Raw genomic sequence first — 244,970 nt, 5'->3', positions numbered from 1 at the left:
CTTGTGAGAGTCATCGTAGTGCTTGGAAAGGGAGGGTTGGAATGAACTGTTGCTTGCAATTCGCAACCTCACCACTAGATGCCGCGAAAATCTCCACATTGCTCCTTTAAAGCTGGATTACACATGGTGACTCAAAAATTCCTAGAATGATTTTAATAATCAATATTTTGTCCAAAATCCAAGCTATGTGTCATTTTAGGAAGGTCACGTCAGAACACTCGGCAGCCAGCTAATTCATGATGTCCACCGGTACTTTTTCAAGTTCTCTATTTATATTCTTCCTGCTGCCTGTCTCTTGAGAAGTTCTTAGCTGCTTTTAACAACTTACATCATCCTCTACTCCACCTCTTATTTGATAAGCTCCATATGCTGCTTTAACATCTGTTTTATTCATTTATTCTCCTGAGGATGTAGACTGGCACCACATATTATTTCAGCCTTTATTTAAGGACCAACTTTTATTAATAGTTTTAAATTGTATTACAAGTTATATATATTGTATGTGTGCAATATAATATGCAAAAATTGAATATTGTACAGAATGTTTTGTGATCTGTTTTGTTACCCCTGGGGGTTTGATTTGCTGCATGGTTGCATGGATGGGCAGGAGTCTGCAGAACCATAACACAATATTATGTCAGTTATGGTATATATAATAGGCGAAAATGGTCCCGACATGCGTCAGAGTCTGGAAAACACCTCATTGCTCAGGGAAAATAAATATATGGGCGTCACAGCTCAAGACATTCATTTTTAAGCTCTATAATACATTTTGGATAGACATTGGGTTTACAGCGGACAATTAACATTTGAAATAAAACACAAATAAAAAGAAGATCTGGGGTGTGAAATATAAATAGTGTCATGATGTTGTGATGGGAGAGGTGAAGTGCAGTCATTGTCTCATCATGTTGTGTCTCCTTATAGTCTCATAAAGTGTTCACCCCTCCTGTTAGTCAGTCATTCATATATTTCCTTAGCTCGACACTGAAAGACTAGATGAATGACTATGGAAATGTATTCATAAGACACAATACTTGTCAGTTCTCTACGTATGTCCCCGAGGAAGTGGTCTGACATATACATTCGTGCATTGTTCCTCGATTTGGCTTTAATCAGGCAAGATCTTAATCAACATCATGTCAGGTTTGATCATTGACCTGTGAATGTGATTGAAACTGACAAGATTCAATGCCTGGATTTGTGAAAGGGAAATGAAAACGACAATGATAAGTTTCAATGTCACAGCACTGACTTTTTTTTCTTCAAAAACCATACAGAGAGAGACAGAGAGAGTTGTAACTATAAATTAATCTGTTCAGTTTAGCGTAGTTAGCAAAAGTGGAAAAACAATGACAGTTATTGTTGAAATTGTTCACACCTTTCTTTTTTTTCACCTTTTTTTACACACCTTAAATTCTCTCCTTTCAGAAATCAAATTGAATCCATGCATTTTCCATTACTTTCTATTATACAGTTATTCTCTTCCCAAAGTCAGTACTTTGTGCTTTGGCAATTATAGCATTTAGTCATCTTGGGTTTGTCCTAATGGGCTTTACTTATTTCGGTTAGAAATGTTGTGCATTCTTCAACTTAAATTTGCTTAGACTACAAAAATAGCCACATAGATTTAGCAAATTCAGGTCATATACACAGATTTCAATTCAATTCATGTCTGATTGATAACGATAATGGCAAATTCGCCCATCTACCTTAACTCACTGCTCCAGGTCTACATCCCCTCCCGTCATCTTCGGTCTGAAAATGAGTGACGCCTGGTTGTTCCATCACAGCGAGACACCAAATCACTTGCAAAAACCTTTATTCATTCGGTTCCCCTGTGGTGGAATGAACTACCAGCCTCCATCCGAACTGCAGCATCCTTCACAACTTTCAAAAAACAGCTCAAAACATACATGTTTTACTTTTGACCATTTATACCATTTATTTGACTAACCAATGACTCTGTATGTCTGTCTGTCTGTCAAAAAAAAAAAGAAAGTTCATTCTCTCCTTTGCTTACTCCAGCTTTAATCCTCCTAGTAGCACGGCCTTGTAAACTTACGGTACTGTTTAGCGTGTCGACAAAATGTTTATATGCTCTCTTACTTGTAAGTCGCTTTGGATAAAAGCGTCTGCCAAATGAATAAATGTAAATGTAAAATGATTGAAACCAACCTTCTGTCATCATTTACTCACCCTCTTTTCATTTCAAACCTGTATGACTTTCTTTCTTCTGCAGAACACAAGGTCACATTTCAGTAGGGGCAATTCTCGCTATTAACAAACCAATAACTACGACTTTCCCCCCAATAGAGTCTTAATTTGTTGCTTATTGATAGTAAGGTAGTAGTTAGGTTAAGGTATTGGGTATAGGATTAGGGATGTAGAGTATGGTCATGCAGAATATGTGCTTTATAAGTACTAATAAACAGCCAATATGCCAATAATAGGCATTCTAATAACAACTAGTTAGTATTGAGAGTTGCCCCCTATACTGAAGTGATACCAAACACAAAAGAAGATATTTTGAAGAATGTTGTTAACTGGCCCCCATTCACTTGCATTGGTTTTGTATCCATACAATAGAAGTGAATGTTGGCCAGTGCTGTTCGCTTACCAACTTTCTTCAAAATATCTTCTTTTGTGTTCTGCGAAAGAAAGAAAGTCATAAAGATTTGAAATGAAATTGAAACGAAAGAGGGGGAGTAAATGATGACAGAATGTTTGTTTTTGCGTGAACTATCATTTTCATTTTTCTAATGATTTCTAAATATTATTTAGGTAATTTCCTTGTTTTCTTGAAGGATTTGGCTACCTATTCCATGTCTCCCTTCTTTCCAACAAGCTATACAGTTCATCTTTCTCAAAATTACACCTGACGCATAATACCGCACACTTCTGCTTGGTGGTTCAAGACAGTGTAGGCAGTGTTATTTGGGTCCTGGGCTCTACTCAGTTTGTGTTAAATACAATGATTTACTTTCACGCCCGAAAGCTCGACTTCAGTTTCATTACAGCACACAATTTTCTTCTAAAGCTTTCAGGGTTCCTCACATGTTTTCTAGCACACTTAAGGCATGACTTAATGTAGGCTTCTCTTAAAATTGGCTTTCTTTCAGCCACTTTCCAAAAGAGTCCAAACCTATGAAGTGGTGAAGAAATTGTTGGTGTCTAGACAGTTTCTACCAATACCAAGAGGCTCTGCAGTTCTTTCGGTGTTGTGGCAGCTAAGAAATTGACGTTTGGCTGTTGGCAGGACAGTCGGATTGAAGGCTGGGTTGTCTCATAAAGTTTTCACTTCATTACAAGGACTTGATGATGGTTGAAGAAAGCATGGCTTTTGGAACTTTGTCCAGCTTTATTCTTATGTCAACTCCCGCTTTATGGTCTTTGTGACAGCAGGATTGATCTGATACGTTAACCTCACAAAAGCATTAATTTTTATTATGAAATCAAGAATGTTTTTTAAAGTATTTCTTTAATGCTTACTTTTCATGCATATCCTAACAGTATTGCTTCTAAGATATAGAATTAAAGTTGAGAATTACTTCTATAGGCTTTAGGAGAAAGTCTGATTTAAATATGCTTCAATTAGATTTTGCAACACAGCAGAATGAGAAATAATTGACTGAGCCGAATGCAGGAACTGCGAATTAACTTAACCACAGAGATTTGAAGACATACGGAAACTGCTTTGAATTCTCTCAATCCGTAGTACTATTAGCATTTCCTCTCTGTGGCAGAAATACTGTATATACTAAATTTATTGCAGCATTTAATGTAATTGTTCAAAGTTGATGGTGGACGTAACAGCTTGGCACGTTTTTTCATTTTTATATCTAATTTTCTTATGCTTATATTAAGTAAACAAACCTTTATCCATTGTTTTTCTTTTAATCACACTGACCCATCTATCATTTGTCATCATCTTGGATACTCACAAACACTGACATGTTTGTAAAATGAAAGCTAGTATACCTATAATAATAACCTATATATAATATAATAATAACCTATAGGTTATTTAAGCAGTAATAGTCAGCTGCTCATTATCGAAAAATAAGCCCTGGCAGGGTCATCAATCCCGCATCACCCTGGGGGTTATTTAGAAATAAAACCAGCTGACTCTACATTATCTTGCTTCTTACATACTTACCAGTTCAGACAAATTGGGACAGAATTTTGCTTATACATTTTAAAGAGACAGTTTTAATTCAATCAATAAAATTTTACTACCCGCACATGAAATAATCTTTTTTCATTCAGATACATAACGCTTAGTAAAGTTTTATTGCAGCAATTGTGTTTCCCTACATTTTAAAGCACAATATAGCTCTGCCAACTCACACATGTTGAAAATTAACATTTTTTTAAAGTGAATCTGGGCAGAAATGCAAAGTGCAGACCAGAACTATTTCATGAAATTACCTTGAAGACTAGCTAAACTGGGTTTATAATAAGTACATAAGTATTACATTACCTTTACATGTATTCATTTGGCACATAGGCCTACTTTTATATGAACTACCCACGCATGGAAGCAGTTAGCAGTGTAGACATCGGAGACATTGGAAAATATAAATGTTTATACTACTTAGATTCTACACCCAAGTTCTTAAACTTGTCAGTCAGCATCATTTGTCATTATTTCAATGTAAAATAAGCAGCTGAATAGTTGAATTGAGCTTCAAGGGGCAGTAACATGTGTGTTCATTTTCCATCATCATATTTCATATATAAGTCAAACTGGAATAATCAGCCACATTTGTGTGTGTGATTTTACTTGCAGTTTCTGACAAAAATGTGCTACTGGCCACCAGTACTACATTAACGTCTATTTTTTGTGAAATAAATTAACGTTTACTTTCCTTTTGCTTGGACTGAAACCACACTGTAAATTGGTCGAGATCCTATGGGTAGCATCGTGCTTTTAAATTGACATTACGTGAACTCGACGGGAAGTGACGTCATTGTAAGTAGTTTGGCGATGCGCGGGAGTTTATTGTTGATCTCCAGAAGAAGGCCATTGTTTCGTTTTTATATCTTATATACACTAATAACGTTACAGTAATTTGGACAGAATGGCTCAACTAAGCGAAGTGGATTTGCCGCCGAAACTGTCATGTCTTAAAGTACGTAACACAGATGTTGAATTCATTTAGAAACATGATATTTATTAGCCGCTTATTCATAACTGCCAGTTTACGTTCATATATCATGTTTAAATTATGTTGCATATTATTGGGACTATTAATACATATTTAATGTTACTACAGTAGTTTTTGGTTATAAGTTACAGATGTCAGCTATGTTTTATGGCGCTCACTTTACCAAAGATGTTCCACCATTATTAAAACCACCAGTCCCGGACATTTGTTTCACCTCTGCCTGTTATTTGTATTTGTCTTAGAATATGGACACTTTGCTTCGGTGTCCAATCTGTTTTGAGTTTCTCAACATCAGTATGATGACTTCGTGTTCACACAACTGTAAGTATGCCTCCGTCACACGCACTTCATAACCCATTCACTGATGTGTGTCCTGCTAAAGACAAAACTTCTTATTTTTTTACAACAGTTTGTTCTCTCTGCATACGAAAATTTCTTTCTTATAAGCTGCTGTGTCCTGTTTGTAACGTGGTGAGTCATTCAAATATTCCTGTCAACTAATGATTATCAGCGTTTTAAAATGGTTTACTTTAGTCTTATTTGTGTCAACTTTTTTCCAGCCAACGACAGCGCAAGCCCTAAGGAACAACAGATTATTAGACGACCTAGTTCAGAGCTTCCAAGCTGCAAGGTAATGGTTTTAAATGTTTTCATATCATGTTGAATTTAAAGGAATAAGGGTTGTTAGTAGGGCTGTGTATTGGCACGTGCCTCCCGATACGATACATATCACGATAGATGGGTCACGATACAATATATTGCTATGTAGTTCGATACGAGATACACATTTGCGATACATTGCAATATTTTAAATAGAAAATGTAAAAAGTAGAGCTAGAAATACAACATGCTGTGCACCACCTGGGGTTTTCTGTAAGGATAAGTGTAAAAACATCCCTTACCTCTGCAGAGTGGCCATGAAGTGCGATGCATGGACCTTTTAGATCAGAGGTTTGGGTTCTCAAACTGTGGATTGCGCCCCTCAAGTGGGTAGCGGGTCACGAAAGTCACTTGGCTGTTGTGGTGCATTACAGTTAAAACAATGAACATTGGCAGTATAAAACCCCTGGTTCATCCGTGCTGTAAATGCGTTGGTGTCACATTTGTGAAAGCACAATAAATGTCATTGTTACTTTTTGGAATAAACATTTTGTCTAATGCACTGCAGTAGCCAAGTGACCTGGTGGGTCATGACTTGTGATCTTACAAACAGGAGTGGAGTGGAGACGTAACGTTGGAGAGTACGTTAGCAGGCGAACAGACGGCAGGATCGAGAGTAAGTTTATAAAGCCTAAGCGGGGGGCAGCTTTTAAGTCCATTATGACAAATATGACATGCACAAATTGGAGATTGTAACATAAAGATCGATAACTTTGTTTTGTTTCGGCAAATCATCTAATCAGACCTCCGCTTCAACTTCTGCGCATCACACAAGCGCTCATGCACGCGCGCTAACTGCGATTGAGATATCAAGGATCGATTTCTAAAGTGTCTAAATCGTTTTCAAACTTTTTCACAGCTTATTGCACCTATCTCACAGAGTTAAGTCATAAACATGGTCGTTTTTGTCTGAAGTGAGCGTAAAAAGTTGAGAAAGAAAACGGATGTCAATACATTAGTGACGGCAGCCTAATATTCCTGCTATTCTATGTGGTTGATATGACTCAAACAAATGAAAAGAGAAGCACTCACTGCTGACTCCGTAACCTTTGTAGCTTTAATAGGAATTTATATTGTTTTCGTTTCACAGTTTGTGGTGCAAAATTTGCCAGTAGGAGTTTAAAAATGGAAAATAAATCTGCCTCCACTAATCATTATAAAAAAAAAAAGCTCAAAAAAGTGATCACTTTTGCTTTTTTGAAGGCTCATTTATGCTAACCTGCTTTGACCAACTGTGATCTCATTACTATGTGTCGTGGATGTGACTTGTGCCATATCATCACCATTAATACCTATGAAACTAATGATAAAATTACTACTAGAGCACAAAATAGTTTAGTAGAGTACAAAATTCATCATTTATCTGGTCAATTTATTTTGCTCTCAAAATGCCACCGTCGATAACCCAAAAAATATGAGTCTTATTTGTTTTCTTTTTAAAAAAGTAGGATTTTTATTATGATGAATTTGGTATGTTAAGATATGTTTTTATATACCATAATTGCATAAAACTATGCTTTTGTGGGTTATAATTATGCCCCCACTTCTTTCGAGTCATTCTGTGATCCATACACATTCCATCAAAGTTTAAGAAACGTCTGTCTGAGAAGCTCAAAAACGGCATGTTACTAGTTAGTTTCAAGGGAAATAATGTTTAAATAATGTTCTTTTTTGTTTGACAAATAACCCTGCGTATGTGTCTACTCTCGTAACCCTGCAAAAAGAAAGTTCAGGCTCAGGATTTTTTTTGCTTTAACCCCTGTCTGTTCATAAGTGGTCAGCGGTAATACAGGTGTATTGTGGCCATCAACGTATTATTAATAATGGCCTTAGGCATTGCAGAAAATCATCTTTATTGGAATTCCTGCCTCACTTGCCCTAATGTACCACCAGTCTACCAAATTTGGCATTTCCTAAGAGAAATACATGGGCACTTATAGTTACAATATTGGGATTTATATCTGTGGCAGAGGCTGAGAGAGGCTTTTCCATGTGTCCACTGCTATCTTTAGATGAAAGCAAACTGGATTTACCCATGACAGGGATTGAAGCAGTGAGAAACGGAGCCCTCCCATGTCCTCGGCTGACAGCTCAATGAACAGTAAACTTCAAAATCAGTTTGATCAGTGAAAAGATGATTCTGGAATAGAGGCATTGGGATGAATCTTGAAGGTGGTAAATAGAAGAAAATAGGATAGAATTGGCAGAGCAACCTAAAGACATGAAGTGTGCGAATGAAAGTTAAGCGTTGATGTTTGAGACTACAGCACGAGCACACAATACGTCATTGCATTATCTCTGCATAACTGTTGATTCACTATAAGTTTGTGTTGTGTGATTTACGCACATACGCACCGATTGCCAACAAAACACAGACATACAGTATGACTCAGTTTCACTTACCTCGTGCGGTTCATGACCGGCATCTTTTAGCGCTGGGACCATTCCGTCTATCAGTTTCAAACGATCTCCAAATCCAACGTTATATCCATCGTTTATATAAGATTCCTCAGCAAAATGCAGTGAACAAACAAACACAACTGAACTTCGCAAACACAATGCTCTCTCTCTTGCTCCAGCTGGTTGATGTGTGCGCATGCTCCTTCTCCTGCTCTCCCTGGTTGAAGCGTGGGCATGCTCTTTCATCTCGCGAGTTGATGCGTGGGCGTGCTTTTGCGGGACAATTGTCCAATAAGGGAATAAGAAAAGTTGTTATATAAGGGAATTTCATGTTCTAAAAAATCTTTCCGAAACCTATGCGAACGCTGGGGGGGAGTGTATCGAGCACATAAATACTACGTCATATGTTATCAGCGGCTGTGATTGCCTCCGGCACTCGTCCTGCGGCCTCGTGCCTCTGGCCTAATCACAGACATGCTGATATAAGTACTATATACACTCTTACTCGAGCGATATTGCATTATTAGTTTTGTGTGTGTTTCTTTGTCTACTGTATCGTTTGTAGAGTATCTTATGACTTTTTCCATGTAAACATAATACTTTATTCTATATATGTGTTTGTAAAAAAAGAAAAATTGATTGTTTTGCTTGTAGTCAATGTGTCTCATGTGCAGCTGCTTTGTAACAATGAAATTGTAAAAGCGCTATATATATAAAATAAATAAATAAAGTTGAGTTAATGTATGCTCCATACATTAACTCAACTTTATTTATTTATTTTATATATATACAGTATATATATATATATATATATATATAACAATGGTCTGACTGTGGATCTTGGAGCCTAATAAAACTACTGATTTTATCAGACAATGTGTCTTTGTTATAAAACTGAACTGACAACAGAAACAGAAAATATTTAAATGACAACGGCTTTATTTGGCAATAAGCTGTATGTAATGTTCAGAGAGTAAAATCTAAAAGTTGCAACTTTTGCTGCCTTAACGCACTCTCGGAAATTCGACAATTCCCCCTTCAACCCGGAAATAATTAATGGAATGGTGCTCTTTTAATGTTAAAAGATACTTGTAATTTTTTAATGCTACTAAATCATTAGTAACATTAATGCTACTAAATACTTTTAATGTTAGTAAATTCAGATGTTACTTTCGGGTTTGTGGTGGGAAATATCCCACTTCCGAGGTGTCTTGAATGCAGAATTAAATCTAGGTGATGACATCATGAATATGTTAATTACTGTGTGACATCATCAAGCACCACAGTTTCACAAAATCCTAGCGGAAACACTGCTACTGTTCTCAGGTCTCAATATTGACCCCTCTAAGCTCCAGTGAGCCTCAGGAGAGATGCGAGTTTCAGATATTGCTAAACTTTATATTAGTTATGAGAGTCTGCTTTTTATGTCCATTGTTTACTTCATTAAAATGTTGGTCACATGATTTTCACAACCTGATGTGTGGTTTGGTAGAGTATTTTTTATATGCAGCTGGTCCCAGCAGTGTGACATTTCACACTGCAGAACATAAATCTTTCTTGATTTATTTTTCTTTTATTGGATTTTATTCTTGAATTGAATACTTGGTTCTAAATCTATACACCCCAGTGATTGCTTTTCTTAAAAAACCTTCTGCCTGCTCACTCAGCTGGGATGTGGTGATAGTTATGTAGTGTATTTGATTCACCGCAGTAATATGTTTTCTTGGTGTGTATCGTTTGCCTTACGTGCTTCACATCAGCGCTTTGTTGATTGAAAGTATATGCCTTTTCTCTGGGAGGTGAGGGGGACCAGGAGGATTTTTACAGAGCCGTCTAGGTATGTGCCTGTGGTTTTAAAAGCGTGACCAAAAATGGGACTGTTTTTCTCCGAAATGCATTATTTTATTATGTATTCTAACTTCTATCTCTTTTCTACTCTTTCTATATAAAAAAAACCTTAGCTCTGTATACTGTGGTAGGCTTTGTGAGACCAGTTTTATTGCACTTATGCTTTTTTTGTTGTCCTTATGTTGTTCCAATTGCTTCCATTGTTAACCCCATTTGTAAGTCGCTTTGAATAAAAGCGTCTGCTAAATGACTAACTGTAAATGTATTTAATTGTTCATAGCAATGTTCCACTTTCTCACTTAACTTTTAAGATAAAAAGGTTTTCTTTGATTTTTCCCAGTTTTTTGGTGGAATTGTTTTGTTTAATACGAATGTGGGATTTTTAGCGGCCACTCGTGGTGAGTTTGAGAATTGCAACCAATCTCTCAGTCCTCTGCTCCCCCTCCCTTTCGAAGCACTACGGTGGCCGCCACAGTACAAAAAGATGTCATCAGCTGAGACAGCAGATAGTAGCCACGATGTTTCTTTTTTACAATTTGCATTGTTGCATAGCATCTTTACCAGAAAACATTTTGGTACAAAAACAGTAAAAAATATATATAAAAACAGGCAAAAAAAAATTCAATAATATTATAAGGCGTTGATTTTACATTGCCAAGTGTCCCATGCTATTATGAACAATAGCGTTGATTATTTGATCTAATTTTTAGATGATTTTACAGGGCTGTACGTTAACTTTTTTTGCACATAGCAACGGTGCTACAGAGGTTTAAAGTTTTGTAGCACAGGCCAAACATTTGTACAGGTAACACAAGTATAAAACGTCTGTTATCATCTTTAAAAAACACATGCAGGTCATCACATAAATAGACTGGTTAACGACAAAGGACATTAATGTTATATACAAATGATCAATTAGGGCCATATAATTTTTAGTTTACCCATTTTTTATTGTTCTGTGTTGTCCATTTTTACTATACAATAGTAATATGTTTGTCCACATAAAAATACTGTAGTATACTATAGTATTTACTAGGCCTGTAGTAAATTGCAGTAAAATTCCTAGATAATATAGTGTTTTTGAACCTTACTATAGTAAATATTCAGTTTAAATCGTGATCAAGATCGATCGCGACTTAAGATCGTCAGATTGCCCACCCCTAATTTGAACCCTACTATAGTAAATGTTAAAGTATACCATTGTGTTAAAAAGTTAATTATTTTATCATCTTGTTCAGATTAAGCTGACTTTTATTTTGGCGGGTTGTCGTGCAGAAGCTTGAGTTTCAGTGTGGTTGACAGTAGCTTCACTCAAAGAGTGAAATGCTCATAAAAAAACTTAGAACAATTCTGTGGATGAAGTTGATGTCCTCATGTCCTCATATAGTAAGATACAGACAAATCCACGCTTGTAACATGTTAAAGTGTGCAGCTCATTCTATGAAGATAAATAAGTAGCAAAACTTGAGAGCATGTAAACTGAAGTTGAATGTTGAGATTTGGACTCGTGAACAAATCTTTCTGAATTTGAAGTTGCAGAAAAATAGTCACAAATGTGTAAACTGGCATTTACAAAATGCATTGGCAAATTAGGGATGTCAATTTAGACAAATTCCCATAATCGATTTTCATTTACATTAACGATCAATTAATCGATTACTCGTTAACATTAATACTGAAATATGCCTCTGCAGTGGCAAATTGGCATGACAGCGCGAAAAAGCCACGCAAACCGCCATCTTCCTCACCTGAATATAAAGGTTTCTAAATTAAAAAAATGCCTAGTAGCATTGTTAAAATGATTTTGTGTAAAATGATCTGTGTGATTGATAATATAATAAAATGATGTATTTGATAATTAACATATGGACCAAAATACGTGTCGCCACCTCAGATGTGCACTCTGGCAATTGCATATAAGCAGACTCATATCATTGCGTGAGTCTGCGTGAGAGAATAGGTTGATTTGTTATTATAAGCGTGTTATTTTCTTTCTAAATGTGCATAGAACACAGCGCATGGACACTATCGACAGTATTACAGAGAATCTGTAGAATAGTAAAATTCTGCTTTCGTGATTCCTTCCATGTTTTCCCACATCGCGCAGATCATAGGGCTCTAGATCAATGTACTCGATGCAGCCGGAAAACAAGTTTTAATTGCAAAAACGAAAATAAATAGTGGTGCGCTATTAGTTAACCTCACACACGAACAAGTACAATGACAAACACACGTCACACAAACAAGCGGCTCTATCTAATGCACCTGCCAAACTGTATCGCACGTGTGCTGCACTATTACATTTATTCGTAATACCGGTATTTTTTGTAGCATGTTTGACATGTATGTCGCACTGTACAGCCCTGATTTTATGTTTATGAAGTTAAGAGCTCATGTACTGTACACTAAAACCAATGAACAGGCTTACATGAATAATCAGAACTCAGATAAAATATTTTATTGATAATCTGTGTTGACATTTTAATAATGGGGATATATTGTGTGTTTTTGTACGGAGATGTCTTTTCTTTCGAGATAAAGGGTGTAGATGCAATCTTATTTCTTTATTTTTAGCTTTGTCCTATTTATAACATCACATACATCTGTGGATGTTGTTTAATGTAGATATAAATTAGCCACCTGGTCACTGCTGCTTTAAACCAGATGGGATCACTTGCCTTCCTGATCTTTTTTCAAAAGTATGTTCTTGTTGTGTGTGCACATGCGTAAACTTACTTTAGCATTTAGACAGAAACAAATAAAATAAGGTTTCACTATGGAAAGTAGAGACGGCACACCTCATTGACTCCACTTTATGGCTCTGTAATGGCTTCACAACTGCTTGCTGTGATTGTTGACTTTCCACATTTCCAAGATTGCAAAACTGACAAGTGCCCTTGCTCGCTCTCTCTTTTTCTGTCCTTCTGTATTTTTCTCTATTTTCTCTCTCACTTGGTCTCAGTAGGAAAGCTGAGATATTTGAACGCCTACATTTTACATGAAGTGGTTGCTGTCAAAAACACTTTTATTGGTAAATTGTCACCTTAAGATTGTGACTCAGACAAGCTTTTTTTCTTGTCCTTGGCCCGGTTTATACTCTGGCTACAAGAGCGTTTAAAGGCGTTTTTGATATAGAAGAGTGCTTAAAATAACTTGATTTTCAAAATTGACTGTTTGATGGGTTCTTGAACTTCTAAATCTGAACTTCTAAATCAACAAAGTCTGTTTTCAATTGACCACCATGATCCATCACTACAGGCAAGATATTTAATGTCCTTCAAACTATTTTTATATCTTCATCTCTCCAGGCAACAGCTGTGTCAGACCAATTTCGAAACACCCCCCATATCCCCTGATGAAGGCAAAGCGGCACGCCAAAGAGGTCTCAAAAAGGAAGCCGGCACCCTCAGTCAATTCTTCCAGAAAAAGACCCCCACGACTCCTCTGTCAAAGGTCCAAACGAGTCTTGAATGTCACTTCTCACTCAAAGAAGAACCGTTGGAGGTGTGTGTTCAGCAACCAGTCAGATGTAAGCAGAAAAATGTGGAGGAAACAATTACAAAGATGAACGAGGAAAAGATGGATGTACCTGATTTGCCTTCCACATCACAATACATTAAGACCGTGGTTAAAGGTGACATCTCATAATTACTCATGTTTTTAAAATGTTTCAAAATAATGGATATCAGACAAATAATTAGAAATGTATATGTTCAATGTTTATTATTATAAATCATTCTCTATTGTTTGCATAGCTCTAGGGCAATTTGTTTGCGAAAAGAGATGCATTAATTTTTTATTGGAATGCGAAATGCAAGTTCTCAATTAAGGTTAATTTGACCGTTTTCAGACCTGCTTTAACATGGTTTTCAGTTTTGTCTCAGTAGGCATGTTATTGCCAAATGTTGGCTCAGCATAATGTTGTATAGTAAATAAATATATTTACATAATTTACATTATTGTTCTGATGGTGTTGCTCTTGTTATAGCAGACACTTTTATCCAAAGTGACTATAAATTGAGATAAACTCAAGCGATTAAGAAGCCATGTTGTTTTTTTTATTTTTTGGCTATTTCATTAAATTATGAAAACTCTTTACTTGTCAGTAGACCTAAATAATTTTGAATATTTTGTGTTTCTGTGTGTGTTTCAGTGGAATGTCCTGTCTGTGGAGTGGGTGTGTCCCGGCAACACATTAACAAACATCTAGACATGTGCTTGAATCGAGATGATAAGAAGGAAGGATTAAGAAGGTATGGAGAATGACTCCCTAGGAGTGCTTTTTTCTATTGCATGCATCTGTGCTGGATGCTTGCTAAATGGACATCTTATTAATTTGTTTGTTGATGAATAATTGGGGCTTCTCAAAAGGACTTGAGGAGTACTTGTAGTTGAAAGATGCAGTTTTAAATCCTTATTAAATAAAGATTACAGCTTAAGTGAGGGGCTGACATTTTTGAGTCTGAGTCTGAATAATGGGGGGGGTGAACTATTGCATTAAAACCAACCTGCCAATGTTTTTGTTTTGTGTGACAGCATAGTCAAATTTGTTTTTGCAATAGAGGGCTTACAATAAAATCTTGTTCATTCATTTATTAAAGTTCCCCACAGCTGGATACCTGATGGGTTGTGAAAGTGAAAAAAGTACATTTCTTGAAAAACGTGGAGTCTTGTGTCCACAGTCATCTTAAAGGCTAATTCACATACTGTCTGTGACAAGCATATCCCTCAACAAAATGATGTCGCAGTCCTGTTTGACACATTGAACTACTGCCTGAAGGTGAACTACTGCTGTATCCAGTATAATTGGAAACGAAAAAAAAATTAATGCTGTTTAATTCATTTGTCATGTTGAGTTGTATATTAAAAACAAAAGCAGTGTAGAAAATGTGTGTTTGCGATAAAAGCAGTTCCATTCTAATAGTTTTTTTTATTCGGCTGTGTTTAAAGTCAGAATAATATACACAATTTGTCATGTGTTTGAACATCTACTTAATTTCTCCTATCATTGCTTTCCACATTGTAGTAATATATAAAAATAAAGATTTTTTTACAATAGTAATTGTTATCAAAACTGATTTTTTGGTCCTGATGTTTCACCAGCAGTGCCTGAAAGCACATCACTAAATAAAGCCCAGCAGCAGATAACATAACCCCTGCCATCAAGTATCAACTTCAGGTGTCTTTTTTTCAGCAGCATGAGCTGGAAAGCTTTTTGGCATCACATTTAAATGGATTGAGCCAAATACATGCAAATCCCTGAGGGGAACCTGCTTCCACATATAAGTTTAACGGGGAAATTAGTGTTCCGGAATGGCCAATTCGCATCCAATTGAATCTAATTGAAAATCTGTGATATGACCTGAAAATGTGCAGTCCACAAAACACTCCATGTCATTTGATAGTGTTCCAACTGGGAACTGGGAATGACCAATTAATTGTTTTTATACACGTTCATTGACTAGATTAATCGGTCATATATTAAATTAATGGAAAGGCTGGATTGCGTTTTGATTACTCAAATTTTACAACGATTTGAACCGTGATTTGCTATCCGGCCAAGTTTTTGCATGTCGACTTAATTCTGCAATGCAGATATTGGGCCATTTGGTTTTTACATATTTCATTGTACTGTATATGATGGGTACAAACTCTTGTTTGTCCTTTTCCTTTTAACATGACATTTTTTCCTGTAAGTGACCATGTGCACTTTGTATATATGTTGTGTTTCAGTGGCGGAAGACGAAAAGCGATGCCCAAGCTTTTGTACACTCTGATCAGTGTTCCTAAGCTGAAGAAGATGCTGAAGGAGTGCCACCTGTCTACACAGGGAAACAGGGACCAGCTCGTTCGACGGCACCATGACTTCTCCCAAATCTATAATGCCCAATGTGACTCGCTCAACCCCAAATCAGGTATGAATTTAGAGATCAGTGAATGTGTGAGTAAATAAGCAAATCGGAGGATGATGTATTTGCAAACGCTCAAGCGTGGTAGTAAAATCACCTCTAATGTTAGGTTTTCTTATGATGAGTTAATAGATGAAAAACAGATTGTATTGTTGGTGAAAGGGTGTCAGGTACAGTTTATGTCCTTAGAATTAGTCGCCCTACGGACGACCCTGCCAGAAAGATGACAGGGCTGGATGTAAAAATACAGTATCACCTTCTCCATCACCCCAACCCACTAGTTTTCTTTGAGTTACTGTTTCCTTTCTCACTGACCCTTTCAGAACTTAATGCAGGTGTTTTCAATGAGCCGTCAAAGCTTTCACAGAACACCCTCTGTTTTTCTTCTGTTTTTGTGCTTCTGATGTTACCATGGTTTCTGTTTTTAAGCTGGACAGCTCAAGTGTATATGTTTTTATTTTTCCCACACTATGTGTGCTTTTTGTCCTATACAGTACAGTAGAGTTATAAAGACCACTTGTGAAAATTATTCAATTCTTAAAAATAATTGAACACATCTTTCTTTGCAAGTTTGTATCGTCAGCGCAACAAACAGCACAGGAAATAGAAAAATCAACACGTTAACTTGTCAATGATTCATGTTCATATTTTTTTGCTTTTTTTACGTAGACCTTTAAACCTTGCTTGTAGTAGTTTATGGTTAAAATTTTAGCTTTTTCTCCTGCTAACAGCTGAAGATATTGCTAAAGAAATTGAAAGCAACGAGCGATTACGGAATCAACTGGACAGCAAGAGGAAACCTGTACGTACAGTACTATCAATTTTATTATTTATAATCTGTATTATGTATGGTCATTACACTGTAATATTTGTTTTATAAAGCCTTTATGTATGTTATCTGTTAATTATTACATGGCTCGTTGGAATGCTTGATTCTGATTGGCCAGTCGAGACATTTGCAGGTTTGGTATTCCCAGATAACAACCTCTCAAAACTAATAACACACTGTAACCCGGATGCATCAAATCATTTTGACAGGTTTTTTGACAAATTAAATATAAATGTCTTTTAATAACATATATGACATTATATTTACAAATGATTAAATGAAATTGCCTGTTCGTGACATTTGAACGTAGTTTCTTACCTTAAAAATGAAAGTAAACAGCTTTTTCTCACGGAAGGTCTGGTAAAAATGAGCTACTAAAATATTTAAAATTCACATTTCATGTGCAGTTTTTTTCCTCATGTGGCAAGTAGCTGTGTAATAAGCGGGATAATGTACAAGCAGCAGGCTGTTATCGCGAAATAAGCCCCTACAGTGTGAAACAAGACCCTCCGCTCTGCCTGATCACACTGTCGTCGGGTCCTAATCACACTGTCGGGCTAATTTCTGCGATAACAACTGGCTGCCTGTACATTATCCCTTATATAATAAACTATGAAACATTTAGGCATGTAATGATTCACTGTGAGCCGGTGAGCTGAGTGAATCATTAAATCCCTAGAAACAATTTTTTTCCCGTTTTTGTGCATTTAGTTTAAATCAATTGTGTTAAAGTGTTCATGTGCCTTTTTCATTTAACTTTTTTTTCACCACGTTTTGTGTTTGACAGGCAATAGTCACAACGAAAAATCAAACAGCCGAAGAAATTGAGGAGTTACACTCTGTATACCGTAAGTTATCGCTTCTAAATATTGACATTGAAAATGGAATAAGCCTCTGTTGCCTCTGTCAGATTAGAGGACGCACTTCACGTTCCTTCACTGACAGTCAACAGGGTCAAAGTCACTTTTCTGCTTACCCTCAAAATAAAAATGTCCGCTTGATACATGTACCGAATTAAATTCACTTCACATTGAACCTCAAAGTCGACCGAACATACGTAGTATTCTGTGAATGTTTCTGCAAATTAAGTGTTGGAGGAAGCTACAGATATGCCATATGGTTATATTCTAACAGGTAACTCTTAAATAATTCATTTGCAAATAAATAGTCACTGGACTTCTTTTAATTGTAGTCCATTTTCATTTGACTTCCTCAAATTTAAATTCACATTACAGTCCTAGTTTGGCACCTTGATTCAAATTTAGTAACCGAATTAGTGTGTATGGTGTTCATTTTGGAAAAATGTAATTGTGAAATGTGTCCTGACTATGCTCTTGCACATTCCATTTCTCCCATCAATCAGATTGTCTTGCTTGGTGTGCGTTTAGGCCTTTGACTCTTCAAAACTTTTTAGAGCATAGATTATGCAGAGGCTTGAATGAATCTGCTCCTTTCAGTTCCGGTCTCTTGACGATTTTGGTATGTGTTATCTCACTTCAGCAACGCTCGGTACATCTCAAGTAAGCTGTTTTCTAGCAAACGTCCAGCCCCAAGTTCAGTAAAGAGCTTATGAGATAAGTGTGTGTGTGTATGTGATAGAGAGTGTAAGCATGGAAGATCCCTCAAAGGGTTTTGGGGGGAGGATGGTGATCAATAAAGCAAGAGCAACAGGTTCCCGAGATCGATCTTACCTCATTAAATGTTCCAGTCCAGCTTGGTGACCCTCTTCAGAATGCTTACACCACAACATCAGTCCAAGGTCTTTGTGCCTTACAGATATGCCATCCGCTGTTTGTTATAATATACTGCAAAGATGATTTGCTTTTATGCCATCTTCAAGGACTGGGGTCTTCAACCCTTTTTAGTTCCAAAAACCCCTCAGTGCATAGTTCAAGATCAAACTTAACTGCCAGATCACCTGCGGTTCTGAGGGACCCTGGCGTGCCGCAGTGCCCCGTTGATGATCCCTGTTCAAGGATACCACCGTGATGTTACAAATGAACGAGGCTGTCTTGTTTGTATGCCCGTCTGTTGTGTGCATTTGTTTTGCTTTAACATGAACTCTGGAAATTTCTGGAGTCTCTCATCTAGTAGGGTTGGTCCTTGATTGTTGCCGTCCCAAATTTTTTCGGTTTATGGATGTTTATCCTCATATATGTCTTCAGAAAGCCTAAACACGGTTCTTTGTTTCTACCCTTTGTTAACTCAGCATTTCTGCTCGCGAACTGGTTTGAGACGGTGGTTCTTCTTGCGTCTCCACCGCAATGAACATCAACTTTCCTAACGACTGTGTAACAGCGGGCCAACCTAAGAAACAAAGCCATGGACGGTGGATTGGCATGATGTTGAGCAAGAGAAAGTGGCTGATATTTATCATGTTGAATCGATCAAACAGGAAAAGATGAAAGCCGGTGTGCGGTTAGGGCAGTCAGGCTATGATGTCAGAGAGAGGGGTGTTTAAATATTGATGTACGGCGCGGAGTGGCTCTATAAATAGCACAGTGTAGAAATAAACTCTGGATTAATCATCAAAAGGGCTTGATGAGTCACTAACCTCACAGAGGTGGGCATGAATGGGGAAATGACACAAAGGGGGAGAAATGACACGCACACCCAAATATCTTGGAATGGAGTTCTGCAGCAGGTTCTTAAATGAGAAACCCGAAAATCATCTTGAGTGTAAAACATTTTTTAAGCTGCGTCTAGGTTTGAAACATACCCGTCAGCTCAAATTGTTATTTTTATAGCTTACAGTTCTGTCTTAAAGGCGGCATTGTACTTTTTTCTTTCTTGCACACGTTGAAATTTTCTTTTTGGAAATGCAAATATAGTGTATGCATATTTATTTATTTTTTGCGTATTTATTTATTTTACTTTTTAATATTAGGAAAAAGTCGCCCATAACAGGCTTGAAAGGTTGTGCACACAAAACCACATTTGATAATTCGGGAACTCACTGTATATGTGTAGTATGCTTAAAGACGGTTTTACGCGCCTGGCCTGAAATTGACTTCTGGTCTGGCTAGTGGCTAATAATATAACTTTATATTTTAATTTATTTACATGTTTATTAATTTATATTCATATTTTATTGTATGATAATTGTATTAAATAAACAATTTGTTGAGTTTTATTGTATATTAATTTTATTATATAAACAATTTGTTGAATGGGCCATGAAACTGCATTTAAGTTTAGCCAAGTAACAGTTGTTCTATTCGTAACCCAAAATAATACTGGCTAGAATTACTTTTAACTTGCTAGCTAATGTCATTTGCTTGTTATTTCTTTTGCTTGTTATCAGAAATAATCTATAGGGACTCTATTCTCTGCGGATGTGTACCGGAAGTTAAGTTTGGTCCACAAAAGCGTGCATGCACAGTAACGTATGTTTATGTTGCATTTAAACGACTATAGGAACCTACAAAGCTATTTGAAATTGAATTTCTTTCTAGAAAATGAAGAGGTATAACAGTATTACTCATTTCTTTTTACCCATCAGAATTTTGACACAGCTGCATTGGATACAAAGGTTTATTCTGTTGAGTGATTTTGCAGATTAAGAGTTTGTAGACTGTACTGTAGTATTGTTTATGTATGTGTCATTCTGTGATTCATTCCACTGCAATGCAATCCCTGTTGGGTTTGTCTGTTATAGACATACACTATGATTAGACAAACACGAATAGCATGAGTTTCAAGACAACAGAGTTCACGGCGCACTTTAATTCAAAAGACAAACCTGTGCATAGCAAAACTTAAAGGGGCCATATGGCATGAATATAACACACCAAAGACACAAAAAAACATGTATAGTAAGTTGCCCATGCATGTATTAGACACGTACTGTATAATTGCAAAAACTAAAGTGTCGGAACAAAAGATGCATTCTATCTAAAAGCAAATGCTCACCCAGACCTGCCTGAAATGCCTCGTGTAACCACACCCCCACAAATCTACGTCAGTTCGTGGTATGATTTGACTAAGACCGTCCAAATATTTACGCAAGTAAGACGGGCGTACCTGTCAGTACAATTGCTTTGGAACCTGATGTTCCAAATATGTTTAGAGTCATTACATTTCCATTACATACCATCTTCCACGCACTGGTTAACTGGCCAATCATAGCACACCTCGCTTTTCAGAGCGATGAGCTTTGTAAAAAATCTGCGCGTTTTAGAGAGGCGGGGCAAAGAGGAGATACAAATATGCACAGTATGTAAAATGTGTTTTTGAACCTTAAATCGTGTATACACATTGCATTACATCTAAAACAATCGATAATATTCGTTTTAGCCGTGTCATTTGTCATATGACCCCTTTAATAGATTAAACATAACAGATCCCTATAAGGCCCACGGGATGCTTTTAATGGGTATCAATAAAGAAACTGCAGGATCCTAATATCTACAACTACCTCATCAAATTTTCATCGTCCTACTCCGGAGACTCTTTAAAAAGCCTTGAGTGGTAAAAATTGACGTGAATTTTGTAATGGATATTTAACTTTCAGGGCTCTAGACTGCGACTAAATGGTCACATTTTGCAACTATTTTTCCTGCCAGTGCGACAACTTTTTCTTAATAGTTGCACCGGTGAGACTGCCAAACTGATCAATATATAATTTTTTGCGTATTATAAATTTAATGCACAGAAATGTTATATTGCGCAAGCGGCGCATTCAGTCACTCATTTTCGTCTCCCCTCCTTCAACCATTCACTTATCTATCAGTGCCCCCAACCCCCAAGGACATAATTCACGGGTAAGAGGCGAAGGACCGAAAGATCAGACGAGTGAAGCGCTCAATCTTGCAACTGAAATAAATGTGCATAATTCAAGAATTTCCCTGGCTAAGGTACAAAACATATATTGTATAAAGCTCTATGTTATAAAGCTGTAACAATACTGCAAAGCATACAAAACATTATACATCCCGCTAAATACTATTTATTTGTAAGTCGCTATTGATAGAAGCCAAACGTGTATCAACGTTGTAACAACTCTTGTCGTGTTTAGTATGTGCAGTATAATGTTGAGGGTCCCTGAAAAAGGTTCTGATTTATTTGTTTCAGTAGAATAGAATAGAATTGCATCAGAATGACTTATGTGAGAAGATCCACAGATCCAGGTCATACTGCTGGTAAATCTTGGATTACATTTCGTACTGAAATCTAGATTCTTAACACATTAGATGGGCAGATATTTTTTAATCCCAGGATGGAAAAGACAGGGCGACAGGAACTAGTCAACACTGCACGGCAGATCACACTATAAAGGCTTGTCCACACCGAGACGATAATCGCGTGCGTTAATCATCGACGTTTAATGCCTAGTGACTAAACAAAGGACGCCAATGTGAGTGTGCACCATTAAAAAAAAATAACGCCTCAGGCTCGTTTTTTTTTGGTTTGACGCGCCGCGTTAAAAACTGGCCTACCAATGAAACTGGTGTTTTTGTTCACGTTCGTGGAGCTGCTGAAGTTACAGTAAAACACGGCTTGGTGGCACTCAAGCACAAAACGGTCTTGTAAGATGAATTCTTCTTTTGTGTGACAAGCGAGTGTCAGAAGCAGTGTTGCCAGTTTCTTTGAAAAAAGTAATCTGATTACTTATTACTGATTACTCCTTTAAAAAGTAACTTGGTTACTTTACAGATTACTCGATTTTTAAAAGTAACTAAATTAGATTACAAGTTACTTTATCCGTTACATTCAGCAGCTGCCGACAACACCCCCGCCGCCTCAACATAAAAATGACAACCGGTTTTGCCAACACTCAGTTTATTAGAAGTGTATTTTTAACAGTAATGTCAACAATGTATCTCCTGACATTTTAAGTTGAACTTAAAAAAAAAAACATGTTTTTATAAAAAATAAAATAAAGACAGTCTTTCTTGACTTCACTTAACATAAATACTTGTTTTTCTAAAATATAAAATAAAGACAGTCTTTCTTGACCTGACATATTTAACTGTTAACACTGTAATAATGGTAAAACTTACTATTTATAATCTACATTATTTATAAATGTAACTATTAAATTCTTTTTAACATGTTTTATGAACATTGAACCTGTTGTTCACAGCATTAGAGCCGCAAGGAGTGGTTTTACAAAACAAAACAAGTGTATAACACCACATGTTGGCTGATATCATGTATACTTTTGTTACTTTGGCCTAACCTTATGTTGTAATCGCATGTTATGAGTGAAACAGTGGAGTGGGGCGAGTAAACCAGTGGTTGTACCTCATTAACAGAAGCTTCTCAAACCTCTTGTCAGAAAGTCTATTTCTTATAGGCGTGAGCACCAAATCTCCCAGACTGAAAAGCCGCTCCACAGGAGCACTTGATGGGGTTGGAGTGTTATACTTCAAGAAAATGTTCTTTATGTTTGAGAACTGATGCAGAATCTGAAGGTCATTGGCTGACCTCAGGTAGTCCATGACTTCATGTGCTGCAGGAGCAGTTGTGTGGCGGCACTCTGCTGTCAGAAGCTCTTTTACTCGCTCCCTCCTACCTGCATCTCTCAGCCATCTGAGTTTGAATTTTGGACAACTGACAGAGAAGGGCATCTTTGTCATCTAGCACACCGGCATAGTCCGGATAGCCTGAAAAATATCATTGATATGTTTATGCCTACAAGGCCTACTATTTATTATGTCATTTAATTACTTGCAAACCATGCCTAATGTGGGATCAATATTATGGATTTAATTTCGTTTTTGGTTACTTACTGACATTTGTATTTGTTTTAATCTTCTTTTGCAATAATAATGAATATTCTGTTCCATGTTCATGAATAGTGTGATGCAAGAAATTGTAACTAGCTTAAAAGATGGAACATACCTGCACTATGGCATCTGGAAGGCCTGCAGTCATCCTGGAGAGGGCATCTTTCACAGCCAGGGTCTTCTGCATCAGAACTTCAAGTGTGGGTAGTAAAATCCCATAAGGAAAGTCGCCTTGTAAAATGTCCAGTGCTGCAGTCAGAGGCTTCATGGCGGTGCAGTACTCATGCAGGAACTGGTACTCTTTGTCTTTGAAGCACTTAACTCCCAGCTAGTATTCAGCTCACTCATGGGGATTTCTGCAATTCTCTTTACAGCATCAAAAAAGGAATTCCACCTTGTGCATGTTGGTACCTGGAGCGTTCTTTTGCTGACTTCCTCCACTGTTTCTGATGCAAGGGTAGATCTACTTGATTTGGTCCAAAGAGCTGTGCATTTTGCTGTGCTGCTCCTATACACAGCCTTGCTCTCTGCATTGGAAGTTAAATATTTCTCCACATCATTTGTGGAAATGAGGTTGATGGTGTGTGAAGCACACCTGTGGTGCGGGGGAAGAGACAGCTGGCCATCACTTTCATCCTCAGCTGAGAGGATTTCTGACAGATCTAAAAAAGTGACATCATCATCATCTGTGGGGGTGGACTCTCCCTCCTCCGTCTCATCATCGGACTCTGTGACAGGCTGATAAACTTTAAACGCCTTGACAAAGTTGGATCCATTATCAGTCACTGTAGCAACAACTTTGTTGAGTAGTCCATATGAAGAGTGAATGTTTTATAACATCATACGTGTGTCTACCGCAAATTCTCCTACATGCCAATGCAGCCTTGTTGCGCTCTAATGTGGAGCTACTGATCCAGTGGAGCGTTACTCCCATATAACTCCTATTGTTAGCAGTCCAAATATCCGCGGTAGTTGAAACAAAGTCGACCTCATTCAGCGCGGCCTTCAGATTTCTCTCCATCACTACATACTCCTTCTCCATGTAAGAAGAAAAAGCTGTTCTGTGAGACATCTCGGCATTGACAGTAGTAGGGATCTTGTTTATTATGGCACGAAACGAGGGTGAGTCAACCGTGTTTAAGGGCAACATTTCCTCTACAACATACTGCCCGAACAACTTCTTCAACTCTCCCCCTCTTACTGGTTTTGCACCGAAGTCCAGCTTTTGTTGTTTGGGTGGTGGTGGACCTCCTGCTCTCTGCTTCGCACCACCTGGTGGGACTTGCTCTGTAAGTTTGACTGTGCAGTGCTGCGACTCCAAATATTTCTTCAAATTTGACGTAGTGTTTTTGTAGCTAGATAGCACTTTGTCGCCAGCACAGTGTGTACAACGAACCTTAATATTGCCATCTTTAGCTGACACAAACTCAAAATAGTGACTGTATTTCCAGCTAGAAAACGCGTATCTCTCTCCACCCTCCATTGTTGTTTACGTTTGTGTCGCTGGTAGGGGCGATTACACGTGAATTGTCCTCATGCTGAAAACGTGACTTGTCGCATACGTGACTTCACTCCCTGAGACACAAGAAGAAAGCAAAAAATATATATTTTTACTAAGGAAAATGACAAAAATAGTAACGCACAGTGACTTGGATAAGTAACTTTAATTTGATTACTGTTTTGGAAAAGTAATGCGTTAGATTACTCGTAACTGAAAAAAGTGGTCAGATTAGAGTAACTACTACTTTACTAAGTAACGCGTTACCGGCATCACTGGTCAGAAGCATAAAGTTGCACAGCGCCACCTTGTGTACCGAGGTATTTCTTTTTTTATTAAGCGCCATCTATGTCAGGGAGTGAAGTTGTTCACTCGGCTCATCGCCAGTTAAAATCGCTTTGGTATGAACATCAAAAAACGCTGGCAATAAGCGCATGCAATTATCGTCCCGGTGTGTACAAGTTTTAAAGATTAAATATGCAGTATTATTCACATTATATTTAGCATGGCAAAGATGCAAAATTGCAAGGTGTTCATTAAAGTTTTGTGTCCATGAACTCACAAACCGGCGTGTTCCAAGTTTATCATACATCCAGCAGTTCATATTAAATAATGGAAATGTAAAGTGTGGTAACAAAGCGGGCATAGCTTAAGAAAAAAAAAACAGTTTACAGTTTGTCATATTTCATTAAAGTTCCCTAACTAGAAAGTCTGTTTATGCTGCAGTGGTTTGAAAAATGATGTTAATGGTCTTTGCAAAATGGACTTTCAACAGTTCTCACAATAGATGTCAGAATGTTTTGAAGACTTAATTCAATTTTGTGTGCATCTGTTTTGCCAAAAAACAAAGATGGATGTGTACGTCCCATATCAGTTGACTTTCCATTGCCATAATTAAGGTTGCAGTCAACTTAACAGTATATGACTTTTATGTTAAAATGGTCCTGCTAACCATAATGGATTTAACCTATAGGCCTATTCAGTCATGTCAAATTTGCTGAGAAAGGAAACAGGCCTTCATGTGGTGTATCAAAATCAGACACAGATGAATGTAATGGTCTGATGTTGTGGTTTGAAAGCATCATGCTGTTCTGATGCTGATCTGTGTTGGATATCTCTAGATCTTATCTCCTGGAACCTCTTTAGTGACCATTATTTGAACTGGGCCTTTGACAGAAGCAATCTTAAATGAAGCCCCTTAGGACGGACCCTCCATCTGCTTCTGTTGGTTTTGGCCACTACGTTTAATCTCGGGTTCATGGTCCATCATATGTCAGTGGCTTTGAGACTGGTGTTTAGTTAAAAGTTTGGATGATGCAAGTAAAATCTGTGCACTGTAAGCAATAGTTTGCATAAAAATGGATAAAAATACTTTGAATGAGGCAACATACACATACACTGTACTGTTTAGCGTGTTGACAAAATGTTTATATGCTCTCCTACTTGTAAATCGCTTTGGATAAAAGCGTCTGCCAAATGAATAAATGTAAATGTAAATATTGTGTGTATGTGACTAAAATTCTCTCCTTTTTATTCTCCTAGGGAAGCAGCACAGTTGTGAATTTTCCTGTTTAATTGCCCAGGTCAAAGGTCGACTGGAGACGTCAAAGAAGACACCGATCAAACAGGAAGACGGGAAGTCAGCTGATGAGACTGTCTCAGAAGGTATCATCTATATTTTCTTCTCAGATTATCTTGAGCATGTTTACCAAATAGACTCTCTTTCCCTACAACCTGCCTGTGTGAAAATGAATTATGCTTAACTGATCATCAGTTGGTAATTAACCTGCAAATTTGAGTAAACGTTAGTAAATTGCTATTGGGTTGTGGCATATATTCCACTCTGTTTAAGCTAGAAACTATTCTTAGCATGTTGATGTATTATTTTATTAAGATCCATTTAGTCTCTCTTGATTTTAAATGAAAGCACATTTTATTGTATTAGTTTTTAATGTGAGTGATGTGTTACATTAGAACCTCTTTTCATTTGGATAAGTACAGAGGAATACTTATAAACAACAGGCACTTAATATTTATTTGTTTGAGAAAATATATGATGTGCTTTTGTAATTCAATTCATGTTTATTTATTTAACGCTTTTTACAATGTTGCATTGTTTCAAAGCAGCGTTGCAGGAAAAAGAAAATACAAAAAAGAGAAAAAATTAAGTGTGAAAAATGTAATTAATTACATTAAATTACCTTTTAAAGGGATGAATTTATGAATTTCCATAATTTATTCATCGATTTTAATCCAAAATCCGTAAAGCTTCAATCGCGTGCTTCCCTATTGCTATCTCTGTTTGAAACATAAATTGTGGATTACTTTACGTACGTTTTGTATGTTAGTATGTGTTGTATGCTATAGTCAGATTATGTCAAACTGATATTTCCTGCAAAACCACACTGACAGCTCAAGTTATAAATCATTATTATAAGCTTGTCGCAGAAATGCGACAGGGCAGAGATGACGCTTCACCTCATGCTGATATTTCTTTTAAATGTTTACTGTATTTTCAAAAACATTGATAGTGAATTCTAATCTAACAGTGATGATTTAATCATTTACTCAATCTTGTTGTAGTTTTATCAATATACATTTTCGTATCAGTGTTGTAATTAAAATCCTTTTGTCACCATGAGGGACACGTCCCGCCCCCTCTAATGCCCCGCCCTCAATTAATCAAGTATTCGTTTTTTAAAACCTGTCCAGTACTCGAAATGAAATATGATCAAAATGCCCATCCCTAGTTGTAACAATAGCTTTGGACAGCATTAAATATACCCATTCACAGCATTAGCCCTCAAAGGCCTTGACAATAGCATGCACTGATGATAAACTGTTTGCCCCTTGCTGTTAGTGCCTGAACCTCAATGCTTCTATAGATGGACTTAAGAGTCAATAGGCAGTTTGCAGAAATAAATGGCTTTGGCTGCCTGGTCTGGTTTCTCTTTATCAGTCAGCTTAGTTGCAATTGATTTTAGAATTGTCAGTTCAGTTGTAGTGTGCATTCTAGATGCATCCAAAGTCTAAAATAAGGTTTCTGCCACCCGTCAATGGCTGGTTTGTTATTGTGTAGTGAAATCGTTTTATTTGTTGAAAAGTGATTTGCTTTTTTTGAGTTTTTCGTCAGATAACATGAGGCTTGTTTTGTTTGATTTTTTAAACATGATTTATGTTTGTTTCTCCATGTTTTTGTAACAGCTGCACATAGCGTTCAAAACACAGTCCAGCCTCATGCTTCCACGGTGCAAAAGGTGAAGAGTGAAGTGAAGAATGATGTGATGGAACTATCATCAAGATCACCAAGCCCCGCAATCAGAGACGTGTCACTCCACAGGTACCATCTGAAACCAAACCATTTTTCCTCCTAGCATTTGTAAAGAATTTAGTGGTTGATCAGGATTTTGGTAGGCAAGGCTTTTTAACAGTATGTTTCCGCATGCTGTGCTCAACAACACACTTACATCATGACTATAATCAGAATGTAGCACAGACTCAAGTGCCTTATTGCTTTGAAATACTGATTAACAAAAGTGCTAAAGGCACAAACGTAAAGTAGCAGTTTAATGATGTTAGTTCATTTTCATTAAAGATTCTTTTAGAAGATATTTTTGGAAATAAGGAATGCAATTCCGATGCTTTTACTGTTCTAAGAAGTCTGATATCAGAAATTAAAAAAACAAAAGTAATACAAAAATAGGTACACAGACTTTTTTTACCAGGTCATTCGTTCACGTCATTCGTTCACGTCACATTTTTACGTTGAAATTTTGATTCTGTTTGCACGAGTATATTGTGTAAATGCATTTACTTCGAAAATGTATTGACATCATGCATTTGCTAATGAATTCTTCAGTATCATTTAGTGAGTAAAAACGGTCTACATAGACAAACATTCATCATAACTCTGAGAACATATTAATATACTGTACAGTATTCTGTAGGAATTTATGAAAGACTCTTGAGGAGAGGGATTTTTCGCTTTTATTTTTTTTAATACTTAGAACCAGTGTTTACAACTAAGTGATGGCAAGAATGCATTTAATTTACCCTCAGGAACTGAATAGATCTGTAGACTTCAATTTCTCTTGGATATTGTAATTTAATTGGCAATGTACCACCCAGAACGATCAAACTCTAACCCGAGGGTATTGATTTCCCTGCTTTTATGGTGTACTTTGTAGTTCACCCCATATGCTGAATGTCTTTGGATCTCCATCATATCGGTGTTATTGAAATCCTATGGCAGAACACATTTCCGGGTGTGGAAAGATTCTGAATGCTCTGACTCCCATAGTATTTCATTGACTCAGTTTATCTCTATAGACGATGAGCCAATTTCCTCACATTTCTAAAACAATATTGACTTCTGCTCTGTAATGATCTTGTGATTTGTGTAGTGTGGGAGATTAACTCTGGCTAAACAGAATCTGTCAGTCACAGAAAAAAACAGGTTGTAATGCATTATCTCATGTTTTTTAGTGCTTTGATATGTAGTATAGATGGTAGAGATGCCCTTGGTGCTTTGCTTTCCTCACTAGGATAGAGTCTTTTCGTGTATTTTTTGCAGGTCATTGCATTAGATTTGCTTTTTTGTGAACATTTACATATGAAGACTTTGGTTCCAAAATGAGATAACTCCGTTTTTTATTGAGCATTCCAATAAATATCTGTCAACAGTGTTTCCCATAGGATTTTGACAGACTTGTGGCGCTGGTGACGTCACGAACTAATTAGCATATTTGTGACGTCATCACATCGTGTTAGTTTTAGCACTTTTTTTTGACAAAAAAAGTTGACAATGCTCTCTTTTAGTACAAAAAAACACTAGCAGCGTTTGGTTACAAATAGCAGCCGAACACCATGACTTAGAAACATAGTGAAACATAGGCAGCATAATGGAAGTCTATTTGAATTATAAACAGAGAGCGTCTTTGCAATAACTAATCACATATTTAAAACAACAATACTCATTTCTCGATAGAAATGCAATCAGAAGTTGTTGAAAGTGAAAATTAAACTTACATTTATACAAAACTATCCACCAATGGGCGTTTCGGCCGCCATTTTATTTTTTTGAGCTTGAGCCTTCTCGACCAATCACATTCCTCGCATGTTACGAAAACGACAGGTCTCTGTCATTGGTTAGCTGTGAAGAAGGAGCTTGACGTAGGGCGTTTTTTTTTCAGAAAAGTTTTTCAAAAACATTTTTCAACCTCAAAAGACGCTCTGAGCTGCAGAAAAAGATGCCGGCGCTGGCGTTTAAAAAAGCGCTCAGGACCTTTTTTGAAAACACAATTTACTCCATAGGATTATAATGTAAAACAGACGCTAGCAGCTTCAAAAAAGAAGTCAAGTCTGAACATGGCTGTATTTTACAACGGGATGCCACCAGCAGTCACTTTAACCGCTGCTAAAATTCTGATTTATAAACGCAATATCATCAGACAAAATCACAATACAGTACATCTACATTAAAGAGTGGCTATATGCTGTTTGCCCTTTCTCGACAATGTGTTGCTGTATTACGGACGCTTCTTTGATTTTAAATTCAAGTGACAGTTAAATACTGTCCCAACCAAGACCAAAGACGGACTACTTGTCACATTAATGCTAAATTTACAATACCTGGTATTTAATGCTAAACTTGCATCACATGACAGCAGTTTTAAGTTATAGCTGCACTCAGTGACTTTGATTGGAGGTTGCTGGGTGTTTGTGGGGAGTGGGGGGGGTTGTTGGTTGTGGTTTGGGGGTTTCATATATAAATAAATTGAATTAAATACGAGAGGCCGAGGGCTCGCGCACACACATGGAGCTCATCGGAAGAAAGAGTGCATGCGAACACGGAAGATGAGGACGCGCACGCGGCCACGCTCCACTCACACCAAACAAGTCAGGAAGGAGAGAAGACGCGTAAGCGCTGTTTATCCACTAGTTATTCGATCACAGATAATGTCATTAGCATGGATGGATAAAAAAAAATGTGACGCCAAATATACTTGGGTGGCTATAAATATACCTGGGCGGACCGCCCAAGTAAATGCATTGTATGGGAAACAGCAGTTGGTTTGTTTTGATTTAAGCCATAATAACTAAAAAAATACAGCTAAATAACACAATAAAACACAATAAAAACATGATAACATAATAAAAAACATGATTTTTGAAAAATGCCTCATTTTGGATCCAAACTCTTCATATGTACACATGTAACATGCTCTGCTAAATGCAGATATTTAAGTGTTATGTATGTGATCCTTTGGAACCACATGTAGTAAAAAATACATAAAATGTACAAATACACAGTTTATGACAGCATAAAAGCAGTGCACGTACACACCTGCAATACAAGAGCTTTAATGAAATCTGTGGCATTTGTCCACTTCCAAATATGTGTGTTGATGCATTTTGCCAAAACATGAAAAATAATCATGCCATTGTGCATCAAACCAGCTTTTCAAAATGTTTTTAGATGGCTGTAAAGGATGCCATTATCGTGGTTGCAAAACAAATGTTGTGTTTGAATCATCTCCTAATAAAAGAAAACTTGGACATGATGTAATATACGTCATTAAAAGTTTGGACAGTTTTGCAGCTACATGGTTTCAAAAAGCCATAATGCATGAGCATTTCCATTAGTGTATTGGATTTGTTGCCATTTTTCATTACTGAACTCAGCTTGACGGTCACTGTTTTCTCAGTGGGCACTAAAGTTACCTTTTGGGTGTTGTTCACTGTGGCCCGTACCCTCATTATGTGTTAGACTATACAAACACCATTAAAAATCCACCAAAAAATGTTTTCTTTCACATTGCAAAACAACGTGAATTTTGTCAGTCTATTTGAGCACACTAGTTTATAGATAGGTAAATATTTACACTAAGACATAAAAACCTTCAATTTTAATTCAGTAGGACTTTATGAGAGTGTTTATTCATAATGCTAGACTGTGAAATTGAGTTTTGGGGAAATTAACTATTGAAGAACATTGTCCATTGTGTCAGATTTGAGATTGTTTGCTTTGTTTTGTATTTCATAATAATGCTTGACTCAGTCAATGAACTTGACCATAAAGTCAACCATTCCATAAAGTCAACCATTCAAATATAAAAATCAACATTTGTAAAGGGACACATTGAAATTGAGTTGTAATGATGCAGTCTTGGAAAAAATAAATAGTTTACACACTCCAACATCCCCCAGTGCTTTATTCTTTGTGTGAGCACATTGTTTATTACCATTATATATGTAGATTAATTTCACAATTTTAAATTGTCCATATATAGAGGGTCTTTGTTTTTTCTCCTTGATTTTCTCAATGTCATGATGTCCGTAGGGTGTTACAGCATGCGTGTGGACTGTCCTGCTTGGCTCAAGGGCACTATAATTTGTTTGACTTGTTTTATTAATTTGTAAGACAGTGGCAGATGGTAAACGGTTTGTCATTTATAAGTAGGTGGATTGTTTAGCAAGGTGAGTGATAACGAGAAACCCATTTCAATTGGCTGACCAGATCAATCTGTACCCTTAGCGCACACCTAATAAGGTTAGTCCGAGATGCTCGGTTGATGGTCTCGGCAGTGTTGGAAGGTGTTGTTGTGAAGGTTAGTCAGGAAAATGAAGTCAAAAGTTAAAAGTTTAGGGGAATTTTAGTGATGGATTAAGTCACCAATGTTGGCAGTAAGGACACGAATCAGAAATAAGATCTGATCTGTTACAGGCTGAGGTGTTGGGCTGTGAAAATGCTGAGCACTTGACTCTGGATAATGAACTATTTATATTTGAGGGATTAGTTTGCGTGTGCTTATTAAAATAGCTATTGCCAACCACGCACTGATTGTGTATCGTACACGATATATTCATTTGCGCTATGCATCCTGATTCATCAAATTCATGCCGTGAAAATGTAAATTAAGTTGTGACGAGGCTATTATAGAGTGTATGTACTCAGTGTTTATTTATGGAAAAGTTCTTCCTTGGTAGGAAGCACTAGCTGAAGTTTTGTGGGAAAATACAGTTACTTATTTAAAAAATGTAACTCATCCCTCAGTTCAGTAACTTAGAGCCCTAAAACGATGTTTAAAGTGTGAAATAGTACAGTAATCCCACCTCAAAAGGATGAGTTTTACAGAGTAAAAAACTGACAATGAAAGTCTATAAGTGTTTCAAAGGCAGGCACACAGTTACAGGCAGGTAAGTGCAAATTTTCCTTTGTTTTTGCAAAATGCGAAATAAGTGAAATTAATTTCTGGAGTAATTGACCTTTAATGTAAGAAACAGGATTAGTGTTATCAACTCTCTTTACTTTATACTTTCTGAGCCTTTAATGTTACAAATGTTCTTTCAATTTAGATGTACTTGTTTTGTAGTCTTTCCTTGAACTTTTTGAGCCGGCCTAATGGAAGCGGAATAAACACAAGGCTGTCTTTGATAAATAAAATAGGTTGATATGTGGTGGCGCTCATAAATCTTTTTTATGCTAGCCAACAGAAATAACAGCCCGTGTGCACGAGATAAAGCTACAGACCATCTCTGGCAGTCATGTTCCAATGCAAATCAGTGCACGTGCTCTGATGCTCTGCTTTCTTGCCTTTGATTTGTGGCAGGTTTGCAGACTGTATATCAGCTGTGTTTAAAGGTTAATGTGTTGTGAGAAGGCAGAGACTACTTTATTTATACATCCATGTTTATTTGGGTTGGTCCCGGAGTGAGTAGAACAGCCTACCGATTTAGGATCACTGACATATTATATATCTTTAGTTTCTAGATGGTATATCATAACAGCTGCGTGCAATATTATTATAGGGGCTGCAGTTAGGGCCTCATCATTTTCAGCCGGATTGTTCTAGAGAATTATGTGGGATCATTACGCTTTGCGAGAGATTTATTTTGAGATTTATATCAGTCCTTTTATCAAAGGATAACGTTATCTTAAAACAGCCAAAAGATAAAATCAAGTCTTAAAGAAACTTTGAAATGTCAGCTTCATAGGTTTATTTCATCTGCCTTTTTGCTGATTATTCATCCCAAGTCATTTTAGTGGTTTTGTTGAACCGTGACATTGAGGTGAGGCAACCGCTGTAGAACCAGAGAATCAGAATGCTGGAGGTAGGATGTTGTTTTGAAGTTTCACTCTCTTGAAGTTTAGTGGTGGCGGGATCTGTGTTTTTATCATGTGAATCGGCAGGAAAATGCCAGTTTACCATTTCTGTGGTCTTTAGGTTATAGAGGAAGTTTGTATCTGGAATTGTATAAAATTGTATGCTTTATTTTTTCTGATTGGGAATTGTGTGGTCATAAGAGAATCATATTTTACAATTTATTTACTGATTAAAATCTCCACTTGGTAACTCGGCAGTTTTCATGTTTTTTTTTGTTTTCTGTCTATTTTTATGCAATTTTTTTGTACCTAAAAGACTAAACATCCATGTCTTCTAAAATAAGTGGTATTGCTTACAAATATTTGAAAATATTTGAAATTTTTATTTGAAATGTAAAGCGTTCTTATATTATTCTACATTTTATTCCATGTACGCCTCCAACACTCCTTCCTGTTTTTATATTCCATCATAAAATTAAGCTCATTTTTAAAGACCAAGAATACAATTTCTCATGATATAACCCCTTTTTTTACACTACCTGGATGACTTCATTCAGTAACTTCACTAAATCATCAAGTCTATCGAGTGTACTGTCATTAGATGTTACAAACCTTTTTGGGATTTACGGCTTAGCAACTCTTCTGCCACGGTGATGCATTCGTGAGATGTTTGCTTACTGAAAGCAATATTCCAATCCTTGTGGCTTTAGATCTCAGTATGTTGACACATACGTGAGGTTGGCCGTGTGTCATGGCTTCCTGACGAGTACAATATTATTAAGACTTCTTATGACAAACGCATATAAACGCGTTTGCCGTTTGAGTGTTTTTTTAACCTTATCTGCTGACTGCTGTCTTGATCAAATTTTTATCCCATTTCATTTTTACTGTTGTGTATGTTTGCAATAAAGTTATGTTTTTTATTTTGAAGTGGTGATAAGTATACATATATGTCGCACGTGCTACGAAAAAATTGGTCTGTGCGAAGAATAAATTTACCAGTCTAGCACGCGATACAGTTTGTCAGGTGTTTGTCAGTATTTGCTATAGACATCTGTAGTACAATTGTAGTAAATTGATCAACTGTAGTATGCTATAGTAAGGTTAAAAACACTATAATATCTAGGACTTTAACTGCGGTTTACTATATTAAATTCTATAGTATACTACAGTATTTTTATGTGGACAAATATATATACATACAGTACATATATTAAAATATATTAAAAAAAGTAAACAAAAAAAAATTAAACGCAGAACTTAGAAAAATTAAAACAAATGTCGGTAAACAAAAAATGATATGGACCTAATTTATCATCTGTACCAGTAATGTCCTTTGTCTATTCATGTGATGATCTGCACTTGTGTTTTTTTATGTTTTTTGGATGAGCCCTGCAAATTCAGATCAGATATTACATGTGACATGAGTGTTTTTGGTTACTTAAAATGTTCTGAAATCAGATTGATTTGTTCTTATAATCGTATATTAACAGAAGTTAGTTCAGTATTTTATGTCCCGTGTGATATTTTATGCCAGTATTTTACTGAAATGCAAAAGAAATCATTCAGTTAGTAAATTACATTGGGTGTTTTTAAGATGCACTGATAACCTGTTCAATATTCAGTTTGAAAAAATAGACTGCAATTTTGTTTTGCCTTGAATATCAATTATGAACTGGACCCTAAATTTCCTCTGTTATTAGGAAGAGCACAAGACAGCAGTTTAAGAAAAGCCGTCTTGTATTGATTAAAACTGCTAAAATGAAAATTATGTTTGATTTGTCCGTTGCATGTTTATTTTGTGCATATGAGGTTTGCATCTTCTGCTTGTTTTTTGTGTTCTTGCTATATAGATTCACCAAACATAAACATTACAATGCAGCAGAGGACACGCATTCCTTGCACGCTTTGTTCAAGTGCTGTCTTACATTTACATGTGTATGAATGGATGTGAGTGGCACACAAAATCTTAATTATTAATTCGGCACCCACCACATCAAGTTTCGCATCCTAATACTGTCTAGCTTTGTTTAGATTCTAGTTATTTTCTTGTCCTCATGATTGCAAGCTCCACTTGATGCCAGAAACGTTGACTGCGTGGAAGTCTTTTTAATTATTTTCTGAAATGTAGCATTATCATGTTTTTTTCTTTTCTCATTTCCCACTTCCTCCTGTGAAACCAATTCCTCCCGTGTCACCGCTCTCCCCTGTCCTTCTCTGCCCTCTGCTTTACAATTTCCGTACTTCCTACATGGTGGTCGGCGGGCTTATTGTCCTCCTTGCTTTTCATCAGCAGTGACCGGTTGTATCATCATTTCTCAAGCAAAGCCGGGTCCAGAGCACCCGGTATGGCAATGTCAAGACCTTGCTTCTCTCGCACACAGTGGAGTTGAGTTATCATTGCTGGTGTCCTCTATCCTGCCCACGCCTGCAGAATTACAATATCTCCGTTCTGTTTGTATCTGTGAACATGTGCAAATGAGCCTGAGCCTTTAGAGGATTTTTGAGCGTGTCTGTTGGATTGTGCTGGTGCGTTTTTGACAGTCTTTACTTAAATCTCAATGTTTAGTCCCTTGAGATCGCTGCATACTAGAAATGTCACTTGTGATGAAGTTAGGTAGCGTAAATATCACAAAACGTCCTGCTTGCATTTGTGGGAAATTGATCATATGAACGAAAAATTCAAGCCAAATGGTTAATAAAATCTAATTTCTGATGGATCTGAACCATATCTCAGCTTGTTTGTGTGCTCTTTTGTATTGGTCCAGTAAGCTTTGCCCTAGCAACCACTCAAACCACCCTAGTGAGTGTTAAAAACTCATAGCAACACCCTGTCAACCATCAACCTGTCACAGGTGTTTATTTTTTAGCAGGACCAAAAATCCTAAAACTTATCCTAAAAAAATTATGTAAAACAATTATGAATATATTATCTGAATGTCTATTTCCATTCAGTGCAAATAACCCACCTTGAGCAGAGGCTATTTACACAAACTCCACTCACCAGTAACTGATTGGAATGGAGATAATATAAGAACAACCATATTAAATATGTGTTCTGAGTTTGTCACACCATAGTATTGGATAAATGCAGTACAAAGAAAGAGGGAGAAAGAGACAAAAAATCCCCCCCCCAAAATAAGTGTAAAACTGTCCAAGTGGCCATTTTTTGCCTTAAGAGAAGCGCTAAACAAGCAGTAAACAATATCAAGCACTTGAAACATGATAGTCACCTAAAAAAGTCATAATAGACTTAATTATTGTAAATATTTCATTTACAATATTTACTGTGTCTTATCTGCACAAATTTTAGTTTTTTAATTATTATTATTGAAAAAAATATCTGAGGGACCTCCTATGTCCTATGTTTTGCCTCTTTCAGGGGGTCCCTAATGTCTTAGGGGGATCCTGGATCCCCCAGCCTTCCCTTCAATTCCAGGATTTTGGGGGCTGATGCCAATTTTAACAAAACAGTTCTGATATTTTTTACTTTATCACCAATTTCTTACTTTTGTCATAATAAATGGGTCACTGATTTTATCATTTTTTAAATGAGCAAAGTTCAGAAACACATGCATTAATGTACTGTATACTAGCTAGTTTATTGCTGCATCAATAAATAATTTTCATTAAACACAGATTGAATTGAAGTTACATTGAACAGGCCAACATTAAATGACATTACATTTTGTACAGATCTCATTGGGTTTTGACAAGTATTTATTTTGCATAGTAAAACCGGGATTATACAACTTCACACAGTTAATCAACTTGGTTTGTTTCATTGGCTTCTTTCATGTTATAGCCAATATGCCAATGATTCCAGACACCTTACTTCATTCACCCCACTCAGATTTTTCCATGTTACTTTTCTATGAATATTCAATATGCGGTTCACTTCTTGACAGCTCTTTGATCCTCAAACATCCTTGCATTCGTCATTGAACGATGCCACGAGTCTAAGAAGTACTCGGCCTTTGTATCCCTCTCTTTCCAGCACATCTGGAGAGCGTAAGGCTTTCTCCCAGTGTGTCTTCATCTCTCGTCTTTGATTAAGCATTGCCCCCCACCACGAGCCACTCACTGGTGGCGCAGAGTCCCTGGCAGTAGCTGTTTTCACTCTGTCTCTTTCCTACTAGAGGCAACATAGACATGTTCCTCTCAAGCCTGGCTTGAGGATTCCCCCTAAAATCCACAAAAAGGTTTTGTGGAGCTACTGTGGAAAACTAGTTGTGGGATATAGTGTCAGTCAGAAATTAAGTTTGGGCTAGCATCCCAGGACTCCTGTTGTCAAGATGAGATAAGTGTCTTGCAGAAGCTACTGAGGCTCTTAATGTTGAAGCTAGTGTCTTAAGATGTAGATGTGTTAATCCTTGTGAATGGTACTGGAATATCAATTTATCAGAGTTTAGCTTTAAATACAGACCTCAGTCCTGGTACTTTAACGTCTTCTAGCCACATTCAGTAGGTATGCTGAGAGATGCTGTTAGTAAGTTGTATTGTAGCGCAATGGCTCTCAGTTCTTCTAAACATGATGTTTGACCTATTTTCAGTTAAATGAGGCAGTTTACAATATTGCCATTTTTCATATGTAATCATTGGTAAATCTTTGGTTTGGGTTTGTGGTTTGACGCAAATTAGATTTGAGTATAATTTAAATGAAGGCGAATAGTTAAAAATTATTTATGTTGTACAATATGGGATGAATTTCATCTCAAAATGATTAACAAATGCATGCACAGTCATCCGTGAACGTGATACAAGTTACACTTGTATTTTACTATTCACAAATAAATGCCGTATGGTTTGAATCTGTGAAATTTAAATTGTAATAAACATGAGGCGATTTGTACAAATAGAGACAGATTTGTGAATACAATGTTTTATTTTGTGTTCATGTATAATCTTTTTGCGCATACCAATGAGAAGTTGTGCATTTGTGTATCCTGCAGCGCGCATCCATTCATCCTGTTCTGTGCATTTTGATTTTGAGACGCTCTTTACGTGGTTTTGCATTGGACAATCCACACACAAACAACTTCAGATCCACGCACAACCGTGCATAAACTACGGCCTGCCACTAGATGGCAGTCTGCGTCGCTCCGTCAGACTGCCATCTAGTGGTAGGTCCCGCTTGTCCCGCGGCCAGCTGTAGGCCAAGGCATCCATGTCGAGGGAACCCTCGTGCAGGGAGTACCAAAGCGGGCAATGGGTGGAGTCCAGGGAGGCAACAGGTCCACCTGCGCCTGGCCGAACCACTCCCATATGAGCCGGACTCCATGGGAATGGAGTCGCCACTCTCCGCGGAGCGTCCCTTGACGAGAAAGCGCAGTGGCTGTCTGGTTCAGGTTGACAGGGATGAAGGTGGCTCGCAGGGATTTCATCACCTGCTGACTCCAGAGGAGGAGGCGACGGGCGAGTTGTGACCTCTGTCGTGAGCGTATGCCGCTTGATGATAGATGTACGCCACGGCAGTAGTGCTGTCCGACAGGACCAGCATGTGTCTGTCCTGGACGAGAGGTTAAACATCCTCAGTGCCAAGGACAGCCCGCAACTCTAGGCAGTTGATGTGCCATCGCAGAGGGGGGCCCCTCCAGTGCCCCGACACTGCATGCCTGTTGCACACGGCACATCATTCGTGCAGGGAGGCAACTGTCGTCACGCCTCAAGACCTGCCCGAGCGGAACCCCAGCTCAAAGGAAGGTCAAGTCTGACCAAGGGGTGAGTGTGCGAAGGCACTGCAGCGTAATAATAATACGCCTGGTGCCAGTGTGCCACGTCCTCCAAGGAACGCGACTCTGAAGCCAGTGCTTAAACGGTCGCATTTGCATAAACCCGAGCGGGATATTCCTGCCGAGGATGCCATATGCCCCAGGAGCCTCTGAAAAAGTTTTTGACCTCATCCTTCTGTCGAGTCTGCCAGCTATGGGACGGTTCACCGCCGCCCATCGGGGACGTCAGGTGAGCATGCTGGGGCATGGATGGTTCGCGAAGCCGAGGCTGACGGAGCGACATCCGTGGGAACCCCCAAATCACCTCCGCTGCTAGCCAAAGCGTTCGTCCTCACCGAAGCATCGAACTCGCTCGAGAAGCAGACGTGGTTGCTGCAGCATTCAAAGAGAACGTAGCCAGCCGTGACCGAAACACCTCCGTCGGACTCGGGGATGGGTCTGTCACACCCAAGAACACAGCTGCGAGATATGCCCGCAACTGTGAGAAATTTGCACTTTTAGATGCTCTGTAGCTTGCTGCCAAAACGCCCAGGGGAAGTCCGCTCGAACAAAGGGGGAGTTCCACTGCACGCATCTTAAGTCCAGCAGTGTAGTAGTTTTCTCAAAGAGAATAGTTGCCTGACATCCAGTCATGCAGGTTCCGAAGAACAAAAAGATGAATGAATGGGCGCCGCCATCTCCTTTTATACCCATATGCACAGGGCGGAGACTGTCGTGAGCGTGCCATTCGCCAAGTTGGCTTTTTTTAATTCCTCTCGGAGATGATAGGTTCTCAAGATCAAACCCCATTCTGTACCCCGACTGAAAGGGAGCATGGGATACCTCAGATGCAGCTTGTCAGAAATCTTTTTAAGTCCATTTAAGCTTGTATTGTGTGAACTGTTAATATTATAAGACATGTATGTTGTTGTCAACAGTCCTCCGAAGCTATTTGACATATGTGACCCTGGACAACAAAACCAGTCTTATGGGTCAATTTTTTCGATATTGAGATTTTTAGATAATCTGAAAGCTGAATAAATAAACTTTCTATAGATATAAGAGTTGTTAGAATAGGACGATATCTGGCTGAGATACAACCGTTTAAAACTCTGGAATCTGAGAGCGCAAAAAAAATAAAAAAATTGCCTTTGAAGTTGTTAATCAAGGGCACTGGCAGACCATCCACTCACAAAAATAAAGTTTTTATATATTTAAGGTAGGAAATTTACAAAATATCTTCATGGAACATGATCTTTACTTAATATCCTAATGATTTTTGGCATAAAAAAATCGATCATTTTGACCCACACAATGTATTTTTGTCTTTTACTAAGAATGTTCCCGTGCTACTTAAGACTGGTTTTATGATCCAGGGTCACATATTGCATATTGCATAATAATTCAGAAATCATTATCTGTACTTTGATCTTATACCAAAGAACATTTCTTCAGCATTTAAGATGCTAAAACTTTGAAGCCGAAATAAAAGGCATAAAGGTCTCAGCTGTTTCAATTTTCTCTTTGAAGCCAAACTTTACATCTTATAGCTGCGCCTTAAGCCTGTGTTCTGACACGGGAATGTTAAACATTTTTGTGTGCTTCCAGAACACGTCAGCCTCTGAACGCCCTCGTCATTATTTTTTATGAAACATTAAAATCCCTCCATTCAATCTCTCTTTGGTGAAACCTTTGTGTCTCAGACGATGCCGTTCGTTTCCTTTTGAACTGGCTGCTTTTCCAGCGCTCGATGTCACTCACTGTTTGTCAAACGCTTTAAGTGATTCATGAGCAGGATTGAAAAAGACAGACTTCTGTTTTCTCATTAAGCATAGGGATGAAATATTTCTTCTGGCTCCTTGAGGGCTTATCTGCAGGCCTTCAGCTTCTTAATTATTATACAATGAATTTATTTGCAGAGACTGAACAGATGGGCATGAAGCATTGAAGACATTGGTATGTTTGTGTTAGAGTAGCATCAGTTCCAAGTTTGTGCATGGTCTTCCAACTTTTTCATTGATGCCACTATACCACCCAGTGGATGTAATACCATTAACTCATCCAATACCGTAAGCTTAGAGTCAGAGGGAAAAAACTAATTTAGACTTCTTCCATAGCTGAAATTGTTAGTCTATGAGGTCGATCTTAGAACTATTTGTCGTTTGACTATTGAAGGGTTAATATTTAACAGCCCCTCTTCATCTGAATTGTAAATGACTCCGTATACAGCTGTGGGGTGTTTGCAGTGCCGGCTCGCCTGGAACTTGGAATCTTTCAAACGGTTTCTTTCAGAAGACATCTAGAAATCCTCCTACACCACAGGAGAGAGACTACATCATTCTCACCCATCCATAACTTTCTCACCTCACGCTCTGGTTGGTCTTATCTCAGTATTTGGTGCAATTTGTCAGTGTGAAGTATCCTATGTGTGCATCATTCTTTGGTGGTAGTTAAGTGTGCAGGTCTTTTGTCACAGTTACCAGCTCAATGTGTTTGAGAAAAAGTGTTTGCCAAATTAAAAACAGCCCACCTCAGGTGTATTCTGGTATTTTGGTCTATTTGGTATAGACCACTTCAGATGATGTAAATAATGCCGGTTCAACGCTGGTCCAGAAGAACTTCCTGTTTCAGTTTTTCAACACTACACAAACGTTTGAACAAAATAAAACCAATAAAACATTTGTAACCAAATCAAAATGTAAAACATATATATATGATTTAATTATGTAGATTTAAAAATAAAATAAATACAAATGAAACCGAAAGTGCCTCTGGACCAGTGTTTACATCCCCAGGGATTCCCTTTTTTGCCGCATGTAGCAAGCCTCTTTTAGTCCTTTACAAAATCTTTAGCTCATAAAATGTTTGCAGCATTGCAGAAAGTGCCTCTGGACCAGTGTTTACATCTTGTGGAGTGGTCTATATATGGCTTTGATCCCTTTCTCAATTTAGGTCCGTTGTGCTTTGTTTTTTTAATCAACCAGTTACAGACTTGTACTTCAGAATTTGCTTTATAGAGACTAGAGATGCACCGATACTAAATTTCTCCACCGATACCGATATAGCCGATTATTAGTGACATCTGCTGATAACGATATTGACTGTGAAGATTAAATTTATATTTCTTAACTTTCTGAATGATATTCATTCATATAATGACTATTAATATTGAACATCAAACTGGAGATGTTTCCTAACACTTCCCATATACAGAGCACAAATTCATTGCATTTTCCTGTCCTTTTTTGACAGGATACATCGGTCCTTATCATCGGCTGTTTTTAAACTATCGACCAACAGCCGATAGTGTGAACATTTTTATTATTCGAGACACATGAAACACCATGATTTTCTTTGCCATCCACGACTGAGCATCTCCTTCCAAAAATCCAGGAACCAAAGCATTTATGTATGCACATTCAGTACACATTCTATCATTATGTGTGTTCTCTTGAAGCAAACTTGTCTTGGCATTGTCATTGCCATGCTCTACCAATGCTTCAGGAACGAACGGTTCCTTTTGACAGTAAAGGTCCTTGAAACGCATTGGCTTACGTTCAAGTTGCGAAACCATCTCAAAGCTCCTCCAATTCATCTGAGGCGAATCGATTGGTTCTGTTTGTTAAGGGCTGATCTGGAATATATCTGGTTTCCTGGATGTTTAAACAACGATTGGAAATGTCCTGCTAGCAATCCAGAGTCTGTGAGAATGAGAATGTTTGCAGTATTAGCAAGTCCAACAGTTTAGATTCAGTCATCTTATGATGGTGGATTTCATATTTATACCATTTTAATGTATCCTTGTATTTTGTTTCTTTTTACATTTTATGTGGGACGTTATCACCTGATCAGTCAATGCGCACTATTGGCAAGGACATGCGTTTGATACCCAGTGAAGACATGTATTGATAAAATGTTGTATGCTCTGTTAAAAAGGCTTGAATGCTCAGTACTGCTAAAATGTTTTGGACAAAACCATCTGCCAAATGCATGAATATAAATGTGAAATTGCATGCATCTTTTATTTTGTAAAGGCTTATAGAGATTAATAGTTATTTAACAATGACCATTTAAATGGCTGCGCTTGTGCCCTTTCAGTTTGTTTAATACATTTTCCTTTGTTCGAATTATTTTTCAGAATACACGAAACACTATTTGATGTATTAAATTTCCTCCTCTTTTTACTGAACTGCTACTCAAAATTTCTTCATTCTGTGATACGACTGAAAAGGAGAATTTGAAAAGAGAGATTTTTGAGCGTTGCCAGTAATTAATTTCCGAATTTTAATTTTAGAGTTCATCTCATGTAATCTGGTGAAAAGTAATAAAAGGTGGAGAATTATAAAAGACGAGCACAAAAACCCAATTTCCAATAACTGAGACGTTGCGCAGACTTATCTAAAAGGAAATGCAGGCAAACCCTGCTAAATGATTAAAACATGTTCTGAATACATGAAAAGCAGTGGAATTACTACAGTGCTTACACACTGCGGTCATACGGTTAAATTGAACTTGAAAGGCATTCGTCTGATGTGTGAGCGGGGTTACAAGCAGCTTTATGGCAATTAGACCACAAGGCAGCTGCCTTCAGTCATCGGTTAGTGTTGAGGTCACATTCGCTCTTTCCACTTCTAGCCTTTTTGTCATACTTTGAGTCGCTCTGAGATGTTGAATTGTTTCAACAGCTCGTTGACCCAAAAACAGCTTACCTGCTGTGTTAATTATTTCTGGAAAGTTATTTTCCTTAGCCAAACCGTGTAACACCTCTTTGTTTCTGTGCCCTCAGAGATGTAAGCAGTAGAGCAGTCCTGAGGAGGAAAGTGTCACGTCTGACTGGTTTCAGAGGAATATTAACATTGTTGTGTGGATGTTGCACTCAACTCTGTTTCAGGTCAAACTAACGTATCTGAACAGAAGTTATATTAGTTGAGCTGGATCATTTTAAAATGTAAATGTATATGCAAACTGCACAAATTAGCACAGCACTTCAAACGAGTGGGATGTTTGAAACTCAGCAGGCAAACATTACCTGCATTCACAATGTGGTGTTTAGGGAGCATTAAGCTTGCGTTTCAGTACCTCATGGTTTTTTTGTAACATCTGCTTTGCTTATTTGTTTCTTATTGTAGTGCCAGATGGGCCCATATCAACCATGTGCATTTTTCTCTCTTTAGAGGTGTGGAAAGCGATTTAATCCCACAGAAGTCCAGAACAGCTGCTTACAGAAAGAGATCTTCACTCCCACCGGGACCCTGACGAGAGACAACGCTTTACTATGTTATGTAACAGTATTGGTTTCAAATATTGTCCAAGCTAAATGTGTTGTCTAGGTATCAGACTGAATGCCATTTGTTACACACAATGTATATAGTAGTTTTATTTTCAATGTTTTATTCCATCAGTTTTCTCAAATAAAAAAAGGAAAAAACAAGTGCTGTGTAGTCAACATGTTGTTAAAGCATACATCTTGCCACAGTGTTTTTTTGAACTCCCCAATAGTAGTCAATGGTAGGGGGTTTTCTCATGTGTAAGCTTTTTGAGGTTTATCCAAGAACAAACATGCTAAAATGTGCATATACAGTAGTGGCCCAAAGTGACGTCCAGGTGGGCATATTTGTACTATATTTACTTTAATTGCCCTTTCAGGTTCGATTAAACTTTCAAAATATGAGATGTGTGGTACTTTTTTACACTTTTAAAGGTATTTATTGGACAACTTTATTATTCAAATATCCAAAAATGTATAGGTAAAAACTTGCAAGAAATAAACCATAACGTGAATAAAATTTCATTGTTTAATATTTGCTGATCTTTTCGTGTAGGTTTATTTTGTAGCCATTTTTCTGGTCCTTGACACATTAAGCTTTGCACGTGTGTTGTGTAATTTTTGCCAAGCTTACACTCCCAAGTACATATATGCAACATTAATGCAACATTTTTAATATATATGTAATAATATATTTGAATAAAAAGCAAAGGGGGTCTATTCCATCAAATCAGTGACATTTCTGTCCAGGAAATGTATAAATATGCATAAATATCACCTTTAAAATAAATTGTATTTTTAAACAAAGTGTCCTGCATATTAAACTGCATATTAAGTGTAAAATCGAAAACATGAATAAAAACAACATAAAACATTGAAAAATATCATGTTATGTGTCCCCCCTCTTTATCACTATATCTTACCATGAAATATAATGGTTAAATCCTTCAGCAACCTTAGGGTGCGTGATCCATAACCAATTTATGCTTAAAAAAAATTGTAAAAAAATCTATATTTTAGATAAATAACTTGTAGTCGCGTACCCAGATTTTTTTTCAGTCCTGTTAACATAAAACATCCTCACCTCTGAAAACATTAGAACATTCCACAAGACACATTTAGAGCTGAAAGTTTCATCATCTTGGTCTTCTGAAGGCCAACAATAGTTAATTTTCTAATTTTCTTCTCTGTTTCTTTCATAATACTTTAGCTATGACAAAGTGTTTTAATCTAAAGGTTCAGTCCTGTTACCTATATTATTTCTTGCAAGTTTGTTTATTTAAAAAAAATTTTTTTAGCAAATGTCATGTTACTTGCATGTTCGCCATGAGGCTATATTTCATGTATTTGTTAATTCTATGCAAGAAACTCAGTCCTGTTACTTTCAGTCCAGTTAAAAAAAATGCTATCTTTAAAAAAGAAAAATGGTCTAATTTTGACCAATACACATTTTGAATAATAAAATCAGAATCAGAAGAGCTTTATTGCCAAGTGTGCTTGCACACACAAGGAATTCTCTTTGGTGTTGGAAGCTTCTAGTACAGACATTCAACACAATGACAATACAAAATAATAAGATTTACAGTCTAAAAGATTCTAAAATATGCATATATACTGTAAAATAAAGACTATTTTACAGAAAATGTGGGATAATAACATATAAGAGACATTTTGTACAGGGTAGTATATAGTAGAATATACATATTAACAGATTGTATGTACACTTGTGTGTGTTAATAGATTGATTGTTGAAAAAAGGAAAAAAATATTTTTTATTTAGACCAGTTACAAATGTTACCCATCAGGTGGATTGCCCTGTGTATCAGTCCTGTCAGTGAATTAGTTGCATCTTTCCTGCAACAGCTCTTTGAAAACAGATACCCTTAAAAAATGAAAAGCATTCTGTCAAATGGTTTACACTGCATCTGCACTGAAAGCTTCAAATCTTCACTTCACCTCAACCAGCAGTGAGGTTAGTCATAGTAAAATTATTTTATCATGCATTGCCAACAGAAGTACATTGCCTTAGGATTTATTTGCATGGGACAGGACCTTTACGAATCATTTTATTTTTGTCACATTGCCAAAATATGGAGTATCTGTACATCACATAAAAAATAGAAATGGGCTGAACATCATCGAGGGTGCATCAGCTTGTCCAGCATAGACAGCATCATTGATTAAAAGCAAAGCAAACAAGATTGCTGAAGTGACAGGCTAAGGAAACTCGCATAGACGTACGAGGAACTGAGTGTATGTAACCCTTTATTTATTAGAGGACATTCTTTTCATTAGACACGCTTTTATGTCAATGATTTGAGACTATCACTGTCACAAATGATGCAATCCAGATCCAGGCCTTTTATTGATTCTGCATATGATTTCTCTTTCATTTTCTAGCACTTAACCTACGGCCCTTGAAGTATGTATTTTGTCCTAATTTCTGAGAAGGATTCTCTTTATGCTCTTTGTAGTGGTACGTTCTCTCTCTCCTTGACAAGTTGACGGCAGCTTGCAGTGTTGAGTTTGCCTGTCATGTGTAATTACGGGCCGAGTGTTAGCCATAAGCCGCTTTCAAATTGATTTTGTGTTTGTTTGAATGTGCACTTGTGGGGACCAGATAATTCAATTTGCTCAAGGTCTAAGGAAAAACACGCAACAAAAGGAAACGGGGAAAGAGAAGAATGGTTGTCCGAGTGTTCAAAATTGTAATTGATAACAGAACTCGAATACGACAGAGAGTGAAACAACGTAGAGCTGCTTTATTATTCTATTGTGTAGTGTCGTTATATAATATTAGCTCGCAAGAATACATTTGTATCAGTGTATTTTTTTCAGAAGTCAAGAAATGTAGTGCTTTTTGTAAAAGGACAAATAAATATGCAATAAAAATATGAATATAATTAATCTTTTGTACAATAGTGATGGCCGGTTCGCGAACGAATCATTCATTTGAACCGGTTCTTTTTAGTGAACCGGTTCACCAAATCGAACTGAATCGTTCGAAGCGGTTCGCGTCTACAAAAAGCACTTATCCACAAATTCCTTCAGTTTCTCACTTTTGAAATGCATGAAAACCCATCCAACTCAAAATAAACCAGCCAGTATCAACGACTTTTCAGTAAATCCAACAGTACACTACTACACGCTGAACTGAACTGTTAAGCACGAGCAGAGAAGCTATTCAAGTTATAGCTAAGATAGCTGATATAGTGAGCATGCGTGCAGTGGCGTGTTCTATCGAACGCTCCGCCTAGAGAGATCCTCGTTCTCGATTCAAGAATCGGTTGCCACAGTTTTCGGATCACCACTGAACCAACCGAGAGCTGTCTTTCGGACAAGTCCGATTTGTGAACCGGTTCAACCGGACAATCGGTTCAACATATAAGAAACTACATTTGCAACATGAACATAAACATTTGAACACAGATCACACTTTTTAATGGTCATAAATATTTGTACAAACATATTCTTTATATTAATGTTGCTTAAAATGCAGTACAGAAAACGTTTGTGCAGTTGTGCTTTTATGTTAATTATTGTAAAGGTTAAAAATAATTGTTTGTAAAAATAATAAACTAAACATTTATTTGTTTCATAAGTAATCCATGGTGTTTTCATGAGCATTTTATTTAATTTCTAAACAAGATTATATGAATCTAAACATGACATAATCATCATGTGCGAGAAGCAAGCGGATTCCGGTTGCCGGTTCTTCGGACACGAACCGGTTGCAACAGCATGAACCGATGAGCAGTGTTGGGTAAGTTACTCTGAAAAAGTAATTAATTACTAGTTACTAATTACATATTTAATAGTGTAATTAGAATACTGTACAAATTACTCTCTCCAAAAAGTATTTCATTACTTATTACTAATTACTTTCTATATCCTACATCAACCTTGATTAGCTGAGTGACTCAAAACGGCTCTTTTAATTCATTCAAATAAATAATATTAAAACTACATTAAGTGGTATTATTAACTGACCATAGTATTACAAATGTGAGAATTATACATTGAAGCACAGATTTTAAAGTTAGACTTTGACTTTTGATGTCTGTTCACTATTGCACATATACAGTATATTACACAAAGTATTTAGTTTAATTACATCAGAAGTAACTGTAATTAAATTACAGAAAAAATAGAGTAATCCCTTACTTTACTTTTTCAAGGGGAAAGTAATTAAATTACAGTAACTAATTACTTAGTAACTAGTTACACCCAACAGTGCCGATGAGCCGCTTCTTTTGGACACGTCCGACTCAGAACCGATGTTACTGCGCATGCGTGTAATTTTAAAGCAGATAAAAAGCGTCTAAGTCAGATATTTTTATAAAACAGAGGTGTGATACTATTAAACACATTGGAAAGATGTTTAGGACTTTATTACTGCCTTATCACTGTACGTAAACCAATGTGCAGCGCCGTTTACGTTCATGCCACTGCTAGAGCGGTTCTCGTTCTCGAGTCAAGAGCCGGTTCGCAACAGATTTCGATTCAGCAGTACACGAACCGAAGAGCCGCTTCTTTCGGACACGTCCGAGTCGGTCCGACTGAGTGAGAACCGATGAGCTTAGCTAGTGAGCATGCGTGATTCACCGTGAGGCTACAGAACAGTGTGGACAACTGATGCTGTGCTAATGTTACAAGCGCACGTGAACCGAGGACTTAAAATACATGGAGCAATCTGGCAAAGCGTAAGTTTATTTAATAACACATAAATCGTATTGAATTATGCATGGATCATATATTTTCTGTAAAATGCTGATGAAGATTAATTATTCACTTTAGTTTTTATCTTTAAGACTTAAAATGTCATAGTTTGCTGCACTTCACTTTGCCTACTTGGGTGCTTTAGTTGCAAAACGTATATGTAAGAAACAGATCATGACGTGATATGTTAACTGACAGAAGTTATGATTACAGGTTTTGGTTTATATTTGAATGTGCCGAGTGTATTTTCATCCCAGCCGGTAGGGATGATAGACTTGACGCGTTTCGTCAGGGCGAGTGACGTCATTACGTCACTAACGTCAGAGCGTAAGAGAATCGGTGAACCGTTCTTTCGAACCGGTTCATTGAAACGAACTGTCCGAAAGAACCGGTTCGCAGAAAAGAGCCGGACTTCCCATCACTACTGTACAAGTAAAAAAAGTGAAAGTGGTGAAAAAAATAGTGCTTTAAACTGGACAGTTTAAAATGTTGTGAGGGTGACAACATTTTTATTTGTGGGGAGAACTGTCACTTTAAAAGTGCATCAAGAACTGCAACATAAATTTACATTCAACCCAAACCCAGATCAGGAACTTTGCCTCTGCGTTTCAGAAGTCCACCACATGCCCCCGAGCTTTATTCACACATGGCCCACGGTATATAGGTCATTCCTTCAACACACTGGAATAAAAAAACATCCTAATGCTGTGTTCACAACCAAACGTGAACAATCGCATTCCACGCTCTTTATTACTCAAGTCGTGAGTGACGCGAAAAACATCACGCGACGGGGAGTGTCTTGCTTCCCGTCATCCAGACGGTTTCAATGAGCTCTTTGTGCAAATTTTTCAACTTGCGCTGAAGACCGATTCGCATCATTCGCATCGCCTGCCGTGAGTTTGCGTCTATTCGCATTGACTTTGTATGTAATTTGCTCGCGCAAATCGCTTAGTTCGCGTTTGGTGTGTGAACCCAGCATTACTCTTTCTGTTTTGCATCTCTAATGTTATTCATTTACAGCCGTTTCTCTTCCGTTTTGCTTTCCACTTAGTCTCTATATCTTCCCTGAATACCACCAGCTTTCACCTTCTCACATGCACTGTATCTTTACCCTCTTTTATCTTTGTATCCCGGCTCTTCTGTCTCTGACTGGAAAGCTTCTGTGCTTGTCATCCACAGCCATGACACCAGGACTTTGGGTTTTGAAAAGGCACTGAAGCAAGCAGGCAGCTTATCATCAGAGCCAAGAACCTAGAGGGATGCTCACACAGACACTCCCACGAATCCTCATGTAAACACCGCATACACACACGCACACGCACACGCACGCACGCACGCGCGCACGCACACACACACACACACACACACACACAGCTTTCCCATAGCAACAGAGAACACATACAGCTGCTCATATGGATTCCCCTTTTCCTTCCAAAACCACAAGTGGTAGAAAGTATTTGAATGGATTATTCGGAAATCCCTTCATTGTGTAAATCAGTTTCACACATTTTACAAATTCTATTCATGTCTAATCTGTTTCATTTTGATGTACTACAGTGTGCAAAATTTTACTTACACAAAGGTGAAGGCTTTCATTTCAGCCCATTCACAAAATTGAAATTGTCACTTAAGCTTAAAGAAATAGAAGATCAATAGAAATGTGCCAATATTAATCCTCATGTGGTTTCCTCATGTTTTTCTTTCTTTGATGAACACAAAAGAAGAAACTCCCCGCCTGCCTTATCTCTCATCATTCAAAATATTTTCTCCTTGTTATTTTCATTTCGAAAGTGTGAACGTTCCATATGTCTTATTGTGTTTTATGGAAGAAACCCATATTGGGAGATAGTTAGTTGTTACATTTATAACCCGTCTCTTTCAATTGTTGGCAAAAACACAAGGTCAGCCTTTGAATGCAGATGCAGGAATCTTAGAATCTTGTGACATGGAGTGATGCAGGCGAGGCTGCGCCGTTCATTGCATATTTATGATATATTTCATGCCGTGCTAGTCTCAGCCGCTGAGGTTGAGCTTTAAGATTCATAAGCAACGAGAACTCTGCTACAAAAACAAAACTGAGCAATTTGCTGTGATCCCTGAAGTACACAGTCTACTGTGGTACAGTACAGTATATTGGTTGGTGAGCATCAGTGTCAAGCTTTGACTTTTAAATATTTTGCATCTTTGCCCAGCTGTCCCTCTTTATGGTTTTCTCAAACTTCACTAATTGAAAGTGCATTGATCTCAGCCTCGCTGGAATTTAAACCTGACCACAACACTATGACCAGGAAGTTTGTTCCACAAAGATACACACTCCAGTTATATGCTGCTAACAATGTGTGTTTGTTCTCGCTTCACTGTTTCCAATCCATTCTCACCAACGGACACAAACAAACCCGTCACAACCTTTTAGTAATCCCATGTAGCACTGCCTGGAACACACGGTAAGATTTATAAACGTGCCCTTGTTGTCACTGTAAAAATATTTTTTGGGATTGTATTTTGTTTTTTTATTTGTATTTATTAAGCACCAATAAACACAACAGAAGTTAACCATAGTGCTGTACAGTTAAAATAAAATAACAAGGAAGAAGAAAGAATACTGTTAAAATCAACCAATACATTTACATACAAGATTTAGTAAGAAAATATGATTTCAACATAGACAGTATTTGACGCTTTCCTCGATAAAGGAAGACTATTCCATGGGCCCAACTATTGCAAATGCACAATCACCTTTTGCCTTTAACCTGCTGAGACAAAGAGCAGTTTTTTGTAGATCTTAAACATCTTATTGGTTTATTTTCCTTAATATGTCAGACAAATAAGAAGGTGCCAAATCATTTTGACCTTTAAAAACAAAGACCAGTATCTTAAAATCAATTTTATAATGAACTGGTTAACTTAAAAAATAAGTAACCTGGCTGCTTTAAAATTTTGAGTTCATTCAACCTTAAAAATATAAGTTAACTAATGAATTTCATGCAAAGCCGTTGTGTTAACTGAATTAATTCAAAATTTTAAGGCAGCCAGGTTACTTATTTTTTTAAGTTGAACCAACACTTCTTTTTTACAGCATTTGAACAAAAGAAAGGGGTGAACAGAAACTGACTTGAGAAATTTCAGTGAGACATCAGATTATTAAATTGTCGGGCATTAATGTGGGTGTTCATTTACAATGTAATGTAGGGTCACTTGAGCGCCTCTCAGCCCTAAAGAGGCCAAAAATGACAATTCTGTCATGAATTACTCACTCTAGTTGTTCCTAGTTGTTGAACACAAAGAGAGACATTGGAAGAATGTTGGCAACCTACAATTCTGAGGCACCATTGACTGCCTTTATACATCTCTGAAGACATAGTTATGTATATCATATTGCATGTCTGTCAATAGATCCTTCAAAAAAATTACACATTGTACCTTTAAGGTTTACATCACATTGCAACCTCGTCAGAAGTCCATGTGAAAAATCTGTGCCATTCTGATCTAACATTTCTAAATCATATTTCGTACTTCAAACTTTTGAAAATGACGGATCTTAAGATGGTGTCATCTTTTCAACGCTGTCTTAATTTTCTGAAGGCGCTTCTTTCATAATAGTTGTCGCTATGGTACCAGGGCTAATGCTGCATGATTCCGAGGCTTGTTTTGTCCACCAGGTCCTGATGGATAAAGGTCACAGTCATTAGATGACAGACACTGACTTCTGCCTTGTGTGGAGAGAGGGACTGACTGCGAAATCTCTCAAGATGAAGCGTCTCCCATGTGTGCTTGAGGAGAGACACAATATCTGTAATAAGTGGTGCCATTGGGATGTCTGAAAATATTGTATCTAGGAATGCCATATAGAACAAGAATTTAAGAAATGATTTCCTGACAGCCACGGTTCGTTATTACTGTCCGGTATAAGTATTCCCTTTTCAGTAAGTATTGATTGTTCAACTTTTGATGAAAGCTGGGAACTTGTGTGTTTGCAAGTGTGTCCAACACGCATAAACCAAGATGTTGTCTGAAACACTCCTTTGTGCGTCATAGAGATCATAAGTGTTGACAACAAGTTTTTGAATGGTCTCAGGTGTTTACAATAAGCTTTCTCCAATGAGCTTGTCAGGATCATGATCACATAATGATGTGTTATGAATTAAAGGATTTGAATCGGTCGGTGTGAAAGAGTTGAAGGACTCTGAGGAAATTGACTCGGTATGATGAACGGGGGATTTTTTCTTGCGAGTGATTCATACTTTCTGCACTGATGAATAACTGATTGTGGATGGCGGGGAATGTCAGGTGTAAATATAACCTTGTGTTGTGCAGCTTGACTTTGTGAAGTGGGTTATTTCTGTGTCGCTAGAAAACAAACAGATTTGCAAAACTATTAGGCTTGTTTGAGATGTTCTTGTACACAGTTTTTGATTTGATAAATAATATGTTGAATGCCTCGTCCTGTTTTGCTGAAATTTTAAGATACTGTCTATATTGTAAAAAAATCTCCAGGCGAATTAAATGGCCAATGACAGGGTATTGAAACAAAAAGGAAATAATGAATGATTTAATGTAATACTGTAATGAATTAAAGCAGACCCTTAACCTCTTTAACCACACTGTACAGATTCATTAGAATTTAGATTCTCATATCTTCGGTTTTCAGCCTGAGAAAAAGGAGAATGTTCCTCCCTCGTGCATAAGAGGAAATGAACAGCAATCATGAGAACCAAAGAGCTGATGAGAAATAAAAGCGTGAGTTAACTATAAAATAATAAGCTCATCATCACGGCAAGATCTGAAAAACATTCTCATATGACTTATTATTGTGCTCTATTAAGAATTGCAGGGACGGATTATGACCCCGGGGCCAGTTACCTCCAAGGGCCCCCCTCCCACAATTTTGCTGTTCTTTCCCATAGCTGCGCATTCACAGTTATAGAAAGTGAAAGTTAAGATGATAATGAATATTAAAACGGTTCTGGCTCTGTGTCAAATGCCTGTGCTAAAAAATAATCTGTACAGGGTTTATAGAAGTCTAATATTAGCCACACAGCGAAAAATCAACCATTGACAAATTAAGGCGTATGAAACACACGTCTTTAATTAACTGTCAAATATACAAGTATTTAATGCATCACATAAATAAAAAATGATTTCTCACCATAAAATGCCCCTGTGACACATTTCTGTAAACATCAAATCATCAAGCAAAAGATTCAGAAAATGCAATTTAAATAATAAGTTAATTTTTAATAAGTCAAATTTAATTTAATAAGTAACATAAAAACATGTTGCCATGATTTGTTGATCATTTCATTTTTTACAGGGTTTTTACAGGGTAGCCTATGGGACCCATATATTAAACAGATAAACATTTGCGTTCATTGTTGTTGGGTTTTCTGTACCAAACTGGATGGCGCAACCTTGAAGCCCAGGGCCCCCTCGGGCTCATGGTAGTCAAGGGCCCCTGGGCACTGGCCCCATTGCCCAACTTGATGATAAATTGCCGCCATTTTATTTGCAAGAGCTTGATGCTTGGGAAAAGAAATAAGAGAGAGTATTTTGAAGAAAAAAAACATTATTTTATTGTCCACAAATGATTTACAATTTCCTGTTTTGCCAGATGTGTATTTTAAATACATATGTATTTTGTTAATCAAACTTTAGAATAGGGCTGTTACGATATCAGATTTTCAATTCGCGGTTTTCGTGGCCAAAAGAATTGCTGTAAGATGTTATCACGGTATTCATGTTCAGCCGTATTCATCTTTAATTATGTTTATTTTTTGTTTGTTTGACAAATCGCGCATAAAATTCTAGTATAGGTATTAGAGAGAGTTTATAACCATTGTGGCTCTTAATGCAAAACTTGAAACAGGTGCTGAATTATTTACGATATTATCATATGTGCGGAATTAGGACGATATTGATATTCATGGAAAGTTATTGACAATAGTGGTATATTCAAGATGCCAACCGATGTGAGCTATCAACCACAAACTATTTTACACTTTTTTTCAAATCTTTGAAGTTTTAAATGCTGTTGAAATGTCGGTTGCAGTAAAGTGTAATGTTATACAGACTGTACAGCAAATCAATAAATGCACTTTAACCATTAACTTACAGTACAGTAAGCTTTTTGTCAGTGTTTGTCAGTACAACAACCAGGCTGCATGTTCTTTTTTAAGTATTTTTATTAGTATGTTTTATCCTTAATTCATGAATTAGTTATTAGTTATAAATGGTTTATTAGCCCCGAGGAAAACTAAATCAAATCCTCAAAATGTTCAGAATCGTTCCCCCTTTTTTCATTTAAAATGTTTGATTCCTTCCTTCCAGTATAGATTTCAAACTTCCTAAAAATGAAAGTTTGCTGTCTTTCTTCATTCGTCACCTCCAAACTTTTAAAAGTGGAAATGTATGTATGGGTTCCGGTTCCCACATTCAGAGGAAATGAGCTTCTCTTTCGGCTATGATGGGGGAATGCGAATTGTCTGGCTTGCGTGTCTGGCAGCTAGAGTAAAAACAACCTGAAAATGGATTTTTGACTGTTGTTCTTAGAGATTGTTCTGCAATGCAATGGACCATGTTTGGTGAGGAGCTTGAGAGAACTCATAGGGCCTGATTGATTGGTCTTATTTTCTCTCATGGGCGGAAAAGGTGAGTCTGCCCCCATGATGCATTGCTTCTTGTGCGCATGTAACTCCCACAGAGCTGTATTTACTTTTCACCTTATGTGCTCATTCCGAAGGGTTGGCATTTTCAAATACAAAGACCTAAGTAAACATTGCATCCACTGTAGCAGGCAGTAATGCATATCAGGAAGAGCAATTTGCAGCTAAACATCAAGTAATCTGTAAACATGAGGCATATATCTTAGTAGCAATTAACAGTAACATTCTGTTTTTCTCCCTAAAGCAAACATAATGTACATTATGCACCATTTGACATCTTGCTATCATCAGATGCAGCTGTGGTCATAATGTTCTTACAGAGTTCCCTGTTGATCATTTGCGCTATGTCACATTGACTTATCTCACACCTGAATGGGACTGATACGTTTTACAGAAAAGCAGGTGGCTGTACACGTAGGTTTTGATCGGCTCATAAAGGCACAAATTGAAACAAACAGCAGCCGGTGAGGTGCTGGATGAACCGTGTACTGATTTGCTTTGCTCATTCAAGAACATGCTGCTTTTTCACTGCTGAGAGTATTGAAGGGGAATACATTGGTATTATTGTGCGATCTTAGCTGAAAAATAAAATACTTCCAGTTCTCCTTGGTTTTGTCTGTGACACTTCACTGTAAAAAATCCCATAAAAAAGGTATTATTCCAGCTGGTGTGGTGCCAGAAAAAAATAAAATTAACATTTACGTTTAAAGAAATGTGCATGTTTCTCATGTTATTTTACACCCGAATTTGCAGTCTATTTCTGTCATTTGACATTTTTTACCGCATTTAAAAAAAAATGTATTTTTGGAATTACAAAAAAGTATTTTACAGTGTTGCTAAATCAAGCTTTATTATCTGTTTGTTACATCATGATGTAAAGAATACCATTTTATGAGCACTATTTATTCATATCACATGTTAAGCTAAGGTTTTATAAACTCAAGATGTACATTACAGTCACCAGGCTCATGCTGTCCCAGACACATCTCATAAAAAATAGATTGCTGTCTGGTCATCTGGGATTTTGGTACTGAGATAAGGGTTAGGATCGTGATTTTTGGTAGTTTTCAGCACACCGTGAAAGTTTATAAGTATTGTTTGTTTACGTCTGCCATCTGATCTATTTACTTTGCACCAGAGCGTCTGGACCCAGAAACGGTGAATCAGAATTACTCAACCTCAAGTTGTTACAAATCTGTATACATTTCTCTGTTCTGTTAAACACAAAGAAAGATATTTAGAAAAATGTTAGCAACTGAGATTTCCGGGGCACCATTGACTACCATGCAGAAAAGATCAAAATGGTACTCAAAAGTTCCCCAGAACTGTTTGTTTTCCTAAATTCTTCCAAATCTCCCATTTTGTGTTCAACAGAACAAAAACAAAATTCTTCAATTTTTTTTACTATGGTAGTTTTTGTTGTTAACTAAACAAAGAAATTTGAAGAGGTTTGTAACAACTTGAGTGTGAGCGATTAAGTTTGAGTAAATCATGACAGAATTTTCATTTTTGGGTGAACTCCGTTTAATGATTCTCCTTATTTGAGTCATTAGTATCCTAGCAGCCATAGCAACACCACAGCAGTTAGACACTTTGGATAAAAGTGTCCGATAAATGAATGCATAAAGTTCATCAGGATCATCAAGTTTTGAGCATATTTATCTAACAAGACAAATTGCAAATATTAATATTGCAAAACATCAGCAATATCAAACATCACGGCATGCAAACAGAGGCAGCATACAAGCTTGATTTTTATCCTTATTTGTCAATATGATGAAAAGCCAAATCCGGTAACATTCATGCACCAACGATTGCTTTTAAAGGCGGGGTGTCCGATTTCTCTTAGCCGTTGTTGGTTCAAATCACCAAAACAAACACACCTACCCCCATCTTACGCTTTCGTCAGCGCTCGGCTCAACTAATGTCCGTCCTGTGCACAGTGCACCTTACTACTGATTGGTTGTTTTAGTACTCGGCCCGACTTTGTCTAAACAAGCATAATTTGGAAATCGGACACCCCGCCTTTAATTTGTGCACCATGTACAATACGTTCTGTCATCTCTGTTGTGTTGCTGTGGGATATATGGCACGAGTCCCATAGGCCACATTAGTTGGAGGAGATGTGGACAGTGCCAGAGTACAGCAGAGTCTGTTACTTCCAACATGATCTCAGTCTCTTCTGCTGCCTCCAGATGGCCTTGAGAAATTGAAAACAAACCAGCCTGCTGGGAGTTGAGAACAACATGTGATAACTGCTGAAGCAGGACCATTTACAGGTTATCTTGTCTGTTCGGTTTCTTCTCCTTTAAGGTTATTTGCTTGTTTGTGTGTCTGTGCAGCAGTGTGACTGTTCAGTTGTGGTTTTGTGTAAATAGGGAGCCCTGTTTACATTTTTAACACAAGCTGTGCGTAATTGTTTTGGAGGATCTATTGACATAAATGCAATATAATATACATAACTATGTGTTCAGAGGTGTAGAAAGACCTTACATAATGAAGCGTTATGTTTTTATTACCTTAGAATGAGCTATTTCTATCCACATGCGCCACAGGTCCCCTTGAATGGATTTCGCCCTTGTTGTTTCTACAATAGCCCCGAACGGACAAACTGCTCTACAGGGCGCGTTTCGTAAAAAACGTTATCTCCTTCGGCAAAGAAGTGAAAACGTGACAACATCTTAGCCCTCTGTCAGCCGCCGTAGTGCTTCGAAAGGGAGGGGTGAGGGGTGAAGTGAGCCGTTGGTTGCAATTTGCAACCTCACTGCTAGATGTCGCTAAATGACATACACTGGACCTTTAAATTAGATTGTTAGACCTTGCTAATCATTAATCAGTATGTGTGATACCTGGGATTGAACCCATGACCTTTGTGTTGCCAACATAATTCTCTACCTAGTGCACTACAGGAAGTTGATTTATGATGTTGCTTCTTTATTTACTTAGCTTCCGTTCTTCTGTTTATATTTATTTTTTCAATTTGAAGACCCCCAGAATTTCTGAATCCTCTAGAGTGCATACGGTGGAAATGCACACACGTCATACCGAGTGTCCTTTGATCGGTGAGATTAGCCTAGTTTTACATTAAATTCAAATTAGGATAAGTGTTGTTAACACAATTTTTATATTTAAAGAAGTCGATTGTTGACATTTTAATGCCCTCGGGAGATTTATTGCCTTCTGAAAGAGTTCATTAAGATTTTAATGCGGTTATAATGCATCATTGGGTGTGATGTCTGAAGAAACAGTTGAGTTTGCCTAAACACAATGTTGAACATAAAAACTTTTTTGTATTTACTAAGAACAGTTTACTAGAACTATGCTAAATGTTAAGTCTGTACCTGCAGATACCAGATGAGCTGTTTATTGGCAGTCTGAAATGTCCTTTAGGATCTCTCCGGAGCCGGAAGCTCTCATGCGGATTCCTACTTAGCAGTCCATTCAGGCTGATTAGGCAATCCACTAAAGATTCATCTGCATCGTGGTCATTTATGAATCAAATATGTTTATGTCATTGTCTTTCATACGGCTTTGTGCTGTTGCTGATTTATTGAGTTCTCTGTGAGGGTTCGGGCAAAAATTCCAATTTGTCATGTCTAGAGAAAACTGGAGAATCCTTGAATAATTACAGGCACATTTGTTTTGTTTGACATGGCTATTGTCCAAAATGAATGCATAATTACATAGCTGCATCAATATTTTGATATTTGAAATGGGAGATTTTAAGAAGGTTTGGCAACCGTGAGAGTATTTGGCAACCGTGCTATTTGGTCTGTATGAAGAGTTTGGCTCCAAAATGAGTTAACTCCGTTTTTAAAAAAATTCAAAAATCATGTTTTTATTATGTTATCATGTTTTTATTGTGTTAGTTAGCTGTATTTTTTTTAGTTATTATGGCTTAAATCAAAACAAACCAACTGCAGTTTGATTGATATTAATTGGAATGCACAATAAAAAAACATGATTTTTTAATTTTTCTTAAAACGGAGTTATCTCATTTTGGAAGCAAACTCTTCATATACTGGTTCAAATACTTAAAGTGACAGTTCACTCAAAAATGAAAATTCTGTCATCATTTAGTCACCCTCTTGTCATTACAAATCTGTAGGACTTTCTTTCTTCCGCACAACTCAAAAGGAGATATTTTGAAAAATACTGTTAACGGCACCCATTCAATTGCACTTGTTTTCTGTCCATACAATAGAAGTGAATATGTGCTTGCGTTGTTAGGGTATCAACTTTCTTCAAAATGTCTTCGTTTGTGTTCTGCGGAAAGAAACAAAAACAAATGACAAGAGGGTGCAGTATATGATGACAGATGTGTCCATTTTGGGATTATTTTACAAATGTCTGAATGACATTGAAATAGTAAATACATAAATCCTCAAAGCACATCATATTTTGAGTTTAAGCAACATAGCTCATTTTGCAATGAGCACATTGTCCAGTATCTAAAAATTGTTATTCTATACATTTAAATTAGTTCCACTGGCTTGGAGAGGTCTCTGAATAGCAATTGCTTTGGTTACAAAAATACAAAGTTTTGCTTTTTCTATCAGACTTGTCCAGGTACTGAAAAGGGAACAAACGTCACAGCAGCCGATTATGCCGCAACTGGCCAAAAACATGTCAGCCAAATGTCACCGTGATTTACAGTAATATTTCTCCTCATGGAGTATTAATAAAGAATTATCACATCTCCGGTACAATAGAAGTGTCAAGTCCTAAAATGAAAATGACTAAAGTGTTGGTGCAAATGAGGAAAGCTTTGACTTGTTCCTGTGAATGCTGCTATGGTGCGTCACTGCAGCAGCATTGTCAGGTCGACATTTGAGCTGCATTAATAGACATCATTTGCATTCACTGCCATAATTCCAGCATCTGAGAAAGACAGCCAGTTTCTCAAGAAATAAAATGTAGAATATTGCCTCATCCAGTTGATGAATTCCCCTGTAGGCTAAGAGCACAATGGGATCAATTTCTTTTTTCTCCAGTTATACTTCAAACATAAAATTTACAAGAAGCCCAGTTGGTGAATTATCGAGAGACTGTAAATACTTCATTATGTTTTCAGAAAACAGTGGCCGGAGTTCTTACCTCAAGAGAGGTGAAATTTATAACCCGGAGGAGGTATTTTTAGACTAATAATTCACTGATGGTAGATTTTAATAGCTTCCTTCTCACCAGAAGACAGCCTCAGATCTGAACTAAAATGGGCAGAATGTTCAATAAATGACACAATTACAGCACAGTTATAGTCCTGTGGACCTGTTTAGTCTTAATGCATATTCAGAATGAAGCATAGAAATTTTAGAATTACTAAACTGCTTTAATATTTCAATATAAGTGGATAAATTGACTCATCCAAAGATTATCAGACAAAGATAAGTATTCGCAATCATTGTTTAATTTTATTTAACTATTAATGTTACAAGACGTGCGTTTTATTGGAAATATAATCACCCCTGCAGCATACCAAACCATCAAAAAGTTTATATAAGAATATTTTGAACAACATCAAATTGAAACAAAATGAGAAATTTTCCTAAAATTAAAAAGTTTTACTGGCCATTTGGTATTCTCTATCTAGCATAGTATATTGAATAACATATAAATAATATCACAACCTTTATTATGTGACCTATGCTTTACTTGATGGTTCTTCTTCAGCTTCCTTCAAACGGTTTGAATGGTGCCATAAAAAGATGGACTTCATAAATAGCTTTGGCACCTACTGTCTTGGCAGTGACTTATGTGCCTGCAAATCATAGCTCATACTTTAATATAGATATCTTGTGTTTCTATGCGATCGCTCAAACAGCTTTATTGGCATTAGATCTCTTTCATCCCATATTTATTTTCATATTTATCTAGGTGATGGGCATGATCATGTCAGATTCAAATATGTTTTCCCAAAGACTCCACTGATTAAAACTAATGTTGCTGTCATGGGGGTTGTAATTGAGTTTGCAATGGAATGTAAAAAGCACCCGGCATGTTTTGTGACAAATCTAAAAAATGTTCTTCTGTCTTTCCTAAGACTTATTAGTCCTCAGATGCAAAGCACTTAGTTTGCAGCGTCCAAAGTGGTTTAATTCAATCTGTAGATCTTCTTAGCATGTAACAAAAACTTTTTTGCCAGAGCTGTTGGTTGGTTATTTGAAAACCCAACACCTCATCTTATCTCAAAAACCTTTTAAAAGATTGTTTTGGAATGGGAAATTGATTTAAAGGCCATCGTTCCGTCTCTTGACAATTGATAAGTAAGGAGCCATTACCAATTTATACCTGACATATTAGTCACGTCTTCCAAGAAATGCGACTTGCAATAATCGCATTTCAAGAATTGTTGCATATTGACATGATGTGTAATGAAAGGCTTCATAGGTCACTGAATGTTAAAGTGATATCACCAGAAAATGTTTGCAACATTACACCGCATCCAAACCGACACATCATGGTGCATCAAATGCAGATCTCCAATATAACTTCTTACACCTTTTTATTTTAGTGTATCAACAACATACATTTAGTTAATTTCATTCTGACACTTACTAATTTTAGTTTGTACTATTTAATTTTACGAGGTGGCTAATATGGCGTACAATCTCATTCATACATTTTAGTACGACCGGCTTTCAGTTTAGGGGTGGGCCTCCAGTTTAGCTTTTTTCTACTAATCGTATGTTTTTGAATCGTATGAATTCATGCGAATTAGCCATCTTGTAAAATAGTTACCAATAACATCAATAGTAACTTCAATCAGACCCAACTGAAAATTTCTGTATAACCTTATTATTGCATGGCACGGCACAGTGACTGAAGTATACAGGTTTGGAATGACATTAGTGCGAGTAAATAATAACAGCATTGAGTGAACTTTTCTCATTTCTTTAAAAGCTTGAGCTGAGGTTAGCCAGAAAGTCATATAGAGAGCACTTGACTGCATTTACTTTGTAAAACACACCTGGCCCTTTTAAAATAACCATCCTGATGTCTCCAAGTTTCAAAATGAGATTTTATATAGAAGTAACACAGTCTTACCTCATAGGTCTTGTTTGATCTTGAGGTATAAAGCACAAAAAATATAACATTATTTACACTGCAGATTGCTTTCAACCAAGATTAAAAGCAAAAAGTCTGGCATTGAAAAGAAATAAAGGAATGAAATAAGCAAATAAGCAAACACACTTTACATTTAACTCATTCTTCCTTCATATCTGGGAAACATTTAATCAGTCAAGTACTCACATGGCTTATTTATTGTAAGACCTCTATTGAAATCCTGTGTTTCTTCTAACATTTCAGTGTTCTCTAACATCACAGGGATCTTACACCCTCCAGTAAATAAACCTCAACATTTTCTCTTCTCTGCTTCGTTTTTTTTAGCAGGTATGAGAGAGTCACAACGCAACAATAATCAAGCATGTTTTCTCCCAAAAGCGCCCTCTTCCTTGCTCTGTGTGCCCTCACTCACCCTCTCTCTCTCTCTCTCTGTGCGTGTGTTTATGTGTCTCTCCTGTGCATGTTTCCCTTGTTTTTCCTTCCTGTTTTTTTCTTTGTTGACTCTATAAATTATGCAGGAGCATGTGTCAGAGGGTGCATACCAAATCATTCACCTTGTTGGAATGCCACACACACTTCATAATGCTGAGAATACATAAATAAGGCTGTCCAAGTCGGATAAGAATGCTTTTTCACATATTTCCCATGCTTGAAGAAAGTTTTGATCCTCTTACATTCCAAACCCATAACTACACATGTTACACAGTTCTTGCCTTACCATGACAGCTCATCATCTCTCAAGGTCCAAAGGGGACAAAAAAAGGCATAATTATAACCCATGTCACATGTGCTCCATACGCAGCTCGTCTGATGCCATAGTTTAACCTATTGAAATTTTAATGATTAAGTTGAAGGTCGAGGTCAGATGGTGACATGCCGCTGATGTACGGTGAGGAATAGACTACCTTTATTATATTTTTAAAGTTTCTACATAAGAAATAACAGCATCCAGGTTTTGTGTAAGTAATGACATATTGGTCATTTTTGGATCCATGACTTTTTCACATTGTCATGTTTCTAACCCTAAAACCTGCACTCACATCTCAGGCGGACTCGAAATGCTTTTATTTCGGTATGATCCTCAGGACATTTCTAACAGATTTTCTACAAAATCTACCCCTGAGCACACTGACCAGCTATAATACCGCAGCTATGTCCAAAAAAATGTAGAAAATGTTTTCAAGGGTGAGAGCTTTAGTTTCCTCGAATGACTGAAAGAAAATATCATGTTTTTCCATTCTATGTCTCCCAAGGTTTCTAAACACATTACACATGTTAGGAAACAAATATGTTTCTTGTAGAACGTTAGATAAGTGTTTCATGCTATTATGAAAATATGTGAATAGTCTAACAAACTTTATACTGTTAAAGTGTTTTAACAAGATTTAAGATGCATAATGCAGTATGAAAAGAAAATTAAAAAACGATTTATTAGATAGTCTAACTAACCTCCATGTCTGTTTATTCAAAGAAACATTATTCTAACCAACCATGCACTACTTAAAATGCCCCTGACTTTTGCACTGAAATCATACATTGTTTTAAATGAATAATTAACAGATCCGTAATAATCTATCAACCTAGAAGACAAAGACCCCAGGAATTGTGTGTGTATGAAAAACACCAAGATTTGCTTTGTTGTGAGAAAAAAAAGTAAACCAAAGTTAGACTCAACGGACCCAGCATCTGAGTAGTCTCTCTTTCTCGCTCTGTCTTCCTCTGACAGGCTAATAAGCTCATTTGGTTCACTAAAAGGATTACATTTGTTTCAAGTAAATGAGACTAAGTAGGCTGGGATGTACTCACTTTTTTTAATTAATTTGAAGCAAAAAGACATTCTAATTCCCACACCTCCAACACTTACACAGACTCCATAACACCCAGATTTGGGATATTACTGTCTTAATATTTTGTCCTTTGAGCATAATAAAATTTTTAATATAAAATATTTCTAGTGAAATGTCGATAGAACAAAGGATCCCATTTGAATAATTGAATGGATATGAAAGTAAGGTACTTTAAGGTACATAAATTCATCATTAACTACTTGCTTATTAATATGCATATTGGTTGTATATTAGTATGTATAAAACACATAATGCTTTATTCTGATTTGCCTTATTCTACATCCCTTAATCCTACCTAAAAAAGAAACTAACCTAAAAACTACTCTATAAACTCAAACAGTAATTAGGAGTTTATTGGTGCAAAAGTCGTAGTTAATAGTTTTGAATTAGTTTGAGAATTGGTCCCTATTCTAAAGTGTGACCAAAGTATATTGAGATGAAATCTCATTGCTAAGTATGAGCTGTTTTTGTTATCATTGATATTTTGCCAGGATTCGTTTTAAAATGACATGTGCTACAAAGGTCTTTTACATCTCATACAAACTGTGTTATCTTGGCCTCAGATCACGCTTGTTGCAAAATCGTCTGTAACACAATCAGATTTCAATGGCCTTCGCGATTTCAAAGTGCCATTTTCGGATTGATTTCAAAATGTTTCTGCATGAGATGTTTTCACTCAATTCATACCTTTTCTTGCAGAAATGGCTAAAATATGACTATTTTAAAATGATCGAATTTTGTTTGAGAACAAACCCTCATATTTTACCTTGGGTCATTTTTATCTTATGTCAGCGCTGTCAAAGCAAATATAAAAATATAACCCTTGAGAGAAGAAAGTGATGGTATCTCATTCCATATACGGCTTTCTGTCAGCTTGGAAACACTTGCCAAAGTCTGAACTACCCTGTGTTTGTTTCATTTACTGGTGATTTGCAGTAATATGAACACTGGCCTGAAAGTCTCGTTCCTTTCGAATTGAGGCCTGTCTTAACTGTATGCATGTAAGCTGTTGACCCTGGGGGCTGGGGCTCTCTTGTGATGTTTTCTATGTGTATAAACAGTCTGTTTACTGTCTTATTGTTAGTCTTGAGAAGAACAGTGTTATGCTTGAACACAGCTCATTTTTATTTTATCATTTTTAAACAACTCAAGTACAGTAGTCTCACTTTGCAAAGGTCTCAGTGCTGTTGTAAGAAAATTAATATTAATATTACTTTAAAATGCAACCATATGTATAGAACCTATAAGACAACAAACCACCGTTTTGGATTTAATATGTGAGAAAAATAAATGGTTATAGATCAATAGTATAATAATTGTGAAATAAATGAATCTCACTAAACAAAAGGAAATTCTGTGATTCACATTGCTCTAAACTTAAAAATTACATATAAAAATGACCAAATGTTTTGTGTTCCAAGTCTTTTAAAGCCATGCAGTAAAAGATTAAAAAAAAACACTTAAAAAACAGATAATGACAGAATTTTAACGTCAGCTCTTTGATTTTTACACAAATGTATTTTACATTTTACATTACGTTTTACATTTTGCAATCAGCCCAATGTTGCTGTATATCTTAATAAAAGTTGATTCTTTAATGTCGTGTTATGATAACAATTACACTGGTGATGCTTTCCTCACCATATAAGTCTAAATATAGCCCACAATCAGCACTTGAGGACAATATGAGTCTAAATTATCAGGCCTATGTTCTCCATTAGACAAAATGGAAAGCCCATCTGTACACCTTCATTAGCTTTCATTTTTAAGGACAGAGCTGCATTTCGATAGTGTGACCTGCAAATTGCTCTCTCTCTCCCTCTTGATCTCACCGTGTACCTGAGTACACATCTGTTTGTGTGAAGTTCAATTCAAAGTCAGTCTCCAGTTCACTGGCTTTAATGTCATTCTATTTGGTTTATTATTGGTGAATAAACAAAATTTGAATTCCGCAAAGCTGTCACAAACAATGAATTCCTTATTTATGCTTACTTGATTTTTGGGTGGTGCAGTTCAATTTACACCAGCATTATATTTGATCTAATGTATAATCTTTCTGGTGTCATCTCACAAGGTCAAGGTTTTTTTTTGCAGACAATCAACAACAGCTAATTTTGTGTCAACTAAAACGTTTACTTCTAGCAAGATCATTTTGCCATTTGCATGTTCATGTTAAAAATATCTCTTTGGATTGGACTTTGGATCTCCTGTATTTCATGTACTTTAAATAGATTTTTATTCGGGACAAACCACATGTTGTAAAAATAAACCTCTGGCACATATAACTTAATCACCAAGTGGATAGTGAAGAATCAGTAAAAAAAAACCTGTCCAGTGGTTATGATTTAGTAATATCATTCACATAGTAATATCAACTATTTTTCATAGCATTAAAAATGTATGCCCAGTCCTTGAATGGAGATATTAAAGGATCACCGCTAATAAAAAATACCTCTTCAACAAGCAGACAGGTGGGGACATTCTCTTTAAAGTTTCTTGGAGTCCGGGTTCCCATCCTCCCACTGCTTCTGAGAGCTCTCTTGCAAATAAATGGTGAAACCAGAAGAATGCGTCTCCAATAGGGTCAGCCGTGTCTTGATATTTTCTATAGAAGTACCCGGACTGCTTTTGAAGCTAAAAACAGTGATTACCTGCAGTGACTGCAGTCTGAGCCCTTATTTGATGGAGAAATGAGCTTGTGAATGTTTTGGCATGTTATTATGTCACCAACAAGTCTTACTGAGGTCCAATAACCTTTATTTGCACATGTTCAGTCCCATCATATTGCATTGCTACAGCAACTATGTCAAGTGTCTTGTGGGTAATCTGTGCATGCAATTTGAATTGCAAACCTCATTCAAAAGCTACGTGACTCTGGCATTGAACACCAGGAGCCATTGATGAGTACTGACAGGTGTAATTTACAGCTCTTCGCCTCTGCACTGTGAAATGAATTCTTTGAACCACTCGATTCTGTATCTGTATATGTACATGATTCCAACAAATAAGTTTGGCATTTACTTCCACCATGCATGTTCAAATGCAAACCAATGCTATGGATAATTGTATTCACCATTCAACAGAACACTATTTGCTTTCAATCAAATGTTCGTGATGATACATGTGCTAGCATTTCACTCTTGGATTTACTAAAAGCAAACAAACTGTTTCCTTGCAATGGCCCCATGGGATTTCACTCAAACAGGTGTAAATCACTCCATGCCGTTCATCATGTTAGCCAGCTTTGCAGAGCTCTCGTATCTCACCATCATTCATTATCATGAGCCTCAGTGAGAATATTCCACTGTTGGATGTTTTAGGAACACAGCAAAATGTGATATTGAGCATAGTGACTATCTATAATGACGATCTGGTGATCTTATTGTCTGTCTGCAACACTTTTAGGGTTGGATCCCTGGAAGAATAGAATTTATAGCGTTATCTACACACAAGGACTCTTGGCAATGGTTTTTAGAAAGCATACGGTTTAAAGAACAGATGTGTCAGGGCTTTTCATTCTAGATTATGAAAAACACATGATCTGACATTGACAAGTTTTAATGTGTGTGAATAATTTTACTTAATTTAGTTTATTAAGTTTTTTATAATTGTTTATGTCCTTCTTTTGGTTTCCTAGAAGCCTGTTCGACTTTCAGAGATTCTCTTGATCCTGCTATGCAGTGTGTATCCACTTAGAAAGGCTGACGCATATCATGATGACTCTGTTTCATTTGATGGAGTGTAATATAGTGTGGTTGGTGTTTGAGGCATACTAATAAGTCATTTTGAGACATACTCCAAATGTGACCAGCTGCTTAGAAAGTGTACAGCAATAAGTGACCTATAAGCCTTAAAATGAGTCAAGTTTGATTTGTAGAATAAATTAAATCACAAAAAATGACTTCAACAGGGTTTTCACTGGGTTACATATTTGCTTTTTGATTGCTTTTTTGCTTTATACATTATATCTATTTTAATTATTTAAATTTCTTGGGTAGGGTTGAGTCAATATTTAGTAATATGTATTAGTAAAATGTTAACATTATGTTTACTGTATACAATTATTTATTAATAAAAGTATTTGATAAATGTTTTTAATGTGTACACTACTATGCGCGTACAGGCTTGTGAATATAAAAGTAAAATACAGTGACAAATTTTAAGGCAGCTAAAAAGCCACAATTTCCTCCCTTCGGGCTCTGTTAGACTGCAATAGAGGAACCTGCTGATTTCCAATAGCGCACATGGACCCCTAGTGGATGTCAGTGGGAAGTTTTAATAGAGATCCATTGAGAAGATGTATAAGTGGGTGACATTGTGACGCGGTTCATTCAGTGCGAGCTGAGTGAAAGAAAAGGAGGGTTCTCCAGCTTCATGAGTCTCCTTTACGCACAGACTGACAGCGGATAGAAAGCCTGTTAAAATGGATAAAATTGTAAGTAGCCTACCTAGCAATTCATATTATTATAATTTATTTAATATTATTATAAATATCTTAAATTGATCTTTTAATTCGGTCTTTTTGCAAATTACAGTGTTTTAATAATTGCATATGTGTTGTTTAATTCATACGTTAAACAAATAAACAAAACCATTTATTTGGTCATCACTTCTTGCAAAATGTGAATTGTATGTCTTACACTAAAATATCCTCCATATACTTTTTCTAGGTTATATTAAAGGTTGAAAGGAACACCGTGCAGTAAGTGTTTTTACCTGGGTCTCCAAATACGTGTGGTGACACCTGTTAAGTCGAAAGCTGGTTATGCGTAAAGAAAGCAGATCGATTAATACATGTTAAGTAGTCGTGTGCTTTTGGCACCATGGTGGACATTCTCATGGATAAAGACTTTTGGTCCTTGAACGAGTCATTTAAAAACTCCAGCATCGAAAACAGCACTTACAGTGTGAACCAGACGGCGAATCCCCTGAAGAGAAATGAAGAGGTGGCCAAAGTGGAAGTCACCGTGCTGGCGCTGGTGCTGTTCCTGGCGCTCGCTGGGAACCTATGCGTCCTCGTTGCTATCCACACAGCCAAGCACAGTCAATCCCGCATGTATTACTTCATGAAGCATCTGAGCATCGCAGACCTCGTGGTTGCCGTCTTCCAGGTTCTCCCTCAACTCATCTGGGACATCACTTTTCGGTTTTATGGACCAGACATCCTTTGCCGATTGGTGAAGTATTTGCAAACCGTGGGGATGTTCGCATCCACTTACATGTTGGTACTGATGTCCATAGACAGATGTATGGCGATCTGTCAGCCCCTTCGTTCCTTACACAGACGAAAGGACCGTTGTTATGTGATTGTTTCGTGGGCACTAAGCTTACTTTTCAGCATCCCACAAGTTTATATATTCTCCTTAAGGGAGATGGGTGATGGAGTATATGACTGCTGGGGAGATTTCGTGCAGCCTTGGGGAGCCAAAGCCTACATAACGTGGATTAGTCTGACGATATATATCATTCCAGTGGCCATCCTGAGTGTCTGCTACGGTCTGATAAGCTTTAAAATATGGCAAAACTTTAAAAGGAAAACTAAGAGGGGTCAGTGTATCACTCTCACACCTACTGCATCCAAATGCCACGCGGTCGCGCGGGTCAGCAGCGTCAAGCTCATTTCCAAAGCCAAAATCACCACGGTTAAAATGACTTTTGTTATTGTCGTGGCTTACATAGTGTGCTGGACACCGTTTTTCTCCGTGCAGATGTGGTCTGCTTGGGATCCAGAAGCACCGAGAGAAGGTAAGTTTCTTGCGAAGGTCTGACTATTTTTTTGCTTTGCGCGCAAGCAGTAGCACACTAATGAATAGATGTATAGAGGCTGGCTATTAAATTTGTATTGGTCAAATCTGTGGCATCGATAAGTCACATTTTGAAATCATTTTAGAGTGAAAGAAAGTTATGAAATCCATTGTAATTTTTGTCTGTGAGGTGAAATACAGGACACCAGTCTATGCCATTAATCTTACAAATGACTTGTCAAGGATCAGTTCTGCAACCCTGCGTTTATGTACTGTAAATGTCCCTAGTACTAAATGGCTTAACACAGGATTAGAGGTGATATACAGTTACGTTACAAGTCCAAACAGTTTCCAAATTATTATAGTTTGTAATCCATTTGTCAGGGTGTTTAGTCATTTTGGTTGTGGCAATCATGTGTCAAGACATTAGCCGTTATAAAAATATTCTGACCACACAACTTCCAACAAATAGGGCCTAAAATGTAACTATTTTACCTTTAGAAGGTTTTTACACGACTGATACATTTTATTGTCAACTACCATTTTGTCTGTTAGCCTATAAGAGTTTGTTGAAAAAATACACTCTTAAAGATTTTTATTGGCACTTGGATGCGTGGTTCCATGAAAAACCTATTACACCCATGCAATCTTTCTATTGCACAAAACGTTTTTTGTAGTGTCAAAAGGTTTATGAGACAAAAAAGTAATCTTTCTGTAAAAGTCACTTTTTGCTGGCAGTAGGTCATACAGGATATGCTGTATGGGGCAGACATATTTTAAAAAGTAGTTTTGTAAATCTAAATTTTGGATGGATCCAATAAATATTCTTTCTAACAGAGAAACAAAGAAGCTGGTTTTGATTTAAAGCAAACAAGAGGATAAATAGACCACTTTTGTGTGATGGGTATACAGATGTAGTTCGCTGTAACGGTGGAGTCATACAGATCAGCCTCGGGGAGACATTGATATTCAGCAGGACTGAATGAGAAATCACCCTATCCAAACAAACCCAATGCAATGGACACTGCTGATAAGGGATGAGGAAGTTGTGACATGACTGTTGCTACATATTACGTATAAGATCAGATAATGTGCTCGAGCAATTGATTTACTTGCATAGAGGTAATATATAGAGATTTGTTTTGATTTAGGCCATAATAACTAAAAACTATCACAACAAACACGTGATAACATAATAAAAAGCATGATTATCTCATTTTGGAACCAAACTCTTCATATATAATATATATTAGAGCTGTCAACGTTAACGCATGCGATTAATTTTTTCAGATTAAAACGTTAAAAATATTTAACGCCATCAACGCAACATCCGTTTTTTCTGTCATCAGAAAGCACATTTTGTGTAATATTTTCTCAAGCACAGTCTTCAACGAGTTAAATAAAATATTAAATGAATGCAAAGAGTAGTGAAAATAAGAAAATAGGAAGCGCATTAAACCTGCGTAGAGCGGCAGCTCTTAAAGGGGCCGCGTTCTTAAACGTGCTGCTGTGACTCCTGTCACTAATGTTAATCAAAGAACAAAACAAAAGAAAAAATCTATGTGATTTTGTAGTTTTAATGAGGATTCTTCTGTATTTCATGTACTTAGCAGTAAAGACTGTAAAGTGTTTGAGAACTTTATTTATTTTCTGTATTTTCCTTCCTGTAGACTCTCCTCCATATTTATCGTTATAGGCATATTTGAACAACTCTGTCATAGTCATTTAATCCATTGAAAATGGAATGTGGTATTCTGGTTTAGACACTTTTGCTACCAATTTGTTCTGTGTTATATTCTTTTACATTCATATTACATTTATTTACTTGCTAGACACTTTCCAGTTTGCAATTTAAGATATATATTTTGTGTTCTACTTATATCATGCTCCACTATATGAGCTACAGCTAAATGTCCTCTTTAGCTGTAAATCTTACTTAAGGGTCTGTACTTCATCAGAAGCACTTGTGGTTTTGTTTTTTGCCTTCTAAACACTTGACAGGCTATCCAGAAACAGCCTTATAATAAAAAACATTACGTTCGTCCTTTCAATTTCCATTAATCAAATTGCTGACGTTCCAGAGCAGTCAGAGATGTTCTTGTTTTGTGTTGTGTGTGGTCAGCACAAACAGGAGGCAGCTAAATAAAACGATATACATGATTCAAAGCTCCATCTAAGTTTATCGCTTACTGCATCATTTGTAAACCCATACTCTTTCTTGTGTAAAGCTAAAAAGTCAAAGCCAGCTTTTTGTCTTTATATATGACCCTAAAAGGGAAAATTAAAGAATAATTTGAAAAAAGAAATAATTATTTGAAAATATATCGCAGTATTATTATCATAAATTCTTTTGACCATTACAATCATATAGTGAAAATCAGATATTTTTACTGTCCTTCTTCAAAGCTTCATTAGCACATTGTTTTATTTATTGCACATTACATTCTTCTCGTGTAATTGTCTCCTTTGCTCATTTTGTAAATTCACGGGTGTAGCACATACTGTAGCTGTTCTTCAACATATGCTTGTTTTTAATGCTATTCGCGACTCGCCACTAGCTTAACCAGTTTAACAAAGATTTTTCTGGTTAACCAGAGAACAGTTCTGCCTTTTTAAGTTCACCTTCTAGAAAACCGAGAAAAAAACTGGTCCACCGTCTAGACCTGTCATGTCTAACACTTCTCCTGGAAGGCCACAGGCCAGCAGTGTGTCATTCCAAACCGGCTCAACACACCTGATGTCATTTGCACGTAATCCCAAAGATATTATCAGCGGGTTTAGGTGTGTTTACGTAGAGCTACTGTAAACTGTAAGATGGGGCTTTAACACCCTGATGTGCACCACCACCCAAACAACCAATTGCTTTTTAAAGACGGCCTTGTAAACTGTTTGTGAATCCAAATCTTGAAATTTCTTTTAAAAAATGCACCACTCTGTAATTTCACGAAGGTTTAAAAAAGAGATCCAACATGTCTTTTATCAGATTCCATCCATCATCCTTTGAGCGTTAGATCATCCGAACGAAGAATTGTGCATGCTCTCTTGTAGAATTTATTGACCAAACACATTTGTATTAAAATAGACATGTCACATTTAAAGTAAAGTCCTTCCCCACTCTGCTCACCACCAAAATTCTGATCAGACATTTGATTACCGTCACCTACTGGGTTATCATTTCCTCTTTGCACACAAACCACTGTGTTTAGGGGATGCCTAAGTTGACAGAAATTGCAAAGCCATGCCAGTATCTTGCAATTTTAGTCATATTTTTTGGTTTGTTGATTCTTTGTTTTGGGTTTTTTGTGTGTTTTGACTTATAGATTTGCGATATTGTTTGCCTCGAATGTAAATATGGTAAATCTCTGCACATGGATAATATGTTTTTTTCTTTGCTAGGTTCAGTACAAAGCATAACTGGAAATAAATATAATAAATGTTATAAAAACATACAGCATAAACAACTTCTTTATAGTCTTATCGTCGCCTGGAATTGTAAGGTTCTATTTGACATTTTTGTCAAAATCAAGCTATTCACAAATTCTTATTCTGTGACAATTATGTACATGATGTGATGTTTTTTCCTTACATTGTGTACGTTTTGGGACTTTTAAGAAAACAAAATGTTTATCTACAAAGTCAGATGGAATGCAAAAACTTGTAAGCTCGATATCTCATGCTGAGAACGCAGATAGAACCTTATAATTCCAAGGCGACAATATGATTTACATGCTGTACTTGTAAATTGTTTTACATAAGAGTGTCTGTCTAATTCATAAATGTAGTGTCTTTACCATCGTAAAATCACTCCCAGTCTCCCAGACCTGTTTCTAAAAGATCTCACAGATGATAAGCAAAACTTACTGAACACTGTTTTTATAATGTCATGTGACAACATGCTTCAGATGCCTGGCACCAATATATTTTCATTGACACACCATGTATGGATATGCCTACAAGTCTGAGTGAAGACGTCTGTGCTTAGGTCACTGTGCTGAATGACAGAAAGTGTTTCCAATCTGCATTTTAAAGATAAATAGCAGTAGTGATAGATGATTTTTGTCTAAATCAATCATTACAATGTCAAAAGAATCACATTGGTAGAAAAAAAAGATATGTGCATGACCACCCAATGAAATCCTGTTTCAACTTTCCCAGATTTAAGTCACAATAATTTGAGGGATTGGTATTTTTTCTGAGAGGTGAAATACAGGACACTGACCTATATGCCATTAATCTTAAAAATGGCTTGTCAAATTTGAGTTTTGCAACCGTGCGTAAATGTTCTGAAGTAAACGTCACTACTAAATGGCATAATACAGGACTGGAGTCTGGAGGTAATATACAGTTACCGTTTATTCACCCTTTGTATTTGTGTAAAATATCTTTTAATCTTTTTTATATATTTCGTATTTTGCTAGTTCAAAAGCTGTTTTTTCTTTTTCTTCACAGCAATGCCCTTTATCATCTCCATGTTACTGGCCAGTCTAAACAGTTGCTGTAACCCTTGGATCTACATGTTTTTCGCTGGACATCTATTCCACGACCTAAAGCAGAATCTGTTCTGCTGCTCCACGTCCTATCTGAAGTCCTCTCAAAGCCGATATGATCCAGAGCACGAGTCCCGTAAGAGCAACTCCTCCACCTACGTGATCAAAAGTACCAGCAGCCAAAGGAGTATTACCCAGACGTCTGTCACATAAGCCAGATATACCTCTGAACCATTTCTGACACTTCTGAAAGCCAGATAAAGGAATCCCAAAATAGAAACTGACAAGAGAAGACTTTAATTGAAGCTGCATTTCACAATCCATTTGCTTCAGTTGTTGTGTATACTTTTGGGAATTATCTCACATAATTTGTTGAAACGTGCCCATTTTCAACGCCATCAGATGAACCTCCAGGGACAAACTCTTCAAGAGTAAATACTTCTATATCTTTATGTATTGTCCTTTTAGACATTACAGCAGGACATTTGTGCGATCTAAACATGGGAAAAAGTCCATATATATTTTCAGGTGAACCTGAAAATTTATAACTGAAACATATTCCAGCACTTTGGTTTGTATTACAGAAGTCTCCTGGAGAAGTCTTATTCTCTCTCTAGCGGTTTACAGTGCATAAGTAAAGAGTTCATAACTGAAGAGGGAACTTCACAGGCCCTGGGAAAACAATTTTGGGTAGAGAACCTTTGCGGCAGACCCCTACTTCATCACAGGGCATGAGACAATGTTCCCAATGTTCCCAGTTTCCTCCGGCGATGGCTCTGCAGCAGGATCATATTACTGTATAATGATACTGGGAACTGTTGGTCAGTGTGCAAAACATTGCACATGTGGATTTAAAACAAGGACATTGGATAAAAACAAGATGTGAATGACGCTGCAGATTCTGAACTTCTACAGTATCATCTGTTCTGTATAATGTCCCATTACAAACAGTTGCTTTGAATTTTTGTTGATTTTTAAAAATGACTTTGCATTATTTTAAGACATTAACATTCATGTCAATAGTGTTCTTTCATATTTTACACACACACTTTCCTGTCAAGGTCCACAGCTATTTGCACAAATGGATTTCCGCAGTGTTGTAACCAAATAGTGTACGACAAAAACCCCAATGCTGGTTTAGAGGTAAGGAACTGGTTATTCTCTCATTCTCTCATTTGGTCTTGTTAAAGAGAGTGTTGTGTAGTCAATACGATTCAAATGTTTATTTCAGTTAACACTGATATTTTTTCTTATGTTGCTCTAAAAACGTTTGTTGTCAAAATTAATGAAATATTCTAAAGAAAAAATGTTTGTTCACTAGAGAGGACAAATAAATTTAATAAAGTTGTTTAATATCTCTGCAAACAGAATATAAAAAAATCAAGGCGGCATTATCCGCTGAAGATATTTATTTTACAATATTTAAGGGTTACTTTCAATCTATAAAGCTACTGAGTTTTTCCTCCTGATCAAAATACTGCCTATTTACATTTGATACTGTATGTGTAGCTGTAGGTTTTATTTATTGAAATCAATTGTATGTGTTAATATGTCTAACTGTGAGTAAATGTTTTGATAAGTGGAGTACTTTATAATAAGGCATGTTTTGTCCAACTTTAATATTAATCTTCTAGCTAGTTGTTAAAATCAAATAAATGAAACAGATTTTTATGGCAGCTTGAGAAAATGTGAAATGCTTAAATAATGAGGCGTTTGTTTGTAGCATGAGCATCAGTCTGTCATATCTGGGTTGGCAAATTTGATGTTCCAGCTAGTTGGTTTCATAAAGCCCAAAACTCTATAGTTACAGTATTTATAGTTATAGTGATTAATCGCATCTAGAATAAAAGTTTGTGTTTAGATAATATATGTCTGTGTACATTGCATATTAATTTTTTTATTTATAAACAGAAAAACATACACATGCATGTATACATATTTAGGAAATATTTCGATGTATTTACAGTATATTTACAAATTAAATATATATATAAAATTAAATTATATATAAATACTTTTTATTTTTATATATTTTTCAGAAATATATGCTTGTATGTGTATGTGTTTATAAATACAAAAATAATATTCACAGTACACAGTAGGCATATATTATGTAAACGCAAACTTTTATTCTGGATGCAATTAATCATTTGACAGCCCTAATTTTTTATTTATACTTTCTAGCCAGAATTGTTTCTTCTCCATTCGCTAAAACATCTCACATATATTTATAGATAATATATTACATTTGATATATTTATATATCAGGAATTATTAGCTAAAAATAAACCATGTGATCTTTTAAAACAAAAATAAATTAGACAGAAAATATAATACTGAAAAATATAAAAGACATTGCCAAACCATTCATGTTTAAAATCCTGTTTAATTAGCAGTTGTACACAATATATTTGACAAAACATATTGCCATGATAAAAATATCACACCTGAAACATCCCTTTTAAATCTGACAAAAGAGAGAATCCCTATGATTTTTGATAATAAGACTTATTCTCCATTCGCAGTGAGAATGTCATTTCATCACATGCATCTCTCTGAACTACTCCTCAATTGCTCCCAAAGTCCGGTACATACTGAGAAAAAATATTGTAGTTTGACCATGCATATCGACAGGGGTCAGTATACATTTCATAATGACTCATCTTGCCCCAGAGTCCTTCTAGCTGTTTTAATGGACTTGAAAACCTAACCACCTTAACCACAATTAAATCTTTGTAAAATAAAGCATTTTCCGCCAAGGGCAAAACAAGTAAACATTGACATCGCTCTGATAAATCTAAACCTCTTTGCGTAACGCCACCCGAACGCTGCTGAAAATCTTCCCTAGTGCTTCGAACAAGGGATCGCAGAAGGTGTGGATGCAGAGAGCATAAATTCGGCTCAGGCATTGGGTCTCGATCAGATAGCTCTTGATGCAGGGCATGACAGCCCAAATGTGGCAGAAGGAAATGCAGGCGAAACAAAAGCCCCACAGCAGCGCCACTGGGATGCCGAAGACAGCTGATAGTATGCGATAGCACCAGTACTTGGAGACGGTAAAGGTGGTGTAGCTGGCCTTCCAGACTCCATCCATACTGTGGGTGCCATCCGGCTCGGCTATCACATCCTCAAAATCAACCTTGAATTGAGAAATCCGAGAAAACAAATGATCATATTATTTCGAATCTGTATGACTTTTTCCTTATGCAGAACACAAAAGAAGATATTTTGAACAAACAACAAGCCCTACATTGACTTTCAATGATTTTCATTGTATGGACACAAAACCCCTTTGAGACATTTCTCAAAATATCTTCTCCACAAAAAAAAGTCATTTACAGGTTTTGAACGGTATGAGGGTGGATGTTTATTTTTCAGTGAACCGTCCCTTTAATTTAACATTACAGGACCTTCCTAACCCATATCTAAACACGTGGAGCAATTGAAAGTCAATGCCAACAATAAAACATAGCAGGCAGTGTTGCTGCTAAAATGGGTGATGATTAATTCTCCCAACAGTGACATTTGATATCAAATTGGCAGTCTGGCACCTTGCTTATTTTAGCTTTAAACTCATAACAACCAGAGAACTTTAGAAGAAACTATTAATAAGTTATTTATTTACCATGTTTTTGCCATTTCAAATCTGACACAAATGTATAAAATCTTCAATGACGTCTATACATATGCAATGCACAGTTTTTTAATAACATAATATTGTACGGTTGCTATAATAATTGCATCATTTTGCAACTCAGTTGTTTATGAATGAATGAGAGATGAGAAAAAACACATGTCCGTGTGAGCTATCTAGATGTCTAAAAGCTTTTCTCACATTCCCAGTGGGATACTGTTATAGTTCCACTTCTTAATATGGAACTATAATTATTCTCATGAACGTAATGCCAGCAAAATATCAATCACACAAACAGATTGTGGTTACATTAAAGTCAAAGAATGAATACCATACTATAATTCATGTTTTATGTAATTCAATAGTCAACCAATTCCATAATTTACTGTGTCTTACAGCTGATGCAGTTATTTACTGAAACACATGGAAGCTAATATGTTTTATAGTTTGACACACCCTTTTATCTCCTTCTATAAATATGGATAGTATATGTCTCTCCTGGCACTTTGAATGGGTTTGGAGCTATTTTTGGATCATGCCAGCCAACAGTATTGTGCTGCTCACATGCAAGCATATCTGCCTGTGAGGTTTAAACTACAGATCCGCTCACACTGTATCGATTCATTGCTTTTGCGTGATTGATCAGTTTCTGAGCAAATTTGGACTGGCGTCCAATTTAATTCACATTATTTTTGTGCAGGATATAAGCTCGGGCAATAAACCCAACAGGGAAGTTGAAAGCATCAAGAAACAGATTTGAATGCAAAACATCAAGATCTGTGATATCTACGACATACCTTCACAACATCTTCGTTGATCTGCTTGGGGTCCCTGTTGATCAAGTCGATCTCTTTGGTGTGACTGTCTCTCAGGATTTTCTCCTCGTTGGTATTGTACTGGTCCGCCATTCTGGGGGCCCCCGGCCCAAAACTAGTTGGATTTGGGGAATAATGTTACAGAAGGCTTTAAAGGAAGGAGCGTAAGTCAACCAACCAAAGGAAAGCTGTGAGAGCGGCTCTGCAGTCCCTAGCTCCTCTTAATTCTCAAATCACTGGACTGATGACACGCCTGGTATGCTAGGGACAGCTGCACTGGCCAGCTCCTGTCTAAAGAAGGGTTCTGTCTATCTCTCTCACACATGAGCTGTCTCACCATACTGTATTTTACCCCTCCTCTAGTCTACCCCCACCCCTTACCTAGTTTGCCCCACACAGCTCATAAGTCAGACTCAGTCAAACCACCTCACGAAACCAGGGGCCGTGTCACATTTCACACACGGCTGTGGGGTCAGCCAGGCAGGAGTTACACGGTGGCATGAATTTCCACTGTGAAGTGTCGCTTTGGAAGCTGATGCACAAGGCTTGTGTCGTATTCTGATGTGACAGAAGCCAATGAGACGTCTTATACTGTTGGTTACTACAATCTGATTGTTTCATGTACCAACGCAAGTGTGCTATAACACTATGACAGTTTACCTTAAAGGGATCCAAAAATGAAAATTCTGTCATCATTTACTCACCCTCTTGTCATTTCAAACTTGTGTCATTGTCTTTCTTCTGCAGATCACAAAAGAAGATATTTTGAAGAATGTTTGTAAAAGTGAACAATATCGGTACCCATTGACTTGCATTGGTTTTGTGTATACAATAGAAGTGAATGGGTACCACCATTGTTCGGTTATGCCAACCAGCTTCAAAATATCGTCTTTCTAATTTATTAATCACTGTGAAAGTAAATAACTAAATACATACTGTAAACTTTATTATTGTTTAGAACTCGAAAAAGATATTTGATAACACAGTTTGTATAGCTTCCAATTTAAACATGACTGCCTAAAGGTTTAAATCTTCTAATAACTTTAGCACAAATAATAATTCTGTAATAGTGCCAGTTGATTTGTTTAATTCTGCTGTTACTTGACATCATCTGCATTTTTACAAATGGCACTAGGATGTTTGAATATTCCCTCAAAATGCAAAAATATAAAGCTGGGAATGTGCCAGAAGTGTGCTTGAGTGGTCGCTCTTTCTATTAGAGAAATATCGTCAGCCTTCTGTGAACTGGGGTGGGTTCAGTACAAAAATACCCCACCCAGACATGCCATGTTCTGTTTGTATCTGTGGGACTGTTTTGGAGACAGAACCACCCTTGTCTTTACTTAGCTCAGATCCCCCGGCAGCTCTATACTGCTTTGTACTAGTAAGGTGCTAACAAGAACTGATTTAAATTTGGTATGGAATTCAAGGCGGAAGAATATTTTAATGTGCAAGCTGAAGTTCGAACAGGGTTAGAAAATGGTTGCTGTATTGATATGCATTTGTTGACGCCTATGAGTTGTTACAGGTATTATGGCATGCCATTTTGAGGACTGTGTGTTTTACTGCCTCTACAGTTAGTCAATAATTACTATTATACTTGCCTCTATTATATCCCTGCCTAAACCTTCCTCTGTTGTCTGATCACAAAACCAGACTCAAGAAAACCATACCTCAACAGTTTTAAACAAATGTAAATTGAATAAATCACTACTAAAAGTGTTTAATCATAAACATTTACTCAGTTACTTATACTCAAAAGTCACTGAGTGCAGCCGTAATGTGTCAGAGGACAACTGGTCCTCCCGGCTGAGACTGGTTTCTCCAGAGGTTTTCTCCACTTATTCATCATTTGAGTTGTGGTTTCTTGCCACTGTTGTTGCATTGGCTTGCTCACCGGGAGATTGCTTATGTTACATTAACTTCTGCAAATTCCATTAACAGTGCTTTTATTATGATGGTCCTCTCTGTTTGTACTCTTTACACTTAATTCTTCTTTTTCGTTTCATGTATTTGTTTTTTTACATGTAAAGCTGCTTTAAAACAATGCAACATTGCAAAAAGCGCTGTATAAACTTGAACTGAATTAATGTACATACTGTTTGCCAAGCTATTAAAATCAGTTTTTTCAAATGTAAAATAAAATACAACGTACATAGCATATTAATATTTATTTTTAAAATATTTTACAGTACAATCACAAGCATTGTCTTTTAAAATACAGTATAATATGTTTTATATACAGTATAAGGTATATAAGGAAACCTAATAATGAACTACCGCAAAAACATGTTTTATAAGCATGCAATTCATAAGCATGGAGCATATACACTGTATATTTAATCAATTAATACGTTTTTTTGCTTTTATTTATATTTTTACTGGTTCACTATTAATATCTCTAGAGACATATATAATAACTGTGGTAAATATTTTGCTAAACTGGTGCTGATAAACCAGCACCTCCCAGAAGAACATTGGCAGAAGGGGGAGATTGCGATGTCCAGCACGTTGTGCCACACCACCTTTACCCAGAATAGGTTTATGACCAAGAGCTGAAAACTGGAAACTATCATCCAAAGAGATAAGCATTGGTTCTCTTTTACACTTGAAAATACATGACACAGTTTAATACATTTTTACTGTAATAGGTTTGAATGTTCTTTTGAGTAACAAGCCTCTGTAACTAATATATTTATTTAATTTACAAATCCTGCATTGAATTTCAAGAATGCTTGGCAAGAATTTGTTCTCCAGGAAAAATGACCATAAATGAACAACATAGGCATTCAAATGTATGAAATGATAATTAAAGGGGAATGCACGAGTTTATATCTGCCCATTGGATAACTGATATGGAATTTTTTGTAGAAATAGAGGAAATTAAAATAGAGAAGCAATGGATGTTCTCCCACATCCTCAAAGGTCACCTGAGAAGACATGACCAAAGTTAACCGGCCAAGATAACTAAGTGAATTAAAGTTGGAAGGTCAAAATATACTGGATTGCCTTTATCCTAGCAGAAATATAGAAATATGAGGTTTAAAGACCTAAAGTATGTTTTCTATGTATCTGCAATCTTACGTTACTCAAAATAATAATTTCATAGAAAAGTTTATATATAAATGCCATGAATACTACAATTATACATGGTTTATGGTGAAATTTAAAATGCATCTACAAACAGTAGAATGTAAAAACGTGTGTTTGAAATTCTTGTCGTTGTGCAATGCTAGGTGTACATCATAAGAGGGCAGTGTTGCATAACAAAGTCTGAACTAAGATTGTCTTCACGGTTTTTTCACTTTGTTTGGAGGTATCCTATCATTCAACTAACTGTAAGGCATTCTTTGCAGCAATGACATACAGTAAAATAACCATTTTTGATTCCTCAAAGATTCTTAAATATATACAGGAAGGTTCTGTGGATGTTAACGGTTCTTTATGAAACCATAGAACCTGACAAAGACGTTTTCCTCTATTTTACTTAAAATCGTCAAATGGGGGAAGTTGTCACATGGTCTCTATTAGTATTTTGTTAGTAAATCATTAATCATTTAGGCTAACCGTAAGGCATTTTGGTTTATAATCGTGCCCATGCATATATTGTAATGCAATAATGAAACACTGACTTGACAAAACATCTAGGCTACATGTAGGCCTATTTCAAGTTATTTGAATGAAGATTGCATTATTATGTATTATTTTATTTTATATTATATTATAGAGCATTCTTTTTTTATCAATGTCAGATTGGCACGTGTAGATGAGTTCATTTGCAAAACTCAGTTTTTAAACATTTTCAAAAATCATGTTCCAATTAATATCAATCAAACTGCAGTTGGGTTGTTTTGATTAAGTAATAACAACTAAAAATCTAATACATCTAACACAATAAAAACAGGATAACATGATCTGTTTTTTCAAATAAACTCTTTAAGTGTTCATACATTTTTACAGTTCATCATCATTAATTGAAATTTATAAAAAGATATAAAAAGATCAAATTGCTTAAAATGTTTGCTTTTGTTTTATGACTTTATTCTGCTGAAATGCCATTAAGTAGATTATAACACATTTTAAAAACTGATGTGATGTCAATTTACTGTACATTTTTCATTAGTCAAGACTGCAAGGTGTGTCTATACAGAAATTGAACAGAATAAAAATATCACTTACAATTCAAGTACAACTATGTACACAATAATGACTTTATGAATTATTATTATGCGTCTAAACTGAGAACAAAAGATTAAACAGGACTGTTGCAACCATCAGTTAGGAAACCACTTATCAGTACAGTATACATGAATGTCTGTTGGCCTGAAAAGACCAGCAAGCCATGCACACTATAGATTGTATGACTTACCTTAAGGGTCTTTTTGATTCCCTTTGGGTCTTGGCCATTAATGGCAGCTTTTGTGTTATTGTGAACAGCCAATGAATCGTCCTGTGCTCCTGTTTGCTTTTCTTCTGTAACACCAGGAGCATCATTTGGATTAATGTCATGCTGATCCGAGAGTGAAGCCACCTCCCCCTCCTGTGTTATTTCTATATCTATAGTCAAGTCTACTGAATGTGCTCCCTGGTCCATGCTGTGCAGTAGTATATGTGTGTGGTTTTCTTATAGGCTAAATGTGGATATAGTGAGAATCTCAGCTCAAAGCTTTTCCTAATAGGGGATAAAGTCTACACCAAGGTGAAAAATAGCAGAAATACAATCATGTGCACAGCTGATAGAAAGAAGTGCAAAACGTGACTGGTTTGATTTAGGACATGACAGAGGCTGTTAAAATGAGAATAAATGGGTTGAATGGGTAAATATTTTTATTAGATTTCAAACATTAACCATTCAAAGCTGGGAGGAGATTGCAGACAATTATGGAGCTCTTCATCAGAGATGATGGGCATTTGATAGCACTTCTACACTAAATCATGCGTTTTTCTAAAGGTCAATGACCCACCTCTTTTGACCTCGGTGACCACCTTATGACCGCAAGGAGACATGCGTACATGATATATGTAAACAATTTGTTTGTATTATTTAGAGAAAATTATTCAGATACATTTGCATAAACCGACAAAATTGAAAATATCATAAATAAATAAATAGAAATTCCGAGAGTGGGTGCCACGTTTGTGGCTGTGATTTACAAATTAAGATTTTACAATAAGGCCAACTTGTTTTGTTTCATTTCCTTGTCCATATACTGTGTTGCTTGCTGTTTTCATCACAAAACAGTCTACATATTTAGAACTATGAAGACATCTTCATCGTGCACAGCCCGTATTAATAACCGCTGTCAGCCTTGACTGCCATATGTGTTTTATTTATCTGAAAGCTGGAGCTGTAAATCTCCCCTGACAGACCCTCCAGAAATTCATATGTGCAAGGTGATGTATTTCTCTCTTAAAAATCCAGAACTCTATGATCCTTATCAATATTACCTAATTTAAGTGAGTGACATCTCATCTCAGAGACTCCTATTACGATTTATTTCTGTGGTGCTCAATTTTCACCTTGATTCGGAAATTCTCAATCTCACTTCACATAATCACACAGATGAGGCTCAAATCTGTTGTGTAACAGGAATGATTGACAAAATGGCTAAAATTGGAAACATCTGTTTTCTGAAAATCAAAAACTTGATTTCATCTTGATGATTAGTTTACATTTAGGCATATACTTGTACTCTGAATTTAATTTTGGTTTTTGTGTGTCAATTAAATATTACAGCGTAGTCAAAAATGAGTAGCTCATTTCCAAGAGCTATTTGAACCACACAATGCGGTTTAAAGCGGGCATCTCATTATATTCTTTTTGAAAGGGGGAGGGGTATGTTGCTGATCAGCTGACCACAATTTCCCCTTTCCAACCCCCTAATAATTTTCCTTTAATCTTCACATCATGTCTAAATCCTTTCAGGATCTATTTTTGCCTGGTTTTTTTTTTATCATGCCTGGGACACTCTAGTTTTTGCATCTCTAATCATGTTGTATGTACTTGCCTCTCTCTCTCTCTCTCTCTCTCTCTCTCTCTCTCTCTCTCTCTCTCTCTCTCTCTCTCTCTCTCTCTCTCCTCCTCATGTATGGCTCATCTCATTGTTTGAAAGTGCCAGACCAGGTCACTCTCTATTGAATCACTAATAGGAAAGACCTGTTTTGAAGCAGAGGCTTATCTGCAGCATGGTTAAATCAAGCTACTGTAGCTTCTGGTTTCAATCATTTTCCTTCTACATTATCATCATCAATCCTTAATTCTTTTGTTATTCTCTTTTGTTAAAGCAAAATAAAAATCAGAGGGTAGAAATGTTTCATTTTTCAAAAATAGTTATGTTCTTTTTTGACCACAATCGTGTGGTTGTTGTCACAAAACTTTTAAGAACATATTCTGGTCATATTTCACTATGAAATTACTTAGATAAAAATAACATTAGTCATAAAACTGTAAAACATAGTGGCAGTCTGTCTGCGTGCTTTATTTGCACACCCAGTTCCATCACAGCACTGGTATTGACATGTAACAACAAACAGAACTTTTTTTACTAGCATTAAATAAAAGCCCACGTTACATAATTAAAACAAACGTAACTGTTAGTCTTAACCTGTAGGACAATGACTGAGGACAATGGCCATAAAATCACACCCTGAACTTGCATCGCACGCTAATATTTATCAGTGAACTACTTCTATCGGCTAGGAGAATTGTTCAGTTATTACAGAAATACATGCGATACCTGCACAAACTATACAAAATTCTTCTCAGTACTAACCTCAGGAATTGACAGACTGATCATTTACTGTAGCTTCCAAGAAACCCTTTATTTCAGCCAATCTGTTAAACCCATGCTCAAAGACACCCTGTTGCTATGCAAGTCCCTGTCTCATCACATTTCCATGGTTACAAGAGCACAATTAGCAACAAACATTAGAATGCCTTCAGAAACACAGAGAAGGTTTATCCTCTCAGAGTGCTTTAAGCCTTATGATGCAACTTACAAAGGTGTGAAAAAACAATCAGTAAACATTTTGTATTGCAAGAAAACGTTTATTATTTTCACCAAAAAACATTTTTATTAATGAAACCATTAACATACAAATTATTGAGCATGAGTGGTGATTATTATAACGAATGAATATTAACTAAAAGTGAAGTCTGAATTACCTCACGAATAAATAAATAAATAAATATATATATTTAAAAAACTGATCAATTTGATAATTTCCTGATCCGTGGGAACCATAACAGTGATTTCTAGTAAATAGATTACAAAAGATAACACTGGTCCAATGACCTAACAGGTCTGATATTTTGAATTTTTTGTGAATGCATGACGCATTCTGGCTTTGCAAAATGATGAAGCATATTTGCCGTTGTTTGGAATCGCATGACTTTACAAGAATTCAATACGACATTAAATTCATGTACGTATAAAAAAAACTTCAAACGTTTTCTCATTGGCATTTTCCTCATCATTCCTCTGGGATCTGACCTGGTAACCTGGCACCCTGGTCCACAGTGTTGCTCGGACTAGAATTGCCACAACTAGGTCTGGTGGTCTCAGCCGTGCTGCTGGTCCTCTGCAAAAACTGAAGAAAGTTCTCCTGGAGGGAACCTTCGTGACTGGAGGCCCGAAGTTCTACGGGTCTACTGGCACAACATATTCTTAATTTTATAAGTTCCTCCCTGATCTGTCTGTTCAGAAGACCGTAGAAGAAAGGATTCACAGCGAACGAGGAGTACGCTAGCCAAGTGACAGCCTCTTCAATGTCTCCTGGGCTCTGCTGTGGAGTGGTGATGAACATATACAGGTTAAAACTGAAGTACGGGAGCCAGCATATCAAAAACTGACCTACAATGACAACCAAGGTGATCGCAGCCTTCCCGCCCCCAAAAACCCGCTCTGGAGACAATCGTTGGGGCAGGCTACGGGTGGTGGCTATGATGGTGGTCTGACTGTTGATGGAATCAGAGCGACGCTTGGCTTGGTTGGCTGCCCAGGTGGGCATCGGGGCGTGCTGGCGGGCAGCCGTCCGTGCCACTTTGTACACGTTGCAATACACGGCGAAGATCACCACGGCGGGAATCAAAAAGCAAAACAAGCTGAAGAGAATCGCGAAAACTTTCCTGAGGCGACTGTGGCTCCAGTGTAAAGAGCAATGAGCTGCTGCGATGGAGCTCTGGTTTCCATACGCTGGCCAACCGAGGAGTGTAACCAAAGCCAAAAGGATGGATTTTACCCAGATGAAGACCATAACACCAAGTGCAAGGTTTAAAGTCATCTTCACCTCGTAGCGCATGGGGTGTACGATGTAGTAATAGCGCTCTATACTGATGGCGGTCACAGTTAAAATAGAGGCACAGATGAGGAACACATTTAAAAAGATGTACACCTGACACTCCAGAACCGTAAATGCTACAGTGTTGAAGAAAGGAGAACTTGACATAATCCCAAGAGGCATCAGCAATATAGCACAAAGCAAGTCAACTGCGCAAAGATGACAAACGAATACATATTTTTTCGTATGAGGGGCCCGGGCGATGGCCACCATAACTCCACTGTTGCCCAGTAGTGCTGCAAGATTGAGGGTCACCATGCAAAACAGCCCGATAAGATCCTTGACCTGGGTTTCTGAATGGATAACCTCCTCCATGCTGGGAGGGGTGGGCTTGGTCGTGCTCCGTTGGCCGGACGTATCATTTGGGGTTGTGTGAGTGGTCAGGAGACCGAGCATCAGACCTGGCACTGTTTTCTCCATGCTTCACAGGATTGAGATGGAATCAACCTTCTCCATGATGAAATGTTGTTCTGCCATTTGCTTTTCAGCTGTTTGTATTGAAATCATCTCTGAGAGGAAAAGATAAAGATTTATTGATACAAAAAAATGTCAAATAAAATTTGGCCAGAACATTGTCCATTTATTTTATAGACATTTCCACCATCCCCGCACAGGTTATGCAATGCAAAATTTAAACTACAGGTGAAACAGCTGTAAACAAATCAATACGGAAAATTCCTTCATATTAATATACTACATTGTGCGCTATTTTATGTTTCTTTTACAGTGTACCGTATTTCATGTAAAATCACATCATGAATGGAGGGACTATCCGACTGTTGCTTTATATTTACCTAAAGAATCTCCATATATGACCCATGAATTTAAAACACAGCATACAACAATTAAAACCTCCTGCTATGTTTGGGTCAAACTGGCCATCTTCTGAAAAGTATCCTGATGTATTTTGAACCTCGAGTCTTGACAGCAGCCAGCAAGAAAATACATGTATACGATAGCAATATAAAGTAAATATATGAAAATAATAGTTTACAGTTATTTTAATGTTTTTACCAATCACTTCTGGATCTTCTGGATTCTCATCTTTTTTTAAAGAATTTTTGCAGAAACTCAAAACAGCACTCTTAAATAAATATGTTAGCATTTCATCAAAATATATAAAAAATAATTCATTTTTATTCCATTATTAACACTACACATTACATTCTACAATTAAAGGCGGGTTAAACCCAACAGTTGGGTTTGTCCATATTTTTTTGCGCGTATATATAAAACCCGAATATTGAACGCATCTGGAAAATCTTTCCAAAACACCCATTGCTTTTCTTTGAAATACAGACCACTTCTAAAAATTACCTGATCATTCCCCGAACCCACTTCCTGTCACTTGACCCTACGTGGAATACCTCCCCTAGTTTTTTCTGCGTACTCACCGGGTCTCTTTATATGCTAATGAGAGCACAACATCCTGTCCTTCCTTATTGGCAAATGACAGATCGTTTTCACCCTACATGAGTGTAATATGTTTTCGCACGCTCGGGTTGATGATCTTCAGAGATCAATGACCTTAGAGGACAACTTGACTGTTGTTGTTTCTGGTCAGAGGGAGTCACATATGACTCATACCTGACTGTGTGCTGTGACCTCCCCACAACACCCAACCCACCGGTCATCCCCCCATCCCCCAGTCCACAACCAGCAATTACGTGAACTTTTCTCATTTTAATAGAAATTAAAGAACACGTTTTTCACTACATTAAATGAAACAAATGCTCTCATGTCAGGTCATACTGTGCTTTTTTATTATTACATGTTGAGCAAGACAATTTGATTGTTCTTACCTGGAATTTATAGCTTTTTTCTGATGAGTCTCCAGTCAGATTTCGAATTAGAACCTGTTTTTGTGGAAAACTGCCGTGAAGCACAAATCTTACACCGGCAGACATCCTTGTATTTCTTCAAATGAAGTGCAATCCTACAAGAGGCCAATGCTTCTACATCTCAGCGAGTTGAACACCCAAAGAGGCTCATGATGCTTCAAAAGCGTCCCATAAAAGCTCTTCGTAGATTCCCAAGAGCTCAAGTTAAAGTTCAAACAGGTGCCGTTATGTTTTTCTTTCAATCTGAAAGTTGAAGGATGAGCTGACCTGCCCTTCTAGTTTCACACCCACCTAAGCCGGTATCCGATAAGATGCACTCTGTGTCTGGTTCTGTGGAGGGCTGTGACTGTCACACATTGTATCTGTGTGATTTTTTTTCTTCCTCTTCCAAACAGACACACAGTCCTCTGTGCTGTAGAGTGGCAGCCATCCCCTGGGTCCTACTGCACACCTCAATGACCTTGTAATGATCCATTGTAGCCTGGCCATAGATTTTTGTTTTGGTGTGGATGTGATGCATGCTTGCAGATAGGATGACACTTTGAAATAGTGTTCATGGAAACTTACACCTTTTCATACAAAAATACAGAGCATTCAAGATTTACATGTACGCTCTACCATTTGAGTTATAGCAACACAAAAAATACATGGATCAAAATGATCGAACATGACCTCTTGAGACAGGCAATTCATTCGTCCGTGCAGCAGTCTAGCAGACATTTGTTTGAATGTTTTAAAGATGACATTCTGAGCTTTTTAGAGATATTTGTGGGTTTGTAAGTGACAACATTCTGGTTTGGTTTAAAAAAAAAAGCTGAGGTAACATTTCAGGTTACAGAAAAATATTTTGTCATTATTATTCAGATTTGGTTTTTAAATGGCTTTATGTAAATAGAAGTTTTTATATATTTTTACAATTTTGCAATGAAATATTGATTTCTTAATGCTTGTTTTTCAATCCATTACAGTGAAATGAATCATGAGATATTGATTAAATTTTTGAGAAGATACTCTATTACAATAAAATATTGCACACAAAATTATCAATTAGTAAACGCATTATCAACATAATTCTGGAATACTTTTAATATATCTTAATTGCAAATTATCTTAATTGCCTTAATAATATACTTTATTATTAGTAATATACTATTACTTTTAATATACTAGCATTATAGGGGACATCACAGGACAAACTAAATCAGAACCTTAAAATAATTTTTGAATAAGAAGCCTTTCCTGTGGTGCTTACCTTAATTAATCATAAATCTAGAAAATATTTTTTCTCAAAAATTGAAGCAAATACTGTAATGACCGCCATGAAAATTATACTGTAATGTAAATACTGTAATGACCGCCTTGAATAGAAGTATAAATAATTTGAGGCGATGAGGTGAGTGGAACATGCTGTAAATTGAATAAAATGACTAAAGAATGCTGCTGCTCTTCAACATGGAGCGAGAGATTGTGTTTGCATGATCCACTTACTCTTGAAACAATACACAACAAATGCACGGTCTAATAAAAGCTAGAAACAAGAAGTGATGATACACATCTACATCTAAGGAAAATGTTTGTTGTGAATCAAACAGGATTCAAAGGATGTCGATATTTGTGAAGTGACATCTACTGGTAACAAAAAATAGAGTAAGTACAAATCTATTTCAAAATGAATGCAAATCTTTAAACATAATATGTATTCTTTTCAAGGTAGGAGATATAAGTGCTTACATTAACATTTATAACAGCAAACTTTGCATTGAAACCACTTCAAAGCTGACAGCAACGTGCTGTAATTTTTTTATAATCCTAACCATGAGAAAAAAATAAAATTGATTTATTATTATTGAAATATTATTGAAAATATGTATTGCTCTCACAATGCAACAATTGTCATTTAAAAGGGCTTTAAACTAATGTTGAAACGTTCAATCAAACAAAAGGGTTTATAGCATCATTTCCTTCATATGTCATATTTGTCACAATGTCTGAGCAGCTTGCAAGCACATATATTTGCATGAATTAGTGCAAATTAAACTTTAATGAGGAACATTTGACAGAAGTTTGAATTTTAAAAGAGGACAGATTTTCACAGACATTCTTTTTCCAAAACGAGAGCCAACATGAGCCAACCAAACCTAAACAGAATAACATGCTATCTAACAGAAATATAATCTTGATTTAAATATTGCATATACAACATTTTTACAACGTTTAAATGTGTACACATTTGCTACTTTGTATGCTAGTCTGCAGTCAAGGTAATAACATAAACTGTTATAAAAAAGTTGTAGTACTGAACCATTCAATCCTCACTTTAAATGTGTCAGAGTACAATATTATCAAACAAATTCTTTACAAGGAACAAGGAAATTAATGTATGGTATCAATTAAATATTAGCCTTTACTAACTTAAAGTCCTCTCAAACAAATGAGTATAAACCATCCAAATGAACCGTACTGTATTACCCCCCTGTATTTAACCGATCCTTCATTCTACAAAAATAAGTCTATAGCAATAATCACAACTTAACATTTAACCGCTCTATGGCGAAAGTGCAACCGCACAGCAGAGGTGGGATTCATAAGTGCCAATATATTTAGCTATTATTCATTTTAATATGGGAATCGCAGCTCCAGGAGGTATCGGATGCGACACTGGCTTTCCTTATAGATGAGATACTCACTATTGTAGAAAGAACTTCCTCCATACTGCGGCTGTTTTACGACGTTGCCCTGAGGAACAGCCACCTTTTTACCATCAAACTCAATGAAGACATCTTTGGAGAGATCTAAAAAACAAACATGGTCAGACAGAAATTAATGGTAATCTTCGCAAGATGAAAAATAAATACAGTATGTAGAAATTTAAATGAACCAATATGAATAAATTATGTTCAAATATTGTTGCAACAATTCATGCTTACAAATAAACGTTACTATAAAGCATTACTGATTTTACAATGCAAAGTTCGTAAGTACATTGCTTTTAAATATGAAAGAAAACCTGGTTCTTGCTGTCCGCGTGCAACTACACTGTCATAGCCAGCAGGAGGCTTCCTTAAGCTGGAGTCATCTGTTGTGATGGTGTGCTCTTTTCCCAGAGCAACTTCGTTTAGAAACATGATCCCAATTTTGTTGGAAGGACAAACTGCAAACAGAACAGCGAGACAAAGTTTAAAGCTTAAAAGGGCCTGTCAATAGTGTTCACCACAATAACAACCTTATGCGAACTGTGTTGCCGTATTGTAACCCCTTTTGTGTGTTTATAATGTGTTTTTCAATTAGAGGTCTATAAGGATACAAAGAAGGCCCCGTTCCTCACCATATCCAGCCGATTTGCTGTTTTCAGAGGCAAAATAGATTCCCCTGCCCACTCGGCCACCAGAATGGGGCATGATGCGAAGGCCGCTCTTCAGAATGGCTGCAACAACAGCCACATTTGTTCCATGCCAAAGCAACTTCCGGTTCTCCAAAGCATAATTTTCCTTGAAGCGCTCAGCCTACACGTGCAAATACACACACACACAACACACACACACACACAAAGGATTTAATTAGGATGATAATAAGACAGAATTTTAAACACCCAAAAAGAAAAATCACCGTTGGTCTGAAATGAAATAAGGTTTAATAGAAACTCAAATATTTATATTTCTTTAAGCTTTTACTGTTTACTTTTGGCATTTCTCTTTCAGCGTTTTAAATACGCTTTTAATATTTTGTACAAAAATGGTCTGTAGATATCATGCATTAGCTTTTAAATGTTTAAAGGTCCAGTGTATGAAATTTAGCAGCATCTAGAGGTGAGGTTGCAAATTGCAACCAACGGCTCACTCCACCCCTCCCTTATGAAGCACTATGGTGGCTGACACGGGACTAAGATGATGTTGCGTTTTTGCTTCTTTGCTGAAGGATATAGATAGAAATAGCTCATTCTAAGGTATTAAAAACATAACGCTTCATTATGTAAGGTCTTTATACACCTCTGAAGACACAGTTATGTATATTATATTGCATTTCTGTCAACTGAAAATGACACACTGGACCTTCAACTTTTAAATAATGCGATTTTATGTACCTCTGTATCTCTGTCAACTTCCCAGACATCAATCAAAGTCAGTCCTGGTTGTCCGGTGGCTTTTAGGTATTTTTCAATAATCTTTAAACCAAGAGAAAAAAGAATTTGTTAATAAAACTCACATGTGAAATGACTTTAACAAATACTTAAATATAGAAAAATAACAAATAATAGTCTATATAAGGACAGTTCACCCAAAAATAAAAAATTCTGTCATCATTTATTCACCCTCAAGTTTTTGTATATGACTGTTTCAACTGTGGAACACAAAAGAAGATATTTTGAGAAATGTCTCAGTGGTTTTGCATCCAAACAATGGAAGTCAATGAGGGTCAACATTGTTTAGTTACCAACGTTTTATTAAATATCTTCTTTTGTGTTGTGCAGGAGTAAGAAAGTCATACAGGTTTGGATGACATCACGGAAAGTACATGATGAAATTAATAACAATTTTGTGTGATCCCTTTAAACCTTTGGTCTAGGATGTTCACACCCCACTGTGTGTACAACATACTGTATAATGTAAAGTATACACTATATTTAGTTTGGAAACAAAATATAATTAGTTTAAGGGAAACCTTATATTCTTTGGACTTCTTATCCACTAAGGTAAGTTTGCATTTGAGAGACTGGAAATTTTGGTCTATCGGATGAGGCACTGTGTCCACCATCTCCTCCTTCGCTTTCTCAGATTCAGCTTTGAGACTCTGGGCGATCTCAATATCTGCGAGGACCTGCATGAAAGTAGTTTGGATTTTGGTCATTCTCATCCAAAGGGCACAAGACTGTGACACTTAGCCACAGTCTCCCATATTTCATAAAACTGATGTGCAGTCAGTCTAGCTTCTGTGTATCTCACCAGAAGCATCTCCTTCTTGCTCTGAAGTACAGCGTCATCAGAGATCACAGGCGGTCTGTTGCGGCCAAAGTTATGAGGAATTCTGGTAAAAAAGTTGGAGGTGAGACCTTCTAACTTGTTCCGTTGCCCATTCTTGATCGCTGCTTCAATCTCCTCCAAAACCTCAAAGCCTTTGGCTATCTGCTGCTTGCTCAGTTTCCCCAGTGGCATCTTCTTAATATCTGAGAGAAAAATACATGAGACGAAACTCCATAAAATACTTGCACAAGTGTTAGATGCTCTGTTTGTATCTGTTAGTTCAGTTGACAGTTCATTTTAAAACTCCCTGGTGGCCTTTAGAATTGCATGTGAAATGGAAATTTACCCATAAGCACTTTGTGATACAACTTAGTTTTCACAACAATAAAAAAGGAGGCATAAAAACACAGTAACATGGTTCTTAGAATGGGCTTCTGGTGAGATAATGGGCAAAGGAACACAAGAAGACAGTTGACAGTTTTTCTAAGTTAGTTAAACTATGATAGATGTAGCGGAGTGAATTTCAAGCACACCCAAGTTCATGTTGGTCATGGCTTCCTTGAACATGTCATTGTTGAAGATGAAATTAATAAGCCTTTGAGTGTTCTCATCCAGCATACAAGGCTGAACGTGTTGTTCGGTTTTCTTCACATCTCCGCTGTCTACTGTATCCACCTGCAAGGAGAAATTAAAAACACATTAGTAATCGTTCATTAAGTTCACTCCGTGGTTTCTGTCAAGGTTGAAAGTCATACATTGATTAAATGCTGCCAAAATGTATGTAAATTACCTTCACTTCTGCATCCTGGTCTCCATCTACCTCTATCAATGTGTACTTTCCTGAATGTGAGACAAAGTTTTCTCGATCACTCCAGTTATTCTTGGTCTTGTCTTTGAATTTCTTTTCAAAGTTTTTGATGGCTGCATCAGCGTTTGTTGGACCTGCTAAATTGTTCTGTCCTGATTCTCCCTAGAAACAATAAGAAAAGAAACCTGTGGATTATTACATTTACAGTAAATGAAATTCAAGAAAAGAAACTCCTAATGTATCCTGTGGAAGGTACAAGCAAAATGTTCTGCTAAAGAAAGAAAGAAAGAAACTAACCACTCTTCCCCATCTTGTCCAGCAATAGTGCTTCCCTCCAAACTCCAAGACTTGGATTACATAGAATTTGTTGTTGTTATGTCCAATGTTGGTTTGGTTGAGCATACAGTCATAATCTTCGTGAACCTGTTGAGTAAAAAAAAATGTTTAGATTAAGGGTACAAAATAATCTGAGTTTTCATAAACTAATTGGCAATGAACATAAAACACTGCAGCAATAACATGTTTGTTTGTTTGCTCTTACCACAGCGCCTGATAAAAGACAGAAACTGTCTGGGTTCCTCGTGCTCTTAACCTGTGGTTCTGCTGCCTTCAGTGCTTCTTTGGCGGAGGTGAACTTGTCTTTTGGTGTAGCTTCACGCTCCTCTTTTATCTTCTTTCCGCCTGCTTTTGCACTTGATGCTGCCCTTCTCTTCGGTGCCATCCTGATTTCTTTCCATTTTAAAACATTGATTTAAAACTTACACATATTTGTATGAGGTATATTTGAAAATTCAGTGAAGATCTTTTCAGAAGTTATTTCAGAAGATATTAAACACAAACAAACATGGGGGATGAATTAGTATAGGCCTACTATGTTTTAAGTAAATATTGGTTTCAATTTGCTTAAGCAAACATTACTATTTTGCATTACTATGGGGCGGTTTCCCAGACAGGGTTTAAGCCTAGTCTCAGACTAATTTAAATGTGAGAGATGCCTTGATCGAAAACAACTTAAACTGACATATCTTAAAATATATCACTGTGATTGTTTTGTCTCAAGATGCACACAGTAATATTTTTTTGTAAAGTATGTTTTTTAAAACAACTTAATTATCCTAATTTAACTAAGGCCTAGTCCTGGTTTAAGATAATCCTTGTCTGGGAAACCGCCCCTATATGTTCCTGAAACTTCTACGAAACACTAAGAAATTCTCTATTTGATCTTTTCTCCAATCATGATTTGACTCCAATCTCCGCATTGGTAACGCTGGTGACTATTTATATACATTATATAGACTAATACTAGTCTTTTGTAATATCCACAAAAAAGTTATATTAAGAAAGGCCAGTTATTTAAGGACATGCATGAAATAATACATAATAAAAATCAATAAGTAGTTTATTTACATAATGTAAAATTACAGACATTAATTTGACATTATCACAAATGCTAAGCAAAATATGCTTTAAATGGTAATAGTAAAAGTAATAGTACAGTAGTACCGTGTAATATTCACTAAAAACTACATGACATGACTATACCTATAACAAAATAACTATTAAAACCTATTTCACCTATAAGGTTACAGGCTACTAAGAATGTTTACACGTGCGTAATGCTTTTACTGTAAGTGACGTCGATTTTCCTGGCAGCCTATCAGAGCTTTGCAGCATTGAAATTCTGTATAGAAAATCACGTGGTCGTGTCTTGTAAACATAAAACGCATTTATTAACTAGAAAGTATGCTTGCGATATTGATATGTTATAAATCTCTAGCTGTGAAAGTGGCGAAGTGATTCTCAAGGGTAAATGAATTACGGCGTTAGCGCAACGCTAGTGGAAATGTATGCTTTTGACTTAAATGTCACATGCAGCTATAGTTACATAGCAATGTATAGTCTACAGAGCATTTCGATAGCTTGAAATGGTTTTGATGCTTTATTTTCAAACAGACGAAACGATACTTACCTGATTGATGAGGTGCTTTCAAAGTTTGCAGATTCACTTCAATGCTGAAAGTCTGCAGCCTGACTTCCGGGATTACTGAAGGATCGACGTCATATTAGACACACCCCCGACCTCAGCTTTGTTAAATAAACCTTTGATATGGTAACCATAGTTTCTTATTTACAACATTATTTTTACTTCTGTACATTCAAAATAATTGTATATGAGATTACAATTTGAAAAATTAAATAAGTAAACGGGCAAAGTGAAACTCTGTTTTGTAAATATGGGTTTTTACAGTAAAAGATTTTTAACAAAAAATATACATTGTACATTCAAGTAGAGTAGACCCTAAAACAAACTCTGAACCTAATTTTAAAAATGTGTTACTTTTTATACTCATTTGTGCAATTATACTGTCTCAAGGACGCATTAAAGTGATAATTCACCCAAAAATGAAAATTCTGCCGTCATTTACTCACCCTTATGTCATTTCATACCTGTGTAAATTACTTTGTATTGCTGAACACAGAGAAAGATATCTGGAAGAATGTTGGCAATTTTCACTTCTGGGACATCATTGACAGTAGGAAAAATCGAAATGGTAGTCAAAGGTGTCCCAGAACTGTTTGTTTTCCTAAATTCTTCAAAATATATACATTTTTTTTCTGCTATGGTAGCGAATGATGTCCCGGAGCTGAAAATTGCTCACATTCTTCCAAATATCTTTCTTTGTGTTTAACAGAACAAAGAAATGTATACAGGTTTGAAACAACCTGAGGGTGAGTAAATGAGGATTTTTGAGTGAACTATACGTGTATAAGCACAAAATAATGTTTTTGTAATATAATGACTGGTAACTCATTGTTAATTCACTGATTTAACCAATAAGGCTGACTTAACCGGTAAGACTTGTAAAGTTGTACCTGTAACCTGTAACCTGTTCAAGCATAAACTGAAAAATCCCCCAGTTCCACCCCGTTGTCACTTCAGCAACAGTTCTTTCCATTATAAATGATGAAACATCAAGATAGAAAATGACTGCAGATATAACCGTCACAAAAAAATGAATGTTGACAGGACAATTTCTCCTTTGTCGTTTTGACACCTATGATTAAGTGTGCAGCTCAGTGTACATCACATATCCTTGCAACTTAGGTTATGAATGGTCTGCATGTGTGAACAATGCAGGGGACAGATGATAGAAATATGATATTATGGTCAAAAAATACTATTATATGCCCATGTAATTTATAGTTCAATAATTGCTTTTATTTACATTTTATGAGTTATAGTAGCCTATAAGTGAGTTATGGGTAATTATATTACACTGTAATGAAATGACAAGAAAGAATGTAAGAATAATTTATGGCACGTTTATTTGTCACCTGTGGTACAACATCATTTTATTTAATAAAACGTAATGAGTATTTATATCCTCTAGAGGGAGACAATGTACAATAAATTTTTGTTCGGTGCCATTGCCCATGTGTAGTTAATTTGCAAATGTGTTTGCATTGTATTTGCTTGCAAGAAAATGGATACATGTCTAAAAAAGTTGATGTTTTTGTAGTGCTTGATGTTGTGCATATAACTCTGTCCAAACACTGCTTGAACCCAAACTTTAATAGTAGGCTACTACCTAAAAAAGGGCCAAGCAGCTGAGTAGTAGAAGTAACTGTGAAGTATTCATCTAAACCCAAGAATGCATTTGTAGAAAATCAAAAGAATATACCTGCCATAAAAGAATCAAAGGGACACCAAAAGTGAAATCAACCAGGACTCCTCATATTCATATAAAACACATTTTACATAAATTTATTTACATAAATTACAGTATAGAGCACAAACCAGAATCACCATAAATCTACATTAAAAACAACCTGTACATAATACTTTAAACAGATTTACTACATTTTAACTCCATATCTCAAACAATACTTCATTATTTTGTTTCCATAAAAAGAACTGGTATACAGAATTTAAACTGGCATCCCACTGATATTATCTAACAAGTCAGAGATAGAGAGACGAGAGAGAAACAAAATGGGATATTGTACTCACAGCACGTTGAGAACAACATAACAGGCAACCTTTATTCTGAATAGCCTCCTCAACATTAGCAAACACTTGTTTTCATGACTACTAGTGATTTATCTGTATACCACATTTGCCAAACAAACAGGTTTCTTAGAGTGAAGATGTAGTCGAGTCCACTACCTCTCTGCCATTACATACCGTAGGCACAATGTTGGAGGCTGAGGCTGTAAAGACAATGATAATAAAAATGTTAGTTATGCATCACTGTATCTTACCAAAACTATGTCACATTTATCCAAAAATCTTTAAAAATATATATATTTTGCATTACAAAAACATATTTTAGTATCAGATCTTATGATTTTGGGGTGAACTATTCTCTGCTATAACTATTACTCACAATCACACAACAGCACAACCGCACTATACAGTAGGTTTCAGTACACTTTGATCAATATCTTTCATTTCAGACTCTCATTCAAACACAGCCGGTCGATATTTGCGATGTTGACACCATTTTACAATCCGTCAACACGCTTGATCCATAGATTGTGTTTGACTGCATCTATGATGCTGATAAAGAAGAAGATGGAGATCCTAAATAAGACTGTACCTTGGGAGAAGCTAGAGCCAGGACCAGTGGTCACACTGAATCGGGTGGTGGCCACTCTGTGTGTGGTGACATTCTTCTGGGGCTGGAAGAGGATGATGTGGATCTTGGGAGCGAAGAGGCAGCCCAGCACTACTGAGCCACTCAGACTCACAGAGATGCACATGGTAGTGGTCTGTACCTGCGAGACATGAATCCCACACAAATCAGTTTGACATAAAATAGAGTCGATGTGTTGGAATTTACATGTGGTCTCACTTGTTTTTTATTTAACTTGATTCTAATGTGTTGCCAAACCCTATGTGGTTAAAAATAGATCTGTCAAAAATGTGAAGTGTGTATGAGCGATCCTCCGCATACTAATACAGGCTTTAGAAACGAGCATCAAAAAATAACATTTTTAGAGGATTTCTCAACATGAACATCAATTCCGATTTTTGTTTTTTACTTTTTAAGATGTTTTTGTTGTGTATGATTTAACATTTAATTTATCAGACATTTATTCAAGATATGCATTTCATACATGCATTCCATGGCAACCAAAGCCATAGTTTTGGTATTTGCTTGTGAGCAATTTCCAAAATGCAATAGATTTTTATTTTGTTAATTCTAAATAAAAATATTCAACGGCAGTCATTGGGTCATGTGTTAGAGAATCTACAACGTAACCTTAATAAATAACTGTATGAAAACATGAAATGCCTGAGGAAAAAATATTTTTAAAGCAAAAAAAAGCTGAGTATTGAGTTACGTATATAGATTCAGAAGTGGGTTTCTTTGTGAGAGCAGCAATGCGTCAGAATAAACCAAAGTGCTTTAAATAATGCATCATTCACAAAGAAAACCATGCCTGGGAAGGTCTTGTCTCTTTTCCCAGCATACATTGCTTCTGTCTACATAAACATGCACTGTCCATATAGAATTCTGTGCTGAATGGGTGTTGTTGCCAGATCTGTATTCAGTGTTTCCTCCCAAATTGACATTTATAAGGCAAAACGCCTAAAAACACCTGACATGGTGTACACAGACAACCTAACTAAACAAACAAAAGCATATAAACATGCAACTGCACGGACAAGTCTGTTTCTAAAAAAAAGCAAAGAACAGCATCCTGACTTTTCAAATACGAGATTCATATTTTGAGCTTGGTGACTGATGCCGCTTGCATGTAATGTGCGCATTTGCAATTTAAGTCTTGTTTCTGAGGAGAGGTGTATCAAATATTTATCAAATAAATCTTACAAGCCGCATGTGCTTTTTCTCAAGCATATCAATGTTCCAGACGGTTGGTGAGAAACAGAAATAATGAAACCAAAATTATTTTCTGTGGGATGAACAGGGCTGTAGTGTTTCCGTCTCAAAGGTACACCTTGCTTTCGGAGCGCGGGCCGCAGCTGGGAATCAACTTTCCGTGTTCTAACACATCACCTCACACACACACACACACACACGCGCACACACGCACACACACACACATGCACACGCACACACACGCACACACGCATGCATACAAAACGAGAGAAGAAAGTGACGTCCCGTCCAATCAGAACTCAGGGAGATTCCCCTCTCTCGCTTCACCTCTGTCCTATGTCAGCTATCTTTTCTTTCTTCTGCTGTTAATGGATGATGCTGAACTGACCCTATAGCAGAAGCTCCCTGCAGCAATAACACCTCCAGAACATGTAGCTCACTTTTGCTCACTGGAGCAGCCACATACAATACATTTGCTGTCACCAGTGGTGCATCATATCAGTGACTGCATGTTCGTGTGCGATCATATTGAAACACAGTGTGTTGATGTCTGACAGGAGTCACAGGACGGATTTTAGTCTTTAAAGATCCAGTGTGTCATTTTTTGGAGGATCTATTGACAGAAATGCAATATAATATACATATGTCTTCAGAGGTGTATAAAGACCTTACACAATGAAGCGTTATGTTTTTATTACCTTAGAATGAGCTATTTCTATCTACATACATCGCGGGTCCCCTTGCATGGAATTGACCATGTTGTTTCTACAGTAGCCCTAAACGGACAAACTGCTCTACAGAGCGCATTTCATAAATACGTTATCTCCTTTGGCAAAGAAGCAAAAACGTGATGACATCTTACTCCTGTGTCAGCCTCTGTAGTGCTTCGAAAGGGAGGGGTGGAGTGAGCCACTGGTTGCAATTCGCAACCTCATCACTAGATGCCGCTAAATTCTATACACTGGACCTTTAAGTTGTCCAATGGTCTTCTATCTTTGTTCATTTTTCTCTGTCTAATAATGGTTTTCTACACATACTATGCTTTAATAAATAAATATTTAATTATGTTCATATTTTAAAACAAAACTATCATATATATTCATTTATTGTGAATTATTTAAGCATCAAAGTATAAAAAATATTTTAAAAGGTCACATTTGAACTTAAAAGTGTTTATTTCATAGTATTTCTCTTGGCACTTGACTGAAGGATACTCGCATCAATTGAATGAAATGTTTTCATAGGCTAGTCATTTGCCAGGATGAAACATCCCACTTCCTTTGTTCTACATTGAACGGCTTTTGAGCCCCATGAAATGTGCGGCTCTCCTTTCATCAGCGCAAAAAAGACAGGTGATCAAAGAGATTTCTGTATCCGCCATCTGAATCGGCAGGTACCGAAAGAAAGGAAAATCAATCAGGAAACTCTTGTGCTCTGAGGGAAATTGTATATGCTAAAAAGTCAGTGTTGGAAAGTGATTAAGGGCTATAAGAGAGGCTCATTATCTAAATGATGAAAAAATATTCCGTGCTGTCATTGTCTGTGCGGTGTGATTTGAAACAGCCTCTCTAGTTATTCCCACAGGAGAGCTATATTATCCCCAGGCACAAGATTTACTTCTCAAAGAAATGATACTGTTATACAGAACACCCAGGCAAAGCGTAACTGTCTTCAAGGCATTTCAGACCAGAAAATGCAACTGGTGGGGTTTTAAAGAGAAGCACAAAGTTGTCTAGAACAAGCAACTTGTTTTGTAAAAGTTGACACATCCAACACAATCGTAGGGCAGTTAAAAACTATTTTACGAGGTGGCTAATTCGTATGAATTTGTACGATCCTATTTAGAACGATCTGCTTCATATATATTGTAAAAAGTCACCTTGTAAAATAGTTACAAATTAGTGCTTTGTTTTTTTCTCTCTCTACGATCATCCTTTTGAAATTACTGTTGTTGGTGGAGAAAAAATCTAAGTGATTTTACGAGGTGGCTAATTCATATAAAGTTTGTACGATTATTATAAGAAAAAATCAATACCGAAAAGGCAAAACCGAAGCCCCTCCCTTAACCCATCCCTAAACGTCACTGGTGCGAAAGCAAATAGAACTAAAACGTACTGATAAGATCGTACAAATTCATAGAAATTATCCACCTCGTAAAACAGTTACAAAATCCTGTGAGATTGTATTGGAAAAAATACATGGTACCTGGCCAAACTTTGTCCAAACCGCAGATTATTAACTTGTTAATGTAACCAAAATGTTTTCATAATCTTGATATTATAATCAAATAACCTTCTTCGCCTCTCAAACAATTGTTATTTTTGGTTGATGTCTCAAATCCCTTTACTTTTCTAACTTCCCAGCTCCATTCTGGTATAACGCCCACTTTTAACGCCAATTCCAAATGGCTAAAATCCAAAAATGCATACTTAAATATCCACTTTCATAAAACATCTACGGAAGTAGTTTTAGCAAGTAAAATGGGTTAAATCTTACTGCTTCTCACTTGTCTTATCAAGTGTGTTTTGATATTGTGAGATTATTGTTATTGACATGCCGCCATATTTGAATTGCAATAGACATGCGTCATATTGACGACTAAATAAGATTACATTTATTTCTCTCAGAAATGTTTCATTTCCCGGTATTGACATACATGTACTGCTACCATGGTTGTATTGTACTGTTCATATTTACTTACCCTGTAGTCACTGGCGGTAACATAGAAGATGGGCTGGAAAGCCAGCCAGATTATGCACGTGGTGTACATGGTGAAGCCGATAAACTTGGCCTCATTGAAGTTCTCTGGGCACTTTCTAGTCTTAAAGGCGTAAAAGGTACAAAGGATGATAAGGATGCAGTTGTATGTTAAAGACAACAGCATGCTCGAATCCTTGCTGTTGCACTTCAGCGTCACCACGTCTCTTTTCTCGGGATTGACCTCCTTTCTCACCCCCGGAGCCTCAACCAGAAGCCAGACCACCACTACCAGCAGCTGACAGGAGATCAGAGCAGCACAGATGGCCACCTGAGGGGCGGGGCTGATGAATCGTGGCCTCTGTGCTCCGTCTTTAACGCCGTTGAATATTCGAGCGATGCGATTGGTCTTGGTCAACAATGCGGAGTAGCAAACGGCGAAGGACGTGCCCAGGCCGAGCCGTCGTAACGTGCACACCACGGCCGAGGGTTTGCTGATATAGATGAAGGTTATGGAGTAACAAAGCAGGACACCCAGCAGAAGAATGTAGGACAGTTCACGTCCGCTGGCTTTCACCACCGGAGTCTCGTTGTGCTTTAGGAAGAGGCCGATCACGAAGAGCGTGCAGAGGATCCCGAGGCATGCGATGGTGACCGGTCCAATAGCCCAGGCGTCCTGCCAGTGAATGTACTCCTCGGGTAGGTCATAACAACCCGTCAGATTATCTAAAGGCCACTCTCCGAAACCGCAAACCGCACAGGTGAATTCGTCCTGGAGGTATTGAAACGGCTGGCAAGGAATGCATATCCAGCAGCAGACGTCTCCGGGCTGCATGCTCTTTATTTCATTTTTCCTGCAAGGGTCACTGCATTGGGAGGTGGGCGCCTCTTGGCTTTCCCATGGAATGGAGCTCGTGTTCAGACTCAGACTCTGAGCCCAGTACCCCACTTTTCGATACACATACTCGCCGTTCTCTTTGTGATAATGGAAGATGTTGTAGCGACCCAGGCTGTCTCCATAGGTGTCAAAGTGAATGGCATTCTCTGTATCAGCAGGCCGAAACGGAGCTGCAGACACAAATCATAAACATTTATTAACAGTCTTGGCAACACGTCATTTAGTTGTTTCTCAGCAGCAACGTCTTTTTCTATATAAGCAGAGAAAATGTACAACCCAGAGGGACCTTTTTATGTAAGCCTAACCCACTTTTCCTAAGCATCATGTCCTGCATATTTCTCCTCAGGTTTGCAGACGCATTGGTCTCAGGTGCAAAGGTACATTTACATAATTGAGGTCTGGAGGTTGATACATTGTCTGGTTTCTATGATGTAATTTGGCATTCTTGGAAGAACATCAACAAAAAAACAGCTAGATGGTAAAAAGATGTTGATCATTCAGAATTGTTGTAGGACTGTGACAGACTTCTGTTAGTTCCTTAATACAAGACTGTTTGGCACAGATGTTTAATATATATCGCAGGTTGTGATTACAAACTTGCTCGTAGTTTTTAAATCATTTATTGTAAACGTTAGCATGAGACAAAAAAGGCTAATGCATCATAATGAAACTTGATCAAAGATCATTTAAAAACACACAGGTTATATGTTGGATTTATGTATCTATTTTACATTAGTAGTTTTTTCCCATGGGAAAACCTCAAAATCCATGTATCTTTCAAATTGACTTTGCGACTAAACAAAGAATAGAATTTAATTCAATTAAGGCATACCGGTGAACACAAAACCAGTGTTTGTAAGCGCACACAGAATGTAATAGTATTATATAATTATGCAGGATTATGTAAAACGTAAAATCCATTGAGCATAAATCTTGAGATTATTAAAAATCTGCATATACTGGCGGGGTCATCTGTTACAAAATAGAATCTACTAACTAGACAAAGCCAAATAAGAGCACGTAAGGTTGTGTTAAAAACATTGAATACACCTTTCCAAGGAAAAATAAAATATCTTTTGGTCACTCAGTGTGAATGAACCATCAGTTGTCAAATGGAATTTAATTGTGTGGTGAGGTTTGTGCATTTTATTCTTGATATCTGTAGCTCAGGGACTTTTATTTTAGCAAAAATTCAAAGCTATATGATTGTATAAAGTGCTTTCCTTTTGTGTGAGGATATAAAAACACACAGTTCTGTACATTTTATATTAGAACATTTATATTTAAATGTAGATTTTTATTTATTTAGGTATGTACATACAGTCGCAGAAAAAAATAAAATACCACTCCAAATTTTTATATAATCAGCAATTCTAGCCATGCCAGTCCAGTGTCTGTTGAATTTCAACAAAATCAAACCTCAGGAGTGATACAAAGTCACCCAACAGCAATGTGAAAGACATGACAGCATGACAAGACATGTGAAAACTGTGATTCAAGTTTTTGAACTTTACCTAAATACATGTTTAAATATGACTGTTGTATTGCTTAAAAGTGAATATGAACTTGTTTTCTTTGCAGTATTTGAGGTCTGAAAAAATACAGAGCACCTTTTTTGTTATTTTGACTTGTTTCTCCATTTTTTATTTTCTAGAAATAAATTCAAATTGAAAATATTTTTGTTTAAAATTAGGGGGAAATATTGTTAGTAGTTCACAGAATAAAACAAAAAATATAATTTTAACCTAAACACAGACCTATAAATAGTAAATTCAGAAAAACTGAAAATAGTCTTTGAAATGGTATCTTCATGTTTTCTACGCCTGTATATAATGCATTTAAATTAAATGATAGAATCTGTAGCGACAAAAATTAAAACTCACCATCAAACTTTGTCTTCAAGATAAAGTCCTTGTACAGCTTCTTCCCATTGACTGGTTTCATGGCGCTGCAGATTTTTGTGTTATTCAAACACACCGCCTGTCTCATGTTATGCAAGGCGTGGGCCATGGCGTACACAGCGTTAACCACAAACATGATCTTGGACTCCTGCTCGAATTTGCCATCTCGGAGCGAATGCTTCCCGCAGCCGATGTCGTGCAGACTGCACTGAAAGCGATTTTCCCAGAATTCTCTGAACCAGGGGTTCCGCGTGTTGTTGTATGGATTGAGGTTCGTAAAGTACGAGGTAAAGTCTGGGATGGCGTAGGACGCCAACTCAATAGTAAAAGCTCCATCTGCCACGCTCTCGCTTCCTCTCACCACGCTCTCCTGCGCTCCCCATCCATCGCTGGCCACCCAGATAAAAGAGACATTCATGCGCTTCGCAGCAACCAGGAGCTCCCTGGCGTCTTCGCTTCTAGTGAAGAGGACCACTACTTTAGCGTTGGACTTCTGCAGCAGAGATCTGATGACCCCATCGTAACCATAGCGGTCCATGGAGCGGCTGACCTTGGCCGAAGTGGCGATACAGATTTGCAGAGCTCGAGCCTCCTGCTGAAAGGCGTCGATGCCCGTCTCGCCATAATCGCCCTCTGAGGCCACGGTGGAGACGTACGTCCAGTTGAGATAGCGCAGGATTTCAGCCATGGCTTTGGCCTGGTAGAAGTCGGGCGGCACGGTTCGTGCAAAATAATCATAGCGGGATTTGTCGCTCAGTTTTGCGCTGGTCGAGGCGTAGCTGATCTGAGGGATTTGGAAAAGACGCAGGAGGTTGGCCACCTGAGAAAGAACAAATGAACATTTTTATTTCTAAACTATAGAAATACAGAGAGATTCTCATTAAAATCACAGTTTAATCACAGATTACTGTATTGTTACGTAATTTACAGATTAAAAAACAACAATAAAACAAACAGTTTAACACAGTTTAATCAAAATGTGCATGGCAATGTGATTACTTGACATCACAAATTAGGGTATTTATCGCTGGATTCTTAGAATGCTGCTTGCTAAGAAGCTCTTTTCACACTTCTCTCATCTGCGTGAACCCTGACGACGACACCTCACGTTTTCATTCTCACAATAAAAAAATATCAGTTTGAGAACAGCCAGGGCTCCTCTACCTGATACTGACACTTTACAATTGAAACCATGACTCATATCGCACTCTGTCTTTCTTCGAAAACTCCAACATCCCTAAAACTCATTAACTTTACTTAACAGTACATAGAGTTCATTATAGGGTATTGAAGGAAGTTGGAGCGCTAGATCTGTATTATATTGCACAGCAAGTCACTTCACTTGGCAAATCTATGATTTTTCTTATTCAAGCTCTGTGTGAGTGTGTCTCAGTTGACATGAAATGGAGTCTAGCTGGAGTTTGCCTCAGGCAGATCCTCAGGAGACTGAGAGAAAGTCTGCATAAAGACACCAGCAACAGATAAAAAAGCTCTTTACAATTGTTCCGTATCATTGCATAACCTGTAATTGTCATCCGACTTAAAGATATATGAATTAAATGCGTCGCTTAATGGACAGTTCTCCCAAAAATAAGAATTCTGTCATCATTTACTCACCCTTGAGTCTAAATCTGTATAAATTTCTTTGTTCTGTTGAACACAGAGAAAGATATTTGGAAGAATGCTTGTAAATAAACAGTTCTTTGGGTGTGAACAAAAGGGTGTGTTCTTCAGAACAAAGAAATTTATACAGATTTGGAACAACTCGAGGGTGAGTAAATGAAGACAGATTTTTTATTTTTGGCTGAACTGTTCCTTTAACATCATGTGAACTTCCACAAACAGAACCCAGTGGAAATGCATTATAAAACAAGTCTTATACACAATAAAAATGTAAAGAAAAAGTAGTATATAGTATAGTTGTATGTAGTCGTATAAATTGTTTATACAATTCCAGATTTTATCAACCATGTGATGTTTATATAGATTAAGAGCATACATATTATTTACCAAGACTGGAAATTAGGACTATAGTAGCTGTGATCTAGTGATATTTTATAAACTGTGTCGCTTTTTTATTTATGTTTAATATTGATGTATTATTATCCTTTACCCACTTGTTTCATGTGTCTGTTGCATTTGTATCATTGCTTAGTTTGTTCTGAATACAAATTGGTCAAATAAAACATTTAGAGCACATCAACCCAATGCAGTACGTTTTGCCTTCTGATTTACTTTTAATGGTAGTCAGTGTTCTTGTTCTGAAAAACATTTTAAATGTATATTTAAAATCGTACATTATAGCGCAACACTTTAAAATATTGATAACCTCCCGACCTTCCCCCCTTCACATGGGCGTCTCTGTGGTGTAGTGTTTTAGACAGTGTGGCAGCGGTTAACAGCTGTTAATGTGGCTTAATAAATCATCTATGAGTATCATTAAATCCATAATCACTTACAACAACAAAAAACAGTAAGGTAAGGTTGTACATATGCATTGGCAAAGGGAAATTGTAGGGAAAAATAATGACCAGACAAATAGAGAGATTAGCAACCATTGTTTTGTAACCATTAAAGTCCCAGTGAAATTAAAAATGATTTCTTATTTTTTCATGAAATATTGCAGTGTTTATAGTAAATAGCTTATCAATGAACGTCATTTTCTTTTTAAAATTCATGTACCCTCATAATCTTCAATTAAAATCTGAAAATCCACTTCCGCCCTGAAATAACTATCCATCTCAAATGACGTAAATTAGACGGCTTGGGCAGAGCATCTGTTAACTCTTCCCTTTCAACTGTCAGTCTGCTGTCAGTTTCATTTTAAAATGCAACAGCTGTTTTTACACATCCAATCAATTTGCAGTGAAAAACACAAGCCACGCCCACTAATTTTCTCCTTTGAAATTCCTTTTCACTCAGAAATGAGTCAAAATACGGAAGTAAAAACGATCGCAACTTCCGGTTCACAGGGACTTTAATAAAACAGCAGCCCTTCACAATCGCCAGACTCAAGAACAGTCTCCTTTCAAACAAAAGCCAACACAAATTATTCATGTAAATTCCTGACCTCTTGTACATTCACTTAAACAGCTACTTACCAATTCTCAATGCTACCCGTCTTTTACGTGCTACTAGAAAGTCTGCTGCTCTAGTTATTGTAAGTGCACTAGCTCAGGAATGCGTCGAAGAGCAATTTTTTCCATGGTTGTTAATGCATCGCAGTGTCATCTAATATACCAGCTTTTCCAATGCCATTCTCAAACAGATACATGAAAAGTTTGGCATACATTTTTGATATCCGTTGCTATAGAAACAGCAGTGTCGGGAATGAAAGGGTGCCTTTGAGAAGAGGTTAATGGTGTTATTTTGTTTCCCCAGAGTTTCCGTTCTTCTTTCAGATCAGCCATGCAATTCAATGTCACATAATATTACCCTAAAACCCATGTTCTGTAACAAATCCAGACTGTCGGTCAGTGTTAGATATATTATTTTCTTTCAGTGAGTTTAAACTGTTTAACATTCAGCGTCCTCTAAATTCACGGAACGTCTTTGCTGTGATGTCGAACTAAAGGACTGACAAAGAATAGGTAAAATCAAGAGTGTTTACTGTGCTTATGAAAACATTTTCAAATTGCTAATATGAATATAATGTGTGTCTGAGCGAGACAAGTTCATAGGCATTACAGAAATAAAACTATAATTATCCAAATTATAGTCTATGCCTCTAATCACCTCTTAATTATAGTCCATTTTCTAATTTGCTCCTAAATTAGATTTAATAACAGTCTAGTATTCATTTGCCAGCTTTGTAGAGCTTCATGTTTGCAAGCAATTTGGACTAAAGTACACACAGGTGTCCAAAATATATATATATATTTTTTTATTAAGATCTAGTGTTTTTAAATCGGATATTGCTCAGTATGTGACTGATGGCATTTCTCCTGCATTGTAATAGAAAGCTGCCTCCCACTATATGCAATGAAAGATATTTTTATGAAGCATGCTCTGTCTCCCGGGTGAACGTACAGTATATGGTTTTCATGAAACAGTTTTGTCTCACTGAAACTACAGTGTGAAAGATGTGTGTAGGTAGACACTTTTCACTCTAAAGATACAACCAAGTTAAACATCTCAATGAAAGTATCAGAGTATTGTACTTTATTTTACATTGACATGTATGCATTTGCATAAAAGTGACTTACATTCAGTGTTGGGTGTAACTAGTTACTAAGTAATTAGTTACTGTAATTTAATTACTTTTCCCTTGAAAAAGTAAAGTAAGGGATTACTGTTATTTTTCCTGTAATTTAATTACAGTTACTTCTGATGTAATTAAACTAAATACTTTGTGTAATATGTGTGTGCAAAAGTGGAATTGACATCAAAATTCAAAGTCTAATTTTCAAATCCTTGCTTTAATGTATAATTCTCACATTTGTAATACTTTGGTCAGTTAATAAGAGTACTTTATTTAGTTTAATATTATTTATTTGAATGAATTAAATAAGCCGTTTCATGTCTATCCTTCAATCACTTAACTAATCAAGGTTGATGTAGGATATAGAAAGTAATTAGTAATAAGTAACTAAATACTTTTTGGAGAGAGTAATTTATACAGTAATCTAATTACACTATTGAATATGTAATTAGTAACTAGTAATTAATTACTTTTTCAGAGTAACTTACCCAACACTGCTTACATTGGATTCAAGCTATACATTTTTATGAATATGTGTGTTGTTCACATGAACCCTGTGTGTTTCATTTGCATTGCTCTAATGCTCTACCAATTGAGTTACAATCTTTATCAGAGGTACAGTTCACCTAAAAATAAATGTTCTCATCATTTATTCACCCTCATGTTGTTCAAAACACGTATGACTTTCTTTCTTCTGTGGAATCCAAAAGAAGATATTCTGAGAAATGTCTCAATGGTTTTGTGTCTATACAATGGAAGTCAAAGGGGCTAAGGGTGTTTGGTTACCAGTGTTCTTCAAAATATATTATTTTGTATCAGAAGAAAGAAAGTCATATAGGTTTGGAATGACGTGAGGGTGAGTAAATGATGACGGATTTTTCATTGTGGTGGATCTATTCCTTTACCATAACTATTACATTGGCAATACTGTGGTATTCCTCTAAGTAACTTGTAAATACATCAGGAATAGTATTCAAACAGTATCACGGTAGTTATGAAACTTTCATGGTATTACCATATGTAGTAAAGTCGCAGTCATTTTTAGTGCTTTCACAATACACAGGATTTCAATACAACTTCACAGAAATCATACTTTAGTGTTTTAATTATCTTAGAGTCCCTGTTGAGCACTTCAGTAAAACTTTCTTAATGCTCCAATGCTTTTTTGTCTTTAGGCCCCTAGTGAGCTAGCCAAGGGCAATGAACAGATACTTAATAGTGTAGGGAAAAAAACAGGCTCAGCTGGGGAAGGGTGGAGGCAGTTTTCCTCTGGCTCTATACAGAGCTTAAATATTATGCTTAGAGTAAATGCTATTGCCAAAGAACTTTTTTGTAAGGAAGAAAAATAATAGTTTACATTTTCAGAAGAAATTTTGAGCGATGCCTGTGAAAAATGATTAAACAAATAGGGCACAATACAATGAAACAAAGCCACACTCAAAGTCAGCATGAAACAAAGTTGTGGGGATATTTTCTTCTAGATTGTGACGTATATCTAAGTGAATGGAATGACGAAAAATGTAGGGCAGGGTTTGACTTTGTCCTTTGGGAATTCATTGGATTGCTGCCATTTGGAAGCATGCTATCCGAGTCCGGAGTCCCAGTTATTGTTTTTTATAAAATATTATTAAGGCACATGAATTTCTAAAGAAGAAATAATGACCTGCATAGATAAATCATAGAAATCACAGCGATATTTCTTAAATATAGAAAGTTTCCCTTTTTTTCATGGTGGATAACCTTTAACCTTCAGATGGCTTACTTATAGAAGTCTGCGCAAAATGAGCGGGGATATGAAATAGTATTTCAACATCAAAAACACTGTATGAGCGAAAGTAATTAGCAAGCACCAGTATGAATGAATAAAATAACGAAATAAAAACTGTAGAGACAGATGGCAGCGCATAAACAAAAAGATCATCAAAGGTTTCCGAATTCAAATCAGTTACACTACAAGCGTAATGCTCTCAACAGTCATTTCAATCATATTTCCATGAGCATTTCAATCCAATTGATTAGCGCTGATTATTCATGAGTCGCTTCCACAATGGCTTTGTGTGACTTAAACACATTAGATATGGAGCTCATGCCCTTTCTCATAATGCTGTGATGCTCAGAATCTGCCTTCGGCCTGGGATTTAATTAAGAAAATTACCAGCAATGTGGATTTGAAGGCAGAAGAGTTTGCTGTTAAGTGGATTAATCATTCTAAGAAAGAGGATGGCTCTTGATCAGAGGGAACAAGGAGGCATGTTTGCCATGCGTCGTGCATTCGTGTCAATATACGTCTTGCTTAAGATGAGCATGTGAACTTTCTTATGAAAACTCATAATGCTGGCTGTCGCTCAAATTCACTTAGACTAGACATCTGTTTAACATCAACCTGCTGTCAACAATCTATCAATACATCCTATGAGCTGCCTTCAAATTGATATTATAGATATTTTACATGATTGAGAGGCAAAAAAACACAGAAATAAAGATTGATAGTAACATAAAGAAATAGAGGGAGAATGGGATACGATTATCAGTAACCTTGTTTGCAGGTATCTGGCAGCTTCTGCTCAAACTAGACCCAATCCGAGTTAAAGGTAACCCTGAATATTAGGGATGCACCGATATGTAAATTTTTGGCCGATAACCGATAATTAATAAACACTGGAAGTCGATAATCGATATATTGGCCAATATACAGTATCTAAATATTAATATAACATTATCTGAGACTGAAACAAAAGGCAAAAAGTGGACAGCTGCTTTTATTTGAAAACATTCACTGCAGAAAACAAGGTAACCATTTTCTTTTCCCCAGAAAATCATGAACCAAGCCTACTTTACAGTAACTAAAGATTCTTTAACTTTTAAACTTTTCTGCTATGTTTATTTAATAAACAAATTATAGATGTTCTTCCAGAGCAACCCAGTAAAAATGTTTTTAATAGCCACATGTCTAACATGTGTCAAGACAGAAAGCATTCAGACAGCAATCGGCTTTAAAAAAATATGCTTTTGTTCTTATAATTTACACATTCATAAATATCTACATTCTGTACCTACATTAACAATGTTTTGCTTATAAGTAAGTGAATGATCATGACAGAACGACAGTATTGTACTGGATTTTAACTGTGAGTTGTGCAGTTGAAGTGGTTTAACCAGAGAAAATGATCCATAATTTATCGGCTATAATTTATCGGCCTAAATTTTATTATTGGCCGATACCGATAACACTCAAAATAAACATTTATCGGCCAATACCGATATGGACGATAATTTATCGTGCATCCCTACTGAATATTAAAGTATTTCTTGGTTCAATGACTTGAAGTCTTAAATCCATGATTTTGGCTTCCCCTACAATACAATTAACAGAAGCAACAGGGCAGAAAGGCACTTTCAGGGCAAAGCGGAGTTACAGTCTTGAGAGGTACAATCAAGACATGGGTGTCACTTTGTTTAAACAAGGGGGGACTATCTGGAAGGAGGCAAATAAAGTATTTTTTTATGAAAATGTTAAAACCACATATCATTAACTCACTACACTGTGAAAATTCCTGCTCCATGAACATTTGTGTGTATTTTGTTTTGTGATTTTACTGAAATTTACAGAGCAGCAAACAAACAAAACATCTGAAAAACGACAAATTCCAGCCCCTCACCGGCTCTTCGCTCTTGTTATAAGCCACTAATTCCATTTAAAAGTTGGAGACGCTGCATCTGTACACATCGAGCTATTAAAAGGCAACATCAAAAAGTGGCGAGACGTACGGTAAATGACGCTTATGGTTACAGCAACAACTGCAAAAAAATATAATAGTGTATAAGAAACATATTCATACAGTATATATATGACTCATCTGTTGACAGTGAAAGAATGAATGGATTCATCTATTTATTAATGGACAGACTATCCATTTACTCTCCCACACATTTTTACTCACCGATGCTCTTTTAACTTATAAGTTCACACATTGTAGCCGCAGTACGAGATTATTACACTCTGCCAACAACACAACACTGACTTTACAAAGTAATTTGTTCCCAAGCCAGAAAGTGTTATTTTATGAAATATGTAAAGAGTAGAGGGAAAGTAATAAAACACACTTTAACAGGATTGAATATCGTCGCTGTCGAGTGGAAACCTCATATCTCTGTGTTTCATGATTTTTTTTCATAAATCATTGCTATGAGGCAATCTTCATATTTGTCTGTGGGTTTTGGAAAGTTTCGTCCATTTTCTGAAAAGTAGCAGTTTTGATACAAGGTTTCCGCCCAACAGTGATGATATGGTACTTCGCAGTTTACAGCCTAGGGAAAGAGAGTAAATTGAAGAGTGTGAGAAACTAGGGAATAAAGATTGATGTAAAGATGTAAGTTATGTGTTTGTGATTGTTTTTTGACATTTCTAATAACAACAAAGTAAGAGCAAGCAAAAGCTGAGAGAAGAGAATGCAGAACACGAAGACAAATTTCACTTAAATCACATTTAAATGCCTCATAATTTTAATCAAAAACCTTTTGAACCTACAATAATCGTGCACCTTAATTTACAAAAAATATTTTTTTCTGAGCTTTTTATTTTGGAAAAGTTGTCTTCATCTGACATTTGCATGAGATAAATTCACCCTGCATCTTAAAGTGATAGTTCACCCAAAAATGAAAAATTCTGTCATCATTTATCCACCCTATAAATGTAATTTCAAACCTGTATTACTTTCTTTCTTCTGCAAGAACACAAAAGAAGATATTTTAAAAAATGTTGTTAACCAAACAGTGACGGCACCTATTCACTTGTATTGGTTTTGTGACTATACAATAGAAGTGAATGGGTGCCGGTGCTATTCGGTTTTGAACATCCAACATAAAAAGCTCATCTGTCCTTGAGAGACCTATACTGGTATAACACATCTTCAAATCATCTATAAAAACACACCTGGTACAGGAAATGTTAAACATGCAGAAGCGCAATTAGGATAAATGCGATGACAATGATGACTGAAAATAATATTTGTGAAAATGACATCAATGTTAATTATGATAATGATGAACAACAACATCTCCGGCAGGGACGATGAGAATATTAGCGAGGCAGTGGATGGTATGAATGTTAAACAGTGGTAAACAAATACTGCTGTGACATCTCTGGAACGGCTTTGTTTGCCTGTACATCAGAGGAAGTGAATTCCACAAGCGGGATTTTGAAGAGTTTGGTTGCCAGGCAACAGCTGCGAATGTGTTTGGTCAGGTGGAAGTGTGACCCTGTAAGAGAAGAGAGGATCTCTCTAATCTAACTCTGATCCTTCACCCCAGCTGACGGAGAACTCTCTTGCTCATCTTCTCTCTCTCCCAGACAAGGTCTTTCCTTTTATGAGCACTTTAGGTGGCATCAAAGTCTCTAGCCACCATCACTGCACTCTTAACAACCTCTCAATCAATGATTTACAGATTATAATCATTTAAATTGGGAAGTTTAATGTGGCTTTAGTGTGTCAAAAGTATCTAACCAGGGTAATATTTTGTTTAAAGGTCCAGTGTGTGAAATTCAGCATCATCTAGTGGTGAGGCTGCAAACTGCAACCAACTGCTCACTCCACCCTGCTTTTATGCTTTTGCATAATTAAGGGCGTGGCCACTTGAGAGTCAAGTGGTTTCACCAACCAGACGCGCGGTGTCACGCCAAGATGGCAACGACCGGCCCCGCCCACTGTAGGCTTCGAAGTTGCTCTTCACAAACATATTTGTTTATTAGCTTATTACGTTTAATATGATTCGTTCAAAGCCACAGATTCATTAACAATAATTGCCTCGCCTAAAGGACGATTTGATTTATGTGAACGCCAGCCCAGCAGGTTGGAATAATGCTCAGAATTCTTGTGGATTAAACATCTTCGATGACATTCATTGCCATGGATTTTATTGGGTTACAAGAAAAGGTAGGATATGGATTTAATTGAGAACTGTACTGATTTTATGTGTGATCATGCTACATGCTACGCTGTCACAGCATTGGAGTCAAATCTTGCAACTAGTGTGCAGACCCAGACTGTCACGGCACAGTAACTTCATATTGACGCACAGCTAAACAAAGGCAGAGTACTGTAACTCAATAAGAGCGTTCCAAAACAAAGTCAAAGAGCGGTAACTAGTGTTACAGTGTTCTGCCTTGGTTTCCTTTGGGCTTTTGGAAGTTACTGTTAAGACAACGCATTATTTTCTCGAAAAAACTATGAAATTGACTCAAGATACTTATGCAAGTGATGAAGGAAGTCTTGAATATCCCAAAAATATCAATAACTCATTTTCGACCAAAATCGAAGTTACGGTATTTTGCCTTTGCACAGCAGTGTTGTTGCCAGTGTGAATCAATCAGTACAGGACCCTCAGGCAACATGTTACTTGGTCTGATAACAAAATGCAGGCAACAATCAACAATTAACATACAGTACATCTTTGAGCATTTTGTCAGATAAAAAGTTAAACCTTACTTGGTTATCATTAGGTTAAATTACATTAGAACCATAATTATAAGCAGAGACATGTTCAAACAAAAAACATGTAGGTCATGATAGTTAAAGAAATAGTTCACCTTCAAAATTCAAATTCTGTCATTATTTACACGCCCTTTTGTCATTTCAAACCTGTATGACTTTCTTTCTTCTGCAGAACACAAAAGAAGATATTTAAAAAATTGTTGGTAACAGGAAATCATTGGTCCCCAATGACATGCATTGGATTTGTGTCCATACAATAGAAGTAAATGGCAACCAACGGTTTTTGGAACTATTCCTTTAAAAGTGGGGTTGTTTCGTTTTGGGTTAATTAAATGCCTGCTTTGGTTTGGATGGGGAAAAAAGTGGTATTAATATTTTGATTAAATTTGCACATGCAAACACTGTACACATTAGGAAAAGAATTACAAAAGAATCCAATTACAATTCTGCTACACCTGCGTCTCTGTTTAACAATGTGAGTCACTTGAGTGTGGTGAATCATCAGCTGTACTAAATTAAACTCACTGTCAGAAAACACAAGTAAACACAGCCTGTGAGCACAGTACTGTACATGTGTACATCCAGATCCTTTTGAACACATTGTACCAAGTTTACATTTGTCTCAGTACCCAAAATCAGCCCACCGAAAAGTCTACTGGACTGAAAGCTCAACACAATACATTCATGGTTCTTTAGCAAGCTCAGGGAAATACAGTAAATCTGAAAATATCTGTCAGCGGACCCAGGCCTTCCCAATAGAGAAGAAAAACATTATCAACACTCATTATTTGCATTTACATGTAATCGTTTAGCAGATGCTTTTATCCAAAGTGATTTACAAATGAGAAATATCACAATTTCTCACAATAGCCCAAAAAGTATACTTTATGTTATTAATGCACCAGCACCAGCACCCATTCACTTGCATTGGTTTTGTGTCCATACAATAGAAGTGAGTGGGTGCCAGTGCTGTTCGGTTAACAACTTTCTTCAAAATGCCTTCTTTTGTGTTCTGCGGAAGAAAGAAATTCATACAGGTTTGAAATGACAAGAAGGTGAGAAAATGATGAGAGAATTTTTATTTTTGGGTGAACTATCCCTTTAAGATCACAATGAAAGTTTTAAGAGTTGGCAACAGTGGCACAGAAACAAGAATTCCATCACGGGGGCCATTCCAAGCCTATATATACAGTTGTTCAATACTGTTCACACACAGTTGTACTGTACAACAGAAAATAACTAGAAGGTCGGCTAAAAGATCGAGAGCCTGCCATGGTGTCAGGGTGACATTTTCATAAAATTTCCTCAAGACCAAAGCGCTGAGAATGAATGAATCGTGGGAAGATCTCTTACATGATAATTGTGTTCCCAGAGGTAACAGTGATCTTTAAGGACTTTATAGTTCACATGCACACCGCTTGGTATGGCCCACATACAAGTTTAACCAGAAACCCTTTAACCTTCATGAAGTTTATAATGGACCCCAAGACACTGAAACCCTTTTCCAGGTGTACTATAGAGAACATTCTACAAGAGCGGCATAACACAGCAGGGTGGTGAGGTCGACTGAATACATCACCGGGGGTGTTCTGCCTAAACTGCAGGATATCCAAAAATTTCTCATCCCCCATTGACTCCCATAGTATTTATTTTCCCTATGGCAGTAAATGGGGGATGTGATCTGTTTGGTTACAAAATTTTTGGTTAACTATGCATTTAAATGCATATAGCCCACAGCTAATAACTAAAAAGTTAGTTTGGGTTACATTAAGACACCAATTGGTCTGATAATATATACCCAGCTGCCCAAACTGTAAAAAATAATGTTATAATGTTATCGCAGACTGATGAAGAGGAAAGAAAAACGTGTGAAATCAGACAATAGGACCAAGAGCATCATTTCCTGCCTACAAATCAATAATTCAGTGCAATTCAAGTTTGATTTCACGAACGTGATATGAAACATACATAAGAGAGTGTGAGCAAACTCCAGCAACAAACAAAGCCATGTCTTATGAAATGTCTTTTTTTCCTCTCTTTCAAGGGAATAAACATTTGGCAGAACAAGAGATGGAGGAAATCCAAGAGCTGAGTATAACTAGGACGTAGGAGAACATTGTAATTTGTTTAGCATAAAATGTATTACTAAACTAATGACAATATCACATTAATGCATGTTAATGTGCAACTGTAACCGGTGAAATTAGTTATTTTGTTTTTAATGGGTCTTAATTAATACAATAAAGTATATTTTCACCATCTCTTTTAGTTACACGACAAACCAAACCTTAAGCTTTCTTTGTAGCGATACCTGCAAAACAATGCAAATATGCACGCATTGCATGTAAACCAGAAGACATCCATCTAGCTCTGATGTTCTGTCAAACAGATGATACATGTTTCAGATTTGTGTGTTGGGGCTATGCTTTTGAGGAGACACTTTGGAACAGCACCTTCATAAATAGCTGCCAGGCAAATACATGCAGATTTTATGAGAGAAGCCCCAAATACCAACCTCAACCAAAATAACATTTCCATCATCAGACTCTCTCTCTCGCTGTCCGTCACTCTCTCTCCCACCCTAAAAGCTTCTTTAGCTTTGTCTGTGTGCTGTCAAAGTCCCCCATTTTATCACTCCACAGGGACAGGAATCAATAAAGAAAAGTGAGGTCTTAACACAGGAACATCTAAAAGTCTGAAGCAACCTCCTGCCTGTTTCATTGGACTCCAAACAGCTAATAGTGACTCAAGTCTGCTGTCAGCCAAGTCTTTACCCTGTTCTCATTGTCAGCGATACACTACTTCTGAAATGTTTGCAAATACTGAGCAATACATAATGAAAAATTAAGAGACCATTCAAATATTTTTTATCAGCATTTCTAGATGTATTATGTCCATTCCAGTCCAGTGTCTGTTGAATTTCAACAAATTCAAACCTTTAGTGACATTAAGTCATCCAGGTTATCACACAAAAAAGAATTCTTGAACTTCTTCTAAATACATGTCCAAATATTACTGTTGTATTGTTTAAAAGTGAACATATACTTGTTTTCTTTGCAGTATTTTTGGTCTGAAAAAGTACAGAGCATCTTTTCTGTTATTTTGACCTGTTTCTACAGTTTTCATTTTCTGCAAATAAATGCAAATAGAAACAATATTTTTTATTTGAAATTTGGTAGAATATTGTTGGTAGTTCACAGAATGAAACAAAAATGATAATTTTACCTAAACACATACCTACAAATAGTACATTTTAAAAAACATACAAAGTCATCTTTAAACGGTCTCTTAATATTTTTCTGAGGCTGTATATTTTCAACCCAGCTTTGGGTCAGAAAGGGACAAACCCAGTCGCTGGGTTAAATTAACCCAGAAAACAACCCAGCATTTTAGGTTGAAACAACCCAGTAATTTGACAACCGAATGGGTTGGGTTCGTCCCTCATTGACTCAATGCTAGATTAAAAATAACCCAGAATTTTTTTGTGTATGCGTGGATTATTTACACATTAAGAAAACAGTGCTTTAGCCCCCTCTCTTTCTTTCTACCTGAAAGGAAACTACAACACTGTTGCTTTAAATTAATTCCTATGAAATTCACACAGTCGGATTTCCATGACACACACGCTCTGATGCATGTTTTTCTGATCAAATCAATGTGGTCCACTGCTGAAAAGGTGTAGTTTTGTAAAAGTGCTTGTTCATAAAATAATACATTTGACAAGAAAAATGAGAAAGACAGCAATAGCAGTAAAAAATATAATTCTAAATGAGGAATTTATACTGTATCTGTAGTACAGAAACAATTAACACTTATTATGACTAAAAATAATAATTACGTCATCAGCAAACAACGCAAAATATCAGGAAAGTAAAGCTAGCTGAACAAATCTAAGCGTATTGTTGTATTGCAAAAAGAAACATTGAACATTTCTGACAGAAAATGGCACAGTTCAGGGATTCCCCATTGACGTGCTTTAGAAGAGACAGCTACAAGATGATTCTCACCCACACCAGCCCTTTAGAGAGAATACCACTTGGCTGCCCTAAATGCAAAAGATGCCTTGTGTGGAAAAGATAAAATAAAAAGGAAACCAAACTATAGAGAAAATATGAAACAGGAAAGTGATGGATTTTCTATACAGTGATAAAGGGAAATTTCTGTTTGACTGTTTCTTCATATCTCTCTCTCACTTTCTCTCTTCCTCTCAGTCAGTTTTTCTGCATTATTAATGCATTCCTTGTCCCTGCGCGGCCACTGCAGTAATTATGCTCCTGAAACCTTAAGAAAAAATTAACATTTCTCTATCTGTTTCTATCTCACAGAGTGAGTCATATACTCACAACAACAACCATCTTACTGCCACTTATTTTAATATTTACATGACATTTATGCATTTGGCAGACGCTTTTATCCAAAGCGACTTACATTGCATTGTATTATACATTTGTTTTTGACTATGTGCAATCCCCTGGGATCGAACCCATGACATTGGCAGTGCTAGTGCCATGCTCTAACCGCTGAGCCACAGGAAAGCAATATTAAAGCGATGGTTCCCCAAAAGTGATTTTTTTTCATCATTTACTCACCCTCTTGACATTTCAAACCTGTATGACTTTCTTTCTTAAGCAGAACACAAAAGAAGATATTTTGAACAATGTTGTTAACTGGTACCCATTCATTTGCATTGGTTTTGTGTCCATACAATAGAAGTGAATGGGGACCGGCGTTGTTCGGTTACCAACTTTCTTCAAAAAATCTTCTTTTGCATTCTGCAGAAGAAAGAAAGTCATACAGGTTTAAAATGACAGGAGGGTGAGTAAATGATGACATCATTTAAATTTTTGGGTGAACTATCCTTAATTTTACATACATAATTAGGAGAATAAATAAAAAGCATTTATTAAAAAGCATCTAATTATCTGTCAAAGATGATTATAATTTCAAACTGATGCAAGAACTAGATTTTTAAGGAATATGTGTTGGAAAATGAGCAGTCTCAATCACAATGCTTCTTCAGCGTTTGAGTACTTCCATGCAGTGCAGATATTTAGTAACAAATCGATGTTGTTTATTTTCTTCTAATTAGCATTTCTCAGTCTCTCTCTCCTTCATATTGAAATCCTCAGAGAGCAGATATGTGTGGAGCATGATCAAGCTGTCACTGTCTTCATTCCTTAAAGCTAACATCTGCAGCACGTCTGCCGGAGAGCGTCAGGAAAGACAGAGACTCGCCACATGGTTGGCGGAGAATTGGATGGGTTGAACATATGGATGACAGGTATCCAGACACCACAGTGCATTGCTTTATCTCATTAAATGACTGCGAAATTGTCTTACTAAATGCCACATAAACCCACAGAAAAAACAGTGAGAGCTAAATCGGGTTGTGTTAAATTTAAAGGTAAAGTGTACGTTTTTTACAGTTATGTACTTTCTTCTACCCACAAAGACATGTAAGCCATCTGTAGGTTGATTTTTCAATGTAAACAATTGTGATATTGTTACTATTAATATTTTTGCAATTCCATTTGTCATATGTGAAATCAGATTACCAGATATAGTGTGACATGAAATTGCGATGGATTGCCAATAGTTTCTAAAATAAGAAACATAAATACCTGTATGGACACATCACTGTAGGAACCTCCGATCACTCCCGATATAGCGAGCGGAACGTCATCATGGATAGCATAGGATCCATCCGGGCACGTGTACTCGCTATCGTCGACTTTCGTCAGCGATGCGCGCACGAACTCTAGCGACTGCTCAAGCGCATATGTGTCTTTAGAGCAAGTGTCCAAAATGTGGGCACCTAAAGTGACCCCGGGCAAAATTTGTTCATCTCGATTGATCTCGTCCAGGGCTAGCAGCATTGCCTCCAGTCTCTGAATCCCTCTCTGGGCATTGATACGGCCACAGTCCTGAGCCCCTTCTCCCTTTTGGTGAACAGGAAACAGGCCTCCGATCACTAAGTCACCTTCTATTATGATCTCCTTCTTGGAAATGTCAGTGTTGTAACCAGGGACAGCCAAAGCTTGAGGTGTCCTGGCCAATAGAAGCAACAGTAGAGTGAGATGAAGGGGCCACGATGGGCCGTGACCTCTAAAATGAGCTAACCTGTGGGCCATGGTGTGCAAAGGTCTCTGCTTTACAGGTCAATACCTGTTAAGCAGACGCTGGTCCTTTCGCTTGCTGGAAAGGATTAGTGCTTGTGACGTGCTGAGGGAAGACTTCAGTATTTTCAGTGTGCTTGTAAGCAGGAGTGGGCAAACTCGAGTGTCATTTCCATCTCCCGCTGGTTAGTGATCACGATCTGCGAATCAAACAGAGAGATTGTTTTAGAAGCTGCATTATAAAACAATTAAAGTCTTACCTTTGCCAATGGTCTGTTTAAACCTTTAAGAGTTTTTTCTGGATTATATTTCTGGTTGCAATGGGTCGGATATGCGTGTGGGTGTAGAATAAGCTTGGGGACATGGACACAATACTTCAGAATAAAAGATTTGTTGAGCAAATATGTGCATTATTTTTCATCAAGCAGATGCTTATATAAGCAGAGGCTGTTCTAGGGTCAGTGAATATTGAGGCATGTGTGAATCCTCTGCGAATGTGTATGGAGGCATTTATACATAAAACAAGGCATGTGAGAAGTAAATTGTTATACCGCATCAGCAATAAAATTAGGAAAATCTGAAAAATGATGAACATCTAAACAGCTTGTTTAAAGCATTTCAATTCAGCAGTTACGATAAAAAACTGATCGGAAAACCGCACCATTAGCGTCTGAATTATTCTTTACTTTGAATGAGCAGGGCATATACGCCATCAACCGAGGGACTCCACTTTGGTTTGTTGTGTTGTTTAATTATCCACATTTTGTTTGTCCTGAATTTCTCCGCCTGTCTGGGAATTTCTCTGTAATTTCAATAGACCCCTGGATTTGTTGCTCACAGGGCTGAAGTATGGGCTCCCTATGGACCCCTTTCCCTTCTGGCAATAGTCCATTGAGGGCTTTGTTCATCTGTGTGTTTGAGTGTTTTAAGTGTGTGCGTGTGTGTGTGTGTGTGTGTGTTAGGTTTTGTGCTCAAGGGACAGTGTGATCATTGTAGTGTAAAGCCAGCTCGCCTGAATTCATGTAGAGGATCACTATCAGACGGCTTATAAGCCAACAGCTGTCGCACGCACACAAACACACAGACAGACCTTAGAAGTTAAGGAAATCTCATAGCAATGTTTTTGGCAAAACAAAACAACATATACAAGTTTTTTTATTTCATAGTGAGGACCTTTCTTTACTATTATTGTTTGTACTTTAGCTAAATGATCATTTTGTTCGCCAATAATCAAACCTAATGCTTAGGAACACAATACTGTACTGAAAAAAGAAGAATGGTTTATAAAAGATCCCTGCCGTGCACACACTTGAAGCATGCATGCTAATCTCACACATACTAGGAGGTGTTGAGTCGAGTTTTGAGATGCTGTGAATGATATACAGTAATTATAGGGCTTGTAGCCTCATCTCCTGGAGTGCGAGAAGAGATTGTGTGATAAGATTATTTTTTACGATTACTTTATTTTTACTGTATACCAAAATTTGTCACTGAACAACAAATACACTCAAGAAAAAATTCATGTTTGGTTTAGGGAGATTGAAGAAAGCTGTGTAATTCTCAAACAAGCATTACATTGAAGTATTTCAATGAACTATGTGATATTTAATTCTGATAACATTCATCACTCATTCTAACTACAAATATGTTACATTCCTGCTGTATGGGGTCTCGGAATATCCAGGTAATAGGAACATGATCAAATGCGATTAATTTTAACTAGGGATGCACCGATATGATATGTACATTTTGGCCGATAACGATAACCGGTAATTCTTTAACATTGGAAGCCGATAACCAATAAATATGGCCGATATACAGTATCTAAATATTAATATAAAATTCCCTAAGACTGAAACAAAAGGCAAAAAGTGGTTTTATTGGAAAACATTCACTGCAGAAAACAAGGTAACCAATAGACAACCATTAAACAATATGCTTTTGTTCCTATAATTTACACATTCATAAATACTTTGCCTACATCAACAATGTTTTGCTAATAGCAGGAAGTAAATGATCACGACAGAAAGATAGTACTGCACTGTATTTTAACTGTGAGCAGCGTGCAGCTGAAGAAGTTTAACCAGAGGAAATGATTTATGATTTAATCGGCTATAATATAACGACCTAAATTTTATTATCGGTCGATGCCGATAACATTAAAAATGACAATTTATCGGTCGATCACGATAACATTAAATATGACCATTTATCGGACGATACCGATATGGCCGATAATTTATCGTGCATCCCTAATTTTAACATTCTCACATGTCTATTTATTGTATTTTTCTAAAGTTCAAATTAAGCCGTCACTGAGGCTGTGTTACTAAGGCTCTACAGTGTATTGTAAATGGTCACATTTCAGTAAAGTCTGATTTGTGATACAACAGATGTTAAAAATTTCATTAGAGGTGTATAGGGAGGGGGGAGTGAGAGGTTGGTTGCAATTCGCAACCTCATCGCTAGATGCTGCTAAATTTCATACACTGGACCTTTAAAAATAGTCTAATACATGTCCCTAATACGTGTTACCAGTCCCTTCAAAATATCTGCCCACAGTCAAACAATACTTTCCAAATGACCAGCACGAGAGAAAGTGTTTGGGAATCTGACTGTGCCTATATCTCAACAATATATGTGTTCATCTCGGTGAGACACAAACTTACTCATTAGGGTCTTCTCCCTTTGTTTCCATGGAAACTTGCCAGACAAGAGTGAAAGGAAAAGAGCGAGAGTGAGGTTTAAAGGGCCAATCTTGTCTGCTAGGAGGAGTGGAGGCCTTCTGGGAATTCTTGCAAAGCTGGTGTGAATTGGCTATATCTTTTTACGACATACATCTCCTGAACGGCATCTTTTAAGGATTAATGCTCGAATCTCTTCGGAACCATAAAGATAATTTGAGATGCGGTTCTTCACAACAGAACTGATTTATCGGACGATAACCTTTTAATAATTCCTGACACTCTTACAGCAGTTAAGAGCGTTGTGAATGAAAGATGCTGAATTCAAGTCATTCGTGGATTAGAGCATGCGGTATAATATGAATGTGTCGAAAACACATACAGTAGTCGTGATTGAAATCTACTCTGTCCAAAGCAAAGTAATGTGGGAAAGAACTAAGGCAGATTCAGGTTGGATGTACTTTATGTGCCTTGTTTTCACCAGACAAAATCTCCTGTTGTCTTGTCTATGATTTCACAAGATTATTATTTAAATAGATTTCGTCAAAAATATAAACCATAACAAGAATTATAATGGTTGTTATGTTTTTTTTGTAAGTAAAAGATTTTCAGTACTGATCAGCTTTTAACAGGATTACAACATTTATGAGCCTTAACAATTGCTTTTCACAATGAGGGAAGCTTCCAAGTAAACACAAAGTTTTTTTTAACGTTTTCACCAAAAGTTGACAAAATAGTGTTTGCAATCTGTTTTTACTTCCATAATGTATGTATGTGAAAATAGGTGAAAATGTACTTGCTTGCGTCCATTGGGAAATCATTAGATCCTGAAAAGTTGTTTCTATGTACAGTAACAGTTCATGAAGACAAATGTTTTTCTTGGCATGTCGTGCAACATTCCTAAAACGCATTAACAAATCAATGAGATAAATGTTTTTTTTCATGTTGACTTTAAGCCGTGCAATTAATTTATCTCCACTTACTGCTAACTTCATATTTACACTAAAGTTAAATCAATTCACTGTAACCGCAGTGTATCCGCACTGGAGTTGAATATTACATTTACATTTATTCAAATTATGTAAATACATGGCAATTAAAGCCCCATAAATTTGCCTGAATACGCAGTCCAATTATTTCTCTCTCTCTCCTCTACACTACTTCGCCACTATTTGCTTATATCTTCCTCTTCAACAGATGGCCTCTTCAATTTGATGCTGCTTTTGCCAGTTTTCAGGACTGCTCCATCCACATAGTGTGAAGAAGCAAAAAGCAGGAGAGGCCGAAAGAGCCCGTGGGGAGATGAAAAAGCAAATAATGGGAAGAAGGTAGAAGAACATCATTACAGAGGAGGAGGAGGACTCGTGCAGACCCCCACAACGTGTTAATCCATTTCAGTATTTTCAATCTCGTGCTGGCAAAGAGAGCGGCATGAATATGGTAATAGCGCATCTAGAAGATAAGTCATCTTTATGTAACTGCAGGCCCAAGAAAAGAAATCCATACCGGCCACTTCTACAAAGGACAGAACTGATTAAAGAGGAGAAACTATGTAAATGAATTTCAGATCCACCCTTAAACCACATTTATGGATGACTAAAGGGACATTTCAAGAGAAAGGACAATCAAAGAATGGCTCTCCAATGACACTTGGCGGTTAATAAAGAACAGAAAAGACATTAAGCAACAGATTAATAGCAACAAGAATGAAGAGGAAAATAAAATTCTGCGAGAGGAATATACGCTAGTGAACAAGGAAGTTAAGAAAAGTGCCAGGAGAGACAAGAGGCTCTTTTATTATGTGCTAGCGACAGAGGAGGAGCAAGCAGCAGGAAAGGGGGACCTCAGCACTCTGTACAAGGTTACCAGGACACTCTCAGGCAGGAAGACAAACGTGGACAGACCAGTTAAAGAGAAGGAAACCCCATCAGCAAAGAGCAAGCCCAGAGACAACGATGGGCTGAACACTTTAGAGAACTTCTAAATCGACCCCCATCGTCAGTGAGACCAGACATCCCCCTTACAGACTCGCCACTCAAAGTTAACACCAACCCTCCTACGAGAGCAGAAATCCCCAAAGCCTTGAAAACCCTAAAAAACGTGAAAACAGCCGGCCCTGATGGAATTTCTCCAGAGGCTCTCAAGGTAGACCTTTCAGCCACAGCCAACATGCTGTGGCCTCTACTGCAGAAGGTCTGGAGGGAAGGAAGAGTACCAGCAGATTGGAAAAAGGGACACCTGGTAAAACTTCCCAAGAAAGGAGACCTAGGAACCTACAAAAATTGGCGCGGCATCATGCTCTTGTCAGTACCTAGCAAAGTACTGACCCGCATTATCCTTGACCGACTGAAAGGTGCAGTGGAAAAAACTTAGACCAGAACAAGCCGGCTTCAGGAAAGACAAGTCGTGCATAGATCAGATAGCAACACTCCGAATCATCATCGAACAATCCCTGGTGTGGCAGTCGACGCTGTACCTCAACTTCATCGACTTCCGCCAAGCATTCGATAGTATACACAGAGAAACCATCTGGCAGCTCCTCCATTACTATGGAATCCCTCAAACTTTCACCACCCTGATCCAGGCACTATATGAAGACGCCACTTGCCAAGTCATCCACAACAGCAAACTGACAGAGGACTTTGAGGTGAGAACAGGAGTCCGACAAGGATGCATGCTGTCCCCAATGATTTTCCTGTTAGTGGTCGACTGGGTGATGCGTCAGGCAATCAAACCAGGAAATACTGGTATCCAGTGGTCCCCGACTCAGTGCCTTGAAGACTTAGACTTTGCAGACGACTTGTGCCTGTTGTCCCAGAAACGCCAACACATGCAGCAGAAAATAAATAACCTGGCCCAAGAAGCACCCAAAACTGGACTGCAGATCAACCTGGAGAAGACTGAAACCATGACCTTGTCTAAAAAGCAGCCGAAGCCGTTCACCATTGGAGACAGCGAGCTGAAAGAAGTTTACTCTTTCACCTACCTGGGCAGCACTGTATCAGCAACAGGCGGTTCTGATGAAGACATCAAAGCTAGAATCGGAGATACGCCTTTATCACCCTGAAACCAGCCTGGAGGTCAACATCCTTGTCTGTCCGCAACAAGCTGCGAATTTTCAACAGCAACGTAAAATCTGTCCTCCTCTATGGCTCAGAGACCTGGAGAGTCACGAACACCCTAACCAATAAGCTTCAAGTATTTGTCAATGGTTGCCTTCGCAACATACTGAAGATCAGGTGAACAGACAAAATAAAGAACACAGACCTGTGGCAGCGGACAAACCAAGATCCCATCGACCAGCAGATTGCCAGGCGGAAATGGCGTTGGGTTGGACATACCCTGCGGAAAACCCCACAGGACATCACTCGGGAGGCTTTGCAGTGGAACCCCCAGGGGAAGAGAAGTGTAGGTCGCCCTAAGATCACCTGGAGATGATCCTGTGAAGTGGAGATGAGAAGCTGCAACCTGTCGTGGGGTGAACTGAAATAGTTTGCCCAAAATCGAGTGCTATGGAGGACTGTTGCCGAGGCCCTTTGTTCCACGAGGAACTCAAGGAAATAAGCAAGTAAGCAAAGGGCCATTTCTGGAAAGCGGATTGTCTACGCTGCTGTTTGGGTGTGTGCCGAGAAAGCAATCCAAGCACCTCTGTGACAACCTGCCCTCATGTGACCGACCTGTTGCTTTATCTAAAGTGGCACACATCACTCATCTTTTCAAATGTGAGCGCTGAATTCTAAATGCTTACATTTAAATTCTATTTGCCACAGTTAACCATTCGACAAATGCGCATTACACACTCGTAAGAAACAGTTTCTCAGAGTCCCGGCTATTTGGGCTTCAGCTGTGCCAAGTCCACCCTGGCAAAGATGAAGCCGAAAACAATAAAGGAGAGAATTACAACTTAATTTCCTGCTAATCGCTGGATAGCAGAGCACTTTCGACAAGCTGACAAATGTCTTTTTAATATAGAGCTCCAAAACCACAAATCCAATCCTATCAGCTCTGAGAGCGAGTAATGGCACAACCCAGCAGGCACGTTATTTGATAATCACTCATAGAGGTGGTGGCCACGTTCCAGATGACATTTTGAACACCTTATTTGGGGCCCTTTGAGCCGACTCATCATCAACAAGCATTTGAAGGAGAATTGCATTCAAGTGCGTACTGTAGAGCGCACTTTAAAGAGCCCTTAAGAATGACTACTAGAAAAGGTTACAGGCATTAAAACTTTGTTGAAACAATATAATGAATAATTTCACTGAATATTAATAGGCTAATAAGTTATTTTTTTCGTGCTGCTAACATTGCATTATGTACTGTGTATTACACCTCTAAAAGCTTTAAGGAACAGTTCACCCAAAAATAAGATGTTTGAAAGAATGCTTGTAACCATACAGTTCTTGGCCACCATTGACTTCCATAGTAGGAAAAATGCTTTATAATTTTCTTTGTTCTGTTGAACACAAAAGAAGATATTTTGAAGAATGTAGGAAAGCAAACAGTTCTAGGACTCTTTTGACTACCATTGTACATTTTCCTACTATGGTAGTCAATGGTGGCCAAGAACTGTTTGGTTACAAGCATTCTTCCAAATATTGTTCTCTGTGTTCATTGGAACAAAGAAATGTATACAGATTTGGAACAACTCGAAGGTAAGTAAATGATGACAGACTGTTTATTTTTTGGGTGAATTGTCCTTTTAAGTGCAGTTCCAGTAAACAGAACATGTGCAAAGTAACTGTATTTTACCATTTTATATCTTATATCTTTTCTGGTGAGCACTGTTTGTGCCAGTCAAAGACCTGGCAATGCAAAACGTATTGACTTAATAAAGATTTAGATTTTTTTAGATTTAGATTTAGATTCAATTTATTGTCATTGCACATGTACAAGTACAAGGCAACGAAATGTGACCTCTGCATTTAACCCATTCAGAGAGTAGTGAACACACGTACCCCCGGAGCAGTGGGCAGCTATCACTGCAGCGCCCGGGGAGCAAGTAGGGGTAAGGTGCCTTGCTCAAGGGCATCTCAGTTGTTAGCCGCCGGCCCTGGGAATCGAACCGGCAGAATGTATGTAGAAAAATGTACGCACTTGGAATTATTTTATCCTATATACAGTATAATCAAGACAATGCTACTGAACTTCGGCTACAGTTTGACATGACGTAACAGCTCTCCTTCAAATATTAGATTACATTGAGAGAATGAGCCTGCTGACCTTTTCATAGGATTATATTATAATTATTATTAATCTATTATTATAATTTTGAGATCATAACAAGAGGCAAGGTAATTGAAATTATATTAATTCGGTGCAGCATGCAGAAAACAACTATTAAAACGCTGCTAATCAAATTCTTCCACCTCTAAACCATTGTGAAATTGACCTGCCAAAAGATGTAGAGATTCTTCAGCTCCAAAGAACAAAGAGAGGTCTAGTTTGAATTTTAATAACGTAAATTCATATAATTCTATAATTGCAAGTTCTAAATGTTCAACAATCATTTTAATGTATAAAAATAAAAATTAATAATAGAATCCTATGAAGTCCTATGTCTCTCTCTCCCTGTCGCCATCTCTAATTCCTGTATCTTTACCAACAAAAAGATATTTAGCTTTTGCGAGAAGTGCTGAGCTTTTATTTATTGCATTCTACATGGTCTCCCACCTCCCATTCCAAACTTTTACATTATTTATGTCCACAGGATTTCCCTTCTGCCTTTAAACACATTAGTGAGAAACTAATGTGTCACATACATTTCTCTGACACATACTCTTGGGAGCTTGAGAAACGTGCATTTCCCTGTCGGAAATAGAACAAGAAAGGGACACCTGCTGCGATGAAATGTCACCATGTGTCTACCTTTGGTTCTTGTTTTTTTTTTTGTAGCTTTTGCACAGATGCACAAGACACATTCTCCTGTCTGTGTGATCTCTTGGGATCTGCAGACATACAGTTTCTCCATAGGTCTTTTATCAAACGCATGCAAGAAACACCATCTGTTATGACATGTTCTCGATGCATTCCAGAGTATCACAGCATCTTCTTTTATTACCTAATATATTTTACATTAAGACATTACTGGAACATGGAAGCATCACCGCCAAAAGATAAAGTTCAGTTGTTGTTCACAAATGTAGAGATTGATATTAACTACTTCTGCTGTTATATGGTGTACAGTATACTGTACATGATGAAACCCTGGAGAGGAAAGATCATTGAATCAGTATTAAATCAATGCTGAATATAATTATTGATTTGGGATTAAATCAAGAATCATCGCTATCTGGGATGATCATTAAAATGAAGCGGGTTATTTTCATCCTTCAGAATACCAATTATACTATTGGGTAATAAAATATGAAATAGTCTCGTCATGCAGCCATGTCTATTAATCATACAGATAAATGAAATTATATGTGATTATGGGACACAGATAGATATCTCTTTAATGAAAACACTAGCTCAACTGTCATGCCCTTTGTCTTGCAAATACACTGAGAGAGACAACGCTTCCCAGCTGTAACATCTATAACCCTTTGTTTCCGTAAATTTCAGATGTGCCAGATTTCTGAGTGAAACAGCACCTTCAGTAAGATAAAACATATAGGATGGGACTTGATTTTCTCATGAAAAGTGGGCGTTTCGTATCATTTTGGATCACATTTAAATCTTACGGGTCCTCAGAATGTGTTCTGTGGGTAAAGACTACATGTACCCTGAATGTCATTAAAGACTACAAAAACAAATCTTTTTATTTAGAATAAACATGCAAAATATGACCAGGAATCTTCATTTAGTAAATAGGGCAAGATTTAATTTCAGTCTAACAAACTGTTTGGTGTAAATATGCTTGATATTGTATTAACTTTAGCCTACTGTGGGTTCTCAGCTGACCTATCCTATGATTGAATTGCTTTGAAACATGTATTTCTTGTAACACTCACTGATTACACCACCATAACAGCGGTCATATTTATACAATATAGATATTTTATCATAGTAATGCATTAGTCACTCACATGGGGTAACTCATCTCAGGAAATGTTCATCTATTTCCTGCCAAAGACACGTGTCTTCTGTGATTTATCCAGTCAACATTTTGGCCATTTTAAATAAAGATTGTACTTTTTGTTAAGCAGTCTGTGAGATAAACTTTGTTAGCAATTCTGAATTAAGACTCAATGATCTATCTCTACTGCCCTTATGTAATAAGAAGGCACTTTTACATACCAGTAGCTTTGAAATGGACTCTCCACGGCATGAGATCTGAGAGCTTTGGCTTTCATTTGTCTCTTTCGCTTCCTCATTTTCCTTGAGGTGTTTGTCAGCTGTTACAGGTAAAGCTGGCTCTGTTAGGACTGAGGAGAGTTTTTGTGTGTTTGGCGCGAATCTTTCCCGCGCAAGTCTCGTCTCCACAGAAAAATATAAGAGGAGGGGCGCGATCTTAAATTATTTAAACAAACCAGCCTAACGCTTGTGCCTTTGCAGCTGTTAGGGCTCTTGTTTTTAGCTTTATTCACGCTCTTCTGCTCACCAAAAGCTTCTGCAAATACGCGAATATTCGTCAACATGTAGGCCTATTTATGTTGTTTAACTGCATTTACTTTAATATCGTTTACTATATTAGGCAAATAGCTGCGAAAAGGCGGGATCAACAGAGATGTTAACTCGCATGCCACCTTTCAGGAGACAGTATGTGATCAAACGGAGAGTAAGCTACTTTAACAATTTACTTTGTAAATGGAAAAGCAACGATAACAACCACAGGACACGTTTTCAGTAAAGAGAACAGAAATATCACAGTGTGTGCCAAACTACGTGATGCGCGAGCAAGCATAGGCTACTCGAATGGTGTAAAAAAAACATCAGGGACACATACAGCCAACGAATGAGACAACTGTTCAGGCTACACATTTTTTAGTCACACACCCCTAACATACACTACACAATAAATCACTTATCTGCATCTCGCCATTCAATAATGATGTGAATGAGTCGAAGGCTTGGCAATCACTTTAACACTAAGCGTCATTACAAAGTTGTTTTAATACGATTTGTCACATAAACTATACAAACTTGTCATGTGTCAACTTGGAACTATTCAGAGAACAAAACTGCTTTTCTCCTTGGGAAACTGTTGAATATGCCCGAACAATTTGCGGTATAACCGAAATAAAGAATACTACGGTGATGTTTTCTTTATACATCCACAGAGATGTATTTACCGACACACCCCAGCGCGGGAGTGCTTTCCTATTCAAAGCAATATGTGATATCACCTGTGCTTTTGATTATCTGATTTGATCATTCATTAGATAATGTAGGCTATCTGTCGTTTCTAAACGTATCAAAAAATATTTTTGCGCAAACGCAAAAGTCTGAATTTCATTTCTTGGAAAATGCTCGATTTGTCAGGTGTCAATGCAAGACATTTACCCTGGTATTACTCTGCTTGAAACGTCTGCATTTGCTGAACTGAACGATATCTATAATTTACATGGCACATTCAGACCAACATTTATAAGATTCAGATGATAATGTTCTTACCTGCTCTGTCCTGTCCGTGTTCACCTCACATCGACAAATTCCAAGCAGATACCTTTAAAGACAAAAGGTTATAAAGTCCGTGTATTTTCTTCGTATCCTTGAGACTTTCGTTTTACTCTGTTGCTGTTTTTGAAATGTGACTGAATTCCAGCAGTAGACGTTTCATTCATTGGGTGAAGTTAGTGATGAGCGCGCGCCTCTGAGACGCTGTGCGCGTCTGGAACTGTCCGTGGTGCTGAAAAGGCACCGGGCGCGTCATTGGATTCCTTAAGATTTTCAGCACTTGACTTAATTACCTTAAAATGATAAAGAACACTCGAAGTTCAAACACCCGCGAAGTTTTTAAAGTATTACATATTCGGTCCTATCACTTTGTGCACTTAGTTTTAAACGCTAATCCTTCGACTAAGGAAGAGCATGCACTCTAGATGCTTTTCTATATGCTATATGCTCTTCCAGTGACAGAAAGTGCAATCTACAAACGCGAAAACAGAAACGATCTCCGATTGTATAATCGCGCTATGATGAACTATGAAGAGTCCAGACAAAAACTTGGATTAAAACCAATCTGCACCATTTGCTCTGAGAGCAACAACATAGGTAAATGTGCAGCAAGGCGTCAGCTTGGTTCGGTTTTTGTTTAATTGGCCGAACCCCAGTCTCCAACGCCAGTATATTAAGGTTGGCTTGTCAGAATCGCACATCAGAATCAATGTCCTTTGGCTCTGTGGACAAGTTCTAACATGATGCGAGGAGGACGTGCAAGGTCCCGTGAGGATGTTCTTAAATGAACATAGACTGTTGACCATTACCCGTTGAGCCACAGTCACATTCACCCTGAATAATACAACTGAATCTAATGTATGGTATTGCATATATATAGAGAAGATATATACATATTTGAATTATACTGTCTATGCATACATATTGTTAACATAAATGTTTCAGTGTATTTTATGAAATATCTGCACTGTTGTAACACTGTTTCATTCCAGTTAGTGGACCGTAACAGCTGTATTATGCATTGTTAAAAAAAGTCAAGAAAAAATCTTGCCTAACCTAAAAATGCTCTTCGGAGTTTTTCATGCCAAATACTCCTGTACACTAATCTCCGTCAGTGTCTGAGGTTGTTAAGGCAGCTGGCCAACTAGAACCGTGAGAGTCCCTTCTGAGAAATAAACACGGGGTCATTTCAATGCTCTTCCTTTTCTGTTCTTCAATAAGCTGAGTGTTCAGAGGAAAGGAAACCTGCTGGAGCTCTCGAGATATTTGCACTTATATTGATTTTTATTGTCAATGACAAACACTAACATACCAACTGAAGAAAGGTTCAGGGTAAATTGCTACATCACAAAAGAGAATTACACAGAACGTACACGTTACTGAGGCTTAAATGGTTGGTGAGACACTATCGGTGCCCTTTTAGCATGCATGAGGAAGACCAGCATGTGTTCCCTCAGCAAATCAAGTACAAAGTTAGTGAATGTTGTAATAGGCTTTGTTAAGGTTAAAGCAATAACACAAAATACAAACGCACACACATTTGCCTTTCATATTCTTGCATTACTTTCTTGCAGAATAACAATGTGACTGATTAACCGACCTGCAAAATATTATCAGAGACTACATATCAGTATTAAAAGAGGAAATGACTGTATGATATAAATTATATTTGTACATTCCGACACAATAAGACTTATGACATAAGTAAAGAAAAAGAAAACATGTTTATAGAAAAATACAAAGCAAAGAAAGAGAAAATATATACTGGCATACTTGTCTATTCTTCGTATAGTTCATTCCTTTGTTTAAATATCTGGCTTTCCTTCTAAGTAACCTACAGAACAAATTCATGCAGGTTACAGAAAAATGGAATGAAAATGAATAAAACAACAATAAATTGCAAATAACAACATGCCCGCTGCATTGACTCTGCTTGATATCTATTCTAAAGCAATAGAATTCATACAAAACATTGTATAACATTACTGAATTCATCATCTGTAGAAAATGTTTATGAAATAAAAAGGTTTGATTAAGCCTTGTTTATAGTGCTAATGGTATTACCTAATTTTCATGACTAACACCCTGCTGTAATATAGTTAATGATTACCATGGAATGAAAGACAATAGAGAAAACAAAATCCTTTTTTTAGAAATAAATACAAAGCCAGATAATAATGAGCAGGTCTTTAACAAATGTTAGGTTAGGTCTTTAATATAGAAATTTTAAAAGGCATATTTGTTTGTTGTGGGGGTGTACATTTCCAGGTATTTAGGGACTTCATTTTATACAAATTCATAAAGAGAAAAAACGCTGATTATTTAAAAGATCCATATGCGCACATAAACAAAGTGCACATCATTCACCCAAATTCCCTCTAATACATTTTATCCCAATTTATTCCTCATTGTTTTCCATTGTTTCTTCCTCTATGATCTTCTGCTGTCCATTATAGTTTTCCTCTTCTGCCGGTTCATCGGGATCACTCTTTTTCTCTTCTTCCGCTTCCATGTCCAGTTCTTCAAAGGAAGAGCCACTACCTACAGACTCGCAGGACCCCTTGCCCCGTTGGTCCCCATCCTCACTCTGACCCTCTTCCTCAGTCAAGCCCTGATGAGAGCCCTGCAGCAACGGGGCAGAAGCCTCCGCCACATCCCTGCTCTCTTCAACCACTTTCTGGATCACAGAGCTTGACTCTGGTCTTAATTCTTCACCTGAAACAAAAAGTATAAAAATGAACACAATTCACATAAAACAATTTCCATTTACCTCAATGCATTTTAACAGATGCTTTTCAAAAGCGACAAAGTACAATCAAGTATGTTTGTTCCTTGAATTGACCCCATGACCTTTGAGCTCCTATGCAACGCTACAGGAATTACCATTTGCTCATGCAGTCCTATATACACTGACCAAAATTATAAACGCAAGACTTTTGTTTTTGCCACCATTTTTCAATAGTTGAACTCAAAGATCTAAGACTTTTTCTATGTACACAAAAGGCCTATTTCTCTCAAATATTGTTCACAAATCTGTCTAAATCTGTGTTAGTGAGCACTTCTCCTTTGACAAGATAATCCATCCACCTCACAGGGGCTGGCATATCAAGATGCTTATTAGACAGCATGATTATTGCACAGGTGTGCCTTAGGCTGGCCACAATAAAAGGCCATAAAATGTGCAGTTTTTCACACAGCACAATGCCACAGATGTTGCAAGTATTGAGGGAGGGTGCGATTGGCATGCTGACTGCAGGAATGTCCACCAGAGCTGTTGCCCATGAATTGAATGTTCATTTCTCTACCATAAACCGTCTCCAAAGGCGTTTCAGAGAATTTGGCAGAACATCCAACCGGCCTCACAACCGCAGACCACGTGTAACCACACCAGCCCAGGACCTCCACGTCCAGCATCTTCACCTCCAAGATCGTCTGAGACCAGCCACCCGGACAGCTGCTGCAACAATCGGTTTGGATAACCAAAGAATTTCTGTTAGAAACCGTCTCAGGGAAGCTCATCTGCATGCTCGTCGTCCTCATCGGGGTCTCGACCTGACTGGAGTTCGTCGTCGTAACAGACTTGAGTGGGCAAATGCTCACACTCGTTGGCGTCTGTCCATCGAATTGGAGAGGTGTTCTCTTCACGGATGAATCCCGGTTTTCACTGTACAGGGCAGATGGCAGACAACGAGTATGGGGTCGTGTGGGTGAGCGGTTTGCTGATGTAAACGTTGTGGATCGAGTGGCCCATGGTGGCGGTGGGGTTATGGTATGGGCAGGCGTATGTTATGGACAACGAACACAGGTGCATTTTATTGATGGCATTTTGAATGCACAGAGATACTGTGAAGAGATCCCGAGGTCCATTGTTGTGCCATTCATCCATGACCATCACCTCATGTTGCAGCATGATAATGCACGGCCCCATGTTGCAAGGATCTGTACACAATTCCTGGAAGCTGAAAACATCCCAGTTCTTGCATGGCCAGCATACTCACCGGACATGTCACCCATTGAGCATGTTTGGGATGCTCTGGATCGACGTATACGACAGCGTGATCCAATTCCTGCCAATATCCAGCAACTTCGCACAGACATTGAAGAGGAGAGGACCAACATTCCACAGGCCACAATCAACAACCTGATCAACTCTATGCGAAGGAGATGTGTTGCACTGCATGAGGCAAATGGTGGTCACACCAGATACTGACTGGTTTTCGGACCCCCCAATACAGTAATACTGCACATTTTAGAGTGGCCTTTTATTGTGGCCAGCCTAAGGCACACCTGTGCAATAATCATGCTGTCTAATCGGCTTCTTGATATGCCACACCTGTGAGGTGGATGGATTATCTCGGCAAAGGAGAAGTGCTCACTAACACAGATTTAGACAGATTTGTGAACAATATTTGAGAGAAATAGGTCTTTTGTGTGCATAGAAAAAGTCTTAGATCTATGAGTTCAGCTCATAAATAATGGGGGCAAAAACAAAAGTGTTGTGTTTCTAATTTTGGTCAGTGTATATACATAATTACATATTTTATTCACAATCTTCTTTTGCAGCTACTCACAAAGATACTTTAATATCATGATGATAACATTCGGCATGAACATAAATTATCATTAAAAATACATAATAAATAAGCTTGAGGAACATTCAGGAAATTAAAAATATCAAACTAAAGAATATGAAATGGCAGTCCTGCTGTTAGCACTGATAGCCTTTGGGGACCTTTAATGGCACATTTCAGCATCAGAGGGTAATAGTCATTTAATAACAGCAGTATAATTGCGAGAAGCTGTGCTGTTACGTGAAACGCACCAGGTGAGAGTTATAATTGCCAAAAAGCTAAATATGAGCTAAAACAACCCCCCGAGGTGGCATTTGTGCCAAATTAAAAATGCCTCCAAAGAGAATTCAAATATTTAACTCCGAACTGAAGGTGGAACTTTGGTAAACACCTGCGATTCGATTGAGAAAACAAGAGAAATTCCTAAAGGAGGACTAGCAGCTAGTTCAGTGGTCACTACACAAACATGTGCAACAGGGCAAAGGCTGGTGTTTGCTTTTTAGGTGTCTCTATTGTAGTCCAATAGATTTAGTAAATGGCTAGTGTGCTTTAAATTTTAAGTTGATAAAGAGTTAGAGAAAAGGAAAGAGCAACAGAAAGAGAGAGAACATGTAGGTTGAATGACAGTAAAAAAAGCTTAAACTGGCTCTGATATCAAACTGCCAATATCTCATGCTGCCTAAGACAGCAATGAATTTGACCTCTGGTCCCTTCCTGCCAGTATTATTTTCAATGGAGAGAAATGATTCCTCTCTCATTCAGGCCATCTCAACATATTAGATATGGCACCTCAATTAAGCTTCGCAGAAGAGGGGGGGAACCTTTTCAAACCCCATTAGGTGCCACAACACAGTTTTCCCACCACATAAATATGCTTATATGTCATTCAGTTGAAACAAATCATCCCCCGTAAGACAGAATGAATGATATGATCTTTTTATAACAAAAATAAACCTCTGGTGAAAGAGGCTATGCAGTTAAACAAACAATAACTACAGAATGTGGATCTATTTGTTAAAACGTGAAACATTTCATCTTATTTTTAAAATAGTCGCATATATATTTTCTCAGTGATATGGATTATTATTTAATAATATTTTTTTAATGTTTTTTCGTACAGTATATTTTATAGAGTCGTGCCTAAAAACAACTCATGGTAAAATCACTGCGACATAAACATCTAATGTTATCAAACTAAAAATACTGACTTAATCAAGGACTGTTCCCAATGCTTTTATTTAAAACCTTCATGTGTTGCGGCTGTTTCCTCCCAAACAAGCCCAAGTCACTACAACTGATTATAAGCTCTCAGCCCGTGAGAAACCTTTTAAAAACCCAAAAGGGCACTGCTAAGATTAGATTGAGTTTTTCCGGCCCTGGTAAATTTGCCTCTACATGTCCTTCCCATTGTAACGTACACTGTTCTCTTGAGCGCTGTGGCACTCGAATTAGCTCTGTTGTTCACAGTTTGGTTGACACCTAAAAGATCATTGGCACGTCGGAGAATGGTCACATGGGATCATGATGTGAGTGTCATTAATTCACAAGCACTATACATTTTTCCTAATCACGTCCCTGGCCTTAATAACTCACCCCATTGTCATTATCGGTTTCAGTTCTAGACAGATTCTGGCCTGCCTGAACCACCACAAGAGAGACACAAGGGACTGACATGGATAATGAGACTCTATGACCATTGCCAGTGTCATTTGTGTATGGTCAATAAATAGCATAAAGAAAATGAGGATGAAATATAATATAATATAATATAATACTGTATAATGTAATGTAATAGAATAGAATATAAATATAAAGCAGTAGAAAGAATTAAGAGACCATTTCATAATTATTTTCAGTTTTTCTGAATTTACTATTTATAAGTATGTGTTTAGATAAAAGTGATAATTTTTGATAATTTTGTTTCAATATTTCTGCCAAATTTCAAATAAAAATCATTTCTATTTGCAGTTATTTGCAGAAAATGAAAACTGGAGAAACAGGTCAAAAAGAAAAAACAGAAAAAAGCTCTGTATTTTTTTAGACCTCACAAGTTCATATTCACTTTTAAGAAATACATCAGTAATATTTGTACATGTACTTATGAAAAGTTCAAAAGTGTTTTTTTATGTGACAACCTTATCACAGTTTTCATGTGTCTTGACATGCTATCAGTCTTTCACATTGCTGTTGGATGACTTTATGTCACCCATGAGGTTTGATTTGGTTCAAATTCAACAGACACTGGACTGTAAGGGCCACAATACATCTAATATACATCTACATATGTGTGTAAGGGGGAACTTTCTACTTTCCGCCTCTGCAATCGGTTTAAAATCTGAACCCCATCTTTCCTTGGAAAGCCTCTTAAATCACATTTGCTTGAATTAGTTTCTAAATTGGGTCCAGTGGGATTGTTAGCCGAGCTGTAAGGATTTTTTTCAGTAAAATGGTTCAGACGAAAGGGATTTTTAAGGAGTACAGGAGTGGGTAATTATAGGTAAGAGAGGAGTGAGTGAGCAAGAGAAAGAGAGAAAGAAAAGGTGAGCTTTAAAGGGGTGTGTGTACAGTGTGTGGGGGTATATATGACAGTATCCACAAAAGAAATAAGTATAATATACATATAATAAGTATAAGCACCTTTAAGTAAGCCAACAGCTAACTACAGTACTTTGGATTTTGGAAAACATCCTCCGTAAAATACCAGTTTCATGCCAATGTGATCCACCTCCTCCATATTTTTTAACATATTATAACTATTACATTTTGTAAATTACATTTACATCTTATCAAGCGTGTAATACTTTTCAATAGCTGATCTTTAATTACCATTTAATAATTTATTATTATTATTATTATTATTAAAAGAAAATCTCCAGAAATTTGTTTTAGTCCATGTCATACAAAAAAATCAGAAGGTACAACTGGTTCACTTACACTAATGGAAATACAGAATTATTGACTTTATTTGCTCATCTTCGCAGATTAATACACTTTTCCTAACCTGCATGTTACATTAAATAACTGTGTTTGGCAATTTCTAGCGTTATAAACATGGCACCTGAAGAAATGGCACTGACATTAAAGCCCTGCTCGAGGCAGACAAACTTCTTAATAGCTAAATAAACTCCAGCAGTTTAGGTTAAAGTACCTACAAGACAAAAGACCTACAGCGGGTAGAGAAAGAAGAGAGAGAAAGTGAGAGGGAGGGAGATCTGTCTTGCAATCCCCGAAATGAAGCAGCTTGATTCCCAACCTGCACTTGTCAGATCCAGCTGAACAGATGTGATTGAACGCCCTTTAATTAAGAGAGCTAAAGGCACGCACAAACTCCCTCGCACAAACACACACAACCGCATACAATGGCAGAAAACAGCCTACGGACCTTTTCATCAATAATCTTCACAGCCATTTGTTTTACTGACCACAGAGTGAATTGTGAACTACCAACAGCCGCGACTGAGCTGCGCTGTTTCCTTTATCTCCATTGCACAGAGCCTGTCGGCTTGAAATAAGCAACAACATCACGGACAAAGTGTTAGTCTTTATGAAGGCTTGCATGCAAGCGCACGTGGGTTTAATGTCGCTGATGTGTGTTGCTGCATGGATCTAACAGGATGACAGCTGACCCAGCCTGAGGTGCAAGCACAGCGATTTTGTGTAGTGAAGTACTGACAGATTTATAACTTTTGGAATTAGGTTAATGGTTAGAGATCTGAGCTGCTAACAAAGTCTAATGAGGGCCGACTCTAGAACTGAAGATTAGATGTGGCAATGACATTATGACTTTATTTATATCTCTGTAACTATACGAGAATAAAAGAGCGTTGCGTTAGCAGCGGGTTGTGGGTTCGACTCAGGAGATATTACAGATAAAAAAGAAATCTATACCTTGAATGCACTGCAAGTTGCTTTGAAAAAACTAAAACATAAATGTGTTATGCATGTCTATGTATTAAAGGTTACATTCTAAGAGACTGAAGAATACAGAATAGTATTTAGAACAGAACACTTTAAATCATACTTAGTATGAAAACTTGATCAAAATGTAATACTTCTATTACATGTAAATTATTAAATCAACTGTTTTTATTATTTTAATGATTTTAGTGTTTGATATTTTTGTTGTGTGGCAACAGAAAAACGTTTAACTAGGGATGTACGATAAATTATCGGCATATCAGTATCGGCCAAATAAATGGTCATTTTTAATGTTATCGGTATCGGCTGATAATAACAATTTAGGCCGATATATTATAGCCGATAAATTATTAATCATTTCCTTTGGTTGAACCAATTCAATATACCAGAAAAGTTTAAAAGTTAAAGAATCTTGAATTAGTGTAAAGTAGGCTTGTTACATGATTTTCAGGGGAAAAATAATTTTCAGTCTCAGAATATGTTATTTTAATATTTAGGTACTGTATATTGGCCAATATATCGGTTATCGGCTTCCAGTATTCAAGAATTATCGGTTATCGTTATCGGCCAAAATTTACATATCGGTGCATCCCCTTTTTAATATTTTCTAAAAACTTCTATTAAAAAAACCCAATCTGTTCTTAACTGAAAACATATCTGTGTCTAGTTAAGAACAACACATTTGGTGTTACTTAACTTTTAACTCAACTTCATGTTGTCCTTTTTAATTTATTTAATTATATTTAATTTAACACACAATCAACACAAAATGGTGTTAAAATAACACACAATGTGATACAATTCTGTAACAAAAGTAATGTTATTAATTATTAAAGGAAAAGTTCATCTCAAATAGGGCTGTCACGATTAATAAATAATCGTCTCATCGCGATTGTTTGACCTCATCAATTATTGCACATCTCTATAGAAGACACTAGGGGGAGCTGTAGTGCATCTGCATATTGCATATTTTAGTGTATATATTGTAACTAAAGCATGGTAATACTTGTAAAATGTACCACCACAACACAATAAAAACTAAAGCATATACCATAAAAATAACCTGCAGTACAATTTTATGTTATTTCAGTGTGAAAACCAGTCTACCAAAATCTCATTAACATAGAAGTAAACTTTTATTGTAGTCTTGCAAGTGAGAAAAAAACAGACTAGAAGCTTTTCTATGACTGATAGCATTTTAATGGTGGCTTCAATTCACTCCTGATCAATTTACAAGTATTTGGCGGTTGTATTATTGACAGGTAAATGATGACCCAATTTTTTCCTATGTATTTCCAAGAAAAAGAACATAGTCTTTATATTCAGAACAATATGGTCGTTTCAAAGCTGAATAAAAAATGTATGAGAATTAAAAGTCAAAGCTCTAAAACAGACAATTAATCATAATCGCAATGATTTATTAGACAATTAATCGTCAGCCAAATTTCATAATCGTGACAGCCCTAATCTCAAAATCAAAATTGTGTTATTTTTTACTCACCCACATTACGTTCAACATGTTTTAAGACCTCCCGGCATCTTCGGAACACAAATAAAGATATTTTAGGTGACATCCGAGAGATTTCCAGGCCGAAGATTTCGCTTCAAAAAAATTCAATTGAGCCACTATGAGCGGATGGACCAATTTAACAATGTCTTTAGTACTTTTCTGTACCTTGACAACAACTATAACCATGAAGTCTACGAGGAGGCCTGGAAATCTCTCGGATGTCACCTAAAATATCTTTATTTGAGTTCCGAAGACGCCTGGAGGTCTTCAAACATGTTGAACGTCATGTGGGTGAGTATGAATTTAAACATTCATCAAAATTCAAAGCCCCTATATTGTGCTTTCACTGAGTATAGTAACATACCTGCCCCCAACTCTGTGTCATGAGCATCTTAGTGCTCCACCGTTTCCTCTGTGTCTTCGGTTGTCTTTTTCTCAAGAAGTTCAGGGACACAGAAGTCTCCTTGTTTCTCCAGAGGGCACATGTAATGGATCAGATCTCCTTTGCATATCTCCAAGAACGGGTGTGCGTTTAGACTCCTTTCCTTCAGAACAAAACAATAGAAAAACGATCAACAAGTTTACATGCGGCACTGTGCGTTGCTTTAAGACGAAACAACTGATTAACAGTTACAGCTTCGGCTGAATTTTTAAAGGGACAGTACAACCATAAAAAAACCCCTAAATTGTCATTTACTCTGTGCCATCATGTTACATCTATAAACAATCTACAAAATAATATCTCCTCGTTTAACAAAATAGATTAAATCATATGGGTTTTTTAAGGACAGGATGAGAAAAACATTTACAAAACAGAATGACATTTAGTCATTTGGCAGACGCTTAGGCAAAGCACCTTACTGTGAATTTAATCTATACCATGGGAATTGAACATGAACGCAATGCTCTACCAACCGAGCTTCAGGAAAACATCACAAGTCAACCTTTCTAAATCTCTATTCAAAGAGATTTCCACCAACTTGGCTAACACAACTTGAATATTACAATCATGTACTGAAATTCTCAAGCAACATACTGTAACTATAGAAACATCAAGCTATGGAATGAAGAATTAATTGTAACACCTGGTTATTTGCTCTTTAATACACAGAGCACTAATTATTTTCATTCATTATTTCTAAGACTGGAATGACACATCTGCAAAAGACCTTCAATGATGTCCCACCTCATTAGAATCAAGATCAGGTCAGACCTTTTTTGATCAAACACACCAGCCCTATGACAACTTTGCAGCCAGACTAGGCAGGAGTTTACACCAATTAGCCTGCTTTTAATGAAGTGGCCTCATTAGGGATGAGAGCAAATGCCACTGTAATGATCTAGACGAACAATGCGAAATCTGAAAGCTCATCAGACTGTTACGCAAATAAAACCCTCAAGCGTGAAAAAATGAGCTAAGGTTAAGACATTTGGGAGCGTTGTTCGGATAAAACATTTCTAGCAGCATTGTTAAACTTTTAACAAGGGTCAAAAGCATTTAGATGCGAATAAGCTGCTTTCACTTATCATGCTTAACTGCTAAATCTTTATTTCTTTCTTTCATTCCTGACCCAACATTGTGCATCTGCGTGCATCTCGGATTTATTTTTGCTGTACTGTATATCATAAAGCTTGTGTGTAATGAGCAATCAGTTCTTTATTGTTTCAAGATACATTCAAATAACGACCATATATAACAAATAGACCAAGAAGGGAAGAATATGAGCTGTCATAAAACATCATTAATGTCTCGCTAAAGTACCAGCATATGTGCAAAACATATTTACAATGAACAGTAATAAAAATGCAACTCATCAATCAAGGAGGGCTGTAACACTGTTTTGTACTACTGAGAATCACTCTAGATATATATATGAATTTATCTAGATATATGTTTGCGTCAAGCAGGCCCTTAGGATAGAATTGTGCTTTTATAATTGTGCTACGTTTTCACGCTGAGAGCTTTGTTTGAATAAAGTAACACTATTTAGGTCTATAGAGATGTCACAGGAAAACACACACACATACACGTGTATGTTTACAGTTTACATTCTGAGATACTGAATATGAATACGAAATAGTAGAATATGAATAGAATATGAAAAGGGATGTATTAAAGTTTATGGGAAAAAGTAAAAGGATTGACTTTGCAAACACTAGTTTTTAAACAATTCTCATCCCATATTTACTTAAAGAAACGAAAAAGTATATATGCATATGTTTGAGGAAAGTGACAGTTAAGTCAGCTGAAGAAAAGGAAGTAAATACAGTTGAAGGTGTTTTAAACACTCTCTTTCTCACAGTTCATTTTATTCTAATCCTCTGTAAAGGAAGCGTATGCTAAGCGGTATGAATCACCTGATACACATAAAGACTTCAGCCCTTAGGGGCCCGACATGCAAATAAATCACATCTCCTTGAACCTGGAGAGATAATGAGCACGGGAGAAAAATACATAGACGACCCACTCCATCTCCATGAAAACAAGGTGAGAACAATAAGAAGAAAATCTGCACAAATCTGTCTGTAACTTTTCTCCACTGTCACTTTACCCATTTTGTTTTGGAAGCATATGTGTACATTGGGCTCCTAAATAACAGACAAGATCTTAAATCTAAAAATCTTAAATCAAGAAAGAAACGGAGAGGTTCAGAATTTTTCTAAACGTTAAACAAAGAAACATTATGGCAAATAATAAACCGGACACACGTATTTCTTATTTCAAATTTTCACTAACAAAGCAAGCAGAATTAGACTGTGTTAACCTCTTTGCACAAAAGGTCAGGTCTGTTTTCTTCCATTGAATCACACAAGATGTTCTTTGGAACAGTTTCAAGCCATGCTGGGATGACATGAATCACTTGCCAGCTCGAATGTATACTCATAAAAAATGTATTAAATCAGAAAATGCGTACGTGTATTTACTATTAGCCCCATACTTCTGAACACCACTTTACAAGCATCAAACCTAAGTACACGTGAATGTACCTAATATTCACTTTTTACGTTTATAAACATACAGTTGGTTCTAAACATAAACATTGTGATGGTTCTCAAGCATGCCATGTAACTCCCTATTGTGAGATTTAATAATAAAGCAAAGCATATACACACAGCCTGCAAATTGGGTATAAAAAGGACAGAAAATATTTGTCATAACATTGTTAAGTTATTGTGGAGTCGATGTCATAGGTACAAAACACGGTACAAAAAAATGAAATATTTTTCCTACAATCTAAGTCTACATTTTTTTATTATTAACCGTTTTATTATACAGCAGGTAAAAATTGGCCACTCGCTTAAAAGAAACCCTCATGCTAAAGTTTAGAACTTATTTTAACAGTAAATACTTGATGTAATATTATGATGTGATTGATTATAATATGATGTGATGTTTGTTAGTGCACCTGTATAATGCTGAACGCACATTATGCCATCCGTGCATGTATAATCTGACAGGTACAGCACCCTCTATCGCTCAGGGCTTTTTTCTTATGTAGAATATTTGTATTTCCCTTCAATCACAGAAAATAAACAAATAACTACTCGGCAGATTAACAAGACCCCTTATAAATGAGAGTATTGCGGCTTGAACATTTTTAATTACGGTAAGATGATGTCCCATTTTTAATGTTGCCCTTTTGTATAAGAAACCACACCCTCAGACGTGAACAAGGCACGGACATTACCCAGCACATACCCTGTGCCAGAAAAGGTGCACAAAATGAACAAAATGCTGCTTCCAAATCGGGATGAGACGGTAGGGGTTGCTGTTTATGCTCTTATGCAATAAAACGTAATTGATGTGCCATTTTTATCTGTAAAATTTAGTTTAGCAAGTCAGTTCTTCAGTATTTTGCCAGCGGTAGATATCCAGTTAAACCAGCCTAAGATGGTTGCTGGTTTACCTAAAGGTCAAGTATATGAAATTTAGTGGCATCTAGCGGTGAGGTTGTGAATTGCAACCAACGGCTCACTCCCCCCCTCCCTTTCAAAGCACTACAGCGGCTGACACAGAACAAAGAAGTCGTCACGTTTTCACTTCTTTGCCGAAAGAGATTACGTATTTACAAAAAGCACCCTGTAGAGCAGTTTGTATGTTAAGGGCTACTGTAGAAACAACATGGCGAATTCCATGCAAGGGGACCCGCGGTGTGTGTAGATAGAAAAAGCTCATTCTAAAAACATAACGCTTGATTATGTAAGGTCTTTAAACACCTCTGAATATTATTTTGCATTTCTGTCAATAGATCCTCCCAAAATTACACACTGGATCTTTAAACCTGCACCACCTGAGTGAGCACCCCTTGCTAACCGTGCCATGCCTCTGACTCTTTCCTGAATGTTTAATGGCATATAATTTAGTAAAAGTCTACACATGTTCTATACTTGCTGAAACAAGACTTCAATAGAAAGCCATAGAGATAAAAGGCTATTTATTCCCCATCGACAGGTGAGATTTGTGTGGAGAAGGTCGATGTCTACGGATAGATCCTTGTGCTCCCGCTATGATTTAACTTAGTTCGGGCCAATTACTGCTTTATAGATCAATGTGTCTCTTGTGTAGCACAATCTAATACATGTGATTTCTGAGACGCCTTTTATCTTTAATGTGCTTGAATACAGTCCTTCAAAAAAAAACTAAAAAACTACTTTAGGCTTTGTTTAACATGATAACTGGATAGTTAAACAAAAGGACAATTCAGTGAAAACGTCAACCTCACCATGAAAAAATCTAGTTTTTACCAAAGGGAAATTTTACTATACTAACAGCAGAGATATTAACATTTGCTGGTTCAAACACCCATGTCAGGTCTCTCATCAAGATTTTAAAGCATTTGTTTTATTTCAGGATTGTCACATCCATAACGGTACATAATCCTCATAACTGGGCATATGAATTTAAAAAAAGTAACTATTTTCTGTTCTATGAAGATGCATCCCTTCTCCATTTGTTGGGTATTTTTGCTTCAGGTTTGTGCGTTTTAATTGATTTGACCCAACGCTTTTGGACACAACCATGGGTTGAAAATAACCCCGCAGTTTTAGAGTGTATAGAAACATTACAATGTGGTGGTTGTGGCCAAATGCATGGATAAAAACAAGCTTTGAATAAAAGAGTTCTATAAATGTAAATTTCAAACAGCCCACAAAGCCCACTTTGTTAAAATTGCTATCTGGCGCTATTTTGCCCTGTTCAGTAAATCTGGCCCAAAGTCTGTATGCAAAATTTTACGTAGCATATAATTACTGCTGAGAGGTGAAATGGAGGGGCAGAAACCCATAAAGAGAGAAGACAGGAACACTAAATTGATTACAATGCACCAATTAGCAATTGAGGGAGTCTAATTGGTTTTTCTAGCCTGGACTACAAACGTTTTCTTAAGAGCTAGTTAGCAGACTTAAAATCTAGCTGTTTTTTGAAAGTTCATTAAGCATTTAACAACATTCAGAAACCAAATCACAAAGACAAAAATGTCTAGTATGCATTTGATAAAGTCTTTATGAGTAATAATACATAGTTTGACTTGACTGATTAAATCAGATTCAATCAGTGTTGAATGTATGCATAAAACCAAGACAGCAATGGAACTTTGACAGGGAGCATGTGAGACAATATACCCAAATGTTTCATGCAACAAATTTGTGTTTGACACAGTGCTACTATTGTAAAAAACTACTGCCATAGTCTTCACAAACGAATGAATATACATGTTTTTTTGTTGTTGCAAATTTTAAACTAAATGTATATCAGCACTAGGGATGCAACGATTATAGATTTTGTTAGTACGGTTATAGTCTGAGGAATAATCACGGTTACACGATTATTATGCATTCATTAATTTCTACATTATTACAGGCCCTGCCAAAAATTTTACTTGCCCTGCCACAAAAACGTAAAAAATAAATAATAATATTGTCTAGTTATTAGTTTGTTTTCTATCTATGTGACCTTAATAAATACGGTTATAATACCATAAAACTATTAGCCTAACTCACAGAAATTTAATAGAGTCAAATACAGTCAATCCGTAACTTTGTTTTCATTTTGTGCAAGTTGCAACAGTTCCGTTCTGTGCAACATAAACACACGGTGTAACGGAGCCTTTACGATTAATTAACCGTGACGTTTTTAAGCGCGGTTAATAGTCAAATTCGGTAATCGCTGCATCCTTAATCAGCACTACTAACTGTAAAAATATTTGTCTATAGGATTGTAACTGGCCTACTATATTAATAGTAATTGTTTCTCTACATATGAAACTAGCCTGATAAAAAGGCATTTACCTGTAATTGTTCTGAGACCATGAGACATCTAGTTTAACAAAGTTCTTACACGTTCTCAAAACTAGTGCATGTTTAGCAAGACGCAAAAAAACACAGACCATTTCTTAAAGGTCCAGTGTATGAAATTTAGCAGCATCTAGCGGTGAGGTTGCGAATTGCAACCAACGGCTCACTCCACCCCTCCCACTTTTATATTACCTAACATCTTTGGAGGCCAAAAATAAATGATTTATTCAAAGATTTTCAAATGTGATGGAAATCAGTCAGAAAACCCATGAGCTATCGATCTGAACTGGTTATTTTGTTGTAATAAAAATGGATCATCATATGAAGAGTTCATTTGCAAAAACAGATAACTCTGTTTTTAAAATGTTAAAAAAATCATGTTTTTTATTGTGCATTCCAATTAATATCAACAAACTGTAGTTGGATTGTTTTGACTGAGTAGTAACAACGCAATAAAAACATGATAACATAATAAAAATGATTTTTTGCAAATAAACTAAAATAAAAAGAGATATATATCACTAATAAACATGTATAGCACACAAAATGCTATATACTAGATTCAACGAATATTACATTCAATTCAACTAATAGATTTAAATACTAGAATTAAATAATAGAATAAATAATAGTGCTGTCAAATCGAATAATCACGATGAAATGTTTTCAAAATAAATGTTTGTGTTTCAATATATACAGTATGTATATATTTAATTATTATGAGTAATATAAATTTATATTTTTACATAATGTAAATTATATTTATATATAACTGTATATACATTTATGTAAATACAGTATGTGTTATATATATATATATGCATTGTACATTTATATATACGTAAATATACATGCCATGCACATAAGGGTGTGCAAAGCAGCCGGTATTTGTATCTGTATTTGTATTTGTTGAGGGGGGGGAAGTATTTGTATTTGTATTCGAGTAAAATTCAAAATAGGCGTAAAAATCCAGTTTTTCTTGTTCCCGAACACAAATATTTTTTTAAGTATTTGTTCGAAAGAAGTATTAGTAAAAAAACACGCTATTTGTGCCTTTCCGAATACCGTATTCGGGTTCGGCTCCACCCCTACATGCACATATATTATACTGTATAAACAAAAACATTTATTTTGGAATCAGTTAATTTGACAGCACTAAAATAATATTATTCATTATAAAAAAGTTTAATTCCCAGGAAACACATGAATTGAACAAATACACAGGACCATGAATTCACTGTAAGTCACTTTGGATACAGGTTCAAATCTTACTGATGGGTTGTACTTTAAAGGAATCATATGACACGGCTAAAAGGAATATTATGGTTTGTTTTAGACAACAAGTAATGCAATGTGTATACACGATTTAAGGTTCAAAAACGCTGTATTTTCCTCATACCGTGCATGTTTGTATCTCCTCTTTGCCCCGCCTCTCTGAAATGTGCGGAATTTTTACAAAACTCATGGCTCTGAAAAGCGAGGTGTGCTATGATTGGCCAGTTAACCAGTGTGTAGTGATTGGTGGAATACTGCAAGCGTGTGATGGAAATGTAACGCCTCTTACCATATTTGGAACATCAGGTTCCAGAGCAATTGTACTGACAGGTACGCCCACCTTACTTGCGTATACATTTGGGCGGTCTTAGTCAAATCATACCACGAACTGATGTAGATTTGTGGGGGTGTGGTTACACGAGGCGTTTCAGGCAGGTCTGGGTGAGCATTCGCTCTAATACACGCAGGGGCAACTTATAACACACCAAAGACACAGAAAAACACATATTCGCGCCATATGACCCCATTAAATTCATCGCAAGCTGCATTGGATAAAAGTTTCTACCAACTGAATAAATATCAAATCATAAACAGTGGGAAAAAGAAGACGAGGTGAGCATCAGAAACAGAGACCGGATGTGCCTTTCAAAAGTGAGTGAGAAGAAGCCTAACTGTAACATGCAAGCGTTATAAGACAAGAGAACAGCAACTGACAGCACACTCATCTACTTGTGAGACAACCAACGAGGCCGACAGTCCAGGAAATAATGAGACAGAGGTCACAGAGAGGAAGAGACAAATAGTTGAAGCATGATAGGGGCAGATTAAGTCTGGTATAAAGAGTGACAGGAAGTAGCTTCAAGACCATCTCAACAGCATGCAGATTTCCTTTGCCCACAAGCTTCGGACGCAGGGTCCGATCATCCTTGCTTGTAAGCACTCCGGCTAACAACAGATATCCATGCCTATTCTTAGACCAACAATTTCTTACAAGGATCCCTGGGCAACACATAGACGCAGGAATTAATACATCCACAAATCACAGTGACAATTGCGGACAGTCCCCGGAGCCCTTCATCCCCAGCCTATTTACTTTCGTACCCTGTCACGAGCTCGCACACGCTTCCAGACACACGGATCTGTGAGAACAGAAGCAAACTCCATTTCACACCTCTGTTGCTGTTCAATTCAGACTGTCCCTTGTGGTCGCAGGCTACATAAGAGGGCTGTATTTTTATCTTACACGATAACACCTTTATCCCCCCCTTCCATCTGCGTGGGCATGTCCAAACCAGTGGCGGACTTCTGAAAGTTTTCTTTTTTCGGAAGCGAACAAATGAACAAACGAGGCACAACGTGCGCCTTTGTGAAGTGTGTATGCGTGCACCATTTGTACCGCGTCAATCAATACGCCACATTTCTCGTTTAACAGTAATTGTGGGGACTTAGTTGACGGCGGTGCCCGACTTGACACAGAAGTCAAAAAATCGATTAGCTGAGCTGGGGGAGAAAGTATCCAATCAACACTGAACTAACAGGCTTCGATGTTTTTACAAAAGAATGTTGAGGAAATTTCACCCTAAAATGAAAATATATATATTTAGCATCGTGACATTGTTTTCATGACAATTAAGCATATTTTCCACAAACAGCTCAGTCTGGTAATGCAGTTATGAATTTCATCCTGTTTGGACACAAGCATTTAACAAATAATAATAATATAAAAATAGCACTAATAATATTAATAATGATAATAATAATCATCATGACATTTAGTCAATCATAATATTTGTCACCATTTATATATTTATGAAAATAAAATAATGTCAAATATTTACTTAAAATTGCACTTAACTATGCATTTACAGTAATAACTAACTAACAAACTAACAAATAAATAAACCAATAAATCAACAAACAAATAAATAGATAATTCATGGTTTTTAGGTTAACCCATAATCCTAAAATCTGCCCATATATACAGTATATACAGTATATATATATATATATATACAATGCCCGTCCAAAAAAAGTCACACACTCTAATATTTCGTTGGACCGCCTTTAGCTTTGATAACGGCACGCATTCCCTGTGGCATCGTTTCGATAAACTTCTGCCATGTCCAGAGTTTTTTCCAGTCCAGAGTTGCATAAATTTTTCGCCAAGATCTTTTATTGATGATGGGAGAGTCGGACCGCTGCGCAAAGTCTTCTCCAGCACATCCCAAAGATTCTCAATGGGGTTAAGGTCTGGACTTTCTGGTGGCTAATCCAAGTGTGAAAATGATGTCTCATGCTCCCTGAACCACTCTTTCACAATTTGAGCCAAATGAATCCTGACATTGTCATCTTGGAATATGCCCGTGCCATCAGGGAAGAAAAAACTTATTAATGGAATAACCTGGTCATTCAGTATATTCAGGTAGTCAGCTGACCTCATTCTTTGGGCACATAACGTTGCTGAACCTAGACCTCCAATCTAATGGGAGGCTCTTACCTATTTGCTTTGTTAAATCCAGGTGGTGACTTTTTTTTTGGACGGGCAGTATATATATATATATATATATATATATACACACACACACCCTACATATCCAGCTCAGCACAAACAAGTTCCTAACATACACTATGGTATGTGGAAACTGCTCATTAAAAATCCATTTATGCTTGCCATCGGTAGAAAACACAAACACATTTTTCGCTTGTAGACAAGCCAACAACAGTCCATCACCATACAGAAGAGCAGTAAAGTGCAGAGGCAGGAAAATGTATCAGAAAATGTTCTGCAGGGGCCGTCAGGTTCAGGTGCTGTGACAGATATGACAAGGATAGTGAACAAACTAAAGAAACAGCTGCTTCACAGCCATAAAAATCAACATAGAAATGGCATGTACAGATGTCAAATGCTTTTTCATTAGGTATCCATCTCATCTTTTTACCCAAAAATCCAAAGCAGGGTCCAAATCTAATATTTGCCAAGTTGTCTGTTAACAGGCAAGTTACTGTGTTTTCTTTAGTGACACAACATAAGAAATAGAATCATAAAACTTGTAAATAAAACATCTGTCCGACTCGCACGTCTGCTAAACACTTTTATAACTAATCGTAAGCTCACGCAAACATTCCCCAAGAACGAATGCCTGTGGTATCAGTTTATCAATTTCACAACAAAGTAGTGATTTTTATGTCTTTATTGCTTAGAAAGTATGTTCTTCACTATCACCAAAATATATACTTCAGTTTAAGTGTGCAACCTGGGGCACGGACAGTGTTCAATTGTAGCTTGTTTATTAAAACACTTGAGACGTCTGGATTGATTTTGACTCTGGGGGTTCTGACTGTGATTGTAGGGAGTAATGGTGGTAAACTGCAGAAGGGAAAACTGATAAAGTAATATCTAAGAAAAAATATTCAGTTGGGGCTTTTTCGGTGGTTTCCTACAGCACACAGAAAAATATATGCTCTAATTTTTTATATAAAAAGTGTCTTTTTATATATAAAAATAACACAGAAAACTAAAAGTGAAGTAAAGTCTACATTCAGGATTTAGTCATCTGACCCCTTGTGACCCTGCACCTGGACCCTAGTTCACCTCTGACCGGCAACTATTAGTGCAAAGAGAACAGAGACACCACTAATAGTCTGTATTTACTGTCTTCACAGCTGCCAAGACTCTCAGAATCTAACTACTGTTCCTGCACTAATGACTGTGATTTCAAGAAAAGTGTGTGTGTGTGTGTGTGTGCGTGCGTGCGTGCGTGCGTGCGTGAGAGAGAGAGAGAGAGAGAGTGTGAGAGAGAGAGAGAGAGAGAGAGAGAGAGAGGGCAGATATTGGGATTAAGAGTTTGTACACTTTTTACATTTATTTGACCATGTTGGTCAGAGCATGTATTCCCGTGTAATTGTACAAAGTACCATAGTAAAATAGGGTACCTTTACACAAAAAGGTGTCACTATGTGTATATTTCAAAACTCAGAATACATTGACAAAATAGGTTATAACCACTGATCTATATAAATGATTGGATTGCGCCTAGAACGCTAAACCAACAGCAGGAGGTGAAGCCACTGGAAGTGAACGAGCCGCCATCTTGGTATGCCCAACTGACAAAGAGCGCCATTGACTTACAGTCAAAATAACCTGTTTTTCAGCTTATTAGGAGCGCAATAAGTTTTTAGTTCACATGTGTGTTTAAATTAATTGTTACTTCTGATGTTTTTCCAATGTTTATTTTGGGCAGAATAGCGACGTATAGAAATCAATGTATAGAAGGTGAGTGTGTATTGCACACTGTTGTAATGGCACATGTGTAAATGTTTAGAAATAAAGCTTCACGACTTAAAGAACATATACAGCCTGTATTTATCTGTATTTAGATTTCAGAATCAGCACATTTGTCATATGTTGAGGTGTCTCGTTAATCTGCTGATATGTACATTACTGTAATGAAATGAATGTAACTCACTCTATATATATAGAAGATGGGCAAATTAAGACATTTGCGTTGTAAGAATGTACTGTGAGACTTTAGATACAAAAACAAGGACTGGTAAGTTACTGTTTTATTATTAATATGTGGTAATTCCCTATTAATTTAATAGAACGTTTGGGCATACCAACATGGCGGCGCGGAAGCTTCAGTGCTATGACGTCATGAGCAATCCAGGATCAAAGAGATATATTTCAAATACAGCTGTACTGCTTCCCATATACTGCATTCACCACTCAATCTGGCAACCCACTAATCGATCCCTCCACTGCTTTCCTGTCACAAGCTTCATTCACACGATGATTTGAAAATACGAGGGAGTTTATACACTCAACCACTATTAATCAAAACAGCCCAAGCAACTCCGCACAACACGGAAGACCCAACTACACATCATTGTGTTGTGCTCCTAAACTTTCTCTACAGGCACAACTCACAGTTTCTAGGAGGTGCCAACTGTTCTTTGTGAGATAATTTAAGGTATTTAGAAGAATATTGGTAACCGAACAATGGCGGAACCCATTCACTTCAAAACCAATGCAAGTCGATGGGTTCTGCCATGGTTCGGTTACCAACATTCTTCTTTTGTGCACTGCTTCATCAGGTAGGAAACAGTTCTATTGTTTACATGCATTTGACAGATGCTTTTATCCCAACATAATTTTACCAATGTGGGTCCTTTTGGCACAAAGCCTGTTGGCGCATACTCTACAGTACCAGCTGAGCTACAGGAACAGACCATGTTAGACGTGTGATAGCAAATTCAACAGCCGATAAAAACAAACATCTGTTGATGCGGTGCCAAATCCAGCACGACAGGAGCTTAAAACATATACACGACTGTTGTCAGTGTGGGAAACAGAGCCCGCAGCATCTCATTAATATCTAAACCATGCTATTATGTACAGTGCTATTTTTGTGTTAGCTTGGCCTGTTCTGCAACTGTAAAAAAAACCTTGCTAATTGGGTTTGGAGTTCCCTGTTGGGCCAAGAGGGTCAAAAAAACTACTTGAACCTCAGTCCCCATCCGGTGCTCAAGCGAGAGCTTGTGCTGCTGTGGCCAGAACTTCATGGCCTGAGGCTGAGGGGAAAATAAGCAACATATTGATGACAGAGAGGAATTTTAAAACCCAGTGGAAAAAAACGAGAGCCAAAATCCCGTCAAACACAGGCACTGTGCCATTTTTTTCTCTGAGTGCATTAGCTAAATGTGAATAAAAGGCGTAGATGTTTGGGTGTGCTAGTGTTGGGAGGCTGATAATATACTTAATGCTGCTTGTCAGGCTAGTCTGCAAAAATTCAAAGAGCTACCCAGGAGAGTCCTTGCTTACTTTTTCTCAGAATCATCAAAATGTCCTACATGACATCCATTCAGAAAGCCAGCAAGCATAAAAATGGGAAGAGAAGGGTTAGATGGTCGTTGCAATTGCACTTAATAGCTGACAAAGATTTCTCGAAAATGTATTGCATTTTTTATTAGGATGATCTAGTACACTGATATAAAAAGTGTGCTGTGGGCTAGTAGAGATGCTCAATATTTGTTGGTATCAGTCAATACTGCCTTTTAGGAAGTAATTGGTATAAAAATAAATTATATCAAGGTTGTTCATCTATTCTAAATGCATTTGCAGCTTGGGAGTAAATATGGTAACTTGTCACATGCACCCATAAATAATCAAATGATGTCTCAACAAATAAGGATTATGTAGTTAAAATATTAACTATATACGGTAAATATTTAGCTACAGTATGTACATGTAAATGTTTTAATATTACTAAAATTAAAGAAATAATTCACCCATAAAAGGAAAATTCTGTCATCATTTACTCACCATCTTGTCATTTCAAACCTGTATGACTTTCTTTCTTCTGCAGAACACAAAATATATTTTGAAGAACGCTGGTAACCGAACAAAGGCAAACAACCATTTACTTCTATTGTATGGACATAAAACCAATGCAACTAGATGGGTATTGCCGTTGTTCTGTAACCAACATTCTTCAACATATCTTGTTTTGTATTCTGCTAATAAGAAAGTCATACAGGTTTGAACTGACAAGAGTGTGATTGACAGAATTTTCATTTTTGGGTGAACTATGCCTTAAAAAGGTCAAGTGTATGAAATTTAGCGGCATCTAGTGGTGAGGTTGCGAATTGCAACCAACAGCTCACTCCACCCCTCCCTTTTGAAGCCCTACGTGGCTGACACAGGACTAAGATGTCGTCTTGTTTTCACTTCTTTGCCAAAGGAGATAATGTGTTTACGAAACGCTCTATGTAGAGCAGTTTGTCCTATAAGGGCTACTGTAGAAACAACATGGTGAATTCCGTGCAAGGGGACCCGAGGTGTATGTAGATAGAAATAGCTCATTCTAAGGTAATAAAAACATAACGCTTCATTATGTAAGGACTTTATACACCTCTGAACACATAGTTATGTATTGAAGGGACGGGTGCCGTGGCTTCACCTTACTTCAAATATAAATACTTTTATGTGGTTTTGACATTTCTTAACCAATTATTATTCAGCATTATCTTATTTTAAATTGATGATTTAAGCATGAATGAGAATAATTCATGGTTTAAGTCTCTAATGAATGCTTAGGTTCTCTCTTCATGCTAGGTCAGTGTGACTGTGAAAAGGGACTTCTCATCATCATGTTTGAAAACATCTTCTGTTAGCACACACTCTACCCTTAAGGAGTTTGTGTGATTGTATTGTTTCAGGAAAGTGAGAAAGAGTGGAAAAACACGAGGCAGACGTAACGTCATGTTTTATTTCGTATTATAGTACATACCTGTCATCTTTGATAATCTATAGGGCTATATGTCCTGTCTCATGACACCAGAAGTGTTTGAGAGCTTTGTGTTCTTGTTTATCTATTGATCACCAATCATGTGAGCTTGATTTACCTAAGTAATGACGTAGTTAGTTGACTCTGTTAGCTTAAATACTACTGCATTTTGGATGTAAGGAGGTCGGCCTGTGGAACACTTTGAGAGTGCTGAAGCTGACTTCTGCTGGCAAAACTACAAACTATTTTTCTTCAGTAAATTCTCTTCTATTAATTGCATTCCTGACTTCCTGTCTTCATTCATTCATAACTGGTCTACGGGTCTTTTACTGTAAATCCTCTACAGTATATTAGATTGCATTTCTGACAATAGATCCTCCAAAAAATTACATACTGGACCTTTAACTGCTATCTATATCAACTATTCATTTGTATACCGGTGCATCCCTACTGTGGACTTATAGTCTGTCGCCCAGACCTGGTGACTAATGCAGAGTGCCATAGCGAGGTGTGTAATAAACTGTCTGTCTTGAGCTTTGAGTCAGTATAGCTGTACTCTTTATCCAGAGGTCTGGCTTAAGTAAGCCTGTTGCCGGGGCAACCGTCTTCTCTGAGCATCACTTTTCCATGGAGACAGAATTCTTTGATAATCCAAGGGACTGAGGGAAAGGAGGTGAGTGAGAGGAGTAGAGTGCTTTGCTGTGTCCTTCAAGGCACACGCGCACTCACACACAAGTACCGTGTTATCTAAAAGAAGCAATTCAACAAATGCGACTGACTACATAAAAACCCCTGCAGTCTCACAGCCACGCACACCGAACCTGGAACATGTGTCGCGATGTAACTCTACTGCTAGAAACAATTTTTCTGTGGAAATGTGCTGCTATGATGGCACAGCGATCTAAGATGCTTGTAATTTGTTTTTAACATGTCCTGAGTGCCTGTTGCCGCATTGCTATCCTGTTGCTAGGGGGTTCAGGGTGGTTGCTAGGTTGTTGCAAGGTGATTTCTAATGGCTCAAGAATTATTCTGTTCCAACACAAGATATCATTTAATAATCATTGTTAAAGTGATAGTTCACCCAAAAATGAAAATTCTGTCACAATTGACTCACTCTCATGTATGACTTTCTTTCTTCCGCAGAACACAAAAGAAGATATTTTGAAGAAAGTTAGTAACCGAACAGTGCCGGCACCCATTCACTTGTATTGTATGGATACAAAACCAATGCAAGTGAATGGGGTGCCAGTTAACAACATTCTTCAAAATACCTTCTTTTGTGTTCTGCTAAAGAAAGAAAGTCATTCAGGTTTGAAGTGACAAGAGGGTGAGTAAATGATGATAGAATTTTTATTTTTGTGTAAACTATCACTTTAACACCAAGAGCACCAATGGTTCATTTGGGAGAGAAAGTGTATTCCGCACACAAGCAGGGGACGTGACATGAGAGAGGCAAAGAGAGAAAGAGAAATCCAAGGGTAAAGATTGAGAATTGTTCTGTGATGTGTGACTCTAGCAAATGGAAATGTTATCCCCATCATTAGTGCACCAATAACAATTAGAGCCCAGTATACAGCAATGCTACCTCATTATAAAAGTGCATCCTATTGTGTGTTCGTGTGTGCGATCAAGTGTGTGAGCAAGAAAGCAATAAAAGGCACAGGTTGTAATATGGGTTAAATTACTACGCCTTTTCTTTATACCACTAGGAAAAAATTATACTCCCAGTGGGGTGAGATGGTGTTGGTCATGTATGTATTGGCTATGCTGTTGGCTGGCTGGGGGTTGATGAGATTTCCATTGATGCATATGCACATCTCTGCAGGACTTCAGCCGTAACTCTGTGCACAGACCAGTGACACGAACGTGGTGTTTGCAATGCCTCAATGGTTTTTTCACTGGCTGATCTACACGAGCCCTGTCATAAGGAAGAATTTATCTAGTTCTAAGTGACAGGATATCAAATGGGGTTAATAATACAGCTTTATGGGGGTGGGTCTTTTTCCACATACTGTATAATGCATGCCATTCTTGGCAAAGGATTTTTTATCAATTAAACTGAAATCAACTGAATTTAAAGATATTATTGTCCACGACATAATGTGAAAAACAATACATTAAGATATTAAAGGGACAGTTCACAAAAATGATGTCATCATTTATTCATCCTTGTGTCATTTAGAACCTGTTTCGCTCTTTCTTCTGTGGAACACAAAAGAAGATATTTTTAAAAATGCCTCATTGGTTTTGTGTCCATACAATGGAAGTCAATGGGGACCAGTGTTGTTTGGTCAACAGCGTTCTTCCAAAAATCTTCTTTTGTGTTCTGCAGAAGAAAGAATGTCATGCAGGTCTGGAATCACACAAGGGTGAGAAAATGATTCAATAATATTTATCTTTGGGTGAACTATCCTTTTAACAATACACTTAAATGTTTTTTACTCAAATGCATTATATAACCATCCTGAGGCTTAAGACATTGGTCAGCTAATAATTTGACATTTTTTCATCTCTTTATGGGTGTTCATAGTTGTCATTTGTCTAATATATGAGTATTCATTTCTTAAGGTGCAAAACGTTTAAAAAAGGTAACCAACCATTCTAAACATCAGATTTTCTGAACATAAGAAATTTCTTGACTCCAATAACGGTACCAGAATAATAATTGACATCTTGTGGGAATCTGAAGACCTTGCCTTGCTTCATTACCAATTTTCATTTCACATCATTTACAACCGGCATCTTTAAACGTTGTCCTTGCATCTCCGTCCGTCTTTCCTCTGACTTAGTTTACGCTCATCCATCTGGGCCCTGTCCTCCTTCTGTTCCCACATCCCCTCTTTACCTCCGTCTCCTCTCTGGAAATCACTCACCTCCATCGACACAACACAAGATGCATATTAGCATAGCTCAACACCCTCGACATAAGACTGCACACTCCCTTGCCACAGGAACGCGATAAATTAAACAACCATCAACATCATAAAACCATCTATCGATTGAGATGTCTGTTTCGCGATAACCCACATGACTATAACTCACATAAATTCTTTCCCATCCTACAATAGAGGGTGTGAATAGATCTTTGACACGCTTACACATTAACTGCTGCGCATTAACCTCTACTGTCATGGCCAAGATTCAACAGTCTTTATGGAGGATGGAGGGGCGGGTGGATGTAGGTCTGTGGGTTGATAGAGGTAGGCAGTATTTAAATTTGCCCTCTTGGCCATCCCAATGCTCTCATGTAGCGTAGCGATGAAAAAAATCATACAATTAGAATATCATTAACACACAGCCAATCCTGCTCAAGCAGCAGTGTGTTAAACCATGGGGTCAGTGGATTTAGGCCATTTAAACCAACCAAAAAAACCCCAACTAACTTAGCTGTACCTATCACTGTATTTGAAAGATGTATTTTATGGGGGTCCAGGGCCCACCTAGGCCCCCTCAAATCAATACCGGAGTGCCTTTAGCTCATGAGTGATAAAGTGGGAGTGGTCAGACATGGATTTGTGCCAATCAATAGCAGCTCGCAAAATTAAGCTAGCTGTGTTAAAACACTCCTTCCGCTCCGATGAGCTGAGGAGACCGGCAGCACTCAGGTGGATAAATCTCAGCCCCAGTAGGCAGACAGAGGACAAGCTGTGCAATGATGTGAGATTTCCAATGTCTCGCCCTGAAGGGATGCAACAGCAAAAGCAGTTCGAGCATCTCTCTGCACTCTTATTCCGAACGACTGACATCTTCAGAGTTTATCTTTCCTTTATATTATGCTCTTCTTCTCTCTTTTCTATTTTTTTCTTTCGATTTATAACAGCAAGCAGTTCTGTCTCTGTGTGAAACTTGACCTGTAGGTGATCCTCAGAACACTGGAGCTCTGCTCCAAAATCTAGTGAGCTGCATACCTAGGCGGAATTTTAAGGCACATTAAAGGTATGCTATAGGGCTGTATCGCCGATGTCTCGCAAATATCCCGATGTCAATTAACAGACAGATACCAAATGATAATTGATAATAATGGAAAATACGCGTTATAACATCATCATGCAATGTAGGCTTTAGCGTGAACGTTAATGTTCATATGCCCAGGCAGTCAGTAACAGTGACAAAATTTTGGAAACGCTGTTTTGTTCGGTAAGTTGAAAGTGCTGTTGTGTTCTGCCAGTCGCTGCACAGATAGACCAAGAGAAAGACGTGTAGATAAACATGCAGGATTAATTTACAGCACAACAACCAATCAAATTGTACTATAGGTATTAAATAATATGTAGAATGATTTAACAACAAAAATACACTATCATATTCCCGTAGCAGAATAAAATAAACAGGTAGAATGATTTTATAGCGCAAAAAAATAACGTGACATTGATGTTCGCATGCCTGGTAGGATAATCTGACGGGTAGGATGAAATTTCAGGACCCCTGCAACATTTTTCTACTGCATAAAAGCTTTATGGTTTATCTACGTGCTTTACCTGATGAAAGAAGTCACTGCAACACTGGTTTGTGCGCGTGGCGTGCCTGTGTGTGTGTGTGCGCCAGTGTTGGGTAAGTTACTCTGAAAAAGTAATTAATTACTAGTTACTAATTACATATTCGATAATGTAATTAGATTACTGTACAAGTTACTCTCTTCAAAAAGTATTTAATTACTAATTACTAATTACTTTCTATATCCTACTTCAACCTTGATGAGTTAAGTGATTCAAGGATAGACATGAAACGGCTCTTTTAATTCATTCAAATAAATAATATAAAACTACATAAGGTATTATTATTAATTACAAATGTGAGAATTATACTTAAAAGCACGTATATTAAAGTTAGACTTGGAATATTTATGTCAATTCCACTATTGCACACACACATATTACACAAAGTATTTAGTTTAATTACATCAGAAGTAACTGTAATTAAATTACAGAAAAAATTAGAGTAATCGCTTACTTTACTTTTCAAGGGAAAAGTAATTAAATTACACTAACTAATTACTTAGTAACTAGTTACACCCAACACTGGTGTGCGCGCCTGTGTGTGTGTGTTTGTTTGGCACTTGGCGGGTCCGGAACGAATTCCCTCCCGGTCTGTATACGCAGATTGATAGTCTGCGCAATGTTGCGTGAAGTCAAACACACCCGATATTATCGGGTATCGCAATGATTTTCAAGTCGATTATCGATAAAAAAAATGTAACACATCGCCCAGCCCTAGTGTGCTACGGACAAAACGACAATTTCAAACAGCAGGTGACAATGGTGCACTATCAAATTCTAGGTAACATCCTATTCAATCCCAGAATGTACTGCAATGAACTTGGTAAGGAACATCTTTGTGGATGATGCCTTAGCAACAACTCACCCCAAAGTAAAAGAGCATAGCTTTACTTTAATATTCTATTAGACTCACTAAGGATTCATATGGGACCTAAAGGTTCATCCTATTCGACACAGGAACAAAAAGAGCGCTCTCCCACTGCACACTGTGCCACAATAGTATCTAGCATCAAACGCTTCAAACTGCCTCGATGGTGTTGAAAAGGTCGCTTCAAAACATCATAACTGATAGCATTTAAATTCACTTTCTGTAGGCAGGCTTGATGCCAACAGAAAGGTGCTGGCAGATTGAACACTACCAAATGTCGCAAAAAAGACACAATGATGAGAATTTAGCTATATTCAAACTACGCAACGATTTATCTAAATCTGGATAAAAACAAAATGGCCACCTCGGCAGCTCTTAAATGCTAAAGCCTGACAAACACAAAGAGTTTTCCTCAGAGACCACAGGGACACGAGAACTGCAATGAGCAATAAGTGAATAGAGATTGAATAGTAAGGATGGCAAAAGTGAGGGAGGGTTTGAACCCCTGTAAGGGTACAGCGTGAATAGAGAAGCTCTTTTGGAGATGCTAATGTGATATTTGAGGCTAGATCTGATATGGAGGGAATAGACAGGACACTGCAGAGATTCTTTTGAACTTTGTCAACATAATAATAATAATGACCATGAGCTCAATAAAGAAAAGGAACAGCATTTGAATTTTGAACGGTTTTGTCTGGTTAAGTCAAATTTATACCTGATACTTTTGCATAGTTTTAAATACAGTAGTTCTACATATAGTTTAAATGGATAGTGGCTTACTTGCGGTTGACTCTGAAAAAGGAGTACATATTTTATCTTTGAATAAAGTGGCACACATCACTCGTAAATAAAGACTGGCTCGGATGTTAAAGAATAGGTATTTTTAGTTTCTGTTTGATTTCCAACAACAGTAATTGAAGACTGACAAAGAGAAATAGGCATTGAGACAGTAATAGCAGGTTTGGTCCACGGGTCTTTACATAGGCATGACAAATACTGCCAAACTCCGTCTGACAAATACTGTTCAGGTCCCTGGATGAATAAAAGGATGGTTAAAAAAGCAATTCATTTTTTATTTCGTCATCATTTACTCACCCTCATGTTGTTCCAAACCCATATCCGAACTAATAAAAAAGGTTCTAAGAACGTTTTGCTAACATTTCCATTAAATTTAAACAATCCACTAACAACTAGACGTCGACCGATATTGGATTTTGCCGATAACGATAACTATGTGGTCAGTGCCTACCGATAACAATTAATTACCGATAGTTTTTTTAGTGTTTTATTTCAAATAAAAAAACACACAAGGTAAATTAGCAATGAAGTGTATTACATCAATAAACACGTTGCTTGAACCACTAAACTGTATTGTACTTTTAAATAAAACACATAAATATTAAACTCCAGTGTATGATTTAAACAAAATAATAAGTAGGTAATTTCTAAAATTTTAATAATTTAAAACATTCTTGGCACCAAACTAGCAGAATGACGGATCCATTATAATGTTTTACAATATATACTGTCGTGCTCACATGCGTGTTTGTTAACATTAAAACGAATGTCATTAACATTAGCCGTTCGTGCTGTCTCTGTCGTCTGTTTTCTATTTCGGAGGCGGATCTCACGCACACACACACACACAATACTCACAAATGCCTATCCATAGTTACAATAATAACATTTAAACATTTTTGTAACCATGTTATAACTTCTGAAGCTAACGTTAACAGGCTACTAATGTTAGCGCGCTCTCAGCCCTGTCGGCAAAAATACTGCTGTTCCCCATTAAATGCAGCATATAGTTAATAAATTAATTACTTTTTAACATCATGTTTACTGCAACTGGCTCTACATTGTCATTGCGAAACTTTTAAATCCCCTTCTGATGTATTCCGCTCCGTGCAGACTGTGGTCTCGCGTCTCCAAACCATAAACTGTGCAGCTCCAAACCAAACAGGCTGTTAGTTTTATTTCCACCTCTAGAGGTCACTGTTTTACACTATACTCGGAACTCTCCACCTGCGTATCACAGTAGAGCTTTCCCTGCTGCGTCTGGATCAAACGCAACCAGGAAAAATTATCGGTGGGGATTATTGCCGATAGCCGATAGTTCAAATTATCGTTATCGGTGCCGATTAATCGGCAAAAACGATGAATCGGTCGACCTCTACTAACAACATAAGAACAACATTATTATATCAACGTTTTTAGAATGTTTAGCAATGACACACGCTCTTTTAACATTACTGCAGGAATGTTTTTGTCTTTTATCTTTTTATCTTTGAGAATACTTTAAGAGAACGTTAACCAAAGTTCTGAGACTGTTACCTGTTAGCTCTTTCCACTGCAAGAAATATTGATTTATGAAATAACAACGAACTGCGTCTGCATTCTTTAAAATAATTTGTGCTCCACAGACAAAAAAGGACCATTTGATTTTATGATGAAACTTTAAATGGGATGCCCGCCGGGTAACACGAGTCTCCATGTTTCCTCTAATGAACATCGATCATGCAGACACACTTCTAAATGATCTCACTATCATCTCCACTCATACGTTTCTATTAATTCCAGTCGCCGGTGATCGCTGCAACACAGATTAGATTAGGGCTCGGCAAATTCTGTGACAGCAACCGCTACAAAAACATATTCAATTGGTCTTCACGATTAAATCAGGTGCCTCAGTAACACCACAACTTGCATTGTTGGGCTCTATGCCTCATAAAAAAGCAGCAAACCAACACACTGCCTGCACATCATCCACAAAACCAAACAAGATGCTGAACAAACACCCTCACGTTCAAGGCAATGAAAATCTGAAGATGAAAGTCCACCTCTTCTCTCCTCCAGCATAACAGTGAACAAAAGCATCTGATGGGGAAGCCGCAGGGTCACAGGTTTTAATCAACATCGTACAATCAGTGCCTGCACACAAACACACGCTCATACACTCAATCAAGAGAAAACACGAATCATCTTATGAGAAACTGAAGACTTCAAATCTACTTGTACAACATGAATAAAGGTTTTTCAAATATACGTATGTAAAACCTTTAGAATATGAATATAAAACCTGTTAATGTCATTTCATGAGTATTACAATAAACAATTATTATTAACAAGTCATTTGATGTTTTTTGCCTAAATACAGTACACAAAAGAACAGCATAATAATAACATTCCTTTAATTAAAAGGTATTACTCATCACAGTTGCTCTTTAAAACGCGATTTATTTTCATATTTTAAATGCATAATTTATAACACCAAACAATGCTATCATCCACATAGGGATGTATCTTTACTATCTGTTTGGTAGCTAATTTTAATGGCCTGATTTATAATTGTACAATATATTAATTTGTTTTTGTGCTGGAGAGGTCAAGAGACACAAAACTTCAATCAAAGCATGAAGCGAATTCAATTTTACGGTGCGATAAAAACCCTTTTTCCAGTCCTTTCATTTTAAAGTCTGAGTTTAATTGTTAAAGATGAAAATCACGCTGCAGAAATGCATTGTTTAATTACGGGTTGGGAAGCCTGTGATTTCCGCCCATCCCCGCCATCGTGTACCTAAAATCTTCTCTGCTTGACCGGTGTCCTAAACTTCTACCCCCCATAATCAACAATTACAGCCAGCGGCCCGCTCACCAATCTGAATGTGAAAAAACCCTTTTTGGGGTTTTTGGGACACCAGCATTGTGTTCTGGACTTTAATGACTGTAGTTAAGCAAAATGGGATGTGATTTATGTCTCTTTAAATATCTCTGATGATGGACAGCGCTGTGTGAAGGCTTATTACGGATATTAAATGGGCGTCGGGGACAATTTTACAACATGGCAAAAGTGAGTCAAATCATGATTTTGTGTGTTCTCGGACTGTTAAATCAATATTTTATCAATATTATTTTATATCACCTTATTTGATCACATAGTACTTTATAATATCATTTTATACGTTAATCTATCCAACAAAAACTAACCACCCACATAAAAATTTATGGTCATCTGTCCACACCTCAGCAATGAACCTTGTTTTTCTACGACCTGAGAAGTTTAACATGCATTAAAGGGATACATCACCCAAAAATGAAAATTCTGTCATCATTTACTCACCTTCGAGTTGTTGATGCACACAGAGAAAGATATTTGGAAGAATGCTTATAACCAAACAGATCTCGCCCCCCATTGACACCCATAGTAGGAAAAAATACTTTATCATTTTTTTGTTCTGTTGAACACAAAATAAGACATTTTGAATAGAGATCGACCGATAAATTAATTCATGTTGGGAATAAAAGAGCTGAATTTAATTACCTTTGTTGTCTATGCTCATCATTCATATTGCTGTTCACTCACCAGGTTGATGCCTCCGCATGTAGCTAACTTTTTAACAAGATTAACTTGTTTAAAACACCCTAAATTATACTTTCATCGACTATATAACCATTATTACACTAATAAACATTTAAATAAATACAGCCCTGTGGAATTAATCATTATTATCTCCACAAGCGATCGCAGTTTGAATGTAACGTTAGTAATTGCATATATAAAGAGTGCTTTGTCCGCAGGTATTCAATAAGACTGACAAAAATATTATCAACGTAACATACCAGTTGAGATATGCAATGATTTATATGCCGTTTTGTTTGTTACTTTCATGACAATGTATAATTCCATCAGTGTTTCCCATACAATGCATTTACTTATTCGGCGTCACATTTTGTATTTTTTTATCTGTCCGTGATAGTGGCTGTATCTGTGATCGATTAACTAAAAGATAAACAGCGCTTCCGTGTCTTCTCTCTTTCCTGACCTGTGTGATGTGAGTTGACGCGCGTCCGCTCTCCCGTGTTCGCATGCGCTCTCTTTCTCGATGAGCTCCGTGTGTGTGCGCGCGAGTCCTCGGTCCCTACCAATGAGTTTGGTGCAGTGTTTGTGTTTCAGACCCCTCTATTTACTTTTTAATTGGTTACAATTATTTATTTTTGAACAAAGACACTTTAGTAACAGTGCACTTTATTTTCACTCTTTCAGACCCCTCAATTTATTGGTGTATAGATGCAAATGTTTTGCTTTGTATGCAAGGAGGGAGGGATTGTTCTAAATAAAATAGTTTGTTCAGTTGTGTTGTAATCAGTGTGTCAAAAACAGAAGTATAACAGTAAATAAACATCTGTTCTGCATATCGGGCACATAAACATGCAAATAATCAGTATCTGTATCTGTTTTAAAAAAACAATAGCGGTCGATCACTAATTTTGAAAAATGTAGGACAGCAAACAGTTCTGGAGCACTTTTGACTACCATTGTATTTTTTCCTACTATGGTGGTCAATTGGGGGCAAAATCTGTCTGGTTATACGCATTCTTTCAAATATCTTTCTCTGTGTTCATCCGAACAAAGAAATGTATACAGATTTAGAACAACTCGAAGGTGAGTAAATGATGACAGAATTTTAATTTTTGGGTGAAGTATCCCTTTAAGGAACATTGCGAGAGCATTATGGTCTTGCATTGTTGAGTCCCGCCAATGCAATAAAAGATGATTAAGTAAACGCTCAGACTTCAGTCACATGCATTTCTCTGAAGGCCTATTGATCTCACCAGAACTAAATCATACGAAGGAAACAAAGAATTAAACTGAGGACCTAGATGTCAAGCAATAAGAAACAGACAGACAATAATTAAGCAGAGTTGGCTTATCTTTCTCAAAACAGATGTGTGCCAAATGTGGTGGGACAGTTGTGAACTGATGGTACTTGGAAGGTAAAACAATGGTACTTAGAAATCAGGGAAGTGAATGTTTGTAAATTACAGGGGTACTAAAAAACATGGTTTTACCATGGTACTAATAGTATTAAAATGGTACATTTCTGTAATACAGCCAACAAGACAAACCTGCTTTTCAAAACAACCCAGTGCTACAGATATACTTATACTCAGAAAAATAATAGTGAAAAACCTGAATCATATTTTCTTCTTTTTAATGGGAAAATAAAAAAACACTTTCTAGAACAACTGTCAAGCAGAACAAGTCTCAAAGGAACAGTTCACCCAAAAATGAAAATTCTGTCTTTATTTACTCAACCTCAAGTCGTTCCAAATCTGTATTAATTTACTTGTTTAATTAATTTCTTTCGATTAACACAGAGAAAGATATTTGGAAGAATGCTTGTAACCAAAAAGTTATTGGCCACCATAGTAGGAAAAGTTGCTTTTGTACATTTCTTTGCTCTGTTGAACACAAAAGAAGATATTTTGAAGAATGTAGGAAAGCAAACAGTTCTGGGGCACTTTTGGCTACAATTGTAATTTTTCCTACTATGGGAGTCAATGGTGGCCAAGAACTGTTTGGTTACAAGCATTCGTCCAAATAACCTTCTCTGTGTTCATCAGAACAAAGACATTTTCACAGATTTGGAACAACTTGAGGGTGAGTAAATGATAACACATTTTTGGGGGAACTGTCCCTTTAAACTACTTAAATTATATACGAGTTTTGCTATAACATGACACGCATGTGTATGTGTTTGTTGCTTTGCATGGATTTTGGGGACCAGAATTACCACGCCGACACCAATTTGTGCTCTACAAATGTGAGAAAAGGGAGTGTTGGTCTGACCCCTAAAGCAGACTCCCTCTGGGTATCATCCGTCACCGGCATCAACTTATCACCTCAGCACAGTAGATAGTAAATGGGATCAGTGGTTAACACAAATCCCACAATCTTCTCACAGTCTCTGTATTGGTCTCCAGGCAGAACCGCGTGGGTCACAATCCACCACATCTCATTCTCAACATGCTTGAACATTGTTATTTTCAGCCAATATCGTGTTCTAAGCTTAAAGTGATAGATCCCTTAAAAAATATCTGGCATCTCTTACTTGCCTCTTACTCTCATGTTGTTCCAAACCTGTATGTTGAGAATGTTAAAAACTGACAGCCTTAGTCCGTATTCGCTTCAAAGTACTTTTTTCTATGAAAGTGAGTGGTGACAGGCCGTCATGTCGCCTTTTGTGTTCCACAGAGGAAAGAAAGTCATACAGAGTTTGAACACCATAAGACATGACAGAAATGTTTATCTTGCAACAGTTCCTTTAGGAAAGCCAAAAAAGTTGTTTTTACTACATTTTAGGCGAGCATGGTCATTGGTCACTCATTTTTTTGAGGCGTGCGAATTATAATCTCACAGAAGAAAAGCAAAACAAAAGAACCTTGAAATTCATCAGTCGACCTAGAAATCAAATGATAAAGTAGAAAGTGTGAACTAACTACCAGAAAAAAAGGTCTGAGACAAATAATAGTAAAAATACAGTATAAAGTAAACTGAATAACACATTGTACCAAAAATGAAGAGCCAGGGGTAAGAAGAATTACTGGGTAAAATAAAGAATAAAAAATACCACATTAGTACCTTATGTAAATAATAATGGGATATTGGGAATGGGAATTTAAATACCATGATACAAAAATTAAACATCATGAAGTCCTTTGGTATCATTATATAGAACCATAATACCATTACAGTACATTTTTGGTTTTAATTTAATCTAAACTATATTTAATGTTTACTATTTTGAATATGTTGGGTAGTTGAGCCTCTAACTGTACTTTATTTAGATCGAATCACTATTTTCCTATCCTGCAAATCACTTTAGCCTGAAGGAATCTTCATCTGAACTTTCCATAACCTCAAGAAGAAAGTATCGTGAACATATCCAAAACAGGATCTTAAGCTTTCACTACAAAGCACACCATGGGTCATTGCTGGACACATCTTTGATTCCGATTCAGGCTTTAGCGTTTCAGGTAAACATAGACAATATGAGCCAATGAAAACACTGTATGTGCATGCTTCCAGAATACAGGATTATTTATGAAGAAGCCATATCTGGCATACCGTCGCAAGAATGCATACGCACACACAAACTGGCTCGCTCACTGATTAGGTCATTGACTATCTGTCTATCTGACTCACTGAAACTCACTCGTTGGCCCAATGTAAGAACCGTCTCTCTTCTCTGTGCAGAAAGACAACAAAATGGTGCAGATCATTTCTGCTGAGCGCTGGGTAACAGACCGCCTTGAGTCTGTTACTGCAACATACTTAAACTTACACTTTACTAAGAAGGAAAGAAACATACACACTCGCTATCAACATCCGTCTCGGTTGAAGTGATCACAAGTGGTTAGGTGAGACAGATTGCCACTTAAATCTGGTATTACAGGTGCTGTGAGGAATTTTCGGAGTGCTGTGTGGAAAATGCCTCTACTTTGTGACAGGCATTATAGAAGCAACAGACTTAATCTCAGCAAACAGCTAAAAACAATTTGTCCACAAATTTTGTGTCTGGGCGGTTATTTTGTATTAAAGCAGTACCTTTCTAGCAAACGGGAAAGTGCAGGTAACATAATAGCACTACATATTAAAGGTTAATCTGACTATTATTGTAAATATGCAAATTAGATGGTGATGCCAAAGAGACCATGCAGGCACGGTCAGGGAAAGGGAAAAAAAAGCATGTCGTGGTAAAGGGGTGTCTCATTAAAGATTCAGAGCTACCTGTGAGCATCAAACAGCTCTAACGGTCTGTCTGTCAGCCCCCCCACCCACATCCCCTCTAGAGGGGCCAGATACACCATGAAAGGGGAGCCTGTGGTCATCAGTTTCACTATCTCTCCTTTTACCGCTATATGCTCTTTTCCTTTCTCTCATTAAGTGTGTGGTCAATACACTTCATAACCATAGACTGTATAAAACATGGATGTAGTGTCCGTGACGTCACTCGTAGGTTTCTGGGGAGCTGTTTTGAAGCATAAAGTGGGCGGAGCCGTCTTAGCAGCACATCACTCCCGGATAATTAAAAATGGGCAAAGAGACGGGACGTGGTTGGAGCTGAGGCACATGGTTGCTGAAACCACTTGTAACTCAAGTGGCCACGCACCTAATATAAGTTAAATGGATGAGTTATAAAAAAAATCACCCTCCTCACAGTTGTCATGAAGGTAGCTATATAGACCAAAATCGTTTTTGTACCAGGCTGTAAACATTTTTTTTGCTGTAAAGTTGCCCATTTTAACATGGGCCTCAATGAGATTCTGCTCTCTTTTGGAGCCAGTCTTTAGCGGCCAGTCGATGAATTGCAGTTTACTGCACTGCCGTGTTGCCTTCACGAGAGAGTTCGGAAGGTTGCCGCTTGTTCATGACATTATTAACCGATAGGAATGCATTGAGCTGTCTTTATCCTTTTTCACCAGGGCTCGCAAGGAGCTGAACATCACCAACAAACGTGACAGGAATTGCTTGTAGTTATGTTAAATTATATTATTATATTGTTACATGTAATACTTCTCCGCTTACACAACAAAAGAGAGACGTGAGTGGGTAATTTGGGATTATATGTAAATTACAACATAATAAAATTGCCTAAAAACACATAAGAACTAATAATAAACATTTTTAACTAAAAACTTAACTATTATAACTACAGTCTAAATTAATATATTATATATAATCAGTTTATGTCCTATGTACTGTGTACTGTCATTTGTTTTTGTAAAGTAATATCAGCATATTGTTTATATACAAATATAAATAAACCGACTTTGCTGTGTTCCATTTGGTAAAATGTTACTGTTTGTCAACATATTTTTACTTCGTAAATTAGGCTGTTTTTGAACTTTTTTGGTGCTTTTCCTAGTTTAACCATGTTTTCACCATGGTAGAAACGCGATGACCATGCTCGATTGGTATGTTCACATTACTCTTTTTTTATTTTTATTGTGGTATTTATTAGGGGTGTAACAATAAATAGAAGAAGCTCATATCGCTCATATAGAAAAACTTTAAGATTTGTATCATAAAGCTATTAAGATATATATCGTAAAGCTGGCTATATACTGTTCATTTTTAAATAAAATATATTTTTATGTTAAAATTCAGCTTATTTTTCTGTGACAGATCTATTCAGTTTTATTAGTTTGCATAAAGATGGTTGAATTAAACCTTGAATGTTGTCAATTCAACAAGTGTTTTGGTACCTTGGTATATGTATGTGATTCTTATTCAGTCCCATGGTATTACCATACGACACAGACCATCGTATCATGACAGCAGTGGAGAAGCACGTGATTTTTCTGGTGCACGTACATGTGGCACGACCTCACAAAGAAAATAAATGCTACAAAAAAATAATGTAAAATTTTCACTTTTGAAATGGAAATTTCTCAAGAAGTGTCACTTGATTTCATTCATATTTTCATTCGATTCATTTTTTGCCCCTCGAATTCACCACACATCCTTTCCAGCTGCCCACACAGTGAAAAGCTCTTTAAATATTAATGCCATGTACAACCACAACCAATTTTCCATGTTTAATTCAACAAATAATAACATCAAAGAGTATGAGGAAGGACACACCTGAATTATTCATAAACTGATTGAACCAGAGGGAAACAGGAAATCAGTATCGTTCAGGTAACAGCCAAAGTGGGTGGAGTCATCTCGAGATAGCATTGCTTGACATTATTAACACGTATGACTGTAATGAAAACTGCTCTTGCATACATATAGATAGAATATATTATATTTATATTTATATCTTGATTATCTTCCTTTTTTTTTATTTACTTTTGAATGCTGAACTTCGTTTCATTTTTACTCATGTGTTATTTTACACCACTACAGGCATACTAAACAGAACTGCATTCCCTCGGTTTTCATTGTTTTAACATACAGTCCCCAAACTCACGCTATTGGTCTTATTATGTCTGGTCCAATCAGGTTGCTCCAATAAACTGTATAAAAGTGCACATGTGCAGAGTTGCATTAAGGGATTTCTATTAAGGTTCAGATAATTACATCTAATATGGTTCATCATTTCTATTTTAATCCCTCACCCTTTTTCAACAGGTTTACTCAATCCGCCAACAGTCAGCGGTGACTGTCTAGAAACACACTTCCAATGCCCTGTGACGGGTTACTCACATACCCACACACACTCAAAACACACACGCAACATGAAAGCCCTGTTACAGTGTAATGGGACTGCCCAAATCTTCTGTTTCGGCAGCGTTTCTTTGGCGTGGGCTGCTATGTGGGTGCAGGAGATTCTGCCCCCTCGCTGTCTAACAGATGGTCTGCGTGCACGTACATGTTTATCATCTTCAGAAAGGGCCCGGCCTCTTGGAGAATGTGTCCGTGTCTACTAGTGATAGAGGGTGGACATATGATTTATAGAAGAATGATGTCAAAACTGGATGGAGAGAAAGGAAAATAAGGAGAGTAGTGAAGCAAAGGAGGAACATAAATAAAGAGGATTGCTCAATGAAGAGGACACATGAAAAGAGAAATCTAGGTTATGTTTGGCACTGTGAGGTTCAGTGTTTGACCCACGCCACAAGAGACCACACCTCCCCACACTTGGCAGAGAATCAACATGAGCCCAACACATGTCATCTCTGCGGGAGAGAGAAATGCAGACATGCTACTGTAGAACTAGTTTGGAAATATTCTTAAAGGAGGGGAATGTTCTAGTCCTCATCATTAAGGTTTGTTTTGGTTAAAAATAAAAAAACAGTTATCGATCAAGTACATAAAACAGAGTTCAAATGGTCTTCTACCTTACATCAATCTGAAGCTTATAACAATGATTTATAAATTGAGCTGTCAGATGTGACTTACAGATGAGAAGTACAGTTTGACAGCTAATGCAAAGAAATGTATATAATCAACAAATTTATGTTTCAGACAGAGATGGCGATAAAGAAGCAAAAGTTACTAATTGCAGCTTTAAGAAAGAAAAAATTAGGTTGCACTTTATTTTACAGTATGTGTTCCTATAGTGTACTGTACAGTGTACTTCCCTAAGAATGTACTGGGTAATTTAAAGTAACTACATGGGATAAGGTTAGGTTTAGGGGGGTAGGTTCAGGTTTAGTACCTAGTTATTACCCAGTTATAATGTTTACTGTAATAAATACAAAGTATGTGTATGGGAAACAGGACTGTAAAATAAAGTGCTACCAAAAATTGGAATCGAGAAAATCCTAAATTTGTATAAATCTATTTATAAACTTGACTAAAACATAATTTTTACATTTGAATAACGCAAAGAAATGTATATAAAGTAATCTGCAATTTTATGTTAAAGACAGAGAAGGCGATAAAGAAGCAAAAGTTACAAATTGTAGCTTGGAAATCGAGAAAATCCAAAATTTGTACAAATCTATTTATAAACTTGACTAAAAAGCTTTTATGCTGGAAACATAATTTCCGCATTTGAATAACATAAAGAAATGTATATAAAGTAATCAGCAATTTTATGTTTCAGACTGGGATGGAGAAGAAAAAGTTACAAATTGCAGATTTAATAAATAAAAAATTGGAATCAAGAAAATCTTACATTTAAAAAAATCTATTTATAAACTTGACTAAAAGGTTTTATGCTGGAAACATAATTTCAACATTTTAATCAAATGTAGCATAAAACAATGTTATTTTTAAGTACGAAAATCCTACGTTTTTTATTCCAAAAAAATCACTAGTCACGTTATCTCTCTTTGACCCCAGTGTAAATGTTCCAAAAACATTTGCTAAACTTTGTAAGAATTTTGTTTGTTTTTAAATGACTAAAAATCACTAATCACTTTATCTTGCAAATGAATGTTGTAAAAGTGTTTTCTTTATTCCAAAAAAATTGGAACCCAGTGTAAGCGTTGCAAAAACATTGTTGTTGTTGTTTGTTTTTTAATAATTAAAGTACTAGTCACATCTCTCTTGTACTCCAGTGTATATGTCGAAATACATTTGCTGAATGTGGTAAAAGTTTTTTGATGTTTGTTTGTTTGTTTTCGAATCACTAGTCACATTATCACTTGGACCCCACTGTAAAGGTTGCAAAAACATTTGCTCAAAGTTGTACATGTTGTACAGAAACAATAAGTAACAGTTTTCTAAAGAAAACACAGACACATCAATCATTTCAGTGACTTATGAGTGCTCACAGGGTTGTCGATGACTTCAAACGAGTGTCTTCTAAATGTAAATGTTGCACATGTATTGTGTGGAAGTGGTGGTCTCAAAGCCTGAACCACTGGCAATAAATCATTGTAAGGACATGTCTCTACCTACACACACAACACGCTCATGAATCTCTCTTCATTATTCATCTTCTCAGTACTGTCTTTGTACACTGCCACTCCATATACACCGCATTACAAACTCAAGCAATCCCATAATGCACCAGACATCTTGAGCTCACTCACACACAACACCGGTCATGAAAGTATTGCACTGTTGTTAATAAGCTCTCAGACACACCAGGTCAGAAAAGACGAGTGTGTGTTGCTTGTGTGAATTGCAGAGAGAGACCAAAAGAGAGAGAAAGGTCAGAGAAAGAGAGGCAAGAGTAGGTGAACAAGTTAAATTGGTTGGTTTCGCTGTTCTTACATCATAGTTTTAGTCAATATCTAGGGAATTCTTGTGCTACTGTACAGTGACCTGTTACTGCATAGTGCTTTGAGTTTAAAATGACTTCAATAAAGTAAGAAAAATTGCATCCATACAGTATTTTTGTGAGTGCAGTTTATTAAATATCGTACTGTGTGTAGGGAAACACAAACTGATGTGTTACCCTCAGAAAATCTCCTTCTGTTAAGGATATTACGTAGATAGAAAAGTCGCTTTCATCAAGGGAAATAAGTGAGCATCTGCTGCAGACTGTTCTGTGGCTGTTTGGCCCCTGTGCCGGCACGGCACCAAGGACAGATTGTCACGCCAATATCACAGCCAGTTTTGGCTGTGCTCGCCATATTGATAACCCAATGCGCATTTCCAGCCATCTGGGGGTTTTCTGATACTGATCAAGCAATACATTGCCAGCTAAAATGTATTTTGTAAACAATAACATACTACTACTCCTATCTAAATAATATAAATCAACAATCTTTAACCTTTGGAACCGGCAAACCCCTAGGATGAAGAAACAATACCGTGAACAGCAAAAACGTTACAATAAGGTTGTATTTGTTAACAAACAGTCAATGCATTAACTAACATGAACTAAAAATGAACAAAACTTATACATGATTTATTCATATTAATCTTAATTTCAGCATTTACTGTTTAAAATCAAAAGTTGTAAGTGTTAACATTAGAGCGATTCCAGTGTTAAGGATGTGACATTTCCAGTCAAAACTTAAAATATAATTTCTCAGAGAATGTATTTAAATACTGAACCATCTGTTAATAATGCAATTAGTTATCTGTTAATATGCAATCTGTTAATATGTTTATTCTACTATATACTACCCTGTACAATGTCTCTTATATGTTATTATCCCCCATTTTCTGTAAAATAGTCTTTATTTTATATATGCACAATTTAGAATCTTTTAGACTGTTGAATGTCTGTACTAGAAGCTTCCAACACCAAAGAAAATTCCTTGTGTGTGCAAGCACACTTGGCAATAAAGCTCTTCTGATTCTGATTCTGATTCTGATTCTAATATACTAAGCGGCTGATGAAAGAGTCCAGACATCAGAAAAATATCCATCAATGCATGAGTTTTCTATTTTAAAAGAAGGAAAAGTTCATGTGTTATGGATGTGATACAAAAAGGACACACTTTATACCCAACGAATGGAGAAGGGATGGCTCTTTATCGAACGTAAAATAGTTGTTATATTTGAATTTTCATGTACCAATTTATGAGAAATATTGACCGTTATGGATGTGACAATTCCCTTTGGATGTGACAATTCACTTACCCGACTATGGAAAACTGCTTTAAAAAGTTTAAGTGATACTTCACATGGGTATTTAAACCACAGATATTGATATCTGACCTAAAACCTTTGATAAAAACAATTTGTATCTTAAATACTATAAAAAGTTAATAATTTAACGAGTAATTATTATATATTTATATAATAATAAATACTATAGGAGTCAATTGGGGATGAGATCCGTTTGATTCATTCTTCCAAATATCTTCTTGTGTTTAGCAGAACAAAGAAATTTATACAGGTTTGGAACAATCTGAGGGTGAGTAAATGATGACAGAATTTGAATTTTTGGGTGAACTAGCCCATTAATAAATGCTGAAAAACTATATTGCTCATTGTTAGTTAATACATTTACTGTTTTACACAACCACTTTGTGCAAAGTGTTATCACATGGAGTCTTTAAAGCACTGGAAAAGGGAACACTATCTAAACGAATACATCTCACATTTTCACAAGTGCTTTCCTTCATTAGGTTAACACACGGTGAGCAGCACACGATCCATCACATTAACTCACAGAACTGCAAGCTACACAGAACTCCTACTGAGAGACGGCAGACAGCAAGCTTACACAAACTGACCTCATTAACAGCATCTTCAGCACGCCTCTATGCAGTTATCTGTCCATTCACGAGTTATAAAAGCACTTCCTCCCATTTAACCACATGGTCCCTACACATTCCTGCAAGTTTTCCATTACATATATATTATATATCAGATACAGGGTCAGATATTGACCAGCAGTTTAGGGTACCTTGGACTGTATTTACAAACTCATTGAAAAATAAATCTGCCCATGTAAAACTTATTACTTTGAAAAAATATAATTTTTAAAGAATATATACAGATGTGTACAGAATGCCTGCACATAGGAGGCACAATTATTTGTTACTGGTATTACAAATTCTGTAATAAATCTGTTATTCAGCCATGAATATTTTTGAAAAGGAAATAGAATTGTTACCTTTACATACTGATCGAGTTCAGGGTAAACTCTATATGCTGCACAGAAGGGGGACAGAGAGCATCTGTTGGGAAACGAAGAGGTCACAGCACAGGTGACTTCTGGGAAGGAGATGATCTTGTAGCCTAACTTCTCATACAGGCGCTGAAGTTCTTCATCAGGTTTCTCCTCATCTTCACTCAGTATACTGCCCACCACATACCGGCACTCATCTGCCTGGGTCTAACACACAGATAGATAGACAGACACACAGAAAGAGAGAGAAAGAATATGAAATAGGACATTTCTTCATATGAAAATGACATGTAATAACTATTCTTGATCCACATTAATTCAGTTGACTGGGTTGAATTGATCAGGTAAATTTCACGAGATTAATTAGCTCACGTGTTTTTAAATATCACACATAAAGCACACAAACATGTAAACGATCCATCAAGTATCAAACAAATGCAAGTGTAGGAGAACTGAAATATTCCCCGCAGAACAAAGTCTTCAAATACAAACTAACAGCACCGTTATCCCTCCATCGGTCTGACCTCTTGCACTGTCTCAATGATTCTAGATCTAGAAGTCTCTAGCAACATATAACAACTGAGATTAACATATCTTGTCTAAGACTGTTTAAACAGTTTCTCACACTGTGCAGTAGAGCTTGCGATCCACTAAAACATTAATGACAAAACAATTAAGGCATTTATTAAGTTGATATTACCTATCTAGCATGTGTTCTTCTGTTCGCCCAATACGGTGAAAGAACTGATAACATCCGTAATTCAGATAGATTGCTGTGTGTCAGTGCTGGTGAGCATTGATAAGATTATCTTTCTCTACAGGTTGACGGCATAGAACACCATACAGTTAAAAAGAACTGACACTGGGCTCATTTTATCTGGGTGATTCTTTCATTACGGGCACTGTTAAGAGCTTGACCACAAAGTATGCAAATAAGTGATATTTACCTTTATTTTCTTAACTTTCTTATATCATATTCATATTTCATGTGACTTCAATACGCTTATAATTATTATATAATTATTTGGTTGAAGAAATCATTTGTAAAAACAGATAACCTAGTTTTTAAACATTTTCAAAAATCATGATTTTTTTTCAAAAATAAAACACAATAAAATCACGATAACATAATAAATAACATGATTTTTTAATTGCTAAAAAATGGGCTTAACATTTTTTGCAAACAAATGTATGTATAAATATGACATACTAGTTTTAAATTATTATATATTACATAATTTAATCATTAAAATATTCAATCTCTTTTTACAGCACTGGATAAGCTATTAAAAAATAGTTGTTGATTATCCGGATAACATGCACAGTATTAAAAACTTTTGAATTGTTTGAAAAACTTTTGTTGTGTGTTGTTACCTAAACATCTGTTTGGTCAAAAAAGCTACTCAGGTAAATACTAAACAGAAAACAATGTGCAATAATTCTTTTCTTTTTTATGCAATCATGCATGACATTTGTAAACTGTACATAAATATATAGAATAATTACTAGTTTTGTTGGAAATGACACCAAAACTAAGGGATAATTTGTGTAAAAAAACATATAGGCCTATAAAAGACTAACAACTACAATTTGTTGATAGATTTAAAAATTTCAGTATTGATATGTAACAGGAACAACTGGAAAAAGCTATAAAAAACACCAAACAAATTAAATGTGCAAAATCTACAAAAATCATCACCCAGACACATAAAAGCGCCTGCAGTTTTGTTTTAAATGCTTAATATCCACTGAATTCCCTCCGTCAGCTTCTCTTTCTCTTTCTATCGTCATTTTGTCCATCCACTCAGCATGAAAAGCTTGTTCCTCCAGCCGGGAACTAATGATGGTATTCAAGTCTCTCTCCATCTCTCCCTTCCTACACAACTGTCAGTAAATAAAGCAGGAATCTCAGGCAGATAGCGCACCCAGGAGACAACAGGCAATTACTGGGAGCAAGAAGTTCTGCGCATTCACTTCCCTTCACTTGCTGTTTGTCTGTTTATGTCAAATAATTCACCCAACTGATGAAGACGAACAAGAAAACGCAGTCCCGATTCAAATAATAACCCCGAGCGCACTCAACCAAACCAACTAATTTTCACACTGCCAATCAAAGATTACCGCACACATTCGTTCCCCAGACTTCGCGAATCAAATTTACGATCAAGGTCGCCTACAGCTGCTCCGGATTCAACTTCACGGGGAGAGAACATCTAATGGGCACGTTCTCTCAGCGTAATTGGCTTGAGTTACTGCGCTGGCCACACAAGCTGAGAAGAACCAATTCAGCGTGTTACACATCTTCACGAAGTGCATTCAGGGTTCACCGCACCTCTAAAAACGGCACCGAGTCATACGTGCAGCTGCGTTCATAAACGGGTCTTTCTCGTCCATCTTGCGAATGCTTAGCAATTAGCATGCTCATAATTCGAACTGGATGTTGTAGGAAGCTGTCTTTAAATGCATTCTTTGCCCTTGGGATACTAAAGACGGCCACTAAAACATAGCACATTTCCTTCCTCTGCCCGGCTTCATCTCTGTATTCCCTCTGGAGACCCGCAAAAGGGAAAGGCAATTTTCAAAAGCAATTCGGTGCTTTGGCTTTGCAAGGGCCCTCGGTTTTTGACATATGAAGGCTGTGCAACAATAAAAAGGTGGTAATTCTTTATTAGCAGACATGTAACAAGGATTTACTCCTTTCATCTTCACAGTCCCACAGCCTATTCCCGACTTCCCTACGGGGCTATGACTATTGGGAATTCGCCCGTGGGTTCAGAGCGCGCACGCGTCACTCCTTTTAAAGGGATACTTCACCCAAAAATGAAAATTCTGTCATCATTTACTCACCTTCGAGTTGTTCCAAATATGTATACATTTCTTTGTTCTGATGAACACAGAGAAAGATATGTGGAAGAATGCTTATAACCAAACAGATCTCGACCCCCATTGACTCCCATAGTAGGAAAAATTTGTTTATCATTTTTTTTGTTCGTTGAACACAAAAGAAGACATTTGGAAGAATCTAGGACAGCAAACAGTTCTGGGGCACTTTTGACTGCCATTGTTTTTTTCCTACTATGGGAGTCAATGGGGGTTGAGATCCGTTTCGTCTTCATCAGAACAAAGAAATGTATACACATTTGGAACAACTCGAAGGTGAGTAAATGATGACGGAATTTTCATTTTTGGGTGAAGTATCCCTTTAAGCGACGGCGGGGAAATGGCAAGTTTTCTGCATACCAAAGGAGTCCCCAAAGTGTTCAGATCTGCATAATTGTGGAGAGACAGGGCAACTCAACCCGGGCACAAGAAGAGACTCATGAAAATTCAACAGGCACCTGCATGCCTACTTCACCCCGACTGCCACAAACCAGACGCAGAATCAACAAAAAATAGCAGAAATTAGCAGCACCAGATCATTTAGAGCTTGATAACTAATTTAGAGGCGAATCTTCAGACTGCCTTCCAAAATGAACACATTCAGCTGCATGGATGAGTGTTTAGGGCAAGCTGTTTTACTCCTATTCAGAAAAGATATTCAATAGAAAATTCTGAATGCAGTATTCCAGCATCTGCAAAACAACCTTAAATCAATATGCAATAACAAAAGTGTACGGCTGTACTTGTTTGATTTTAGTTCAAAAGAAAGTTCAAAAGAAACTTACTCCACTTATGAGAGAGAAACCTTTCAAGAGCGAGATATAAATATAATGGGTGCAGGAAAATAAGTTATGCGCAAAAATAGGAACCATAATGTAAATGTACATGTATTATCTAAAACCCCATCATGTAAGTATTACATGTGTTGAAAAGTGATGCACGATATTTAATTTATAAGCCAATATCGGCCGATAATATCCGTGTGCAGATAATATCGTGCATCCCTAGTGTTGAATGATGTATTATCCAAACTTTTAAATATTGAGTGAGAAATATTTTGTTTACAGTATTGTAAGATCTCAAAAGTCTAGCCACGTGATGCAGTAACCAGACGGTTTCCAGCCAACAAAGTCATTTGAAAGAAACAAACACTGTACTGGTTTGATTCATTCAAGTTCTACAGTATTAACTCGGCAGGTGAAACTGATTTCGTCTGATGGAGCACTTTTGAGAAACCTTCTCCTGAATTTATGCAATCATGCAGACATGTTTTTACAGTGCATGATTATTAAATAATTTAAGATTTAGTTAGTTTGACATAGAACTCAGCTTCTGTGTCCCATTTTATATTGAAGATAATATACAGACTATACAGTATAAAGCCATAGACATTGAGAGATGTCTCAAGTTTAGCCTTTAATACGCATTTCTTCATGCATTGTGGCAATTCCATCCAGTCCAGTGTTTGTTTAATCTGTTGAATCAGAAACTTAGGGCTGTCACGATTATTAAATAATCGTCTCATCGCGATTGTTTGACCTCATCGCGATGGTTTCAGATCATCGCAATTATTGCACATCTCTATAAAAGACACTAGGGGGTGTTGTAGTGCATCTGCATATTGCATATTTTATTGTATATATTGTAATTAAAGCATGGTAATACTTGTAAAATGTACCACCACAACACAATCACTTTAAAAAAACTAAAGCATATACCATAAAAATAACCTGCAGTACAATTTAATATTATTGCAGTGTGGAAACCAGTCTAACAAAATCTCATTAACATAGAAGTAAACTTATAATTGCAAGTGAGAAAAAAACAGACTAGAAGCTTTTCTATGACTGATAGCATTTTAATGGTGGCTTCAATTCACTCCTGATCAATTTACAAGTATTTGGCGGCTGTATTATTGACAGGTAAAAGCCTAAACCTTAAGTACGTTTTTCCTATGTATTTCCAAGAAAAAGAACATAGTCTTTATATTCAGAACAATATGGTCGTTTCAAAGCTGAATAAAAAATGTATGAGAATTAAAAGTCAAAGCTCTAAAACAGACAATTAATCGTCATAATCGCAATGATTTTTTAGACAATTAATCATCAGCCAAATTTCATAATCGTGACAGCCCTATCAGAAACAAACCTCAGGAATAACATAAAATTACCCAACAGCAAATGTGTTATTTCAACATAAATATGAACTTCTTTTTTTTTTGCAGTATCCAAGATCTGCAAACACTGCTTCTTTTTGTTTTGACCAGTTTGTGGTTTCAGTTTTCTGCCAATAAATGCAAGTAAAAACAATCTTTTTATTTACAATTTGGAAAAATGTAAAAATGTCGTCACTAGTTTACAGACTGAAACAAAAATGATCATTTCACGTAAACAGGTAAATATAAAGAGTAAATTTAGAAAAAACTAAAAATGATTTTAGAGTGGTTTCTTATTTTTTTCAGCAGCTGTATTTCTTCAGGACTGTAATGAGACACAGGTTTGAATAATGCTGTACATTGAGTGGGCTGAATTAACATTAGAGAGACCTCAGGTGGCCAGCTAGAGGAGTTGCAGGCATAGAAATGACATTTAGACGCAAAAATGACACAAAGCTAAAATTCAATAGTTGGTCTAAAAACAGTTCAGTCAGCCTTCTCTAAATGGAACTTTAGATTAGATTTTTTACAAAAAAGACTTCAACACAATAACGGTCCACATAGGGGAAAGATCATTCTGCGTCTAGACAGTACTACGCTATAAAAAGTGGTTGCATTCAACTGTTACGGTAAAGATGTATTTGACTTCTAACCATTAAAAATGACTATCACTGGTGTTATCTAATGTAGTCAGGTTAATTCATTCATGGCCAATCATATTTTACATAGATGTTTTCACATGCAGCACATTAACATTAACAAATAATTCTTACGGTGCACACAGCAAAACCAGGCTTCATGCAACACTATGAGAAAGACAACACTATTCAGGTCAACAGGCAACAACCGTACACACAAATATAAGACGAAGCTATAAGCTAGCCTGCATACATTAAGAAATAATAGCAGTGACACGCTTGTGGGTAAACCTAGAGCTAATGTTCTTCTCAAGAGTTTGTGTCAAAGCATGAAGAGACACCTTTAAACCAGCAGGGATTACACTGTATGTGGATATTATAGAAGTGGTTATAGCTTTGGGTTTATAGAACATAATTGTACTAGTTTAAATAAAAATAGCCACTTTATTTATGTTACTGATTGTACAAAGTCAAAAGTATTGCATTAAACTAATAAATTACTGTAATCGGTTACTATTACAGTACTATAATTATTGTGTCTCATCATAAGTTTAATATAAATATAATGTTTCCAACGGAAAGGCTGTGAAATAGCCAAACAGCACCTGAGGATGATCTACTTGTGGGTCACGACATGAATATGCATAACCCGACGGATCCTCAAGATGATTCACCACCCCGAGATGTTGAATAGCCTCTCATGCTGACTGAAATTGAAAGTGATGGCGTATCATTTCTGGAGAACCGTAGGTGCTGTGTCCGATAGGGGTCAATCTGGACAGAATTAATGGGGCAGAAAATAGAGTATGCAAAAAAGCTCAGTTTGGGAAGCCTGTGATAATATTTGAGCTTTCGTGGACAGGGTCAAGGGAGAAAAGCTTCAGTATTTGCCCTTGGCTTGTACCCAGAATAGCCCAAAAGTTCTTCTACTTAATGTATTATTTATTATTTAAATCGAGTTACTGTTTTTACGTCTCCTTTGCTTTCAATCCTAATTATAACAACACAAATGTTGTTTTGATAATATATAACAGGGTGTGAAAAATGAATTCAACTATATAAAAGAAACGAAAAGATTCAAAACAATTCTTAAAGGTGAGGTAACACGCGCAGTTTCTGCAAATCTCATATTAATCTTGAGTACCTATTCAGTAGTATTGAATACTTTGCATCTTCGAAGAGTATTTAGTTTGATCAAATGTATAAAAGAGAGATACAGCTGTATGATTATATCCGGAAAAAGATGAGCTGCTGGAGCCAGGCAGGGGGGACGGAACTACAACACGAGCACACAATACATCATCGCATTATTTCAATTCAATTCAATTCAATTTTATTTATATAGCGCTTTTCACAATGTGCATTGTTCCAAAGCAGCTTTACAGGAGCAAATAAGAAAAACACAGAAAGGTAAAACACAGCACAGTGCATGGTGTTTATAGACCAAGCAAGATCGTTATAATAAATAATATCTAATAAATAAATGAATAAATAAATAAATGAATAAATAAATAAATAAATAAATGCATTATCCCTTCGTGTTGTTAACATTATGCACCTACGCGCCAATTGCCAACAAAACACAGACATGACTAAGTTTGACTTACCGCGTGCGGTTCATGTCCGGCATCTTTTAGCCATGTTTCAAACGATCTCCAAATCCAGCGTTATATCAACCGTTTAACATTCATCACCGAAATGAAGTGAGCAAACAAACACAGCTAAACTTCTGTCAGCGAAGGAAACGGCGTGGGTGTGCGCTTTCTCTCACGCTACCGCGTGGGCGTGGTCTTTCGCTCGGTGGATTTCCGGGAGAATGGCCAATGAAAGGAATAGGATCCCTGTTACGAAACGGGGATCCAGGTTTATAAAAAATACTATGTTTATTAACAAGTTGACCATGTTAAGAATGAGAAGCCAGCACGTTTAACAGTGTAAAGAAGTCAGAGTGCATGAAATAGCATGATACCCGATCCTTAAAAATTCTCCTGATCTGTAAATACTGGTTTGGAAGTAAATTGTTCCTGTGGAAGATCAAGGTCATGGGTTCAACTTCCATTATGCATGCATGCATGGAATTAAGTTGACAGGTTATCATTTGAAAACAGTTAACATCCTTCTGAAACAAAAGAACGCTTCAGATATAAATTAGGCACGAAAAGCGATGTCCGCATTATGTGCACTTGAATCCAGCTTCATTAGCTGACTGGCACTGCTAAACTGAAACGCCTCGAACCATGGCAACTGTCCATCAGTCATGTGTTAGGTCTCACAACCAGGCTATAACTAATCATAACTCCCAGCTCGAGGCAACGTTCACGCCATCAGTCTAATTAAAAAGGCAAAGGACTGGCATTTTCAAAAGTCAAAGCCATTTTGCTACTGGCTGGGAAAAACACTCTTGTTTAATTAATTTCGACAATTTCGCAAGCTTCCTTTGTCATGTGTGGGGCACAGCCAGCAGGGTGAATAAAGGGGAAAAGACAAGAAGTTGGTAATCCTCAAGCTTAACTTGAGTGGGGCTTACCACAGTTTTATCCTGTAAATACCTTTAAAACTAGAACAGTGTATCTTTTAATGCTGTCTGAGATAAGATCTCGATCCCTAAACGTTTAACCTGCAATTTATATTTAACATATGTTTGCAGCATTTGTTTACTTGGTCATAATGTATCAATTTCGACTACAGAAATGTATTAATACAACAAAGATATATTAATGAAATGGATATAATAATGTTTCTAATAATAATAATGTTAGTTTTTAAAGTGATTGTTCACCCAAAAACTAATTCTGCCATCATTTACTCATTTTAAACCTGTTTGACCTTCCACAGAACACAAAAGAAGATATTTTGAAGAATGTTGTAAACTGGCCCCCATTTACTTGCATTGGTTTTGTGTCCATTTAATGGAAGTGAATGGGTGCCAGAGCTGTTCGGTTACCAACTCTCTCCAAAATTTCTTCTTATGTGTTCTGCTAAAGAAAGAAAGTCATACATGTTTGAAATGACAAGAGGGTGGGTAAATGATTACAGAATCTTCATTTTTGGGTAAACTATCACTTGGTGTGTTATAAGTTGCCCATGCATGTATTAGACACGTAAAATTGCAAATATTAAAGTGTCGGAACAAAAGATGCATTCTTTCTAAAAGCGAATGCTCACCCAGACCTGCCTGAAATGCCTGGTGTAACCACACCCCCACAAATCCACGTCAGTTCGTGGTATGATTTGACTAAGACCGCCCAAATGTATAAGCAAGTAAGGTGAGCGTACCTGTCAGCACAATTGCTCTGGAACCTGATGTTCCAAATATGGTAAGATACGTTACATTTCCCTCACACGCTTGCAGTATTCGACCAATCACTACGAACTGGTTAACTGGCCAATCATAGCACACCTCGCTTTTCAGAGCGATGAGCTCTTTGTAAATAATCTGTGTGTTTCAGAGAGGCGGGGCAAAGAGGAGATACAAACATGCACAGTATGTGGAAAATACAGCGTTTTTAAACCTTAAATCGTGTATACACATTGCATTACATCTAAAACAATCGATAATATTTGTTTTAGCCCTGTCATATGAACCCTTTAAGTGTTGATGCCTAGGCTGAATAAATCACCAAAAGAGATACCTCCTAGTCAGTTATAAATAAACTGTTTTATATAAACTGCTTTCATGTTAGCTCATCGCAAAACTCAATGTCAATAAGGTGATGAAACATAAAAACATTGAGAGTTATTATCCTGCATGAGTCACAAACCCTGACATGACTCAGTATTTCTGGAACTTCCTAGACACAAGCATCACGTTGTCACTGACCAACTTCATCCCTATAAATGGGTCGTTTTGTCATCCAAAGAAAAACCTAAAAATACATATTTTTACCTAAAAATACCTAAAAATACATACATATAGCTTCTGGAATCATTTTCCATGTCACATTAATATTGTAAATATCTCATTACTACTGCCAGCAAAGAGATGCTTAAAAAAGACGAGTTATTATATCAGTATAAAGTATTTATTTTTATTTCATGAAGATGCTGGGATAGTCTCCAGCCCTCTTCTCAGTTTCATTACAATAACAATCATTCTAATTTAAGTATAAATTCTTCCATTTTCTCTTCTGAGTTTGAACAATTTGGCACCTCTGGCAGCTGACCTTCTGAAACAGGCCAAACCACCCTTGCGCTGATCATACTAATAATAAGCACAGCGCATTATGCCAATTAAAACCGGACACGACCCTAGCGAGCCCTAACAGCCTATGATAGTCAGATCTGAAGCTAATTAGCTTTAGGCGAGATTCTAGTTGGACACTAAAGGTGAAGGTGCCAATCACAAAAACCCAACCCTGTCACAATCACTACACAAAGAAAAAACACAAATCCCTTCAGACGCCTGAGGCTTATTTTATGCAGACAAAGTTTTATAAAGCAGAATCACATGTATCTAGATGGAACACAACTGCATGAACAGCAACAGAAATAACCTTATTTTATATTAACCTCAACTATGAGTCTGCTATGTGAAATTTTCATCAGTTATTTGAGAATTAAATTCAGCCATCCTGTGAAAAATAGAAGGAAATTTCAGCTTATACTTATGCCATGTGGTACAAACATACAGTGTCTACAAAAAGGTTGAAGTAAGACAAATTTATGTTTTAAGAAAAAAATTAAGAAATAATTAAGATAAGGATTTAAAACAGAGTCTTTTATGTTGTTGTGCAAAGTGAAATATGCCTATATTTAACTGGACCTTGAATTATCAGTTTTATGGAGGTTTATTTTCACTGTACTGTGATCGCCATCTGGTGTCTAAGGATCTACAACTGCATCAATTTACAAAATGTCAACCCAGAACCAAGTTGTTCATTATTTAATATTATTTGTTATTATTTGCTTGCTTCTCACTGGGTGTTATTTATTAAAATTGCCTTCTAAAAAATCATTTAGTCTCAAGTTGTATGCAAAATCTGCGTTATTACCTTTGGTGACAAAAATATAGCTGTGCCAACATATACATGTTATATGTTTGTATATACATATAGAAAACAAAAAATATTTTTGAAATGAATGACTAAATAAGAGCCCTAAATAGACGGGAACACCTTCAATACTCTTTAAAAGATTCCTAGGGTGAGACTTTCAGAAGCTGGCTTGTAAAATGGCAAGAGAATGTGTTTTGTTAATTCTTGTCAATTTAGAATATGCTTAAATATAACAGTTTTTAGTTATTTTACATAATTCCCAGTTGTGTTATTCCATAGTTTTAGTGAGTTTACTATTAATCTAAAAGATGGAAAAATCTAAATGAATAAATGAAGCGTTCATTTGCAAAAACAGATAACTCTTTATAACAGATCAATTTTAAATGTTGAAAAATAATGTTTTTATTGGACCTTTCAAGTAATATCAATCAAACTGCAGTTGGGTTGTTTTGAATAAGTAATAATAATTATAAAAAATACAAAAAATATAATTATGCGTATTGCATTTCAAATTGAATATTGCTACCAATTTGCTTCCATAACGTAACACAATAAAAACATGATAACATAATAAAAAGCATGCTTTTTGAACATTCCTAAAAGCTTTTGCACTTTCCTAAACATTTTTCTAAAATAACTTTTCCTAAAAGTTCTTGAACATTCCTAAGAGTTCTCTGTTTTTGCCAATAAACTCTTCAAATAAATAAATGAAAATAATAAGTAAATAAATATACTATATATATTTTCTATTAAATGATGAACCCAAAATAAAAAAGTTATGAGTGTGAAGTATCTAATAGTAACTGCAATGTATATAAAAATATGCACCGTTTTACATGTTACTTTAGCGCAGAGCTGTCATCAGGGGTCCTCCCACTAATGTTCTATTTAATATAGCCTAGTAATTTCTATGGGGGGGATTAAAAAAAAAACCTGTGAATTATAGTGACTGACAACCCTTCTTTAAATAACACAACGTTTATATCACATAAAAATGCATTATCATACAACAATGCACTAAAAAGCATATCATTAAAAACATAGTAATACCGGTATCTTTTCATACTTTTCTGTTAATGTCACAAACAGACTGGTTGGACTTGAATGTGCATTGGTCATGATATTCTAAAATATTCCTATCCTAACCCATTTTGGCCACAGAAATAGGCACATGCCCTGTCTGTAGACACACCTCACCAGACAGACAGTCTAGAATTGGCTGCATTGCTAGTCTGACATACACGTTATACTGCTAATGTCTTTTTTAACCACATTTCCCAGTCTTGTCTGAAATTATATGGTTTTAATTGGCCCTGTGTTTGATGCTCCAGCATGTGACTTAAGACATGTTTCATATTTTCCCTTTTGCTGTTATGGGATGAATAGCATGTCAACCTAGTGTCTGTCCAACACAGAAGGTCTAAACTGGGCAAGCAACTCATACATAGGTAAAACGTACATTTGCTGTTAAATATTGTCTCATATACTGGTTTAATGTGCAAATGTCATCCATGAGTAATCTATTGGCAGGTTGACTTCTAAGTGAGTAGTGCATTATGAGAACTTTGTAGTCTGAGAATCTACAGCTTTGAGGCAGCAAAACTGCAGTAAAGTTGGTGTAATCGTAAGTTGTTGGCTGACCTAAAAGCTCCAAACAAAAAAGGGCTAAATACATTGAAGATTTGTTTTCTGGCAGACTGTACATTACTCCTTGCTTATTTAGGACAAGGTGATGTTGTTAAAATTTGAGAGCCGCTGTCATGAAACATACTTATTAACTATTACACAAGAAAAAACTGGATCACACATGTCTTATACTGCCAAATCCAGATCCTTTCTTAACGTTCACCCAAAAATAAAATTCTGCCACCATTTATTCACCCTCAGGTCAACTAAAACCTGTATGACTTTCTTGCTTCTGTGGAACACAAAACACAACTATTTTGTGTTTCACAGATGTAACTGTTAACCCGAAACTCAATTTGCTCTTTAAACAATAGAGATTTCACTATGTAAAGAAATTGCCTACGAATGTATCAGCAAATGTCCAAGTAACAAACTATGTAAGTGGGTCAGGGAGGGTACAAATGGGCAGGAAAACACACTTACTGCATAACTGCTGCGCTGACTGTACAGCCCAACGTTAGTACAATAATTGTAATAACATCCACTTAAGGAATCTAGCATGACCTGTTCTAATTCACATTTATGCATTTTTCAAAGCGCATTAAAGGGATAGTTCATTAAAAACTATCTACTATACACCAAGACATCATGGATGTGCCTGCTATAACTTCTTTGTCTTATGCTGAGCATGCCATTTTTTATTCATCCTCTTTTCAAGACATCAATGATTTAAGCCATTGAGGGTTAAAGAGACAGTTCACCCAAAAATAAACAAAACTGTGTATATCATTCCAAACCTGTATGACTTTCTTTCTTCTGCATTACACAAAGGAATATATCTTCAGATGGTTTTTTGTCTGAACAATGAAAGTCAATGGAGCCCAGTTTGTTACACTAACCAACATTCTTCAAAATATCTTTTTTGTGCTCTGCTGCGTGCAGAAGACAGAAAGTCCTACAGGTTCAGAATGACATTGGGATGAGTAAGTGATGAAAGTTTTTAAAAGCATGATTCTAATTGTACTTGTGTTGAAGACCAAAGCCTTGTCATAAATGTAGCAAGATTTCTAATGATGTACTGTATATCGCTAATTGCTCTGATCATAAAGTCCAGTCAGGTGCGTACAGCACACAGCAGTGAATTCATGAAGCGTAAGGCCCTATGATGTCCAAAAACGCAGCAAGATGCCCAGAATCACAGCGCTCGTCCATGATGCCCATTGCCCAAATTCTGCTGACGAAACGCAAATATGATGCCTAAAATGTCAGTAGGGGCTAGCAGCAAGTTAAAACACAGCCAATGTAGACGCTGACCCAAGCTGTCACGCAACAGTGCTTTCCATAAGAGAAGCACCTTTGACAGCAAGTGCTTTTTAATCTTCCATAATACTTTTACCAAAAAATCACATTCAAAAGACATACCTGATTGGGATCATCGTAAAACACACCGACAGACGCCAGTTTGGGTCCGATACTGCAGCTCTCCGTAAATGCAGCTCCGCTGGCCTTGTACGATCCTTTTCTGAACTTATACGCGATCGTGATCTTTTTCACTGGAGCTGATCCAGTCCGAACCACGACTTCGGAGAGCAGACCGGTGTAAAACACGAAGCCCACCAGAGTTAAGATGAGACAGATGACCAAAAACACAATCATACAAAAAATGACAAAGTCAGACATTCTGACCGACTGTCGTGTTTATGTTATCAAGCACAGAAAGGCTTTTTGTGTATGACTAATTCTCAGTTACTGGGATGACACACTAATGTCAACCATCCAGCGTCCCGAACAGGCCCGTTTTAATCTGCTGTTATATTTACAGTATATTTTCTTTACTGCGAGATCAGTTTACACCCGTCTTTGGTTTTCTATTGACACAGCTGAGCGTTTATTTATCCGCCTCAACACAGAAACACTGTACTCGTTGCTTCCGGGAAGTACCATGTGCCTGTGAGTCACGGGGGGGGTTGAAACAAACTAACCAATAGAGGCAGAGTGCATCCTGACATTTATTCGTTTTTCTTTGAATTGCCTACAGTAATAATGTAACATGTATCTAAAATCATCTAAAATGTATTTATTCATATATATTTTCTTCACTTTGTCGCAAATGGTCTGTCTTTCTGTCAAGAAATGGAACTCTCAACATTTCTGACATTCGTACTTTTTTTGCACATTAAGACATTTACACATAAAAAAACTATTTAAACTGACAATAATGTGTTCATCCTAAAATATGAATACAAAATAACATTTAAGAAACATGCAGACACCAATATCAGGGCAAAGTGTCATCTAGATGCTGCACATTTTAATCTGATTTAATTAAGTTCACTACGTCTATCTCGGGATAATAGTGATTGAATTAAGCACCAAGAAATTTTACGAGAGACCACAAAATGTCTCATAAAACATCTCTTGGGAGAAATAATATGCATATTTTATTATAGCCCATTAAAGGCAATAACAGACTTCGAGGCAGAGTGCTATACAGTATTTGCCTAATGAAATGTCACAATGCACGAACACTTGATAAACAGGAAAAATACCGAAGTGATGACTGTGATGTGGAAAACAGTGTCATAAATAATATAACCACTAGATTAATTTAATCCACGTTTTTGTCATACATTTTTAATTTAATGATGATACTTCAGACGCCTACAGAAATAAGTTTATTCACTGAAGGGATGCACTACGTCTTTGAACCACTAGATGGTGTGATCGACCAGAAACAGTGCGTTTTCTAACTCGAAATTTTCTCAATCTCAGACAGGATAAGACGTATTTCGCTTATTTCGAAAACATTATCGTACATACTGAAATACTGTCTGTGACCAATAAATCACAGACAACACGTAACGCCTTCAAAGCGTGAATAATGATAAAGAAACGTCTGGAGTTATCTGGAGTTATTCATTCTCTCTGAATAATGGACCATGTTGCAATGTCTTGGGTTCGACTCGCTGTATCATAAATTGCACTTTAAATTGAATCTGAATGTGTTAGCTAAATATAAATTGTGAGAATTTCCATTAAATACAGTAATTGTTTTAAACATTTTCATGTGACTGCTTTAAAGTGCCACTGACAGTAATGCAAAGCAAGGTTTAGGTTGGACCGAACTTCTAGTTGATTCTCTATACTGTAGATACTGTACTGTCTCTGTAATATTGTGTATAGTGTGAGGTAATGAAGTAAACAACTGTGCAAGAGAACAGTCACAAGTACAGACTCGCATAAACACCATGTGCAGGACAAAAATAAAGCAGCCACATCATAACGACACTTTGTAACAGCTAGTTAGTAAACCAAACACAGGTCAAACCAACACAACTGATAAGCAATTTTCACAGTAATAACCTATCCAGCATGAGCGTATTTGCCTCAAAAAGTTTGCTGCACCTGTCTTTTGTAAAATGTAGGGAGCGTGGTGAAATTCGTAGCTCTGAACGTATATTAAAATGTTTGGTGACGTTGCTGTATGTCTTTGTACGTTAAATACACACATTTTGTCTAAAAAGAAGCGCAAGGTGTACGTTTATAGAAAGATTATCTAATATTAAGAGAAAATAATTAACTTTAACGAACTATACACAACATTTTTGTGACGTTCCCTAACATTCTACGGGAGTTTTAAAAGTGGGCGTGATTGGTAATTGCAGATTACGCTGACCTCAAATAACAGTTTTACATCAGAGACGTTTCCTTATTTCGCACTTGTTAACTGCAAGACAGTGTAGGACAAACATGTCTGGCATTAAATCATTTTACGACCTCACAGCTAAAACGCTCACAGGCGAGGAGTTTAAGTTTTCATCTTTAAAGGGCAAAGTGGTCCTCATCGAGAATGTCGCATCTCTTTGAGGAACGACGACCAGGGATTACACCCAGATGAACGAGCTCCATGATCGCTTCTCAGAGAAAGGGCTTGTGATTCTGGGAGTCCCCTGCAATCAGTTTGGCTTTCAGGTAAGATGACAGACATTTTACGTGATATTCAGAAGCAGGTGTCTATTCTTTAGGGCAGGTGCGTGTGGCGCACTTTATGTCATGCACTTCCGTCTTGCATGCTCACTGTTTAATAAAGTCAGGATAGCCTTAAGAATTTAATTCAAATTAAAATGTACATTAAATTGTAATGTACGTCATTAGCTAAAATGTTTATTTGTCATGACATTTCTTTTTTAAAATTTTAATAGGAAAACTGTAAAAACGAAGAGATCCTGATGTCCTTGAAGTACGTCCGTCCTGGGAATGGCTTCGAACCGAAGTTCCAGCTTTTGGAAAAGGTCGATGTGAACGGCAAAGACGCGCATCCTCTCTTCGTTTTTCTCAAGGAGAAACTTCCGTTCCCGAGCGACGAGCCAATGGCCTTAATGAGCGACCCAAAATTCATCATGTGGAGTCCCGTGTGCAGATACGACATCGCGTGGAACTTCGAGAAGTTTCTCATCGCGTCCGATGGAGTGCCATTCAAACGCTACGGCAGAAGATACCTGACCAGCAACATCGATGGAGACATAAAGAAGCTTCTCAGCGTCGCCAATTAAAATGTCTTTGATACCGAATGATCTCTAAATCCAGCATTCAAAGTAAATCAATAATCCTGTTGCTAGTGTATTTGCATATCATACTATGACCTTTATTGGTCTCAATGGGTTTTAATAGCAGGTCGTGGTCTCTTGTGCGTGATGTTGCTATGTTTGGACTTTTACTTTATGAAGATGCTCCTGTAAACATGCTTGTCTGTGGGGAGGATCTGATGTCATGCAAAAGCTCAAACTAAACAGTTGCATTAATCCCATGTAGCACACGTGCTTTATGGACCAATAAATGTTTTCTGCTGGGTTTCCTTGAATTGTGTTTTGCTCACTGTGGGACGACATGGCGACATGTTTTTGTATGTTTTGTAATACTGTAGTCAGCATCGGGTGCTCTAAAGTGTTTCATTCAGTATTAATGAGTTGCAATGGAAACTTATCTTCAGAGTGCGCGTGCGGGCTGAGAGTAGAATTTCGCTTTTGCAAAACAACTTGAATGGGTTATTTAAATTTATATAGGCCTAATCGTTATTAAACCTTTTATGTTTATTAAAACAGCTTCTCAAAGCACATAAGAAAGCCATATTCCTGCAAAACTTTTTCATCTTCTTCGCAAACCCTCAAAATTGGCAAGTATTTTCATGTTTGGGTCAGTATACATATTTTATTTGAAGCTTTTGAGTTTAAGTAAATTATATAGATAGCCTAATATAAAAGTTCTATTATCCATTTTTAATGGTTCAGTGGGAGAGCGAAGGCAGCACACAGGAGTCACTTAAATGCCGACAAATGTTTAAGACTAAAATGACTTTTTGGTCAATGAATCTCAGGCCTTCCAATTCATTGCTTTGATAACTACTATTACATTCTTATAACAGAAAATTGTAATAATGATTAATTGTGTCTAAACCAAATAGGCTATTCGTGATCGGTTTAATTCTCAAACTGAGGATGGCAGCATCAAAGGGACAACATTTAGATCAATTATAGCATTTATTATAAAATCTGTCTAATAGGACATAAAAAATTGATATGCCAATCAAAAGAATAACAACACTATTTTATTTTTGGTTAAATTTGAGATAAGTCTCCCTACACAAGGTGAGTGAAAAAAAGTTTGAGAACCACTGACCAAGTCATTAACAGAATCATAGTAGATCAGAAACACAAAACTTAAACTTTTGGTTTAAAACGCATAAAACAAAAGATTAAAAATAAAACCAATATGTATAATCACTTCAAAATGTTTATTATATTTTCAATTAAAATATGCTTAATCAAAACCTGGTGTTGCACATCTTGGCATGATAAATATTAAAACACAAAGCAGTACTGTGCCCCAGATACTGATCAAGTACATCTATGCAAAAAAAATGAACCAAACAAAAACTTAAATGTGTGTTACTTCTTTAGAAAGGCAGCTGTAATGGGGTAGTTAGAATGCATCTGAACTTAGTTTGCCTTTAAATTTTAAAGCTGGATTTATAATTCACCAGCTGGATGATCAATTTGTCATTGCCATAAATAAACAACAACAGTGTATATACCTACCGATGACCGCTAATGCCAAAGTAAACAACAGGAATAATAACACAGTTACCATTCTGCAGACTATGAAAATTGCATGCCATTTGCCACAAAAAAGATACGCTTGGAGTAATGGACAAAACAATGTTGTGTATAACGCTATTAGCAGAATGATGCATTTGTAACATTGCTAAAGCCATGATATACCCATTGTGCCACAACCAGATGGCTAATGTGCCAATACATTTACAAGAAATAACATGGCTATTTCTGTATCAAGGTGATATCCAATTAAACCAACCCGTATGGTAATCTCTGTCGTGTACATTTACCTGTTCCAACTGTCATAAATTTAGCACCACATTTGGCTTAATATTTCTTGTCTCCAGTCAGAAAAAAATCATTGCGAAACTTGTCAAATTCTGCATTAAAGCACAAACCATCCAATGAGAAACTGGATACTCCAAAAGTGCCATTTAGATTAAAACCCTTATTTCAGGGTAGTAAACGCATGAACATTATTTTAATGTCCTCCTCCTATTATCTTCAAAACGCAAGCAAATATCTCTTTCTCAAGTTTAGGGCGAAATGTCAACCTGACATTTTGTGGCATCTAGTTTGAGCAACCTTGAGAGTAAAAACTCTCAGGCCAACACCCACTTTTATGGCATATTTATCCAGCAGACTGCCTTGTGATGGGATTGATAAAACATGGAGACAATACTTAATATAAAGCACAAGCTTCCCCAAGAGAATCTCTGTGCTCATCACCACAGGCTTAGAAAAATTCACAGAGAATCTATTCTTCACAGGAGGCACGTTACAAGATGCTGAAAGCTAGAGTCCAACATTAGTGAGAAAAGGCAAAACATTTCAGATGAGCGTAGTGTTGCATACATGGTCTATTTCTAGGCAGTTCCCCTCTTCAGATCTATGCAAAATTTCAACTAACATTCATGTCGTCCAAAAAAAGAGGTTATATTGCCATTTTACCCTCATTTCAAACAAAAGAAATTCGCTTCTATTATCAGCAGGCATCAAGGTCCAAGAATAAAGTCTTTCATGTCACGCGTCAAACTAAAAATCTCTTTATTTATTATTAATATCCTTTTTTGGCTCTGATGCATGTGTGAAAGAAAATTAAAATAAAGCTTAAAACAAAGGGCCTTTTCGTGAGCCTTTAATAGTCACTGAAGTAGCCAGGGATGTGCGTTGATGCATTGTTGGTTTTATGTAGTTTTTTTTCAGTGCCTGTTCTTTTTTTTTTAAAAGAGTAAAGAAACTCAGTTGGTGTCCATGTGGTCATCCAGGGTCTCTGGAGCTCCACCTAGTGATGCAGAGGGGGGAGATTTGGATGGTGTGTCCGCTTCTCTGCGTTGGTAAAAGAGCACGTAAGCTGCTTTAGTCTGTGGAGAAAAACATGCATTTGACATGAATGTGATATTTATCCTTATATAATGCAATTCTACCAAAAACATGTCAAAGAACTATGAACAGCGCTTGGGTTTCAGTTTAAGTCTGGATCTTATTTGTCATGAGCTGAATAGAACAAGTGTTTTTAAATTGATGAGAGCAATTAATTGACCTTAAAATTGTTTGACGACTCATTTTATGGCCCGAAAGGACAGCAGAATATACTTTAATAAAAAGCAGGAGCCTCACCACAATCTGATCCTCGGTAGCAGCAGAAACACTGCTGTCATCAAAATAATACCATTTTCCATCCATTTTGTTCTTGCCATATGCCGTGTCTGAAAGAGGAAATGAGTTTACTGCCCAACCTCAGAAATTTCAAAGTCAAGTAACCATTCCTAGGTACAATTCCAGGAAGACATACAGTGACAAATGCAAATGATTAACTGTATGTAACATTGTCTGTAGAAACAAATCAAATATTTTATATCTAATCAAGCAAGTAAGAACAACTATGATTCATGACAAATGTAAAGCTGTCGCCACAACCTGACAGCTAAGACATTAAAAAAACTGAGATAAGAATAGGACACATGAAGAGGAAGTAGATGATTTCACAAGGAATTAAGTGTTATGAAATAACAGAACTGAGAGTGACTTACAATGGCCACCACCCATTCCTCCATAATGGTTGGAAACAGCGATGAGGTCATAGACGTATGGGTCAGCTTTGGGGTCGCAAACAAACTCTGACATGTTCAAGTCCCTGTGAGAAAAACAGTGAACATTAATGTCCTGACATAACATGTTACCTGAATTCAGTTCCTTTTGAATAACGATACAATCACAATCACAATAATTCACAAAACATAAAAATATATTGATTTAATTGTTTTATGCCTTTACTGCGTATTTCAACCCGAGCAGTGACATCTGGGGTACTGGACTTTGTTCTATATCAGTTTACCACAATGAACAATGGATGTGTTTGTCTATGATTCAGCTTCCCAGAAACTAACACCACCTTCCTTATTGCAACTGTATTACCTGCCAACCAACTGCTTTAACAAATAGCACCTCAAAAATGGGATGAATGCTAAGAACTTCAGTCAAATAGATACCAGGCTAAAACAAACTGATGAAAATGTGTTGTAGTACACCGGCAGTGTGAATTTACAGAACGTTACGACGTTGCAATTCACCATTCACATTACACTACTAGTTGTTTACATCATACACAAATCTACACTGGTGAATCATCTCAAAGTCAAAAGTTCATCTTTTAACTGGCTTATAAAAGTGCAGCCTGAAGATCTCCAAATGGGGGCAGGAAACTCCAAAAGGGCCAATCATTGATAGATGGACAAACCACAGACAACCCTAAACTGCACCATTTTTGTGGTACCACTCACTTCTGTAATTCACATCACATTTCCTTAGTACAAAAGGCAAACTGACATTGTGGTGCCATCTAGTGGGTAAATGAACATATGCCACATTCCAAGGAGGATACATGTTGTCATTTTAGATTTCCATATTACAAATATGACTAATTTCACACAATCTGTGTTCTTTCAAGACAGAACCGTTAGAAGGTAAAAAACTGCAAGACAACTGCGTTTGTTGTAACAATTGTTCTACTTTTGCAGCATCGCTCACTTGCAGTGTAAACATGGTGTAAATGTTAGGGTAAGGCCGATAGAAGATGCCATCGTCCATCGCCGATGGCTGACAGACATCACAATGTTGAGCAGGCATCGTGATCAAGAGGCGTATACTCCAGTATATCCCCAGAAGTATACTCCAACCGTCTGTGTGAGCGCGCCGCCCGCATGATGCAATTTTCATCATCAGAAGTGACCACGGTCATCTGTACATCCCGTCCGTGAGGTCTCAAATTGGGTACAACTGCACACTCCCGAGACAAATGTTGAAACAGCCGGGTCAGTCCACGGGATGGCATACTGCGCATGTGTCGAGCTCGTCTATTCGCACTTGTCCGCAGTCGAGTGTATGCTTCGGAAGATGTGAAGCGCGTGTGTGCGCGCGAGACGGACATAGAAAGTGAAATAACCAAATGGTCAGCTGCTGCAGAGGATGCCAAAATCTAAATTGCTGATGAGATGAAGATGAAAATATCTAGTGGAAATTTACAATGTTAAGTTTTTAATGATATAATTGTTTTAATGTTTTGGCAGATAGCCATTTAGCAAACTGATATACCCCGAACTCTCGCCTCGCGATGTCATCGTTCATCGCGTATTTTACTGTATGCATCGTCCGATGCCAATGTGGAAGACATCGCCCAACCCTAGTAAATTTGAAGCAGACAAGCAATGTGTCAAGCAGGTATTTACCTAATAGGAAAGTCCACAACAGTGTCGAGCTTGTCTCTCCAGCAGCGATTATAAGAAAACCGCTTCAGATGCACGACCAGGATGCGCGGGAGAGACCACAGGTCAAACTTCTTAGTGGCCTGCTGGTGTTTCTTACATGTGGGGCAGTACCTGTAGAAGAGATACACATCAGCCAATAAAAAAAAGCAGTTAAAACTATTGCCCATCTGAACAATCCTAAATGTATAAAACAGAGCCGTGTGGGGAGTAAATCATGTGTTAAGTAATGACTTGAGTGTGTTCTCACCAGGGGTCGTGTTCTCCTAAAGTCTCCATTGTAGTAAAGAGCTCGATGCATTCTCTTAAAGCTACTGTAGTCTTCTTCTTCTGCGTGTGCAACGTGCTCTCGTGTTTGTCGTAGGCCTAGGAAGAGACTTCATATTAAATGTCTAAGGAACACTTGGATTGGGTGGATAGTAGAAGAGTGCTGAATGCTCAACTAGTCCAACACCATACAGACAATAAAGGTCAACAACTTATCAATTAAAAAACATAGTTCTGGTGCTTGGAGAAAAGTTTCAAATTGAGCTCAAATTGTCAAAATTTCAGGGATTCATCTGAACGAGGTCTGGTGGACCCTGATTTTACATTACTTCCTTATAATTTACCCAAAGGATTACCTCAGCTTCATCATCATCATAGCACGTTTTCTTGATGTCCGAGTCCCAATCGATGGCTACTGTAGAATGACCTGTGAAAATTTACATTCATTAGGTTCTACCACTTTGGAAAGAATTCTGTTCATATTAAATGATCGGTGCAATTCAGTATTGAAGGTAGGGCTGAACGATTTTGAAAAATAATCTTAAAATAAAAATAATTGCCATTATTTTCACCAAAATTGCGATTTAATATGCGTTTATTTTTTAAGCACCTTAACTTCTTTATTATTTAATAAAGAAAACCAATAAATCATGGTAACCAACGCAATATTAGACAGATTAACCATAAACTATGAAATTTTGTTTAAATATACTGCTTTAAATGATATTAGTTGATGATGAATTGAATTCTAGCCATGTAAACAAGTAATAATCATGACAAATCTTGGTGTAACATGAAAGTCATTAATCTCAGAAACTAAAGTGCAGATTACATAAATATAAAACAAAATTGTGGCTTTACCACACTCAGTAATTTGATAATGCAGAGTCACTGTAATAAACATGATAAACATGTTGATTGCACTTAAACACTGTCTGTTAACTTACTAGACAATCTTTAAATAAATAAGCAAAATATAAACTATTAATATATGTATTATCATATATATTGTATTTTACTATTGTGTAAATGCTGCATGATGTTAGCAGTCTTGCACCTTGAGGCAGGATTAATGTTAGCACACACAATACCTGACACTGCGCAGCATCATCCACACAAAACAGCCAAAATAGTACCATGCTGTTCCTCTTTTACGCTTAAGTTTCCACAGTGCCAAGTTCTGTCGAGCATGAGGCCATTGTAAAACAGGTCCATGTACAAATTTATTATTCTAAATGCAGACGCGCGGGAAGCAGTCGCGGCGTGCATGTGGTGCAATGCGCTCTTCAGCCATGGCTCATGGTTCAAAAACAGACCCGCGGCAAACACGCTGATATAGAGAGCGACAGTCGCGACGCAAAAGAGGTGCAACGAGCTCTCTTCACTCACAAGCAGTCACCACGAGAGAGCAAGCTCCCGTCCCAAGCACTTTTGGAGAAAGCCGTGTGGCACACATTTTCCATGCATTTTTAATGCTTTTGATATGGTACTGGTGAGCTCCGAGCAGGGTCGCATCAAACTGTACATCCCCATTATTAATCGCAGTCTTTGCGGTTAGAAAATCGCATTTATCACATCACGATTTAATCGCAAATGCAATTAATCGTTCAGCCCTAATTGAAGGAATTAAACAGATAGTTACTTGTGAGTTTAAGATGATTGCCATCAAAAGGCAAAGAGCTAATGTTGGCTGTTCCGTACGAATTAACCATGCTGAAAGAGAAGAGTTTAGGCTTGGAGAACGATTTCCCACTGCTGCTATTGGGTCCGTTCTCTGGTTCTGAGTCTTCCTCTCTGTCCACAGTGTCTGAGTGGCTGTTCTCCGGTTCTGGACTCTCCTGGTGATCCATGGCCTCCTCATCACCTTAGACGCATGAACAGATTTAAGTATAACTGCAGTCACAAAAAAGAGCTTGCATTGCCATTGACGCATGCTAAAAAACAAATGGTTTACCAAAATTACCATCATACTGAAAACAGTGAAATGGAGTCTTTTCTATTACAATTCAGAAATGCTAATATGCTAACGATCACATGAATTTATTTAAATATTTAAAAACAAATGCAAATATTCATTTTAAATTATAGCTGCCAGCAGCGTACAAGCATTTCTCAATAAAAAAAACGCCTCAAATTTCTGAGTGCCTTACCATCACAAACTCCATTGGGGCCGTTGCAGGTTCCAGAATGGTGGCTGCCGTTGGATCCAGCGCTGCAGGAAGCTCCATCTGAGACCGGGCTGCTGCAGCCGCTCAGTGCTGTGCTGGATACGGAAGCGACGCATTCTGGTGATTGGCTACTGCTAGAAGAGGTGGCTGAGGCTGACGCCCTACTGTCTGTAACGGTTCCCTGCGAACGCTTAACGTACCGCCTAAAACAACAAAAACAAAAGTCAACCGGATTTGAAACAAAAGGACTGAATTTTGAATAACAGGCCACCAAACAAAGACCGCCACTGACCCGATTCTCTCCAGCACAAGGTCATAGAGCGTATCCACGGTAAGGTTGTGGCGCGTGACAGTGACGAGGAGAGGTTGACCGAAGAGCATCGTTCCAGTGGAGCCTCCACTGTGCTTGGCATGCCTCTCTCTGAAGTACACGGGCAGGTTCATCCTCTCGCTGTCTTCCTCTAATACCTCGTAACTATTACCACAAAAGACACAACAAGTAAGACCACAGAAAACAACACTAAACGAAACAATTCAATGAATATATGGGGTAACGTAAAAGACGACTTGCACAAAGATGTCATCCTTCTCCATGATGTGATTGAGACCATCGTCCCGTTTGTATATTTTATGGAATCTGTGATTGTAAACATCTGCTACAACCATCTAGAGAGAAAATAAGAACAGGGAATTTTGCTTGTTTGTTTGTTGTATAAAACCCCCATATTGTTCTTTAGCTAAACTGCATCGTTAACAATTTACTTGCATTGTGAGAAAAAACTGTTTGTGTTTCACAGACGACAAAAAAAAAGTATGTGACTCAATAAACATGATTATTTTTGGTATAATAAAAATCGTACATTCTCAGAAGGAACTCCAGATATTTTGGCCAAAGCGCTGCAAAGATCTGCCACTACACCCATTTTTGGAACCACGACACGGTACTGGAAGAAAATAAAAGCATTTTTTAGTCCAGATTGTGGACAAAAGCCTATGACTACTAGGGGTATAAAGGTACGTGTATTCGTACCGAACAGTCACAGGCAACATTCCAAATATAGTCATCATTCCTATGCCCTACTCCTTCGAAGGCCCTCTGAGTTTAGACTTGCTTAAATTATGCCATTAAAACAGCGACATCTGCTGACGGACACAATGCTTCGTTGTCACAGGAACATACCAGCTGAAGATAATGAGGAAATTACATCACTTACTTTGCCAAGTGCATTCCAAACATCTACATAATGGCATGCAAATGCCCTGTCCACTCCAAAGTCTAAACTACAAGGGCTCTGCCCTTAACGGGAGTAGGGTATAGGAATGATAATTTCATTTTGGAATTTTCCTCTCGACAGCTCGTGACGGTTCGGTACGAATACGCATACCGTTAAACCCCTAATGACTACGCATATTTAGAAAAACAAGTCTTACTTTCATAGCTCTGGACTGGGGGTCAATTCGGACCAAGAACACCTCCATAGTGCGATCTTTTTTCATGGGTAGGGGCAGTGTGAGGTAGCAGAAGGGGTCANAGCGACATCTGCTGACGGACACAATGCTTCGTTGTCACAGGAACATACCAGCTGAAGATAATGAGGAAATTACATCACTTACTTTGCCAAGTGCATTCCAAACATCTACATAATGGCATGCAAATGCCCTGTCCACTCCAAAGTCTAAACTACAAGGGCTCTGCCCTTAACGGGAGTAGGGTATAGGAATGATAATTTCATTTTGGAATTTTCCTCTCGACAGCTCGTGACGGTTCGGTACGAATACGCATACCGTTAAACCCCTAATGACTACGCATATTTAGAAAAACAAGTCTTACTTTCATAGCTCTGGACTGGGGGTCAATTCGGACCAAGAACACCTCCATAGTGCGATCTTTTTTCATGGGTAGGGGCAGTGTGAGGTAGCAGAAGGGGTCAAAGGTAACAGAAACTTTGGAGCACTCTGGGCAAACCAGAGTAGATTTGAACAAGCCGTGAAAGATGTCTACGATTATGGAGTCGTTCCGCAACCTGTGGTTCGCCCATGCTTCCTTAGCTACAATCTACAAAGAGATAAAACATTATTTACATAACACAACAGTATAGTTTATGGACCAGTGTCATTATCACGCAAAAAAACAACAACCAATGAGAATACTAGATCAACACTTTCTTTCGAACTTTGATTTAAATGAACGATGGAACCAAGAGGTTTACCTCATCAGGACGTCCATCAGCATCTCTCAGGGCCAGGTAAGGCTTCTTCTTAACACGGTTAAGGTCCTCATGCAGGCCGTCCAGCAAAAAGGCCAGCAACTCTTGTGAATCTTGTTGCTGGTACCCTGAGAACTGCGGGGCAAACCGACCCACCTGTGTCTGTCCAGGAAGAAGACATTAGAATTGTGAATGAGTTAATAAACTGCCTTCCGTCTCTACAGCAACTAGCATCTTAAGTCATGCACTTACTTTAAAAGTGCGGGGAGCCACGTAACTGCTCCTACTAAGCCACATCTGTTTGACCAGATCTGCGTACGCCTCTGCGATCTCCCCTCGCATCCCTAACGGATTTTCCCGGTTGATCTCAGCTTCGTACCGATCCTCCAGGAAATATTCCGTCAGTGGGGGAGTGTTGCTCAGGCACTGCGAATAGAAGAAAATATAAGAATTTGATAAAAAAACAGCAATCGTGGTGAGGATTTTTTTAAGGAGCTTTTGTGCGTGCACCTGGAGAGCAGAGTTCATGAAACAGGTGTTGCCCAGGTTACTCAGACCACAGAGGCCTGGCTGAGCGGCCGATTCTCTGTAACTATAGGACGAACTGTACGAGTTGTAACTTCCCAACCTGTAAAGGCAAGTTGGGTTAGCAAAGTCACAGTGCACTTGGAAATATTTTCAGAAACAATACCAGAAAACTGGAAACTAGAGCGGTTCCAGTTCCCATGTACACTCAGAGACAGGAAGTAAACCTGCAACAAGCTGAATTATGCAAACCATGGGAGGATGTTGATTATAACATTTTATCAAAAGGTGTTTTAAGGGTGGTCCCAACAAAACCTGAACAGTACTTAAAAGCAACTGCACTTCGATTTTTTCAATGGTCATTCAACAAGCAAACAATTGAGAAAAAAAGCTGTTTACAGTTACATGACTTCAACTAAAGTGCAGTGCTATTTTTACAATTTAACAATGTTTTTAAATGTAGATCCTCCAGTCTGAATTCATGGGTTTTATGAGACATAAGAAATGACATTCTTGATCATGACATTAGATATATGATCTGACCTGTTACCAGATGTACTGTTGTTCAGCATGAAACCAGAGTTGCTATTGCTATCCCCATTCGTTATCGGGGAGGAAACGGTGGCAGACGAATTGGAGGAGAGTTTCGGGGAAGTTGTATAATTTCGAGAGGTGGAAGTACTGGACCTGGGAATGACCAAATGAATTACAGTCTCAAATAAGTTAATTCTCAACTTACAAATAGAAAAACTTGTATTCTGTTATGCCTAGTAAGAACCGTGTTCTGTTAGCAACAGTTCAGGATCACTTTCTATCATAAAATGTCAGAGATACATCAAATCTGAAAAAAGCTGCTACTGCATGTACACACTTGGAATGGCTTTGCCTTGGCCACGTTCCATCCTCGTTCTTCTTCTCAATAACCAGCACCTGAAGGAGAAACGTCGGCGAGACGAGATTCATGATGTGAACTTATAAAAACTCACATTAAAAAAAAAAAAACTGTAAATGTAGCGCAATGTTTTACCTGTCCTTGAAAAAGTCCTGCGTCCTGTACGGTGCTGTCTAGCTTGTTCAGTTGTTCGTACGTGTTGCTCATATATTTATTCCACAGCCGGGTCTCTTTTTCTGATGGGATGTCGAATAACCTCCTCATCTCTTTTTCAATGGTATCTGACCAAAAAGAAATGAACATATTATAACAGGAGCTGCAGAGGTAAATACAATCCTGGTAAGAGCTTCAAGAGTTTTAATACAAAAATTTGTACAAAATTTAATCCATATGAAATAATCTTATTGTACACTGCTGATGTAAACACAACATGTAATGAAAGCTGCAATCTGTAAATTTTCCCATTATATCCCCATTGCTATTTTAAACTTAAAATTGCAGGTTACTTAATGTATTTATCTTTACATGGGTCAAAGTAAAATGACGTCAAACTGACATTTCCTGCAAAACTGTACCGACAGGTCAATTTATAATTCACAATTATAAGATTAACTGTGTGAATCAGGGTGCGGTATGAACATATATTTTTTAACACAGATGTTTACCTACTTGCTAATAACTGTTATTTTAACAAACAAACAAAAAGATTAAAACTGCAGCTTTAAAAGGGTTATATTAATCCATTCGGGTTATGTTAGGAAATATTATTTTTTAAATAATATTTACAATTATGAATCTCATACCTATAGTGTCCGCTTTGCTGAAATGGCAGGTGACTACTTTATCGATGTTGTCATTTTCACACAGGTTTAACTCGAGCAAATACACTTCCACTTTACAATGCTTCACAAACATCCCATGCTCAACCACCTGGGAAACATATAAAAAACAGACTTAATATGAGAAAATTACAAACAAACTATCAATCTGTATCTCAACTTAAAAGGATACTTCAGGCAAGAAACAAAATTTCCCCATGTTTTACTCACCCTCAAGGCATCCTTCCGTTATCCCTCTGCTGCACGTGAACCCGAGGCTTGTTTTTCAGAGGAGACGGCGTCCTATTGGAACAAACGAAAAATGCCGCGTTCGTCACCGGAACTTCATGCGTCATTTGCCGTAAAAACAAGCCTCGGGTTCACGCGCAGCAGAGGGATAACGGAAGCTAGACATTAACGTTAATAGCGCTGTCAATATGGATATTTCTCTTAAATAAAAACATCGATTCGCTTCAGAAGACCTTTGTTAAGACCACTGAGCCGTGTAGAGCAGTTCTTTGATGGATGGATGCACTTTTTGGAGTATCAAAAAATTGATCACCATTCGCTCCCATTCTACCGCTTGGAAGTAAAATGATCTGTGGTATTATAACTCCGACTGCATTATTCTTCAAGAAGAAAGTTTCATATTCAGTTAAGATGCCTTGAGGGTGAGTAAAACATGGGGAAATTTTGTTTCCTGCCTGAAGCATCCCTTTAATACACTTTCACAAAAAAAAAATAGTGACCCTTTTATTTCATTGCGTAATGTAATGTTTCAACGCAATTATCAAAGACAAAAATATGACACTGACAATTTAAATAAGACATTACTAGTTTGGAATATGGAAAACGATCCTAGTGTCTATCTACCATACAGGGGACATAAAAAGCGTATTATGTTGCATACATTTAAAAAAACACTTGAGTCTCAAAGCTCCTTTTGAGAGAGCAAAATTTAAAATCAATGTTGCATTAGGAGCATTACAAATAAATGTACAAAAAGGAAGAGGTGTAACCTTTCTGATGATGGGCTTCTGACCCTCCAAACAGCCATACCAGCTGACCAGTTTATTCCAGGCCTCGGTAGGCATCAACACATAATCTAACTCATCTATAAGATGTTCTTTAAGCGTCTGGGATTCATTATCTGTAACAGAGAACAGCCACACTGCTTTCAGTCAGATAATCACCAATATTTAACAAATCTAAAATGCCAGTATCAGATCTTTGATAGCATGTCCAGAATGATCCATCTGTAGACAAAATACAACCCCCATGAACAAGAATGCGGCAAAACAAAAGTAGGCACAACATCATTCATTACCTGAAAAGAGCCCAGAGTTGTCAATGGGTCCCGGGTACAGATTGTGCTCTCCGACATTGTACATATCCCAGCTGTCAAAGCCCACATATTTCTTCCACTGTTTAAACCACCGGCTGTCAATCAAATACCTAAAAAGTGGAATAATGGAAAGATCAGTCCGTAAACCAGTGGGACGAGAACGACAAACGTGGATTTTCTCCAAAATTATAAGGGACGGGCTGAATTCATTAAAGAGGAATCCTGAAAGCAACCTAATATAGAAACAGTCAATAAGGATGTCTTTCTTAATCTCATCTAAAGTTGGAACATGTTCCACTACGTAAGCTTGTTAGCAGGTTTCCACTTCACTAAGAAAGACATTAGAAAAAATAAACAAAACAAAACGGTATCACCACATACATTAATCTAGTCCAAATTCAGTTCAGTATGTTATAAAAATAATTTTATTAGATTCAAATTCATTTTTCCATAGTTTTTACACTTTTGAGTTGAGGCAAAGAAGCTTCACAGAAAACAATTTAGAAGGTTTTTTGGAAAAAGAATATGGAAAAATACAATTATGGGAGCCTTAAAGGTTCCCCCCCAAGTTTTAAAAGAAATTTACGATATCTCTTTCATTTTAAGCCGATACTTAGTAAATATTATCCCATCAAATGGAATAATATAATCACTTTTTCAAGTCTACAGATTTCAAAATAGAACGGTTAAAATCTTTACATGCAAGTGAGATTTAAGTACTGTAGATATCAAGTCCCTCTGATTTAACCCTAAAACAAAAGCAAATATTATGTCTCCTATGACAACTTCACTTTTCTCTCAGCTAGCTTTCAAAATAAAACAGCTAGCAAAGTACATTTTCACATGTTTACTGATATAACAGCATGAACATGCACACATTTTGTCCTTTAATCTCTAATAATTCGAAACACTCCTTCACTTAATCACTATTTGCGATATACAATCATCATGTTGCCAAACAACATTGTAACTGGGTGTTATCCAGTGGCCATGACAAAGCACAGACTCGCTGTAATACTAGTTTAGGTGGTTTAAACTTCGCTTTAACCTCAGAGTCAGAAGTTAAATCGTTATTTTAGTTTCGTTTGACCGTTACTTTGAAACAAGATTAGCGCCTGACACAAATGAACTCTTAACGATACATACCGTTAATTGATTAGCAAACTAGCCTGGCTAACTAGCATCGGCTAAAGAAGTGCCTTACATGCATAACGCTAACTTATGTATATTGCATATGAAAGAACTGATAACTTACAAGTTACTAGTTAAATTTGTGCAACAAACCCGTAGTACTGACGTGTCTGAAAGCGTCTCCGACGGTCATTTATTCGTAAAGGTGATATTACGATAAGAACGGGGATATCTGAAGTGAAACAATAAGCTAAAGCTGGTTAACCTGTGCTAACTAGCTACAAGACAGCGTCCTCGTTTTAACCCGACACAATAGTGTTAAATCCTTAATGTAGTCAATTAATGTGTACAGGTTCGTTGATTCCAATTGGAGAGATTTAGCGGCTGCTAGCGGAACGGGTGGCTTTCCGGAGCCCCGGCCAGTGAAGGGATTTCCGGCAGCCGGTGTTTCGTAGGCCTGATGCCGACAAAGCGTGCCTTCCTTTCGGTTCCATTGAAAAAGCCTCTTACCACTCGTCTCCCTTCCGAAGCGGCGTTTTCAGAAGTGTCCCTATGCTCTGCTTTTGGTTCTCAGTGGACGGCACGGGTGTCTGTGTAATCACCGGCTTCTCATCAGGGTCTGAAGCGTTACCCGACTCGGGTCCGCCTCCCTCCGCCATCGTGCAGCGAGTGAACCCGCAGTGACCGCGGGCGCGCTGAAGTATATCGCAGGGGACGCGCAGCGGTTTAGGGAGCGCGCAAACCTGGCTGCCGAGATCAGCCAAGAGACATTCTATGAAACTCGAAAAATGACGGGTGACTGATAAAAGTATATTAAACTAACTTTATCTTTGCATATAATATCATATCAAGACACAGTTTGAGTCTCAACCGTTCAAATTTTCAATTTGCATACATTTTATTGTGTCATCACCGATATTGCATTGAATAATGGTGGGCTACGTGGGTATTAAAAACATGACACCAAAGGGATAGTCCACCCAAAAATGAAAATTCTGTTATGAATTACTCTTCATCAAGTTGTTCAAAACCTATACATTTCTTTGTTTTGTTGAACACAAATATTTGGATGAATGTTAGCAACTGAGATTTTAGGGACACCATTGACTACCATATCATTTTTTTTAACTTTTCAATAAATGCAGAAAAGACAGCAGCTTATCTTAATAAATACCAAAGTGTTTTGCGGTAACGTTACTTGCATACATTTACCATATTGAATTTTCCTATTATGTAAAATAATGACATTTTATTGCTTTTTAATGGTGGAGCTTTTATTTAGCAATTGTAAAAAACAAACAATTGTAGTCATTAAATGTGGAATAACTTTGCATCTCTGTTTAATATAAGAAAAAAAGAAAATGTGTTAGAATTTTCCCAGAAGTGCACAAGTGACAAATTTTATTTTACCAAACCAAAGATGTTTAAAAGTCAAATAAATATTAACCATGCCAATGCATTTCTACACATGATCTAATTAATCAGATTTGCATGATGGATTGCTGGCACCAAAGAAGGCATCTATTAAAACACCAGTGAGTATATTAGCATTTATTATTTATGTAATGGAATCTCAAGACTGGTCCTATTTTTATTATTACAATTCTTCCTAAAACCTTATTTTGCCTACTTGGTCCAAGCACTCATATGGTCCTAGTTAAATAAAAACAGAACCTAAAAAAAATAATTCTGTTAAAAGGAAAAAAAACACCGGTAATTATTGGGGAATACGTTCAGGAAAACCTGGTCACACGCTACACTACAGGAGGCACTGCAATGTTACAGATGTATTGTGCGGTTGTAATAGACAAAGCTTTAAGCTTAAATAAATCTTTCCTTAATGAAACTTGTGTCTGAGCAAAACTAAACAATGGATGGAATGATGCATGCATGCATATGACACAAAACTGTCAGAAATCGTATTGGAAGTGCTCAGTCGCCTCCAAAACCAGTCCAATGATTCACTGAAGTCACTGTCATTCTGACTTGATGAGGTCCTCCAGACCTCTCAGTAGTGGACAGGCACTTAGAAGATGCCCGTTGGCAATTCTTTGCTGAACATTCCTGTCAGGTCCAAGTCCTTACTCATTAGGTCCTCCTCAACAGTCTCTAAGGCCCACTGGTGGTCAGTCAACTCCAATGCCTCCCATTCAGCCTAGAAAGAAGAGACAGTACAGTTAAACAATCTAGAAGTTTGTCATTCTACTTTAATAAGAGCAGCTTGATTACTTTGGTGTACACATATGCTACATATCATTACTAAACAACGCTAAAAATTAAAAACACAGAGAACTACATGGATTTAGCCAGACTGCATTAGTTATCTAGGATACCTTGAATGCTTTGTTTGTGTCTGCAGGCATTGCCATCGCAGCGCCACTCATTTGTTCCTGCATGATGCGAGACTGATCTGCACCTGTTGCAAATAAGAATATTAAATGCATTTATATTTCATCCAGAATGAGTGATACAACACAGCAGATAAACTATATTTATATTATGTTTGTTTAATGCATAAAATGAGATCCAGCAATTCAACTGATAACATTTCTTCTGCTTTTAATTTGTAACAGTTATTATTAAGACAACACCGAGATGACGTAAGAAGGCCTGCATGTGTTTTACAACATAGCAATAGCACTGAATTCGTTCAAACATGGAAAGCCAGTCAAGTTACTTACCGTTGTCTTGTCCAAGGATTAAGGAATACATGCTTCTGAGACCAAAGACATTCAGGAAATACCAAGATGCTGAACTCACCCTATGGATGTACATGAAAGGTTTAGATACAGAGCTTTGGAGAAAAAAAACAACGTAAAAATCCGACAGGTGTGTGAAAGCACTAACCAGGATGCATCTAGTGAGAGCAACTCAATTCCCTGCTGAAGCATTGGCTTGAAGCGGAGTGTGAGAGGAAATGGTACCTTTGCTTAGGAGAGAACAGATTCATAAACATGAATTGTTATAAATTAACAGATAGTAGTTATAATAAATTTACTAAGATTTGCAGTAATAGGCTATAACTATTACAGAACTACATTTGGAAAAGGTTTGGAAAATTTGTATCTCTTACTTGTGACAAAGCCAGAGAAGGTCCAGTTAATCCATCCACCAATAAGGATCATAGGCAGGACATTTGTCACATTGCCTTTCATCATGTCTGTCAACATGCTGGGATCTAAATAAGCAAATAAATTCACATCAACTTTGTCATTCAAACTTGGGTAAAATCTGATTCGAAAGAAATACTTAAAAACACTCACCAGTCATTGGAGAGGGTGGAACTACCTTTCTTTTAGTCTTCTTAAAAAACCCATCCTCTTGATTATTGAAGTAAAATTTTCTCATCAAGAAAGACTATTTTAAAAGGAAACAACATCAGTTTGAGTGCTTAAGTCCAAGGGATAAAAGCAAAATTGTTAATTTTACAAAGAAGAAAAATGGACGTGCCTGTTTAGGAATGTATTTTCCATTTTCTCGTAAAACTCTGCTCCTGATGAGAACCTGACTGTATACAAAACAAAAAGCACAAGTGTTTTATCAGTGAACAGTATCCTGGGAATTGCAACACATATGGGCTGGGCAATAATCGTGTCAAACCGGCTAATGATGGCATCGATGTAGTTACCTGTCTGAAACCTGTTCTAACGTGAGCTTCTTGTCACTTTGCAACAGAATTGAGACGTAATGCCGTATGACTCCAACCAGAAAAGTGATGAACACAATAGGCAGCACAACCCAAAGGCGAATATTGGAGTCCAGGAGGAGCTCAGGCTCAGCCATGTTTCCGTGAAGGGATGCTGATGGGATATGGACCACCTAAGACAGACAAAACAAATAAAATGTATAAAAATAAGAGATTATATGTCAATCTTCTGAAAATCATTTAATGACAAACTCCTAGTAACACATTCCCAATAGATAACGTATTATTGTAAGCTAATGTGAATCAACGATCAATTAAATAGCAGTCAACCAAGAACAAACTGTAGAACACAATATTTAATTTATATTTTCATAGTAATACTTGGTATGTAACTTGTCTTTGACCCCTCAAGTGTTCTCTAGTGCAGGCTAAACATGCTAACCCTGCAAATCCTGTAGACGGTCACTTATCCTATGAAACTAATACGCAATTTTATGATATAGAGTTACAATTTCCATTTACAATTGTAAAGTAACTTTACAGACATCAAGCTCGTATATGTTTGAGGTTTATATGCTACTGTTTTTATTCATTTTAAACGCAAAAAGAAAGCAGCAGGTGCTTAGATCAATGTTAGCTTGTGGCTAACAACCTTCTCTCGGGCTTATGACGGCGACGGATCCTTTATTGACATATAAACATTTCCTTTGTTGTTTTGCTATATTTTTGAAGCTACCAGATGCGAAAACGAGCCACATATTAATTCTCTCGATGCACTTGTACCTGCTCTCGAATACAATTTGCGCTTTATCTCCGTAAAGCCCGACAACGCCTTAATACAAGATGCGACACCATCGAGCCCCCGATTCTACTGCCGCTGTATGTAATTTCTTCTGTAGCTTTACAATAATGGTGTATATAGGGTGTCATGCAAACACCGCCACCCACTGTTCCATGTGTGAACAACATTGAGTGGTCTATGAAATGTCCACCGCTGTTACAGGGTTGAAAATCACGACGTTGACGTTAACATTTCCAGATCTAAAACACGCCTTGGTAAGTCAGTATTTAGTGTATTGATAATTTATTAATAATTATCAGTATTAGTAATTGTTTATTATACTTTTTATAGTCATTTAATTTTGTTCATGGTGAAACCAGAATGTCTCAGTGCAAAGTGTGTATTTAAGGACACATTAAATATATTACCATACATAATAGCAATTAAAAGAAAACCGCATTACACTTAAGTTAAGGAAAAACGTTTACAATTTATTCATAAGATTGCATAATAAAGCAATATGATTCAGGCCTAAATTATTTAAACATTTACTTTAGCACAAGGAATTTGTCAGTTGTGAGAGTCCTACACAGAAATTGTTTTACTGTGATTTGTGATATATGTTCAGGCTATTTATCGGAAGACGTTTTTGGAACACAGTCATTTTTGCCTATGTAAGTCAAAAATACATTCTTCTTATACAAGCAATACCCTCTCAAAATAACACTGGCATATGTTTTAATAGGCAGTATATGCAGCATTTGGTCCAAGAAAAGATAGTATGGCTACAATGACATGTAGATACAAGAAAAATATCATACATAAATACAATGGAAGTTTGTTGGCAAATCCAACCCAAGCATCTCTTCAAACATTTAGACCAACTGAATACAAACACTTTTACGCACTCAGCCCACACAAAAGCCACAAGAAGCAAATGTGCACAACATCACTCCTAAAATCTGTCTTTATTTACACTGTGTCGGTGCTCTCTATGGTATAACGTTGTATTTACCTTGTAGTGTAGTGTACAAGTTTGGACACATTTCATCAATCCACACATTTCTAGTTTGTAATAGAATAGAATCCCAGATAGATACTAGCTAGGGACATATGGGAAAAGGTTTGTCTGAAGGTGAAATTAATGACCATTCTCCTGCTTAATATGAGATAACAAGCTGCCACATTCTCCCCCCCCCACCCCGCAAGAGAAAACAAAACAATATCCAATCTGCAGCTCGGCAAGCCGTTATGGGTGAAGTCAGGTTCTGATGCACTGTGGAAGCACATCTGTGATGTACAACATTGAATTTGTGCATTTGCTAAATCCAAATTCATATAAAAAGAACTTAACCCATACAAATTCATTCAGTCTCAAGTGGAGCCTTAAAACAGGAGAGCACCCATACTGCCCATTTCACTCTGTTCCTTGACAAAGATCTCAAAGTACTGATAGATGATGGTCACGGCCAATAGGATTCCAGTTCCGGATCCGATGGCTCCCAGGAAGTCGGCCATAACGGAGAGGCCTCCTATACATAGACCCCCAAAGGCAGCTGCTGTTGGGATGTACCTAAAACAAGGATTCAAAGACGGACACATTTATTAGATAAAACTCCAAACTTTATTTAACGTCTGATTCGCTAGGACATGAATGCCTTACCTGTTAAGTTCATGAACCATAGAGGTTTCTCTGTGTCCCCTCATAACCATCTGCTGTTCTTTCAGCTGTTTGGCAACCTTATTAACAAAAAGAGTACATCTGAAGTAAAAGTCAAGTGAATTTGGTGATCTACGTGAATGAATCACAACCGATAAATAACAGTGTTCAAATGTTCTTACATCTTTGGCTGATGATCCAGATACTTCAATCCATGTCTTGGAGAAGAATGCACAAGATCCCAGCATGAATATAATGTAAATGACAGCGTGGACCGGATCCTCCAAAACCGTGCCGAATGATTCTGGGGGAGAGAGGTAGTAGCACAGACCACCTACAGGGTAGGCACGCGCTGGACCTCCGCTTGAGGTATCCTATTAATAGAAAAAACACACTTGAAAAATGCACAATTGATTTATTCTTCGCATCAACTAGGCCAGGGATCTCTAACCCTGCTCCTGGTGAGCTACCGTCCTGCAAACTGCAGCTCCAACCCTGCTTCAGCACACCTGTCTGTAATTATCAAGCAACCCTGAACACGGTTGTGGCTAGAAGGGATACAGCTACGGCCGGAAGTGATGCAAAATCTCACCATAAAATTACAAGAAATTACATTAGCTAACGCCTACACCTACCCCATCCCTAAATCTAACCTTACAATAATCATTTTAAAAAAGTTAACTGTTGTCAGCGTGACAAAAATAATGCGATATCAAAGTATGCATGCCCAGTTGAGGTAGCTGTATCCCTTCTAGCCAAAACCCCCGAACATCTAGATTAGATGGTCCAGGTGTGTTTGATTGGGGTTGGAGCTGAATTCTTCAGGACGGTAGCTCACCAGGAGCAGGGTTGGAGACCGCTGAACTAGGCTATGTTAAGATTACAATGCAATACAAGTAGAATATAATAGCAACCTTATAGAAAACAGAACAAGTTACCTGGAATAGTATGCGAAAACCTCAAAAATGTTACTTACAGACCAAGTCCCCAGCAGGTTGACCAGGAAGTTCCCGCTGAAGCGAGTGGAGAGCATCTGAGAGATGACGTAGAGGTTGGACACCAGTGCCGACTGTAGGATGATGGGAATGTTGGAGGTGTAGAAAAGCTTGATGGGATATGTGTTGTACTGGCCACGATAGCGTGCAGATTTAATGGGGAGGTCAACTCTGAAGCCCTGTGGTACAGCACATAATCTAGTTAGCATCTCAATGTATCCTTATATGCGTTAAATTAAGATTATATATGGAATAAACCCTAAACAAATACTGTATGTTAACCACTAACCTGGAAGTATATGACCACAGCAAAGACGAAGACCGTAGCGATGAGGTTCAGGAGGTTAGGCAGGTTCTGTCTGTAGAAGGCCTCTCTCAGGGCTCGCACTTTATCGGTACGAGTGGCCAGCAGGTGGAACAGAGCAATAATTGACCCCTCAAACTCAGTACCTGTATGCACACAAAAACGTGATTCAATCAATGCGACTGATTCCTGACATCACAATGTCAAATCTGAGATGCAGCTCCTGAGCACACACCTCTTCCTGTGTTGACTGTGGTTGGGCTAAACGCTTTCCATACGATGGTCTCACAGATGTTGGTGGCGATGAAGAGAGAGATACCGGAGCCCAATCCGTAACCCTTCTGAAGCAACTCATCCAGCAGCAATACAATCAAACCTGCCACAAACAACTAGAGAGAACAAGGAAAATCTATATTTATTAATCAATAATGACCTAATATGGGGATTCTCTTGCTTTTGGAGATCCTCCGTCCTACAGAGTTTAGCTACAAGTGCAACCAAACACTTCAGGAAATTTAATTTTGGATGAAATGTTTGATAAGAGTTGGAGCCATTTTCTTCAAAACATGATTGAAAAGCCCTGATCCATTCAACTAAACACACAACTCACTTCACATCAAAACTTGCTGATCAACAGTAAAGGAAGCAGTTTTGACAAGAGGACACTGTGCGTGTTTGACAAGAGGACAATGTGCATCACAAAACAAAGAACAATACATAGAATTAAAACCGACAAGATTTAGGATCTTGCTTAACATTCTCTGCATGAAGATGTAATTTTGTGATTGAGTTCTGGGTGTTCCTATACAGAACCCCAGAAGTTCAATGCCCAGAGAGGGGAATGCGCGAGTTTACATAATGCATGTCCATGCCTAAAACGAATCCTGACTGAGAAGTACAAATAAATAAAGCACTGGATGGAACAACATTGATTGGAGATTCTACAGAATGTTTAAGGAGAATTAATTAAAATAACCTGGATGATGATGAGAAGGCAGATTCCAGCACCCATCTCTGAAGGGTCTCCATACATCCCAGTCATCACATAGACAATAGCTTGACCAATGGTGATGATCATGCCAAAAACTGGTGGAAAGACATCACAGTTAGAATGCTAACACAGTTACGGGAAAACAAGCATAGCGATGATGGTAAGAGTCGCCACAATATAGCATCATTAGACTTCCATTAGTTTTGGCCCAGTCTGACCACAAAGTGTTATGAGACAAATGAATCAAGCACAGCTAGAAGAAATTAGTTGCCAGGGATACAATTCTGTGACCAATCAAAATCAATTATTCCTGAGAGCTCTTTGATAATAACCAGCATGGTAATATAAAAGGGGGACGTACGTTTCTGAGCTCCATTGAAGAGCGCTCTGTCTTTAGGTGTGTCTCCAACCTCAATGATTTTAGCTCCAGCAAGCAGCTGCATTATCAAACCAGAGGTCACAATGGGAGAGATACCCAACTCCATCAGAGTACCTAAAACACACACATTATTACTTCATCTGACCACACGAAACAAATGGTTGGCCATTACGGGCTGTTTAGAAGCCAATGCGAGCATCTAGAGAATCAGCAAATAAAACCTGATTACATAATTTGTAAAATATTCTGAGTTGATTCAATCACTGTCTGACACTTCTGTAACAGGTAATACACACCTCTGTTGGATGCCAGGATGACTCTCATCCAGTAAAATGGGTCGGCAGAATCTGACGACATGATACCAAAAAGAGGAATCTAAAGGAGAGAAATCAGTGGTTAAACCATACAGGTTTTACAGTTTCAGAGCAAATAAAACACACCCAAACATGGTGGTTTATGTTTGCTTTGAGGGATTTCTAAACGCACGAGAAGGATTGTGTTTGACTTCAACAGTTTCATGTTTGCACTGACAGCTGTTTTGTATGGGGGTGCACATACCTGGCAGCACACCAGAAATATAAACAAGGTGATCGCGGTCCATAGCACTTTTTCTCTGAACTGAATCTGTTGGGAAAGATTGAAGTTAGTAACGTTACCATTCAAGTGCCACATTAACAAATGCAGTAAATGCTTGATGTTGACATAGATACAAACCCTCCTCTCTGGTTTCTGGATCTCGGGTAAAACAGCACAAAACGGCTTTATCACTTCTAAGAATTTAACTGAAAGAGAGCAAAATAACTCATTAGGTTACCGTAATAAAGCACTCATGGTGGGTATGTTGCTATCCAAGGAGCTCAGTATAGTACAGGCTACGTGGCTTTAGGATTTCTGGAGTTCAGACAAGTCACTCGAACCTGATTCCTTGCAACGTCATCATTCGGCACAAGAAGTAACTACAGCCAAACAACACTCGCAAACTTACACTACAAGAATACACGCAACTAAAAACACTAACGTAGATAAAACAGATTTATTTTATTTCCTGGTTAAACGTCAGGAGCCTTTGTTAAATTCTGACCGCATGACCAACGCTGCGTGCCATGTTTTATACGCTGTAAAATGTAAATCACATATAAACGTCCATGTAGAAACAGAAAAAAAGACACGGTTTGTCCCCAATACTAACGTTAAAGTTACCTGGCTAATCAGCTCACTTTAAAATCGGTACAATCTAAAAGAAACAATAAAACGATGATCCACACTAAAATTAAAGTCGACGTGTTTTAAATCGTTTCAGCTTCACTGAACAGTAAATCATGTAACGTTAAACCCGAGACAAATTTGGACATTTTAGCACCGAGAGTGAATTCCAGAGTGAAAAATGAAGCACTGGTGCTAACAAACAACAATAATACTATTTGAACGGCATAATATATAAAGTTACGTATCAGAGTAAAGATAATGAAGAAGACTTACTGCCCATGGCGGTGTCCTGTTGACGACGATTTCAGTATAGCGGTTAGCAGTCAACAGATCCTATGAAGAACGTGTTCAGGACACGTCATCAGCCAGAGCACAAATACACGTCAGAGTCGAATGAATAATGGAACAGAATAAAATGGGCGGAGTTAAAGGGCCCGGGGTTACGATTGGTATAAATGTTAATTTTCTCAATATATTTATTTTCTCAACATATTTAATAATTCTGTATTCACAATTACATGGCCTTTAAATATATGGGCTTTATTTCGGTGGTAAACAAATCAGATGTAAAATATCGTTCGAACCCTTTGAAGATGAGTGGGAGTCACGTGGTACCTGTTACTTTTCTCAGCGCTAGTTAAAGAGGACCAATCACAGTTGTTTCAGAATAACCGTTAAAGGACGATAGAGGTCGCCTCTGCGTTGTAAACCATGGCTGTTGAATACCCCGATCTACAAAATAAACTATTTGTATATTATAAATAATATAATATATAAACAATAATAATATAAAAATATAATATGAATAAAATACTTAAATTTAGCTTTTGAGCCCCACCCGCCCACTGGTCGTAAACCTTTTGTCATTCGTGTTTTGCTTGGTCTCAGCTGATGTTTTGTTTTCCTTGTAACATTTACACAAATAACCACCAGGGGGCGTCCTTGTATCAGCTAACAAAAGGCTGTTGGTTCATGAAAGGCCTGGCTATAAAACAGGACTAGTTTATTGCAAAAATTAAAATCACTGAACAAGGAGTGCCAAAAAGTACTATGGTGCAACCATGTTGTTTTGGACTTGGTACCACAGAATTTTCTGTAAGGTTGTTCGTTTCCTCTTGATTACCACAAACATTTGTGTGCCTCTGAATACTTTTGTATATAATTATGCTAGTAGACATATTAAATGCCTGAGACATTGTTACATCACCCATGTTACATCAAATCTAGTGGAAAATATTCAGCGCTTCACTCCATGTGAATCTATAAAAGACAGGGACTTACTTTATACAAGATTATACCAAGGTTAAAAACTGGGCTCCAATTTTTTCATAATGCCAAAGTCTGCAATCAAACATCGTTTTTAAAGTCAATATAAAATTTGTAAAAATGTATGATTAAATTATTATGAGATTAAATTCGATCTGCATTGTCATATGAATGTTATAGTTCTATAACATTAAATTATAACATTACAATTAACAGAATATTTAGATTATCATAAAAAAGTGGAAATTTGATTCTAAGTCTATTCTAAATAACAATTTTTTCAAACAAACAGCATGTTGCAACAATTTAGACTTTTTAAAAATAATACACGCAAAGTCACCACAGCACATGCAAACTAGTTGTGTGCATTGTGTGGAAGTTTATCTTGTTAGTATAGTTGGCAGGCTTGATTAAATGTATGTTGACAGCGCGGTCAATGAATGAAGTCAACACCAGCCTACAGCTAAACTCTGCTCTGTGCTTTATAGGAGCGCCATTTACGTCATAGCAGCGCTTTCTAATTCTTTCTCAGCCTGGTTCTCTCTCTCTCTCCCTCTCTTGTGGTCTTCTCTAAAGGGGCATGCAAGACCCATGACCTCTGCTGTCAAAAGCATTCTGTATTCATGTCCGGCTGGATTCTCCCAATGCCTCCATGACATTTTTTATTGTTTCTTTTCCCTCCAAGTTGCTACTGCAATATAACAGTGTTTAGGCCTATATGTGATGTTAGTTTGTTAAAACATAACAGTAGAGTGAGTCTTATTGTTTGTGAAATTGCCTTTCTTATGACAAACACAGAAACAAAAACACGCTTTGTAGATGAAGTATTGATTACCATAAAGGGCGAAGTCAATGAATTGAGTGTCCTCAATAAATGTCCCTGCTACTGTACTGAGTATTACAAAAAGTACATATAGGCCCGGTTTCACAGACGAGACTTAAGGCTAGTCCCAGACTAAAATGAATGTGTGACCTGTCTTAACTGAATATAACTTGCCCAGAAATATCTTAAAATATATCATTGCCATTGTTTTGTCTCAAGATGCACGCCAGTAATGTATTCTTCTAAGGCGTTTTTATAAAAGCGACATAAATATCTTAATTCAACTAAGGCATAGTCCTGGCTTAAGCTAAATCGTGTCTGTGAAACCGGGCCTTAGTGTCACTAAAAAGATGCTTGTTTTTTATGAAATTATTTATTACAAAACAAAATAACACTTCACCAGGAAACCTCAAACAGACAGAAGTGTGCACTTTGAATGCACTAAACGATTCTTTGGTAAACAATGCCGAATGAAAAACTGAGCAATGCTTTGTTCTCACTATAGTCTATATTTGGAAACATGGAGAACAAAGGCAGAATAAAAGAGTACCTATAAATCACATTGAAATGGTAACTCTTCTGAATGAGCAAGCTGTATGCTCGAAACCAGTAATTCAACAGCAATTATGTAAGAAGTACAATTCTCCCACATCCTTAAGGATGAATTCATTTGCTATTAACTTGACATTATATGGGACACATTTTAGTGTATGTAGGGCAATATGCAGTGCCAGAGAAAGAAACTAAAAATAATGCACTGTTCTGTTCCCATAGAGATTTCAGTATTAGCAAACAGGTCCGTTGCCATGGCAACTGATGCACTAGATGAGGGGTGATGCTGAACTACACTGACACACACATTTGGACCCAGACCACACAAACACGCAGAATTATGCACGTATACAGCATGCACACCTAGTGCGTGAATAAATGCACATTGGCTCTATTCCATCTTGTTACATCAAGTCGCTGCAACAATGCAGTCCACGAAGACTGAGGATTAAACAGACAAACAGAACAAATAACCCTGACTGATCTCTAAATCCATCATTTGGCATCTGTTGCCCACCAATTAGGAGTTGTTTTTTGGAGCTTTACCCATACATGTTCAGCATGAGACATTTACTGGTTGGAAGCTTAAAGGCTTGAAAAAATAAGCATGTGAGACATGAAGAGTTTTTACATGCAGTTTTGCACACTTTTTTCAAATACAATACACACAGTTGCCAAAGATACGTCAGTGCACTTTATTGGTAATGTTCAGATTACTTTTATAAGGAGCGGATGCTAACGTATGTCTAACATTGATACAAGACTTTCTGTAACCGAGTCAAGGACCTGCATATTCAAATTGCCAGTTAAGAAGAAAAGGTTGAAACTGTTGCTTGGTCAAGCCACCTTGTGTTACATGTTTTACAAAGGACTAGAACAGAGCTTTCCAAATGCAAAGGGATAATGCATAAAAACTGTAGTAAAACTTCGAGATTTTGAACGTTGGTTAAAATTAAAGTATACTACTTAATTTACTATAGTTATGAATACTACAAATTATGTCAAATGACATCAGAAAATTGTGAGAACTTGCTAAATAAAGTAGGCCTAGCATACGATATGCTTTAAGCTTCTAAAATCTATTTGAATATTAAAATCTGACCGTTATCGAAACAAATGTTTTACATTCTTCTTGATCGTTGTTCATCTTCAACATTGGCATGAACATTCAGTCTCGTTTGCGTCAACCTAAAAATGTGACTGGCTATAAATGTGAGCTTATATTTTTTTTGAGTTTCAGTTATTGTGATATGCAACCATTGTGATATGCGCATTTGCGATACTTTCAAATATTGTGCGGTCCTAGTTGACTTTGAAAGCTAACTTTTAACTCCATACTACTAAATATTCTATTTAAAATTAAAATCCATACATCTGAAATTTAAAGGTCCAGTGTTCTAGCCGTATCTAGTGGTGAGGNTCGTGTCTGTGAAACCGGGCCTTAGTGTCACTAAAAAGATGCTTGTTTTTTATGAAATTATTTATTACAAAACAAAATAACACTTCACCAGGAAACCTCAAACAGACAGAAGTGTGCACTTTGAATGCACTAAACGATTCTTTGGTAAACAATGCCGAATGAAAAACTGAGCAATGCTTTGTTCTCACTATAGTCTATATTTGGAAACATGGAGAACAAAGGCAGAATAAAAGAGTACCTATAAATCACATTGAAATGGTAACTCTTCTGAATGAGCAAGCTGTATGCTCGAAACCAGTAATTCAACAGCAATTATGTAAGAAGTACAATTCTCCCACATCCTTAAGGATGAATTCATTTGCTATTAACTTGACATTATATGGGACACATTTTAGTGTATGTAGGGCAATATGCAGTGCCAGAGAAAGAAACTAAAAATATTGCACTGTTCTGTTCCCATAGAGATTTCAGTATTAGCAAACAGGTCCGTTGCCATGGCAACTGATGCACTTGATGAGGGGTGATGCTGAACTACACTGACACACACATTTGGACCCAGACCACACAAACACGCAGAATTATGCACGTATACAGCATGCACACCTAGTGCGTGAATAAATGCACATTGGCTCTATTCCATGTTGTTACATCAAGTCGCTGGAACAATGCAGTCCACGGAGACTGAGGATTAAACAGACAAACAGAACAAATAACACTGACTGATCTCTAAATCCATCATTTGGCATCTGTTGCCCACCAATTAGGAGTTGTTTTTTGGAGCTTTACCCATACATGTTCAGCATGAGACATTTACTGGTTGGAAGCTTAAAGGCTTGAAAAAATAAGCATGTGAGACATGAAGAGTTTTTACATGCAGTTTTGCACACTTTTTTCAAATACAATACACACAGTTGCCAAAGATACGTCAGTGCACTTTATTGGTAATGTTCAGATTACTTTTATAAGGAGCGGATGCTAACGTATGTCTAACATTGATACAAGACTTTCTGTAACCGAGTCAAGGACCTGCATATTCAAATTGCCAGTTAAGAAGAAAAGGTTGAAACAGTTGCTTGGTCAAGCCACCTTGTGTTACATGTTTTACAAAGGACTAGAACAGAGCTTTCCAAATGCAAAGGGATAATGCATAAAAACTGTAGTAAAACTTCGAGATTTTGAACGTTGGTTAAAATTAAAGTATACTACTTAATTTACTATAGTTATGAATACTACAAATTATGTCAAATGACATCAGAAAATTGTGAGAACTTGCTAAATAAAGTAGGCCTAGCATACGATATGCTTTAAGCTTCTAAAATCTATTTGAATATTAAAATCTGACCGTTATCGAAACAAATGTTTTACATTCTTCTTGATCGTTGTTCATCTTCAACATTGGCATGAACATTCAGTCTCGTTTGCGTCAACCTAAAAATGTGACTGGCTATAAATGTGAGCTTATATATTTTTTGAGTTTCAGTTATTGTGATATGCAACCATTGTGATATGCGCATTTGCGATACTTTCAAATATTGTGCGGTCCTAGTTGACTTTGAAAGCTAACTTTTAACTCCATACTACTAAATATTCTATTTAAAATTAAAATCCATACATCTGAAATTTAAAGGTCCAGTGTTCTAGCCGTATCTAGTGGTGAGATTGCAAATTGCAACCAACAGATCACTCCACCAACAGATCACTCGCTCGCCACTCCCTTTCTAAGCACTACGGCCACTGACCCAGAGCTAAGATGTCGTCATGTTTTCGCTCCTCTGCCGAAGGAGATAACGCATTTATGAAACGAGCTCTGTAGAGCAGTTTGTCCATTTAGGGCTACTGTAGAAACAACATGGCGAATTCCATGCAAGGGGACCCCGAATGTACTGTAGATAGAAATAGCTCATTCTAAGGTAATAAAAACATAATGCTTCATTATGTCAAGTCTTTATACACCTCTGAATACAGTTATGTATATTGTATTGCATTTCTGTCAATAGATACTCCAAAAAATTAAAAACAGCACTTTTAATAGGCTACCAATATAGATTTGTTATATTCTGACATTTTAAAGCACTTCATCTCCTTGGAATTATAAGGTTCTATCTGTATCTAAAAAGGTCCCAAAATATACACAACGTAAAGAAAAAACATCCCATAATGCTAATAAGTTGTCACAGAATAAGAATAAAAAAAGTGAATAAAATTTCAGACAGAACCTTATAATTCCAGGGCGTCAACTTGTTAACAAACAAAGCAGCACACAGTACGAGATCGAAACCGAACACAAACAAAAGTTTTATTTTCCTCCAACATACCATGTACAACAGATAAGACAGAGGTATCGGAACATGTCAAATAATAATATTCATTAATATCATTATTGTAACATTAATAACATGGAATGTAGTCATGTCTCCATTCGCTTTTTCATTGCTTTTTTAGTTTATTTAGGAAATATGACAAATAAATAAAGCTTTATTATAGACTCTTTCTGTCAACTAACTATATAGTCGTCTCTTCATAATGGGTGCAAGGAACTTTGTTGTAGAGCGACAGTTAACAGTCTTCCCTTTCCGCGCCCACTATTCTTCTTCATCCAATAAGGATCGCTCAAGAGCAGGCGAATAGTTCCAGAACTTTCTCACACAATGAGCATGGAATCGGAAACAGTTTTTAGGTAACGTCGTCTGCAATGCGTTTGAACTTTTTTAATTAAAAAAAAAAAAAACATTTGTAACAGCACAGTGGGGTTGTGAGTGAAGCTACTGAATCACAGGGTGAAAGCAGATCACGTGACCTCTGAATGCTAGCCTTTCGAATTCGCTGTGAACTTGGAAAAAAACCTAACAAAGACATAAAAAAACAAGTGAACAAGTGGAGCTTTGAGATTTTACTGACTTCTGAACTTTTCAGGCAAGAAAGAAATAAGCAATGAGACGAACTGCATTTCCCATTTTTAATGTCATGCTGCTCTATAGTTCGGACGGAGTGGGCTGAGCGGTGGCTTAGTCTGTGCTGTGATCTTCTAGTTCGGAAATGATGGTTATGAGGTTCTCCAAGCCGAATATGTAACCACTATCCTGGCCCTCGTGAATAACGCTGTCCTCCCCGTAATGGCGACACGTGGTATGGGCAAAGTCAATCATGCGCACGTCCACCACCGGCCCGCTGTCTGCCCTGGCCATGCGTCGCACCACTGCGGAACTGCTACTAGCTGCACCTGCGCCATGAGGGAAACCGTAAGCACCGCCCTCTTCCTCCTCTTCTTCCTCTTCCGAGAGCCCATCCTCCGGAGAGTGGCGGGACCTCGGGGGGTCTCCGTCATAGATGATCAGGAGCGAGCTGGAGAAAAAGCGGTAGCTTTCGCAGGCTTCCAGAGCCGCCTGCATTTCTTGCAGTCGGCGCAGGACGGGTGACAGGAGTTCCTGCCTCAGATGCCTCCCATCGTGGAAGAACTGATAGATGGCCTCTTTAAAGCCAGACAGGGTCAGTTTACGGCCGTGGTACTTGTTCATGAACATAAGCTGCCCCGTGTCTGAATGGTAGACCTGTGGGGAAAGTGAAGAGGGCTTAGCGTATGAATAAACCATGCCATTGCTGGGTTCATTACAATAATTATTGTTCCGGGCTCAACAAAAGTTAAGATATAGCAGCATTTGTGACAAAATGTTGATTAACGATGAAAACAATTTGATTTCTTTAAAAAAATAAATAATAATAAAATGTGTATAATAAAAATATAGCTATGGTAAGGCAACGCATAAAGCAATACTATTAATAATATTTATTATTTCACAAATAATAATGTAAATACTTTGTAAAAAAATTTAAGTTTTAGCTTTGAAAAAGAATAAAATCTAATATAAAAAACAGCAATATTTTAATATTACTATTATATGCTAACCTGCATGCCACAGAGTCGCACTCCTATACTGGCTGATGTACTCTGCTGACACTTGCGGATATGTAGGGCCTTCTTCTCCTCGGATGCGTCATCACCGTGCTGCCTGGTGCCCATCTTCAGATCAAGCACGCATGGAACCGTGTAACGCCACGTGAGGTTCTCCAACAGGATGAATTCTGGTTCTGGGTCAAGGAAAACAGATTCTCTTTCCTCTTTAACACTGCATTACATCAACCTTTGTTTTACTGACGCAAGACTTAAAATTAGGGCTGGGCGATATGGCAAAAAAGTAAACTCGATAGTTTTTTTCTATATTGATCGATAACGATATTTATTTCGATATATATTTAATAAAAAAACTGTATTTAAAAGAATCTATTTTAAATACAGTTTGTTAACAAAAGTTAACCTTTAACCAGTTAAAATTCAATTAAATGAATGCACTGTTGCAACACAGAGGATATTAGGCCATAAACAACATGTACCAGTTCATTCAGTCTCATTTTGACTCCATTGACTCGTTAAGTAAAGGGAGTGTTCATTCAGTACATTCAACCAATGAAAGGGCTCCGTTACTGCGTACATTCGAACGCTATTGGCTCAGCACCTGCGCACATACATAACGCTGCAATAATGTCTTGCTCGAGTAGTGGGATTCATTCAATGCATTCAGTGAACCTTAAAGACATCTCACATAAACTGTAGTACATTTCTTTAATCATGCAAGCATCTTACATACAAGGTTTAATATTTTAATGTGCACACAAACTCACTTCATTACATCTCTAATCTGTACATGGCAGCGCTGGTTTGTTTCATATGCACCATCTCATGTTAGCAGGTATGTTAACGATGGATATAAAAACGTTTGTGCTTGAGTTTCGAAGTAACTCGCTTGCAATTGTGCCTCAAGTTTGTTTTGTTTAACCGGCGATTGAGAAAAAAATAAGACACTTGATAAACCGCGTGATGACAACTCGAGGTTAGTTTCACCTTTGTTTCAGCTTCCAGTAATGTTTTCCTCCTCATGTTGAGTTTTCTTTGCCAAGTGCAGTATGAAATGGACTTTGTACTTTGACGCGCATGATAAAAGCTGAACGCTGACTGACTGTTGTTGTGTTTATTTCTGCGTTCTGTTAGACTGTAAGATTAATCCATATCGAGTCAAAATGCCAATAGCTTATCATCGTTTTTGAAATACATTCTATCGCGATTCGATATGATATCGTTTATCGGCACAGCCCTACTTAAAATGCTGATTGAATTCTCTTGAAATTCAAATTGTCAATTTGCATAGGAATAGAAGCGTTACCGTTTCCTATTGTACAAAACAACAGCCTTTAATCAACAGACGTCATTTGTTCTGCATCACATGCAGAGCAAAGTGATGTGTATTGTCCTGCTCAGGTGCACCTGATCAGCATCAATTCTGCGTACACACTGCAGCACGGAAGCCTGTTCATTTTAATTTTACCTGTTCATATTTATTTCAGTTTTTTCTCATATTTACAAACACCAAAATATTCAAATGTTTACTAACGGCTATTGCTCGACAATTTTGAGTCACTCCTATATATCATATAAGGCCGTGTTTACACTTGACTTAATTTTTTAAGCTGCTAGCGTCTATTTTACATTATAATCCTATGGAGTAAACCGTGTTTTCAAAAAAGTCCTGAGCGCTTTATTAAACGCCAGCACCGGCGTCTTTTCCTGCAGCTCAGAGCGTCTTTTGAGGTTGAAAAAAACACCCTACATCAAGCAACTTTTTCACAGCTAACCAATGACAGAGACCTGTCGTTTCCATAATGACATGCGAGGAACGTGATTGGTCGAGAAGGCTCAAGCTCGAAAAATAAAATGGCTGCCAAAACGCCCATTGGAGCATAGTTTTGTATAAATGTAAGTTTCATTTTCACTTTCAATAACGTTTGATTGCATTTCTAGCGAGAAATTAGTATTGTAGTTTTTAAATATGTGATTAGTTTTTGCAAAGACGTTCTCTGTTTATAATTCAAATAGAATTCCGTTATGTTGCCTATGAAACCGGTCTCTCTAAGCTGCCTTCATTGCCGGCTGCTATTTGTAACCACAACTAAAAAAGCGCCATTGTCAACTTTTGTTTTTTCAAAAAAGAAGTCAAATGTGAACACAGCCAAAGGCGATTCACTTTATTTAAATGTGCCGTCACTCTTTGCAGTGACTGCAAATCAACTGCGCATCTCACTGCTCTCCATACAGCAAAATAAAGCTGTATTTAAATGATTAAAGCAAGTACTACAACTAAGTACAGTAAAATAGCAAACGCATTCATTCATTGTTAATGGTGGCAGGATACTGTATTGGTTGCGATGTTTCGCATTCTCCTTCATCCGCTGCAGGTGTTGTTGGTGGCACTTGAGGCTCCATGGGTTGTGCTTGAGCTGAGGGCCAGAAGCGTTGCTTCTCTCCAGGCTGTAGTAGAAGACTTCAGCCTGCTTGAGCCGTTCTAACTCCTCCTCGCGTTTCACACTGGAGAAAAGATGAAGGAGGTGGGTCAGACAGATAGACACACTAGGTTTCAGCTTCTTAGCTAGACTCATTCATTGGGTCTGACCTCTTTAAAGTGATAGCTCACCCCAAAAATTCTGTCATTTACTTGACCACTTGTCATTTCAAACCTGTATGACTTTTTTCTTCCGCAGAACACAAGAGAAGATATTTTGAAGAATGTTGTTAATCAGCACCCATTCACTTGCATTGGTTTTGTGTCCATGCAATAAAAGTGAATGGCAATTTCTCTCAAAAATATTGTATTTTGTGTTCTGCGGAAGAAAGAAAGTCATACAGGTTTAAAATGAAAAGAGGGGGAGTAAATGACGAGTTTTCATTTTAGGGTAAACGATCACTTAAAGCAATTTATTTATTAATAGGTTGGTTGTAATGAATAAATAGTAGTACTGTAGTACTGCTTTCCTGTAGTTCAGTGGTTAGAGCATGGCGCTAGCAACGCCAAGGTCATGGGTTCGATCCCTGCACATACTCAAATGTATAGTATCATGCAATTGCAAGTCTCTTTGGATAAAAGCGTCTGCCAGATGCATAAATGTATTATAAAATGTACTTGCCTGCTCTCACAATACTTTTACAGTTTTGATGTAAGTTTTTTTTTGCCCCATTTTATCATTGACAGTACGTTATGACACACACAAGGTGTCAACAAATAATTTTCTCGCAGTACCTGGAAAAGGACCGTCAAACAGCACATTCTTGCTGAACCTCAGTCGCTCTGAGGTCAAGACTAAATCACAAAGCTACGTCCGTTACATAACCTTCTGCTAAACCTTGGCTCAAAACGCCCATTTGCACGGGTCACGCTGCCAGGAACTGAGAATGCATCTGTTCGGCCCAGCTGAGCTCTCTGTGGGTCAGTGCACTCAATGCGTCTACGTAAGGACGAGTATGCTGTAAACGTCCACGTTCTCAGTGAGTCAGATATGTGCTGAGCGGGCCATTATAACAGGAGAACAAAGACTAGTTTTATTCAGGACATGTTCATCACTGAGGACATTGGTACTCGTGGGTTAGTGGGGACTAGGGCTTAAAACTTCGGAGCAGTAACCGGATGGATTCTGGATAGCTTTGCACAAGGAACAAAACATGAGTTGTTATCATGGGGCGCTTGAGTTGTAATATGTTGGAACTTACAAAATGTATTTTTTGCACGTGTGAAGCAATCTCTTTTTATATTAAAATGAAAAAAAAAATGAAAAAACGTATTTTTAAATACAAAGCTTTTTTACATAGAAACTAAACCTCTAAATGGTGGTGGTTTCGGTAAAACCGGCTATGACATTATAATGTTGTGAATGGTTGCCAAGGTTTTGCAATGTGGTTGCTAGGTTGCCCATATATCCTTAAGTTCCTCCTTTAATAGAAGTATACTGCATTTTTTTATCAACCAGGTAAAATGATAACAATTGAACAAATTTTGGATACATTTTGACTGACAATATACAGAACAAAGGCAACCTAAAATGTAACCCTTCCCTTACCTTTTGTCTTTCTCTTTTCTAGAAATTCTGGATCTGTCTTTGCTGTGGCCCTCGTTGTCCAGCAGCATCTTACTGACCCATTTCATCTTATTTTTGGGCTCCAGGTCAGCCGAGGGGTCCACGTTCTCCAGATCCCCGAGCTCACTGTGCAGCGGGTAGGCAATAAGACACAAATTCCCTTCCTCATCTTCCTCGAAACTCACAGACACCTCGCCTGCAGAGAGAGAGAGAGATGCAAAAAAAGAACAAGGTCAAAAGTGAAACGGTATCATCTTTTACATCAGCAAACAGGTAGTAGTCAGAGTTCCAAGCTGGGAGGTTTTTAACATCTCTTACCCACTTCTCATATTTTTGCGCTTAAAAGCTTGGCAGTCTTTAACAAAAGCTATAGCCGATAGCACGGGCTGCTCCTAACCTGATAGAAATCACACAATCCACAACAAATAAGCAAACAACGGGAAATACTTGCAAGAAGAGAAAGAAAGAATGGATGAAACAAAGATGAAGAGGTTGAGGAGAGAGAGAAGGCTGAGAAAAACAACAGCCGTGTAGCTGTGCCTTTGCTGCAACGGATCACCACGCAAGATCAAACATAAGAGCTCTTTTTCCAATCGATCAACACACAAGCATAAAAACATCCCCCAAACAAATGACATAAGGCTAAACATATGATAAAACCAACACTATTTATTTGTCAAAGATCAAACCACAATACTTCGAGACTTAAATTCGAGACAGACATCAAAGGCATCAGATAAAGAACAAAATGCAACACAGTTTGTAAAAATGGTCATAAATTGTATTACGAACAACAGACCAGAAAAAAAAGAGTCAAAAATGGCAATGTTTGATTAAATGTTTTTCACAAGTAAATTATACACTACGGGGTTAGGGTTATTTTCAAAATATATATGTCCAAGTGAAATTTCAGCCCAAAAGAAAAAGAAAAATAGTGTATTTACGTCATATTGCATATTTTGATTAAAGCCTATTTTTTAAACCATGAACCATTATTTCCAGGATAATTAAACCGGTTTTATTCTTTAAGATAACATGTGTTTTCCACATCCAATTAATGCAAATTACACTGCAATGGGGTAATGATAATTTGGGAAATTCGGAAATGTGCTTAATTATCATAACAATAACGTCACAAATCCCACTTCCCATTTAGAACATGAACACAGATTAAAACAGGAAACAATCTAGAAAAGTGGCAAATGCACTCAACATGACATCAGATGGCAATTTCTAACAGTCCAGGAAAGAAATGAGGATCGCAGATCTGATGTCAAAACATTGTTATAATTTCATATCCATCCCCCATCCGACGGAGAACAGATGCCCGGTAAAAACAGGTCATTGAAAGAGCATTTGAAGCTGTGATGTGTGAAGAGTAAGGGCAGGAGATAGCATAATATAAAGCACAGAAAAAAGCATAGAAAAAAGCATACACATGCTGGGATGAGATAATATAAAAGCTTGAGCTTGTATCCATGTGAATCCCAAAGAACGACAGCTAATCTTGAAAGCGAAAACAGTCTCTGGATTATTTGTCAACAGTCTTTTGGTCCCATCCTCTTCAAATTAAAGGCTCGGTAGAAAGGTCCACAATCAGATCTTCTTTCACCAAAACCTTGGCACTTGTGCACAGTGTCTTAACAGAATTTAGACTTTGTTTCTTGAACCCAATGAAAGACTTACCTGAAAAGGGCCTTTAAACTTTAAAAACACCGCTTTATAAAAGCGCGACTTCACAATAGCGCCCCCGTGTGGAGATTAGCGGTAACACAGTAACCCAAACGCTACTGGCCTTCAAACTAGGATGTTTTTTTAAAGCCAAACATACTGACAACGCATAAATTCTGACAAATATCACATCGGGGTTTAGAAAAAGAAGAGAAATAGCATTTGCGGCCAGGTTACAAGGCGGAATAAGATGTTAAATGGTTACTTACCTCTATATTGCGGTGTAAACTTCCGCATAGCCGCAGGGAGGCTCTTGTAAAACTGGTGCTCTCGGGGGATTAGGGGCTTGCATATCGTCTGCTCCCCGAAACGGAGCACACACGAGTGTCCCCCCACCTGATGTACGAAGGGATCAAGCAGCACCCCTTTGCCCAAATACCCCTGCTGCTCTGTCTGCATTCCCTCGATGGCCGGGCTCATCCTCCGGGGGCATTAGACTCTCGCTCCCGGTCCAGTTGGACACAACAAGACGTGAAGACGGTTGAGGAAGACGATCGACCCTTTTTTTAATCTGTCACTGTTTCGCTTTTCTCGATACACTCTCGTTTAGTCTTTAAATATGTGATCTTCGCCAGACAAAGAGAAGCAGGAAGAAGGCAGACACGACAAAAAGCAGACAAAAGCTAAATGTTTGTTTTCAAATCCTCTCTTTCTTTAACGGGAAATGAGCTAGCTTGTGCTCTCCTCGTTTAATAAAGATCATTACGGGTGAATTTAAGGTTTTAAGGGTGAAAATGAAAAGGTTAAAACGGACGATATCTGCCGCTTTCGTGCGAGGTCTGACTCTGACACTGTAATCTCTCGCCGAACTGGGAAAATGACACTGGTGCATCGAAGGCCCCGCCTCCAGCGACGAGCTGACCAATCGGAGCACAAGCAGCGGTGTTAGGACAGAACGCGAACAAAGAGTGAGGAAGGGTGGGGGAGGGGAGAACATCGAAGCAAAACAGTCTGGGTGAAGGGGTGAGGCTGGACTCATCTGTTTTTCTCCCTGTGACATGGATGTCTCGGGGAAGCTGGTGATGTGCACATTTCAAGAGAAACAAAAAATGCATACCAATGTGGAAACTGCACACCAGGGCTGCAGATTTGGGGAAATAGGAATGGATAGAATTAAATTCTGTTTATATAAAAAAGCTGGTAAAGCTGACAGTTCAAGTACACTCAAAGGTGTCACAAATTCACGGGGCCTAAACAAGATTTACTATGGGTGGTCCCCTCGCCACAGGCCTGGGTAAAGCATTTCCAGTTGCCCACCGTCCCTCCCATCAATGTCAGCCTTGACCACGTGTATTTAAAGAAAACTCGAATCAAGCCTTTATTATTAGTCACTTATGGCCTTTACTAGATGAACAGATGTTTGTTTTCTGTAGACGGTTTCAGCGGCAACAAGATAATCAAATGTTATGTGTCCCAAACTTAATGTCTGGTAGACGCCCGCAAATTATCAATGACTGTTGAGTAGTTTAAATTAATTTAATACAATGAATATACACTAATATATTAATATAAAATTAAAAAATAAAATAAATTGTTATATTAAAACCAAACACAGACAGATGAAACCGTCTAGGAAACTAAGACAATAAAGTGGAATTGTGCTTTTTGGTATATAAATAAATGAATCAATATTATGTAGTTCATAATTGTCTAATGTCAGTCAATTTAAAAATACAATTGGTAGCTGATAATAACAAGTCGGGGGATGTGAAAATGAGACAACAGGGTGATGCAAGATGTCCAGCAACTATCCAAATATCCAGAACTATTGAATTATTAATCCTAATCAAATTCATATATGCAAATAGAAAAATGTTATATGGAGAATTGATGGATGATTTACAGAAAGACTTTTGCTATAGGCCTAGTGTTGGACTACAGACAGAGGGTTTGACTTTAATCTCTTTGTAATCTCGCCTTCTAGAGCACAACTGTGGAAAAATGGGCCATGGTCAATAGAAAGAGTGTTTGATAGCAAAATAAAATAAAAAACATGCGTAACCAACCATTGCAGAGAAGGTATCTCCTTTGCTTGAGATTGAGGTTACCATGGGAACCAGGTGAGCTTTTAAGTCTGAGCCTTCAATATATTTGCAAGAAGCGTTCTCCAATTTTAACATAGATGTTTTTTATCTCGCAAGCACTCTCAATATGGATATTTCTCTTAAACAAGCGCATCAATTCGCTTCTGAAGACCTTTGTCTTTGATGGGTGCGGATGCACTTTTTGGAGCTTCAAAAAGTCGACGCCCATTCACTCCCATTCTACCGCTTGGAAGTAAAATGATACATGGAATTATAACTTCGACTGCATTATTCTTCAAGAAGAAAGTCATATTCAGCCAGGATGTCTTGAGGGTGAGTAAAACATGGGGAAATTTTGATTTGCCAGAGAAATATCCCTTTAACTACATATAGTTTGCTGTATGTATTATTTAGAGATGCACCGATAATACATTTCCCCAACGATACCGTTTATTCAGAGTGATATCTGCCAATATCGATTCTAAAGATTAAATGAACATTTCTTAACTTTCTGAATGTTATTAATTCTTATAATTTATACATTTTCTATATATAGAGCACAAATTTATTGCATTTTCTGTCCTCTTTTAAATTGACAGGATACATCGACCCTGATCATAGGCTGTTTTTAAACTATCAGCCAATAGCCGATTGTGTGAAAAATTGCTTTAATCGGCCGATACCGATTATTGGCCGATATATCGGTGCATATCTAATATACATTATGTAGAGATAAAAAGTACAGTACAACTATGCTCATTTTCTTTTCAATGTCCCAGTAGCACCCAATTTATTTATTCATTAATGAAACAAATGCAAATTTGGGTGGTGGTACACTGGTGGTTGAGGTTTTAAGTCTAGTGACACAGTAGCCCAACACTTTGATCTCAGGTAGAACAACCTGTGAACCTGAGACCACACAACCTTTTGTCTATTGCCTTGAACCCAAATGGCTTTAGAAGTAGGTCTATCCTTGCTATTATTAAACAGTATATGTCTGCTACATAAATGAATCCCAGATCAGATATACTGCTATTCATAGCTGTACAAACATGATATCTTTACAATGTTTAAACAACACTGATCCCAAGTGAAGCAATGAAATGAGGACAGAAGCGATCTGGGATTAAACTGCAGCGAGTGTGAAACATCATCTAATTAGTAATGTGAGAAAGAACAAAATGTTTTGAAAATCCCCACCGAGATATGAAACATCGTGAGCTTTGGCACCGCAGATGTGAGAACGAGGGCGTTGGTCATGAAATTAGTGATAGCTGTGTTTTCAGCGTCCTAACAGGATTATTCTTGCTGATGCCAAGGCAGTACTCAACTCCTCTTAATTCAATCCCACTTGGTACACTGTGATCCAATGACGAACAGAGGGGACTGGAGGAGCACAGCCTGCACCGTAACCCAATAAGAGTTTGAGACAAAAGCCAAGACGCATGAGGTTGATACATGTGGTGTACATGTTTGTATCATGGATGCCAGTGTATGTTATGCAATAATTACCATTTTGGTATTGACTACTGATTTTAAAAGTCAACATGAAATCAATAATTGACCTTATTTACTATCTTAATACATGTTCCAAATCTTATTATGCATGATTAGTTGGTGCACGTCATTCCTGATAAACCAATCATTTTTATCCAATCATTTTTCTTCATCCAAAACAAGTTTCTTTTCGGCGCCGTCACCAATTTTTCTAAAAGCACTTTTCATAATTCAATGAATTCCTGATAGATAAAATGAAGATTTTTCTTTTCATTTAAAGGTTCACACAAAAATGCAAAATACTCTCATTATATATTCTCCATCATGTCTTTTAAAACCTGTATGACTCTTTCTTCTGTGGAGCACAGGATACAATATTTTGAGATATCTCATGTGATTTTGTGTCAATAAAGTGAAAGTCAATGTGGTGCCAAATTGTTTGGTCACCAACATCCTTTAAATGTATTTCCGTTCTGTCAAAGAGAGTCAAACAGAAATGACACGAGGGTGGAAAAAATAAACGATCCCTTTATCATCCTTTTTTAAAGAAATAAATTAGGGCTGTCAAACTATTAATCACGATGAATCGCATCCAGAATAAAAGTTTGTGTTTACACATGTCTGTGTACAGTGTACTGTGCATATTAATTTAGTATTTATAAAAACATACACATGCATATACTTAAGAAAAATGTAAAATATAAAAATGAATAAAAATGTATATATAATTTAGATTATAGGTAAATAATAATATACACATGTTAATATTTCCTAAATATGTATACATGTATGTGTATAAATGCAAAATGAATATGCAGAGTACACAGACAAGCATTGTGTAAACACAAACCATTATTCTGGATACGATTAATCGTTTGACAGCCCTAAAAGAAATACATCATATTACAAAACTAAAAGGGTTGTGAATGTTGGTTCATGTTGACTTCTATCTTTGTGAGTATCATTCTGCATCATGTGTTTTAGCCATTAGTGAGGGAGGCCAAAATTTGACCCGTCCAGAATGTCAACATGTTGCAATGTTGTTTTTTAGTGTGAGCGTATGACAGAAACTGAGCGAGGACGGTATGACCTTGATTTTGTCTATGTGATGACAGTGGCAGGAGCAGTAAGAACGGATTATTACGGTATAAACTGGTGATGACTGATTTACCTGAACTGCAAGAGGACGGCTGACAAAATTTTGGCTGTACTGTACATTGAGACCTAACCCTAAAATCTGGCCATGAGGACCAAAAACTCTGCATCCGGACAAAATCACATTCACATAAAAACACCATAAAGAGCTCCTAAACACAGAAATACATCTACAAATAATTTTTGGCCTACACATATCAACAAGAGTGAGATCATACTCCAACTACAAATTTAACTGATGAGCCAACCCCAACAACAATACAGGCCCCTAGCCAGGAATCCCAGCACGGCCTCATCCTGCACTAGATTGAAAATAGCTGAGTTTAAGATAAGTCTATTTTCCAGACAGCTCAAAGCTAATCCGAACAGGTCACTGAATGATACCTCACATTGACACCTAATAATAGCACTCTTGTTTCCACACATTCTTACGGTGGACACCAGAAATCCTAGAAGGCTGTTGAAGGGACCTGGACTTCAGGGCCTGCATGCCAGGTTGCTCGAGCGATGCGTACGTGTGAGTTTTAGTGTCTTGCCTTAATGAGGCATGCAAACATACTTAACTACTTTATACAGATTTAAGGGTGTATGATTGTGTTTACATAACTGCAGTGCCATAAATTCATAAACCTTGCATGTTATGCTTTTAATGCATGTTAGGGAACTTATTTTAGAAACTCTCTCATAAACGAAATCCAAATGGGCTTGTAAATCAGGCAATGAAACATTTGTTTCCTTAATCAAATCTCTTATAATAGATTCCCAAAAGCATAAATACTGTTCTGGAAAAAATTAGGAGACCCAAATTATTTTTAGTTTTTCTGAATTTACCATTGAGGTGTGTTTAAGTAAAATAATATTTTTTGTGTCCTTTAATGTGAACTAGTGAGATTTTCCTCAAATTCCAAACGAAAATGTTTTTTTGCATTTTTAAAAACAGGACAAACTGGTGAAAATATTTGCGAATTCCTGTGAGATCAGTCTGGTCTTTGCATTCTGGCAGTCTTTCACATTGCTGTTCAACAGATACCGGGGACTGGAATTGCTTCAATACATGCAGTACAAAACCAGAATGACCTCTTTATCTTTTCCTATTATTACCTTTTAAATAGCAGCGTAATGTCATAACACAAGCTTAGAATGACTCAGTGGGATCTAATAGTAATAAACGTTTGTAAAACATGAGTAAAATGTCTAGCATGTCTTGAAGACTTCTTGACTGACTTTGTTAGATGATTGCTTAGGTGACATCCTCTGCACTCCCGGCTTTGTGCGTTCACACCATGAAAACAACACACACACGGGCCTCTAAAATAATCCATCTTGAATGTCAACACATCTAACCTAGAATATCCCTTACATATGTGTATATGTGAACCCCATTCTGAAGCGGTGAGATCATGACACGCATAACATCTGATTTATAATAAGCCACGGCGGATGCAGTGAGAGTTTGTTCTGATGTCTTTATTAAGGGTCTTTGGACTCTGAACTAAAACACATCCTCTCCTAGACAAAGCCCTGGACTTCCTCAGAAACTTCCTGAGTGATCTCCACCCATCCTTATGGAACATCATATTCTGCTGAGATGAGCAATCTATTAATGGTAACACTTTACAATAAGGTGCGATTTGTTAACTTTAGTAAATGCATTAGCTAACATTAGCTATGAACAACTTTGTTCAACTTTGAATGTTAAATTCTTCAAATACTTTTGGGGCCCGTGTACATTACACCGCCCTCAACAAACTAAAAAACATTCAGTGGTATCATGCGGAAGCCGTTTGACAGAGAGAGTGCTTTTACTGTCTAAATACAAATGAAAGATGGCTTTGTCCTCGCAGACACGAGCAGGGGTTAGTTTGGGAGTTTCTGGAATTTGCAGAGAGAGAACCTTATTTTAAAGTGTGTTACCTAACACAGTGGATGCCAAACCCAAGGACCCTGTTCATTTGAACCATTTTTGCTTATTTGCTGAGGAAGGCAAACTCACACATGTGCTCATAAAGACCGTGCGCACCTAACAACATTGATATTTACAACACGTTCATGATGTTAGTTCAACCCAAGATGGAAATTCTTTCATCACTTACTCACCCTCATGTCATTTCAAATCTGTATGACTTTCTATCTTCTGAGGAATACAAAAGAAGATATTTTGAAGAACGTTTACCCCATAGACTGCCACTGTATGGACACAAAATCACTGAGTCATTTCCAGTGTTGGGTGTAACTAGTTACTAAGTAATTAGTTACTGTAATTTAATTACTTTCCCTTGAAAAGTAAAGTAAGGGATTACTCTTGTTTTTTCTGTAATTTAATTACAGTTACTTCTGATGTAATTAAACTAAATACTTTGTGTAATTTATATGTGTGCAGTAGTGGAATTGACATCAAAATTTAAAGTCTAACTTTAAAATCTGTGCTTTAATGTATAATTCTCACATTTGTAATACTTTGGTCAGTTAATAATACTACTTTATGTAGTTTTATATTATTTTTTTGAATGAATTAAAAGAGCCGTTTCATGTCTATCCTTCAATCACTTAACTAATCAAGGTTGATATAGGATATAGAAAGTAATTAGTAATAAGTAATTAAATACGTTTTGGAGAGAGTAATTTGTACAGTAATTTAATTACACTATTGAACACTCGATGTAATTAGTAACTAGTAATTAATTCCTTTTTCAGAGTAACTTGCCCAACACTGGTCATTTCTCAAAATATCTTCTTTTGTGTTTCAAGAAGAAAGAGTCATATTTAGGTTTTGAATGACATGAGGGTGAACAAATGACGATAGAGTTGTTATTTTATTGTGAACTATACCTTTAAATTAGGGCTGTCAAACGATTAATCGCATCCAGAATAAAAGTCTGTTTTTACATAATGTATGTCTGTGTACTGTGCATATTAATTTAGTATTTATAAACACATACATGTACACAAACGTGTATATATTTATAAAATGTTTAAATGTATTTATTTATATTTGCCAATAATTTAAATTATATGTAAATGTTTATTAATATAAAAAAATAATAATAAATGTGTCTGTCCAGACTCTATCCAGACTCTATCTATCCAGACTGAGTTCTGTTCTTCCTGGAAACCCACTTCATTTCTCTGGCACGTTTGACTGGCATTGAATGAAGAGATGTATACAAGTCAAGGTACTACTTGATGGTGTGTCTATATGTGTGTGTTGCACAATCCAAAGAATGTCAATGAGGAGAGACTGATCATAACCAGGCACCTGGTGTCATTTCCTCAAGCAGAATTTAGCACGGAAGGTGAGAGATACAGATAGACAGAGAACGAAGACTGGTGACAGTTATATGGAGAAATGGGGGCATTCCAAAGTGCTGATACCCCAAACACTCACATGAGGAATGAGTAAACATACTCAACTTATTATCACTACTGTCCAGGAATACACCATACAGTATGCTCACCATAACCATTTAGGTTATAATAGACACCAAATACTGACTTACATTCTTCCAAATTATTTCCTATTTGTAAAAAAAATCTCCCATGAGAGTTTACTGCTGACTTTATAAAAACTAATTTGAACTTACTTATGTCAAAAAGTTTGCATGATTGGTTTTTGATATTTTCTAAT

General features: G+C 37.2%; 12 protein-coding genes across 13 annotated transcripts; 3 read left to right on the top strand and 9 right to left on the bottom strand.

Moving 5' to 3' along the window:
* Positions 1 to 4,974: 4,974 nt before the first annotated feature.
* On the top strand, positions 4,975 to 45,979 carry rad18 (RAD18 E3 ubiquitin protein ligase). Its single transcript, XM_057338486.1, has 12 exons — positions 4,975 to 5,135; positions 5,414 to 5,492; positions 5,581 to 5,642; positions 5,732 to 5,802; positions 13,388 to 13,713; positions 14,233 to 14,332; positions 15,813 to 15,994; positions 16,720 to 16,790; positions 17,605 to 17,665; positions 26,589 to 26,711; positions 28,251 to 28,386; positions 45,038 to 45,979. The coding sequence occupies exons 1-12, from the start codon at positions 5,085 to 5,087 to the stop codon at positions 45,117 to 45,119; spliced, it is 1,344 nt and encodes a 447-aa protein (XP_057194469.1). The 5' UTR covers positions 4,975 to 5,084; the 3' UTR covers positions 45,120 to 45,979.
* A 22,541-nt stretch (positions 45,980 to 68,520) lies between these two features.
* On the top strand, positions 68,521 to 80,010 carry oxtra (oxytocin receptor a). 2 transcript variants are annotated; one of them, XR_008963277.1, is made up of 4 exons: positions 68,521 to 69,854; positions 70,090 to 71,164; positions 75,613 to 76,793; positions 79,985 to 80,010. XR_008963277.1 is itself a non-coding variant. In XM_057338683.1 (3 exons), exons 2-3 carry the CDS (start codon positions 70,243 to 70,245, stop codon positions 75,861 to 75,863), a joined length of 1,173 nt encoding a protein of 390 aa, XP_057194666.1. In that variant the 5' UTR covers positions 68,521 to 69,854; positions 70,090 to 70,242; the 3' UTR covers positions 75,864 to 77,452. The 2 variants fall into 2 exon arrangements, 1 of the variants encoding a protein (XP_057194666.1); XM_057338683.1 differs by lacking the exon at positions 79,985 to 80,010 and having other exon boundaries at positions 75,613 to 77,452.
* Positions 78,017 to 80,815, bottom strand: cav3 (caveolin 3). Its single transcript, XM_057338684.1, has 2 exons — positions 80,082 to 80,815; positions 78,017 to 78,789 (listed from the first exon to the last, which is right to left on the bottom strand). The coding sequence occupies exons 1-2, from the start codon at positions 80,190 to 80,192 to the stop codon at positions 78,448 to 78,450; spliced, it is 453 nt and encodes a 150-aa protein (XP_057194667.1). The 5' UTR covers positions 80,193 to 80,815; the 3' UTR covers positions 78,017 to 78,447.
* Positions 80,816 to 87,209: 6,394 nt separating this feature from the next.
* On the bottom strand, positions 87,210 to 91,072 carry gpr61l (G protein-coupled receptor 61-like). The gene is made up of 2 exons (XM_057338320.1): positions 90,242 to 91,072; positions 87,210 to 88,948 (listed from the first exon to the last, which is right to left on the bottom strand). The coding sequence occupies exon 2, from the start codon at positions 88,857 to 88,859 to the stop codon at positions 87,573 to 87,575; it is 1,287 nt and encodes a 428-aa protein (XP_057194303.1). The 5' UTR covers positions 88,860 to 88,948; positions 90,242 to 91,072; the 3' UTR covers positions 87,210 to 87,572.
* A 1,230-nt stretch (positions 91,073 to 92,302) lies between these two features.
* Positions 92,303 to 98,124, bottom strand: parp3 (poly (ADP-ribose) polymerase family, member 3). The gene is made up of 11 exons (XM_057338063.1): positions 98,016 to 98,124; positions 96,588 to 96,775; positions 96,344 to 96,469; positions 96,029 to 96,208; positions 95,772 to 95,913; positions 95,221 to 95,441; positions 94,940 to 95,095; positions 94,362 to 94,442; positions 93,606 to 93,783; positions 93,288 to 93,431; positions 92,303 to 93,072 (listed from the first exon to the last, which is right to left on the bottom strand). The coding sequence occupies exons 2-11, from the start codon at positions 96,765 to 96,767 to the stop codon at positions 92,897 to 92,899; spliced, it is 1,584 nt and encodes a 527-aa protein (XP_057194046.1). The 5' UTR covers positions 96,768 to 96,775; positions 98,016 to 98,124; the 3' UTR covers positions 92,303 to 92,896.
* A 1,213-nt stretch (positions 98,125 to 99,337) lies between these two features.
* Positions 99,338 to 136,083, bottom strand: grm2a (glutamate receptor, metabotropic 2a). Its single transcript, XM_057338681.1, has 6 exons — positions 135,440 to 136,083; positions 123,705 to 124,399; positions 107,374 to 108,211; positions 104,597 to 105,660; positions 100,648 to 100,825; positions 99,338 to 100,258 (listed from the first exon to the last, which is right to left on the bottom strand). The coding sequence occupies exons 2-6, from the start codon at positions 124,212 to 124,214 to the stop codon at positions 100,185 to 100,187; spliced, it is 2,664 nt and encodes an 887-aa protein (XP_057194664.1). The 5' UTR covers positions 124,215 to 124,399; positions 135,440 to 136,083; the 3' UTR covers positions 99,338 to 100,184.
* A 629-nt stretch (positions 136,084 to 136,712) lies between these two features.
* On the bottom strand, positions 136,713 to 195,658 carry tex264a (testis expressed 264, ER-phagy receptor a). Its single transcript, XM_057338707.1, is given in 4 exon segments — positions 136,713 to 138,144; positions 145,802 to 145,986; positions 181,422 to 181,643; positions 195,152 to 195,658. Coding segments are annotated over 4 exon segments (969 nt in total). The 5' UTR covers positions 195,410 to 195,658; the 3' UTR covers positions 136,713 to 137,840.
* A 1,731-nt stretch (positions 195,659 to 197,389) lies between these two features.
* On the top strand, positions 197,390 to 198,580 carry gpx1b (glutathione peroxidase 1b). Its single transcript, XM_057337970.1, has 2 exons — positions 197,390 to 197,701; positions 197,932 to 198,580. The coding sequence occupies exons 1-2, from the start codon at positions 197,480 to 197,482 to the stop codon at positions 198,280 to 198,282; spliced, it is 573 nt and encodes a 190-aa protein (XP_057193953.1). The 5' UTR covers positions 197,390 to 197,479; the 3' UTR covers positions 198,283 to 198,580.
* A 925-nt stretch (positions 198,581 to 199,505) lies between these two features.
* On the bottom strand, positions 199,506 to 213,651 carry usp4 (ubiquitin specific peptidase 4 (proto-oncogene)). The gene is made up of 22 exons (XM_057338490.1): positions 213,470 to 213,651; positions 211,811 to 211,938; positions 211,503 to 211,633; positions 210,469 to 210,595; positions 209,801 to 209,946; positions 209,645 to 209,703; positions 209,317 to 209,460; positions 208,759 to 208,876; positions 208,501 to 208,674; positions 208,252 to 208,410; positions 207,873 to 208,097; positions 206,902 to 206,985; positions 206,613 to 206,707; positions 206,334 to 206,516; positions 206,024 to 206,244; positions 205,516 to 205,737; positions 204,230 to 204,300; positions 203,857 to 203,972; positions 203,571 to 203,720; positions 201,876 to 201,979; positions 201,463 to 201,551; positions 199,506 to 201,206 (listed from the first exon to the last, which is right to left on the bottom strand). The coding sequence occupies exons 1-22, from the start codon at positions 213,616 to 213,618 to the stop codon at positions 201,084 to 201,086; spliced, it is 3,018 nt and encodes a 1,005-aa protein (XP_057194473.1). The 5' UTR covers positions 213,619 to 213,651; the 3' UTR covers positions 199,506 to 201,083.
* Positions 213,652 to 214,275: 624 nt separating this feature from the next.
* Positions 214,276 to 217,518, bottom strand: emc3 (ER membrane protein complex subunit 3). The gene is made up of 9 exons (XM_057338055.1): positions 217,389 to 217,518; positions 216,588 to 216,778; positions 216,410 to 216,467; positions 216,223 to 216,316; positions 216,033 to 216,137; positions 215,807 to 215,888; positions 215,641 to 215,720; positions 215,293 to 215,375; positions 214,276 to 215,114 (listed from the first exon to the last, which is right to left on the bottom strand). The coding sequence occupies exons 2-9, from the start codon at positions 216,740 to 216,742 to the stop codon at positions 214,986 to 214,988; spliced, it is 786 nt and encodes a 261-aa protein (XP_057194038.1). The 5' UTR covers positions 216,743 to 216,778; positions 217,389 to 217,518; the 3' UTR covers positions 214,276 to 214,985.
* A 576-nt stretch (positions 217,519 to 218,094) lies between these two features.
* Positions 218,095 to 223,302, bottom strand: sec61a1b (SEC61 translocon subunit alpha 1b). The gene is made up of 12 exons (XM_057338848.1): positions 223,195 to 223,302; positions 222,430 to 222,497; positions 222,274 to 222,339; positions 222,012 to 222,090; positions 221,698 to 221,829; positions 221,322 to 221,431; positions 220,581 to 220,734; positions 220,331 to 220,491; positions 220,023 to 220,220; positions 219,229 to 219,420; positions 219,050 to 219,126; positions 218,095 to 218,959 (listed from the first exon to the last, which is right to left on the bottom strand). Exons 1-12 carry the CDS (start codon positions 223,199 to 223,201, stop codon positions 218,773 to 218,775), a joined length of 1,431 nt encoding a protein of 476 aa, XP_057194831.1. The 5' UTR covers positions 223,202 to 223,302; the 3' UTR covers positions 218,095 to 218,772.
* Positions 223,303 to 229,257: 5,955 nt separating this feature from the next.
* Positions 229,258 to 237,471, bottom strand: ip6k2a (inositol hexakisphosphate kinase 2a). The gene is made up of 5 exons (XM_057338285.1): positions 236,879 to 237,471; positions 234,921 to 235,134; positions 233,225 to 233,397; positions 230,887 to 231,062; positions 229,258 to 230,530 (listed from the first exon to the last, which is right to left on the bottom strand). Exons 1-5 carry the CDS (start codon positions 237,087 to 237,089, stop codon positions 229,988 to 229,990), a joined length of 1,317 nt encoding a protein of 438 aa, XP_057194268.1. The 5' UTR covers positions 237,090 to 237,471; the 3' UTR covers positions 229,258 to 229,987.
* Between the last annotated feature and the right edge of the window lie 7,499 nt (positions 237,472 to 244,970).

The sequence above is a fragment of the Triplophysa rosa genome, linkage group LG7 (assembly GCF_024868665.1).
Source record: "Triplophysa rosa linkage group LG7, Trosa_1v2, whole genome shotgun sequence".
NCBI classification, from domain to species: Eukaryota; Metazoa; Chordata; class Actinopteri; order Cypriniformes; family Nemacheilidae; genus Triplophysa; species Triplophysa rosa.
Note: the sequence above shows the minus strand (reverse complement) of the source record. Positions and strands in the feature narration are given on the sequence as shown.

Bases quoted from the DNA above. Each gene is read 5' to 3' on its own strand.
- gpr61l (XM_057338320.1), bottom strand. From the start codon at position 88,859: ATGGAGAAAACAGTGCCAGGTCTGATGCTCGGTCTCCTGACCACTCAC.
- sec61a1b (XM_057338848.1), bottom strand. The intron at 222,340-222,429 runs GTTTGTATCTAT...CTTTCCCAACAG, and splicing joins TCCAGAAACCAGAGAGGAGG to ATTCAGTTCAGAGAAAAAGT. The intron at 220,492-220,580 runs GTGTGTGCTCAG...GTGTGCATACAG, and splicing joins CACAGTCAACACAGGAAGAG to GTACTGAGTTTGAGGGGTCA.
- oxtra (XM_057338683.1), top strand. From the start codon at position 70,243: ATGGTGGACATTCTCATGGATAAAGACTTTTGGTCCTTGAACGAGTCA. The intron at 71,165-75,612 runs GTAAGTTTCTTG...TTTTCTTCACAG, and splicing joins TCCAGAAGCACCGAGAGAAG to CAATGCCCTTTATCATCTCC.
- ip6k2a (XM_057338285.1), bottom strand. From the start codon at position 237,089: ATGAGCCCGGCCATCGAGGGAATGCAGACAGAGCAGCAGGGGTATTTG. The intron at 233,398-234,920 runs GTAAGGGAAGGG...TCTTTTCTCCAG, and splicing joins AGAAAAGAGAAAGACAAAAG to TGTGAAACGCGAGGAGGAGT. The intron at 230,531-230,886 runs GTTAGCATATAA...CTTTCCCCACAG, and splicing joins TGCGACTCTGTGGCATGCAG to GTCTACCATTCAGACACGGG.
- emc3 (XM_057338055.1), bottom strand. From the start codon at position 216,742: ATGGCTGAGCCTGAGCTCCTCCTGGACTCCAATATTCGCCTTTGGGTT. The intron at 216,317-216,409 runs GCACGTCCATTT...CTTTTAAAATAG, and splicing joins GAAAATACATTCCTAAACAG to TCTTTCTTGATGAGAAAATT. The intron at 215,721-215,806 runs GTTAGTGCTTTC...GTACATCCATAG, and splicing joins CTCTCACTAGATGCATCCTG to GGTGAGTTCAGCATCTTGGT.
- rad18 (XM_057338486.1), top strand. From the start codon at position 5,085: ATGGCTCAACTAAGCGAAGTGGATTTGCCGCCGAAACTGTCATGTCTT. The intron at 5,493-5,580 runs GTAAGTATGCCT...TTTTTACAACAG, and splicing joins GACTTCGTGTTCACACAACT to TTTGTTCTCTCTGCATACGA. The intron at 26,712-28,250 runs GTATCATCTATA...TTTTTGTAACAG, and splicing joins TGATGAGACTGTCTCAGAAG to CTGCACATAGCGTTCAAAAC.
- usp4 (XM_057338490.1), bottom strand. From the start codon at position 213,618: ATGGCGGAGGGAGGCGGACCCGAGTCGGGTAACGCTTCAGACCCTGAT. The intron at 211,939-213,469 runs GTAAGAGGCTTT...TCCACTTTTTAG, and splicing joins CTTCGGAAGGGAGACGAGTG to GTATTTGATTGACAGCCGGT. The intron at 208,675-208,758 runs GTGCACGCACAA...TTCTATTCGCAG, and splicing joins TCATGAACTCTGCTCTCCAG to TGCCTGAGCAACACTCCCCC.
- parp3 (XM_057338063.1), bottom strand. From the start codon at position 96,767: ATGGCACCGAAGAGAAGGGCAGCATCAAGTGCAAAAGCAGGCGGAAAG. The intron at 93,784-94,361 runs GTACATAAAATC...TTGCACGTGTAG, and splicing joins AAGTTGACAGAGATACAGAG to GCTGAGCGCTTCAAGGAAAA. The intron at 93,073-93,287 runs GTTTTCTTTCAT...TTTGTTTTTTAG, and splicing joins ACGCGGACAGCAAGAACCAG to ATCTCTCCAAAGATGTCTTC.
- grm2a (XM_057338681.1), bottom strand. From the start codon at position 124,214: ATGGCCCACAGGTTAGCTCATTTTAGAGGTCACGGCCCATCGTGGCCC. The intron at 108,212-123,704 runs GTATTTATGTTT...GTTCTTTCTCAG, and splicing joins ACAGTGATGTGTCCATACAG to GTGGCCAACCTCCTGCGTCT. The intron at 105,661-107,373 runs GTGAGTTTTAAT...TTGTGTCTGCAG, and splicing joins CTTGAAGACAAAGTTTGATG to CTCCGTTTCGGCCTGCTGAT.
- cav3 (XM_057338684.1), bottom strand. From the start codon at position 80,192: ATGGCGGACCAGTACAATACCAACGAGGAGAAAATCCTGAGAGACAGT. The intron at 78,790-80,081 runs GTATGTCGTAGA...TCTCAATTCAAG, and splicing joins TCAACGAAGATGTTGTGAAG to GTTGATTTTGAGGATGTGAT.